Source organism: Salvia splendens, chromosome 13, assembly GCF_004379255.2.
Source record: "Salvia splendens isolate huo1 chromosome 13, SspV2, whole genome shotgun sequence".
In the NCBI taxonomy this organism is placed as follows: Eukaryota; Viridiplantae; Streptophyta; class Magnoliopsida; order Lamiales; family Lamiaceae; genus Salvia; species Salvia splendens.
Genome location: NC_056044.1, coordinates 25,303,632 through 25,546,515, shown reverse-complemented (window position 1 = coordinate 25,546,515; position 242,884 = coordinate 25,303,632). Strand labels below are relative to the sequence as shown.

Genomic DNA, 242,884 nt, shown 5'->3' with positions numbered 1-242,884 from the left:
GCAAGAGGTGCGGGGCAGCGTGAATGCTATGCAAGGGGGCTTTACGATGTTTCATGAGGATATATCCCTCCTCAGAGATCGAGTTAGGCATAACCATTCCATAGTACTTAGTGATTGAGAGAGACATGATAGGAGTGGCTACAAGTCAAGGTACCATGATGATGGAGTTGATAGAGGGAGTAGAAGGGAACAAGTTCCAAAGTTCCATGGAGAGTCTCACTCTAGGAGGATGAGGGATCTTGGTCATCATAAGGTGCATGAGTGGTTAATGGGGGAGGAAATCTCAAGTAAAGCAAGGAAGAGCTCAAACCCTCGACATTATGGTAGTGACACAAGCCGATGAAGCGTCCCACCAAAGAAGGTGGACTTATCTTATCCTAGCTATCACACCAAGGTTTCGTCGTGGTTGTCATCCAACTTCCCTCCTTCAAAGAGCTTGATTCAAGGTAAGTGTGACGATGTTAACCACATTGTTAAAAAGCGTGTCAAGCATAGGGTGGATTTTGTTGCTAGTGATGATGAAGAGCAATGTGAGGATGAAAAAGAGTCCACGACCATACATGAAGAAGACGCACACCCAACTTTTAATGATGGTGTGTCTAGCATAGTGGAAGACAAAGATGAGTGTGAGCCATTAAAAGCCCTTCAAGTCTTGAGCATGAACGAAGCCAAATGAAATTGCTAAAGTAAATGACTACTTGGGGAATGAGCAAGAGAGAAAAGAAAATATAGAGTGTGAGAAAAGGCTAAAAAGTGAGATGCAAAAGCCAAGAGAGAGTGGTTGGGGTGAGTGTGAATCAAAAAAACCAAGAGAGAAAAACTACAAGCATGTGAGGAAAAAAAGTAGCTTGTTAGATTCTAAGATCAACCTTGGGAGGGCTCTAAATCACCATATTCTTTTTGCCATTGGTGAGGAGAATGACCCTTGTTTCACTAACTCTTATGACTTGTCTTTTCTCTTTGATGACTTTATGAGACAAGAATTGGGAGGATTAGAATGTGAACCCCGAGTCGTGGATGTACCGAGTAACTTCTTACCGGTAATAAGCTCATGGAAGCAATGTCAAGATGAATCACTCATAGCCCAATGTTCAAGTACACTATCCTTGCTTCCTTGTGGTGTTTCTTTGAAGTGCTTAGATAGGATTGATGTGTTGGACAATAATTTGCTTTGGAAAATTGATTTGAACCATGTTGAGCGTATCTTGTATTTAAAGCATGATTTTGTAAATTAAAGAGTGACACATGTGAATAAGATTGATTTTGCAAAGCCGACTTGTGATGATAGCTTTGTCATTGGTGATTTGTGGCATCAAGAGCTTGAATCTTCGAATGCCAAGTCTATCTTTGCATCATATGTTGACCCTTTCTTGATAAATCCATACATTGATAGGCGTGTCATTTCTCTTATGGATTTTAGCTTGAATGTTGGAATGACCTCCTTACATGCTAAGATGACTAAACTTTCTTTTGTTGGAAATTTTGAGTTTCTTAAGTATGTCAATGGAACTAGTAGACCTAAGATGAGTACATATATTGTTGATTTTATTCCTTGGTCTACTACATGCTTTTATTGGAAATTGTTAAAACCCTTCAATGGGATTGGGATATTCTATGGCCATATCGTGAAGAATTTTTCCACCCATGTGTCTCTTTTGGAAAGTATTGTGATTAATGGCACGAGAATGCATTGTTCCAATATTTATGGATTTGTTCTAAAATTGTTAGAGCAATTACGTGAGACTTATTTTGATGAGACTCTTATGCTATGTGTGGTTGCTTTTTACAAGTTTCATATGTATGGCTTTGTGCTTATTGTGCCTAGGAGTAAATGGATACATTACTCCTATATTTTGGACCATTTTTTGAAATTGTTGGGGCAATGGTGTGAAATCTACGTTGATGAATATATTTCATTGATTGGTATCTTTTCGTGCAAGCTTCATTTGAGTTATAATGAATCTATTCTATATGTTGAACATGAGTGTGTCAATTTGAGCAAGAATGATGTGTCAATGGTTGATGATGATCTTTTATTGCAAAATCTTAAGAATGAGATCTCTTTTGTGCTTGATATTCTCATTGCTAAATTCGATTTTGAATATGGTGGTGGAAGTTGGTTTGTTGATTGTGATTGTGATAACCATCTCCTTGTTAGTGAAATGTCTTTTGGGTTCTGAAGTGAAATCAACCTCTTGTAAGGTACTATGATATTTTATTTGGACTCGCTCGATTTTATAGGCGTACTTGATCGGGATTTGAGGACAAATCCTTCAAAAGAAGGAGGGGATGATGTGAATCCGGGTGTCCTAAAGAAAAATCGAAGAACCGGATTTGAGGACAAATCCTTTCACAAAGAAGGAGAGGATGATGTGAATCCGGGTATTCACAATCATAGAATACAACGATGTCGAGGGCCATGGGTTGATTGGGTTCCGAGAAGAGGGTGGAGACATGACAAGGAGCCAAGCCGAATCCAGAGGTCTGATTCAAACTGGAATTTCACTATGAAGATAAAATCCAAATGCACTCCTCAAACCACCATTGTCTTCATCGTCGAAAGAGCTTTACACGAGTATCTTGCATGCCTCAATCGGAGCGCGGATGAGGAAATTATGATCATTTTAAGAAAGTCACGCAATGTAGAAAGAAACACGTGGGCAGGTGTTTTGCCAACCCAAAAACACCCGGTAGGGCGTTTTTACCAAGAAATCAGTTTTTGTCCAGAAACTTCACGTGGTCCTTGATCAGTTTCAGTGCCGACTCGCGCTCCTCCAAGATATCAGCCACGATCTGATTGTGTGATGGTCGAGAATATGTCGCAAAAATATTTGGAGGTTCGCGTCCATATAAAGCCTGAAAAGGAGACATACTGATACTTGCATTAATGTTGCAATTCATAGCTAATTCCGCCCATGGCAAAAGATGGAACTAGCGTTGTGGTCGGTCATGGGGGCGTAGATATTGCTCGAGCCCATGATTCGTCACTTCCGATCGCCCATCTGTTTGTGGGTGGTAGGCTGTAGTAAATTGCAATTTTGTACCACTCAAAGAAAGAAGTTCATCCCAAAAGTCGCTCATAAAAATAGAGTCACGATCAGAGAGTAACCTGGAAGGAAAACCATGCAACTTTACCACCGTATCCACGAACAAGCTGGCGACGCGGGCTGCATCGAACCCGGGTTTCAGTGCACCAAAATGGGCATATTTCGAAAGACAATCAACAACGACCATGATAGCAGTATAACCCATAGACAGGGGAAGGCCGACAATGAAGTCCATAGAGGCGGCTTCCCAAACCATACCAGGGATCAAGAGTGGCTGAATTAATCCTTTTGGCTTATCTCTGACGTATTTGGTCGCTTGACATGTAAACAAGTTGCCACAAACTGATGCACCTTCGCGCGCAGTCCAGGCCAAATGAATGCATTAGCGACGCGAGCCAAAGTTCGTAGCACACCGGGGTGGCCTGCGGATAACGAAGAGTGACACTCCTCCAATATAGCTTTTCGGACAGTCGAGTTTGGGCTTACATAAATCCGTCGTTTGAAGCATAATAGGCCATCCGAAGCTGAGATATGAGGCACAGCTGACCCCTCGGCAGCTGCCTGCTGCAGCTGCACCAGATCCGACAAGCGCTGAGTCTCAAGCCGTAATTCGTCCATAATTGCTAGAACCGGTCGAACATAGAGGGCCAACAGAGTAGCCGTGTCTGGAGCTCGATCTTCGTCACAACGAGATAGTGCGTCAGTGACTATTTGACGCACCCGATTTGTATTCTATGACAAACGTGAAGCCCATCAACTTCCTAACATAAAATTGTTGGTCCGGAGTTTGGACCAGTTGAGACAATAGCTCCTTAAGAATGCGCTAATCATCGCGAATTATGAACTCCCGGCCCAAGAGATACTGCATCCACTTTTGTACAGCCTCGACGATGGCGTAGAGCTCCTTATGGTATGTTGAAGCCAGCCACCGACGGGGTCCCAATTTCTTCCTAAAGTAAGCAATATGATGGCCTTGCTGGAGTAAAACTGCTCCCACGCCGAAATCGGAGGCGCCAGTCTCCACGATAAATTGCTTCTCAAAATCTGGGAGATAGAGCACAGAGGCAGAACTCATTGCGAGTTTTAGTTCCTCAAAGCCTTTGTCGGCCGCGACACTCCATTTAAAGCAATCCTTCTTCAACAATTCAGTCAACGACGCTGCAATTACCAAATAGTTCTGCACAAAACATCGATAATAACCGATCAAGCCAAGAAATCCACGGAGTTGCTTGACAGTCGACGGAATGGGCCAAGCTACCATAGCCTCTATTTTAGCTGGGTCGGCTTTGAGTTTGCCTACAAAGATGATATAGCCCAAGTAGTCAATTGTCGAAACACCAAAAGCAAACTTAGATTTTTTCAAATAAAAGGAGTTCTCCTGCAGCGTGGCAAGAACTGTGCAGAGGTGTCGGGTGTGGTCATCGCCGCCACTGTTGTACACTAAAATGTCGTTGAAAAATACGATGACAAACTGAAGCAGGTATGGCTGAAAAATACTGTTCATGGCAGCCTGAAAGGTAGACGAAGCATTGGTGAGACCGAATGGCATGATGAGAAATTCGAAGTGACCATCATGTGTGCGAAAGACGGTCTTATGTATGTCTGCTACATGTATACAGATCTGATGATAGCCCGAATAGAGATCCAACTTTGAAAATACGCAAGCTGCATGCAATTCATCAAATAATTCATCAATAGTTGGAATGGGGAAGTGGTCCGGTGTGGTCTCCGCATTCAAAGCTCCACAATTAACACAGAAACGAAATGTGTCATCTTTCTTTCTGACTAGTAAGACCGGAGAGGAAAAGGGGCTAGTGATCTGCTGAATAACCCCCTGTGATAGCATGTCCTTGACCTGGCATTCGATTTCCGCCTTCGGAAAGTACGGATACCAATAAGGTCGGACGTTGACTGGCTTGACCAATGTCGGAATGTGGATACGATGGTCCCACTTGCGGGACGGAGGCAGCCCTGTCGGTGTCTCAAAAATCGGGGCGTACTCCTCTAGTGCCGCCTGGATCAGCGGGTCTGCCGGGGGTGGGAAAGCCGGTTGTGCGTCGGTGGGACTGTTGAATGGGATGATCTCAAAGACCTCTGAGTGACGGTCTTGGCCAATAAGGGAGAATAGACCATGATATGATATTTGTCGAGGAGTTTGTCTGCACCTTTGAGGATTATTGGCTTGTTGTTCCAGTCAAATTTCATAGTCAACTGACGATAATTCTTGGTGACATCACCAAGATCCTGCAGCCACTGAACACCAAAGATAACATCCAGGCCTTCCACTTGTAACAAGAATAGATCTATTTCAAACACGTGCTCTTGCAAGGAAATTGGATTCTTGAGGCAAGCATATTTACAACGAAGAGAAGCACCGTTACCCACAAAAACATGAAACGGAGATATATGGTGAAGTGAAAGAGTTAGCTGTTCAGCGACGGCGGGTTTGATGAAGTTATGGGTACTTCCGCCGTCAATAAGTACAGATACCTGCTTCCCATAAATCTCACCAGTGACCCGTATGGACCTCGGCCTCAATTTTGGTCCAATGATATGGATACTGGAAACATCCCCAGTAATAGCCATGTTCTCGGCCTCATCGTCATCAGAATGCTCATGGTCCTCGTTGTGAGGCAAATCCTCATCATCACTCCCGCCCATGAGGGCATAAAACCTCTTGTTGCAGATGTGCTCTCGGTTGTATTTTCCGGGGCAATACCAACAAAGGCCTCTTTGTGTGTGGTCAGCTCTCTCTGCTGCAGAAATCCGGACAATTGGGTAGTTCCGAGGGGGTTGCCCTTCACGGTTTCCATGGTTGTTCTGCTGGGCTAGTTTAGGATTGTCAAGAAACTTTGTTGTTGTCACAGGCTGGCGTTGCGGTGGGCGTTGGTCACGTGGCTGCCCGTTCGGAAGTGTGGCTGACGTTGTTATGGCGGCTGTGGCTGCTAGACCCGTGGAGATCTGCTGTGCAAGATCAATCGCATCACTCAGCATTGCTGGGCGCCTTGTCAACAGTTCGTGTCTGAGCGGTGCCGCCAAGCCTGCATTGAACAAGGACGTCAAGGTTGTATCTCCAGCGTTCGAAACCTTTCTGAGGATTGGTTCAAATTCTGTAAGTGGTCCTCCAAGGAACCAGTTTGGCGGAGAGTTGCCAAACGACCCACATAATCTTCATACAAGTCCGGGTCAAAACGACGTTTTATATCCATCAAGAAAGCATCCCAACCTTGCTTCTCATTGTTGTCTTCCCAATATCCAAACCACTCCACCGCAGAATCGTCTAATAAAAATTCCATTAGATATAAACGATCTGATAAAGGAGTAAAATTGTGGTTATAATATTTCTGGATCCTTTTAATCCATAAATTGACCCCATCTCCGCTGAATCTTGGCGGGTCCATCTTCAGTTTCATCCAGGACTCGGCGTTGAATCCCGATGGCTTCTCGGTAATCGAGCGAGGTAGATTCCAGCCCCTTGTGTAGGTAGTGGCGGTGACTTCAGATACAGAGCCGTCGGGTGGTTTTTTGCTCAAGTTCTCGACAGCCAAGAGTAGGCGGCCTAAATGTGCTTCGTTGCTCTTATTTGTTGCTGTTTGTTGACGTTCTTCGTGGGCAAAGTGATTCGACTGTATCTTCTTCTCATCACCGGCGAGACTGATCTTGATGTCGAACATCATCTGACCCAACTCCTGGATGGAGTAATCTGTGTTGACGGGTTCATCCCTTGGTTGCTGCGTGGTGGACGACATTGAGGTGATGGCGTGGTTGGAATGTTGAACAGCTACGGGGGAAAAGTAGATCAATGAACGCACCGATTGATAGGAATTAGGATCCTATCGATGCAAGCAGATCACAAAAATTGATAGAAAAGCTCGACGGAAAAAAGATAATCAATCCTAGTTGAAGTGCTAGGGCTTTTTGGAGACTAGGTTTGAGAAAAAATATATTTTATTACTTTAATTCTCAAGACTCGATCTAAGGGAATTCTATAATATATAGAATTCCCCCTGCTTGATTCGGACTTACGACCCGGGAAAGAATCAAGAAGAAAATAAAGTGTTCAACAAATAAGGAAAAACATTATTAAAATAATAACTAAAATATGGCAAGATCTTCAAGACTTGTAGCGTGCGGGACGCGACACATTCTTCTTGGGTCTTTCTTTGGGCTGAATGACTTGTTTGGACCTTGCACGTTGCTGCTTCATCGGCTGTTTAGCTGGAGTAACAGCTTTTGTGGTCTCAGGTTGAGCTGGTTGGGCTTCCGAGGTCTTGGTCTTATCAAATAACTAGTTTCACGTGGTTAAGGGAAGGATTACAATACAAAGGTTCATCCGCACTCGAGAGAAGGTATCCTTTGTGAGGGCTTGGGTCGTAGGAGTTAAATGAGTCAGAGTCTAACCTACTAGAATGAGACTTTGATAGTTAGAATCTAATTTACTGGGTAAGTGCACTCGAGAGATGACTTATCCTAAGGTTGCGATTTTTCTATCAACATTCAACCCTAGAGACGCAAAATATGTAATATGTGTAATTAATTGAATTAAGATAGAGACATGTACGTTGGATCTATAAGCTCTTCTTTTTTTCTCTATATTTTACCAAACCCAAATGGTCTTTTGTTTTGTTTACTTATACCGCTTTAATTAATTATTTTAGAATTAGAAAAATCCCCTTCTTTCGTTTAGATAGTGAACAATTATAATTCAAGGTACTCAAGTGCTATTTAGTCCATATGGATACGATACTCTAGCTTTCTTAATACTATAATAGCTCCGTACACTTGGGGAATGTTGTTTGCACACATTTAGGTGAATCAGTACCCACAAATAACTAATTGGACAACCCAACGAATATCATTCAACATTTGATGGAATAGGTTTTAAGAAAAGGGTAGTGATAAATGTACATAAATTGTACATATATAATCAAAGTTTTTAATATTTCACATTGAAAATCGATTTATAAATATCATTCAACATTTGATGGAATAGGTTTCACATTAAAATCGATTTATAAATTGTTAATATTTCACATTGCAAATAATTTAGGAAAAAAAATATAATTTCAACTTAAATATTTGCATATTAATTTTTTTTTACTAAAGAAGTATTGTATAATTAATTTGAATCAAATTTAAAATTATATTAAAATTTGACATAAAGTTTTCATATCATTTCTTTAGTATCGCTACAAAATAACATAACAAGTACCAATTGTGTTTTTAGTTGAATAAAGTGTATTATCAAGTGTTCTACGTGTGGAAAATGTGTTTTATTTGTAGTAAATAACATGTGTTTTTAAGATTCAAATATAAATAAAAGGTTTAGAGCATCCGCAATGGGGCGAACGATAGGCCACCCGATGCCTCGGGAGCGCCATCGTCCGCCCACTGTGGGTGCGCGGACGTTGCCCGATGCATCATCCGTGCCCTATAGATCGTCCGCTGACCATACGCGGACGATAGGGCATCTCCGCGCCATCGTCCGCCCACTGTGGGCGACCCGGATGGTGGGGCGGACGATGCAAAGCGTTTTTGTTTTTTTATTTTTTTATTTTTTAATTTCAAAAAATTTATTTATATAAATACCCCCTACCCCACCTTCATTTGTAACCTTTCCATTCACTTTTCCACACTCAAATTACACTATAAAATGGATTTCGGTGAATACCCAAGTCCGAATAGTCCGATGTTTGGGGGTGGTGCACGTTGGCCAGGTACAGACCATGACGAATATCGGCCGTTCGACTCCAACACGCAATACGATCCCGAATTCAGTACGGATTCGTACGGTCTGTCTGACAAGGGGAAGGCGAAGGTGACATCTTCCTCGCAAGCCGCGGCCGCCCCCCATCGCCGATCCCGACCCCGACCCCGGCGGCACTTTCCTACGCGGAGTTGGCAGCGGCCGCCAACCGGAGGACGTTGTTGGACACGCACAACGCCCTCATGCAATGTCAGGACCCCAGCCAAAGCCGAATACCTCCAGGGGATGATCGATGAGCTGCGCCGCAAGTTGGGACTTTTGTAGAGTAGTCAACTTTTTTTTTCATTTCTAACTTGTGTAAATCTTTTTTTAATCAATGTAGGATTTGCCATTTTTAATTAATCGTGGTACTTTTTAATTATTTTGCGTTGACATATTTGAAAATATTTAAATTAATTAACAAAACAATAGTGAAACCTATAGAGCGGCTTATAGAGTGCCCCACTGCAGGTGGAAGGATAGGAGGATAAAATGCTGATGTGGCGGTGCATAGGGCGGGCTTTAGGGCATCCTACGCCCCTACTACTAATGCTCTAAAGGATAGACGTATATGAATTGCCCACCTAAAATTAATAACTAGGTGAGTAACAAATAGATCTATTAATAATTGTAGATTCACAAATATGAATTGTTCCAACTTTCTTTTACATATTGATCTACAAATCATATTTTTTTATATTTACATATACCTTTTTTTTAAACATGGTATATATTGTAAGTATTCTTTTTGGATTGATAATGTTTTATGTTGTTTATTTTCAGTATTTTTTCTCATTGAATGTATTGTGGAAGGGAAAAGGATTCTATTTCTATTGGAATTAAATGATTAATTAAGTTGAGTGTATTTGAAGGATTCTATATAGTTCTAGTATTTATAATTGAGATGAGTCCAATAATAGGAATAATTGTGAGCAAGGGGTATATTGGGGTTTATAAGAAGTGAGTTGTGTGTGGACTAATTATTAGAGAAGAAATAGGGTCTTGTTTCTAATTCTTGTTGTATTGTATCAATATAGTAAAATAGATGAATAATATTAAAGATGAAACCTACACGAATTCTGATTAATTGGATAGATAGTGTCTGATACTTCATCTTGGGACGATGTTACATAGAATTAGGATTGACTTATGAATTTAATTTTTTTGTGTGCAATAAAATTAATTATAGATAGTGTCTAGTCATTCAAAACTCAAAATAAATTAATACTCAAGCAACCGAATACTATGATAGTAGTTGATTTACTAGAAAATATACAGAAATAAAGAAGAATCTAAAAGCAAAATGGATTTAAAATAAATTGGAGTTATGATGGGTATGAAATGATGAATAAGAGCATCCGCAATTGGGCGGATGATAGGCCGCCCGATGCCTCGGGCTCGCCATCGTCCGCCTACTGTGGGTACTCGGACGATGCACGATGCATCGTCAGCGCCCTATAGATCGTCCACCCCATCGTCCGCCCATTGTGGGCGGCGCGGACAATGCAACGCGTTTTCATTTTTTTCCCCGATTTTTTATCTATTTAAACCTCGTTTGTCATTCTATTTTTCACACGAACATTTCTCTCACATTCCATACGAATATTTCGATAATCTCCCGCAAACAAAAATGAACCACGACGACGACTGGAGTACCTCGGAGGGTGTTAGTCGGATCTTGACGCGAGCCTTATTCGATGCCGTCAATGACACAATGACGGATTGAAGAAGTTTGTGCCTGTAACCGCCGTCGTTGAGAATGCGTATTTTTTTAAATTCGTATTGTAATGTATTAATTTTAAATGAAATGAAGGTTTTTTCCAATTTTTATAGTTATTTAAATATTCAAATAAAGAAAATGCTTAGAGCGGCTTATAGGGCGCCCCACTGCAGGTGGAAGGGTAAGAGGATAAAATGCTGATGTGGCGGTGTATAGGGCGGGCTTTAGGGCGTCGCCATTCCCATTGCTAAGACCATCCACAACGCGTCTCGCGCCGGGCTCGCGTCTCGTCTCGGAGAGACGAGACCCCCGCGAGACGCATTGCAGCGGCCGTCTCGTCTCCAGCTCGCGACCGGCTCGTCGCGTAGCTCGTCTCGGAGAGACACGAGACGAGCTGTCTCGCCACGCGCCCGAGACACGTGGCACGTCCCCATGCGTGTGTGACGCCCACTCGCTGGCCCGCGAGTGGGCGTCGTCACTGATGACGCAATAATTCATTTTTTTTAAAAAAAAATCGATTTTTAATAAAAAAATTTTTTTTTTTTTTTCAAACGGTAATATTACCGTTAAATATTTATTTTCATTTTTTAAATTTTTAATTTTTTTACTCTATAAATAATTCTATTCCATACTCATTTCAAACACAAACACACATCTATTCCTCTCAAATCCTCTCTATCACTCCAATTTCCATCTTCAATCAACTCAAACAAATGGATCCTTTTGAGCAAATGCGTCAATTAATGGAACAATCACTCGAAGAAGATCGACGACGAGAGGCGGAGGAAGCCGCACCACCCCCACGACGCTCCCGGAAGTACATCAATCGGAACCGGGAGGAAGCCGCCGCACGGTTAGTACGCGACTACTTCTGCGATAACCCGATTTGGGGAGATACCTATTTCCGTCGCCGTTTCCGCATGCGGAAACCGCTATTTCTCCACATAGCGAATACTTTGGCGGCCAGGGAGGAGTTCTTCCGAGAAGGGTTCGACGCGGTCGGTCGTCCCAGCCACACGACGCTGCAGAAATGTACTGCAGCCATCCGGCAGCTTGCGACTGGACAAACGGCCGACATATTCGACGAATACCTGCACATCGGAGACAGTACTGGGCGCTTGTGCTTGCTCAACTTCTGCAGAGGCGTCCGGGCAGCCTTCAGTGACGAATTTCTCCGGAGGCCAACCACGGGGTACTATCTCGCCGACGGCATCTACCCGAAGTGGCCGACCTTCGTGAAGACGTGCGGCAGGCCAGCGAACCCAAAGCAGGCTCTTTTTGCGCAGAAGCAGGAGGCTGCGCGCAAGGATGTGGAGAGGGCGTTCGGGGTTCTCCAAGCGCGCTTCAACATCATCAAAGCCCCGGCTCGTTCGTGGTTCATGGAGAGCATGGTCGACATCATGTATACGTGCATAATCTTGCACAACATGATTGTCCGAGACGAAGGACCCGATGCCGGAAATTGGTTCGACCCCGAATCCCCCGGAAGCTCAACTGCAAGTAGTCCGCCGCGAAGTGGAGCGCATCCATCTATACAAGAACGGTTGGCTATTCGGGCAAGGACACGCGACTCTAGCGCCCACACCCAACTCCAAGAGGATCTAATTGAGCACATTTGGGAAAACTTTGGCGGAGAATATTAAATTATGTCATTTTTATTTTTTTAGAATTTTAATTATGTCTTCGCTTTTTTAATGTTAAGTTGTAATATTGTTTTAATTTTAATAAAGTGTGTTTGTTTAAATTGAATTGGGTTTTAAAAAAAATTATAAATTAAATTGAATGAATAGTAATTAAGAGACGGTATAGAGACGGTTAAGAGACGGAGCGTTGCAGCCTCCGTCTCTTAGTTAAGAGATGGAGGAAAAAAGGACAGTGGGGCCCTCAAATAGTGCTCAAATAGTAGTTAAGAGACGGTTTAAGAGACGGTATAGAGACAGCGTTGTGGATGGCCTAATGCTCTTATAAAATAAAGAAACGATATGTTTTTAGTTAAAAGGAGGGGGTAGTAATTTTGCAATTTCAACGTCATGACACGATGCAATAATTTCAACATCTTCAATTTGTCGTAAAAATGAGTGCAGATGTAAACTGTGGAAACGACGGTTCTGGCTGTGTCAATTTAAGTGACAAAAAACGTTAGTGTTAATTTTCTATAAAGTAAATAGTTGTTGTAATATTTCAATAATTCAAAAAGAGTAAAATCCCAGTAAAATTAGTTTTCAAATTTTCAGCATAGAACTGAATAAGCCTATTTGATGGACTTAGAGCATCCACAGTGGTTATAGCCCAGCAATAGCCCAGCCATAGCCTAGCCACAAACTCCTCCTACCACATCATCAATACTAAAAATCCTCCTGCCACATCAGAAATAGCCCAGCCATAGCCTAGCCATATCATAAATAGCCCAGCCACATCAATAGCCACATCACTAATAAGACAATATACGGAATTTAATTTACGAGACATATACGGGAAACATTAATAATAATATTTTAATTTTTAAAAAAAAGTACAAAAATTTTTAAAAAGTACATTAATAAAAAAAAATTACATTCAAAATCGCAAAAAAGTACATTACTTAAAAAAAATCACTCGCCGGCTCCCTCGCCTCCGTCGTCGCCGTCGCCACCGCCACCGCCGCCGGGCGAAAATTAAAAAATAAAAAATCCGCTGGGCGATCCGGGCGCTGCAATGGAGCCGAGCGGATCGCCCAACGCATAGCCCAGCAGATTTTGACCGCCTAGCGCTAGGCGAAATTGATTTCCGGAAAACCGCTCGGCGGTTTTCGGCTCCTCCAATGGTTCGCCTAGCGACCGCCTAGCGCCAGCGCTCGGCTAGGCGGTGCGCTAGGCGCCATTGTGGATGCTCTTATGTAGAGGTCAGGCATGTGGGCTTGGCCCATTTATTTAGAGAAAACGACGCCGTCCTTTCTTGATCTGCCCTTTCCTTTTTCGTCGTCTTTAACATAAATTGTAGTTTTACGAAATCCCAATTCTCAATCACCATTCAACCCCGAAAAAACCCTATCATTGTCTCTTTCTCTCTCCACCCCCTTCCCCCCTCTGTCGGAAATTTCATATCTCGGATATGCATGTGCCCTTGATGTTTCGATGTGTAGAGTCCCGCTTGTACTGTTAGAAATTCTTTGTTAGATTTCAATTTGTTGTCAGCGGTAGTTTTTGTAATGCTTTTCAATTGATTTTCTTTTATTTGTAGTTTTCCGAATTGTGATTTGAATGTATTAGCTGTTTTTTTTGCGGTAGCTTTGTTGAGTATTGTGTGATTCTAGTATTGGAAATGACAAAGAGTGATGTAGAGTTAGGGATTTTTTAATCATTTTGATGGAAATGGAGAGTACACGAAGATCGTTCGACAGATCTCTTTCGAAAGAACCGGGACTGAAGAAACCTAGGCTTACAGAGGACTCTGCTGCAGCGGATCGAATCACCAATGGCCGTGCCGGATTTGTCCAACGTCCTGCTATTTCGAACCCTGCTGTTGGCGGAGGGCCAAGGACTCAGAGGGAACGAGACTCAGAGAGTAGCGATTCTATGCGGGGGGCCTTTCATCACCAGACAGAGGCGCAGTTGCATCAGGAACTGGTGACTCAGTACAAGACCGCATTGGCTGAGCTGACTTTCAATTCGAAGCCCATAATAACCAACCTGACAATTATTGCCGGAGAGAGTTTGCCTGCGGCCAAGGCCATTGCAGCTACTATCTGCAACAATATTATTGAGGTGACTCTGAATTTTTAAGCTTATCTGGTTGTATTTAGTGATATCTGATTCTACTCAAATTGTAAATACGTGTAATTGTAATTTAGTTGTTGTCAATCGAAAATGGCATGGCGTGTAATGAAATGAGTATCTGGTTTTAATTTGCTGAAGTTTTGTATTTGCAACGAATTTTACCCATTTTACATATTTAATTGGGTTCCTTCATAGATATTTGTGGAGATATGACTATGATTGTTTGCTTGGACTCCAATGATTGAAATTATGATTATATAGTTGCAATTGATTGGGATCCTATTGCTAAAATGTTAATCTTATCCAATGACCATGCAAAATGCGAGTCAACCAAAACCTAATGTGTTATAATTCTCTAATATTTCACCTTAGCTGCATTTTACTATTATTTTCTAATTTATAATTTTTTGGTAAGGAGATCTTTTGCTTTTAATAGTTCTTATTGTATTGTTGTTTCTTAAGTTGTTATTGTATTGTTGCTTCTTAAGTTCTTATTGTATTGTTGTATCTTAAGGCAGCTGTTGTATTAATTACTCTAAACTGGTTGGTGTAGATTTTACACTACATGCTGAAGTTCTCCTCACTGTATGGGCTAATGATCAGCATTGCCCTTCATTTTAATTGCATAAGAATATGTCATACCAGGTCTTGTACTGGGGCTTTTTTGCATTTAAATGTATGTGCTACCTGTTGGTACACGTGGGATGGATGATCTATTAGAACAGAATTCTTTGCTGCCTCCATTTGGTTTCAGTTCTTTTATCAAATAGTATTACTTAGAGATATGGGTTTGAATTACAATCCTTTTTCTGAAGACATGTTGTTGGGATGACTGCTTGAAGCCAATGGAACTATTATGTTATTTATTATTCATTTATGTTAAAGTGAGTTTGGTGCACTATTGTTATTGATCACATTCTTCATCTGTCTTTGAACATTCTTGTTCTTGATTTTGAGGAAGCTGGCTCTAAATAGTGCTGAACAGTGGCATTCATCAGCAATGACTCGCGAATCATGTCCAATCATCATCATTTTTCTAAAGAAGTGTCCAACTCTTTACTGTTCGGCACTCCCCAAATTACTCTGTTATACTTATTTCAATTTACTCTCGTTGTTAGTTGCAGCCTACTAACTTTTTTTCAGATGTTCAACTTGATTTCCTACCAATTAAATTTTACCCTGTTTAGGGTAGAGAACACTATGAAGCTAAAACATACTATGTCCAGCACTATAATATCTGGAGATGTCCACATGACTGAATATGAAATATTAAATGGGCACTATACAAGTTTAGTTTCACTCCAATCTGATGAATTTGTAGCAGAGTATGGTCTATTATCTGTCTTTAGGTCAATGAAGAGCTTTCAGCGATTATAATCTGGTTCTTATTTCATGCTATCTCACCTTTTGCTTTCTTTGTGCAACATGCTTTGCCCCTAATGTTTATTTCAGTAATTCCATTATCTTCCAACTTATACTTGGGACATGATGCCTGATCTCCGGAAATCATGTGCAGGTTCCTAGCGATCAAAAACTGCCTTCTCTGTATTTATTAGACAGCATTGTGAAAAACATTGGGAGAGATTACATAAAATTCTTCGCTTCCAGATTACCGGAGGTCAGATCTTGTAATGTCTGTTCTTGACTATCATGACTTGGATTAATTGTTCATAGAGTAGACATACCCTTCAGTCAACACTTGTTTTTGACTTATTCCATTTAAGTTTGAAATTAAGGAAACAGATGTGGGTAGACACCCCTTCTCAGTGCCCCTTAATTTGTCCTTGCCCTATTGTGGTCTGTAGAGGGATGCTTGGTTGTTGTTTCATTTCCACCATTTTTACAGCTTTTCACCCCATTATGGGTTGTTTTTCAGGTCTTTTGTAAGTCATATAGACAGGTTGATCCTTCAATACACCAAGGTATGCGGCACCTCTTTGGCACCTGGAAGGGAGTCTTCCCCCCACAGTCGCTTCAGCTGATTGAGAGGGAACTTGGATTCACCTCTGCAGCTAATGTATCAGCAGCCTCTAGAACTGAATCACAAGCTCAACGTCCTGCACATAGCATTCATGTAAATCCTAAGTATTTGGAGGCAAGGCAGCGACTGCAAACCAGCAGGGTAAGGGACCTAGTTCTTTGCAGCCACTTTCATTAATGAGTGTACATTTTTATGGCTGTTTTGAACATTTTAGTTATAGTTTAATTTGGTCTCTTTGATTCAAGCTTTTGCTCTGCTTGTTTCCATGACTTCTTTAATATACATAAAATATTTCTTAAATCCAAAAGGACCATATGTTAGAACTATATGAAAACATTTTTACTGCTCTGTTTGATTTTAAGCCACTGGTAAAAAACAACACTAATTCGCTATATGGTTTATAACTATAAATTCAAAGTGATTGTTATATGTATTATGCATACCATCTTTTTGCTGAATTGCACATATTTTTTTTTTATTTTGCAACAGTTCTTGGTTTAGTGGTTTCATGCCAATCGTAGATGGATGCTTGTCATTCCACTTCTAAATATTTAATACTCCATCCGTCCTCAAAAAATAGACAAATTTATAAATGACACGGGTTTTAAATGGCCCATTGGTGCTGGGTGTGCCATGTGTATCGTTCCGCCATGATACATGCCATTGTTTGCTACCATTCGTGATGATTTTTCTTCTTTACTTTGTCTAACATAGGTTTCTAATCAATCACGCAGTCTATCCAGCAACATCAAAGAGATCAAGTAAATAATCCAGTTCGTCAGAAAAGTTCTGGTGTAGAATTTGCAGATGATTATGGTTCTGGTGTCTTGGGGCGTTCAGGCTTGGGAAGTGGAAGGATGGCAGAACACCTTAAAGATCCTGGATATGACAGGCCCTGGGATGAATCAGATGATTTGATTGGGATGGGACATCAAAAGAATGGTTTTGGTCTGAAACATGGATTAGAAAGCTATGTTGCCCACGAATCCGTAAATTTCGATTTGGATCTACAGCCTAAGAAAAATATATCCAGTAGGAACACAAATGGGATGAGGGAGAACTGGAAAGACTCTGAGGAGGAGGAGTATACCTGGAGTGAGATGAACTCTAGACCTACTGTAGCTGATGCTCCAACTAAAAATCAATGGGCACCAGCCAATTATGATAGAGTGGTATGTATAATGTTGACTCAGTTGATTGTTGCAAACATTATATGATATTTTGCTAAAAAGAAGCCCCTTGAGTGCTAATAAGCTGTGTTGGCCCGGTAGCCTTGTCCATTGTCTACAAGTTGCAGATGAATCTATCATTTGCATGTAAATGTAGGCCAAAGTGCTCGATTCATCCATGTACGCTGTACCTCGTAGAATGCTTCACTACCTTACTACTAAACGATCATTAGGACAATTTATGGAAAAATATGAAAAGCCTTGCCATTGTTTCTTGGTCACTCAACAAACTCTGGTCATTTGGACTCCATCATTGAACTAGTACAAATCTGACTGTCTTGAGGCCAGCACCTTTGGTCTTATTTTTGTGAGTAGAATACTAGAATACCCTATTTCTTCTTAAATTGATTTTGATGGATAAATTTTTATAATTTCCACAGTTATGCCCTACCTAATTACAGCATAAATTTTAACACAGAAAATTGCATGTGAATTTATGAATACCTATACCTAAGGAGTCTTGTATAATTTTAATTAGGATTTTTTCGTCAGTGAAGTGAACTTCTTTGGCAGCTGCCACGGATCTAGATTATTCTAACACTGTCCCATGATGACTACTTTCCATACGTTTTATTACTTTGTTTTCTGCTTTGTGTTTGCACTCCGTAGTTTCAGTTGGTTTGTTCCATTTTTTTTTCATGTTTGTCATGATTGTGATGAACTTTCTGTAATAAGATGTGCTAGAACAGTAATATTACTATTAGATAACCATATTCTCTTTGCAGTAAGTGTGATATCGTTTATGTTGCCCCTTGTGCAGGATTTTGAAAGCCATCTCCCAGGACATCAAAATATACATGATATTGGGCCAAGGGATGATGATGAATTCTCAATTGATTCCATCTCCATGGATCGCAGCCAAGTGGCTTCGGGGGCTCAAGTGCCATTGTGGTCACAAAAGCTGCATCCACCAGAAGGGAGTATGCATTTAGGGAGTGGTAAAACCTTATCAGTTCAGTCTGAGGGATATGCAACTGGGTTGAATAGCACCAAAAGTACAATGGGCAAGACCCATTCTCAGTCACAGCTCGGTCAAACTCATATTGGAATGCCAAGCTTTAAGTTCCAAATGAATGAAACAACTTTGTCGAAAGCATCAATGGGTCAAGAGCGGCAGACCCTTGCCCCTTCATCCTCCGCACGATCATTAGTGCATCAACGTCCTCCGTCACCTTCTGTTGCTTCTCATGGCCAGAATCAATTTCTAAACAATTCTTCTGAGCGCAACCCCACAGCTACAGGTCCTCCTAAAGATCCTAGAAGGCGTCCAGGGCAAAAGAACACGAACTATCCTGACCAAGTTTCAGAGGATCCTCCTATGCCAACTCGGGGAGTTTATCAGGCCAGCACACAGAAGCCACAACCTACAAATCTACGGTCTACATCCACTATGGCACCTCCCACTAAACAAAGGAAACATGCTCCTGCTGCTCTACCAAGAAGTGTTGAAGTCTCTCAATTTGAGACTTCTGCTCCTGAACACCGCTTGCTACCATCACAAATGTCAGGCTCTGGAAGCCGCTCGACGATGGGGAATTCGTCTTCCAACCAGTCAAATCCTTTTACTGTTGATTCCCCTGGAAAATCCATTACTAGTTCACTAACAGGTAGCTTAAATAGCCCTATTAGTTCTCAAGAAACCAAGCCTGGTTCATCTGTGAAGATGCCAAGTGCAGTTAATTCCACCTCAAATCCTTTTTCCAGTCTCTTAAACTCATTGGTTGCAAAAGGCCTGATATCTTCTTCGAAGTCTGATCCAGTGTTGTCTACATCACCTAAACCTGATCAACCTATGGACAAAGTTCCGGAGACTGCAAAACCTAGTTCAGCTCCAGTTACTTCTGTTCCAGTCACATTGTCAAAACCTATTGTGTCTGTGAGTGACAAGCCATCTTCATCTGAGGCTACACTTAATGCTTCTGACACATTGGCCCCCTCAACAGAAAAGATAAAACATCTTATTGGTTTTGACTTCAAGCCAGATGTAGTCCGTAAGTTCCATCCAGATGTGATTAGTGATCTTCTCTGTAATCTTCCACATCTTTGTACCATATGTGGTCTTAAACTTAAATTTCAAGAACAGCTTGACAAACACATTAAATGGCATGCATCAAAGGTTCCTGAGGATGACCCCTTGAGCAAGATGTCAAGGAGTTGGTACACAGATGTAGTTGATTGGGTTTCAGGAGTTGGTAATACTCATCTTGAAAGTAGTCCTTTGGATATAGGAGGTTCAGGTGATATACTAGAAAGTAATGAGCCATTGGTCCCAGCAGATGAGAGTCAATGTGCATGTATATTGTGTGGTGAGCTGTTTGAAGATTTCTACGATCAAGAAAACGGTGAATGGATGTTTAAAGGAGCTCTTTACTTAACCATCCCATCCCCGAACGAGGGACTTGGAGCTACAAGTGATACTTTGGTTCTTAGTCCGATAGTCCATTCTGACTGTATATCAGAAGACACTATGAATGACTTGGGGCTACCTTATGATGTCAAATGGTGAGTGATTAATACCTCTGGCACTGGAATCTGTAGTAGAATGGAAGATCAAGTTTCATGAGAATTTTTTTGCATTGCAAGATCCATCATCCCATCATGCTCATATTTGATAGTAATATAAACTCGCATCCAAGTACAACATTGCCTGAAGCTTAGGCTAATGGGTTATTGGTTACAACTAAACTTATGTTGTTGATAGTTACCTAAACTTGGTTCCGAGTGCAATATTCACTGCTGCTGTGCCAAATAAATAGATACCGAAGTCTGCCAATTTGAGAGTAGTTCATATATGAACATCTTTCATCTTGGCATGTATTGCAGTGTCCTATAAGCTTAGGTTTATGGCTCCAACTAAATTTATATTGTTTGTTAGAATAACAAACTTAAGTTTTTTAGATTGGTTTTCTTTTTTCTTGAAGTTGGGGCTGTGAAGAATGATGAGAGGGGATATTTTCTGTGGTCTCTTGAAGTACTATTACTACTATTACAAGTGAGTTTATAATGGAAGCATTGTTATGTTTATTTATATGTTATGATGTAAATCAAGTGGGTTTGATTGTACATATTGAACTTATAAGCTACAGCTCTGATGACATGCCTTGTAAATCATGGGGATTTTTAGAAATGGGATATTTATAAGTACTGCTCATCAAGTTTGTAGTAGAAGTTGTCATTACACTGATAATTACCTTTTTTCCAGTTCTTTGCCAATATCCTTCATCCAACGATATACTAATTTGTATTGATGTAATTAATCTTGGCTGAATTGCAGGAAAAGGAATAACATCTCAAGGAGGGAGTAAGATTTAAAGATGCTCGCTCACAATCAAAGCCAATAGCGCCTAGCACGGAATGAACAGAAATTTTGCATTTACATTGAGCTTGTAGTTTATGATCATAGCTAATGGCTATGCACCGTGTAAGCTGTTCCCTCTTGTTCAAATTTTGAACCTTCTTGAGCTTCACTTTTTCCTCCCTAAGCAGGAGGAATTATAGAGAGATGATTTGCTATGGTCCTTACTTCTCAATTTAAAGTTTGTTAGCTCATGAATAGCATCATTCATGATTCTTGCTCCCTGACAAATGATTCCAGTCTGTGATTTAGATACAAAAAAATTAGGTTTAGTGATTAGAGTGGACGGATAGATTATCAGTAAGTGGTAAATTGTACTGCACTTTGCCCTGAGATGTTTTGATTTCTTGCTTAGGGCTTGGATATGCCATTGAAGGTATCGTGCCAGCATTGGTGTCCGTATTATGTTCCAGATCTCTTATATGATGATACCAAATGCTAATGTTAATCTTTCGGCAGGATGTCATGCCTATTTCGGACATGCACTTCTGTATATGGTTATTTGTACCTTGCAACAGGTAAAATGGATTCTCATTTTGTAGACTTATACTTGTTTTTCATTTCTCATGAAGGTTGTATTATTTAGAAAACTGGCCTCTTTGCTAAACGTAACTTGAGGACCCTGCTTCTGTATACGCTCTTTCGACTACTGTTGGTGTTGGTTTCTGTTTGATGTCTTAAATAAGAAGTCAGATTTTCCTACATCTTTGTTAATGTGAATTGTATGCCAAATAATTTTATACTCTTGAGTTCTTGTGTGGTAGTACGTATTAAGTACTAGTATGTTTGTTATCATAGAGTAATTGGTGATTGTATATTGAACAGTGCCATTCAATCGAGCTGGTGATATTATTCTTAATTTTTTTGTAGAGTCCATGTTAAATTTTTCCTAAAGTTAAGCCATTATAATGATTCACGATCTCATTAGTCGAGCTTCTTATATTGAATTGCTCAAGTGCCCACAACCTTTATTGTTAAAATTTATTTGAATAAGTACTCAGTTTCAAAGAAATAATCCGTTATACGCGTATATGCCATCATAATACAAATGTCCATTCTTTTTTATAGGACTAGTATTTTATTTCTTTTAAATCCTTTAAACGATAATAATCACTCGTTTAGTGTATATTAATTTTAAAGTCAGTGTAATTTTTAATTAAATGTATAAATCATTAAATTTATTAATATATTCACGTAATTTTGCGTAGGACCAACCTATGATACTAAAACACATTCAAGTAAACTGGAAGTACTAATTAAAATATTAGGAAAACAATTAGAGATAAATATTCCACCTCTCGAAATTCGAAACGTGCCGGTGCATCATAATAAGAAATTGCGACTTTGGCCACCAAAAAATATGGTGTCCACTTTGGCCAAATTATGACTTATTAAAAAGATAAATTTAGATTATTTTCTTAAGTATCATGATTAAGTTGTGTTCGAGTGACAATTCACTTCCATGAAAACAACGATAAGACATCATTAATTTGTACGGAGTATAAAATTAACTAACTAAATATAAGCCCACGATTTGGGTCGCCATATTAATAAAAAAAAGGGTATTCCACAGTCCGCACAATTAAATTTGAAGAGTTGCAGTCTCCGCGAAGTTTATTCATTTTCAAATTGTAAATGCTTTTTTTTACAAATTCAATATACACGATATTTTACATCAATGTGTACAATCAATTAAAAAAAATCTTAAACTTACTCTTGGATTTTTAAAACATTGCAATTACAATATTGAAGAATGGATCTTATGTATTCATAAGATTAATAAATGGATGGTGTTAATCTTATATCAATATTAAAGCTAATTGTGGTTCAATGCAACATTGATTCCAGCAAGTTGCTTCAGCAAGAGACTTCGCCTATATTTAGGATATTCATTCCATGCATTTTACACATTTTTGCATAACTTAAAGCATACGTAAAGCTCTCTGAATCCACTCTGAATCCACTACATTCTCGTCTCTTACAATTAGCCGAAGCTCGTGTTGTATGTGGTGCTGCATGCTATTAGAAATGGGCCACTCACCCCTTAAAAGGCCTCATAAGGGGGAGGGTTATCCACACTTATATAGATTAGATGGGATCTTCACCAAGTCGATGTGGGACAGAATTTTAGAGAATTTAACACGCCCCCTCACGTGTGGGCCGGAAAGGACATCGGTCTTCCATCACGTGGGTAGGCAATGCAAGAGAAATCATCATCGATGTGGGCCGGAAAGGACATCGGTCTTCCACTCGTGAGGTAGATAAGAGATAAAGAGATAACCATCATCGACTTGGGCCCGCTCTGATACCATAATAGAAATCCGTGGGTTCCATCCTAAAACCAATTGGTGATAGGAGGAGGGGCCCATGAGACTTATATACTAGTTTAAGTTTTATCTTGACACCGATGTGGGACAGTTATATGTTATATTTTTAGTTTCAATTGCCAACATTCTTAACGATGGTAATCGAGAGATTTGGAAGGGCTATGCATATTGCAAGGATTTGAAGAAGTGTTTGAAGAAGATGGCTGCGTTTTTTTATTTCAGTATATGTAATGTAACAGTTCTTCTCCTTTTTATAGTTAGGAGTACAATGTATTTTAGGAAGAAGATAAATCTATTCTAGGACAATGAATGCCATATCAATTATGTATCTCTTCCCTCTAATGTCTCCTTGGATTTTGGTAATGTAATCTTTGATGATTCCTCTGATTTCTCCTTTGAGTTTTGGTCCGTTTGACACTTCCCCTCAAGTTGAGCAATGGTATCCCCGATGCTTAACTTGCCCAATATCTCTTTGAAGATCTTTGGGTGAACCGCCTTGGTCAATATGTCCGCAAGTTGTTTTTCAGAAGGGACAAACGGAAATTCAATGATGCCTCCTTCCAGTTTTTCTTTGATGAAGTGTCGGTCTACTTCCACATGTTTTGTTCTGTCGTGTTACACCGGGTTTTCTGAGATGCTAATGGCAGCCTTGTTATCACAAAACAACTGACTCTTCCGAGTAGGTGGGAAACCAATCTCGGTGAGCAATCTTCTCAGCCACAAGATTTCCATGAGTCCACTTTTCATTCCTCGGAACTCGGCTTCAGCGCTAGACAGAGCTACAACCTTTTGTTTCTTGCTCCTCCAAGTGACCAAGTTTCCCCCGATGAATGTAAAGTAACCTTCTGTAGATTTCCTATCCACTGGATTGCTTGCCCAGTCAGCATCTGTGTAGCCATCAATCTCTAGATCTTCTCTCTTAGCTAGAAATATTCCATAGCCTATCGTACCTTTCAAGTACCGTACGATCCTCAAAGCTGCCTCCATGTGATTAGCTTGAGGTTGGTGCATGAACTGACTCACAATGCCCACTGCATATGCAATGTCTGGTCTAGTGTGCGAGAGATAGATGAGCTTTCCAACAAGTCGTTGATATCTTTCCCTGTCTGCTAGTTCCGCTCCTTTCTCTATCTTCAGACCATGGTTTGGGACCATTGGGGTGTCTGCAGGCTTACTTTCAAGTAGACTTGTTTCCGCCAATAGATCTAAGACATAATTTTTTTGCCTTAGGAATATTCCGTGTCGAGATCTCAACACTTCTATTCCCAAGAAGTATTTCAGCGCTCCTAGATCCTTCATCTCAAATTCCTTGAACAGGTTTTCCTTCAACCTCTGGATTTCTTCCACATCATCTCCAGTGATAATCATGTCATCAACATAGATAATCAGACATGTTACCTTGTCGTCTCTCCTTTTTGTGAATAGCGTATGATCGGAATGACTTTGTTGGAACCCATGCTTGGTCATAGCTTGGCAGAATCTTCCGAACCAGATTCGTGGAGACTGCTTTAAACCGTACAGAGTTTTTCGTAGCCGGCATACCTCTCCTCCTCCAAACTCTTCGGAGAACCCTGGTGGGACCTCCATGTATACTTCCTTGTTCTGTTCCAGCTCTCCGTGGAGAAAGGCGTTGGTCACATCAAACTGGTGTAGTGTCCAATCTTTACATGCTGCTACTGATAATAGTGTTCGCACGGTTTCCATTTTCGCCACCGGGGAGAATGTCTCTTCGTAATCTACTCCATATACTTGGGTGTACCCTTTTGCGACGAGTCTCGCCTTGTATCTCTCGATTGAACCATCTGCTCTCCTCTTTATGGTGAATATCCACCGACATCCAACCGGCTTCTTTCCTGCTGGTAGTACACATTTCTCCCATGTGTCATTTTTCATTAAGGCATCTATCTCCTTCTTCATTGCTTCTCTCCAATGTTTATGTCTGTTGGCCTCTTCAAAGGACTGTGGAATGTCTTATTCCTCATACAAGGCGACTTCGAATGCCTTGGCCATTTCTGAAAGGTGGCTGTGAGCGATATTAGATACCGCATATTTTGCTTTTCTTCCTTTCCATTCCGGTGAGTACCTTCGTGGAGGGACTCCTCTTGTTCTTCTTGGAGGTAGCTCGTATGAGCCACTTGTCTCCCCGCTAACTCCGCATTCCTCATTAGTGCCCCTATCAAGGTTAGTGCGTTCCGAGGGTGTATTTTCACAATCTGAACTGCTTACCTCAGGAATCAAGGACGGGGCAGATGGTTGGTCATTGCCACTTTGGTCTTCGTTCTGTACTACAGGATTTGACGGCCCGGCGGTGTTGCTCACTTCCTCAGGTGGACCAACGTCTGTGACAGGGCTTGGCTGTGACTCTCCCTCTGTCTGTGACTCTCCCCCTAAATGGTGGTTTCCTATATCGGGTAGCCAATCTAGGTGGTCATCTTTTGGATTATTGTCCGATGTCTCCCCCTGACTACTAGATTGGTCGTAGAAATACTCTCCTTCCACAAAATCACAATTCATGGTGGTGTGGATTCTACGGGTTTTTGGGTCATAGCAGCGGTAGCCTTTTTGGTTCTTTCCGTAGCCGAGGAAGACACACTTAAGGGCGCATGGATCAAATTTGGTACGTTCATGTTTGGGTATGTGGACGAAAACTGAGCATCCGAAAACTCTAGGTTCGAGAGATAGGGATGATGGGATTTCGAAGTGTTGAGAAAATATGTCTAGGGGGGTCTTGAAGCCAAGGATACCGGTGGGTAGGCGATTTATGAGGTATACGGCAGTGGCTATAGCTTCTGGCCAAAAAGACTTTGGTATTTTTGATTCAATTAAGAGGGCTCGGGTAATCTCGAGGATGTAACGGTTTTTCCTTTCTGCTACCCCATTCTGTTCTGGATTGTATGCACACGAGGTTTGGTGTATTAGGCCTTTTATCCTAAAAAACTCTTGCATTTTGTTGTTGATAAATTCCCCCCCATTGTCTGATCTAAGAGTCTGGATGGTATGTTTGTATTGGGTTTGAATAAGGTTATAGAAATCTACGAACTTATCAAACACATCATGCTTATTTTTCAGAAAATAGATCCAGGTCATGCGAGAATAGTCATCAATAAAGAGCACAAAATAACGAAAACCTTGTCCCCCAGTGATAGGAGCAGGACCCCAAACATCTGAATGTACTAATGCAAAAGGAGTTTTGACTCTCGTATTGTTTAACTTAAAAGAGTGTCTATGGTTTTTAGCCAACACACAAGTATCACAATGAAAAGAGTTCAAAGATCTAGCTAATTTCGGAAAAAGAAGGCAAAAATATCCTAGAGATGGGTGCCCTAACCGACGATGCCAAAGCCAAGCCTGTCTGTCTGTTAGTCCTGGAGTCAGCATCATTGCAGCACTCTGTTGGGCTATCTCATCCACATAGTACAGTCCGCTTCGCTCAGTGCCACGCCCAACTATCGTCCCCGTCTTGATATCCTGCAACATACAAAATCGAGGTTGCATTAGTAATTTACAGTTCAGTTCCTTAGTCACGTGACTAATGGATAACAACTTATGAGACAAGGACGGAACAAAGAGGCAATTAGAGAGGCAAAGAGTGGGGGAAATGTGTATAGTGCCCGCCCCCATAACACGTCAGAACTGAGAGTACTACCGGAGCATAATTTATCTTGCAGAAAGAGATCTTTCTCAACTTGATCGGTAGTATTTACGGTTTTTGTTTGAAATTTTTATACTTTCCAGTTTTGCAATTTGTTTCCGTGTATTCCTTCTTTTCTCTATTTTTAATTGTATTACGTCCGACAAGTATTTTGTATCCGGATATTATCAAAAGCTCTATTCTTACTCTCTTGACCATCTCCACCAATTATATCAACAAAAATAATTAAGGTCCCTCAAACATAAGAAAATCATATGGTTGCATGGATATCCAGTTGCATTGGCAAATATTTACTCTTTATTAGGCAATCTTCTGGTGAATACTCCTATGGCATATCTCGTGATTTAACCCACAAACTTTTATAGATAGGCAATGGGTCGTTAACACCTAAAATTAGTCGTTTCCAAACCCATTCGACTAGCTAACATCCGTTGCCATTTATAAAAAACGAAAATAAAATTATAAAGTGGGTGTAGAATTACAATACATTATAGTTGATCACAATAGTTATATTTAAATCTTGCTATTAAATGAGTACATAAGGCTAAATATATTTTATTTTATTCTAGTTTTCAGATTAATAAATTCATTGATTTTCTCAATGGCTCTATATATATATAGTTAGGTGAGTTATTGGTGTGGTCCATCTTTCTTAGGAAAGAAAGTCAAAGTAACCAAAAAGAATAAGGAAGCTAGATTAACATGTACCTGCTATAGGGGTAAATATTATTTATACACCTATATAACTTCTCCCATTCGTGAATTTGAGTATATATAGCGGATTTGAGGTGATTATACCTATTAGAATGAATTCATTTTATTTTCAGAGAAGTAATCAATCTAGTTTTTCAGAGAAGTAATCAATCCCAGAGTACTAGATGTGATATAATTTATTTTGCAGAAAAAAAACTGCTTATAGTTAGTTTAAATTGTTTTAGTATTTTTCGTTGTAATTTCTCTCATTTATTTTGTTTTATTCAGAGGGGGAGAACTTCATCCCGGCTTATGCCAAGTCTTCCTCCATCCGCAACCCCGTCCTACGATACCTCCATCGGGCGATGACTCAATTGATGTTTGCTCGGACCGACGGTTTAAGTGTCTCCCAAACCGAGTTGGACGTGATGTGGAGTCTCCTCAATAAGAAGGGGATCAACTTTGGAATCCTCTTCACCATCTATGTCGACCGCATCTCGAAGAAGAACGGGAGCACCATATGTTGCGGGGGCTTGATCACGGCGAATGCCGAACACCTCGGCATCCCGACCACGGACTTCACTCAGGACATGGGTGAGATGTTTATCACCTATGAAGTACTTTTTGCGGTAGGATTTTTGAACACCGACTCAAATGGCCAAGCTTTCTTTCTCCAAGTGGAGCGAGATCACTTTCCCGTTCCAATCCCATATTTGACCAAGGTCGATACGTGGGACAATAAGGCCAATTGGAAGCTCAACACCGCCTCCCACCGGAGAGCCATTGAGGCTAACCCCATTCAAGGGGAGTTTAAGAAGAGGAACATGCCGTTGCGCACCCCTATCTTCGACCCGGAGGAAGACTCCGCCTTCGATGCCATCGATCAATACCACGAGGGCGGAGAGCATTCACATGATCAAGGAAGTGGGGCACCGCCGCAACAAGAAGAAGAAGAGGAAGAGGAAGTTGAGGGCCACCGCCGTCGCAATAGAAGGAACCGCCGACGAGGGAGACCGGATCCTCAAGAAGAATTTCAAGCCGGCACTTCTGCCCAACTAGGTGTTGGGGTTTGATGCCCCTTGCACAACGGAAGACTTGTACAAAACAAATAAATCAGATAAAGATCTATTTGACCGATTATGCGATTAATCAATTCACATGTTAAACAGATAATTGCATGCTAGAAAGCAAATAATTCATGCTCAAGAAAAGTAAAGCCTAAAACATGAATTCTACGATTTAGAGTTACCGATTTGATTCTCCAAAGAATCGTCGATTGCTCACGCCTTCTCCACGTGATGGTCTTCAATACTAGACCACGGATCTTCTGACTGGTTCCGGAACTGTATCTCGATATCAGGGTGAGCTGATCTTATCAAAATACTAGGACTCGAATAAAGAAGACAGAACTTTCTCACGGATAAGAGCTGAAAAACTCACAGAGGAGAAAATCATGAAAATTTCGTCTCCTACTAAAGAAAGGAGAGGGACGAAAATTATCAATGAAAATAAGTGTGTTTTCTGTTTAATTTATTCTGCTATTTATATTATGTTCATATTGGGCCCAATCAGGGATCTATGGAAGGTTTTGGATATGGCCTCACCCAATTAGCTTTTTACTAATTAAATTGAGCCCACAATTTAGTATAAGCTTATATTGAAATATTACGTGCAACCACTACAGAAGTAATATTGCACTGCCCATCCAAATCCGAAATTACAAGTAATCGGGTTTCCGTTTTGTTTATTGTTTATTTTCTCGAGCTTAAGATATAAATGTCCATTAATTAATTGAAGTCTGCTATGGACTTAATTAATTAACATCTTATCAATTCCAAGAGTGGACTTAGTAAGAAACACTTATTTATTATTCATGGAATGATTAAATTCCAACTGGCCATTTTCCGAATAATAAAACCTTGAGTACATTATCAAACGAGACTCACCTCGCGCACAATTCAACATAATAGCAATCCTAGCACCGCTAGATATTAATCTCCACTACCCAATATATCATGATTATTGGGTTGCGAAAAACCCGAATCATTTGATAAGTCAAAGTAGTGCATAATCAATACCGTATGCTCAATGCTAACGTATGTAGATTAAGAAATATTTATTTATCAAGACCTAGTCTTTCAGTAGATAGCATAAAGACATGTCTTGCTGTTAGATCCATTCAGTGCTATACCACACCAACGTCATCTTATTTCAGAAAGGCTTAGAAATAATCGGACTGACATTGCAACCTTTCACGATAGGTAGTCTAAGCCTATCTGGGTTGTGAAATTCTTCTTTTTCTTTTGCAAAGCATTGCATAGAAACGACTGTGTTACCTTAAAGTGGACGACGCCCACAACTAGTCTACTAAGCAAAAGATTTAGACTTTATTTGCTTCTTATACATTTAAATGTTTAAACAACATCTTATAAATGCACTAGAAAACACAATGTAATAATATACTGATTATATTCGTGCAAACTGCTCAAATAATACTGAATCGGGTTAAAAGTGGATTGTAGAGTTTTTTATATAAAAGCAAGATTCTATTCGTGCTAACTTGCTTGAAACATGCTTTTCAGTATACCAAACTTAACAATCTCCCACTTATACTCAAAAAATGCTTTCGAGTATACCCACTGCCAAAAACTCTCATACTTATACACAAAGCAGGTCTTGGAGCTAGATATATCGAACCACCATTCATTTCACACCATGTTTGAAACATGTTGCCACAAAGGCATTTCTGCTTGGTTGTTCTCTGATCATATCTTTTCCACCATAATGTCTTGATGCGTACTTGATCTTTAATTAATTTCATCTCTCTATGTGACTGCTTAGCTTTATTAGCTCGTGTCTCCCTTGAGTTAGCCTTCACTAGAGTAATCATAACCAAATGTAATACTCATAGGCATACTCAAACTTACGATTAAAGCTATTAGGAAGATACTCCTAAACATATGCTCAGAGGATGACTTACTCGATCACTGATTAGTCATAAAACTAATCCAGTGTAACCCCAAGGACATTACATGAATGACTGGTAAACTTGAATATAGTGATTAGTCTTTCTTAAGCACTATGGTATATTCTTTACCTCAATCAAATTCCTTTGCCATGGTTAATATGATATATACTTGCTATGCAAAAGCACAACTAATATCAAACTTAGTACACATCATAGCATACATGAGACATCTATCTCCAAAACTAGTCTCATAATTCTTGTTCTAACTAAGCGTCAAACGGCACTTGACTAGAGACAAGACAATTCCATCTTGAAAGGTAAAAACCTTTGCATGGAAATTCTAATGCTAAAATGTTCCAAGCAATGTATAGATATAAGATTGCTAAGAGAATCTCAACATTCTTTCTAGCAATCTTAAAGACTTAGATGCTTAGAATGTAATCAGTTTCTCTTAAATCCTTTATCTTAATCTGGGTAGACAACCAGTTTCCTACGCCAGATGTCAATCTTAGTTGTTTGCAACTTTTGTAGATTTTATCATCGTAGAGTACCAATAATACCATATTTAATGCACTTTCAACTTCCTTGTGCTTACAACATTGTTAAGGGCACAAGTCAAATTCAAAAGATTTGACAATTTTGATAAAACACATATACTCTGATTTAGATGCACGCCTAAGACCACAAAGGTCTTCATAAGCTTCTAATCATGTGTTTCTTGCCCTCTATTACATACCCATTAGGATGTTCCATGTAGATGATTTCCTCAAGACTTCTATTAATAGAAAGTTGTCTTGACAATCATAATACATACATTCTAATTTATGTAAGTTCTGATAGACAGTAGGATCGAATCAATCCTGGCACAACGACAGACGAGAAGATGATGTTTCTCTTTGGGCATAACCCATTGTCATTGTCTAGCCATTTGAGGTCCACATTTACACTTGCAAATATACTAGCTCCCACTGACTGACACAGCATGTAGGTAGTATTGCAAGTCTTGTAAAACACGTTGTCTATCTTAGATTGTAGTTTGGAATCTATCACATTTTTAAGGATGAATATCCAAATGAACCAATGCTACATTGTAGTTAAAGGGATTATGTTCAAGTTAATCTAAGACTGATTCTTGCGACACTTTTAGACCCATGAACTTGTTATGTTCCAAAGAACGCTCCCACTACGACATGGTTCTTACAATCTTAGGTACTGAAGTGGATTTTATTAGTGCAAAAGTTTCTAATGGTATGACTCCTTTGTAATGTGGAAAATCCGATCTCTCTCTCTTTACCTTGAGAGTTATCAAGTTGTTAGGCTTGTAGTTCATCTCTTGATCTTCATGCAAGAATTCTATCTTTGAAGATTACAGAACTTATAACCTTACATCATTTGGGACAACCTTAAAACATACCTCAGCACTCAACTCCAATTTCTTGGACACCTTTCCAACACGTGTTGGAACAACATTACACCTTGAGATGTGCAAGACTAGAGTCGCTCTAGTCCACAACTCGTGTTTTGTAGAAGGTACTGATGTTGCTAGTTTCTTTAAGGTGTAACTCGTTGTATCTAATGTTTATCCCATTAATGATAAGATTTTAATGAGTACAAATCTTCACTTAATCAAACTTGTCTTAGAAAGACTTCGATTCCTTCTTATATAACTATCTCATTCTTTAGATGAATGTTTGGATTCTTCAATGGAGATTAGACTCCCACTACTGATCATAACCCTTTGCTCGTCTCCTTATGGTGTAAACCATTGTGACTTGCTAGTCTTTCTATGTTGCACTTCTGTAAGCGTTCTGAATCAAATGATTCTAACTTACGGTGCATCAACTAGACATTCTCAACTCTCAAGCTATTTAACAAAACGTTAAAATCTTGATTGTTTAGATCAGTTTGAACAATTTCTAAGTATTTTCTTGGCCTTTAGATTAAGAGCCATAAATATTTTATCATTCATTGTTTAAGAAGTTGATGTATTGTTTAATACTCAATCTTGTTGCATTTATATTGTTTCAATACTATGACGTCTTAAACATCAACCATAAAACAATAACTTAGCAAAAATAGCTCCCACTGCAACAAAAGCCTAACTGGATCAAGATCTCTTACTTAGAAGTTGCATTGTCATGTAAGTCATTGTCCTTCTTTAAAAGAGGTCAATCCAACTTACACAACATCTTCACTCGCTCTTAAACAAACATTGATGACAATTCAGGCTTCCCGTATTCCATATCTAGTCTTTTGTTCAAATAAACTAGGACTTAGGGAAAAAATGCAGCCTTTATGAATTCGTCATCTATCATGTTACTTTCCTCTAACAATAATATAAAGACTAATATTATGAAGGTTTTCTACTTTTCAGTTAGACCATCTTGTAGTCATTTCTTATTACTTTAGGTGATGACTTGAGTCAGAAAACTATTTGAGTGATCAAAAGATTCCTCAAAACATTCTATCCCTCTAGGATATTCCAATCGAATCATCTTGACTGATTCTATTGATATCCATCTTTCATCGTCACCAACCAAGACTTGTCTCACTACTTAAAAGAAAATAGCTTAACCTTATTCCTCAAAGAGCTTGTCAAGTACATGCATAATACATTTTCGAACATTCTTCGTGGAATTATGTCGAAGAAATGGAGGACATGAATCATTGAGTATAAACTCCAAGTTTTTAGCTATGAGAATCTTATCCATTTTCGTTTCCGGTCTACTTAATTTTGGCATTCGAGTTGACTTTCTTTAAGGATCATAGACAAATATTGAATGACATCATGAAGATTTGACAAATAAACTTATTATCACATACTATGCTCAATACATAATTGCAAATAACCACAAAACAATTATATATCTTGTAACTGTAAAATTAAAATTTTGTACCCTCAAGCAGAGGTCAATACACATTAAAATTTTAACATTTTTACTGGTCACAACACGTACGAATAGTCCAGAGACCACAGCATGGCGTGGCCGCCAAATGTTGCCTAAGCACGACCATCAGATTTAGCATTACAGAATTTTATTTCTATAACACACTCTCATAACAATGCTCATGTGCTGATAATAAAATCAAGCTATCTCATAAATTCTGTTTGAACTTCTGAAACTTATAATTTCTTAGGATTATTGTCCCCACAGCATGGGTGATGATAATATTAGAAACTACTTTCTAGTTCATACTATTTATATTTGAGAAGTCTGCCCTAATGAACTTGCTATTTCTTAAGATTATTGTCCCCACAGCATGTGTGGCGATAATATTAGAAACTGGCTTCATAAAATTTGCAAACCAATCGATGGAGACCATATACAACGCACTTGTTGTAATTATCGCTTAGATATTTGATATGATTTTTGCATAATTATCACATAAGCAGATAAGACAGATAATCCACTTAAAAAAATAAACAGATAAATCCATTTAATGCATGATATTTAATCACACTGGATAATTAACGACAATTATTTAATCTAGTCAAGGGAGAATCAATTAAATAATTAAGTTTTATCTTGGATAATGATTATCCAAATTTATTTAGGACTTATCTAGATAGAATTAACTATCCAAATTCACTTAGGATTATTCTAGATTTTATTTTGATAAAATCAAATCCTACAATTCAAGATAACGTTGATCTAGGATTATTATTATTTAAATCGTACTAGGATATTACTAGATAGAAACAATTCCATCATAATCCATAACATAAAAATAAAATCCAATAAACCAAGATTTATACAAATTTTAATTCTATTTAGAATAGACATCTAGAATATATCAAACATTACTTAGGATTTCTTCGATAAATTAATTTATCTAAATCCAATTAAATAAGGATTTTCTTATATATCATCTTTATCCTAATCTACCTAGGATATAAATCCAAAAGATAAGGATTACATGGATTAATGTTTATTCTAATCTATCTAGGATTTGTCTTAATAGAATTAAATCTATTCAAATCCATAGGATAAAAATAAATTAATATTAAAATTAATCCTAATCCATCTAGGATTTATTCTTGGAGTAAATGCATATAAATCCAAAGAATTAGATAATATTATATTATTATTCTTCAAATCCATCTAGAACTCATATATAAATAAATTCATATAAATTTATAGGATAAGAATAAAATATTATATTATTACTATTCAAATCCATCTAGAACTCATATATGAATAAATTCATATAAATTCATCGGATAAGAATAAAATAATATTATCATTACCTAAATCCAACTAGGATTTGTCTAGTAATAAATCCATATAAATCCATAGGATATAGATAAAAAATTAGATTTTCATTTTCCAAACATAACTAGGATTCATCTAGGAATTAAATCCATATATAAGGAAAAAAATCTAATTAATCCATGATTTAATTCATAATTAAGTCTCATATAATATATAAAATCCATGAAGGATATATTAAAATCTAATTTACAAATTAATCTTGAATACTTTTCAAAATTAATTCCAAGAGTTAGGAAACCCTAATTATTTTGTAAGGCGGGGTCACGGAACGAGGCAAAGCGACGTCGCGCGAAGGATGAAAAACCAATTTCATCCACTGTTGGGGCTGCTCATGGAGGGACGCCGCTGCTGTCCGACGTCGATGCTGCTGCTGCGTCGTCACTGACGCTGCTGCTACATCGTCGTCGCTGCTCCCGCGTCGCCTCCGACACCCCGCTCGGTAGTGCAGCGTCGTTGTCGTCGCTGCTCCTGCACCGATCATGCCAATCATCCCTCTGTCGGACTCCCCCCATCGCTGTTGCTGCGTCGTCGTTGATGGCGCTGCATCTCCGCCGCTGATCTGCCCACGTCGGCCATGGGAGACTAGCTCCCACTCAATTTTGCGATTTGCGACGTATTGATTCAAAATGAATCACGTACAACGAATTCGGATTTGTATATCAATACTTGTAATGATTACAAACATGTAAGGTATAAATTGATTTTGGAGAATTAATTCTCTCAAATTGGGCAGAACAAAAGTTCACGCAGCAATTAATTTCTTCGTACATACGATGTGTGGATTTATTAGAAAATGAAGATAACTAAGAAAAACATGCATTCAAGCAATTCACATAACATGAAATTAATCCACATAATCAGAGCAAAAAATTGGCTCTGATACCAATGACTGGGGTTTGATGCCCCTTGCACAGCGGAAGACTTGTACAAAACAAATAAATCAGATAAGGATCTATTTGACCAATTATGCGATTAATTAATTGACATGTTAAGCAGATAATTGCATGCTAGAACGCAAATAATTCATGCTCAAGGAAAGTAAATCCTAAAACATGAATTTTACGGTTTAGAGTTACCAATTTGATTCTCTAAAGAATCGTCGATTGTTCACGCATTCTCCACGTGATGATCTTCAATACTAGACCATAGAGATCTTCTGACTGTTCTCGAACTATATCTCGATATCAGGGTGGGCTGATCTTATCAAAATACTAGGATTCGAATAAAGAAGACAGAACTTTCTCACGGATAAGAGCTGAAAAACTCACGGGGGAGAAAATCATGAAAATTTCGTCTCCTACTAAAGAGAGAAGAGGGATGAAAATTATCAATGAAAATAAGTGTGTTTTCTGTCTCATTTATTCTCCTATTTATATTAAGTTCATATTGGGCCCAATCAAAGATCTGTGGAAGGTTTTGGATATGGCCTTACCCAATTAGCTTTTTACTAATTAAATTGAACCCACAATTTAATATAAGCATATATTGGAATATTACGTGCAGCCACTACAGAAGTAATATTGCACTGCCCATTCAAATATGAAATTACAAGTAATCCGGGTTTCCGTTTTGTTTATTGTTTATTTCTCACACTTAAGATATAAATGTCCATGAATTAATTGAAGTCTGCTATGGACTTAATTAATTAACATCTTATCTATTCCAAGAGTAAATTTAGCAAGAAACACTTATTTATTATTCATGGAATGATTAAATTCCAACTGGCCAGTTTTCAAATAATAAAACCTTGTTCGAGTTCCTCTTGAGGACAATATCAAACGAGACCCACCTTGCGCATGATTCAACATAATAGCAATCCTAGCACCGCTAGATATTAATCACCACTACCTAATATATGATGATTATTGGGTTGCGAAAAACCCGCACCATTTGATAAGTCAAAGTAGTGCATAATCAATACCGTGTGCTCAATACTAACGTATGTAAATTAAGAAATATTTATTTATCAAGACCTAGTCTTTCAGTAGATAGCATAAAGACACGTCTTGCTGTTAGATCCATTCAGTGCTATACCAAACCAACGTCATCATATTTCATAAAGGCTTAGAAATAATCGGACTAACATTGCAACCTTTCACGATAGGTAGTCTAAGCCTATCTGAGTTGTGAAATTCTTCTTTTTCTTTTGCAAAGCATTGCATCGAACCGACTGTGTTGCCTTAAAGTGGACGATGCCCACAACCAGCCTACTAAGCAAAAGACTTGGAATTTGTTTGCTTCTTATACATTTAAATGTTTAAACAACATCTTATAAATGCACAAGCAAATACAATGTAATAATATATTGATTCTATTCGTGCAAACTGCTCGAACAATACTGAATCGGGTTAAAAGTGGATTGTAGATTTTTTCGTATACAAGCAAGATTCTATTCACGCGAACTTGCTCGAAACATGATTTTCAGTATACCAAACCTAACACTAGGAGAGATGTTCTCCTACATGCAAAACATGTCCAACATTTGGGACAACCGTTGGGTGGAACAACAACAAGTCAACGCCTTCAATCAACAAGGTTGGGAGGCGCAAGACAATTGGAGGGCGGCGGAGCAAGATATTTGGGAGGCTCAAAGGCTCGCGGATGTGCAACAACGTCAACAAATCGCCGAGCTCCAAAGGATGGCCTCCGAGGCTCGAGAGGAGCGCCAAACCATGAGGGGCGATATCACGTATCTCATTAGCGCCTTTGAAGACCTCAACGCTCGTTTCCCTCCTCTCCAAGAATGATGAAGTCAAGCTCATGACTTTAAATGAGCAATTGTATCATTTGTTTTTGTTTTAAGATAATTTTATTTTTGTGTTTTGACGATTTTTGGTTATGTTTTATAGTACTTTTTGGTTTAATTTTCGTTTTGGTATTAATGAAAATTTCACAGGTTTCTGGACAACTTCCAGCGACCGCTGCAAAGTCCGCAGCGGCTCGCTGGTCACTCTCTTTACTCACGTCCCTACCGACTCTACAAACTTATTGTACACTTTGTTGTAAATAAATTTGGGGGGATGAAGTGGTGGACCGTGAGTTTAGGTTTTTGTTTTTAGAGTTTTAGTTTGAGTTTTTGTTTAAAAAAAAAACCCGAAGGTGAATCCTTGTCTTGAACATAGCATGAAGAACTTAGAAACACGCATGCTTAGGGACACATTAGACCGAGTTGCCGGTGATATTTAATTCCATCTATGTTTAAGTATGGCTTGACGTCTTGATTTGATGGTTTGGTGAAAATGTGCATAATTAGTGAACTGCTTGTTCGCCTTGAATCATGCTTATACCTTGTGAGATTTGAGCCTTAAATTCTTTCTTGTGTGATATTCTGCATTCATGTATATGTTTCTAGAACTTGCTTCTAGTCTGTCTAAGTTTACATAGTGTTTAAGTTGATTTAGGAGGATGTTAGGCCATCTTTTCTTAGCTACTTTTATACCTAAATTTTCGACCCTCTCAAATGATCAAAATTTTTCTCTTTGGAGCCAATTTTAAGCCTTTAAGCCTATTTTTTGGAAGCCAAATAAATGGGGACAATTCTTTGGGTTAGTTTAGTTTTTGATATCTTTTGTAAATGAATTGGAGAGATAAGGATGAAAGTATAAAAGTAGTGTGCTTAATGTAGAAAAGTGCAAGTTGTGAAATAGAAAAATTCAAAATATGTGCTTGATCTAGAAAGGATGTTTATGAGAAGAATAGAAAAAGAAAAGAAAATGAAAAAGAAAGAAATGTTGTGAAAAGAAAAGAAAGTCAAAGGATTGGAAAGTGAGTTGAAGGAGAAAAGTAAGTGTTAATAATGTTTTGGGTCTTAGAAAACTGGAGTCAATTTAACTCTACTTGGGATATTTTTATTTTAAGTCACTCTTTAGCCAAATATTCCTCACTTACCAAAGAGCCTACATTACAACAAAAATAAAGACCTTTCGGACTTTTGATGCTTAATCACATCAGTAGAGGGGAGATTAGACTTTGAGCAAGCCTATGGTAAACTTTGCATGATGCATGATTTGAGTGCTTATACACATTACGTTTATACACTTTAAGAGTAAGAGAAAGAATCACTTCCCATCTTTGGAAGTTTGCCACATGTGAGTGCATGAATTGAAGGTGTTCCACGAGTTAGTAATGAAAGTGCACTAATAAGCCTTGCTTGATGATTGTGTTAATTCATGCTTAATCTATTCTTCCATCTTTTGATACAATTACGACGTCTAGTCCTTGTGCATTCCGTGCGTCTATTTTGTGTCTTTATTGTTTTGTTCGAGGACAAACAAAAATATAAGTTTTGGGGAGTTGATACGCTCGGATTTTGCACTGTTTTAAGGCCATTATTTGGTCTGTTTTAAAGGTCAAAATCATAATTCATGTCCATATTTTACATATTATCTATATTTTGGTATTTTGATTTGTTTTGTGAGATTTGTGCATATTTGAGCCTAAAAAAATAGGAAAAAGTCGAAGTTGGAAATCTGGAGCATTCGAGATGCCCGCGGTCCGCTGCAAAAATGCACAGCGACTGCTGTTGCCCAACGACCGCTAAGCCAGTAGCGGCCCGCTCCGGAGAAATTTGTGCTGAAAAGAAGAAGACGCCCAACGACCGCTCGAAGAGTTTGCGAAGTTACTGGAATATTCACAGCGACCGCTGGCCAAGGTACAGCGGCCCGCGTCGAAAACGCGACTCACGAATTTGACCTACTTTCTCTCCAAGATTTACCAAACTTAGCCACTTTTTGCCTTATTTGATGGAGCTCGATTTTCCCTCTATAAATACCCCCTAAAACCTCTTCATTATATCTTCTTTTCGCCATATAATTCTAGAGCATAAAATTGAGAGAGTTCTTCATTGTGCAAGAGGTTGAAGAAGGAATCAAGAGAAGATCAAGGCTACAAGAATTTAACCTTAGGGTTTTATTACTTTAGTTCTTATGTTCACTTTGTTTTCCCTTCATTCTATATTTTTAGCTTATTCAATTATGTGTAACTAAATTTATAGAATTCTAGGGATGTGTTAGTAACGACTTTGGTCATGAAATTCCATTTTCTATTTAATATCCATTTTGTTTTTACTTCGTTTCTTCCCTAAAGTTAGATCCACTTAGTAGACACTACAATTAGCTTCCCTTAAAACGCAATTGTTAATTGAGAGTGATGACTTTTCAAGGGTCTTAGGAGCTTTTAGGAGTTACGAATCTAGGATTGACAACCCTAGTGTTAATAATCTACGCTTGTACCGCATGGGAAAAACTTATGTGACTCGTTCTATCGAAGTATAAACTGTGCTAGGGTATTGCAGTTGGAATTTGTATAACCATAACTGTGAACGCACATCCCTGGAATTCTCTTATCTCTCATACTTTTACCTCTTTAATTATTTGCAATTAGTTGTTTTATTGCTTTCAAACTGCTTTTAGTTTTCAAAATCTCCAAAATTCTCGGTTTTCCAAATAGTGAACGAAGCTTAGTAGAAGGTAGCCGATCTAGGACTTTATTCCCTGTGTTCGATATCCGGTACTGACCTTTAGCTACACTATATATACTCTGTATATTTGCAGGTTTATTTAGTGCTAATAAAAAGTGCATCAGCTCCTACCACCAAATGCATTTGCCTCTGCCATATTTATCAGCCCCGGCTTAAGTTCAAAACGGTTGGCGGCTTTCCCCTCATTGTTGACTGGTGGATTTGCAACCCGTCTGTATGCAAACTGATTCTGTACCGGCACTGGCCTCACGTTCTGCTCATTCAATTGCCTCTGCATGGCGGCCAGCTGCTCACGGAGTTGACGAATGACATGATCCTCATTCTTGTTTCCATTGTTGTTCCCCTCATGATTATTCTCATTGTTGTTCTCCCCTTCGTCCTCCATTAGGATTGGAGAATTAGGCTCGTACTGTATAGGTGATGGAGGTGGAGAAGGAGTAACGAAGTTCTATGAACGGGGGAGGGTGGACGCCTATGAACCGGTGAAGATACACGGATCCTTTGGTTCAACCTCCTCTGTGCGTTCCTCTTCCTGTTGGATGCTTCGATCTCGGGATCGATGGGTTCTAAAGGTGGACATTTAGAACGTATGTGCATACAACCTGAGCAAAGAAACACAAAGATTAGAGAACTCAAAAATAAAAATAAAAATAATGCAAATAAAATCTAGACTAGTAATCTCAATTATTATCACGATATTAAGCTCTAACGACACAAAATTTTCCCCGGCAACGGCGACAAAAACTTAACTCGACTTATTTCAACACATGTAATACCCACAAGTGTACGAGACTAGTGTAGCAATTAGCAAGCAAGAGTATCGTATCCCACAGAGACAAATTTGTATCAACTTAACTACCACGAACAAACGTCAACTACTATCTAGACAATCGGAAAAAAATGGTTTGTTATAATACTACTAAAAGCATATAAAAGAAAATAAACAAGTGAAAACAAGTAAACACGAAGTGAGAAGATAATATGGAGAAAGTTGTAGAACTCAAAGATCCGATGCACAATTCCAAGCTCTTATCCAATCAAATTGCCTTACCTTTTCGTGTCTCTAGAGTTACTAAGTCGACCACAATTATAGATCAAACCCCCTCCCGAGGTGAGAAACCTGTAGATTAGGTGTTAGGATTGAAGTCCCCTTCTAATCCTAAACCCCTAACTCCCAAAAGTTCGATTAGGTCAAAGACCTCACTCAAAACCTCAACTATCCCGAGTTCTATTGTATTAAGGTGTGAATTATTCTTCTTTCCAGATTAATTATTTCATCTCCCGATTAATCTACTTAATCCTACACAATCAAATGGTGATCAAGCAATTGAAAGGAATAAACCCAAGAATAATCAAATAACTACAAGAGTAAGGCAAGAACAAAATTAATTGGATAAAAACTATGAAATTAGTGCATCATCACCAAGAACTCTACAAGAAGGGTTTAGCTACTCATGTTTATGAAGAAAACCAAGTTTAACACAAAGTATTCCATCGAAAGCAAGAGAAATAGATACTAAGAACTCCTGTGGAACGAATCTATGAAGTGAAGCTTCAATCTTCCGATCTAGAGTCTTCAATCTTCTATTCCCTCTCTCTAGATGTTCTTGGGGTTTGTGGTAGGTGTAGGAGGCGGCTGGTGTGAAAGATGATTGACCTAAGCATACTTTTTCCTCTTTATTTCCTTCCAAAAATCGTGTTTTGAGAGTTACAAAACACCTCGCTAATGGACCCGGCCATGTGGCACTGATCCGCCAAAAGATACCTGACCGGGTACAAGCCTCTGGAAATTCCACGCTTTGCTTCTCCACCCGCCCGGGTGGACCTATGGTCACACATATACCTGGGCAGGTATAACTCCCTGACTGCGCCATGCCTTAGCTTTTCTACCAGGTCGGGTGCTGCATTGTCGACGGAGCTCTACCCTGTCGGGTACTGCACCAGAAACGCCATTTTTGCCTATTTTTTCTGTTTTTCTCTATACAACTCAACTAACACATCAAACTCCAAAATAATAATTAATTTGCTGGAAACACGACAATACATGCAATAAACTCGACATTTAGCACATCAACAGACCAATTAACCCGATGAAAATATGAGTTTGTCAACACACTACACACATTGCACACGCACTACACACATTTCACATACTACACACAGTACGCACATTTCATACTACACACACTACACAAACTTCAGACGCTACCTTCCCCTAGATCATGGATGATTTTATAAAATGTGTGCAATGTGTGTATATTGTGTGCAGTGTGTGAATTTTGTGTATGGTGTGTGTGTGCAGTGTGCGTATTTTTTTTGTAGTGTGTATGTAATATGTGTAGTGTGCGCATTTTGTGTGTATGTGTGTATAGTATGTGTATTTTGTGTAAAGGATATGTGAGTGTATATTTTGTGTATAGTATGTGTGCACAAATTCTTCAAATTCGGCTTCATATCAATTACTACTTCTTTTTACCAAACATAGGATTTAGAATTAAACTAGAATTTGGAATTCGATTCCTTTTAATTCAATTTCATAGAATTTCAATTTTCTATACCAACGGAGTCAAACATGTTTGACCCAAATTTGAAAGAAATCAAACTGGGAAAATGAGCCGTGTCTCGCTGTCTAATGGTTTAAATGATAAACCAGATAGAAAACAATTTATGTTCCACTGATTTTCTTATTATCTTACAACCAAAAATAAAATAAGTCAAAATTAAGTACTACTGTATATAATTATGATGTATATATAGAGATCCTATGTTTGAGGTAACGAGCGAAAAGTCGATCCAACCAAGTCCACATTATTTTTGTTTTATCGGTTTCTTTCCAGTGATTGGCCGCTACTTTTTCCCTTTTATTTCTTCATGTTCCAACCACTTGTAAATGTTTTAACTCGTTTATATACCACATATAGTACAAGTACTAAAAATGTTATTTTTCGATTCTGATCCAAATATGATTGAATATTCATAAAATTATAAATAAAAAAATGGATATAACAACGAATTTGAATATTTAAGGGGAGTATATAAATTTGGCTGCAAATACGCATATGCATCCACTATAATAAATTATTTAAAAGCGACATGAAATCTATAAATACATTTTAAAAATCAATTACTACATCTTTAGACTTTACATGTCCTAAAAATAAATTGCAATCTCAAATGTCACTAATTAATTTCTATAATATGCCTTTTTTAATCATTAACTATTATTATTATAGTTATCATTATTATTATTACTACTATTATTATTATTTAATCTATTTAAAAATTTAATAAATTTGGAAAATGGAGACCCAACAAAACTTTGCATGAAGAGCGAGTTTGTTGGAGGAGGAAGCGTGAATAGCGGTTGAATGAAAAATATTGATCATCCACTCTTTCTCAATATGTGTATATAGATATATGAACATCAAACTTCATCTCTCCTCTCTCACTAAATTCTCAATCTCTACGTATTTCTTTTATATTGAATTTCTCATACACTCTCCGTAATCATGTCTTGCTACAGGGGAAAATACGCTGGTATATACATCTTATTTCTCTGTAATTCTTTTATTGCGATTTTGTTTTGTTTGCATTACTTTTTTTTAACTCGTCTCTGTTCGATCTACAATTTCTTGATCAAATTGTATGGCTAGAGCTAGATCGATTTCCGTCCGTTGATTTAATTGATTTGATTCATTCATTAATAATATGAAAAATCATTTTTATGTCAAATTTATATATGTTTGACGTTCAGATGAACTGATCAAGAATGCTGCATATATTGGTACGCCGGGGAAGGGCATCCTCGCCGCCGACGAGTCCACCGGCACAATTGGGAAGCGCTTTGAAAGCATTAAAGTTGAGAACAACGAGGAAAACCGTAGGGCTCTTCGCGAGCTCCTCTTCACCGCCCCCGGCGTTCTCCCCTTTCTGAGTGGAGTCATCCTCTTTGAAGAGACTTTGTATCAGAAAACTGCCGCCGGTACATTCTTTACTTCGAATTCAAAAAATTAGTTAATTATTAAATTGTCGTTGGTATATTTTTTGGAAAAAAATATTTATTGAGGTAACTTTGGAAATAAGTTCTCTAAATGAGAACCTTTGATTGTTATACTTTGTGAATGGATGCATTGGAAAAAAGAAACACGTCAATGTTATTGGCACGTTCAAGTTTTATTTTATTTTGAATAAACATGCCAATAGTATCGATATTTTTTCTTTTTATTCGTGCTAATAACTTTGACATGTTTCTTTTTAAACACGTCAATGTATCATTTCACAAAATATAACTCTCATTCAGATAACTTTTTGTCCAAAGTTACCCAAAAAAGGTTTGAGAACCTTTTATTTCAAAACTCACACCAAAATTGAAATTTTCCTATTATTTTCTTTGATGATCCATCTCCATTTAATAATTAAATAGGCAAGCCCTTTGTGGATGTGATGAAGGAGGGGGGTGTCCTCCCTGGCATCAAGGTCGACAAGGGCACAGTGGAGCTTGCTGGCACAGATGGGGAGACCACCACCCAGGGCCTTGATGACATGGCGAAGCGGTGCCAGCAGTACTACACTGCTGGTGCCCGCTTCGCCAAGTGGCGGGCCGTCCTAAAGATTGGGCCCAACCTGCCATCCCAGCTGGCGATCAACGAGAACGCAAACGGACTGGCCCGCTACGCCATCATATGCCAGGAGAACGGGCTGGTCCCGATCGTGGAGCCCGAGATCCTGGTGGACGGGGGCCACGACATCGACCGGTGCGCAGACGTGACGGAGCGCGTGCTGGCCGCGTGCTACAAGGCACTGAACGACCACCACGTGCTCCTGGAGGGGACCCTCCTGAAGCCGAACATGGTCACCCCGGGCTCCGACGCAAAGAAGGTGGCGGCAGAGGTGATCGCCGAGTACACCGTCCGGGCGCTGCAGAGGACGATGCCGCCGGCGGTTCCGGCGGTGGTGTTCCTGTCCGGCGGGCAGAGCGAGGAGGAGGCGACGGTGAATCTGAACGCGATGAACAAGCTGAAGACGAAGAAGCCGTGGAGCCTGACGTTCTCGTACGGGCGGGCGCTGCAGCAGAGCACGCTCAAGGCGTGGGCTGGGAAGACGGAGAATGTGAAGAAGGCTCAGGAGAACTTCCATGGCCGCTGCAAGGCCAACTCCGAGGCCACGCTTGGGACTTACAAGGGCGGCGCCGCCGGCAGCGAGGGAGCGTCGGAAAGTCTCCATGTTAAGGATTACAAGTACTAGAGAATTGAGATGCAGATTATGTCTCTACCTCCTTCTTTTTCTTGCTTAATTTCTTTTCTTTTTTTTGTGTGTTCTTTAATATTTTTTTCTTGCTTAATTTCTTTTTTTTTTGTGTGTGTTCTTTAATATTTTTACTTGATTTTCAATGTTTAGTTCGAATAAATTTTGGCAAATGTCATTAATTTTTTCCATTTACCTTTTGACATGTCTATATGTAGTCATTTTTATAATGATTTGAAAATTAGTAATAGTTGTACTTATATTTGAATTCGTGTCCAAACTATTTGCTTTTTTTTTTATAATAGTGAGCCGCTTTAAATAAAGCAATAATTAAAAAAACAATTGCATGTGACAACCGAAACTAAGCTGAATTTCAACAAAAGAAATTATGAATGAGTAGTTCGATTTTTAAACTGCTACTCCTATTTTCTTTGGACTGTGACATTATTTTGAAAAAAAAAACTAAATAATTATGTTATTGAAGTGTAATATTGATCCCTAATGAAAATTGTATTATAAAAAGGCTGATATATATAAGTGAATTTCAATAATAAACGAAAATACAAATGACCTTCTAATCTCAAATGGTTTCTGCTATTTATTTTTATTTTTTAGAGCTGTAGTTACAGCAATGACACACCGCTGACGAATGACGATAGTGTTATTACTAGTAACTATAGCAATTAGAGAATCTATTTTTTAAAAAAAGAGAAAAATGATAAAACCTTCCAAATTGGGATTATGTGAATTGGTGTGTTATTGGAAAGGTGTCGAAAGAGATATTAGTAAACAGTCAAATCAAAGGAACTGATTACGCAACATCAGTGTTTAATTCATGGGTAACCATTCCATTACTTGTTGTGCAGCAGCATAAATTGCTACTCCAAATTAAGCATATCCATTGAAAGAAGAAAAGATTATTCACCGAACGACTAACTGACAACTTCACCATTTTGCCTTTCGTGTGCTCCTCATCTAGTAAGTTACTTAACTCACAAACTCAGTTTGTCTTTTGTGAATCTAAGTTATTTTCAATTTTCACATCTCCAATTTTTTGGATTTGATAGGACAAATCTTTTTAAAAGAGGTGCAACATTAGAACTTGCTAGGGAAGGTACTTATCCTAAACCCTTTCACTTATCCTAGTATTACTTTCGCTCAATTATGCTTAACTTCGAAATTCTAAGGAATCGAACTTGTGTGGAGAGGCAACGAAGTATTTAAGTCCACCTTCTTTGCTGCTAGACATCCCTATATATCTATGGATGGCTCAAACTTCTGATTTACTACTAGTCAAGTGGAAGCCACCAACAAGCCTAATAAGTTCTCGAAATAGCTTTTCTCTTTTGTAAAACACCAAAAATTGGACTAACACGCATCTCTATATGAATATAGCTAATTTTCATCATTATTTATTAGTTTGATTGAATGTTAATCTTCAAAATTGGACTAACACGCCTCTCTCTATGAATATAGCTAATTTTCATCATTATTTATTAGTTTGATTGAACGTTAATCTTATCGGTAGTAATCCGATTAACCCGCTGGGCTAGCCCGAAACCCGAGCTTTTAGGGTTAGGGTTGAACTTTTATAACCCGAAAGAAATCACAATCCGATTAGCCCGCACCCGATTGACACACAACCCGAGTAGGGCCGATCCGAAACCCGATGGACAGGCCCGATTGACATCCCTAGATATAAATGTTGTTCCGACTAGTAGATCAAAGGTTCAAGCCATCTAAAGATATAAATGAACTCAAAGTCATTTGTATTTATTTTAATAGTAATATTTTTTAATAAAACATTAGTAGTCTTGAAATGCTATTATAAATAGTAATAGCATATTACATTTTATAAGTTAGGATGTACAAAAATGATATTGAGACTTAAGTAATTTGGATGAACTACCAATCAATCTATTATCAAGCTTCGTCTACTTATATTATGTGTAATAAAATCTGAACTCCAATAACTCACATAATGAATCATTCTTGATATACTTGAAATTGGAAGCATATAAAACAACGCAGACATTTGTAAAATCTGAACTCCAATTACTCACATAATTCATGACAAATACGTTATTTGAGTATTACCATAGGGTAATTACAACTTAATTACAAGTCATAAAAGTACCTGCAACAAAGCTAATCGTACAAAGAAACAACCAGCAGCAGCAGCAGCCATCCATCTCACTTCCAGCAACAAGAATCGAGCCTTACACACATTCACACACACACACACACACATCACAAATTCATCCTTGCTTTGAGATGGATCATAATCTTTGATACGAATCTCCATTGAAGTACCTAAAGAGTCCATCATTCGCAGCAGGATCAACCGCAGCTCCACCTCCGTGATTGGAAATCGAATCACGATTGTGATCACAAGCATTACCCTCCTTCTTCTTCTTGCTGCATTTGATGAGATAATCATTAATCAAATGATCCCACTTCTCCCTACACATCAAACTGCCGGCCATCTCATCCCACGCCAACTCCTCCGATATCCCATTTTCTTCTATCCCACTCCCCGGTGGCTGAATCTCCCTTGCTGCCAGCTTGTTGAAGGCCTCCATGAGGGTGGCGTCGCGCGCCTCGATCCACGCCTTCTCCTTAGCCCACATCTTGTGCTCTCCGTCTATCCTGGCAGCGTCTTGCCGGCGCCACTGCTCCTCTCTAACGAGCCGCTCCTGCTCCTTCCCCTCGATGGCTCTCGTCATCTTCTGCATCCACGCCTCCTGCTTCTCCATCATGCCCCTCATCTGCGCCTTAATCGACGCCTCGATCTCCTCCTTCAGCCTCCTCCTCATCTTCCCTCTCCTCTTCTTCATCCTCGCATCCTCCACGTTCGAATCGGTGCAGTGTGATGAGGTGGCGTCGCAGTCGCACCAGTCCGGGAGGCTGCTGTCGGAAATCTTGGATAAGGGATAGGGTTCTTGATCGTTGCTGCTTGGAAAATTGTTGTAAAAATGAGAAGCTGATGAGGAGTTGTTGGTGCCGTAGAGGGCTTCCAGCTGTCGGAAGAATCTGTAGTGTTTGCCGTCTTGTCTGCCGGCTTTGCCTTCTTTCGTCTTCTTGTAATACTTGTATAGATTCTCGAATTTTTCTCTGCATTTCTTGCTACTCCTATGATATCCATGTTCTTGCGACATAATCCTGCAACCAAACAACAATCATCTTTCTTCAAGGGAACCCTAGCTACCTTTCCTTTTCTTTTCTTTTCTTTTCTTTCCCCTATTTGATTGTATCATATGTTATGATAATGATGTTTCCAATTCCACTTGGAATTGGACTGCTTTCCACATGCTTTATATCACTAATTTCAAGACATCAAGATCTTTCTTTAATTTCGTGGGAAAAAATGAAGATTGTTTGCAAGAAATGGTGTTAATTTGTTGAAGCAGAAGGGGTGATGAATAGTTATGCCCAAGACCAGACAATCTTGTGGTTGTGAGTTAATTATATATTTTAATTACGTTATGAAAATCTGAAGTGAATCAAGATGAACTTTACCTGGAATTGAATCAAACAGTTGACCGGAAAGCTTAAAGAAAGAAGAAATTAAATTCGAGTATTAGCTAACAAACCCTGCAAATGAAATTTCTGAGCAAGAAACATGTTTTGAGGGTTTTGATTTTGAAGAAAATAGTAGTAATTCCAGTTCAATCCAAGTAAAATTGAGAAATCAAATTAAGCATATGATAAATTAAATTGTTTTTCAGAAGATACCTAGAGACCTCATCCCACAAGGGGGTTTTCTGATTGGCTTCCTTGAACTTAGGATCAAGCCTTGATCTGATCTCAAGAAGCGTCAGCGTTTCTTGCCTCGGCCACCGCCCTGCGCCGCCGTCTCCGCCGCCGCTGGCTGTACCACCATCGAAGCTGATAAGAGCTGCGCCATCAGCTGAAGGTGCGATGCCAGTGGAATCAGACTGCCGGAAGATGAGCATATCGTAGGGATAGGAGGAGCGATGGCAGGAGGGAAAATCCGGTGGCTGAGATATGGCCGGAAAGTGTGGCCGGCCATCGATGTACCGGCGCAGATCTCCCATCCCGTATTGATCTTCCATTTTCAGACAAATCGAGAGAGAGAGAGAGAGAGAGAGGAATGGAGGTGGTTAGCGGCAGACCCGGATCGTGTTGTTAAAATGGTTTTCAATTCAAGTTGATGAGAGACAATGGTCCCATCACATACTCTCTCTCTCGCTGTACTATTTAGGGTTTGTATACAGTATGGGAGACGTATAAGATACTCCAACAAATAGGGGTTTGGTAATGTAGAGAGAGCATTAAATTAATAAGTTGAGTGGCAGTGGCACAAATAAAGGGAAAGGTAACAAGGTGAAAATTGTGCACACACACCATCTCAACACTTCACCTCTTTTTCTATCTCTATCTCCAAAGTGTCTACACTAGGCCACTGTTTGTCTCACACATACTGACACACACCCAGAGGGTAGTAACCAAGGGTCTGTACTTGAAAGATAAACTCAATTCAATCACACACACACACACACCAGAGAGTGTTTGTGTTTGTGTGTGTATGTGTTAGAATATAGATATATATGTTGTCTCTTCCAAAATGAGGTGATTTTTGTCTGTAATCTGAGTGGCATCATCACTTTTGAATGCCTCATTAGTTTTAAATTTGCCTCACCTGCTTATTCTTTTTGTTCTGACTTCCACTTTTAATTAACCTCAGTTTACTATTGCTTTTCTCTATTGGTAAATTTTGATTATATTCAAACGAGGCGCTCGAGGGTGAGACTGAGAACTCAGAACATCCATCTTCAACTCATATTAATTTATTTCTTTTTTCGAGCTTGCCAAACTATATAGTATGATGTTAAAAAGAAGTTTAGATAAAAATTACACAAAAAAGGAACAAGAATTAAAGAAGAAGATGAAGAACTACCTCAAATTTAATTGGACGATGTTTGTCTGTAAACCTTGTTCATCATTACATTCATTACAAAATATCACCAATTTGTTTACGTGAATATAAGAAGAGAAAAGATATGTGCTGCTTTTTTAAGTCTAAAATCTCTGTCCAACTAGTACAACACAATTATATTACGAAGAGTAGTTTTAAGAAAATAATACTATAAATATGGATTAAATCTAACTATTGAACATTTAGTGACTACATTATGATATATCAGATATTTTATTAAGAGGAGAAAACAGCTAAAAGTGTATATTTTTTGGCATTCTAATATTTTACCAATAGGGATGTATTCATTTCCTTTTTGTATCTTTTGTTTTATTGTTCTTTTTAATCTCAGCCCTACGATTTTGTCATCCGACGGTTAGATTAATGCCACGTGTCATTTAATAACGCAGATTTTTAGTTGAACCATTATAGTGTTATAATGCAGATCATCACAATCCAAGGGCTGTGATTAAAAAAGAAGCTTGGACTGAAAAGCTGCGAAGGGTTTAGGGTATATATAGGGATGTATTCATTTCTTTTTTGTATCTTTTGTTCTTTGTTCTTTTTAATCTCAGCCCCACGATTTTGTCATCTGACGGTTAGATTGGTGCCACATGTCATTTAATATTGCAGATTTTCAGTTGAATAATGCACACCGACTAATAATGCACCATTATAGTGTAATAATGCAGATTTTCAGTGGAATAATGCACACCGACTAATAATGCACCATTATAGTGTACTAATGCAGATCATCTGGACCGTTGATGAATGAGATCTAACGGCCCATATTAAGAAGAATAAATGATCTAAGGGATGAATAGGAGAATAACACTCCCATACCCTATATATATAGGGATGTATTCATTTCCTTTTTGTATCTTTTGTTATTTGTTCTTTTTAATCTCAGCCCCACGATTTTGTCATCCGACGGTTAGATTGGTGCCACGTGTCATTTAATAATGCAGATTTTCAGTTGAATAATGCACACCGACTAATAATGCACCATTATAGTGTAATAATGCAATATATATATACCATACTATATATATATAATGAACTTCATGTTATCATATAATGATGTTGTTCGGCGTTTAAGGTTTAAAAGTGGTTCGGTATTGATCACAATCCTCTCTCTCTCTCTCTCTATATATATATATATATATATATATATATATATATATATATATATATATATATATAGGGAAGCGTTATTCTCCTTTTCACATCTTAGATCCTTTTTCCTTCTTAATATTACGCGTTAGATCTAAGGCATCAACGGATCAGATTGATTCTATAAAACTGGTTCCGTGTTGCATTATAGAAGGTGGTTGTATGCATTACAGGGTTATTATTGACATTTGACGGAAAAGTAACTGCCACATTTTGGTATCTGCGAATAATGCACTACATGGTCACGAGTAATGCATATAATTGACTATATAATGCACAATATGTGAACTGCAATGCATACGAATAAGATGTACCATGTTATGATGTTTGGACACACGTTTCTTGTTTCCCCTAGGGGTTTAATAAGCTTAGGGGCTAGGGTATAGTACGTAGACACGTATGTAATCTTCACATGGTAACGAGTAATGGATATAATTGACTATATAATGCACAATTTGTGAACTGCAATGCATACGAACAAGATGTGCTGTGTTATGATGTTTGACACACGTTTCTTGTTTCCCCTAAGGGTTTAATAAGCTTAGGGGCTAGGGTATAGTACGTACGCATTAATAACAAATTATAAAACGATACGAATAATTCACCAAATTGTCACGAGTAATGGATGTTATTAACTATATAATGCACAATATGTGAACTGCAATGCATACGAATAAGATGTACCGTGTTATGATGTTTGACACACGTTTCTTGTTTCCCCTAAGGGTTTAATAAGCTTAGGGGCTAGGGTATAGTACGTAAACATTACTAACAAATTGTTGTTATTGGAATATACGTATGTGCGTTATTTGGTTTAGGTAGTGCATTATGTAGCTGTTTATTGTCATTATCTCAGTATATTATGCATTATTAGAGGTATTGTGTATATGGGTTAATCAACGGATTGAAGATTACAAACGTGCATTTAGTAATGTCTACGTACTATACCCTAGTCCCTAAGCTTATTAAACCCTTAGGGGAAACAAGAAACGTGTGTCAAACATCATAACATGGTAAATCTTATTCGTATGCATTGCAGTTCACATATTGTGCATTATATAGTTAATAACATCCATTACTCGTGACAATTTGGTGAATTATTCGTATCGTTTTATAATTTGTTATTAATGCGTACGTACTATACCCTAGCCCCTAAGCTTATTAAACCCTTAGGGGAAACAAGAAACGTGTGTCAAACATCATAACACAGCACATCTTGTTCGTATGCATTGCAGTTCACAAATTGTGCATTATATAGTCAAATATATCCATTACTCGTTACTATGTGAAGATTACATACATGTCTACGTACTATACCCTAGCCCCTAAGCTTATTAAACCCTTAGGGGAAACAAGAAACGTGTGTCAAACATCATAACACAACACATCTTGTTCGTATGCATTGCAGTTCACATATTGTGCATTATATAGGCAATTATATGCATTACTCGTGACCATGTGGTGCATTATTCGTAGCGGTTTCCAGCCATTATTAGATTACTATTGTACCCTCATAATGCACAAAATAGGACAAATAATGCAACACGGGATTAATTACCCAATGTTGATCTTGACCGTCCATTTCTCTAATCTAATGGCTGATATTAAGAAGGAAAAAGGAGGAAATATAGAAAAAGGAAATGAATACATCCCTATATATATATATATATATATATATATATATATATATATATATATATATATATATAAAAGAATATTTTGAAAAATCAATTTTATTTTAGAACTGTATTATAGGAGTAGAAAATATAGATACATTGTGTGAATAAATTTTTAATTACATTTAATTTTCCAATTTTCACATGAACTTGAAATATTGTGATTACAACATCGATTTTAAAATATTTATTTATAGTAGTAATTACTTACATTCTATTTTTCCCCCAACGAAATCTAGCCAACATGTACTGTAATTAAAATGATTAGACTGATGAGACTTCTAAAAAGTTGAAGTTGAATATTTTTGAAATTTACAAATTCAGGTTTAACACTGTAACAGTGTGTTATTAGTAATAGCTAACCCTAGTTAGATAAAATTTTGCATTGAAATTAAACACTATTAAGAGAAGTATTAGATTAAGAGTTACTTGAATAGTATCCCACGTTCTGCTCATAGCGGGGGGCAGTAAGATTACCTTTTGATTGGATAATCAAAATTGATTCTTTGTTTTCTTAGCTGGACCTGGACGTCAATTATAAGTAATTAAGACCACTTATTTATATACTACTACTATTAATATCATACTATTCAAGAACATGTAATTCAAAAAGATATAATTAAAGTATCTAAAGGTCGTAAAATTTTGGCTTTTAAGTTGGCAAATTGTCATATCGTGGTAAGCTCTGTACCTAGCTGGTTCTAAATACAATTACCAAATTGATTATGAGCTTCTGCTGAATGATTAATCTGAATCTTCATGGTGAAATGATGTTTTATTTTATTTTCTATTTATATCAATACACCATAAGTATAATATTCACTCGTTATATATAGTACTCAGATTAAGTAATTTTTCTAATCAGACAATCTAATAGTACGATATAGCAGTCTCAAGTGTTCTCGTGAGGAAACAGAATTGAGCTTTGAATTCATATTAATCTAGACAAAATTAATAAGCAAGTTAAATAGTGTGGACAAGACAAACTTTTACAGCTCCTTTTTGTCTTCGTCACATACCGTTTTTAAAAAAACAATAAGATAAACTAATTAATGAGCAATAAATAATAGTACTAGTAGTAGTATGAAATTCCCTTCAATATATTTTCAAGTTGAAGTTACTCTCCACTTCATGGAACTGTACTATATATTGACCTTTTATTTTATTGCGGAAATATGTATACATTCTTTAACATTAAAATGGTATTATTAGAAATTTAACAACTTAATTAGTTACTTCAAAATATTATTTCACATGTTATTATTGGAAAATTGCATCTTAATACCAGTACTATTGATATTTTTTTACTAAAACATGACCTGTTCTGCAGATGTATACATAATTTTAATTAAATACGGAAAAGTTCAATTTTAGACATTTTTATTAGTTTTGCTATAGTTATGATATTTCTTATGTATATAGTTATCTACTGGAGTATAGTTTTGGACTTTGAGATGTGTTTTTTAAAAGATTAATAATACTACTATTATATAGTTTGGGACATGTTTGTTAAAAAGGTCAATAGTATTTAATTAAATACGTATTGTTCATAAAGTTTTTGTAAAATGGTCAATGGTACGGGTACTTAACTGTCATTTTTCCTATTTTCTAGCTAATTTTTGTATTTTGCATGTAATAAATATAAACCATATTGTATGTCCTTAAGGTATATATATTGTTCAGGTAGTCAATACATGTAAGAAAATGAAAACATGTGCGACATTGTGCTTAAGACCTATATACTATAAACTATCACATTCACTATAACTTTTAAGTATTAAAATCAATTCATTATTTATTTATTTTTATTGGGAAATGTACATAAATTTTAAAAGTCCGCCCATGGTAGATATGGTGTTGTATCTCATCAGTTATGGATCATATTTTTTGTTCGTACATAAAATTTGATTTTGACAATTTTATTTTGTCATTTACCATTCTTCTTTTTATTCAATATTACAAATCAACTCATTTGAATGGTAACACTATATTTTAAATTTTTTTAACTGTATTTGTTATTAATTTCAATTTATTCAACATGCATGTCCAAATTCTTTTGTAATTTTTTCAGCCTGATGGGTACCAAAAAAAAATGTAGAGACAGCGCTAAGAACACTCAGTCCCAAAATAAATAAAAAAATCTAGTCCATTTGATCAAATTATAAAGCCCGACAGCTTAAAATAAGCATGCAGATATTAAAATTGCACAACTAGCCTAAAAAAAGTAAGCCGTCGATAGTCATAGCACCCCAAACATCGGAGTAGTCGTACTCCACTTCCTCCCCGGGATTGAGGTTGTAGCATTGAAACACCTCGCATAAAGTCTCCATACAGAAGGAATGGTTGCGGTTGCCGAGGCAAAAATATATTGACTCGGGGATGCGGGAACGGCGGTTTTTGTGCACCTTGAGGTTGCTAAGAAACTCGAGGGTGAGTCTCCTATAGGACGGCCACCTCCCTAGGAACATGTGGTTCAAGCCATTTCCTTCCCCGACGTCGCACAACGCCCAAAAATCTTCAATGATCCCCAAGGTGGCGAGGGGAAGCTCGTGAGGGTACCTAGACGGCATCGTGTCTCTTGCCGAGACCTTCTTCCACATTGCCTTGTGGTCATCCAACGGAAGACTAATTCTATAGCTCTTCGCGTTCTCAGGCTTCCGTCGTGTTGTCATCTTCCTACAAAAGCAAATCAAGCTCTTAAGAGAGCACCAAACAAGTAGACAAACAACAAGGGTTTCCCCCAAACTTGCACTCAACCAAACATATATCAAGAATCAACAAAGTTGTGCAAGTTTGTACCTAACATGTGCTCTAAAGTGTATCATGTGAACATGTAAATCAATACCAACACAAAAGAACCATAACAATCCATCCCCATGCAGAGACGTATCAACATAGACATAACAAAACAACAATCTCTATAATCTACACAAGCATTGCAATTCATGGAAGTAATAATAGCCTCACAATGCTATGAACATGATTACAATTTATAAACAAAGAAGAACAAAAGAGAATTCACTAACAAAACCAACAATTCACCACCCTACTAAAAAATCTAGCCATGAAAAATGAATATAAACATCATCACACTCATCCCCCATAATAAAGCATGTTTTTCATCCGAACAATTCAACAATAAAGAGCAAATTACATGAAAGAATTTAAATAAAACTCAGAAATTAAAGTTAGGATTCATACCTTGTGTTGGAGTGAATTGAACGATGAAAACTTGAAAATTGAGATGCAAATGATGAATGAGTGTGTGGGTGTGGAATTGATGAAGAATTTGAGTTGGGGTCGTGTGCAAGGGAGAATGGAGGGAAAAGATGATGAAAGAATGAGAACACGCCATATAAATAAGCAGTTTCGCGTCACTGCCTCTCGCGCAGCGACCGCTGCATGTCTTCTGAAAAACGGCGGGCTCTCCCGGGCCGCTGCGGCCCGCCCTAGGGCCTGCACACGTGTAATTGAGTAACGACCGCTGTGGATTCTGCAGCGGCCGCTACGGGTTTATTTTTTTTATTTTATATTTTTATTTTTATTTTTTTTTTTATATGTGCAAAATACACGGAAATTGTAGAAAGAGAAAAATAATGAAAATAAAGAAAAAGAAAGAAAAGAACAAATTGGGTTGCCTCCCAACAAGCGCCTTTGTTTTAAGTCGTTGGCTCGACTTTAAGTGACCCAACTAGGTGGGCGAATCGACGACCTTTGTACTGAAAACCGCGAATTGGACCAATTTAGTGCCCAACTTTTTTTCACCATTTGTATTTTCCTTTTGCGATCTTGATCACATAGATTTCGGGGTCGACTTTTGGTTGAGCTTTCTTCTTTTTCCTCCTTTTTGATTTTTCTTGCGACGGAACCATAGGAGGATTAGGCTTACCCTTTTTGGGAGATTGAGGCAAAGCATTAACAACAAAAATAGAAGAGTTAGAAAAATCTTCCCCTTTTTGTGGTCCCTTAGCCTTTGTTGTGTCAGTCATCATAACTATCCTGCATTCGTACTCCATCTTTGCTCTTTGCGCTCTTCATACTTGAGTATCGCGCTCTCTATCTTGTAGGTGGACTTGCTAACATTGTCGCTAAGCGTGATCTCACCCCTACCTACATCAATAAGAGCTTTGCTTGTGGCTAGAAAATCTCTGCCTAGGATTAGAGGTACATTCTTATCTACTTTCATATCGAGCACAACGAAATAGGCAGGGAAAATAAAATCATCTACCTTTACCAACACATCCTCAATCATGCCCACCGCATTAATTGCAGAGTTATCGGCCAACCTTATGATCACATCCGAAGTTTTGAGTGGTCCGATTTTGAGATTTTCATAGTATTTCAATGGAATGATGTTTATGTTCGCTCCAAGATCACAGAGAGCCTTATCCACTTTTCCTTGCCCAATTAAGCATCTAATGATGAATTGACCGGGATCCATTTGCTTCACAGCATTCTCCCTTTGTATGATCTCACTGTATTGATGAGGCAACTTAAGGTCGGCTTTTGTAGGCTTCTTTTTCTTTAACACGACCTCCCTTAGTAGCTTTGCATACCTAGGTATTTCCTGCAACGATTCGACAAGAGGAATGTTAGTATGGACTTCACAAAGTATGTTCAAAAAGTGCTTGAACTGCTCTTCAAGCTTAAACTTCCTCTTCGGCTGGAAAGGGAGTATGATTCCATTTTGCCGCACGAGTCCATCCGACGCAGGTGCTTCTACCTGATCGGTAGCGGCCCACTGCGGAGCTTGCACCGGTTCGTTGGGCGTCAGGCAGACCCCCGAATTCGTTCCGGGGTTGCTGACTTCGCCCGTTTTCTGCTTTGCAACCCACTTTTTTGTTGATGTCGGCCACTCATGCTGTTGCCTTTGCCTTGTCCTCCTCTATCTTTTGTTGGACTTGGTCCATTTGATTCTTGATGTTGGTGACGGCGGTGGCATTGGTGTTGATTCCGGCCACGAGGTTGTTCAACCTTGATTCAACGACCCTAATCTGTTATAGTTTGTATACTAGAAATCACCTTTCGAGTGATTGAATTCTGTGAAACTCTATATTTTATTTTCCAATGGTTGCAACATATTATTTTTGTCATAATGTTGTTATGTTTTACATTAATGAACGTTTATTGCATATTAAAATGTATAAGCAACATAACAAAGTCTAAGTCTTTGTTTTAGTAGACAGGTTGTGGGCGTCGTCCACTTTAAAGTAACACGGTCAGTTCCGAACAAAGAAAAATAAGAATTTCACAACCTAGATAGGCCTAGACTACCTATCGTGAAATGTTGCAATGTCAGTCCGCATATTTCTAAGCCTTACTGAAATAAGATGACATTGGTGTGGTATAGCACTAAAATGAATCTAACAGCGAGACAAGTCTTTATGCTATCTACTGAAGGACGAGGTCTTGATAATTAATTTCTTAATTAATGTACGTTAGCATTGAGCATACGGTATTGATTCTGCACTACTTTGACTTACTAAATGGTGCGGGTTTTTCGCAACCCAAGGATCCTAGTATATTGGATAGTGGTCATTAATATCTAGCGGTGCTAGGATTGCTATTATATTTAATCATGCGCGATGTGAGTCTCGTTTGATAACGTCCACAAGAGGAGCCCGAAACAAGGTTTTATTATTCGGAACCTAGCTAGTTGGAGTTTGATTACTCTATGCATAATAAATAAGCGTTTCTTGCTAAGTCCACTCTTGGAGTTAATAATTTGTTAATTAATTAAATTCATAGCAGACATTAATTAATCAATGGACGTTTCTATCTTAAGCACGGGAAATGAACGACAAACAAATGGAAACCCGGAATACTTGTAATTTCGGATTTGGATGGGCAGTGCAATATTACTTCTGTAGTGGCTGCTCGTCATATTCCAATATAAGCTTATATTAAATTGTGAGTTCAATTTAATTAGTAAAAAGCTAATTGGGGAAGGCCATATCCAAATTCTTCCATAGATCCATGACTGGGCCCAATATGTGACTTAATATAAATAGGAGAATAAAGGATACAGAAAATACACATATTATTTTCACTCAAAAATTTCGTCCCCCTCTCCTTACCAAAGAGGGACGATTTTTCAGTTTTCATCTGCTTTATTTAAATCCTAGTACTCTGATGAGATCAGCCCACACTGATATCAACGTACAGTCCGAGAACCAGTCAGAAGATCCGTGGTTTGGTACTCAAAATCTTCACGTAGAGAAGGCGCTAGCCAACTTCGATTCTTTGGAGAATCAACGAGGTAAATTAGTTAATTTTGTAGTAAGCATGTTTTAGGTTTCAATTACACTAAAACATGATTAAATTCAAGTTATGAGCATGCTACATGTGAGAATTACGCGAATAGATTTTATCTAAATAATCTACTAAATAGATCAAAATATTATGTGATCATTTTGATGCACGCTTCCGCTGCCAACCCCTTCACAATCTTGGTGTCATTGGTCTTTCTATCTTGCACTAGCACCTCCATGATCTTCATGATCCCTTAGTCATACTTCTCTTCCTTCTTCACGGGCTCAACTACCCCACATTTGCTCACATTAAATCCTGCAGGGGGTTGCAAGAAGTTATTGTTAGAATAAGAAAGGTTGGGATGAGGACGGTTCCATTATAATTATTAAAGTTACCGCCCCTGGCCAAGGCCATAATTGTTGTTGTTATAAGGCAATTGGGATCGCCTCCTTGTTGCACATAATTGTTGTTGTTATAAGGTCTAATGATCTTTTTCTTTTATTATTTGTGAAGAAACATGCTAACGTCGAGAATTATGATCAAAATCTCGCGTTAGTTGCATTTAAAAGAAAATGCAGAGTCAGGTATGGTGATTATATCAGCAAAATGAGAAAGAAAAACAAGAAACCAACCTACTTTCTGTAAAAATCAAGGATTAAATATGCCCGGTCAATGGTTTTGACCAAAGAATAAATGTGACGAGACATTTAATTTTGTGAAATTAAATGATATAGCGTCGATCTACATTTTACGTAGATAAATGTAGTATATTCACTTTCTCAAATCCGATTTCCGGTGAGTGAGAAATAGTGGATTAAAGTTGGGCATAATTAGCTTTTAATTAAAGCTTGGAGCATGTGCTTAGGGAATAATTAACTAGTATTAATTATCCCACATTGGAAGATTAATACATCTTTAATGTGTTTAAATTAAGTGACTTTATGTTACTTAATAATTATAGTGGATCAAGATGGGTGAAAAAGCCCACACGCGCGCACACGCGCGCGCCGCCGCCGCCCGAGCCCGAGCCCGATCTCGATCTCGATCTCGATCTTGATCTTGATCTTGGGCTTGGGCTTGGGCTTGGACTTGGGCTTGGATCTTGGCAATTGGTCTTTGGGTGGTCTTTGGGCTTGGGGCTTGGCCCAAACTATTCTTTTTGGACCACCGCCGAGTCAGCAATCCAAGTGGCTTGACACGTCGTCAAGCGAGGCACAGTCACGGCTGCCACGTGAGAAATCCACACGCTCCACATGTGATAGGCACACGCCTGCCACACGCTCGTAACCGACGGCGGTTACGAATCTGCCGTGATGAGCCTTCATGGCTCGGTTGACCCTGCATGGTGGCTTGGCTTATAAATAGGCTAGCCATACCACTGCATTAGGACACACAATTCCAAGCATTCTCTGCATCATAAGCTCTCTCCCTCTCTGCATTGTCTTTCTGTCGAAGCTCTGCCCTCTCCTCCATCCAGTTCGCCGGAGCTCTACTGATTGCGGTGCTGCATCAATAGAGACGTAGCCGTTTTACCTTTGGGGACGACACGCCAAACCGAAGAGCACTACCGGGGCGTATCTCGTCTTGCGGGAAGAGGTCTCCTCGACTCGGCTAAACTTAGTTCACGGTTCTTTGTTTCGAATTCTTACGTTGTAATTTCATTTAGTTCAGTTTCTCCTTTTTCTTTCTTTTGGGTTATATTACGCCCGGTTTTGTTATCTTGTAATCAGTAGAACCAACAATCGCAAGACGAGATAACTTGCTTTTGAAGGGTTTTTGACCTCTAAACTGAACTTAAAATTTCGAAACTTAATACACCTTTGCTGGAGATGTCGACGGAATCAAACACCACCGCTGCCGCCACCACCGCCGCCATTCCTTCAACCATGGCGACCACTAGACCTGTTAACACGTCGTCGATTCCGACGATGATGCCCACTCCCGGGCGCTATCCTTCTTCCTCAACAACCCCTTGGGAGTTCGTTAACCCCCTTGGGCTCACTGGTGGATCCACTTCGAGTGGGTCGGTTGGTTCCACTTTGAGTGGTTCCTTCGGGTCCTTTAATGGATCGAGTGCTGGGGCCTTCGGGTCTCACACGGGTGTTGGGGCCTTCGGGTCTCACACGAATGCTGGGGCCTTCGGGTCTCATGCGGGTGCTAGTCCCTTCGGGGCTGGTACGACCATGGCGGGCTCTATGCCTAACGTGAATGGTGGGGGCTCTATGCCCAACCACGTTGTTGGCTCCTTCGGGGGCAACGGAATTGGTTCCTTCCAAGGACCAACTGCGGCACCTTTGGTACCAAGAATGATGCCACCTGCTGAGAAGCCACCAAAGTTTGGAGTATCTGACTTCAAGCGGTGGTATCAAAAGATGTTGTTCTACTTGACAACATTGGGCGTCGCCAACTTCCTCACGGAGAACGAGCCGCCCGCGCCAAGCGACCAAGAGACTAGGCTCGAAGTCATGGCGGACTATGAAGCTTGGAGAAAAGGGGATTATCTATGTAAAAATTTTATTTTAAGTGCATTAGATGATAGCCTCTATAATGTATACTCCAATGTAACCACATCTAAACAAATGTGGGAAAACCTAGAAAAGAAGTATAGCATAGATAATGCTGCAGGGACGGAACAAGTTGTAGCATCCAAGTTTATGGACTACAAAATGGTCGACTCTCGACCTATCATGGAGCAAGTCCAAGAGCTCCAAATGATCATCCACTCATTAGTGGCTGAAGGGATGACCTTGCCCGATAAGTTCCTAAGGTGCACGATCATTGACAAGCTCCCTCCAAGTTGGAAGGACTTCAAGAGTTATCTCAAGCACAAGCGAAAGCAGATGACCCTTGAAGACTTGATCGTGAAGTTGCGCATTGAGGCCGACGTGCACAAAAGTGATCAAAAGGCTAAGGGCTTCACCCCAAATGAAGCCAAAGCCAACCTGTTGGAGCGGGGCGGTCCCTCCAACAAACGCCCTCGCCCAAACCGTCCAAACGACAAAGGGAAGGGAAAGCAGCCTTCAAAGAAGTTTGAAGGCGACTGCTACAAATGTGGCAAACCGGGCCACTTTGCCAAAGACTGCCGCAGCAAGAAGAAGAAGCCGGCAGCCCACGTCGTTGAGAAGGAGTTCAAGGACTGGGATGAGAACGACCTCATTGCAGTGGTCACTGAAGAGGTCAACCTTGTTAACAACAACAATGGTGGCTGGTATATTGATACCGGCGCTACTGCACATGTTTGCGCAGATAGGAGTATGTTCTCCACCTACAACAACGTTGAAGGGAGAAAGATAAACATGGGGAATCAAGCCTCGTCTGAAATCCTCGGAGTTGGTGATGTAATCCTCAAGATGACGTCTGGCGTCTCAATCACCTTGAAGGATGCGCTGCACGTTCCGGACATCCGGAAGAACCTAGTTTCAGGATCAATACTAGTGAATAAGGGTTTTAAACTTGTATTTGAATCCGATAGGTTTGCATTGTATAAGTTTGGGAAGTCCCTCGGAAAAGGTTATGTAACCGACGGACTTTTCAAGCTTAGTGTAGCAACACTGCGTGTTCCAAAGCCATTGGCTAATAAGAATAAAGCATATACTTCCTCTTATTTGATTGAGTCTTCAAATTTGTGACATTGTAGATTGGGACATGTGAATTCAACAGCTATTAAAAGATTAGTTAATTTAGATTTACTAAAGACTAATGAATTGGATACCCAAGATAAATGTGAAATTTGTCTTGAAGCAAAAATGACTAAGTTGCCGTTTCACTCGGTTGAACGAAGCACAAAACCCCTTGAATTAATTCACACGGATGTATGTGATTTAAAGATGGTGCAAACAAAAGGTGGTAAAAAGTACTTTATCACTTTCATAGATGATTGCACAAGGTATTGCTACATTTATCTTTTAAGAAGTAAAGATGAAGCAATAGAAGCGTTCAAAAATTATAAGAACGAGGTTGAGAATCAACTTGGTTGTAAAATCAAAATGATTCGAAGCGATAGATGAGGCGAATATGTAGCCCCGTTTGAGGAGTTATGCAACGCAAGTGGCATAATTCATCAAACAACTGCTCCATATTCACCACAATCTAATGGTGTTGCAGAACGTAAAAATCGAACTCTAAAAGAGATGATGAATGCACTGCTTCTAACTTCAGGATTACCACATAACATGTGGGGGGAAGCTGTTTTGACAGCCAACTATATCTTGAATAAGATCTCTCTCAAAGGAAAAGATGTCACTCCTTATGAGTTGTGGAAGGGAAGGAAGCCATCCTACAAATACCTCAAAGTGTGGGGGTGTTTGGCAAAGGTGATGGTTCCTCCGCCCAAAGAAGTTACAATCGGACCTAAGACGGTTGATTGCATCTTCATTGGATATGCACTTAACAGTAGTGCATATCGATTTGTTGTTCACAAGTCTGAAATATCGACTATCACAGTAGGAACAACAATTGAGTCGAGGAATGCTGTATTTCTCGAAAATACATTTCCTTGCAAAGACAAGGAAAAAGTCTCAACCAATTCTGAGACAAGAATTGAAGAAGCCACTAGTTCTAAACAAGTGGAAGAAGAAGCCACTAGTTCTAAATCAGCAGATGCGGAACCTGAATCGCGCAAGAGTGCAAGGCCCGATCCAAAAGATACAGTACTAAGACGTGGTAATAGAGTCATAACACCAAAAACTTTTGGTCCTGACTACATTGCTTTCATGTTGGATGAAGAACCAACATCGATAAAAGTAGCCTTTGCTGGCCCAGACGGGCTGCATTGGAGAGAAGCTGTTCAAAGCAAAATTGATTCAATTTTGCTAAACCACACATGGGTGTTAGTTGATTTGCCCGAAGGTGCTAAACCTTTAGGATGCAAATGGGTTCTTAAAAGAAAGTTTAAGGCCGATGGAACAGTTGATAAGTATAAAGCCCGATTAGTAGTAAAGGGTTTTAAACAAAAGGAAGGACATGACTTCTTCGATACCTATTCACCTGTAACAAGGATTACATCTATACGAGTGCTTCTCGCTATTGCTGCATTGCACAATCTTGAGATTCATCAAATGGATGTAAAGACCGCGTTTCTAAATGGTGAACTAGAAGATGAAATCTATATGGAACAACCCGAAGGGTTTGTAGTACCTTGACAAGAGAAAAAGGCATGCAAGCTCGTAAAGTCCCTATATGGATTGAAACAAGCGCCATTGCAATGGCACTTGAAGTTTGATAATGTGATGTTATCAAATGGGTTTAAAATCAACGAGTGCGACAAATGTGTCTACATCAAGAGCACTAATAACGGTCATGTTATAGTGTGTCTCTACGTTGATGATATGTTAATCTTGGGTAGCAACACTCAAGTAATTAACGATACAAAGGCCATGTTAAAGAGAAACTTTGACATGAAAGACATGGGTCTAGCCGATGTAATTCTTTGAATGAAGATTCTAAGAACGAATGATGGAATCATCTTAACACAATCACATTATGTTGAGAAGATATTGAATAAATTCAAAGCCTATGATGGCGCGCCGGTTAAGACTCCAATTGAACTCGACGTTCACTTGAGCAAGAACAAAGGCGAGCCCGTTGCTCAAGAAGAGTATGCACGGGTCATCGGGTGCATTATGTACTTGACTAATTGCACTCGACCTGACATCGCTTGTGCCGTGAACAAGTTGAGTCGTTACACGAGCAATCCAAGCAAAGAGCATTGGAGAGCTCTTGTAAGGGTTTTGAGATATTTAAAACATACTCAAAATTATGGGCTACGCTTCTCGAGATACCCCCCGGTACTTGAAGGGTACTGTGATGCCAATTGGATATCCGATAATAGAGACTCACTTTCAACAAGTGGATATGTCTTTACTATTGGGGGTGGTGATGTATCGTGGAAATCCACAAAACAGACATGTATAGCCCGATCAACAATGGAATCGGAGTTCATTGCCTTGGATAAGGCTGGTGAGGAAGCCGAGTGGCTTAAGAACTTCCTTGAAGATATTCCATTTCTGTCTAAACCAGTGCCACCAGTGCTAATCCACTGCGATAGCCAAGCGGCTATTGGAAGGGCAAATAATGGTTTCTATAACGGTAAGTCTCGACACATACGTCGACGACATAACACCGTGAGACATTTGATCACAACTGGCGTGATTACAATTGACTATGTGAAGTCAATAGATAATCTAGCGGATCCGCTAACCAAAGGGTTAAACCGTGATCAAATGAATAAGTTGCTAGAGGGAATGGGTTTGAAATCCACAAACTAAAGAATTGTCATAGTGGTAACCCAACCATGATGACTGGAGATCCCAAGAACTTGGTTCAAAGGGACAACTAAGCTATGAGAGTTCATGGAAAACACTCAAACCATATCTATTCCCTAAGAGCAATAGAGTGTTGGAGAACTTGCCTAGTGGTAAAGGCTAAGTCTATGACTTTTAATGGTTCTTAAAGATCTCAAAGAGATGGAGTTCTCAAAGAGACCAAGTATGGCAAGGTACTTGACTAAGAATCACCTATGTAAGTGCGAAGTGTGGTCGCTTCATAAAACGTACTTATGAATCCAAAGTGGTGTCCAAGACCGCAATGGACACAAAACGTGAGAACGGATGAGGTTGAGGTGTTTAAGCGTTAACACCATTGTCTCGGTGCACGCCGTGGGGGATTAGTTCAAAGCATCGCGCTACTAAGCCGCCTGTGTATCCGATGGTGTCGACTATGGAGGGTTCAAAGTCAACAACTACCTATCCTTATGCTTATATACCTCTCGAGGGTTGAGCTTATGTCTGCATGCATATGCATTTGGCTATTTCCACTCATGTGGGGATTGTAAAAATCATGGATTAAATATGCCCGGTCAATGGTTTTGACCAAAGAATAAATGTGACGAGACATTTAATTTTGTGAAATTAAATGATATAGCGTCGATCTATATTTTACGTAGATAAATGTAGTATATTCACTTTCTCAAATCCGATTTCCGGTGAGTGAGAAATAGTGGATTAAAGTTGGGCATAATTAGATTTTAATTAAAGCTTGGAGCATGTGCTTAAGGAATAATTAACTAGTATTAATTATCCCACATTGGAAGATTAATACATCTTTAATGTGTTTAAATTAAGTGACTTTATGTTACTTAATAATTATAGTGGATCAAGATGGGTGAAAAAGCCCACACGCGCGCACACGCGCGCGCCGCCGCCGCCCGAGCCCGTGCTCGTGGGCGTGGGCCGTGGGCCTCGGGCCCGAGCCCGAGCCCGAGCCCGATCTTGATCTTGATCTCGATCTTGATCTTGATCTTGATCTTGGGCTTGGGCTTGGGCTTGGACTTGGGCTTAGATCTTGGCAATTGGTCTTTGGGTGGTCTTTGGGCTTGGGGCTTGGCCCAAACTATTCTTTTTGGACCACCGCCGAGTCAGCAATCCAAGTGGCTTGACACGTCGTCAAGCGAGGCACAGTCACGGCTGCCACGTGAGAAATCCACACGCTCCACATGCGATAGGCACACGCCTGCCACACGCTCGTAACCGACGGCGGTTACGAATCTGCCATGATGAGCCTTCATGGCTCGGTTGACCCTGCATGGTGGCTTGGCCTATAAATAGGCTAGTCATACCACTGCATTAGGACACACAATTCCAAGCATTCTCTGCATCATAAGCTATCTCCCTCTCTGCATTGTCTTTCTGTCGAAGCTCTGCCCTCTCCTCCATCCAGTTCGCCGGAGCTCTACTGATTGCGGTGCTGCATCAATAGAGACGTAGCCGTTTTACCTTTGGGGACGACACGCCAAACCGAAGAGCACTACCGGGGCGTATCTCGTCTTGCGGGAAGAGGCCTCCTCGACTCGGCTAAACTTAGTTCACGGTTCTTTGTTTCGAATTCTTACGTTGTAATTTCATTTAGTTCAGTTTCTCCTTTTTCTTTCTTTTGGGTTATATTACGCCCGATTTTGTTATCTTGTAATCAGTAGAACCAACACTTTCATGGGGCTGTGTGGAATGAATATTGTAAAGAGTGAAATACGGCTGATGCTATAAAGGCTTCCAAAAGATGTTCGAACAATCCTAGACAGGGAAAAGAGAAGGCTCTTGGCACACATGCTAATGGCTGTATTGCATTTGATGTGACAGCCAAAAAATGGTAAGAATTGTATTTTCCAGTTTCACTTATTTACATTTTTAATTATTGTTAAATTTTTATTAAAATTTGTTTGCAGGCTAAAGAGAACAAGGGAAAGCTCCCTCCATTTTGGGACCTATTTATCAAGACTCATAGGCTAAAGAATTCACATGAGATGTGTTCACGACATGCCAAAGAAATTGAGGTAATTTCCTTCCACACTACAGTTTCCTAAGCGAGAGTTAATGAGGTAATTCAAATTAGCATGCTTCTATATTCCATTTATTCGACTATCCCTTTGCATATGATTGAGAAGTTGAGATTTTCGTGTGGAAAGAAAAAGTCAAGTCTTTTAAATTTTGAATTGGATGCCTGATGATTCAGTTGATAAATGAGATGCAACTTTAGACCCTCAAAATCTTTACTTCTAGATATTTTTTTAGTTAAGAGTAGTTGGATCTATAGAAATTTTACTTATTTGTAGATAGAAATAATAGGATTCTTCAAGATGCCTGATGATTCAGTTCATTGATGCACTATTTATTAGCATTAAAAATACTTGCAAATATACAAGGTAGATCTAGTATAGCTAAAGGTCAGTACTGGGATATCGAACACAATGAATAATATTACAACTGTCTATTACATACTAAGCGTCATATACTATTTAGAGACACGAGATTTTGAGTTGATTAATTAAACTTGACAGAAAGAAATAAATAACAGAAAATATAAAAATATAAATAACAAATAATTCAAAGCAGACTAATGAATGTAGAATTTTAGGAACCACAATCAAAAGCTAATATCCAAAAGACTTCCTTGAATTACGGTCTCTAGAGTTGCTAAGCTATCACAGATGTAAAACTATATCTTCTCCTAAATCATACAATTTGTAGATTGCTACCTAGAACCGAAGTGTCCTTCCTAAAACTAAAGCAACAACTCCTAAAAGCTCCTAAGATAAATTTTCTTCATTCAAAGGCGCAAATCTCCTGATTATATTGGCAAAGACGTCAACTTCTCTTCTTTCAAATTTAACTACTCATCTCCCGAGTATTGTAGTAAAATCCACATCCATTTATAAGATGGTCAATCAAACAAATGTATAAGCACAAGAAAAATTGAAATAACTACAAGAGTTTACAAGGAAAAACAACTGAATAAATAACTCAAAATCATAGCATGTTTAACAAAAATTCTACAAAAGATGTGTAATACTCACATACAAGTAAAACAACAAAAAGTACTAGAAATGAAGAAAAACAAAACAAAACTCAAGGTTGAACTATGCAGTCTTCAGTCTTCTCTTGTCTGGATCTGCAGAGCTCCGCTCCAATGAAAGATGGAAGAATTTAAGTGTGGAGTATGGAATGGAAGAATGTATAGAAGGAGAGAATTTGAGGTTCTGATATGAATATTATGAATTAGGTCATGGGGTATATATAGGCTAGAAAAAGGTTTATAATTGGTAAAAAATATCCTCGGAAAGATGGTAAATTCGAATTCTTCAATTAATAGGAGAGATTTGGCAACAATTTCTTTCATTCCTTAATTTCCGCCTAATTTCCGCTAGCTTTTGACTACATTGCGTAGCGTTCATAAAATGACCATAACTTTCTCCACAGAACTCCGATTTAGATGTTCAAGGTACCCACGGGAAGATATTTTGAAGATGAAGAGAATGGAATACATTAAGCACTGATTGGGCTTCAAACTCGTTGGCAGATGGGCTCAAACAGAGGCTGCTGCACCTTAGCCATTTTTGCACCTTTTTTCTATCTTTTTCTATCTTTTATCAAGAAACACGTCAAAATACCAAAATGTATAATATACGCAATTTAAGAACATAATTTGCATGATTGGCAATTAAAACGAGGTAAATCTAGACCTTAAAAACATGCAAAACCCCGTGTTTATCATTGATAAATCAGATGCTTGACTTGCTTGAGTTTTACTCCCTCCGTCCCAGTTTAGGAGTGCAATTTAGTTAGGACATGAGTTTTAAGAAATTGTTGGAGTGTGTAATAATTTAAATGAGGTAGTGGTTGTTGTTGTGTGCAATAATTGAAGTGAGGTAGTAGAAAGTGAGACCCTTTTGACTTTTTGTATGTTTAGGATTTTGTTTTGTTTTATTTTTATGAAAGTAATGACATTTGAGTGTAAATTTCATCAACAATGAGGTTAAATTTTATGTTTAAATATGGTAAATTCTAAATGGAACTCTTAAACTGAGACAGATGAAAATGGCAAAACATGACTCTAAAACTGGTACGGAGGGAGTACTTCTTTCCTGGTTCAATTTAGGTGTATTGATGTGTTATACTCTAAATTCATGAGATCTCATGAGATTTGTTTTGTCATTTGTATTGAATGCCATGGAATTGTAGATTACTGATTTATTAAGCTATGGTTGTTTCAGTGAACCTCTTTAGCTTATTATCTTTTGTTAATTGCTTGTTATTGTACGTTTGTTTGTTTGTTTGTTTGTTTGTTTGAAGGAGAGAGCTTTAGAATATTAAGATTTGAGTTTCATGTATATTGACCGGATAAAAATCGGTTGTTTGCCAATATAACACATTAAATGCCGCTTGTTAAGATTTAGTATCTTGCATCATAGGTTCAACTTTCATTTTTTAAGAACTAATTGTGTTGATATTGTAAAAATTGTTGTGGGTACAACCATATATCACATGAGAACATATAGTTCATTAGATGTTAAGTTGTGTATCTGAAGTATTTCTAATTAAAAGTTGTTTGTTGGAATGATTTGCATGAATGTGAGTTTGGTGTATGTAGTTCATGTTTTGGGATAGCATTATGCTTATATCTATGGTAAACAACATAAAACTACTGACTGCTACCACACATAGAAGCAATAACTTCTGCAACTTTTCAATCTACTAGCTAGACACTCTCACGATCCCAAAGAAGAAAAGTGAGTAGCATGCTTCTACCATCCACAACATGAACCACAAGCCTAAACATGAAACTGAAACATCATCCAATATGAGATTATTTAGGTTTTCAAAGATATAAAAATAGAATAGAATAGGATCAGTGGCGGATCCAGGAATCAAAAATCGTGGGGTCGAACCGATCAAGATTATAAATATATTTTAATAAATATCTCTAAATAAAAATACGTAAAAATATAAATACCACAATCTTATGCTATGCGAGATAGTTGGCTTCTTCGAGTATCCATTTTCTGAAAACGACTCAAAATCCTTTCATTGGGAATAGTTGCAAACACCTCCTTCTCGCTATATACCGTCAAACTGTCGTTCAACCAGTCATCTCCCATCCTATTTCTCAGCTCTGACTTCACAAATTTCATTGCAGAAAACACTCTTTCAACGGATGTTGTAGCTACTGGTAAAAGTAAGACCAATTTTATCAATCGATAAACCAATTGAAAAATCTTATCTTTCATCGTTTCAACCATCTTCTTTGAAAGAGTTCCCAAATCTTCAACATCTGAAAAACGTGTATCTCTTCTTACATCACTCACGAAACTTTGAAGTTGTTTAGTTAACAAGTTAAGCTCCATGGATGAAAAGTCTTCCGGATAAAGGGTGGCAAGATGAACAAGTTTATCGACATTGAAATTGGAGAAATGATTTCTTGGATCAAGACATGCCATACACTCGAGTAGGTCTGTGCTGGACTCAGAAAAACGATTCCTCATTTCTTGGCTAATTAAATCAACAACCTGATTGTGAAAAAAAATTATGTTAGAAGTTAATATCAAAGTTTAAATAAACAAGAATATTAGTTATCAAAAATACCTGATAAAAAATTTCAACACGATAATAATGATAGTTTGTAATACTTTGTCCATCATTCTTCATACGAATTCTTCTTGGAACAATTTTATCCATGTTAGGAACATCAATTTCATTTGCCCGGCAAAATGCTTCCACTTCTTGCAAGAAATCATCCCATCCAGATTCTCGAAATGCTTGCAAGTCCTCTTTCACAGTCACTATCAAATTTATTGCATTCAAAATATTTTGATCTCTGTATTGCAACGCACAAGATAGTGGATCAATCATACCCAACAAATGTTTCATCAACATCATGAGAAACACAAAATCAAAGCTTTCCATCTTTTGAAGCAACCCTTTAGATTTGCCACTTGTTTCTTGATCAACCCCATCTTCGAATACAGTTTCAAGTACTATGACTATCGAGGGCCACATAGATGCAAGACGAGTTAAAGTAAGATAATGAGATCCCCATCGAGTGTCACCCGGTCTAAGCAAAGAAGTTTCTTGATTTAGACCTTTACCTGAAGTGATTTCCCATTTCTCAATCCTTTCAACCATTCTTTCATATTCAATTTGTCGGAGTTTATCTGCCCTTTTGCAAGAAGATCCACATACTGTAACAATCGGGCTAACATATCCGAAAAAATCAGAAACATGTCGATTTGCCTTACATACCGCCACACATACCAATTGAAGCTGATGGGCAAAACAATGGACATACCATGCCGATGGATTTTCTTTTAAAATAAGTGCTTTAAGTCCATTAAATTCACCCCTCATATTTGAAGCCCCATCATATCCCTGACCCCTCAATCTTGACAAAGATAATTCCATCTTAGAAAATACAAAATCAATTGCCATTTTCAAGCATCTTGATGAAGTCTCTTTAACATGAACTAAGGCTAAAAATCTTTCTATTATCTCTCCATTTTTATTCACGTATCTAATAACAATAGCCATTTGCTCCTTCACCGAGCAATCTCGAGACTCATCAGCCATTATGGAAAATAATCCATCACCAAGTTCCTTCATTATTTCAAGTGTAGTTTCAAATGCACACGCATTAACGATATCTTTTTGAACTGATGGAGCAATCATTTGATTATTTCCGGGAGCATTCTTCAATACAACTTGACCAACTTCATCATTCCTTAAACTATACCAATATAATAACTCCAGAAAGTTGCCCCTATTTAAAGAAGTTGATGTCTCATCATGTCCTCTAAAAGCCAAACCTTGATTCAAAAGGAATCGAATAACATCAAGAGTTGCAGTCAAACGAATCCTATATTCCTTCTCTTGTTTTGAACCAACTCTACTAACGATATAAGGCACACTCTGCTTTTGATTTACAAAATTTTCATATTCAATTCTAGCTTTTTGTGTGCACTACCCGTTGATCCAACATGAGCTCTAAATCTTTCATTAGCCTTCTTCCAATTAGAGAAACCACCACTAACAAATGCTTCATCTCCTGGAGCTAAATAACCACGCTTGAAAAGAAAACACCAAAAACAATACGCAGCATCTATTGTCGTACTATATTCAAGCCAAATATAATCTTTATACCAAACATCCCTAAAACCTCTCTTATCTTTCCCATATGTTTTTTTTGGAAAGTCATGGCCTTTTGGTTGGCAAGGACCTTTGGCAACATATTCTCTACGAATTCGATCACGAATATTCACATCAAAACTATCTATAGGGTCTCGTAATCCGGGGTCGGCTTTGATTTTCTCTTTATCAATTTCAATCTCGTCCGGATTATTTTCAACTACCACATTATTTTCCAATTGTTGTGGTTCTTGCTCAACATTAGCACTTGAAGAACCGATAGAAACTCGAGGTCTTTTCTTTAGAAATTTATCCATTAACCTAAAAACAATGTAACACAAATTTAAAATTTATATTTAATCAATTATCATATACTATGAAACTTTCTAATCTAATCTCGGACAAGGTAAACAAAATCAATGAATATTCAAAAGAAATTAAGCAAAGTTGCAAAAATAATTGCTATATCTACTTAAATTAGAGAATATAATAATTATTGATCAATTTTATAGCACTGTAATGTGAATTGTAAAAACAGAAAAAAAAACAAAAACAAATAATAATACCAACTTAAACTTGAATGATGATTTTAAATACCTCAATAAGTGATAAGATACAAGAAACTCTCATAAAATAATTGTTGATGCCAATTTTGGGTAGAGAATGAAAGGGTTTTCTTTTCCTGTTATAAATTCGCCCAAGTCTGTGCAAGTTAACAGCTTTTGCATTCTCTATATTTAAATAGGTTAAAATTATTGGAAGTTGGGCTTATTTAATTATGGTATCAATTAATAAAAGGTAAGCCCATTTGTAAAGCCCAAGTACTAAAATATTGGAAATTGTGTCTTCTTCTTCAGCCAGAGGCGGCGACGTTTGCTGCCATTGCTGCCTGGGCCAGAACTTCAGCGGCGTGGGGTCGGCGGCTGAGGGAGGGCATTATCCGGCGATTCTCCGGGGACAGCGGTGGGGTCGGCCGACCCCCCCGACCCCACCTAGATCCGCCGATGAATAGGATAGATTATACTATTACAAACCAAATAATTGGAAACACAAATAGACAGACTATGCAGACATATTATCTTTTGTTAATTGCTTGCTATTGTACGTTTGTTTGTTTGTTTGTTTGAAGGAAAGAGTTTTGGCAAGGGCTGAAGAGTTGTGTGCTTAAGGGGAAGATCCAGATTACGATGCAATCTTTCTCAAGCTTTTTCGGAGGGTTAAGTAAAGGAAACAGGATCTAGGTTCCTGGAGCTGGGCAAGCGACAAGCTTGTATTTTCCATTTGCTACCAACTCAGCTGCGGGCTCTGCATCTTCTGGCTCGTCTGGCCTTAGCACTGAGTAGGTTGATGAGCTTCTCGAGCGACGAGTACAACCATTTCATTAAGAGATCGGAGAATTGGGGAGCTAGTAAAGGTCCTCAGTCAGCAAGTTCAAGAGTCTAGAAGAAGTGACTAGTAGTATTTAAATTAAATTTGTGATCTGATTGAATTGAAATGTAAAACAATATTTTTATATCTATGTAAAATTTGAATTTTCGTCATTCAATTGAGTTATTTCATACTATGATTTGGAAAAATAAATCCTAATATTAATTTTTTTTTAAAATTACAAAAATTTAATAGAAAAATATTTTCGAATAGATACTGAACAACGAGCACAGTGGTACTTGCAAAATGAAATTAGAAAATGGAATTATTTGCGAGCACAATATAATGCTCACCGAAGTTGAATTTGGCGACAACATTGAGGAAGTATTGCGAGCAAAAAATGCTTGCAAAGTACTAATTTGACCACAGATTTTGCAAGCCATTTTGCGAGCACTAGTCAATGTGCTTGCAAAATTTTCAGCATGTGCTTGCTAAAGTTCTCGCAACTTTTGCGACAAGCCAAATGGGTAGCACCCTTTCTACTCGCAAAGTGCTTGCAAAATGACGTTTTGTGAGCATATATACTTAGTTGCAAGTACTTTGGTGTTTGCAAAACAACGTTTTTTTAGTGAAGGTTTAAGTAAAAAAAGAGAATTCTAGAATATTGATTATAGTATAATCTTAATTATATCAAGAGTCAAAGAAATCAATGACAAAATTCATATTATATAAGGAAAATGAAACATTTTTCTTTTGAGTATTGGTACTAAAATGAAATTTTTTTAGGATATGAATTGGTACAGAAATTGATGGGAAGGAGGATTGGGCTCTGGATGGCTTTAGGTCTTGTATTGAATTTTCCATGAATTTGGAAAAAAACTGAATTTGTGAAAATTCACTATAATACATAAGTTCATATATAATTTTTGCAACTAAAATTAAAGTTTGTGGACAAATACCAATATTCAAGTAAAATTTACTACTAATTCTGTGATCAGTCAATTGCACTTTTAAAATTTTAATGGAATTACTTACGTTAGTATGCATTATAAATCAATATATCTCGCCACACCAATTACAAAAGTAATAATATAAGCAAGAGAATAATATAAGAAACCAAATAAAAGAATCAATCAATTAACGCATACCTATTTCTTTTATATTATTTCCCATTCATTTTCCCTCTTTTATTTGTTTGTAAATTTCTACTTTGGCTTGCCTTCCTCGACAACGCCTGAACCGGTAACATTCATAGTCTTCACTTTGAATCTCTCATTCTTCAACTCCTCCCCCTCCAAATCCAAACCTCTCTCTTTCATCATAATGTTTTCCAACTTATGTGAAGCAGGTTTCCCGCGGAAATGGTGCGACGCTTCTCTAAACATTTGTTCAAATGGGACATTTTCTTCGACCTTGGAAACAAATTCCTTGATCATTTCATGCCCTTCCACGTCCATTTCCTTCAAGAAATCTTCCCAATCATCAATGGCCGACCATTTCTCTTCTGATTCGTATCAGTTTTCTTGCTGTCTGTCAAGAAATTGGTTGCAGTAACGGTTTTCATCTGCGATTGATGGTTGCTGATCGAACGGTTGTGGGCTCATGCAGCTAACTCTCTCCATGTCTGCTGTTTTCAACAAATTTGTTTTTTTTATGGAGAATTTTCTGTGTGTTTGTGTGTAAGTTTTGATGTCTTCAGATATATATATATATATATGATTGTATTCAATGTCGAACTAATTTTAAAGACCGAACCCGAGACCAAATCCCAACCATCCAAATTTATAATATAGTGGATCTAATAAATCAGTCAAATCTTTAATTTTTTAATCTTAAAAATCGGTTTAGGGGTTGTATTGGAAGACGGATATTTTCAGTAGTTAATTCTTTCCTAAAATCATGCACAATTATATATGGAATATATTGTCATAGTCTGTCCATTATCCCACGTTAATTATTGTAGATAGATAGTATCACTATTTTATTTTCTTATACACTCAACCAATATTAATGGAGGATTCAATCACCACCACACCAACAAGGTAGATCAACGAGATTCATAGATTGTCTACCACACCCATCGCTCAAGCTTAGAATTTCATCTCTATTGATTCACGCCTGCAATTACAGCTCCATCATCAATTTACGTTTACAATCACATCTCCATTGTCAAGTCACGCTGGTAATTTCACGCAATTCATGCGTCTTCAATTGATCATTGGGTTATATTCCAACACTAGACAACCAAGAGGATGAAGAGAATGAATCCGAAATTAAATTTATTCAGTTTAAAAAGAAATCAGAGCATTATATAATACATATAAAATGAAAACGTGATGATTATGGGGAGTGGTTGTTGTGTTATATAACTACATCTTATAATCATATTTCTTCATCTTTTAATGTAATAATTTCACTCGAGAAGTGGACACATTTTAGTTATAATGAAACAAATTTCAACAATTCAAAATATATAATTTCATCTTATGACATTATTTCTTCATCTTATTAAGAATTCAATTCATCTTATATTGTAATCAATTCCCCTTATACATTTAAAATGAATCAGATCTGAACCATTGAAAAAATCCAAACGCATATCTTGAAGAGCACCAAGAAATCATAAATTGAGAACTAGTTCCACAATACTAGTAATTTGGTTCACCATGATACACAAACAATTGAAACCAATGGAAGTTTAGTAGAACCAAATAGATAATCAGTGTGAACCGAATAAGATTTCAAAATACATATGTAAAATCTTATTCGATTGGTTTAATATACAATGAAAATGGATAGTGCATGCTTGAATTAATCTTCTTGTTTTAACTTTCGCCAACTTCGCATCCATTTTCCCCTTCATATGTAGTTGTGTGTCTGGCCTTGACATTCCTCTTCGCAACAGGCTTCTTGGCATCACACTTCTGGTCTAATACAATTGAAAATACACATATTAATCAAATATCCAAAATTTATCCCAAATAATAATTTAATATCTTCATATTCTTAATTTAAACCTTCAAAAAAAGTAACTTCAGAACGTAACAATAATTCCATCTTATACTTTTATTACTTCATCTGAGTATTTAATAACTTCATATTTTAATTTAAACCTTCCAAAAAAATAATCCAAATTTGAAGCAAACAAAATTTGAATCAAATCACTTCATATAACAATGTAAAAACTCCATCTTACACTTAAACTAGTTCATCTTCACTGTAATCACTTATCTCTTGAATAGTGTTCATTAACTCCAAAAATCATAACCAAAATAGTAAAATAAAATGCAGACAACAATTGAACCATCCTAGACAGTAATCTAAAGACATCGATTGATTTATCTTACCAGCCGTTTCCTCAATCACAGGCGGCAATCTCGGGTCTGGCTTACTGGATTGCGCACCCCCAACCTTTCTTTACACAAGCAGTAGTTGTTTTACACGTGTTCAATAATTTCATTACAAAACATATATCTACAATCCACCAGAGACTAAATTCCAACTACATAATCATCTTTACAACAGAAATAAACAAAGAAATAAACAAAAAAGAACAAAAAAGACTCACCACAAATACACTAAAAAATGAATCAATTTCAAAATTATAGTATGAAATCACTTCATCCTATCATCAAATTTCTTCATCTTTTAATGTAATAACTTCACCTAGGAAGTGGCAACATTTCAATTAAAATGAATCAAAAATTTCAACAATCCAAAATAAATAACTTCATCATATGATATAATTTCTTCATCTTAAGAGGAAATCACTTCATCTTATATTGAAATCAATTCACCTTATACAGTTAAAATGAATCAGATTTGAACCATCGAAAAAATCAAAACTGATATCTTGAATATCACTAAGAAATCTCAAAGTGAGAACCATACGGTAATAAAATGAAGAAAAAAATAGAACTATAACTCTCTCAATTACAAACACAGGGACACAAAATTAAAATGACAAATCGGGTAACTCACCCGAAATGTCTGGTTCATTTGGCGCATCTCGGTTTTTCTTTCTGAGCATGTCCAACTTTAGAGGTTCCAATTAAATGGCGATGAACTAATTTGACAAAAAAACATGAATTAACATCTATTAAATCTGAACTGAACTTTGTGCGATCAGAACTTACCGGCATCTGATACCATTTTCGAACGCAACTGCCGCTCATTTAAAAACCATAGTTTAACAAACTAGTATTTAGGGTTTTCGAAGAATGAAAAAAATGTACAACACAACAAATACCTTTGATTTTGGTCTGCCTCGTGTCAACCATGGTAAGAATCGTATGATAGTTAGGGCTCAAATTTCTCGGAAGTACTGTTTGGTGGAAGAATCTGTGAAAATCGTCTGCCTTGTTTGAAGGAGGAAATAGTGGGAGAAGAAAGTGGAGAGGTGAAAAGTTGAAGTGAGAAGAGGAATGGGTGAGATGGATTTAGCGTAAATTCTTATTCCTTTTTTTTTCGCAAGCGCCAGTTACCATTTAGAGAGCATTGACCTAAACTAGGAATTTAATATTTTATCCTTGAGCTGAAGTAATTTATTTACAGGATGAATGACGGAAATAAGATGTACCATATCTAATCTCATCCATCAAAAATTAGATCTAATGGCTAATTTTTGTTCTCTAGTTCTACACTAAGGAGGTATTGTGCATATAAGAGGACCCTATATATATATATATATATATATATATATATATATATATATATATATATATATATATATATATATATATATATATATAGGGTTTTGATCTATGAAAACTAGATTTAAATACAGAAACGCAATATAATATCATGCTTAGGGCATTTTTAGGTCATGGTTAGTGTATTTTTAGATCATATTAACCAAGTATGACCTAAAATGATCTTAACATGACATTAAACTCAAATCTTATAATATGACCTAAAACTGCTTAATTATGACCTTCCGTGTTTTTGGTTAATTATTGACCATTAGATCATCTAATCCTAGGGCTGAGATTTGGGCTGCATTTCTAGATTTAAACACATACTTATTTTGATCATCTACCTATATATATATATATATATATATATATATATATATAGAGGGATGTATTCATTTCCTTTTCCTATATTTCCTCCTTTTTCCTTCTTAATATCAGCCATTAGATTAGAGAAATGGACGGTCAAGATCAACATTGGGTAATTAATCCCGTGTTGCATTATTTGTCCTATTTTGTGCATTATGAGGGTACAATAGTAATCTAATAATGGCTGGAAACCGCTACGAATAATGCACCACATGGTCACGAGTAATGCATATAATTGCCTATATAATGCACAATATGTGAACTACAATGCATACGAACAAGATGTGTTGTGTTATGATGTTTGACACACGTTTCTTGTTTCTCCTAAGGGTTTAATAAGCTTAGGGGCTAGGGTATAGTACGTAGACATGTATGTAATCTTCACATGGTAACGAGTAATGGATATATTTGACTATATAATGCACAATTTGTGAACTGCAATGCATACGAACAAGATGTGCTGTGTTATGATGTTAACACACGTTTCTTGTTTCCCCTAAGGGTTTAATAAGCTTTGGGGCTAGGGTATAGTACGTACGCATTAATAACAAATTATAAAACGATACGAATAATTCACCAAATTGTCACGAGTAATGGATGTTATTAACTATATAATGCACAATATGTAAACTGCAATGCATATGAATAAGATGTTTCATGTTATGATGTTTGACACACGTTTCTTGTTTCCCCTAAGGGTTTAATAAGCTTAGGGGCTAGGGTATAGTACGTAGACATTACTAAATGCACGTATGTAATCTTCAATCCGTTGATTAACCCATATACACAATACCTCTAATAATGCATAATATACTGAGATAATGACAATTAACAGCTACATAATGCACTACCTAAACCAAATAATGCACATACGTATATTCCAATAACAACAATTTGTTAGTAATGTCTACGTACTATACCCTAGCCCCTAAGCTTATTAAACCCTTAGGGGAAACAAGAAACGTGTGTCAAACATCATAACATGGTACATCTTATTCGTATGCATTGCAGTTCACATATTGTGCATTATATAGTTAATAACATCCATTACTCGTGACAATTTGGTGAATTATTCGTATCATTTTATAATTTGTTATTAATGCGTACGTACTATACCCTAGCCCCTAAGCTTATTAAACCCTTAGGGGAAACAAGAAACGTGTGTCAAACATCATAACACAGCACATCTTGTTCATATGCATTACAGTTCACAAATTGTGCATTATATAGTCAATTATATCCATTACTCGTTACCATGTGAAGATTACATACGTGTCTACGTACTATACCCTAGCCCCTAAGCTTATTAAACCCTTAGGGGAAACAAGAAACGTGTGTCCAAACATCATAACATGGTACATCTTATTCGTATGCATTGCAGTTCACATATTGTGCATTATATAGTCAATTATATGCATTACTCGTGACCATGTGGTGCATTATTCGCAGATACCAAAATGTGGCAGTTACTTTTCCGTCAAATGTCAATAATAACCCTGTAATGCATACAACCACCTTCTATAATGCAACACGGAACCAGTTTTATAGAATCAATCTGATCCGTTGATGCCTTAGATCTAACGTGTAATATTAAGAAGAAAAAAGGATCTAAGATGTGAAAAGGAGAATAACGCTCCCCTATATATATATATATATATATATATTGGTTGACTAATCAAAGTTGGTGACTCATTTGCTAATTCAAATAAAGGTTAGTCTAATTGATCCTAATTGACTCTACCTGACTTTTGAAAAGTCAAACTGCTTATATATCCTTGATCCAAGTTTTAATAAGTTAGAAGACATTTGCCTTTCTAATGGAATGTCTTGACACCACAATATGCGACTGTAGATTGAATCCATATAGGTGACGTTGGGTTTATTGGAGAAAATTATATTAGTAAGAATAATCATGCATGAGAAACAATGTAATCTTCGTGATAGGATGACAAACCAAGATACATTTTTATGGACCAAAATTTTGGAAACAAATGCAATCAAATGGAGTAAGAGATACTATTAGACGTGATCTTGAGTCAGTTACAAGTAAATATGACAATCGAATGGCCCCATGTCTAAAATACACATACAGACTTAACAACGAATTATTGTGTGTCCAATGTTGATTATCTCATAGTTCAATGATACTTTTTATGAGAATAGTAGTAATTATATTGTAAATTGTCTGAATTAAATCTTAATGAGAAAATTTCAATTTGATTTCTGCGCACTAGAAATCTAAGATTACATATCTGGTTAGTTGAATTGAAATGAGAGTATTATTTCAAGTTAGGCAGGTGTGACTGCAGCAGACACGGAAATTAATTATACTAATGCATTTGTCATTATCAAAGCAGTCAAAATTCATGCCCGATTAATTGTTGATATTTCTAATCAATTTGTTTAATCCTTTTCCACTTTCTATGTGGCACAAATTGTTGTAAATCTTACGTAGTATGATTCATATGAATGTTGGATCCGCTCGATTAACACTCGGATCATTGGAGCAAGAATTCAACTTGATTATTCTAATAAATTTGGATAAAGTATACATATACAGCCTTAGCCTTGTATAATTAAATCATAAATACATGTTGTTTGTCCAATAAAAGAAACATGGAAGGGTAGTTAAGTAGTTAGGCGGGCGAACATAGGATACGACGGTGAAATAGGTGTGGGCGACGGTGAGAATGAGCAAGACGAAAGCTCGCCCACTGCACGTTCCAGTGATTATCATAGTAATGATTGACCTGGTTGAACAGATCCGAGAGATACCAGTCGAACGAGACGTCCTTGCCAAGGTTGTTCACAAATCGCGCCAATTCAGCAACAGAATCACCCATATTCTTGCTCAGATGGACATTGAGCTCCAAAGGAGTCCTTGCTGGCTTACAATCAAACGAGTTGAATTTCTTAAGCATTTTCTCAACATAATGAGATTGCGTTAAGGCAATTCCCTCATTAGTCCTCAAGATTTTGATTCCAAGAATCACATCAGCTAGACCCATATCTTTCATATCGAAATTTCTTTTCAACATGTTTTTTGTCTCGTTAATAATGGCACTATTGCTGCCCATTATCAACATATCATCAACATACAGACACACAATAACAAAACCGTTATCTGTGTTTTTAATGTAAACACACTTATCGCACTCATTGATAGTGAATCCATTTGCCAACATCACGTTGTCAAATTTCAAATGCCATTGTAAAGGTGCTTGCTTCAACCCATATAATGACTTTACCAGTTTGCATACTTTACGCTCTTGCCCAGGCACAACAAACCCTTCGGGTTGTTCCATATATATTTCTTCTTCCAGATCACCATTCAGAAACGCAGTTTTCACATCCATTTGGTGAATCTCAAGATTGTGCAAAGCAGCAATCGCAAGAAGCACCCGAATGGAAGTGATTCTCGTAACAGGTGAATAGGTATCAAAAAAGTCATGCCCTTCTTTCTGCTTAAAGCCTTGGACAACTAGGCGAGCTTTGTACTTATCTATAGTACCATCGGGCTTATATTTCCTTTTCAGAATCCACTTGCACCCTAAAGGCTTACAGCCTTCAGGCAAGTCTACTAACACCCAAGTGTTATTTCTCATGATGGAATCAATTTCACTGTTGATAGCTTCTTGCCACCACGCCGCGTCTGGGCCAGACAGAGCTTCCGCCAATGACTTTGGTTCGTCATCCAACATAAAAGTTATGAAGTCAGGACCAAATGTTTTAGCAACTTTAACTCTTTTACCACGTCTTGGTTCAACATCCTCAGGACTTGACCTCGTCCTTTTTGGAGGATTAGAACTAGTGGATTCATCCATCATTCTTTCACTAGAACGATCCTCTTGCCTCTTGCAAGGGTATACATTCTCAAAGAATATAGCATTCCTTGACTCAATCGTTGTTCCTTCAGCCACGCCAGGCACAGCTGACCTATGGACTAGGAAACGATAGGCACTACTATTAAGTGCATGGCCAATAAAGATGCAATCGACTGTTTTAGGCCCTATTGCAACATGTTTCGGAGGTGGCACTTCTACCTTCGCTAAACACCCCCAACACTTTGAGGTATGAATATGAAGGTTTCTTCCCTTTCCACAACTCATAAGGAGCTACATCCCTATTTTTTAGTGGAATTTTATTCAGGATATGATTCGCTGTTAACACAGCCTCCCCCCACATGTTCTGGGATAAACCAGAATTAATCAACAGAGCATTCGTCATCTCTTAAAGTGTTCGATTTTTTTGTTCAGCAACTCCATTTGACTGGGGAGAATATGGAGCCGTTGTTTGGTGAATTATACCACTTGCATGGCATAATTCTGCAAACGGGGCTACATACTCACCACCTCTATCACTTCGAACACACTTAATTCGACAATTAAGTTGATTTTCGGCTTCATTTTTGAAGTCTTTAAACGCTTCAATTGCCTCATCTTTACTTCTTAATAAGTAAAGGTAACAATACCTTGTGCAATCATCTATAAATGTGATGAAGTACTTTTTACCACCTCTAGTTTGCACAAATTTTAAATCACATACGTCTGTATGGATTAACTCTAGAGGTTTTGTGCTCCGTTCTACCGAGCGAAAAGGTAGCTTGGTCATTTTTGCTTCAACACAGACTTCACATTTTTCTTGTGAGTTAAACTTATCTACTTTTAGTAAATTAAGATTTACTAATCTTTTTATGGCATTTAGATTTACATGTCCCAATCTTTTATGCCATAAATCAGAGCACTCAAGCAAATAGGAGGATGTATCATCTTCCTTATTTCTTAATCTTTTTCCACGGTGAATGACCGTAACATTCAGCTCAAAAAGCCCATTCACTAGGTGACCTTCACCTATGAACTTTTCATACTTGGTCAATATAACCTTTTCACACTCAAATTCTAGTGAAAATCCATGATTTACTAGAAGTGAGCCTGACACCAAATTATTTCGGATGTCTGGGACATGCAGCACATCCTTGAGGGTAAGAACCTTTCCGGATCCTAATTTTAGGAACACATTACCCACACCAACCACCTCGGAAGAGGCTTGGTTTCCCATACGTACTTTTCTACCTCCAACAGATTTGTAAGTAGAAAAAACGCTTCTCTCGGAGCACACATAACATGTGGCACCCGTATCAACAAACCATTCATTTGGATTATTACCATGGTCCACGTCGGAGACCACTGCGATCACCTCGTGATCTTTGTTGTTTATAACAACACGTTCAAGTAATTTGTACAGTATTGTTTCCAACAATAAGTACACAATTATATTGAACCAAATGTGCATTGGTATATTCAACAACCCATGCATCTCAATTACTACTACCAAATCTAAATTGGTCTTGCTTGTCAAATGACAAACGATAAACATCATTCTCAAGAGAATAGATCTCAAGGAATTAACCACTCCATAGCGCATCGACATTGCGACCGTTCGTTGCTTTATTCCAGCTTTGAATTTCATGTTTCCTCCGGCATCGGTCGACATGAATTCAACAAGAGTACAATATTTCGTCTTGCGATTGTTGGAAATATAGTGGCCTTTACACTGGCAACCCTTGCTATTACAAAGAACACAAAGCTGGAAGGTAAATGTAACAAATAAATTACAACGAAAGTAAAGAGATGCAAACTATAGTATTCTTCAAGTCGAGTCGAGGTATCCCTCTCTCCGCAAGACGAAATACGCCCCGGCTAGTGCTCACGGATTGGCGTAATGTCCCCAAAGATGAAACGACTTTCCTCCTATCGAGTTGAAGCACCTCAAACTCGTAGGCTCCGGCGAACTTGAATTGGAGGCTAGAACCGAGCTAGACAATGCTCCTAGAATGCCCACTAGAATGCTTAAGTGATGTAGAGAGAAGATTTGTTTTTGTTGTTACTTCTTCTCCTCAAAACAAGCCTATTTATAGGCTAGGAAACACAAGTGAAAGGTCTTGTAATTAGGGCACCTCATAAAGGTTACACCACTTGAAAAGCCAAAAGCCTAGCCTTTTGAAATGATCACATGTGTTTTCCTACACGTTAGTCGTCATGTGCTTTGAGCAACATCGGTAGCACTGCTCGTAAGCCACGCATTTTAATAGGAACGAGTACATGAAGTCATCCACCGCGATCTTCGGCATCTCCATCGTGCCGCGCCCGAACCGGACCACCAGGAAACTCTCCTCCGCCGCCTTCAGCCGAATCCCCGCGCGCCGCAGCTTCGAGATGCAGTGGATCACGTGCGAGCTCGTGAACTTCCTCTCCCACGGCTCCTCGTAATCGGCTGGGATGAAGCTTGATCGGAGCAGATCGAGTATGTGTTTTCCGGCGAGGTTACCGAATTTCTCGACGGATTCTTCCGATCTCTGTAGGATATTATTGAAACACCGAAGCGCTTGAGTTTGGAGAGATGGACTGGGTTCCTCCCCGGCCGGTTCGGTTAGATCGAATAAACACTGTAGCACGAAAAAGGGGATCTGATTCTCGAGGCGAATCAAATCCCTAAGAAGAAAGGAGTAAATCCACGACAGCGATAGCAATGGATCATCGGCTTCAAACGCGACTATTCCGCCGAATTTCCGGAACAATTCAATCACGAAGCAGCCGTCGACTGCCAAAATCTCGATGAATTCATCGACGGAGAAGTGGATATCGGCGGAGTAGCACTCTCTGGATCTAGCTTTGAGCGGCTGCACGGCTCGAAGTAAATTCTCGAGATTAATGCGGCGGCGCTTGAGCAGAGCGCCGAGGAAGCGGGCATTGCTATACAAGAGAAATAGCTTTGTTGGGCTGAAAAAATAGGAATACATGTATATGGGCTGAAATATTTCAGAGGCCCCTGAAAATTGGGGGGCCCTGTGCGGTCGCACAGGCCGCACGGGCCAAGGGACGGGCCTGATGAGGAGGCGGGAATCGCCGTGGTGGTAGGGGCCGACGGAGACGATGTAGGGGAAGTAGCAGCGGCCGTTGATGTCGATGAAGCTCTGCGGCACCTTGAAGATGGAGCAGAAGCTTTTCCCGGCGGAGCCGCTCAGGATGCGCGGCATGTTGGCGATTCTTTGCTGCATCGAAGCTAATCGGTCCTTGTTGACTTGCCAGATTCCGACTGTGTGCGAGTCGTCGGCGTTCGATTCGTTGGCCATGGCGGCGAGATTGGTCAATATGGATTTTGAAATGTTTCAGCTGAGTATTAATTTCAAGGAAACGTAAAGCAATAGAAATCCATGGGTTCCATCTTAAAACCAATCGATGATAAGCGGAAAGGCCCATGAGACTTATATAGTGGATTAAGCTCTTTGTGTACAAAGATGTGAGATATTATTATATTCATTTTTATGCTTCAATTGGCAACACCCTCCCTCAAAACTTATATAGTGGATTAAGCTCTTTATGTACAAAGATGTGAGATATTATTATATTCATTTTTATGTTTCAATTGCCAACACTTTCCCTCAAACCCTTCAAGGTGAATCAAAATTTATATAGTGGATTAAGCTCAAGGTGAAACAAAGATGTAGGATATTATTATATTCATTTTTATGTTTCAATTGCCAACACTCTTCCTCAAACCCTTCAAGGTGAATCTTGGAGGGGAAGGGGTTGGACTTTTTTTCAAGGTGAATCTTGGAGGGAAACCCTTCAAGGTGAATCTTGGAGGTGAACCCTTCAAGGTGAATCTTGGAGGGGAAGGGGTTGGACTTTTTTTTCAAGGTGAATCTTGGAGGGGAAGGGGTTGGACTTTTTTTCAAGGTGAATCTTGGAGGGAAACCCTTCAAGGTGAATCTTGGAGGGGAAGGGGTTGGACTTTTTTTCAAGGTGAATCTTGGAGGGGAAGGGGTTGGACTTTTTTATGATCGATTGGACAATCGGCCCAATCTTTTTTCGATCGGTTGGACCACTGGCCCAAATTTTCAGCTCAGTTATACTGCTGGGTTAGTCATTTTTATTCGGTTTCAGCCCTCTTTTTTTCGATCGGTTGGACCAGTGGCCCAAATTTTCAGCGCAGTTATACTGTTGGGTTAGTCATTTTTATTCGGTTTTAGCCCAGATATACTGTTGGGTCAGTTAAATATGACCCATAGTCGGCAACCCGCTCTGATACCATGATTGAAATCCATAGGTTCCATCTTAAAACCAATTGGTGATAAGAGGAGAGGCCCGTGAGACTTATATAGTGGATTAAACTCTTTGTGTACACCGATGTGGGATATTATTATATTCATTTTTATGTTTAAATTGCCAACATAAAGTGGATTAGTTGAGAGATCATGATGGAGTGGTAGAGGAAAAGGCGTGGGAAAAAATATTCAGTTTATTTTATTATTATTATTAACAGCCCCATAGTACATTTTCTTGTCATTTTTTCTTACGTATTAATTTTAGAATGGACAGAGGATGGATTGAGTAAATAAATTTTGAGGGCATAAAAGGTACTTTGCAAAATAAAATAATACTATGATAAAATCTAAAATTGAGTCGTGAGATTATTTTAGTTATAGGGTAAACTATGACTAATTATCTTATGCTTATTCATCTAAGATTGTGTCGTGAGTTGAATCTCATGAACCAAACACATAACAAATTTAATCTTGGATACAATCTTGCAAACTGAAACCACCTAAATGAACAGATGTTGAAAGGTAAGGAGGGGCTGAACGAAATTTAAAAAATCAAAAATTACAGAGGTGAAAATGTTGCAACAATGGCTGCCGTGTGGTTGAGGAAGGAGAAGACAGGTTTAAAACAAATATTAATAATATTATATTACTCTTATTACTAAAATGTGTAAATGTTGACGGCTGGTCCCTTAAATGCTCTCATTTCGATATATTTTGATTTTGTTTAAAATAAAGTAATGCTTTAAAAATGTACCGTGTAAACTGTATTTAGTAATTATGGATTGGCCACAAAATTTAAAATGAATATCAACCAATAGAAATCTAATTATAGGAAGTCACGGCAAAAATCATCATTTACAAAAATTAATTTTAATATTCTTTCCATGTAATCTATGTAAATTCAATAATTTAAAAGTATTGGACTAGTTTTATATAAAATGTTTATGTATGTGTTATGTGTATAGGTGTTGTGTTTGTAATTTTTCATAATATGATATAGTATTATTATATATATGGGGTAGTGATTATTTGAGAACTAAATTAAAATTAGAACTTGTTAACTTATCAGATTCTTGATAATAATTCGTTGATTCATGAATATCAGTTGAATTTTATAATATTGAAAAATAACAATTAATATATACAATAATCAGCGAACTGATAAGTTCTTAAATTCCATTTTAGTTTAGTTATCAATTGATCACAATTATATATACACTTTCTTGTCTCATAAAAATAGAGATTTTAGAAATATCAGTTTTTAAGAAAAAGGAAAAAAAAAATTAACATTAGTAGATAATGGGATCCACATCATTAACAGTAGTGTGGTAAAAAATCTCTAAAAATATAATTGAACTGCATTTTACGGACGAATCAGAAAAAAAAGGAAAAAAAGAAGAGAAAGACTATTTTACGATGACAAAGTCACTAGTAATATAGTAGAGCCCCTACCAATAAAATTTCATGCGTCCGCTACTGACGCCACCTGCGGTATATATATGATCAAGGTAGAGGCAATTTCGTGCTTACACAATATTCATCCGTATAATTCAACTTTTTTACTAATACTCCATTATATAAATACTTAATTCTCTCTAATTTTTACTTTCAGTAATCCCAAACCAACCTATTTAAATTAATATATAAAATTTATGGTAATTGATTTAAATATGTTTAAAATGTAATATTCTAAATACATTATATAATTATTTCAGATTTTAAATTTATAGTATGAAATTACTAGACATTCATATAATTGAAAGGAAATTTTAGTTTGCGTGAATATGATATTGGAAGGAAGACATACAGAAAAATTCCAATAAAACAAAATGAATAAAAAAGTATAGACAGCCACTTAGGTGTTGCCATATGTCCATGTCTCTAAGGTGGCTGACAACCAGTTATTTTACTTTTGGTTTTCTGGGTTTGAGCACGTCTACACTGAATCCGTTTTTGACGGAATTTGACTAATTCTATTTAAACGAGTTTATGGATTAAGGTTAAAAGTCTTCCAGCGGGTGGCGGGGTTTGAACCCGTAACCTCAAGGTCACCACAGCTCCGTACTGCCAACTGCGTTACGACCCATTGATGTATTTTTCGGTTACTATTACTCTATCCGTCTTTGAAAAGTATGAACATTTGATTCGACACAGATTTTAATACATAATTGGTAAAGTATGAGAGATAAAGAGAAAAAATAATTAAAGTATTGTTAGTGGATAATGAATCTCACCTTTTTAGAGAGAAGACTTTATAAAATTAGAATGTTCGTACTTTTCAAGATGAACTAAAAAGAAAATTGTTCATACTTTTCAGGAACGGGCGAGAGAGTAATAGTATAAATTACTTAGTAATGAAAGTTATAATGGGGCGTAGTCTTACACACTATTATTTCCCCCATCTTTTACCATTGAATACAATGATGTTACTCATTTTTAAAATTTTGTTTTTTAATAATATTCCCCTCCATATATCATCATCATTGTCAAAATTCTCTAAATGGGCCTGGAAATCGGTCTTATGAATGGGCCATTTTTTTCGTACTATTTTTAAATGATCGCATTGCAGAGGAACACTAAACTCCCTATAGACTTTTAAAATATAACATCCTACTATTCCTTACCATTAAATATAGAGATGTGTGGTTAGGATTTCATTAACTGAGGTTGCATTTTAGATCATCTAAGTTGCATAAAAGGGTAATTAAGTCAGTTTAGGTATTAAAACAAATCAACCGATTTAGAAACGCAAGATTTCAGCGGTCATTCCATGATCTCTCTTCTCACATTAACTCATTCCCTCTCTCTCTCTCCAAATTCAGTCTACTTAATTTGTGAACCCTAGAAAATTGCAGCTAAAATCTACATCTCATTCCACCAAAAATTAATTTTTTTCGAACTGAGCGAGAAACTAATCCATCAAGAAGCGACGAAACGGCTGGTACAGTCGACGTTAGGCCTGCTGCAGTCGACGTTTTTGCTCAGGGAATTCGTGAAATGGGTAAACAACCAGCAATTTGTTGCATGCATGATCATTCATGCGTAAAATGCATGCAACACAAGATAGCGAGCTATAAAGGAAGTCGTTGGAAGTTGGGAGTTAAGTAGGAGTTAGTTGCTGTGTAACTAACTCAAGCCAGCTGGCAATCATCACGTGAGATATGACGTGTTGCAGCCAATGAGAGTCGAGCACGTGGATGTTAGTTAGTTAAGTGAGCGAAGATGAAGAGTATAAGTAGAGGAGTTGCTTATTTCTTTCGGTTATGTCGAGTATAGTGTTGAATTGTAAATCGGAGCTTAGATCGTGGATCTAGTTCCTCCTTTTCGTTTGATTGTTTCTATCGTGTAAACTTCTTGTTGATTCAATAATACGATCCTCGATTGTTCATTCAAGAGTTGCTTTGCGTATTATCGCTGAGTTCGGCAATGCCGAACTAAGAGAGGGAGACCGAGAAGAAGTCACTGAGTTCGGCAGTGACGAGCTAAGATAGGGAGACCGCGAAGAAGTCACTGAGTTCGGCAGTGGCGAGCTAATATAGGGAAGCTACGAGCTCGGATCGTAACAAGTGGTATCCAGAGCAGTCGATCTTCGGAAACTGGAACGGTGACGCGAGGCGCTGAAATGGAGAAGAAAATGGCGGAATTGATGGATCAGAAGTTAAGTGAGCGTGATCAAGTCATTCATGAGCAGGAAATCCAAATTTTGGAATTGAGGCAAGCAATCGCTACGATTAATTTGCAGAATCAGAAAAACAACGCAGCAATGGATAATGGTGAAGGAAGTAGCGAAGGAAAATCAGATTGGGGAAGATCTACTCGATATGAGTTTCCTAAATTTGATGGTGAAGGATTTGAAGGTTGGATGATGAGAGCTGAATATTTTTTTCAAGTAGCAAGGGTACCAGAGGCGGAGAAAGTAAAGGTAGCAGCAATTCATATGGAAGGAAAAGCTCTCCAATGGCATAGAGGATTTTTGACTCTACATGGAAATGAGGCGTATGTTGATTGGAGATATTACATCTCGTGCGTAGCAGCTCGCTTTGGAGCTCATGCTTTTGAGGATCCGCTTGCAGATCTGAGGAATCTCAAACAAAAAGGTACGCTACAATCATACATGGATACTTTTGATGAGTTGTATCCGAGAGCTAGTATAAGAGAGGATCAAGCACTTAGTTTTTTCTTATCTGGACTTATTGATGAACTACAAATGCCAGTGAGAATGTTTAAACCTAAGAGCTTGGCTGAGGCTTACTCATTAGCTAAATTGCAAGAACTAACTGTGAAGGCTTTAGGAATTAAGCCTAAGGTGATGCAGAGTAATGTGTATTCTAATAGCAGTTATTACTCGAGTAGTAAGCCTCTGGCAGTCACCACTAATAGTAAACCTGTGGTGAATACTAACAATTGGAGTGGAGGTAATAAGGAGCCTAATCGTTTGGGTGGTGTTAGAGCTAGCACTAATCTATCACCCAAAGAAATGGATGAAAAAAGAGCTAGGAAGGAGTGTTTCTGGTGCACTGAAAAATTCACTCCTAATCATCAATGTTCTAAGAGGAAATTTTATGTTATACAACTGATTGAGCTGGGAGACACAGCAGAAAGTGAGGAACAAGCAGATTTGGCAGATGAAACAAGGGATGGTGAAGAACCGGATCTCCAGCTGTCTTTACATGCTGTTTGGGGTAAGAATGGACCTCAACTGATGAGGATTAGGGGAATCTGTCAGAAAAAGGCTTTAAAGATCTTAATTGATACTGGGAGTACTCATAACTTCTTGAGTTCCAGAGTAGCTAAAAAGATTAAGTGTGAACTCACTGCAGTGAGCTCTAAGGCTGTAGAGGTTGCTAATGGACAACTACTGCAATGCAATCAGAAATGTAGTAACCTTGAGTGGGAAATGCAGGGAGCAACATTTCAAGCTGAGGTCTATCTTATTCATTTAGAAACTTATGATTTGATATTGGGTGGTGCTTGGTTGTCTACCTTGGGTGAGATTACATGGGATTTCAACAAGCTGACTATGCAATTCAAATTATCTGGTGCGGTTGTGAAGTTGCAAGGAGAGCTATGGTCACCAAAATCTGATCAATTACATTGTTTACATATCTGCAACCTGCAAGAAAAAGATGAAAATGAAAGAAAGATCAGCCAGCTGATGCCTTCAATAGAAGAGGAAATTTCCTTCTGTTATGAGATCAGTACAGAGGAAATATGGCCAGAACTTAAACTGATATTGGATGAGAATGAAGCCATATTTGCAGAGCCAAGTTCATTACCACCACCGAGGGAGCAAGATCACAAAATCATTTTGAAAGAGGGGTCTAATGCTGTCAACATAAGGCCCTATAAATATGCTTCCAAACAGAAAGATATCATTGAAACTATGATTGATGAAATGCTGAAATCTGGAGTTATAAGGCATAGTGAGAGTTCCTTTGCTAGCCCTATTGTTTTAGTCAAGAAGAAGGACTCATCATGGCGCATGTGTGTGGATTATAGAGCTTTAAATGCTATCACGGTTAAGGATAAATATCCTATACCGGTTATTGAGGAGCTTTTGGATGAGTTGGGTGGGGCTACTTGGTTTTCTAAAATTGATCTACGGTCTGGCTATTGGCAAGTTCGAATGAGGCTGGAGGACATCCATAAAACAGCCTTCAAAACTCACTCCGGTCACTATGAATTTTTAGTGATGCCATTTGGATTAACAAATGCTCCGGCCACCTTTCAAAACTTGATGAATTCTGTCTTCAGAGAGCATTTGAGGAAATTTATTTTGGTTTTCTTTGATGACATCTTGATCTATAGCAAAAGTAAGGAAGACCATGAGTTTCACTTGAAGGCTGTGATGAACTTAATGAAGCAGCACAGCCTTCTAGCTAAGAAGTCTAAATGTAGTTTTGGGTGTAGAAGGGTGGAATACTTGGGACATGTCATTTCTGCTGATGGTGTTGCTACTGATGAAGCCAAGATAGCAGCGGTTAAGAATTGGCCAAGACCAAAAACGATTAAACATGTTAGAAGCTTCTTGGGTTTAACTGGATATTATAGGCGATTTGTATACAATTATGGAGTCATTGCTAAACCATTGATAGAGGTGACAAAAGGTGCTGCATTTAGTTGGCCTGAGGAAGCACAAGAGGCTTTTGATAAATTAAAAAGTGCTATGATATCTGCACCAGTTTTAGCTTTACCCGATTTCTCCAAGGAGTTTGTAGTTGAAACAGACGCATCTGGAGTGGGTATTGGTGCTGTACTAATGCAGGAGAAACATCCTATAGCTTTTATCAGCAAAGCCTTAACTCCTAAACATCAAGCCCTGTCTGTGTATGAAAAAGAACTCTTGGCTATCTTGATGGCAGTAAAAAAATGGTATTACTACCTGCAATGTAGGAGGTTTATAATCCTAACTGATCATCAGAGCCTCAAATATTTGGTTGAGCAGAAGTTGACAACTCCAACTCAACAAGCTTGGATGACAAAACTTATGCAATTCGATTATGAGATAAGGTACAAGAAAGGATGTGATAATGCAGTGGCTGATGCCTTATCTAGGGTGCCAGAATCTATGATATTTGCTCTAACTTCTCTTATAATTCCCTTGGAATTAATTGAGCAGATTAAGGAATCTTGGAAAGCAGATCAACAAATTCAATTAATTTTGAATGCAAAACAGACTGATACTACTTCTCACCCTAAATTTAGCTGGAAAAATGGTGAGTTAAGGAGAAATGGCAGACTTGTAGTTGGAAATGATGTATTCTTGAAGGCCAAAATTCTAACTATATTCCATGAGTCTGCAACAGCTGGCCATTCGGGTGTGTTGGGAACTTACAAGAGGATCTCTGCCTTGTGTTATTGGCCTAAAATGATGAAGGATGTTAAAGAATTTGTGAGGATGTGTGTGACTTGCCAAAGATATAAACCAAGCACTACTTCCCCGGCTGGATTACTTCAACCCCTGCCTATGCCTGCTGCAATTTTTACTGATATCACTATGGATTTCATAGAGGCTTTACCTACTTCGCATGGAAAAGACACTATATTTGTGGTGGTAGACCGGTTGAGTAAGTATGCTCATTTTATGGCTTTGTCCCATCCTTTTACAGCCAAGAAAGTAGCAGAAATATTCATGGATTTTGTTTTCAAATTACATGGCATGCCTGCTAAAATTGTGAGTGATCGAGGTGCTGTGTTTGTGGGAGCTTTCTGGAAGGAGTTTATGACTTTATTGGGTGTGGAATTGCTATATTCTACAGCCTATCACCCTGAGACCGATGGACAATCTGAGGTTGTTAATAGATGTTTACAATGTTATTTGAGATGCTCTATGGGAGAGAAACCACACTCTTGGGTTCAATGGCTGGGATTAGCCGAATATTGGTACAACACTACTTATCACTCGAGTATTCGGATGACTCCCTTTGAAGCATTATATGGATTTCCACCTCCTTTACATATCCCATACCTACCTGGGGATTCAGATATTGAAGCTATAGACATTGCTTTGAGAGATAGAGAGGAGATGATTGTCATATTAAAGAAAAATATTGAGAAAGCTGCAGCAAGAATGAAGAAACAAGCTGATCTTCATCGTTTTGACAGAGAGTTTCAGATTGGTGATTGGGTTTGGCTGAAGCTTCAAGACTATAGGCAGAAATCTATTCGGGGCAAACACCACAAGTTCGAAGCTAAGTTTTTTGGACCATATCAGATCATGGATAGAATGGGGAAGGTAGCTTATAAGCTGAATTTACCCTCATCAGCTGCTATACATGATGTCTTTCATGTTTCATTACTGAAGCCCGCTGCACCTCCTCTCGGGCCTATTTCAGATCTACCATCTACATCTCATATCAATGATGCTATACCACAAGCGATTCTGGATAGAAAAATGGTGAAGCGACACAATCAAGCGGCTACAAAATGGCTGATCCATTGGAAAGATAGATCCCCTGCCGATGTTTCTTGGGAATTCGCGGACGTGATCACCGAGCGTTTCCCTTGGTTCCTTGAGGACAAGGAACCTTAAGTCGGGGGTATTGTTGCATGCATGATCATTCATGCGTAAAATGCATGCAACACAAGATAGCGAGCTATAAAGGAAGTCGTTGGAAGTTGGGAGTTAAGTAGGAGTTAGTTGCTGTGTAACTAACTCAAGCCAGCTGGCAATCATCACGTGAGATATGACGTGTTGCAGCCAATGAGAGTCGAGCACGTGGATGTTAGTTAGTTAAGTGAGCGAAGATGAAGAGTATAAGTAGAGGAGTTGCTTATTTCTTTCGGTTATGTCGAGTATAGTGTTGAATTGTAAATCGGAGCTTAGATCGTGGATCTAGTTCCTCCTTTTCGTTTGATTGTTTCTATCGTGTAAACTTCTTGTTGATTCAATAATACGATCCTCGATTGTTCATTCAAGAGTTGCTTTGCGTATTATCGCTGAGTTCGGCAATGCCGAACTAAGAGAGGGAGACCGAGAAGAAGTCACTGAGTTCGGCAGTGACGAGCTAAGATAGGGAGACCGCGAAGAAGTCACTGAGTTCGGCAGTGGCGAGCTAATATAGGGAAGCTACGAGCTCGGATCGTAACACAATTTCGTACACCCCGATGGCTGAGGCCGGAGAAGCTTCGAAAGATTGCTTATTTTGGGTGAAAATTTGCTTAACATGTTGGAAAGATTGCTTAATTTGGGCGAGAATTTGCTTAAGTTGTTGGAAAGGTGGCTTATTTTGGGTGAGAATTTGTTTAACATGTTGGAAAGATTGCTTAATTTGGGCGTTAGTTTGCTTAGTTTATACAAAAGTTTGCTTATTTCGGGCAAGAATTTGCTTAAGTTGTTGGAAATATTGCTTAATTTGAGCGAAAATTTGCTTAACTTGTTTAAAAATTTGCATTAAAAGTTTGCTTATTTTGTTTCGAAGATTGCTTATACCGTGCTAAATTTTGCTCTATTTGTTTGAGGATTTGCTTATTTTGTACGATAGTTTGCTTATTAATGGCCACAAGGCGAGCAATTTTGAACACCCCAGCGCCTGATGTCAAAGATACTCATGTCGTGAAAAAACATGTACGACTGTTCGAGTTTATACAAAAAGAAGCATAAAAAATCATATCGAATTCGTATTACTGGAGATTATATAAAAATACACCTACTGTTATGTCTGTATGAGTGGAATCTTCTAAAATACCCATTGTATATGAGTTATTGGTTGAGAAGATACTTAAAGATTGGAAAAATCTGTATTTCGTAAGTGAGAAGAGATTGAATCAATATTCTCCAGCTGAAAAAAGTAATGAAACCTTTGCAATAAAATAGGAAGATTATAACTTTCCATTTATCACACATAAAAAGCGGCTTTTGGGATTTAATATATAACATAACCAACTGTGACTTCCAATAATACCCTTTTCAAAATATAAAATAATTTTTAATTTACATTTTTGCTGATTACGTGGCATAATATCATGCGCACATCTCCAATATTGGATGGCCAGATTTGGTAGGATGTTTTAAACTCAAAATGTGTTATTTTTGAAGCGCATTCCTCGCATTGCATAACTAAATACGCATTTTTAGAAATTGGAATGGTGAAGTGAAAACTAGTTACACCCAATTTAATGATTCAACCAAGCTCTGGTTTGGTTAGTTTCGTGATGAAGCCTAAATTTTATTATTGGACGGCCCAACTTACTCTTCATAATTATGAGATATTTTTTATTTTGCCGTCGCCAAAACTGATACCACCTAGGTAGAGACTACGAGAAAGATGGATGACATCTGCAATATGACTTTAAAATTGAATTTACTACTAATATAATATTTATAAGATACATTTTGGGGATCTCTTAGAATTTTATGGAACTAAACTAACAATAAAACTAAATTAAAGGAACTTTGTGAAGCTAAAAGAGACAATAAATATAAAAAAAACTTAACATTGTGAAACTAGAAAAAATCTAGTGTATAAGATTTAGGGCCTTTATGGGTTTAGAACACTGGACTTAATTAATGGTAAAATGGCAGAGTCGTCACCTACATTGCACTAGATATCCGTAATAAACTTGTAGATATATGTATTTATATTATACTCCATCCATCCCCAAAAAATATGCACTTTGGGTTCGATACGAATTTTAATGCAAAAGTGGTAAAGTAAGAGGGAGATAGAGAAAAAAAAAATTAAAATATTGTTAATGGAGAATGGGCCCAACTCATTAGAGAGAAAAGAGTTTCCAAAATTAGAAAGTGCATATTCTTGTGGGACGGACTAAAAAGAAAAGAATGCATATTCTTGTGTGGCGGAGGTGGTAGTAAGCACTGAAATTGGTGGGTCCCCCCTGGCCCTCATATAGCTTCGCCATTGGTTGGTTTGTAGAAGTACAAACGTAGTGAATTAGAGAATGGAGTCTTTCTTTTCAATATAAGGCTTCTTGTATTTCATTGATCTTAAAGTACACGTTACATGTAAAAAAAGTATATATAAAGTAATTAGATTCGCCTAAACCCTTGTAAAGAAAAACTCCTTTCTCCTATTCGCTATGTATCTAATACTTCTACCAACCAACAAAATAATTAGATTCTATATAAAGTATATATGAGATTAGGTGATAAATAAAAAAACAGAATTTTGTAAATAACATTGGGATTTAGTTGACATTGTATAAAAGTATTTATTTCAAATTTTGTTTATCATTTTCAGCTAACGATAGAGGGTATTGATCGTTTGAATGTAAACAAAAGGTTAATCTTGTTATTAAATTATGATACTCATATTAATTTAAATTATGATTCCTTTAAAATTTAGTAGTATTTCAATATTGTTCCACATTTGATGCTTGATAATCAATATCTAAAAACAGCTTACGCAATATTAGGAGAAAATTACTTCGGCCGTTTAGGGCATCTGCATAAATGGGCCCTAAAAACAACTTAAGCCCAAATTGGATAGAGAATAAATTTGACTTCCTTATTACCGAGCTTAGCTATTAGTAAAACTTAACACTAAGTCACACTTTCCGAATCAGTATTTAATATTTTATATAAATTCCATTATTTATCTCGCAATAAATAAATACAAGGTCAATGTCACTTATATACACCAAATGAAGCGACCTACATAAGTAAGTTGTAAATTTATGATATGATGAAATAGAGAATGCAAGCAACATTATAAAATATAGTTAGCTACCTTGGTGTTCCAACTGCATTAAGCAAGGTAATTATGGAAGGTATATAAATTGCTCTCGGCTTGAGGAACTAGTGCTGTTGCCGGTAGTACAACACAATAAAGCACGATCTTCCTCACGAAGAAGAAGCTATATATCACATACACCTTCTTCCACAAACACACTTTCTGCACATGCATCAACCAACGAACACAAGAGATTAATCATATACTATCATTGTCACACTTGTTTAACACGTAGTATAATTAGGATTATTTCTCAAAATCTCCACAACCATTTTCCTAAAGAGATTGGTACGCTTTATAGGTGCTAGGCAGCTCATTTTTCACCAAAAATTAAAACATTTACATTCTTCACTTATATCAAAATCTCAATTTCATATTAGGAGAATGTATATGCAAATACCTTTATTGAGCCAAGGTACAAAAATTTCCATCCTTTGAGGGGCAAAATCCATGTCCTCCACCGTTGTCCGTTCCTGCCATCCTCCGGCCTCATCCATGGCTGCAATCCTCCACACACCAGCAGTTCCTGCCACACATACTCATTACAGTTACTACGATAGTACTAATAAATTATACTAGAAGGGATTTGTTATAAAGATATGCATGATCACCATTGAAGCCGAAAAATGCATATGTAGATGATCCAGCTTCTTGCTCCACGGTGAAGTGATAGTCCAGCGACATTTCTTGCATTCTCGTCATCAAGCATTCACGGAAATACATAAATAAATAACCAAGAAATTAAAATGCAACAGAAGATAGTAAGTTTGTGAAGATTACATTTGTTAAATAGAAAATGTAGAGGGATTATTATAAGTACCAAAATTCCAGCGAGCCTGAACGAGGGCAAGCTGAGGATTATGAATGAGAAAGGGCACACTTCTCCAAAGAAAATCGGAGTCTGCCTGAAAATCTGCATCAAATATTGCTACAAAGTCGCATTTCTTCACGTAAGCGTGCTTCATTCCCTCTCTTAGTGCACCCGCTTTATACCCCTTTCTGTTTTCTCTAATTTCATACTTTATATTTATCCCTTTACTTGCCCACCTCTCGCATTCCATTTGCACCATTTTCTATATAACAACACACTAATATAATGAGGCCAAATACAAGGTAATTAATCAAGAGTAATACACCATATAAAAATAATTACCTCAATGATGGGATCAGTTGAGTCATCAAGAACTTGAACTATAATCCGATTGGACGTCCAAGATAGGCCGCATGCAGCTCCGATCGAGAGCTGATACACCTGTTCATAATAACATCAAAATCATGCACCATAATAAATTACTAATGTTGAATGAGGATGAGAAGAGACCTCTTTTTCATTGTACATTGTACACTCGAGTCCATATTGATTTAGTGACTGAGAAGGAAGAAGTGGACATGAAAATAGAAATGTGGAGAAGGGTATATATAACTATAAGTAGGGGTTTTCTTCTCTAGGTTGCGAAATGTGGAAGGATATACTACTACTACGTGTTTATTTTATCTTATGAATGGCGCAAAAAAAATGTGGGTTTTGTCAGAAAACAATAGCTTCGCCTTTTTCCACCAGAAATAAGATCAGTTTGCAAATTATCCAGCTCGAATTTTTTTTCTCATCTGTGAAAATGTTAGGCTATGTTGGAATCGGAAATTAAAGAGAAGAAAACAACTTTGCATGTTTAGAAATTTTATACTACTATTACTATTTGGATTTATCATCGCTCTCCAACTTAATTGGTTTGTGTGCTTATGCTTCGTTGTTATTAATTTTATCCTATGCTACATTTTTATGTTTGAATTTTGAATTCTAATTATAAAATTTCATAAAAGACTTGGCGTTCACATTAACAATAATTAAAAGATCACCATTCTCACCCTTCCTTGCTGACACTTGTAACTTCAAGTATGTCATGTACAATAATGATCGAGCCTACTGTTTGGAATTTTCTAAATTATGTTTTACGAATTATAAAAATATTGTGAATTAATGTTTATATGTAGGGGTATGTAAAAATGAGTACACATGTGGCAGTTTATATGAGTGAAGCTTCCGTATTAAGAAATTGAGTCCACATGTGCCACTAATGTATTATAATAACTTCAAGCTACAATATAATTAAACTGCACCATTATTCCCCTAATGTTATTTCGAGACACCTCACAATAAAAGTGGCATCACAAACTATAGTATTGCAACTTACCTTTAAATACTTCATTCATTTTATATGGAATTAAATCAAAATTGATCCGATAATATCGATTTTTTTTAGTCCTTGCGAAGAAAAATCGTGGAACCGGCCTTCGCCTTTGCGTCTAGGCCTGTCAAAATGGATATCGGGTATTGGATACCCGATACCCGATCGGGTAATACCCGAAAATCCGAAAAAATATAATTTTAATAATGATTTATTTAATTTGTCAATTTATTATTTACTTATTGACTTTGACTCAATTAATCAATTTGAATTTAGGGAATTAGGGATCTACACATTACACATTTTACACTCCCTCCCGCTCTCAGCTCCCTGTCTGACTCTCACTCTGTCTCCTTCTCGGCTGCGGGCTGCCTCTCACCCACGACCCACCGACGAGCACCACCGCCTGCACCGACGAGCTTGTCGTCTTCTCCTCGGCTCCTCCCTCTCGCTCACGCGGACGCAGTCCGCCAAGCCCTCTCCGGCTCTCCTTCTCGGCCCGAGCCGCCCAAGCAATGGCCGCTCCGCCACCGCCACCGCCGCCGCCATCTGAAGATTGAAGATGGTATACATACATTATCCTTATTTGTTTACATTATGCTTATTTGTTGAATTATACACTTTCTAAAATAGTCATAGTTAATTAACTAATTAAGCAATTCCTATAGTTGTTTTGAACTTGAATTATACACATTATAATGCTTATAGAATTTGAAATGTGTAAGTATTTAACAGATTGGAACTTGGGAAAATATGAAAAAAACAAAGAATTTTTTTTTAAAATCGGGATCGGGTACCCGATTTTTCGGGACTGGATACCCGGATCGGGTATCGGGTAGCAAATTTTTGAGTTTTTCGGGATCGGGTACCTGAAAATTTCGGGTCGGGTACCCGATTTGACAGCGCAAATTGCGTCCCACTTCATCGTACGAAAAAGATCTCGCAATTCCAATTTCCAACAGCCATCACATTAACAAAAGCAAAACCGAAAAAGAAAAAACAAACCGTAGGCCCCAAAAATTTCATTAAATCAAGTAGTAGAATTTTCTTGGTGGACTTGCGCAAGAGGCAGATCAAACTAGAAACAAGGTACACGTATAACTCCAAAATTATGTTATTATTAGTACTACTATTATAATTATTAATTAATTATTATATACTCCATTTAACAAATTTCCTCCTAAACTAATACAAAATCTAGTTTTTATATAGTCAGCTATTCTATTTGAAAATTTATAATATTATTATTTGGGTTTTAGCATCTTAAGTTAAGCCCAATACTCTACCATCCATATAAAAATTTGTAAAAAAATGATAATATTTGAAATAAGAGAAAGAAATTATAGTAACTATTCGAATTGTTTGTCACACCCGAAAATCTTTGATATGCAACTAGTTACTAGTTCTTGTTTGTCATCGCCAAATAAACAGCCAACTTCTTGTAGGTTGCCATGCACAGTACCCATAAAATGCAATATAATTATATAGTTATTATAGACTTTGAAAGTAAACGAAATATGCTTTTACGTACAATCACGGAGTGTAGGATAATTTGTGAAGGACAAAAATTATAGGAGCAATACACTTTAATTATTTGGAAACAACTTTAGACTGATAAAGCAAAGTCTCCTTAACAAATTAATTGCTTGTCGCGATCTTGCAAAACAGTTGATAGAGAAATAGATGGATTAATTAATTTAACCATCCAACAAACGAAAGGCATAATTAAAAAGATAAATCAATATTCTCTTAGGTATATCATAATATGTTCGATTCTAAATTTAAGTTGAAAGAGTGAGTTTGATCTTACTGTAGTTTTAAGGATATGAATGGATCTCTAGTCTTTGCAGCTTTGGGTATAATTAATCACAAACAGTAAAAAAAAATAAAACAGTACTAGTAACTAAGTAGTAGTACTAGTACAAAGTAAATAAACCAAACAAAAGTAAAAAGTGCTTTAACTGAATCGAATAAATTTCTGACATGATTTACAATTTTAATAGGAGAATTAAACGAATCTTCCCTTTAATTATTTATTCTGAGGAGTGACTGATCAAATCCCATGACTTTCTCAATTCTAAAAAAAAGCACCAAAAATCTCAAGATCACCCAAAAAACCCCTAAAAACCCTAACATGTTTCAAAACTCATAACCAATTGGTGTCACATATCAAGATTAATAACAATACTAACCAACTCATATAAGTGTATAAATGCGGAAGTTAATCTAAACATATGATTTGACACAATATTTCACACGATAATTTTGCTCCCCCCAATATATTTATGTCTTTTATTGATTTCAGTTTTCAACATACTTATAATTTTGTTACGTAATTTTGCAATGATCTTCTCCGAAAACAAGAACCGTTATCATAGTCAGAAACGCGTGTTTTTAGGCACAAGAAGAGTGCAAAGAGTCTGGATTTTACTGCCTCAACAAAGGGGAGAAGCCACTATTTCTGAAAGAATTGAAAGATGTGTGGGGAAGTAGAATCTGCCAAGGGAAATACTCTGCTTCAAACACTATACTCTGTTGATTGATGATGAACCTCACGTATCCCTTCTCAATCCGGTAACTAACAACTCCTTTTTTTAATCGAGATTTCAAATTATATCTAAAAAATAGCAAGACCGAGCTTTGATCGAAACGTATTTGCAGCCCAACACGGCCATATTCCCGCAGCCGTACAAGAAGCACGACAGGGATGATGCATATTTTCTATGTATATATCCACTTTAGATTCCAAATATGAGACTAATAAGCTGAGATAATCAAGTAAACATAATTTGAAAGAGAAACAGAGTCATGAACAAAAAAGTAAAAGAGAGAAAAACATCTGGTGATTTCTAGCAATGACTAAGAATATATGAGGCTAGAGCTAACCGGATCCGAAACACCAACTGAAACAGTGACTGCATTCGATCAGTGCTCCTCGACAGATACGGAAATGTTAATGTCAGGGTACGAGGCTTTGTGATCAGAGCCATTCCAATCAGCGGTGTTGTCAGTAGATGCGGAATTTGGGTGCTCTTTGTTGCTTAAGCTGTTGTTGGCCTCTCCCGGGTAATGTGGTGCCGGGTTGGGAAAGATGTTCGTCTGTGGTGGAGCCTGTGATATTGGTGTCGCTGCAGTCACTGTGGTGGCCAGAGGGAACTGGACTGAAGGAGCAACTCTTGGCTCGCGCTGCTGCTTTTGTTTCTGCATCTTGAAACTGTTTGGCACGAAGCTCCCAACAACAATCTGATGTGTATGCATTTTGATGTCGTTTAACGAACTAAGAAGAAACTTATATGGATGTATTGAGATCAAGGGGGAAAGTGAGGACCTGGATTGGACTAGCTGCCATGAGCAGACCTGCAACGCCACCACCTATTACGCGACCATTAGGGCTAGCTAGTGAAACGGTTAATCCACCAGATCGGCTTTTCATTCCACCATTATCAGAAACCATGTATGATCCCCTTAGAGTTAAAATCTCGAAACGCCCCTGCATCAGCTCAAAGTTTCAAGGTTATACTTCACACGCCATGTTTTCAACAAAAATGAAAGAATTGGATGGCTATTGAATGTATCGTACAAAACATGCCCATTCGAGGCCAATGGAACCTTAATCAGATACCAAATCCACCACAAAAAACATGCATCAGCAACTTCTGTGAGTTTATCTAGCATGATTCACAAAAAGCACAGGCATAACTCTATAATAGAGTTTCTCTAACATCAAGAAGACCTAAATCCTGTTTAGATAAGAACATGAAGATCCCACCAGTTAAATGGCAAAAACAAGCAAGCCTTTTCTTTTATTAATTACGAATCAATTCATGTTCGAAAAACTTCTTGATTCTTAGTATAGTTTACCCTTTTCTTCAACCAATAAACAAACATAATTTCTTACTATAGTAGAGCACAAACACCAAACAACAAGTAGTTTTGTGGTGGACAAGGAGTGTTATACCTCGTATGTGAGTAGCCCGCCCGACATACCAGGCTGGCGAAGCGTAACATTAGAGACAGATCCATTAGCAGAAAGAACACAGACCCCTCTGTCACCCTTCTGAGCAAAGGTGAGTATCTTCCCAGCAACATCCTGCAAAATATACCTAATTCTTAGTTAAAACTTTTGTAACAAAGATTCTGTCTGAGAATCAACATCGATTGTCATTACCTCTCCTGTATGTGCAGTCACAACATGCGGCGTAAAATCCCCTCCTGCCGTGTTTGCAAACAATTCACCTGAAAAAATGTAACACAATATATTTCAGAACCCTAGTTCTGAAATTGCATTATCCCTAATTTTGGGGGAAGACTGTGAAATCCTCAAGCATTGACTTCTGAGTTATGATTTAGAGAAAGTTAATCTGAAATCACAGTAGCAATTAGTTTTCCCCTTATCAAACCACAAAAAAGGAAAATAAAGTCAACATTGAATAAAAAATGAAATCTTTGAGAAAATCGTCAAGTAGAAAAAATTGCAACAGTGCATAAATGAAACAAACTCACCTAAAGATGCATAAATTTGCCAGTTTCCGGTAGCGGAGTGTATACCGCGGCCTCTTTTGGAGGCGGAGGAGTTGTCAAACGACCTTGGCGTTGATATAGTAAAGCCGGCGGCGGCCTGCATCGCCGTCGGGGATTTAATATACGCCGGATTCAAGTTGCCATCGGCGTCAAACTTTCTAGGCCTCCCTCTCTTCTTCTTCCCCGTCGCTAAATCACTATTTCCGCCACCAACACCTCCTCCGCCCATCTCCACCACCGCCGCGCTCTTCTCCATACCTACCACCACCTCAGAAACCATTCCACCAACTCCGCCGTGAGCGGCATAATCGCCACCACTCAGCGGTGGCGAATCAAAGCCCGGATTTCCGCTTAGCGAGCCAGAGTCCGTGCTCTCTCTGTCTACCTCCATAAATCTTCCTTTTCAACTAGCTCTGTGGAGTAGTAGAAATTTAGCGAGAGGAGGAAAAGATTTGATTTTTTTGAAAGATTAGTAGGTGGAAACAAATGGCGCCACAAAGTTTCAACCAAGAATTTATTTCTTGTTGATTTCAATTTCTACAGCTTTATTTAAGCTCTTAAATAGAGAAAATTATATACTAGTAAATCAATTTTGTCTGCAAGTTTGGTGTGCAAACGGGAGAGGGTATTATTCTTTTTTTTACATAATTATGAATTCTTAAATAATTGGTGAGATTTGTTTGCTATTGTGGAGATTACGATACAGTAAAGTATATTTAGTAATAATTCGGAATTATTTATATTCTTTTAATTTTGTTTTGCTAAGTTACGGTTGGTATTATTTCGCATTAGAATAAGGATAAGGAATTAAATTAATTCGGTGATCCATTTTTTGGGAACATATTCTTGGGATTATTTGTCGAATTAATTTCGAAATCAAAATCCCTGGTGATATGCTGGCATATCACTTTAATCATTTTTGTTTAATTATAAGGGATTCATTATTTTTTGGTAAGGGATTATATATGCAAATTCATTAATGTTTTATGGGTTATATAATTTTCGGATCTTTTGTTTTATTTAATTTTGTCCGCGAAATATTGAAGTAGGAGGACCTAAATAACTCAGTAGGAGGACCTAAATAAATGTTTGCTCGAAAATATTATCTCAAGCATTCCGGAATTTAACTTCGGATAAATTTGACTTTAAGATCACAGGTGGATAATAATGTTCTAGTTTGAAATCCCAAATCACGTCAATTTGTAACATTTGAGTATTGTCTGAGGTTCGATACTTCGATTCATAATGTTTTAACTGACAATTTATTTTGCAAATTTATAAACGTTCAATAAATTTATAATTTCCAAATCTACTACTACTAATTGTATTATAGTTTGACAAGTGTATTTGACCGTCCAAATAAAATTAATAGTAAGATTTGAGTTCGTTGGGTAACGGATAGTTTGAAGCGAGTAAACAAAAAACGGATAGTTTGAAGAGAGTAAATAAAAATAACGGATAGTTTGAAGCGATTAAACAAAAGAACGGATAGTTTGAAGTGAGTAAACAAGAAAATTTAAAATTTAAAACTTTTAACTTTTAAAAAAAATCATATAAAATGCAACTCACTCGTATAACATGTAAGTTGGTTACACGACAATATGTAATTTGATAAGGAACGGGGGCACATGGCAGGTATTGCACCACAACATGTTCCACACTAGACCCGTTCCCAACACGTGACATATGTGTCTGCTCGTATTAAATAAATTTATAGATTTACACCTATCATAGTATAAGGAGATGAACCATCGTAAAATGTTACTGAAAGCGAGTCGGATTTTCGTGTGTTGCATTCACGCAATTTGAAAATAGCACAGACTGGTCAAGAGACGTTGACCAACTGATCAAGACAACCCTAGACAATCTACTAGTCGTCGGGTGTGCAGAACAGAACGAAAAACCGCCTTCAAGACCTTAACCCACAATACTATGAACTAGTAAAGGGAAGTAAGGGTCGAATCCCACAGGGATGAAGGTGTTTTGACTGTATTTGAGGCATTTGGGAATTGGTTGCTGCCACGCTTCACAGTGGTTAAGTTTACTCAATCTAAACTGAACTACTTAAATTTAGTTTCTGCTAAACTGATCAACTTAAACTAGACTAGACTCAGATGGATCAACTAAACTTGACATCCTAAACAGTACACTGCATAAAGTAAATCGGGACCACTGACTTAGAGCGACGCACTAAATAAAGCTAAAAAGTATGAAAAAGTTGACAGAGACTGCTACTCTAACTAACTATGATCTTCTTCTTCTTCAAACTAACCAAATAAACTAGTTAAGCACCTACGACAGATCTGAACAGAGCATCTAACGTAAAACAGAACACGAAATAAATCTGAGCTAGATCCATGCAAATTGAAAGAAAATAAAAGCAGGTCAAGAGTATCTATTCTAATTTCATGCAACTGATGTGCGTAAAACTTAGATTGGCGTAAATCTAACTAAAAACTACCAAATCTGAAAAATCAACAACGATCATAACATTATGACACTAGATCTAAGAAAATGACGACAATCAAACGCAACCAAACATGATCAAAACAGAATCCAACTCTAGTAACTCCAGATCCAAACCAACATTCACCACAAACTCCATTTCAACAGAAACTCCAATAATCCAACTCAAACAACAATCAAACTTCGGATGCGAAATGAAATCGTAAACAAACTTGAAAGATACGATCAAATTCAGAGGAAATTTAGAAGTAGCAGTGGATTCAACAAAACATCTCAAAATAAATAGAAGAAAACAAAGTAAACAAATGTAAAAACCCCTGGGGACTTAAACAAAACATGAACGAACGAGTCTCCTCTAAAACTAAGCTCTATTCTTCCTGGACGAGAAAAAAGCGGTAGAACTCTACCTCCTAGCTTCATGCTTCTAACCTCCTAGCTTCATGCTTCTAACTACGAGATGAGTGATGATTGATGAGTAGGCGAGTGTTCGACAATGATTTCTTCCTCTATTTATAGGCCGGATTGGTGCACCAATCCCTAGGGTAAGATCTTCATGATTTGTCATTAATGCCCTTGTATAGGAAAGCATTCTTCTTTCTCTCTCCTATGACTCATCCTTCGATGCTTCCTGATTTCGACTTCTCTTGATCAACTCGTACAGCTGTCAGGTCCAGTCGCTCAGTCTACCTTTGCCTGATCAGTTTGCTTTAGTTCTGGGCAATTTTTCCGCTTCCATCTCCACTTGATCAAGTCGCTCCAACACTTAGCCGCTTCGTTGCTTCTCATCTTCTGCACACTTAAATATCCACTTTTTTTTCTAACATTAACAACCCGATTAGTATAATAACACCCATTAAACCATGCTTGAAACGAGCCCTATCAGTTACGTTATCCTTTTACATTGAATAAAGCATTAGAAAACAGAAATCGATTAAGGCCCATATTATTGACTAAGTACATTCACTAGGTAAATTAAATAGTGCTCCCTCTGTTCCGCAATATGAGTCATATTTAGTTATGAGACGAATTTTAAGAAATGTAAAGAAAAGTGAATTAAATAAGTTAGTAGAATAAGGGTCTCACTTATATCTATTAGTTGTATAATAAAATGTGAGTGGAATAAGTTGGTGGAATGTGGGGCCTTACTTACCATTTATGATAAAAGTGAAATATAACTCTTATTGTGGGATGGATAAAAATGACAAAATAAAACTTTTATTATGGGATGGAGGGAGTATTCAGAATCGACTAACATTTACTTGTACCTAAAGAAGTGAGTAAATTAAATATGAATAGTTTGAAGCGGGTAAATGAAATAGCAGATTATTTAAAGATCATGGTCTATTTAAGTAGTTTACTCTTAAAGAAAATGAACTTGATTTTTGTATTAGAAATATTTACATATTTTATGGTACAAATATCTTGATAATATTATCTACATTTAGATAATACTTTCTCCGTCCCTAAAAAATAGGTTAGTTTTACGATTTCGGCACGTCTTCCCAAACTAGACCAAGTTTAAATATGAAAAGCTCTTAATCAATTAAACACCACTAATAATGTGGACCTCATAATCCACTACACTATTTCAACTACCTTTTCCATTTTGGACACGGCTTGTTAGGTAGTGGTGTTTTGTGGTTAAATGAAGATAGGATAAAGTAGGGTTTGCACAGGTAGACGTCGACGATTCAGTCGTCGAAGCCAAAGATCAGCGGAGTAAGGTGGATCTTTCTAGGGTAATTGTGAGACGGTGCGGGTTTTGGGAGGTGGAGATGAACGAAGAAAAATATATTTATAATTAATATGCTATATAAAATAAACTTAAAAATGCCTAACTATATTGGTAATTTTAATTCATGTAAACTCTAATTAATTTAATAACTGCAAATTACGATTAAATTAATTGCATAGTAATTGGACTAATATTTTTGGCAGATTTGTGTGTAGAACTTTTGAGCCATTAATATTAATTTATTTGGGCTGTTGTGTAATTGTATGTTTTTTGGACAGATATTTTAAACGGTAATCAATTTGGGAGAATAATGTTTTGGGCCAATTTCAATTTTATTAGTTATTGGACTTATCATTTATTTTGTCTGGGCCATTTCATACTATTACAAGTGGGCTATTGTAATATTTTTATAAATTTGAGCCAAATTTTCAGTTTTTATCAACCCATTTATACATGAAAAATTATAATTTTTTGTTAGTGTATATTTGTTTAATATAATAGCAGTGCAAATTTCTTAAATTCTCCCTATTTCTTGAGAAAATTATGAATATTTAGTTATGTTTAATTTACTTCTATTTTACTTATAATATACTCCCTCCGTCCCCAAAGAATATGCACTTTAGGTTCGACATGGGTTTTAATACAAAAATGATTGAAGCATGCTTGTCGTTAGTGTGAGTGTGTGTATAATAAACTTCTAGATCGAGCTGCCAAGTCCAATGAATCCACTAAACACTAGGTCTAAGAACTCAAGGCGACGCGGAAGACTCTGTCGATGGACACACAAACTCTCGCGTTTCAAAGATCCCTCAACCCGTTATACTATAGACTAGTATAGAGAAGCAAGGGGTCGATCCCACGAAGATGGACACGTAAGAAGGCATCTAGAGATTTTTGGTTAGAAAACGGCTGCTGCCACGCAAACTTGGGTTGAGATATAACTACTTCTAGACCTAAGCACGAAATTAAACACTAGACCTAGTAAACTGTAAACAGCATGCAGACATCGAACATCCTTAGATCTATGTAATTTTGAACTTACTTCCTAGACAAAGCAAACAATTACCAACTATAGCTAAACAGAACGCAAATAGAAGTGGGGACCAACTTCCAGAAATATCAAGTACGGAAGAAAGGCTGCAACTAACAAACTATGAACCTAACTAACAATGACATGCTTAACTTCAGCTGAATCAAACACGAAGATGAAGAAAACAGAGCACATACATGGATTCTAACAAAATGTAAAAATTCAGACGACGGAAACTTGCAAACAACCGAAAATAAAACAGATCTACGTTTACTAGGCGAAATGAAATGAAAACACGAAAGCTAGGCATAAAATCTCAATCACTCTTCAGATCCAACATCGGAAACTCAATCCACTCCGGATCCAAGCAAACCGAACCCAACAGCAACCAAAATCAACTCCATAGTTCCCGATTCACCTAGATCTACTTCGATCAACACCAGATTCCAACGATTCCACCCAAACTCAGCAACCAACACGAAACTCAAACATCCAACTCAGTAGTCACAACAAACTCAAAATATTGAACATCCATAACCAAAACTCAACAACAGCTCAAATACGGAAAATAGAAATTGCATAAACTACGGAAGTTTAACCGAAAACAGAGCCGAGCTTCGAATAGCGAAGCTCGGTGAAATCTTCAGCAGTTACTAAAATAAAAACGGAAATTGTTTCTTCGCCCTCTGCAAGGACGGTATTACACCACAAATGTCGAGAATTTAAAAGCAACAGTGACGGCAAATGCAACCCCCTTCAAAACTCCGAAAATCCCCTAAGTATGCAGAAGTGTGTGAGCTAAGAACCAGAGGCCTAAGTGCCAAAAGTCCCCGAGCATTGCATGCTCTCCTCCTTATATAGATGCGGTAGGATCTTCTAGAAACCTTCGCAGAAATCTCCATTCTGCCCTTCAGTTTCACGATCCCTCCATCTAGTCATTTTCCTCCGAATTGATCACTTATTCGCCGTATTTTCATGGTCCTTGTAATTCATCTTCTTTGTTCCTTGACCTGGCGAATTCTTCTGCACACATGGCTTAAAACATGTGTTAGACCCTATAATTGTATTGTTAGTCTTATCAATGATAAAGTGAGAGAGAGGTAGAGAGAAAAAGTAATTAAAGTATTGTTAGTGGGGAATGAGTCCCACCCATTCAGAGAGAAAATAGATTCTAAAATTGGAAAGTGCATATTCTTGTTGGACGGACTAAAAAGGAAAGAGTTCATATTATTGTAGGACGGAGGGAGTACTATCATTTTATTTGTGTAGCTGATGTGGGTGGACCCACATTTGTTGAGAGTCTCATAATTATAAGTGATGTCGAGCAACATAGCTCGTGTAATTTGAATTAGAGTAATTTGGATTCGCGAGTTTGAATCAAGATGGAGGCATTTTAACACTTTCGTTTGTGTTTTCTATTTTAATTCCCAACTTAATTAGTTTTATATTTTTAGATGTTTAATAGTAAAAAGTTAATGATAATTGGTTCATCAAAGAATTTTACCTCTAACGCATGAATTTGATTTGCAATCATTACTCATGTATGATTTGGAAGTCAAAATTTATGATTTAAATATTTATTCATTAGAGTATATTTTCTTTAATAATTTCCTAGTATATACTTTGCCGTCATAACTCACTGCATCGCCCTTTTTTTATTTTTTATTTTTATCTTATTCTAATTAACAAAACTTATGATTTACTATTTTTGTAACACTTTGTCCGATCAGCGACCGTTCGAATAGGAAATACTTCACTTAGAATGAGAATGGAGACGTACATTTCTTTTAAAGTGTACATAATGATATTAGTTTTTTTTCTGTTGAATTATATAGAATTGGTATTCATTAAGTGAAAATCAAATGTCTCGTGCATAGTACGAGTGTTAATAATAGTTCTAATAAAATATCTAGATTTCTATAAAAAAAAAAATCTAGATTTATACTTCTCCGTCCCATTACATGTGACACATTTCTATTGGGCACATGTTTTTAGGTAATGGTATTTTGTGGTTAAATGAACAGAGAATAATAAAAAGTATGAGAGATAATAAAGTAAGAGAGATATAGTCTTTTTTTGCCATAAAAAGAAATGTGTCACTTGTAATGAGACGACTCAAAAAAAGAATACGCTCACTTATAGTAGGACGGAGGGATAAATTAATAGATTAGAGAATAAGAAAAGAATGCATATAAATAGGGTTTCTAAATGATATAACGACATGTCCGAAGTGGTGGGATACATGTATGAATTTTCTCTTGTTTGTGAGTGTTGAACGTTGGAAATGTTTGCTTGAGCCTTTGATATAGTCTTTGTGCATAAACTGGTGCATGAATGAAAGTATCGACAACTGGAGTAGGCCAATCTAGCAGATGCGGCATGGATGGTGATAGTTTAGATCCGCAGATGGGTGGCATTCTTTTTTTTTTTTTTTTTTTTTTTTTTAAATTAACTTCATATATTTATATCATATATATGAAGAAGGAAATTACAAATCAACTCCTATAACAAGGAGGAAAGACAAATTACGCCACCCAGGGTTCGAACTCGAGACCTCCAGGATGGACGCGGTATCCAGCACCCTTTACCGCTAGGCCAAGGGGCTTGGATAAATATAATTTGTTGAGGTTGTATAGTCCCAACTATATTTAATACCATTAGGCAAAAATTTTAGTATAAAACTGGAAAATAGACCTTCGAAAATGTCTATACAAACTATAGTGATTGATACGCAGTTACAAGTCTTGGAATGAGAAACCTCTATGTGAAATGGTAGTTCCCAGCCCTACGAGAATGGGTCTCGAAAATTTCAATAAGTTGAGATTTTATTGTTGTGTGGATTATTATCTCTAGTAAATTGTTTGAATGATGAAAATGATTCGATGGACAAGTAATATTACTCTATTGTAGTAAGACGGTAGAAGTGTTAGTGGTTTTTAGGGTATGATTTAAGTTCACAAAACAAGTTTTAATTCCCTACAAACACTCCTTCTGCGAGTATACAGACGTGTAATGCAGTACAAAGAATATCGAATCCATAGGGAAGAGGATAATTGCTAAAACTGATAAATCTAACTAAAAAGCGGTAAATTAGTGGTTTTAAAGGTTTGGACAAACGAATCAAGCAAATAGATTGAGAAAGTAAACTTGATATTAACACAATAAAGGGGAAGACCTCCTACTTTGGTTCAGGTTGCTTTTTCACATGACTTCTATTTCCTAATTATTTTTCCAAAGCTTTTAGGAATCGTGTTGATTTTACACTCGCTCGACCTGATATCTGATCGATGAATTGTACACCTAGGATAGACTGATCACGTCTCCTAGGCTCTACTCACTAACATATCACCCTTACAAGACGTGTGGTAGGCTTTAGATTAACTTCTAACATGATTCAACACAAAGGATCCACCCCCGATTTATCCCCTATTCAACTCTAGTCCGAAGGTTCCTTATCTTTGTTTGCTCCTTATTCTAAGTTAAAGAGACATTAGAGTTAAGGCAATTCCCAAATTAAGTTTACATACTCAACTCAACGAGGATAAAAATAATCACCAAAGATAAGAACTAAAAAATAAAGGAAATCATAAATATTCAATTAAAGAAGTTCATGTTCAACAACCCTACTATAAATTAGGAGTAATTCCACGCTCTAGCCACCCATGGTGGTCACAATAACAAGGAAACAAGCTAAAGAGACCATGGGGGATAAGGCTTGAGGGGATGAAATTTCAATCTTGCTCTCCTTCTTCAAGTATGGCTTCCAAGCTCCAATTCTTTCTCAAAATTCATTCTAGCCGCCAAAAGTCACTTTGAAAGTCTTGCCCTAGCTAGCTATTTAAATAGTCATGACTTAAAAACAGGCTCAGGCACATTTGCTCGGCCAGGCATTTTTTTGCTCAGAAAACACCCGGTCGGGTATTTTACTGACTCATGACATGCCCCCAAATCGCTCGCCCGCGAGTTTTTTCACTGCAATGCGCAGTCTTCGTAAAACAGCCATATCTTCTTCTATAGGACTTCGATTGAGGTGAGCGAGGTATTCACGCGAAGCTCTTTCAAAGATGAATGCAATGGTGGCCTTTTAGAAGCATTTGAAATTAATCTTGGTGGGCTGAGTATTGTTTAGATTCGGACCTTTTTTCCTTTCTCCGCTCTCTCCTAGAGCTCGGTCTTTTATCCTACAATATACCGAGATGAGTTTATTTTTCACCTAAATAAGTATGTTAAAATAATGCAATAAAAGACTACAATTTGATTCACATCAGGAAGCAATGAAGATTGTCAAGTCGGATGTGAAAATCGATCGCAATACCGGGATAGAGAATGAAGAAATATAGTTTGAAGCGAGTAAATAAAAAAAATGGATAGTTTGAAGCAGGTAAATAAAATACTGGATAATTTAAAGCATGTAAAGCAAGTTGATTGACCACAAATTGGCATAGAATCCATAGGATTCTACTTTCTTCCATTTGATAGTGTTTTTGTTCTTTTTTTTTCTTTTATTTTTATTTTTATTTGTCATTTTGATGTAGAACTCGATCCCTCTTTGGTTGTCTATATATTGATCGAGATTGAGTCGCAGCAGTACTTAGTTCTTGGTACTATAGTCCACATGGACATGATGCTCTTGCTATTACTAAACTAGCCTCGTACACACTTGCGGGTTAATGCTTGTTAAAATAAAGACGAGTCAATGAAAAATGTTAAAGATCAAGAATCAATCAAGATGTTACCATTGTTAAGGATTCAATGTCCCACATTGGTTACTAGAGCAGTTGTTGTGGGGTTTATAGACTAAATGAGTTCTTTTCCTAATAGGCTAGTTATTGGGTTGGATGAGTTCTCCTATTGGGTGTGTAACATTGGTGCTTTCATTGAGAGCATAAATGACTCGGAGTGTTGGTCGGGGAAAGAATTTGCCTTGACCAACGAGTACACGATCCTAAACAAGCCATGATCAACGAAGACGTTGGCCTTTAAGAGGGGTCATTGTGAAAGCAATTGGTATGCAGTTTATGGATTAAATGAACCCTTTCTCCTAACCTATTGGTTTTATAGGATAAATTCGCTTATTTGATCAATAACACAAAAACAATTAATTAGGAATAAAATGATTGTATTCTTGATTATCAATAATATATATATAGTTTTACAAGGAGGCTATAAGACAATTGTATGTAATGAAGAAACGTACTAATAGTAAATACTAGTACTACAAAACCATCAATTACGGGAGCGGATCTCCTACTCTAACAATCCTACTCCATTGATGTTCCACACTCACAACAAAATAAAATAATCTCACCATCACTTACATATTAATAACATTATTTTATTTTGTTGTGAGTGTTGGAGTATGAATAGAGTAGGAGTGTTGGAATAGGAGATCCGCTTTGGTTGATTACACTATTCAATGTTCGCTTCCAATATTCCCGAGTCCTTCGACCCATGTTTAACAAAATGCACTTACAAATTTCTAGGTAACTCTCTTTTTTATTTAATATGTGAACAATTCCAAACATATACTAATATACACGGAAGTCGATACAAGATTTTATTTCCCCACCAATCCTAACAAGCAACAACCAATTTTATATCAACCTCGATCGGTCTAAATCAACATTCAAATTAACACACGTCTCTTTTAGAAATGAGCATGCTGATTTTTATTTGGAATATGGAATTGGTATAGCCCTCAACGGCACAGCTTTCCTCACCGTAATTCCCATCCTCTCGCTCATATCCATCTCCGCCGCCTTAACTCCGCCGCCCAACACCCAATCAAAGGAGTGCAGCACCGACCCCAAGGCCAGCGGCAGCACCCGCGTGGCGAGTGGCAACGCCGGGCACATCCGCCGGCCTGAGCCGAAGGGTATGAACTCGTAGTGGTGGCCCTTGTAGTCCGGCGCCGTGTGGGGATCCATGAACCTCTCCGGCTTGAACTCATGCGGATCCTTCCACTTTTTGGGGTCTCTCCCGATGGCCCAAGCGTTGACCAGGATTTGGGTTTCTTTGGGAATGTGAAACCCTAGCAATTTGCATGACTCCATGGCTTTGTGGGGGACTAGGAAGGGGAGTGGTGGATGCAATCTTAGGGTTTCTTTGATTACAGCTTTTAGGTATGGGAGCTCTTCTAGCTTTTCTTCTTCTACCTTTTCTCCGGCCCCGATTACAGTTCGGAGCTCTGTCTGGACTTTCTGGAGGGCGTCCGGGTTGTGGAGGAGCTCTGCCATCGCCCACTCTAGTGTGCTAGTGGTGGTGTCGGTCCCCGCAGTGAACATCTCCTGCAAACACATATTCGAATATATGTAAGCATGGAGAGAAACAATATCTACAATTATAATTAGTTGGACACACTATGTAGTGATATGTCCGAACCACTTAAATGTTATTCCAAAAGTCTTTTCACCTCATATTTATAATTTATTATTGGGCAAATTGCCAAACAATCACGAATATAGTCAAATTCGGGTTTGTCCAAAACTTTTCCAGTCTGGAACGATATTCCCAATGAAACCTGTGACCGATGATGACAACCAGATTTCATAGTTATCCCACCATCATTTCTAGTTAAATCACACTATGTTCGTTTTATTCACGTAGATAAATTTGGTTGTCACGTCATTCAGGGGCGGACGCATAATTTTTTTTTCAGTAGGGGCTACATTAGATGTAAATTTCACTTCATATGTCCTTTAAAGTGGAGTAACTTGTTTTGGTCATTTTTTAAAATGAGATTATTTCTAAATAAGGAAACTCATTCTCCATAATAATACTCCTATCATTTTTTACTGTCTTTCTTACTTAATTAATTACACATTATTAAAACTCATACCATTTTAAAATTAATTTATTTTCCAAGGACAAAATATAATATTAATCAAATGCAAAAAAATCACAAAGACGACAACTAAAAAAACATGAATATTTTATAAATAAAAATAACAACTAAAATGTTACTACCATTTAACCATAGAAGCGGAATGGCACATAAACCAAATTTTAAATTTTCAACTCTAGCAATTTAAACTAAATTAAATAGGTAAACTGAATCGTTTTAGTTAATATTCCGTATCAGAAAATCCTAACAAAAATACAAAATCCTAACAAAAATTTAACAATGTAGAACGCATATTTTTGCATATTTTCAATTTTATAATATAATGAATTGTAAAAAATAGTAACTAAATTTTTATACCATTGAAATAAAAATAAAAAGAAAGCTGAAGAAAATTGAACTTGTGTATTACTAATATTTTATTACTAGTGCAAATAAGGCTCATTTTATAGGGACACGTCTTTTTAGGAAAATAACTACTCACATTATGATTGAGTATAAAATAATACTATTATATTAGTCGTATTTAATGATTTAGTCTTCTACCCTTCTTCTTCCCGGTTCAGCGCGTCCGCCATTGTTTTAGTTAATTCCTGCAACTTTTTTAATTTTCAGGTTAAAGTTCAGCCCCACTAATCATTCAAGTTTCAGTAATTTAGTCTTCTACAGCACTCATATGCTAAGGGCTTAAGACAATTTTCGAAAATTTAAAAAAATATTTAAGTATAAAAAATCCAAAAAAAATTGTTTTGGTAAGGGCTTAAGCCCTACCCTCTCCTTTACGGTGTCCGCCCCTGACGTCATTAATGGTTCCATAGATGGACGATGTATGAGTTAATTGCAAAATTCTGAAAATTAATAATTTATCATTCCAATTTAAAAAAAAATATCGGAAGAACTTACAAAGACGATGACGTTGATGATGGTTGAAGAGAAGACGGCAGGCCCTTCAACGCCGTCACCTCTGTATTCCAAAAGCACATCCAAGTAATCTTTCTTATTCTTCTCCTCCTCAAATTCCTCTCTCTCACTCATCCTCTCTCTCAAGAACTCTCCAGCCACATCGAACGCCCGTTTCACATGAAACTGCGTCCGCCTCCTTATCCTCTGCGGGTCCGCCCACCTCAGCACCGGAAAGTAATCCGCCATATTCGGCTTCGCAGCGAACTCCGTCGTCTTCCCAGTGTGGTAGAAGAATTTCGCCCCTCTCTCCGACCTCGAATCCAACACATCCTTCGAGAACATCAGGTTTCCGATCAGGTTGAACGCCATCAAGAAGAAGAACCTCCCGACGTCGGCCTCTGCCCCGGCGGCGGCGGAATCCCTGACGCACTGCACCATCTGCTGGATGCACCTCCCCCTGATGCCGCGCATTGCGTCGAGGGGGCCGGCGGCGAAGAACTCCGCCGTGCAGAGGCGGCGGAGAGTCCGCCAGTGGGGGCCGTACTGGGCCGTGACGAGGGAGCCCTCGTTGGCGATGTCGCCCTTCATGGACTCGTAGATCTTGCGGCCAGCCAGCACGGCGTCGTGCTGCTTGAACATGGCGCGCGCTGCTTCATCGGAGGAGATCACCACCGTCGTCATGGACCCTAGCCGGAGGGTCATGACGGCGCCGTGCTTGCCGGCCAATTCCGCGAAGGATCGGTGGGGGGCGGACGCGCTCCCCGCCAGCTGGAACATGTTTCCCACCACAGGCCACGGGCGTGGCCCGGGTGGGAGGCGCCCTAGCTCTTCCAGCCGGCGGTGGCGCCGCTCGGTCGATACTGCCCATGCTGCCCACAGGAGAAGGGCTACAACAATTCCAGCTATCTCGTAATCCATTTTCACTCTATATCAAATTTGCAATTATTTGTTCAATAATTTAATTTTGTAACTGCTTCGTAATTTACATCCGAATAATCAAAACTACATAATACTACTACTAAGTATTTAAGTTAATCAATCTATTCAACAGTGCAATAAAAAAGTATTTTGATCAAGAAGTTCATCAATAATGTAATGTTTAAGATCTGAGTAAGTTACTCCACATACATCCAAGCAATAAAATTTGATACTTTTATTGTGTAAAAGTATGCAGGTAATAATCAAGTCCCACAATCATTAATAAAAAAAGAAAGAAGAATTAGGAGATTTCAAGAGATAATTTTAACAGAGATAGTAACTATATGTGTGCTTCACAAACTCATAGTCAAGTACTTATACACCTAATTCCATGTCTCATATATATGTATAGGTGATGAATAGCACTAATTACACATGCATACCACTGTTTTATACTATGATCTATTGTAATGAAATGTAAGTGTGTCATAAAGATACCTGTTAAATTCGAATAGTATTTGAAGTTTTTTCTTCCTTTCACAAAGCTTGATGAGCGCACAGAAGTAGTAGTTGAATAATTCTATAATTAGTTCTGATTCTCTGTATATAGATTCATTATAATTGATTACCTCCACATTTTCTCTCTGAACATAGTGTGTGATAAGGAATAATTTGGTGTGGCATATATAAATCTGAGTACACTTCTCAAAATACTTAATCTAGAATCTAATTTTCATCAGGCCCCCAATTATTGTTCTATCTTATTGGTTTCCTCCCTGATTAATAATGTCCACGTCAACAATATATTTTGAGAATATGTGATATATTAAAATACTAGTAATATATTCGTGCTGCAGGATGCAAAAATCCAGTGAGGAATCTCTATCGGATCATTTTAAACTTGGTTTTATGTACTAATTGTTTAAACAATTCGTTATGTACTAATTGTTTAAACAATTCGTATAAAAATTTCATATGTTACGATTGCATAGAGCCCACAAGATATCACTAACTATCGGCCACTTTGTTCTTTTCGAACAGTATAACATCGGTTAATAATAAATTTAGTGTATGCTCCCTTTATCTCTAAAAATTTGTCACATATTTTTATTTTCTTTTATCTTAAAAAATATATCACATTTCACTTTTTATTAGTATTTTTTATAGTCGACCCCATATTTCACTAACTCATTTTCACTCATATTTTATAAAACTAAGCATTTATTAAAAGTAAAACCAGCATTCCGCTAATTTTTTTAGTCCACTTTCTATTATAAAGAATGTAAGATGAAATTATAAAGAATTAATTTTCCGGCTCTTTTTTTTTGTATCCGCACAAGAATCCAACAAGTTATTGATCCAATTTTCAGACACCGGATCGGGGACTAAAATTGAAGCTTTTATTAAATGTGAGATTTTTAAATAAATTAACGAAACTTCATCATTTCTGAAAATAGTTATAATACGCTAGAAATTAGCTAGTTATGCTATCCCCAGTTGATATCAGTAATTAATCGAATATGAAAAAAACGTAACTAAATTCAAGTTGATTTTGTGTACCAGCTGGTTTAAAATATAAAAACGGAACTTCAAAATCCTTTATTTTATAATCTGTTACTACTATCGAATTTTTAAATATGAACAAAATGTACAAGTTAAATAAAATAACACGTGAATCATGGAAGCTGAGACGAACTTATAACAGAATCAAACTCCACACTACTTCAACATATTAGTATTATGCTACTTCAAATCTCAATATCCGCCACAACCCTTAGTCATATTATTTTTGTCCGTCCATAAAAATTAGCTTTTTTCGTTATTTGGTAGTACTCCGTATGTTATTTCTCTCTAAGGCGGATCTCACGCCGTCCACTCTTTTTCCGGTGATAGAGTGAATATAAGATAAAAAAATACTATCATATAAGATTTAATTGCCCATTAATTATGTATTCACAAAAATATGAATAAATAATCTAATCATGTCATAATACATGAAGGTGACACAAAAACGCAACTAATAAAAGTGTCTCATGCCTGCATTATTGGATAAACATGTAAACATTTCTATATCGTATACAAGGTACTCCATAATATAGATGATAAGATGACCAAATTTTATTATGCGTACCTGTATTTTTGTGTTTTTTACAAATCATGGAAACTATATTTTAAGTTTAGCAATTTATTAAGTGATGCAGATGAGTCAATTTTTTGTAGTTTGCATTAAAAATAAAAGGTTGCAAAATCAAAATGAAAGAATGAAACTAGACCTCCTCAGCTTATACTTTCCAGATTGGATGTTGAAATTAGGTTTTTGTTTTTTCTTTATCTGGTAGTATGTTGGTAGAGCCGGCTGTCCTGTCGTTTTTGGTTTATTTGTGCTTATTTATGTAGCTTAGGTGATGCCATGGTGATGTTTTTTTAGTGCATATCCCAAAGTTTTGCTTGCTAATAGTTAGCTTGAGCTTTTGCTTTATGAAAAATGCAACTATGCTTCAGGTTAAAATGACACTATCTTCTAAAGAAACCAAAATGATTAAAGAAATGTAGATTTCCTTTCATGTTGTCCTTTTTATTTTAATGTTATCGTGATCTCATTTGTGGAATTATCGGATGCAATTAACGATGATATATATGTGTGATATTTGATGGTCCAACATTTGGAATTTCGCTTTCTTGGATGTGATCTATTTCGGTGATAATTGAAAGACAATTTCAAACCAGACAAGAGGAAAAAAATAATCCTTAATACGATTTTAATAAAAAAAAATTTAAGTAGAAATATTGCATTAATTTAGATTTGGGGGAAATTGCATTTCGGATACCTTGTTTGGCTTTATTAATTTAATTTTGTACCCCTACATGTATTTCGTCTAACGAAATGTTACCACAACAATTCATATTGCCCACTTTCATTTTTATTTTTCAATTTTTATTATTTCTAATAAAAAAACAAACTTAAACAATACACTGATAATATATTTATTTTGGTCAGTCTTGGACTTAGATCTTGAAAATACTATTTATTTTGATCTGTCTTAGACTCGGATCTTGAAGGCCTCATCTTCCTTGGGACGGAGGGGTAACTATTTTCTTACTTTACCAATTATGCATTGAAACTCGTGCCTTTAAAAAATTAATATTACTCCCTCAGTCCCATAAAAATAAGGATAGTTTTCTTTTCCGGCCGTCCATAAAAATATATCATTTTCATTTATAGAAAGTTCTTCCAAACTCATTACACGTATACATCAATTTATTTACAACTGATATCACTAGAATCCACCATTAAATACTAATAATAATATGGGTTTCACTATCCACTAACACTGTTTTAACTACTTTTCTTTATCAATTATACATTATTTCTCGTATTGTCGCAAATATCTTTTTTTTTTTGAGATGGATGGAGTACTTGTGATTATCATTAAATTTTTCTAACTAAATTTTTTTTAACTCCTGCCATAAAAAGGGAATTAGTAAAGATGGGGTATTATGATAGCACATCAATTTATGAAAATCAGAGGTGTCTATTTTGGATGATTGGATAGGCTGATAAAATAGTCCTTACCAATTTACTAGTAGTAGTACTACTTTTTTACTTTAATGAAACGATTAATTTTGAAGTTTTTGACGATCTTATTCTTAGAATGACCAATTCTATATTATACTTATTCAATTACTCAAAGTAAAACAGGCCCTGTATATATTATAGTAAAAATATCAACGGTCTAGATTTGGTTAACATATAGTAGGAGTATATCTTTAAAAAGTCGGTTTTATAATAAAACTAATTTTCAATCGAGAACACAGAATTTTCAATACTATATATTAAAAATTTTAACACAAAAATATAACTTTATCAATATAATATATAAACTTAAATATCAACACAAAAACATAAAATTGATAAATCATGTTAGCATTTTAAGGTGACGTTCGGTTGTTATGACTAATATCATGAGACTATCCATCTAAGATTAAGTTGTGGGATTATTTTAGTTGGAGGGGGGAGGCTATGGCTAATTATCATGAGACTATCCATCTAGGATTAAGTTGTAGGGTTCAATCTTATGAACCAAACATGATACATATTTAATCATGGGATTTAATCTTGGTAACCGAACACCCCTAAGTACATAAATCATGTTTGATCTATTATTGATTATGCATCTAACATTTTAATTTAAGTACATATATGCACACTATCTAATTGGCCGAGACGCTTGACTCAATGAATTATAAATTGAGATGGATAGACCACAATCTTTGGTGGTAGTATACGATTATTGTGATAATTAAAGAAATCGCACAAATCAGGGTTATATTTGAATTAGCATTCAGTGATTAATTAAGATGAGAAGACAGATGACAAAAAAAAGAAGGAATTGAATAAGTGCATATATATATATATATATATATATCATTTTGGGAGTTGTCCTTTTTGTTTAAAAGTATATCGATATCATAATCAGCCCTTTTGGGTGTATTTCATGGGAGCAATTACATCATTTATGATCATACAATATACAAAAATATTCCGTTGATGTTTAATTATATAGTTATCTGTGTGATATTTGATGGGCCACAAAAGTAAGTCCAACTTTGGAGCATGGGCACCAATTAGTAATAATAAGCTTGTAAAGAATGAGTATATAATTATTGATGGATAGAGAATTTTAGTCTCTTTTTGGAACGTCAATCCCGCCTTGAATTCTCACCAAAAGGCCATCATTTATTTACTTTGCTACTCATCAAAAGCTGTAATCCAATTCCTCACTTTTTCTCCCAACAAATTGTACGTTTCATTATTGCATAACTGAACAACTTTTACAACAATTCTTTCCAGTTTCCTCGAATTCAAATTACTTAATAAATCATTCGACTGCACCGGCAGTTTGATTTATTCATGCATTGAATCAAGCTCTGAGTGTATTGTTTTAGCTTTACGCCGAACTCACTATTTTAATTTAATTTACACTAATACATATCTCACCTTACTGGAGAGGGTTTTTTTAAGCATAAGATTTAAGAAAAAATTTTAGTAGATATAATAAAAATAAATTAAATAATAAAACATGTATAAGAAAATATGGAATAAAGTACGGAAAAAAATGTGACTCAACCAACTTGAGATTGAGGGAAAATTCGCCATGTTGCATAATAAAGTACTCACCTTAATATGTTACTACTAGTTTTAATAAAAATTATATATTGTGTTTTGTGGGTGAAAAAACAGTTTCACTTTGTTAAAATAATCTAATATTTTCAATTTTAGATGACATAAGTTTTGTGCATAATTAATAAAGTGGGAGATCGTATGAAAAATAAAGTAAGGGATAACATAGGAGGAAAAAAGATAAAAGCGATGTCAATTTTATATTAATAGATAAGAGATTAATCTTGATCCAAATGAGGAAATCAGGCTATCTTTTACTAATGAAGATATTACTTATAAATAATGGTAGGTCATTTTAGTTTTTTTATAAATAAGTGTGTAAAATGAGAATAAAGTAAAAAAGAAGATCCTCAATTTTGAGAGATACCAAAATGACAATGCATGTACAGGTTATTTGGACGAAAGAGTATAAACTTATGGGTCTTTTAGTGACCATGTTTACTTATAACTAAAGGCAATATCTAATTTTTATCTCTTGTTCGGTTATTTTTTTTCTCAAAAGCTATAATTTATTTTGGTTTGTATCTACAATGTCAAGATCACGCTATATTTGTATTTCATGATATTTATCTCATTTCCACCTATATGACTAATTTAATCCTAGATAAACTTCAGTTTAGCTATTTCATTTTATATCTCACTATTATCTTGCCCAACGAACCGAACGTCATCTTACCGAATAAGAATGTCCATTGAGCCAATTCACTCAGATTTCATACATCAGTTATTAATTTCGGACTAATTCGACCAATATTATTTCGAGTGAGAAGTTTTCGATCAAAACCGTTTTTGTTTTCTGATTTGTCGATTGAAATTTAATAGTATGATTTGTAGGAAAAAGATGATGTGGATTAGTAGGGTGGTGTGGGGGATAAATGCATGTGAATTTGGAAAGTGAAATTTATCAGATATGGGAAAACAAGTTTGCTTCTTTATCACTTCAGATAACAGCTTTTTATTGCAGTGGGCGACAGAGAAGACAACCAAAGTTTGTACATTTAAACACTTGTGAAAAACAATTCCAGTTCTATGTTTCATTGTGATGTAATTTGATTTTACTTTTTGAATAAACATAGTCCGTACATGTCGCAAATGGGCCCAATTCTACAATCATATGCTACTTATAAGTTATTTTTGAAATACTATTCGGTATAGTCTACACTGTATTCCTAATTTTATCTTGTCGAGTCAAATTTGTTTTTTAGAAAAAATGAAATCTCGTTGTTCTAAAAAAGAAGAAAAATGTGCCCCCTTTTATATGAAGTTTCATCAATTAGAAAAAGAAAAGCAGAAAAGGTATCTTCTGAATCTATCTTCCCTTTCTCATTGTAATAATAACATTGCTTCCTCTGAATTCCGATATGGAAAACATCAATCATTCAGGTTCACCCAACTATAAACTTTCCCCTTCTTTCCTCATACTCTCACTTAAATTGAAATTCAATAATTTTGATTCCATGCTGCCTTTTATGGTAATCCCGAAATTCAATTAATTAGATAGAATTAAATAGATATATATATATATATTAATCAATTGTTCATAGTTCAAATATTCACAACTTGATATTACAATCCTTGACAAATCTCATGTTCTCTATATATGCTATGTGCATAAAGCATCTAGAACAGTAATTAGAAAATAAAAGATCTCATTGACTTCTAAAAAAGATTTCTCTCTATCTCAACCAAATTTCCACCCTCTTTTGTTTGTTTCCCCTCTTTTTATGGAAAAATTAATTTAATTTGTTACTCCTCACTACTCAAAACCAAATACTAAAACATACATATCCCAACCTTTGATACACTCTCTTCCCGCTCACACTCTCACAAATGGACCTCCTCTTCTCCTTCCTCCTCCTCTCCACGTCCCTCCTTCACTCCTCCGCCGCCAATGACACGGCGGCTCTGGCCTCCTTCCGCTCCCAAACCGACCTCCACGGCGCCCTCCTCTCAAACTGGACCCCCACAACCACCCCTTGCACTGCCAATTGGCTCGGCATAACATGCACCAACGGCCGCGTCGCCGCCTTGTCCCTCCCCTTCCTCAACCTCCGCGGCCCCATCGCCGCCCTCTCCTCCCTCGACCAGCTCCGCTTCCTCGACCTCCGCGGCAACCGCCTCAACGACTCCCTCTCCCCCCTCGCCCAATGCCTCAACCTCAAGCTCCTCTACCTCTCCGGCAACGACTTCTCCGCCGAGATACCGCCTCAATTCTCATCCCTCCACCGCCTCCTCCGCCTCGACCTCTCCAACAACAACCTCCGCGGCCACATTCCCTCTCAACTCTCCAACCTATCCCGCCTCCTCACCCTCAATCTCCAAGAAAACAAACTCTCCGGCCAAATCCCAAACTTCCTCGATTCCCTTCCACACCTCACACACCTAAACCTCTCAAACAACGAGCTCTCCGGAATGCTTCCGGAGACTCTGCTTTCGAGATACGGCAACACCAGCTTCTCCGGCAATCAAGCCCTCTGCGGGAAGACCCCTCTTCCCGACTGTTCAACCATCGCCGATAAGCCATCATCCCTTCCCAAAACAACCGTGCCGTCGAATCCGACCTCTCTCCCTCCGCCGTCGAAGAAGCATCACCACCGGCTGAGCAGAGGCGAGATCATAGCTTTGGTGGCGGCAAATTTACTCCTGCTATTGGTGATCGCGTCGTTTGGGATGCTGTGCTGCTGCTGCAAGGCCTCCACCCACGCCAGCTCGACCGCGGCGGGCAGCGACGGAAGGAAGCGCAGCAGCAGCTGCTCGAGAGCGAACGGGGATAGCGACGGCACCGACAAGAGCAAGCTCGTGTTTTTTGACAGGAAGAAGCAGTTTGAGCTGGATGAGCTTCTCCGAGCATCTGCAGAGATGCTCGGAAAAGGGAGCTTAGGTACGGTGTACCGAGCTGCTCTAGACGACGGCAGCGCCGTCGCCGTGAAACGGCTCAAGGATTCGAATCCTTGCACTAGAAAAGAATTTGAGCAATACATGGATGTGATTGGAAAGCTTCGGCATCCAAATGTAGTGAGATTAAGAGCTTATTACTATGCAAGAGAAGAGAAGTTGCTTGTTTATGATTATCTGCCTAATGCCAGCCTTCATTCACTTCTTCATGGTATGTAATAAAAATTATGAAATCAAACTTGTCTGTTTCCGGCAATGTTAGCTCTGTTTCTAACCGTTTTCTGATCGGAGTAGGGATGCGAGGGCCGGGAAGGATCCCACTGGACTGGACGACGAGGATCAGCTTGATCCTCGGTGCAGCACGAGGGCTATCGAAAATCCATGAGGAATATGCAGGTTCAAGGATCCCTCATGGCAATGTGAGATCATCCAATGTTTTGTTGGACAAAAATGGCAATGCTTGCATTGCTGATTTCGGGCTGTCGTTGCTGCTGAACCCGGTCCATTCCATAGCTAGATTGGGAGGGTACAGAGCGCCGGAGCAGGGTGAGATCAAGCTCCTCTCGCAGAAGGCTGATGTGTATAGCTTCGGAGTTTTGCTGCTTGAAGTGCTCACCGGGAAAGCCCCTTATCCTGCTGGGACGAAGGCCGGGGAGGAGGAGGAGGAGTTGGCAGTGCTGGATTTGCCGAACTGGGTGAGATCTGTGGTGAGGGATGAGTGGACGGCTGAGGTGTTCGATCAAGAACTGTTAAGGTACAAGAATATTGAGGAGGAGCTGGTATCCATGCTGCATGTGGCGATGGCGTGTGTGGTGGCACAGCCAGAGAAGAGGCCGGCAATGAGGGAGGTGGTGAGGATGATAGAGGCGATAAGGGTGGAGCAGTCGCCGTTGGGGGAGGATTATGACGAGTCACGTAACTCACTCTCGCCATCACTCGCCACCACTGAAGATGGATTCATCTGAAATCGCCGTTGCTACTGAGCTTGCAGCGTCTCATTGCAGATTTGTTTGTTCAATTTTATTATTATTGGGGATTTTGTGTTGATCTTTAAGCACTCCGAATTCAGCTGTCGTGATTCGGTTTTATCATTTCCATGATTGTTGTGAAAAGGGTTCTGATCTAGTTAATAATCCATGTTCTGCTGCAAAAATAATGCTACTATTTCTCAGTATTTTACAATTGAGTTGAAGAGGTTGGATATATACCACTACCAGTACCACCAATCAACAATTAGTGTCTGAGATACTAATGCTGCTAACAAGGTCATAATTTATTTTCTTTCTTGCTAGTCTAAGACATTAAATCACATGTTAAAAAAATTGTCATTTGTTTTACGATCAAACGAACATCCGACAAATCAAATTCAAGCCAAATAAGAAAAAATAATTCAAGGTATAACCTAAAGGGGGCTCAATCAAAGCCATATAAATACAGACGACATTCTACACTATTGGACAAACAACTACATCTTTTAGGCTAAGTAGAGTAGCATTGATAACCCTTACCAACTAAACATACAACAAGAAGTTAAATTATTAATGTGCCTATACTGAATTGAAGTCACATTCAACATAGCACGTAATGTTAAGTAACTGGACCTGTTTGATCTATTAGAGTACCAACCCTTTCCCCACATAATGCCCTCGAAATATTTCCCGGCTCGTGAAGATTGAAGATGCCAACTGCAAAGAAGAATAGATAAAAATCGATGTGAGAGACAGATAATCAACCTATCAGCAAAAAAAAATGGAGAATATGCAAGTTTTAGGACCTGGGATCCCATTTTCCTCGCAGAATGTCACAGCCATCATGTCCATTGGAAAAGCCCCCCTCGAAGCCAATTCCCTGAAGGAAATATGCTCTGCCGCTATGCTATTATTTCTAGCATCGCAAACATATACACCTTCCATGTTTGTACCTTTCAGGACTGCATCAGCGTGAACTGCAAAGAATTAAGGCACATTGTGATTTAAGGAATACATAAGAAACCATTAGCTAAAGGATGCCGTTAAGCGAGGACACACTCTCTGATGCTCGAAGGGCTGCAGCTGTATCTGTGGAGAAGAGAGGATTCCCTGTGCCAGAGCCAATACCACCAAAAATTACAACTCTTCCTTTTTCAAGATGCCGAATTGCCCGTTGCCTACTGTAAGGTTCAGCAACCTCTGGCATAGAAAATGCACTCTGCACGCGCGTCTGCACGCCCAGTTTCTCCAAAGCAGACTGCAGTAGTACGGAATTCATCACAGTTGCCATCATTCTGATTGTAGATGCCATTGTCGGATCAGTGAAAGAACTCAAATAAGAACCATATACAGCTTCTAGCACACATACACACAAGTACAGATCACAGTATATGTTCATTATTGTAAGATCAAAAACACATTTAACATCTTTTTTTGTTAGGAGCTTCTAAGGTCAAAAACATCTTTTAACTTGGTTTAATATAAGCTCACCCAAACACATTTGACTCCTTAAAATGGAGTCTAATAATCTATCAATACAATGTGGTTAAAATAATTTCAAGGAGCTTATATAGATCTTATCTTTAAAAATATATTGTCAGAACGCCTGGATAATTGAACTTGTAAGATGTCAGCTATTAAAGTACAAGATATGAATCCAAAAGAAATCTCTGTTGGGTAGTGGTTGTTTGCATTTCCTAAAACATAGAATGACAGTCACTTACTTCTAACCTCTTCTTCTAATACCTGCAAATCTGACAAGGAAAGACCTAAATCACTTTAACAATATCCGATTTGCTTCACTCTGAAAGAAGAAAGATAGTACTAATATTTATGGGTTTCTGTTTGGTGGGTGAGTGGAGATAGAGAGAAACTTTTGGAGCAAATTGCAGAGCTAAGTTCTGACATCTTATTTTTGGAGCAAATTGCAGACACTTTGGACAAGCTTATAAGTTGTTTAACATAGAAGTCATTTTAAACAACTTATGGGCTCAGACAAACACGTTGTGGATCGATTAGTAGTTTAAACAACTTATTTTTCTAAAAATAGCACTGTATACCAGGTTCATATATTTCCACTATTTTACATAGAACCTTTATTAAATGTAAGATTGTGAAAGACTGATGACAGCTTCATGCAGGGAAAAATGGAACTGAAATTAATGTTTTGATAGGCATGTAAAAATTGAGAGCCAAAGTTTGAGTAAGAAACAAAGTAAAGCATGCAAAACTGAATGCATAACATGCCACTAACTGAGTCTTCAAGATCCGAGGAATATAGCAAGATCGAAAAATTAACTCATCAAAATTAAAAGGCAAGCTTACCCAATCTGATATGCAGTACACCTATCCAAGCCAGTTTGCTCAACCCATGCGTCTCCACAAAAGAAGTTGCGACCACCAACTACTATAGCTACCTAAGGTTAAATTTTTAGAAGAAGGACAAAGAAGTTGAAAGTAAAAGAAAAAAGAGAAAGAAATGAAGCTTACATGAAAGGAAATTTAAAGACAACCTTGCAAATAGAAGGCTTTAAACTAGTACCTGAACACCAACATGGCATGCTATTGAAACTTCTGTTGCAATCAGCATGGCCACCTATAGTATGTCAAAAAGATAAAGCAATTCAACTCCAAATTCAGGAACAGAGACAGCAGGAAATCAAAGACTTTCAACAACAAAGAGGGGACAAGGTTATTGAGCAAGTTATACATGTATAATGAAGTACATATACAATCAAGTTACTGGCTATTCTTTTATAAGCATCAACACGTAGCAATTCACTCCGAAGGAGAAAAGGATATAGATTTGAGGAGATATAGCATTTGCAATTACAGCCAGCCGGAAAGGTACTCTTTCACTATATCAATTAGGTACACATCCAAAGATAGCACAATTTCATGGCATATGATGGAACTAAAGATGCATGGACTCTCCGGAGGCAAATACAGTCAAGAAAAATTAAGTTAGAAATAAACCTTCGGCTCAATATTGTTAGGAGCACTTCCAGCTAGAGCAGCTCCACTAATTTTCAACACGACTCTCCTCCATCTGAGGTTATTTGATGGTTTCAACTTCATGCTGTTAATCTGACTACCAGAACAATTGACTATTGTTCCTAGTCTGCCCAAAAACAGTTCAACATTAGGAGAAAATAAATAACCAACGAAAACCACCACGCACCACGGAAAGAAAGTAGCTCAGAAAAAATCCAAGTGCTTTAAGCAATCAACAAAGCAGTCGCAGCCTAAGTTCTACAATCAGTGAGTAAAGCTTATGGAACAACATAACAGCTCTCTCAGTGAGTAAAGCTAACTGAAGAGTAATAGTATATACTTCGACAACTGATATCACACTTGACACAAAGCTATAACGAGCAATAGATCCGTGTCTTTTCCAAATGAAGCATAGTTTTTACATATTATACTCTTCAAATAATCAAACTTTAATCAATATAGCTTCAAAAGATATCCAGTTCTCTTTTCTACGTTACATCGCTAAATAAAAGCAGTGAATCCTTGATAGATTAAATAAAATTGCTCATTCGAATGTGTACCTCTTGGTCTGCCTAGTCGAGTACGACACCCCTCCGGCGCCAGACGACTTCTCCTCCTCGACGGCAGCTTTGGCAGCGATAGAATTGCCGACGATTTGCTCCATCTGTTTAAACCACGGCCAGTGGCTGGTCAACACGCCGCCGTTGCTCAGCCGGTGCCTCTCAAGCTTATACCGCTTCTTCAAGTTATCGACCTTGTTCTTACACTGCTCCACGCTCTTGGACTGATTCTCGCACCTCTCGCTGACCATCGCTGCCACCTCCTCCCAATCCCGGCCCCTCAGATTGCCCCGGTTCAGCTGCACGAATTTCTCGCTGTACGCCTCAAGCAGACACGAGATCGCCGTGTCGCTCCACTCCTCCCTGTCCTTGCGGTAGTCTCCGGCACTGGCGGAGGAGGGCAATCTGGTCCTTTTGGACGTGCCGCTGTGGATGTCATCCCGATCGGTGAGGCGCTTGGTAGATAGCGAGTTCGGATCGGAATCGAAAGGGTCGGAATCGTGTTCGTACGGGTTGATCTGGTATGGGGAGGCGGAGGCGGTGGCGGTGGAGGGCGGGGCAGAGTTAGGGTTTAGGGGGTCGTCGAGGAGGGAAAAGTCGTCGTCACAAGCAGCCATGGACGGCGTCAGCTGACGGAAACGGAGACGGACGTGAAAACGTGGCGCCGTTAAAGGATAATGGAATTTGGGAAATTTTGCAGGTGTTAGGGGTAGGGGCGGTGCCCAAGTGGCGTTACATTCGCGACGAGTCCGTTAGGTGGGCATGTGAGTTGGCCCATTTTTATATTTTAAATATTAATTGAGTTATTTTTATTTTTAATAAAATATAATTTTGTTTTTTATTTTATTTTCTTTTCTATCACTCTTATTTTATTTTCTATTACTTTATTCACTATTTAATTAAAATATTATTTTTAAATTTTGTGGCGAAAATAAATATGTCTATTAACAGAAACGAAGAGAGGTATAGTAGAATCCTAATTTGTCACGAAGAGAGGTATAGTAGAATCCTAATTTGTCTTTAGAGCATCTCCAATAGCGGCGAGCGCACCGGCTAGCCGATTCTTGGCGCTCGCCGGTCCGCTCACTGAACCATTGCAGCCAGCGAGCGTCAAATCGGCGAGAAAAACGGCGAGCGCACGCCGATTCCCGAGCGCTCGGCGATGCGCTCGCCGATCTCCTGGCCGCCATTGCAGGCGCCAGATCGGCGAGCGGGATTTTTTTAAAAAAATTTCGAAACACTATATATACGCGATCTGCACGTCATTTTCATTTGCACCACTTGTTTTAACGAGTTTTCTCTCTATCTTAATTTATGTACAAGATCAACAACGCGAAATGGAGCACAACAACGAGCCTACTCCAGGGACGAGCGGGTCTCAAACTCCGACGGTACCCACGGGAGGTGGATGGGGTCCAATGCCCGGGTACTACTACCCTTGGCAGTAGATGATGCCCGGGGTGGCATCCGGGGGTGGTATGCCGTGATGGCAGGGGATGCCGGGGGGTCCGGGCGGGCAGGGGGGACCGGGGATGCAACCCCCTATGCCGATGATGCCGGGGTGGACACCCGGGATGCAGATGACGCCAAGATACCCGGGGATGCAGGGGACGCCGGGGTACCCGGGGATGAAAGGGACGCCAGGGGGGACAACGTCTATTGCCCCAGTTTTGATTTGGTTATTGCTTCTTCGCACACATAGACCCCAGCGGAGACGCGGTTCACTGGGATTGAGACTTTTCCCCTAGAGGAGTTGGGGATAGATCTCGGGGATGCAGACACTATCGTTCAAACGGGGGGAGTAGGACGGGGTCGGGGCGCGCCCAAGAAGAAAAAGGGGAAGAGGGTGGTCGGTGAGTCGTCGCAGCCAGCTGGTGACGACAGCTCGGCACGGAGGAAGTGGACGGACGCGGAGAACGTCGCGCTGTCCAAGGTGTGGGTGAGTGTTTGTGATGATCCCCTCGCCTCGAACAATCAGAGGATCGTCAACTTGTGGGCTAAGATATCAGCAGCCTACAAGGCATTTTGGCCGGAGGGGAGGCCACGCAGCGGGGAGGAGTGCCGGAAGGGGTAGGACCGAATCCGGTAAGGGGTCTCCCGATTTTCGGGCTTGTACACCAACGCCCTTCGAATGCAGTCCGGTGGCCAAACTGACAAGGACTGCAGGAGGATGGCGGAGAAAGAGTTCCCCGTGCCCGGGCTTTACAAGGAGTTCACCTACTGGAACTGCTACCTGGTGCTAATGGACTCCGAGAAGTTTCGGGCAGGAGTCGATTCTGGCTGACCGAAGAAGCAGCGCCTGAACTATATCGGTGATTACGCCGGCGGCAGCAGCGGCGATCCCACGACCTCCCCGAAGATGCTCAGGATACCCCGTCCCCTCCCGCGTTTACTAGCCACACTCGCCCGGTTGGTTAAAGGCGGGCGCAACGGGCTCGCTAGAGGTCCGAGGAGGTCCAGTCGCCATCCCCCCACTGTTGGCAGCCCGACAGCCGACCTCGTCTTCTTCGCGCGTCAACAAACGCGAGCTCAGATGTACAAGGTCATATCTGACTGGAAGAATGCCACTGACCCCGGGGAGAAGAGTTTTTTTCACGCACTGCTCGTGAGTATGCGAGCCGATTTGACTGCCGCCGCAGCACAAGTGGGGGGCTCAGACGCGGGCTCAGATGCCGCATATTTGAGGGTCCCGGATAGCGGCGACGACGGCGAGGCGTGAGGCGGAGACTGGGGGGCTCGTGCGTGGAGTAGTAGTTTTTTTAAAATTAATGTAATTTTTTTTTTGTTAATGTAATTTTTTTAATTAATGTACTTTTTAAAATTTTAATATTATTATTGAATTTTCCCGTATATGTCTCGTATTTTGTGTGATTGTTAATTATTTGTTTTTAATAATTTTGTTTATTGTGGCTAGGCTATGACTGAATTATTGCTTGTCCAGTTGCTTGTCCTGATGATGTGGCAGGAGGAGTTTTAGTCTCTGTTTTATCCACTCAATTAAATTAATTGAAGTGAATTAACACTACTCCCTGTCAAATAAGTAACTGACTTAATTGAAGTGAATTAATACTACTCCGTGTAAAATTTTCTTCTTTAATTGATTCAAAGTATTTATTAGATCTAAAGTTATTTTAATACTACGTGGCGTTTTCCACTCTACTTCATATATTCATCTAATAAATATTCAACATGAATGGCCACCATAAATAGAAATATTGACAAGGTTCCGATTTAATTATTTATGCACAAGAACTCATGCCTCTAGCGCCGGTAACATGTGTCATTAGGAATGTCCATGTAACCCGGAACCTGCAGGCTGACCCGAATAACCCGATAAAAATACATAGTTAGGGTTGTAATTTCGCAGCCCGAATTTAAAATCGGGTCATTCGGGCTGACTCGTTCGGGTTGTCGGGATAGGCGGGCTGACCCGTTCGGGTTACGGGTCGGCCCGTCCGGTTGAGGGCTTATACACAGCGAGCATTTTTTGTAACGGTCATAACTTTCTCTACAAAGCTCCGATTGAGGCGTGCAATATATCCACGCGAAGCTCTTTCGAAGACGAAGAGAATGATATGCATTAGAGGTTTATCAGACTTCAAAATCGCGAGAAACATTGACTCAAACAAGGCTGCTGCACATCCACGTATTTTGTGTACATTTTCTAATCCATTTTCTATCATTTCTCAATAAACATGTAAACATACTAAAATATATAAATATAATCAAAATCATCCAAGACAACCCTCCAAAACCATGCAAAATCCAAATATGTCAACTGACTATATAAGATCACGAAAAAAATCACTATGTGGTTCATGGATTCATAAATACTCGTATATAAAGCTTTCTTTTAGTATATTTCCAATATAATAGTTCATGACGCCGCTTCGTCATTGAATTATGCTTACTTTGATGATTCTTAAAACAAAGATAAATTATTATTTGACTTATTTACAGCTGGAATAAATTAAATTTGACCAATCATAGTTCAAGAAAAGTTAGAGTTACTCCAATTAGCTAGCATCTTGATAATTCCCTCTTTAACAATTTAAAATATTTTTGTTACATCTACGATGCACCTCTCACGTTATGAAAATTTTATTCAATTTTCTACGAATTGATTTATGTTTGAGTTTTGAAACATAGTGTTGTTTTATGTTTTAAATACATAAACATAAACATACTATTGATAGATCTTTTGTAAATAATTATGTAATGAATAAGTTATTTAAATTTAAATAACTTAATCTTTTTTAAAAATATTAAACAAAATTAAAAATACGTATTTCATTGTTGAATGATTAATTAAAAATATGTATATAATTAAAGAAAATTTAAAATACGTATTATTTTTTTGAAAATTTTAAAAGAATTAAAAATACGCATTGGCCTGAATAACCCGGTGAGTTAGCCCGAAACCCGAAGAGTCAGGGTTATGGTCGAACTTTCATAAACCGAAAAAATCATAACATGAATAGCCAGTACCCGAATGGCCCGACAACCCAAACGGATTGGCCCGAACCCGAATGGGTTGGCCCGATTGACATCCCTATGTGCCATATTTGGAAGATGCCTAAGAGCATGCACAATGGCTTTCGCCTAGCCATAGCTCAGTCATAGCCCAACCACAAACTCTTCCTGCCATATCATCAGAACAAGCAAATAGCCCAGCAATAGCCTAGCCACATCACTCCTAATTATATAAAACAAATAATTGACAATCACACAAAATACAAAATTAAATTTACGACACAGATACGGGAAAATTCAATAATATTATTTAAATTTAAAAAGTACATTAAAAAAATACATTAATTTTAAAAAAAAGTACATTAAAAAAGTACATTAATTTTTAAAAAAATTACATTATTTAAAAAAAAACCCGACCTCCGCCTCACTCCTCGTCTCTGTCGCCGCCGGTACCCCCCCGGTCTTCAAATCGTCACGCATGCTCACGAGCAATGCGTGAAGAAAGCTCTTTTCCTCGGGGTCCTCTGCCGCCTTCCAATCAGCTAAGATCTTGACCATCTGAGCACGCGTTTGTTGACGCGCGAAGAATTTGAGATCCTCTGTCGACTGGCCAAGGGGGGATGCCGACTGGACCTCCTGGGACCCCCCGGCGCCCCCCCTCGCCTCCCGTTGCGCCCGCCTTTGACCAACTGGGCGAGTTTGGCGAGCGAACGATGGAGGGGACGGGAGCTCCTGAGCACCCTCGGGGAGGTCGTGGGAACCACCGCTGCTGCCGCTGTAATCACCGGTATAGTTCTTCTTCGGCCAGCCAGCGTCGACACCTGCCCGGAACTTCTTAGAGTCGTTCAGCACCTCATAGCAGTTCCAGTAGGTGAATTCCTTATACAACCCGGGCTGGGGGAAGACTTTCTCCGCTATCCTCCTGCAACCATCCTCCGTTTGGCCACTGCTCTGCATGCAGAGGGCGTTGGCGTACAAGCCCGAAAATCGGGAGACCCCAGCCCTAATTCGGTCCTACGCCTTCCGGCACTCCTCCCCGTTGCGCGGCCTCCCCTCCGAGCAAAATGCCTTGTAGGCTGCTGCTATTTTGGCCCACATGTTGATGATCCTCTGATTGTTCGAAGTGAGGGGATCATCGCAAACACTCACCCACGCCTTGGACAGCACGACGTTCTCCGCATCCGTCCACCTCCTCCGTACCGAGCAGTCGTCCTCAACCGGCTGCGACGACTCGCCGACCCTCTTGCCCTTCCTCTTGCCCTTCTTCTTTGGGGGCCCCGACCCCGCCTTACTCCCCCCGTTTGAACGGGAGTTTCCTCCGCACCGAGAAGATCAAACCCAACTCCTCTAAGGAGAAAGTCTCATATTGCTTGAACTGCGCCTCCACTGGGGTCGATGTGTGCGAAGAAGCAGTCGAAAAATCAAAACTGGGGCGATAGACGTTTTCCCCCCCCCGGCATCCCCTGCGTCGCCGGTACCCCTCCCGGCATCATCTGCATCCCGGGTGCCCACCCCGGCATCGCCGGTAACCCCCCCGGCTGCCATCCCGGGCATCATCTGCTGCCACGGGTACATGTTGTAGTACCCGGGCATGGGACCCCATCCACCTCCCACGGGTACCGGGGGAGTTTGAGACCCGCTCGTCATTGGAGTACCTTCGTTGTTGTTCTCCATTTCACGTTGTTGATCTTGTACAGAAATTAAGATAGATAGAGTACTCATTAAAATAAGTGGTGCGAATGCGCTCGCCGATCGCTCGTCGGTCCGGAGCCTGCAATGGCGGCGAGCGGACCGGCGAGCGCATCGCCCAGCACTCGCGAATCGGCGTGCGCTTGCCGATTTTTTCGCCGAAATGACGCTCGTTGGTTACAATGGTTCGGCGAGCGAACCGGCGAGCGCCGGAGATCGGCTAGCCGATCCGCTCGCCGCCATTATGGATGCTCTAAAAACAAGTCCATAATTAATATCTTTATTTTAAATTGTGTACATAAAAATAAATGTCACATTGAGCTCGACTTTTGCTAAATCCCACGCTTTTTAAAGTGGTAGTACCTTGTGGAACGTACGTTGTACCCAAGAGGTGGAAAGCGTAAACCGGGGAGGGATGTTTTCGTTGGCAAAAAGAAATCTTAGAGAGAGAAACTGAGAAACAAACCACTGTGTTGCACTATTTAGCCACCAAATCAATTCTATAATTTTCTGCTTCAATTACTGTTACTCGCAAGAAATCGAAGACAATCAAGATGCATTCAAATCATTTGCTGCTTGAGGAGCCAATCCGAATGGCCACCATCCTTGAGCCATCCAAACCGGTATCACTTCTCGCTGTTTTGATTTTTGAGCGGATCCATACTAGCCGATTGCGGTTTGGATTTCTGTGACTCATCTGGTGGTGTCTATGCAGAATTTCTTCCCTGCTATGACGAAGATCGTCGGGACGCTCGGCCCGCGCTCTCGATCCGTCGAAGTTATTTCCGATTGCCTTAAGACTGGAATGTCCGGTAATTGATTCAAGTTTTTTTGGAGATAAATATCTTTTTGTATTTGTCCTATGCCGGATTTTGATCTTATTTAGTTTGTTATTTTTTTTGTTTTTTTGTTAATTTTCCGAACGTGGCAGTTGCGAGATTTGATTTTTCATGGGGCGACGCGGACTCCCACCAGGAGACTTTGGAGAATCTGAAGACTGCAATTAAGAGCACTACGAAACTCTGTGCTGTAAGTCTATTGAACTATTGGATTTTATATTTATTTGATTTCGAATTATTTTTTCATATTTACAGCTGGAGAGAGTCAAATAAAGCATGCAATTTTATGTTTTATGTGTTACTTTTTGAAGAGGAAACAATCAGTAGATTTTGTATCAATGTTGATGATGTTGGGTTTGAACATGTTTTCAGGTTATGCTAGACACCGTAGGTGCTGAAATGCAAGTTGTTAATAAGCGCGAGACATCTATAACACTTAAAGCCGAAGACAAGGTTACTTTGACTCCTGATCAAGGTCAAGAAGCAACATCTGCAGTTTTGCCGATCAACTTTGCAGGATTGGCTAAGGTTCTCTAACTATTTTCCTAGTGCAATTTGTTTGCTGGTTTACCCATCCAGTGTTGTCAATTTGTGATTCGAAGGAGCAAATTTATTTGCTTTACTGTTGTGATTTTTTTTATGTTTAAAGCAACATTATTTACAGCTGCTATTGTTGCCTGAGCTGCTAATATGATTCTAGCTATCACTATCACTGTCTGTGTTGCTTCTAAGAGTCCTACTCCATTCTTTCAACATCATTAATTTGCTCTAGGCCTCTTTCTTTTTGTACATCCTAATCAAGGTCCATGTTTGCAGGCTGTGAAGAAGGGTGACACCATTTTTGTCGGTCAGTACCTATTCACAGGAAGTGAGACGACTTCTGTATGGCTGGAGGTAGGAGGTGTACATATGTAGTGTTTTTCATTTTTTAAGTTCTCCTAGTTGTGTTGTCCCATTTTCTATTATTGATTTGCTTCTCCTTTTCTTTTTTTTCCTACATTACCTATGTGTACTTGGTTGTTGAGTTTGTTCATCTTCCTCCGGATTTTTTCTCCCTGGTTCCATTTAAAATAAATTCTTATGATAGAATCGAACATGAGCCTGTATACACTAAGTACACTTTCTTTTGCATTTTATGTCTTATACTTGATATATAATTAGTTATTTCAGTGAGATTTATTACTTGTCATTTGTGATTTGGCTGGCAGGTTGATGAAGTAAAGGGTAATGATGTGGTTTGTGTTACCAAGAACTCTGCGACCTTGGCAGGATCACTATTTACATTGCATGCTTCACAAATTCGAATTGATCTGCCTACTCTATCTGAAAAGGACAAGGAGGTGAGTTCTGCAAACCTTGCAATAACTGTTCGACTTGTATGTTCCTTTCTCATGATATCAGGATTCGGGGGGATATTTCTGAATGACTCATTGATAAAATTAGCAGTACATAGTTCACACTTCCGTACTTTATCAAGGGTTTTAAATATGATTTTAACCATAATACGTGTAAGTCGAGAAGGAAACTGAAAAGTCACCACCTTCAAACCTAAACCTTCATGCAGTTTCCTTGTACCTTCCTGTATTACTTGTGGTGAAATTCAAACCTATGAAAGTAGTGCCCAATTTGGCATCTGAAGCATGTCTATTTATTTGAGTTGCTGATGATTAACTAGAAGTTATATTTGGTTTTTCCTTTATATGTCTGTCTTATCCAATCTGTCCAATTTTGATTTTAATATTGAAGACATACACTTCTGTTTCAGGTTATCAGCACTTGGGGTGTTAAGAATAAAATAGATTTTCTTTCGCTATCATACACACGGCACGCAGAGGATGTCCGTGAGGTAAAGTGGCTGAATAAAAACTGCTTTGATTTCTTTTTAATGTGAATTCCATGTATATAGTTTCCTCGAAGCTGATAAATTTTCTTTGTAGGCTCGTGATTTTCTGTCAAAGCATGGTGATCTGAGTCAGACTCAAATATTTGCTAAAATTGAAAATGTAGAGGTATGCTGAGGCTGCAATGCAAACTCTAATGGCGGGTTGTGTTTTTCACAAGAGATGCGCGAATGGCTCACAAACTTAACTTACTGGTATCTGCAGGGTTTAACCCATTTTGACGAGATCCTACAGGAGGCTGATGGCATCATCCTCTCTCGTGGGAATCTTGGCATAGACCTCCCACCGGAGAAGGTCAGCTGTTCGTTTTATTTGTTTATGCAAAATCTTGCTTCGTATTACCCATCTGTTTGTTTTTATTTTTTAAATTGTGATTGCCACTGGGGCATGCTGACTTTGAGGCTTGAGTTGCATTGCACATGTCTATATGTACATGAAGAAGTACCATGTTTATGTAGTTTTTTTGTGAATGTGTTTATCTAGTCAGTACCTCAAATTTCAAGGCTATGCTCTATAGCTGTAATTTTTTTTCATTTGGAATTTTCAAGTGTACCGGTTGGTTATTATATATCAGGACAGCCTCACTTTGACCTTTGAAAAAGTGATATGCACATTTTTGGCCTCTTTCTGGGTGGGGTGCTATAATTCTTGCATATTAGGAGTACTTGCATGTAATATAATTTCTTTGCTCTACTCTATAATTTTTAGAGTAATTTCTTTCCTCTGTATCTGTAGGTGTTCTTGTTTCAGAAGTCTGCTGTTTACAAATGTAATATGGCTGGAAAGCCTGCAGTTGTGACTCGTGTTGTCGATAGCATGACGGACAATTTGAGGCCCACTCGTGCGGAGGCAACTGATGTTGCAAATGCTGTTTTGGATGGTAAGCGACTGACTGAAATATTTGTTGGAAAAACATAAATGCTTGGCCGTGTTTTCTTAAAGCAGTTTTTGTGAATTGTCATTCCTTCTCTATTAATTGTCCAAGGCCTTTCTTTGTACTTGGTTACTATATTTGAATTATCATCAGTCTTCTTTGATTGTTGGTCAAATTATATCAGCTGGCTGAACCATGGTGATAATGTGTGTTTCAGGATGTGATGCTATTCTTCTTGGTGCTGAGACCCTGCGTGGATTGTATCCTGTGGAAACTATTTCTACCGTTGGGAAAATCTGTGCTGAGGTATATTGTCTTTCACCTCTGCATTTGTTTGGCTTCATATTAGCTGTTGTTGATATCTTTATATGGTGTTCTGTTTCCTATACAATACAATTTGAGGTTTCTTGATTTTAACAGCTTCAGTTTTTTGTCTAATGCAATATGTTTACTCGCAATATATAACTAATCCACGGCCCTATTACTTTTTTAAAATAAAATGCTTTGAAGGTGTATTTCACGTTTCACCCAATTAGATTCCCAACTTATTCATGTTTATTCTTTGTGCAAGTACAGTTAAACTCTCTAAGCTTCTATGTTTTATTTCTACTATGCAAAACACTAAAGTTTGTTTCTTTAATTGCCATTTATATCAAAATATATAATAGCCTAATTTCGTTCCCATCAATAGCAGAAACTTTGGACTAACATACTACTATCATATATCTTCTGGGAGTTCACCCCTTATATATGAAGAATTCTTGGCTAGTCTCAACTCTCAATGTCCTTATTGACAAACACTTGAGCAAATCTAACTGCAGTTTCCCATTTTCTTCATAGGCAGAGAAGGTCTTCAATCAAGATCAATACTTCAAGAGGACTGTAAAGTTTGTTGGTGAACCAATGACTCACTTGGAATCTATTGCTTCCTCTGCGGTATGTTGTGAAACAACTGAAGAATAACAAGGCGAAATTTAAATAGCAAAAAAAAAATCTGAGGCAGTTTTTGCTTAGATCATCATATTAAGTCACTCTATCTGCACTTTTTCTTAGGTCCGTGCGGCCCTTAAAGTAAAGGCGTCTGTCATAATATGCTTTACGTCATCTGGGAGAGCTGCAAGGTATTCTTTTCTTTGTCAGATATATATAAACTGATGTTAAGAATCTAAGATGCACTCCATTTTAGCATCATCTCAACATCTTCCTTTCTATGCAGATTGATTGCAAAGTACAGGCCAACAATGCCTGTGTTATCTGTTGTCATTCCTCGGCTGAAGACAAATCAACTGAAGTGGAGTTTTAGCGGTGCATTTGAGGTAAACTTTAGCTCAATATCAAGATAATATTTTTATTATAAAATCTGAATTTGACTTTACCAATCGTTACAGTGTGGTTATAGCATCACCTCTTTGTGGCATATGTCAGCATTCAGTCCCCACCCTCCCCTTAAGATTTAAATGGCTCCAATTCCAGAACAATTTTATTTGATGGCTCTATTTTCGTATTAACAAGGAAGGTCGTTATGGCTATATAATGACATCCAGATATCTGTCATAAAATATTGAGGGTAGACAGTTTCACACAATATCTTTTGTGCAATATTGTTTATATAGTTATCTGATTGAGGCAGTATGAAAAGCTATGCCTATATTGCGTAGGAGATTAGTTGGCACAGATCTAACTGCTTTTCTCCTGCTATTTTTGTGATCGTCCTTCTTCAAGTTATGTTATTGTATTTGTTTCCTAGTGAGGTGCTTATAATCTTTCTGCATATGTTCAGGCTAGGCAATCACTTGTAGTGCGGGGCCTTTTCCCCTTGCTCGCTGATCCTCGGCATCCTGTAAGTACCTTGTGTTTTCCTTCGATCATATTTGCATTATGGAGGCAAAAGCAAAACTACTAGGCCATATCACATTTGAATGAGAGTTCTTTTTAATGTCAAAATCTTGCACAAAGCCACATCAATTTGATATTGTCTTAGGTGCTTTTGCTTGAATTCATATCATATAGTTTTGCTATATAATGACTTTGTAAACACTACAGTATATTCATGGAGCTCTATGCCTACCCATTCAGATCATGTTTGTATAAGAGTTTGATTATTTGAATTTTGATACATGCTCTTGTTTCATACTCCATGGATCTGTTCATCCTCGACTGAGGACTGATTCTGTTCATCTTACAGGCTGAGTCCACAAATGCAACAAATGAGTCTGTTCTGAAGGTTGCACTTGATCATGGAAAAGCTTCTGGAGTTATCAAGTCCCACGATCGAGTAGTTGTGTGTCAGAAAGTCGGAGATGCTTCCGTGGTGAAGATCATCGAACTTGAAGAATAAAATACATGATGGAGATAAACATTATACCAAAGCACAACATCAAACTGTATTTTCAGTTCTTTGTTTTTGGTGGGGCAAGTTTGAGGGACATGAACCTAGTAGGCATCACCATGAATTTGGATGTTGGTTTTGGATGGCTATAGATCATTGGCACCCCTTTTTTTCGAAAGAATGGTGGGTGGGTGTACTATTTACCACGATGTAATTCTTAATAAAAACTAGTAGTACTCCATTATTGGTGGTTGCAAACCATGAGGGATGGTGTTTGTGAGAAAATAACTGCCCTTATATGTCTTTGTCACGAAGACATTAACTCATTCGATTAATAATATCAAAATAATGTACTAGTAAATTATTCACTGGTGTGTCCGTGGAAAACTTTGAAGTGACCATTAATTGCAGATTTGTGGTACGGAAAGTACCATTAATTGCATATTTGTAGTATGGAAAGTGCAGAGTTTGTTACATGAGTTTGACTCAGTGGTGCTCCGTCACGTGCACAGGAAAGCAAATTTCGCTGCCGACTTTCTTAAAGGTGTCCATGTTTTAGAGTCCTCTCCCTTAGTATTTGATTGATGTATGATAGATTAGGTGTTTTTTACGTTTGTTAGTTTGTAATCGGGCTCTACCTGCTTTTTTTACCAAAAAAGAAAAATGATTCAGCCCCATTATTGTGGCGTTTGGTTTAGTTGTTTGCTTCGATTGTTTTCAATGGGGCTATGGTACTATTGGGATTTGCTTGGAGCATCCACAGTGGTATGGACTATAGTGCTGACTAGTCTTCGGACTATAGTCTGCCACATCAGCATTTCTTAGTCCAGACTAGCCTTCTGCAGTGGTTCAGCTTAGTGGCCGGATTATATTTTTTAAAAATCCTTTTTCATTTGATTTTTAATTTTATGTTTTTTTTTTGTTTTCACATATACTCCCTCCGTTTCTGAAAAATACGAACATTTGATTTAGGATGAGTTTTAATGTACAATTGTTAAAGTAAGAGAAATATAGAAAGAAAAGTTTTGAAGTATTGTCCCACCTTATTAGGGAGAAATGAATTTTCAAAAATAGAAAGTTCATACTTTTCAGGGACGGACTAAAAAGGAAAGAGTTCATACTTTTCAGGGATGGATGGAGTAATAAATAGCAAAATAAAATATGTAAAAATAAGTTAAAAGAGGTACAATTTCAACGGCTTCTACATTCCCAAACTTCTTCAACCATGTTGGACATGTGTGAGTGCATGATGGGCTCGTTGGTTGCGCCTGTTCTCCTCTTTCCGGCTTCGTCATCGGAAGCAACTCTAAGACCAGGCGGATGGGCCTCGGGTCATGCTGTTGCTGTGCATGAATACTGGCGAGAATATGGTCTGCTAAAGTAAACATTATCCGCTCTATAGTCGGATTCGGGCCATCGCCGGGATTTATTTTGAAAGACTGAGTGAGTGAGATTTGAGATGAAGAAAGAGATGTTGTGTGAAAAGGAAAAAATAATAAAAAGGAAAAATGCGTCGCTCGCCCATAGGCCTGCACGAGAGTTGGGTGAAGCGTCGTCCGCGCTTGAAAGTTCGTCCGTGGCGATCGTTGGCTTGTAGTGGCTGGACGAGCGCGGACGAGGGATCGTCCGAATGATTTTTGCACCATTGTGGATGCTCTTAAGCTTTGTTCCATTCGATCAAAAACTTAAACCATAGTTCGAAGAGGTTTCTATTTCTTTTTACAGACTTAATGCTCAGTTGTATAGCTTTGAATACTTTGACGCGTGCAAAGGAGCAGATAAATTTTATTGATGAGGTGTTTGGCCTTTGGTTTAATATTACATCAATTGGGCCACTGTGAGTTTTGGTTGCAATCTTTAAATACTACTCCTATAAAACAATGAACAAAATAAGATGCAACTAATTTTTTTGAGTGATTTCAGAAAAAGGGATTAAATGGGCTGATCTTTCCAAATTTGAGATTAAATTTGTTGACCTTTCGAAATATAGGATCAAGACATGCGAATTTTTCAGAACAAGAGTTAGCGAATTTAATCCCAAATTTTGAAAGATAAGCATATTTAATCTTTTTTTTTCCGAAATCTCTCATTTTATATTACTAGCAAGTTGAAGGCTCCAATGGTAATTTGATCTCACTGACGAATTGATACACTATATCTACGGACAACTAACCAAGGAACCAGGCCCTTAGAGCATCAACAATGGAAAATGTCCCGTCGGACGTCGGACCGGGGTGCCGGACATCCGTGCGGGACGTTCGCCATTAGGCGAGGGAGGGCGGACGCAGACGTCGGCTGCGGACACCACACATCCGCGGATTTCCGGGACGTCCGTCGTGACGTCCGCCATTGCGGTGCCACGACGGACGTCCCGATAGATGTCCTGATTTTTTATTTTTTTTGTGGATGTCCGCCGGGATGTCCTTGGGGATGTCCGACATTGTGCAGTGGGATGTCCTTATGACATGACAGTGCAGTGGGAGGTCTTTATCACGTGGCAGGAGGTGTTTTTGGGAAGTACGTCGGGATATCCTCCGTGACATCCGCACCACTGTGGATGCTCTTATGCTTAGTAGCCTAGAAGGCTAGAACTGATAATTCTAGTTAAAACCTGATTGTTAATAAGTATAAAATAAATTAAGTTCACCGGTGTAGCAACAAGCTTCCGTGGCCTAATGGATAAGGCGTCTGACTTCTAATCAGGCGATTGTGGGTTCAAGTCTCTCCGGGCAGGCTCGCAATCACATGTTCAATTTAGAGTTATGGTTGGTGAATCGTACAACAGATTGGAATGAAATGGAATAGTTATTCTTTTGTTCATTTTCATTACAATGCTTGATGATGTTTCTTCGGTTAAAAATCATCTTTCTCCAAAAAGGAATAACCATTTTATCCATAAGTCATTGATTTACCATTCACAATGATATAACGTAGTTATAATTATATTTCCTTCCTCCGCCTTTCGTTTTTCTTTTTTTTTAATGTCCACTAATAAATGTCTAATTTAAAATGGTTATTTACATATGGACGGATCGAGTAATATTTACATCCCACTAACTCATTTCTTAAATGTCGAGTCAGTCAAAAATGAAACATGTATTCATGGACGGATGGAGAATAAAATATTTACATATGATAATGAGTGATATGAAGACATATTTTGAATACTTTATTAATATTAGTAATATATTAGTACAAATTAAGTTTAAAAAGTATTTAATACTGCCATTTTTGTTAAAGGACAAAAAAATATTAAATAAATTTAAATTTGTATTCAATGTTTTTCATATAATAAATATTAATTGATTTATATAAAAAAACAATTTTTTATGTTCACATAACTATAACATAATAAAAATTACAACTTGTTAAAATATTAGAAGAAAACCTCGAAATTGTTTCTTTAATTTCTCAACCAAAAGAGTTTGATATATGTTTTATAGGTAAAAATATTCTGAGGATGTCTCGGAGAATATTGTGGTCCTTATGCTTTATACCTTCTAATATTCTCATAATTAAAATTACTCATGTTGATAGTCTTATTAATGTCGTCGTAGGGTAGGTGTGCTTTCATTTTCATATTGACAATAAAATCTCACGATACATTATTAAGATTATTGAATACTATAAGAGACGATTTTACAATTTGTAATTTCTCATCATTCTGTCCGAAAAGGGAGATGAGTAATTATTTTGTTTACATCTAATTGATTTGGTTATAATTTTTTTGTTAAAAAGTAAAAGTGGTGTTCTTATATGCAATCAACTTTTTTTCTTTTATGTATACATCTTAGTAATAGTAATAATAGATTTAAATATTAATTCTCTAACCAATCGCACTCCTACAACCAAGGCCAAGGGTACCAAAAATTCTTACTCTGTACCGACTACCGACATTAACTGTTTAATTACCCTGGTTAGTTCATAAACATTCTACCACTATTTCATCTTTATTTAATGTGTGGTGTTCACCTTGGCGCCTATAACGTGTCAACAAAATATGCGCGCACACAAGTCAAGCGGTAGAGCAATAGAGTAGTTAATGTATGACATAAAAGGTTCGAGTTCAAATCCACCATGATGCAATTTTTAAATTTCTATTCATTTATATATAAAAATATATGTACGCACATAAGCTTTAAAAATGTAAAAGAAAGTTATTGAATTTTTTTAATAAAATATGAATTATATTATTATATTTAATGTGAATAAAATGAGTAAGTAGAATGTGAAATATACTTAAGAAAATTAATCAGAATAAATAAAACATGTATTCACGAATAAAAAGATATTATAAGACAAATAATCGTGGATGGATTGAAATATAATTTTGTCTTGGTCACCAGCCAATCAAGGTAATGGATAATAAAAACAATTATTTCTAGCTAGTGGAATTTCTATTGCCAAACTATATTAATTATACGGCTGTTAGATTTGTCGGTTTTGCATTGGCCATTAATTTTAGGTAATGGATAATAAAAACAATTATTTATAGCCAATGGAATTTCTATTCCCAAACTACATTAATTATACGGCTGTTAGATTTCATTAATTTTATGTTTTGTTTCATTACCATATTGTCATTTAACCCAATGATTGCTCTATATTAGATACGTTTTCGTATGCTATTGCAAAATGAAGTGTGATCTGTTTGAATAAAAAGTCTCTACTATCTATAAAATGGAAGTGCATCAAATGAGTCAATATATAAAATTAGTTTTGATAAATACTGCATTATGAAATGTTATGAGTCTGTCATGATGAATTCACAAAAATAGAGTTGAGTCACTTATTAGATTCAAATTTAGATTCAAATTCCGATTCAATAATTTAATAAGCAAATGACTGAATCATCACATATTTCCATAACTATTTAAAAAAAAGGCTTGTCTTTTGAAACTAACAATAAGAGCATCCGCAACTGTGAGTGGATATCCATTCGTCCGCCCGTGTCAGCGGCGCGGCACCGCCTGCTTGCCGCTGGCGCGACGCTGCTCGATTCATCGAGCACGTCCATGCCAGCGAGCAGCTGACGTGGCGCGTTCTGATTGGCCAACGGCATTTCCGTTGAAAATTCATTTTTTTTAAAATCGATAATAATACCAAAAATAAAAAAAAAATTATTTTCAGATTCCCAAAAATATGGCCGTTTTTTTACGTTTTTTTTCTGGAATTTTTTTGATTTTTTATATATTTTTATTCCCAAAATCATCTATAAATACACACGTTTATCATCCATTTTTCACATCAAATCGTCTCCCATTCATCTCGCATTCATATTTTTTCATACAACTTATCTACATCTTCCTCTCTCACTCAAACCCTCTCAAATGGATTTCACCAATCTCATTGCGGAAGCGGAGCGCGAAGAATAAGAATACTATGAACAATATCGAGCTGCCTATGAAGCCTATGTAACCGCGAATACCCCCGCCCCTCCTCCTCGACCAACTAGATCAACTCGCCGCTACATCCATCGTGACCAGGAGGGAGTTAACCAAAGGCTCGTTGCCGACTATTTTTCTGATCAGCCGCGGTTTCCAGAAGATTACTTTCGTTGCCGTTTTCGCATGTCAAAACGCTTGTTTATGCGTATTGTCAACACATTATCCGCCAGTGTTGAATACTTTCAAACAAGTACAGACGCAACCGGTCGGCAAAGTCTCTCGGCGTTGCAGAAGTGTACGTGTGCCATCCGAAAACTTGCTACTGGGCAAACGGCTGACCTCTTCGACGAGTATTTGCATGTCGGTGAGTCAATTGGAATCCTTTGCCTAAAAGTTTTTGCGACGGCTTTCGTTCAGCTTTCGGTGAGGAATTCTTTTGGGCACCCACCACCGATGATTGACAACGGTTGCTTCGTCTTCACGAAACAGACCATGGTTTTCCCGGTATGCTTGGCAGCATTGACTACATGCATTGGAGGTGGAAGAATTGCCCGACTGCTTAGAGGGACAACACTTAAGCGGCCACAAAGGCGATGGCCCAACACTTATCCTTGAAGCGGTCTCCGACTATCGCATATGGATTTGGCATGCATATTTTGGTATTGCCGGATCCAACAACGACTTGAACGTGCTCTATTCTTCACCACTCTTCAATGATGTTTTGAATTGTGTAGCACCGACGATCGACTTCACCGTCAACGGAAATGCATACCACATGAGTTACTATCTCGTCGATGGTATCTACCTAAGGTGGTTAACTTTCGTGAAGACGCTCAGCAACCCGCAAGACCCGAGACGGGTTCTTTTTGCGCAGCGTCAAGAGTCCGCTCGGAAAGACGTCGAACGAGCTTTTGGGGCCCTTCAAGCCCGATTCAACATTGTGAAGGCTCCGTCTCGGCTGTGGTACGTGAAAAATATCGCCGACATCATGTACACGTGTATTATCTTGCACAACATGATTATAGCTGACGAAGGACCATGACGACTAGCTTTTACGACGAGGATGAAGCCGGAAGCTCAACCGCGAGGTCTCCCCCATGCCGAGGTGTGCATACGACGGTGGGCGAGAGGATCGAAACAAGGAACACAATGCGCGATAGCCGAGCCCACATTGAGCTACAAGAAGACCTAATCAAACACATTTGAGCGAAATTTGGCCACGAGTAGTGGGTTTTTTTAATTTTATGAATTTAATTATGTAATTTTTAATTTTTAGGATTTTAATTATGTACTTTTTAATTTTTAGGATTTTAATTATGTAATTTTTAATTTTTAAGATTTTAATTATGTATTTTTTAATTTTTAGGATTTTAATTATGTAATTTTTTTATTTTTTTATAATTTGTAATATTATTCCGGATATTTTTAATGCATTTTAATTATGTGGAAATGTTTTTATTTAAATTGAAAAATAGAATGGTGGGACCCTTGAGCTTGTCCTTCGAGAAGAACACGGATGTGCGTGTTGTGCTCTTGTCTAAGAGCAGGGAATAAAAGTGGGTCCGGGCCCACATCCGTGCTCGTTGGCAAGAGCACGGATGGGGATGCTCTAAGAATTAAGATATTATATGTACATTATACACTCTTATAACATAAAAAGCATGTTTTAGAAAATAAAAAATCCCACTCGTGATCTAATTTGGTGAAGTGTCAAATTGATATAGTGGTATTTACTATATCTAATAAAACCATGGGAATCAATCAATCGTTTTGACCAATTTTTTGTTGATTCGACATTTTCTAAGTCAATAAAACGTGTTAGAAAAAGGCCAATAAACAAAACCATGATGTTCGAGACTTCTTTTCGAAGAAGACCCACTATAAATTTGGTGTTACTATAATTGACTATTATCAGTTCTTTTTGTTCTTCCTAGTACAAAATTTTGTATTGCTGGTACATGAAATTCCTACTCAAGTAATGATTCAAATTTTATATTAAGAAGCTAAGTTTACCATAAAAAATTCAATACTCAATATCAAATAGATATAAATTTCACATCTCGATCTTATTACAAAATTTATGTGTATATAACAATTTAAACCACGATCTTATTGCAAAGAAGGCACAATTAATTTTCAAACCATTTTAAAAATATTTCAATATTTCAATTCAATTCAATTCGTGACAAGTTCAACTTTATTAATTTTACCCAAAGTTTTGAAGCATAGATTTGAACAATCTTCAACTTTAACTAAATGATCGAATTTAAACCTAATACAACTTTGATTGGTCGAGAATAAATAGAATTCCAACCTTCCCTACCTTGGCTAATTATAAGTCAATTTATTTGATAAACTAAAACTAAATTGTAAATTGACTAACTTTAGAGATATCAAACTAATGAAAAGAACTAGTGAAAACGAAATGCGCCATTTTTAGTTTTCTGGATATTTATTGATTCGATTCTATTTCCAATTCAAAATTAAAAACACCGAAAAAGTAATGGCGGAGCTGTAGTGTTGCAGTCGCCGATACAAAAAATTCCCTCTTCCCCCTCCACCACCATCGCCGGAATTTTCTTCCGGAATCACCGGCATACGGCAATCGCAGGCGCTAATGGGGGCATCATTGTCGAATTTGGGGGAAACCGGGTCGGGCAGCGGCGGACCGGGTCTAGGGGATATACCGGAGAGCTGCGTTGCGTGCGTCTTTCTCTACCTCTCTCCACCGGAGATATGCAATTTGGCTCGCCTCAATCGCGCCTTCCGCGGTGCCGCCTCATCCGACGCCGTATGGGAGGCGAAGCTCCCCTCCAATTACCACCTCCTCCTCCAGCTTCTCTCGCAACCCGCTCTTTGTGGAAACCTCTCCAGAAAGGATATTTTTGCCTTCCTCGCACGCCCTAACCTCTTCGACGACGCCAACAAGGCATGCCCTCGATGTATTTGCGCTTTTAGGACTCTAATTTCTATTACTGTCAGTTTGATTATTTTCAACCACTTCAAATAAATATTTCTGCGGCAGTTTATCGATTGGGATCGTCTCCGTTGCAGTGATTTTGATTTTTGGCTTTTTTGTGCTTATTATTTGTTTGTTGTGTTATTAAATGTTGCGATAGTTAGGATATGGAGGATTCGTTCTGTGCGAATGATTAATGAATATAGTTTTCGATCAGTTGAGTTATTTTCTTTTGAAATGTTTATTAACTGACTTTTCTTCTCGGAATGAAGTTTACGATTTTCAGCTTATCAATCCCCAATTTCTTTCTGTTAGGATATGTGCTGCTGCTAGTTATTGTTTATCAAAGGGATGTTTTTGAATGCTGTTTCGTTATCATGTTATACTACATTTTACTCAAAATTTAATATTTTGCTGAATCGTCAGGCCATTGTTTTCTTGAAATCATTACGCTCCTAATCTAGGGTTGCTCTTTTTGATTGATGGAATCAGAGGTTTCATTATTTGAATCTCTTTAGCATGTTTAGTTAATTGAATTTTGTTCTTTTTCATTTCTTTGAATATACTTCACATTTCACCTTGGGAATTTGCAGTTGGTATGGGTGGACAGATATGCTGGGAGAGTTTGCATGTCAATATCAGCAAAGGGAATGTCTATCACTGGCATCGACGACAGGAGATATTGGAATTGGGTTCCTACCGAAGAATCCAGGTTAGTTTGCAACGATCTATACCTAATACTCTCAAAGTCACATATTGACATTTTGTTTCTGGACGAAGCAAAGTGGTTTGAGACAATTTCAGATATGGTTGTATTCTATGGAAATCTTAACTTAAATTTTAATCGCACATATCCCTGACTGTTAGGGGCATGGGCTGTTCAATTTGGTTAAGATTTTATATCGAACTAGAAAAAAGCTCTTGATTATAATGCATCCCGGAAAAGGTACCCAGAAAGGCCAGAACCCCCAAGAAGACACTGGATGAGCTATTAAACTTTCCAGTTGATGAGCTATGAATTCAGTTTCTTCCCTGATATAACGTTTTCTACTGCTTTTCTTTTTCTCAAGTATTTTGCTTTACAGATAATATTTCTGATGTTTACCAGTTGGTGGCTGAGGGTTCCGATGCTTTATAATTTCACTTGACATTGATTTTGAATGTGTAAGAGTACTTCACTTATCATTGGCAGTTAGTTAGTTAGTTAAACCTATAGAAGACACAGAATAGTGCAGAATTGTGTGTTTAGAAATAATCTAAGATAAAAAATAATGTGTGCTGTAGTAGTTTCTTATTTGAAAATGAATTTTCTATTTAGTGTAAGGAAAACTTAAACAGATGCTCTTCAGCTGTTAAAGGAAAAAAGTGAAACCTTGTGCCGTATGCAATAATTTCCATTCTGGAAGATGAAAATTGCTGGCATATATTGCATTTTAACTAAAGGTACAGATAGCTATGCCCAGCTTTTTCTGTGTGGAAAGGGATCAGGTTAGCAAGTGCTCCATGAATTTTGGCCCTTAAGGTCCTTATTGTACAGAGGTTAATGTTGGGGTTCAGTGTTCTGTATTGATCAACCCATTAGGTTCCTATGATGTGATAGGGATATGAGGTATCACGGTCTGTATAAATAATAGAGTTTGTTTTTTATATGATTTCTGGATATGTTCTACTCAGGTACATGATATTTTTATCTTTGGGTGCTCAAATCAGTTAAAGCAAAAGTTGTTTCCTCCTTTACTGGCTTTTGCGTCATAAAAGCTAGATTATGTGCATCTTTATTTGTCTGTCATGCTCTAGGATTGTGGTCATGGTTTACCTTCAACATGTAAATTCATTTTTGCTTTTTACTTCTACTTAGTTGGTGAACATTTATGGCAAAATAATATCCATTCACCATCATTATCATTTTGGTTGCATTTGAGAGACTACATTATTGAAAGTTGCTCCAGACCCAGTTCCACATTGCTTCAATGTTTAGCTCCATGAAGTAGAATTCAAGTGATCTGCACACCAATTGAATTTCAAAACAATTACAAACCTTGAAGTTAAAGTATTCTTGTTGGAAGTTATCAGCAGTTCAATTTCACTGGTTCTACACTTAAAACTTATGTGTGTACTCTAAAACTTAAGACTTTTCCTTGTGATACAAACCTTTTATTTGCAAATACGGCAGATGGTGTGACATGAGACTCTCCCTCTAGCAAATAGATCATTGGTGTTGGTACTGCTACTGGTTCAAACATTTTACACATGTTTATACTAATATATTTGTTGTTTGCAGATTTAACGTTGTAGCATATTTACAGCAAATATGGTGGTTTGAAGTTGATGGATCTGTTACGTTTCCTTTCCCACCAGATGTATACACACTGTCATTTAGGATACACCTTGGGAGATTTTCTAGGAGACTGGGGCGCCGTATCTCTCACTTTGATCACACTCATGGCTGGGATATCAAGCCCGTAAGGTTCGTGTTATCTACTTCAGGCAGCCAACACGCATCAAGTGAGTGCTTCTTAGACGACATACCAGAGGGTGATGCTAATGGGAGTTACAAACGGGGTTGTTGGATTGAGTACAAGGTGGGTCAGTTCCTAGTCAAGGAGTCGGATCCACCCACCGAAGTACGGTTCTCAATGAAACAAATCGACTGTACGCATTCGAAAGGCGGCCTCTGCATCGATTCAGTGTCAATCATGCCCAGTGAGCTGAAAGAACGAAGAAGCGAACGGACATTGCAATGAAGAGTGTGGTGTCTGTGTATGTTGTTTTTGTTTTATGTAGGGCTTTGTCATACACTAATACACTTCGTGAAAAGCATTTGTAATTTGGTTCTAGATAGATATGATCCTCTCTGCCCATGTAATCTTTATTTTGAGGGCCTTTGTAATTCATTCAATTTTGTCTCTAATGTTTTAAGCAGTTTTTTTTCTGCGCCTTTGTATCAAAAGTGAGAGAGAATGCAATTTTTTTATGAACTTGTATGTCATCAGTGTATCCTTTCCAGTTGATTTTTTTCCCAACCTCTTAGACATTTACGTAAGATAGATAACTCATCTATGTTGATGTTTTATAATTAAAAAATAGAGAGAACTATGCAAATGGTCCTTCAACTATGCGTTTTGCACGCAAATAGTTCCTGAATTTTAAAAATATCATGGGTAGTCCATGGATTAAGGTATGATCACATTTGTGGTATTTTTTCATTATTCATCACAATTTTGCACCAAAAATGTCCACCAAGACATGAAAGACATTTTTGGACTTTCATATTTAGATACTGGATATGATATTTTATCTATCTCTCTAATATTGAATATGATATTTTTTATGCTTTGAGTGTCTGACGTGATATTTTTCACCTTACTTTTTCAATCACTTTATGTCTAATCCTCTTTCTCTCCCTTTCTCTTCAACTATTGTGGAGTAAAAAAGTAAAATAAAAAATAAAAAACTATGTAGGGCTTTGTCATACACTAACACACATATATATATGGACCATATGGTCCACTTGCTATAGATATATATATAGACGGAATTGATGAGCGATGTGTATTAATTGATACTTATCTCGTATTGTAAACAAGCAATAAATGTGACCATATACATCGTAATACCGAATCTTAGTTTTGTTTTAATTGTTGTAGGTTGGGAGTTAGTTGAAAGCTTAAATATTTTTGTAGGTCGAGAGGCTACCGGTGTCCCTACCCAATTATTCTTTTATTTTGAGTTATTTCTTTTAGACCATCTCCAATCATACACCAAAAATGAGTTTCGGTGTACAAATCTTTTCCAACCATACATCAAACCCAAACCCATTTTTAGTGTTTATTGTGAAACAATACCATATTTGGTGTTACTGCAAAAGGTTTTGTGAGATAAAATCCCAAAAATTAAATTTGGTGTAATACTATTTTTCTTTCATTTATGATTCGACAAATAGATGACGCCTATATCGGCAACCAACAAATATAGTAAAAATACGCATTAAATGTATGAATCAGAGTTGCAAATCGATAATGTAGAACATTTACTAGTATTAATTTAGTGGTTCACGTTAAATTTATATTGGTGATCGATCCCATTTATTGATTTATCTGTATTTGGTACTCAAGGACTTTCCTTTGGATCAATATTTTCTCTTTTGTTCACGTAGATAATAATTCATTTTCCCAATGATTGAATAAATTTCTTCATATTCAAAACGATACATTAAGCCCGAATCTAAATAATTCAATAGAGTCTGAAATCAGTACATACTACCCCGAGTACCCGCTAATATTCAATATATTATCAAAAATAATAATACTACTAACTCATGATAGATTTTGTAAACAAGTACTTTTCTATTTTAATTGTAAATTTCCCTTTTTATTGTAGCCAGAACAGGTCATATGAGAATCTTAAGTTGACAAATAATTTGTCACTTTAACATATCTTTTGATGAGTTAGAATATTAATTTGCACACGATGTAAATAAGTTAGTAAGCAAATTGTATAATTTCTAATTATATACTTGAAATTTAATTTTAATCTGTCATTAGAATCTGGAGTATAACTTATCAAGCGTTCGAAGAAAATTATTTATCTTCGAATATCACGATATGCGACTCAAATTAAGAAAACGATCGATGATGAATATTTTCTTTTCTAATGATAATGAAACCTAGCCATTCTCTTAATTCGTAGATTAAGTTTATGGACATTGTATTTCGAGTATAGGAGAATTTCATGTATGTACAAGATTATGAATTATCAATATTAAATAATCAATTACTATAGTTTTAGAGTGTAGTTAGCTAGGTAGCCAGCTATATACGTGTACATCCATGGGGCATAGTTGGTTTATGTACGATGAGATGAAATGACATATATCTGCTATATAAACCAGCTAGAAAATTAATAAATCCTTCAATTAATTTGGTGATTCAAATAAATAAATTTAAATCAAATAGTAATAATTTGGTTATGAATGAGTAGGTATAGGAAAGGGCGCCTCTATTCGGCCCACAACTTTAATGGGACTGTGATAGTTCGATCATCTCGTTCATTTAGCTCCAAAAAATTTATTTATCTTTTGAAGTATTTGTCAGAAAATAAAAAAATTTCCCCCTTTTGGGGATAAACTCAACCAAAATCAAAAGAGGGAGACAAAAATGAAAGTGTGTCAACATAAATGAGTTGATAGTTTTTTTTTATAAAAAAATGAGTTGATAAAGAAAAATGCTTTATCTTCCATAATAAATGTCGCACTTGAGTAATGATATGAGATTTTAGGAGATGTTTTAGACGTGGTGAGAGAAAATATTATATCTATACTAATCTAAAGTGCAAGTTTGATGAAAAGTCCTTAATGCCATTTTTGGAGGAAAAATGGAAAGATGATGTGTCTTCTACTCAAAAATAATTTTTAAGGCAAAAACAATTGGACAAATAATAGCCCAATAAAATGCTAACTTCTTGAAGAAGTGTTAAAATACATTTAAATAGTGCACTACCATTAAAATTTTTTATAATTAAGTTATTAAATTTATATATTAATTAGCCTTATATTTGAGTTAAATTGAAATTGTGCTAGAGAGTTTAGTTTGTCTTCCATTTATTTAGGTTAAAATTGAGATTTAATCATTTATTGCAATACTTTTTCTCCTAATTAATTCACAAGCTAAACGACAACACATATATGTAATGCTTACAATTTCCATCCTATATTTACTCAATTAAAGTTTTTAGTTCTTATATTTTAATTCGCCTCTAATTAAACAATACTACTAAGTTTATAGATTAAACTAAGGAATAGATGACATTATATATATTTAAAATTAAATCTAACTTAGTATAACTTCTTAATATAAAGAGTAGTGTAAATTCTCACATTATTCAAAACAAACAAGATGCATAAAATATTATCGTTATTTTAAGTGATAGTAGTAATTTACTTTTTATACGTATATGTGGCAGGAAGTAAGAAATTTATTCTTTCCAATATAAAAAATTCATTTAGTCTTTGGAAATGTATATCAAGTTAAGCTATGGTTTGAAATTAAAAGAAAGAAATAAACAGTCAACTAAAATGTGATTATTGGATAATACAAATTTTCTAACTTGACTTCTCAAAGAAGTTTTAAATCTATATGATTTAAATTATTCATATATTTAATGTGGATATGCTTAATATTCCATATATTTTTTTCAAATTAATTTTTTATAAATTAAGCTATTAAATTTATATATTAATTTACATTTTATTTGGATTAATGACTTGCATAGCACTTTCAATAAACATCTTTACTCACACATATTTTCTTTAATTGTATATCTTATTCTAATTAATTCATACTCTTTGATCATTAGTCACACATCTTATTTTTGTCATTATTTTTATTGTTTTTACTTCACTTAGATTATAAATTAAAATTGCATAAATGTTTCATTCACCGGGGAATAGTAAATTCTTCATTTTGAGTGAGACATGATAAGTACATTTCTATTTTTTTAAATCTCCATATTGCTTTCAATTCTTATTTTCTATATATTTATTATATTTTATATTCATTATTTGAAACTCTTATGTCCCGTGCATAGCTCGGGTGTTAATACTAGTTTATATTAATATAAGAGAAATTTTTTTCTTAAAAAAAGAAAAAGTAATATATTTTGTGGGACAAACTAAAAGGGAATTGTGACACCTATTATGAGACGGATGTAGTATAAAAATATCCTCTACGGCCTTGGGGGTATTTCAGTCCAAAAAAATGATAATGTGCAAAAGAACAAAAAACAAGCAAAACATCAAAGTCCACGAACCCCAAAATGATATTTTTAAAGTTCAAGGATCTCATACATGCAAACGACAAAGTCCAAAGACATTTTTTATAGTTCACTCCGAATTAAAATATTCAAAGAGTGAATAATTAGATTTAGAGGGAACATCATTTTTGGTCCACGAACTTTGCCAAAGTATCATTTTAGGTCCGTGAACTTTGAAAATATTATTTTAGGTCCGTGAACTTTGAGTTAGTATCATTTGAGGTACTTTTTACTATTTCTAAGTTTTTTTGAACGAAAATACCCTCAATACCTTAAAGTGTATATATTTTTAATAAATTTATCATATACTCATATTTTTTTATAAATATCTTTACAATATATTTTTGATAAATTTTCTAAATATAATTTGACCTTAAATATTATCACTTAATTTTGTGACATGCAAGTAAAATTGCTTCTTCAATTTTTTATATTAATTTTTTTTTAAATTGAATAAAGAACTTTCTTTAATAATAAAAAATTGAATAAAGATCTTTTCTTGCATGTCACAAAATTAAATGATAATATTGAAGGTCAAATTATATTTAGAAAATTTGTCAAAAATATATTGTAAAGATATTTATAAAAAGATCTTTATTCAATTTTTTATTATTAAAGAAAGTTCTTTATTCAATTTTTAAAAAATATTAATATAAAAAATTGAAGAAGCAATTTTACTTGCATGTCACAAAATTAAGTGATAATATTTAAGGTCAAATTATATTTAGAAAATTTGTCAAAAATATATTGTAAAGATATTTATAAAAAAATATGAGTATATGATAAATTTATTAAAAATATATACACTTTAAGGTATTGAGGGTATTTTCGTCCAAAAAAACTTGGAAATAGTAAAAAGTACCTCAAATGATACTAACTCAAAGTTCACGGACCTAAAATGATATTTTCAAAGTTCACGGACCTAAAATGATACTTTGGCAAAGTTCGTGGAAAAAAATGATGTTCCCTCTTAGATTTAATTACATAAGATAAAACATAATTAAATAATCGTTACACTCACTGGGTCTTGTTATAAGTGGTGTTGTTTATATGTGGTCTACCACTTTATATGATTTGGAGTTTGAAAATGTAAAAGGAGAAGGTTAAACTTTTCTTTTGAATTTAGTTTAATACCTAGAATTTAATGGCAATGAACCGAATCAAATTGGTATGTGTAATTAACTATGCCTTTTTTTTTATTTGTAGCATTAACTAATAGTTTGGCAGTAATTAATTTTACACGGATGAAAGATTTTGGCTTTGAAGTGAGTTCAATAATGGAGTGTGTTTTAAATGCTATTTACGGCTCGAGTTGGTATTTTTTTTACGAGGGAAACAATACATGGTCCATCATTCAGTGAATCCAAATATCATGTTAAAATGCCCTTTAATTTCTTTTTTTTCAAAAAGGGCATAATAATATAATAAGATTAAATTCGAGATCCATCTCATATAAATATAGGTGCGCGTTCCAAAAGAGAATAATGCATGTAAAAACTCTTTTTAAACTTCTAACAAGTAAATTGGAATACTATTTATATACTTAAGCTGTTAAGCATCTAAAAAAACCGATGAAATGATTTTCAAACTATATAAATATCATTACTTTTATCTTCAATACCAGTAGGGATTCTTCAACTGAATTAAGAAAATGTGTTCCAGCGTCGTCTTTACAGAAAACACAACCTTCTGATTAGTCTATCTTTGGTATTGAGTCTTTTATGCAGAATAAACTACATGTATGAAATGATTGGTCGTGACATAATGAGCTTCTTTCCGAAAGAGGCATCTTTGCTTTGTCAACACATTTATTAACCTGCAAAATAAAGTTAGAAACAAAAAATAAAAAGATTTCCTCTCTGTTGCATTGTCCATCTCCATCTATTGTTCTCTCATACTCACATTTCATTTGTATAAGATGTTATTCTTAATTCTGAGAAGACAACATGAAATATATCTGAAAGAGATTATTGAGACTTTGTCATACCAAAATCATGATTCACAACTATTATATATATGGATCCCTTTAATTTCTTGGCAACCCCTTGAATTTCTTGATTAAAGCTTTTGAAATTTGTAATCTAGCTTGCTGATTTTTTTATTATTTCAAGTCCATTACTATAACATCTCTAAGAGTGAAATGTGTAGATATACCCCATATATATCTATTTTGTTAGGAGCTGTATATTGTTTTGTCCCATATACTACTACTTTATAAAACATGCCTTAACATAGTACTCCGTATTAATGAATGTATTCCTTCCAAACTTGTAATTTAATTAGAGAGAGATGATGGCATGGTAATAACTAATACTCCCTCCATCCCTCTGTAGTGAAAACTCTTAACTATATTATTTTTTTACTTTACTTTCTCTTCACTTTAACTATTTATTATAATTTTTTCAAAACGAGTGCTCAAAATGAAACGCCTCTACTACAGAGGGACGGAGGGAGTAGTATACGAATACGGCCGAGCCATTACTTATATTTCTATTTCAATCCCTCTCACCAAACCGATCGACGCCACCTTCTTAACTCTCTCTGTCTCCTTCACACACAGCACACGCATTGCTGGATTACACACTGTTGGCGGTGCTTTCCTTGTAGCATACTATAAATTTGTGCTCCCACAAACCAAGACATAAAACACCTCCTTAATTTGTGAGTTGAATCTATAGAAAAGAAGATACATCATAGCATGGATTGGAATGGTAATATTCGAATGCCTTTTGTTCCTCGACCTCCAGACACCTCCAACTTCAACTTTCTCTACAACTGCAGCTTCGACCACTTCCCAGGTATACATATATTTTCATTTATCATGACATAGTAGCTATTGTTTCTAAATAAAATCCAACTCTCATGTTCCACTTGAGTCTTGTTATCATATGTTTTGGTAAAATCCACACTTGATCAGTGCATTCCATGATTAAAAAACCCTAAATAAGGATTAATTGGTAATTCAGATTATAAACTGATGAGATGAGCCTTGATTGTAGTGTTATTTACTCCTAAAAGAAAAATCATGAGCCTAAATGTATACTAACTGACCAAATTAAAAATCCTCCAATATATTTATTTTATAGTGGGAGTAGAAATGAAGCAACATGCGATAATGGAGAAGAACATGAATCACTTGATGGTGGATCCGAAGAAGAAGCGGTTGAGCAACGAGCAGCTGGAGTTGCTGGAAAACAGTTTCCAAGAGGAGATAAAGCTGGATCCGGACCGGAAGATGAAGCTCGCCAAGGAGCTAGGGCTGCAGCCGCGCCAGATCGCGGTCTGGTTCCAGAACCGGAGGGCTCGATGGAAGGGCAAGCAGCTCGAGCGCTTGTACGACGCGCTTAAACAGGAGTACGATGCTGTTTCTAGGGATAAGCACAAGCTGCAACAGGAGGTACTTAATTACTAAGATACTCTTGTTCATTCTTAGCTATTATTGCATTAATTCATTCAACCGCTTCTGCATGTTTGTTCTATTATTGCTTTTTTCAACTTCTGTATTTACTGTGTGTGGATAATGAGCATAAGTCATTATCTGATTTTTCATTTTTTCGTATTTAAGGACTTGTAGAACTTACTCTCTGCATGTCTGATTTATTTATTTCTTTTGATGTAAAAAAATAAATAATTTCACATGCTTTTAGAACCTAGTATTGTTTGTATGTACAGTAGCTGCTGTCTAGATGTATATATACATATGTAGAAACATTCTGCTCCAAAGAAATTATTAGCCATGCTTCTTTATATAGACAATAATGTTTCTATATGATTATTAATGTTTTTTTAGTATATTAGTACAATATATCTTATGACAATCATAACAGCACAAAAACTAATGGTCTAAGTTGATTTCTAGTTATTTTATGTGATGTATCATTATATTCCTTGTATAAATTCCTATCAACTACTAATAGATTTCTAACAAAAGTTACTAATAGATTAATGACATTCAATAAATTAGGTTATGGCACTAAGGGCAATTCTCAAGGAACAAGTGGCAAAAAAACAAGTATCAACAGACGTTTCTGGAGAAGAAACGGTGGAAAGCACGTCGATTCCAAGCTTCGAGAAGCAACATCCGGTGGTGGAGGCGGAGGGGACTAGCCTCCACCAGATGGCAGAGTGCAACTACATGGAGGAGTACAATAATACAATGATGATACCTCCCTACTGGGCTACCTCTATGCCTTCTTGTCCTTGAATAAACTCAATTACTGCTGCACCTTAATGACTTGTTGTTTGTACATCTTAATTCTTCCTTTTCAAACTTAACATGTTATGCTAATGCTAAGAGTTTGTAGCTAGGTCGACCTAAGTGCTTTTTAGGGTGAGGTTTAGCTCCACTAGCAGAGTTAACTAGTTTGTTTATCTGTTTAGGTGGTAGCTGAGGCTCTTTAGATTTATTCTCGTGTGGTATTTGAGTATTTCATATTTGGTATTACTTCTCGTATTTATTTTCATTACTGTGTATCGGTGAAATGAAATACAAGCAGTAATATTGAATAATTTAGGGGGATTTTAACGACAAGTATTAATTTGTTAGCTTCAACTATACATCATGGAGTCTACTATAAAATTCATCTTGTTAGTGTTTTGCTTTTTTTCTGATCTGGCTAATGGCTTGAGTTAACTTTCTTACTTATAATTTAGGGTTAGAAGATATATATGTGCTCGAGAATCATCTTCAAGATCATGACTTTTCTTCTATATATGCAATTATGACTCTTTTCTACAAAACTGGAGTATTTTTCATGAAACACATAATTGTGAAAACTGCATAGAAATAATTTACTGTCGAAATAATTAAACACTGTCATCACACATGGTGCTTTTAATTGTTGTGAACAAATTAATCTATTTCATATCATGGGAACTTAATGTTGTTAGTTTCAAACAGTATATAACTTCATTTTAATTTTTTGGTCCGCTTTTATTATTTGCAACTAGTAATCTGATACGAGTCTCTTTTACTATATTATTTTATTTAGATCCTCTTCTATTATTATTATTTTGTTTAGATATTATAGGGATTTAGGCATATCTTTCCATATTTTTTTTTCATATTGTATCCACATATATTATAAATTTGTATGGAGTCTCCCATATTAATCCATTAATAAAATCATTATCAGTTGCCACTTGTGGAGTATCAAGAATGCAGAATTATGCCGACGAGATTCATTCTTGCGCCCAGCTCTATCTCCGGAGATCACCGCCGACCCAAGACTTGGGCGCCGGATTAATCAACGGATCTAAACTCTCAACGCTGCCAACGGAGACTCCTCCGCGCCAGCCCTATCGGTTGTCCACCGACCCTTAAACGAGGGCGCCGGAATTGTGGTGTTACAGTTGTGAATTTGGACGGAATTCTCACGTTAGGAGCAGAAGGCTCTTAACATAATCAATGTGGGTATATCATAATACATGAAACATGACAGAGGAGTATTAAATCAAATAATAACTCTTTCGTTAAAATAAGAAATCGAGCCGTCAGTGGATATAAAACTACCAGTTACCAGTCCATTATATATTGAATCTCACTTTTTCCGAAAGGGAAGAATTTTAAAGATCAAATGCAATTAGGAGTAAATAGCAATATTCCTAACTTCAATTGTTGATCAGACGTAGTGTGTGGATGAGCAGGCCTTTCATTTTTTAGTTTTTCATTTGATCCTTCTTAACACAAGCACCCTCATTGATGCGAAAAGGTTAACAAATTCTCCCAATTCAAGGGAGGCGAGTGAGCAAAACTCCCAATTTATTCCACAGCCTTGCGACGAATTACAGGCATAGAGGTTTGGTCAATACTGTCCGAATAAAAGAAAATAAAATTAATTTTTGCAGTGAAAATAGCTTAGTAAGAAAAATCTGGATAGTTTATACTAGAATTATGTACGTGAATATTTAGATAGTTTGCAGTAAAATTATATAGATATCGAATTATATAGAAAAAATTCTAAAATATAAAAAGAATGTCTATAGACTATATATATAGATATCGAATTATATAGAAAAAATTCTAAAATATAAAAAGAATGTCTATAGACTATATATATTGCACCGGAAGGATCACCTTATTCATTATATTCAATATAATTCTAAAATATAAAAAGAATGTCTATAGACTATATATATTGCACCGGAAGGATCACCTTATTCATTATATTCAATATAATTCTAAAATATAAAAAGAATGTCTATAGACTATATATATTGCACCGGAAGGATCACCTTATTCATTATATAATAGGTTTATGGTATAGACTATATGTATTCATTATATAATACATTTCTTAATACATTCTAAAATATAAAAAGAATGTCTATAGACTATATATATTGCACCGGAAGGATCACCTTATTCATTATATAATACATTTCTTAATAATAATACATTTCTTAATAATAATACATTTCTTAATACACCATTCAAAGGTTGACTAGTGGATCTCATTCTATGAAAAGAAAAGTTATTTCTAAAATCTCCCCAACCCAAGTAAAGAATTAAAACTTTATACCAAATATAAAAACCTTTTAGTTAAATCAATTTCAGATAATTATGCTCAGATTTAATAGAATAAAATAAATAATGTCAATTTTACTATCTTGGAAAGTTATAACACTAAATCTAGTTAGGTCGTCTGAAATCATTAATCATATTAATAAGAAAACGATTATTGGAGTTAGCATATATAAAAAAATCCAATTACACAAATTTCTGTAATAATGTATGTTAGAATTTAAAAGAATATGGATTTAATAAGATATAAATAAAGAAAAAAAACATGCTTTTAGTTCATGAATTTTAGAAAAAAAATGTTTGTGGTATACAATAAAAAAAAATTATACTTTTAAATTGATATAGCAGCAATTTGAGGAGATAAATTTTAAAAGGAAAGAAGATTAGTGAATTAAATATGTTCAAAATAATTTTTCTTTCTATAAAATGAGATCAACTTGTCAACTTTTGAATGGTGTATTAAGAAATGTATTATATAATGAATGAGGTGATCCCTTCCGATATTCCACAAGTTAGTAAGTTGAAAAGTAAAGTGATAATAAATCCAAGTCACAAAATCTCCTATTTTATACGCTCCACCACTACAAAAAAGTCTGCCTTTTCCAAGCACCGGATGTGCTCGGAAACGTCAAAAAGTGCTCGGAATTAACCATATATATACCGAGCACATATCGAGTACAAGATGTGCTCTGCAAATGGCTCGTCGGAAACAAATCCGAGGAAGTTCCGAGCGCGACCATGAAAAGTGTCCTAGCACCGTGTGTGTTAGGAAAAAGACACATCTGAAAGTTTTCCAAGCAGCGTGAGTGTGCTACGAAATTTGCTAGCACTAATTAGTACTCGGAATTCTCTTCACTGGAAATGTACGAGTACTTATTTGTGCTCGGATATTTGCGAAAATTCTATATACAGGATTTTTACTATTATTATTATTATTTACGAAATTGATAAAATAAACTATAATGTAATGAAACAATAATAGCAAAATCCAAATATTGCATAAAACAAAATAACATCGTTTTACACTTCAAAGAAAGATAGCAGATTAGGCAGTTCAAAATACTAAATTGGTTCACTTCAAAGGAAGTTAGTTAAGGAGTTGAAAATACTAGATTGTTTCACTTCAAATGGAGTTCATAACACTAGCCTCTTGTCAATTGGTTGAACTGTTTCTACAGTTGGTGTTTTCTGGTTCGACTCCTCACGCACTTTCGCAAGTTCATCCTGCATCGCAAGCTGCATTCTCTCTTGCACCTCATTTGTAACCTCAACTCTGACTTGTTCACGTATCTCCTGGACTCGTCGCTTGACCTCGTCGGGGATAACACCGGCTGAGCCCGCAGCTGCAGAGGTGGACGAGCAAGTAAACTAGAGAATTTTCAATAGTATGAATTTTTAGTGGGAAATTGTGCGTGGGAAACTGTATATTAGCGCCAGAGTTGAGTATTTTTTAGAGTCCTTATTATTCCAAGTATTGTGCTTGGAAATTGTGTGTTTTATTAAAAATTTGTGAACAAAATTCGTCATTTAACATTTAAAAGGTGATCTAATATGAATAATTTTTAAAAAGAGACATAATTATATCAATATGGTTATTAAATTGTTATTTCTTTACATTTCTGATTTTGTTCTTTTAATGGTCCCCATAAATGTTTCTCCTTCCATAATCTTATTATCTAATTGATCTCAAACATTAGTTTTATTACTACATATTCCAGGGAAAATATTCAGCAAAAACAAATGTTCATAATTTATAGTTATATACTGTCTATTGTTAGAATAATTAAATTTAGATAAATATTATTATTACTATATATTGCTAGGAGGTTTTGCATTTTGCTAGGAAAGTGCTCGGAATGGAGCTGAAATTAGCTAGCACCGCCAGTGCTCTGAAAAAAAAGTGCTTGGAAACAGAAGATTTTTTCTGTAGTGCACATCATTGCCATCTAAACTATTTCCTCCAAACTACATTAATTATCCCACATATCCCCTATCTCGCCGTCCTAGGGTTAAAGCCACAATTTATTTTTACTTAGATGTCACATTTTTTTTAGACAAAGTTGTTTCTGACATCATTACATAAATGTATTTTCTTGTTCCACTTAACACATAAACAATATCTCTTAAAATCTACTATTATCTCTCAAGTGTGACATCTATCTCGAGACGGAGGGAGTATATTAATAAAAACATCATCAACTTGATCAAACGAGAGCACATACCGTAGTCTGATTTGTATAGCTGACACCTTGTCTGGACGATATTTATATACACTAAAGATGTTTTGCTTGAGAGTATGGATGGAGATTTGAGCAATAATACTTAAATTGCCATATACTGATTGACTTCATTCACTTAAAAACTAAGTTAGTATCTGGTTATAATTGCATATTGAAGAGCTCTAATTAGACATTGAAATAGCGTTCCATCAATAGTGGATTCATTCTCGGCCTTGAGATAGGTTACTCGTCGTAGTTCTTTTTAATTATAAATGATAATAGATCCCACATCCCACTAACTTATTCCACTCATATTTCATTTAAAACTAATACTTACTATATACATATGTGACCCATATACGACTAACATTTTTCCACCCACTTTTCTTAACATTTTTTTATATTCCGTGCCGAAAATAAATGAGATTTCTATCCGCGGACGGAGGAAGTACTCTAGATACTTCAATTCTGGTGCTTCACTTTTTCAAAATTTATTAGAGAGAATTTTAGATGAAGCTAGTAAATAATTTTCTGGATTCTAGAAATAAAAATTACCATATGCATTAGCATACTACATTATTCACATAGAATATTTATGCTTAGTAAGAAATAAGAAGTAGTGATCTGCCTTGATTTGAGTAACGCCAAGAGAAAAGAGAGAGTTGGAAACTAAGAAGAAGCATGTTAAATTTGAGACCATACAAGACTATATTAAGCTTGCATACCATCCGTAGAGTACCCTCCCTGTTCAATACTTGATGACTTCTTTCATAAGATCACCATTGAGGAGGAGTAGATTGTTCCTATCAAGATGTCAATAGATCAACCATGGGTGACAACAACGCTCAACATCAAACGAATAGACCAACTCAGTTTTGGTCCTCAGAGAGGAGACTTGATTATTGCCATATGTTCGTATTGCTCTCTCTTTTCAAATTTATCGTGTTACACTTAGAGCAAAGATTTGTAGCTAGGTACACTTCAGAATCTTAGATGCAGCTTCTTATTGTGAGGTTCGGCTCCCCTTTAATTCATACTCTCTCTTTCCATAATAGTAGAGACATTTTACGATTACTTTAATCTCCCTCTGTTCCATATTCTCTCTTTCCATAATAATAGAGGCATTTTGCTATTACTTTAATCTCTTTTACTATATTATCTATTCATTTCTCTACTTTTTCCATTTCCAACTTTATTATATTATCTATTCATTTCTCTACTTTTTCCATTTCCAACTTTATTCTTCATTTACTTAACTCACTTAACATAATTAAATTTATTACTCCCTCCGTCCCGCACTACTCGCACTTATTTCCTTTTTGGGCGTGTCCCAAGTTACTTGCACTCTTTCCATTTTTAGTAAAAAATTTCACCTACAGCCGTCATTTTTGACTTTCCTATACACTCATTCCTTAATCTCCGAGCCGAAAAGAAAATGAGCGAGTAGCCCGGGACGAAGGGAGTATATTATCTATTCATTTCTCTACTTTTTCGATTTCCAACTTTATTCTTCATTTACTTAACTCACTTAACATAATTTAATTTAATTAAATTTGTCAAAGAAAAATACCTCCACTATAAAACGGAACGGAGCACTATAAAACGGAACGGAGGGAGGATATGACTTACAGATTAAACCCATTTTTATGTGACGTGCTATCAGCTACGGCTTGCAGCCAGTTTATCCGAATTATCAACAGTGAATTTTTGTATTTGATCTCACCCTGAATTTACAAATTACAATTATGTTTATTAACTTTTTGCAAATTTAGTTAAACTATTACTCCTATTTTCTTATAAACAAAAAGAACTCGTGGCACAGAAGATCAGGATCAGTAATTTATGTTGTCATCATTGTAAAACATCCAAAATACATGCGTTACGCACATAGCAAGACAGATTTTAAAAACAAGAAAATTAAAAACGTAGATAACTGAGAATCAGCCAAAAAAAAAACAAAATACGGCAGCCCAGGCTTGATGGAATTACATTTTCCCGGGGCGATCAACGTGCACACGGGCTGAGGTGCCCTCGTCATCCAATGGCCCGACGTCGTTGAATGTCTGGCCGGCTATCTGGTCAGCCTCCCTCAGGCGGGAGGCCGTGGAGCCAGCTGTAGTGGTCTCCACATCCACCCGCACTGCCACCGGCGTCCCCTTCTCATCTAAACCAAGCCGCCGCACATCGCCTCCCACCGTCTCTTTATCTGCTGGATGCGGTGTTAGCTTATCCTTGATGGCATCCTTCATGCTTCCTAAAGCTCCAAGAACTCCTCCACCTCCACCGCCCCTGTTCACGTCGCCACGCTCGCTTTCAATTTTCATATCCTCCATTTTCCTCGTTGCTTCTTCCTTAGTCTCCTCATATTTCCCCTATATATATTACACAAGAATTAATACTATAATCACTATATTAATTATAATTAAGAATCAAGATGTTTTATACTGCTTACCTTGGCTGCCTCCTTAGCCTCCCCAGCCTTCTGCTTCGCAGCCTCGCCGGTTTCTACCGCCGCCTGCGTAGTCTCGTCTTTCTTCCCCCTCAGGTGACCAACCGCCCTTCTTGCGGCGCCAGCCGCCGAGTCCTTCAATTCGGTGATCTTCCCCACCGTAGTATCCTTCCCTTCGTTAGCCTTCTGAGCGCCATAATCCGCCTTCTCCACTGTCGCATCCTTTGCGTTCTTAGCCGTCTCTACCGTCGTATCTTTTGCGTTCTTAGCCGTCTCCATCGTCGCATCCTTCGCTTGGCCTGCCTTCTCGGCAGCGTAGTCTCTGTACTCTGCCGCCTTGTCCACCGTCGCATCCTTGGCGTTCTTAGCCGTTTCCACAGTCGCATTCTTCGCCTGATTTGCCTTATCGACCGTCGCATCCTTGGCGTTCTTAGCCGTTTCCACAGTCGCATTCTTCGCCTGATTTGCCTTATCGACCGTCGCATCCTTTGCGTTCTTAGTCGTCTCCACCGTTGCATTCTTCGCCTGACTGGCCTTGTCAGCCGCATAGTCCCTGTACTCCGCCGCCTTGTTCACCGTCGCATCGTTAGCGTTCTTGGCCTGGCTCGCTTTCTCAGCGGTGTAATCCCTGTACTCCGCCTCCTTGTCCACCGTCGCATCCTTCTCGTTCTTAGCCGTTTCTGCCGTTGCATTCTTGGCCTGTGTGGCCTTGACGACCGTCGCGTCCTTGACGTTCTTAGCCTTGTCCGCCGTCGCATCCTTGGCGTTTTTAGACTTATCCGCCGCTGAGTCCTTGTACTCCACCGCCGTATCTTTGGCGCCTTTGGCCTTCTCCGACGCATAGCCTTTATACTCGCCAAGCTTCCCCGCCGCCGCATCCTTGGCATCTGCGGCGTTGCGGGCAGCAGTGTCGGCCGTCTCCTCCGCAGTGTCCCGCGCTTCGTAGGACTTCCCCATGACAGCATCTTTAGCGTGGCCGACGGTCCTGATAATGCTGCCGATTACGCCAGGAGACTTCTCTTCTTGCCGGACTTCCGTTTTTCGGAAGTAATCCGGCTGATCCACCACCACGGTTTCACTCTCCAGCTCCCTTCTCTCCTTGTTAACCTGGCTGAGTTCGTCGGCAGCGGTTCTGGCAGCCACCTCAGCTGTCTCTTCGCGCGCTGCTTGTTTCGACTCCATTATCTCGGTTCTGAGTGTAAAATTTGAGGAATGAATGAGATTTGGTTGTGATTTGTTGTTTGATGTGGAATTTTTGTGAGAGGGCGGGAGATAATATTAATACATGGTGTGGTGTGATTGGGTTGCTTCGTGCGATGACACGTGTGCCAGCAGTGTGACACGTAGCCTTGAAGATTTATCCATTGGTTTGCCATCTGTTATTATGTTGTTTGGTATTCAAGAAGATAAGCGATATTGGAAGTTTGAAGGTGGGTCATATGTCGACGGTACTTATCATGCTGGAATACAGACGACGACACGGTCACACGGATAAGAATAATAGGGATGGAAGCATAACTTAATTTTCTCTTTTTTCTATTCCCTCCCGTTCCGATACTCCGATCTCTATTAAATGTCTAGTACATTTTTACTATTTTTAATAAATACTTATATGTCATTTTTTACTAACTCATTCTATTCATAATTATTATTCCTTTGGCACTGAAAGTTTGACCCATTTTTCATTTACGTCTGTTCCACAAAATTTGTTCTATACAGATTTAAAGAAATGTAAAGAAAAGTTAATGAAAGAAAAATAGTCGAATGTAAGCCTTACTTTAATAAATTATTTTTATAGTAATAAAATGCGAGAAGAAAAATGTTATTAGAAAGTAACCTATTACCAATTATAGAATATTCTAATCGGGACTTCTAAGGTGGAACAATAAAAAATATTAAATTGGGACTCCTAGAATGGAAGGGAGTGCGATTTTTAAACAAATGGAGTAAAATTTTAAGTTATCATATCTAGTAGGAGTATTAATCAGAGTACCAAATAAGCTCATCAAATGGTGCAATATTTTCGTGAAACAACTACAAAAATCTCAGATCAGGTTAAGATATGAAAAAGTAAAAAATACCAGTACTAATATCAATCTAGAAAACGATTAACATTTACAAAGCCAATTAATTAATCTCAGTGAATATCTCCTCGAAGGCGGGCATTGAGCCTCCTGAGCCATATGGAATGCAGGATCATACCAAACACATCGTACCTCCGCGGCGGCGTGTTGACCTCTGTTAGCCTATGCACTCTCAAGCAAGCTGAAACTAAAGTGAAGCTTGCTCTCAATGCTAATGTTGATGCTAACTGTGAAAATGAAGATCCTTCAGTCAAGGACGTGGCATCTACTCACAGCATGAAGAACTGGAAAGATGTGCTCTTGGGACCACCTAAAACGTTGGCAGGAAGAGAGGGTGGCCAACTCGCTCTTATGGTCCAAGGCAGTTAAATGTGTTGTGTTGTCACTCTACTATATGTGCAGCACGTAATTCCAACTGCAATGAATGAATATACTATTTCTGGAAATATGCAGTCTCTCTTTATCTTCTATATCAATTCCTCTGCTATTCTTTCAACCTCGAAGTGGCACCGCATCTTGATCCCCTGCCTCTGCAGCTTCACGTACTCCCTTAGCGAGATCCCAGCCAGGATCCTCTTCAAGTTGGGTATGTCCCTCACCAGTCCAGCACGTCTCCGAACGGCACCACGTACTTGTCCTTGATCAGCACTTCACGCACCCCAGATACAGCCCCTCCACCATCTACGGGCTTGCCACCTCGTACCTGCTCGGGCATATGCAGTACCGGCTCCTCCGCATCATCCTGTAGTACGACACGTCGTGTGGGAGGTACCGGTGCACCTGTACGCCCGGGTCGGAGGCATTCTCCCAGTGCTCGAGGAGGATCGGCCCGTGGACCCCACCCGCCTAGAACACCAGGATGTCTTAAAGATGGTAATCAAGAGATATGAGATTGGTAGTAGAAAACATTGTAAGTATCGTAGGATTTCTGTTGTATATCTTATATTTCACTGTGTACAATGCACTCCCTTTTATAGTTGTAAATACAAGATAAATATGGAAAAGATCAATTTATTCTAATTGTATCAATTCCCTATTGATTTGATTCTTCTTCCTAGAATAGAGTGGTTTATGCTTCTTTCCTTTCTTGGTGTGTAGGATATTCCCTTTTCCTTTCTTGACACTCCCCCTCAAGTTGAGTAACGGCATCTCCGATACTTAACTTGGTCAGAACTTCCTTGAAGACCTTAGCATGCACTGCTTTAGTCAGAATATCCGCTAGTTGTTCTTCAGACCGAACGAATGGAAGTTCGATGATGCCACTATCTATATTTTCTTTGATGAAGTGACGGTCAACTTCCACATGCTTGGTCCTATCATGCTGGACTGGATTTTCCGAGATACTAATAGCTGCTTTGTTGTCACAGAAAAGTCTAATTTTCTCTTTTGGAGGGAAACCAATTTCCGTGAGTAATCTTCGCAGCCACAAGATCTCGGTGATTCCACTCTTCACTCCACGGAACTCTGCTTCTGCACTAGATAATGCCACCACTTTCTGCTTCTTACTCCTCCAAGTGACCAAGTTTCCACCAACGAAGGTGAAATATCCAGCTGTAGATCTTCTATCGTTCGGGTTGCTGGCCCAATCAGCGTCAGTGTACCCCTCTATTTCAAGGTTCTCCTTCCTTTCGAGTAGTACGCCATATCCTGTTGTCCCCTTTAGGTACCGCACAATTCTAAGGGCCGCTTCCATGTGCTCTTCCTGAGGTTTGTGCATGAACTGGCTCACAACTCCTACTGCATATGCAATGTCCGGCCTCGTATGGGCGAGGTAGATCAATTTCCCTACAAGGCATTGATATCTTTCTCGATCTGTCATTGCAGCCCCCTCAAGGATCTTCAGTCCGTGATTCATCATAATCGGAGTCTCAGCTGGTCTACACTCGAGTAGTCCGGTTTCTGCCAGTAAGTCTAAGACATACTTTTTCTGTCTTAGGAAGATGCCCCTTTTTGATCTCAGGATTTCAATCCCCAGAAAATACTTCATTGCACCAAGGTCTTTCATCTCAAATTCCTGGAACAAGTTCTTTTTCAATTCTTCGATCTCTTCGATGTCATCACCTGTGATAATCATGTCGTCAACGTAAATGATTAGACACGTTATCTTCCCATCCCTTTTCTTTAGAAACAGAGTGTGATCTGCATTGCTCTGTTTGTAGCCATATTTTGTCATGGCCTGGCAGAATCGCCCGAACCATACTCTAGGTGATTGCTTTAGCCCGTAGAGTGTCTTCCTTAGTCTGCATACTTCCCCTTTCCCGAAATCTCCCGAAAATCCTGGGGGAGCCTCCATATACACCTCCTCATTCTTCTTCAATTCGCCATGTAGAAAGGCGTTAGTCACGTCGAACTGATGTAATGGCCAGTCTTTGCAAGCTGCCACAGACAATAAGGTGCGTACTGTACTCATTTTTGCCACCGGGGAGAATGTTTCATCGTAGTCTATCCCATAGGTCTGGGTGTACCCTTTTGCTACCAATCTCGCTTTGTATCTCTCGATTGATCCATCTGCTCGTCGCTTGATAGTGAACACCCACTTGCATCCAACTGGTTTCTTTCCCTTTGGCAAGATACATTGTTCCCAAGTTCCGTTCTTGATTAGGGCATCCATTTCCTTCTTCATAGCTTCCCTCCAGTGTTTATGCCTCATTGCTTCTTCCCACGACTGAGGAATGTGTACTTCCTCATATAGAGCTGCTTCGAAGGCTCTGGCCATCTCCGTGTATTGTCCCTGAACAGTGTTTGCTATTGAGTATCTGGACTTTGGACCTTGCCAGTCTGGAGAGTACCGTTTTGGTGGCACACCCCTTGTGCTCCTGGTCGGTAAATATCCACTTGTACTTGGATCCGGTTGGGCCACACTGTCCTCCTCAGGATTCGAAGGCGGAGATGATGGTGGGGTAGAAGCATCGAACCCCTCAGACTGTATATGAGTGGGTAGAGACGTCTCGGCGGTTACATTAACTTCCTCTGATGGACCGACATCCAGTGTAGACATGGGCAATGGACCGGCGGGTGTAGGATCGGGTGGCGGTGGAGTAGGAGTTGGGATGGGCAAGGATGAGGGTGTATGAAGCCAACTTAGCGAGTCTGTAGTTTTATTCTCCCCCTGACTGCTAAGTTGGTGGAAAAAGTACTCAGATTCGACAAAGTCACAATTCAAGGTTGTGTGTAGATGATGTGTTTTGGGGTCATAGCATCGGTATCCCTTCTGATTTTTTCCGTATCCTAAAAACACACACTTGACAGCATTCGGTGAGAATTTAGATCGGTTCTGTTTTGGGATGTGGACAAATACTGTGCATCCAAAAACTTTGGGTTCGAGAGTGAGAGAGGATGGAATATCTATATAGGCTGAGAGAAAATCCAAAGGAGGTTTAAAATTTAGGATATGGGTAGGGAGTCGGTTAAGAAGGTAAACTGATGTGGCTATGGCTTCAGGCCAGAAGGAGTGTGGGACACGGGATTCGATGATTAGGGCTCGGGTCATTTCTAAGAGGATCCTATTTTTCCTTTCTGCCACCCCATTTTGTTCAGGCGTGTATGGACAGGTGGTTTGGTGAACAAGGCCTTTTTCAGTGAAAAATTGTTTCATTTTGGTGTTTACATACTCCCCCCCATTATCAGTCCTAAGTATTTGGATATTCTGTTTGTGTTGGGTTTGTATGAGACTATAGAATTGGGTAAATTTATCAAAAACTTCAGACTTAGAGTTCAAAAAATATACCCACGTCATTCTAGAGCAATCATCAACAAACAACAAGAAATATCTAAAGCCATTATTACTAGTAACAGGTGCAGGGCCCCAAACATCAGAGTGTATTAAAGAAAAAACAGACTTCGCACGAGTATTATTGAGTTTATATGAATGTCGGTGGCTTTTGGCCAAAAAACATGTCTCACAATTCAAAGGGTGTGAAGTGGCTAAATTTGGATAAAGTAACCGTAAATATCCTATGGATGGATGTCCTAACCGGCGGTGCCAAAGCCAGGTCTGTCTGTCAGTCAGTCCTTGAGTCAGCATCGCAGTACCCTGTTGAGCCATCTCATCCACGTAGTAGAGTCCTCGGTGTTCAGTGCCACGCCCAACTATCTCCCCCGTCCTCGTATCCTGTAAAATGCAACAGCCAGGTTGCATTAGTAAGTTACAGTGAAGTTCTCTTGTCGCCTGACTGACGGACACCAATTTATGAGACAAGGAGGGGACATATAAACAATTTGAAAGGCTCAATTTAGGTGAAATGGTAATAGTGCCCGCCCCTTGAACCTGTGCTAAATCCCCACTAGCAGTTCTAATATATTTTTTCCTAGTGCCCGAAATGTCCTTAAAATCAGATGCATCCCAAGACATTGTGTCTGTCGCCCCACAGTCAAAAATCCAATGATAATCTTTGTCCTGGGTTTCGGTGGAAGTAGACGAGAGTGCTAAGGCTTGAAAAGAATTTTTACATGCTATATTGGGCTCAAAATCGAAATTATAATTCGGATTTTGGGACTTTAGGGACTTATTATGCACAGTTTTGACTTTATAGGGTGAACAATGTGATAAATAGGATGGATGGGGCTGTTTTTGTGAGACTTGAGCAGTAGGAGGACTAAAAAGAGATAGACTTAAGTTTTGGGGTGGAAAATGATATAACTTCGAAACTGAGGGGTTAAATGAGTTCAACCCCTCATTACCTCCATTCGTTACCCTAGCCGCCATGGCCGATCCCCTCTCTTCCTCGGCACTTCGATTTCCAGCCGGTGGTGGACCGATGCTGCCCGCCGGGGCACCGCCGGCGTTGGAAGCTCGGTTTTCTCCACCTGCCCAGACTCCAGGCGCCGCCATCTGTCCTCCCTGGAACCACGGTTGACTGCCGCCACCGTCTGCCCAAGCTCCAGCCGCTATCGGTGCTCCTCCCTGCGTCGCCGTTTGAACACCGTGATTCCACGGTTGGTCACTGACGGCGACGGCTGCCCTTCCTCCGGCGTTTCGATTTCGGGCAGCTCTTGCCTTTTTCATGTCATCCCACCATTCTGGGAACCCGATTCGCAAAAAACATCCGTCTCGGGTGTGTTTCTTCCCCCCACAGTGAGAGCATGTGAGTTTGCTCTTGTCTTCGTCTCCCTTTCGGCTGTTCCACGTTCTGTTTGGGGCTGAGTTTGACTGTGGTGGAGGTCGGGTTCGGTCGGTGGCCGCTAGTCCAGAGCCGATGCCATTATTCGGTGGTTCTGTGGTTCCGAGGACGCCTTCATTAATTGAATGCCTTCGTACCATCCCGTAAGCTTTCCGGACAGTTGGTAGTGGATCTTTGTCCATGATTTCTCTTTTGATGCTTGCGTATTTTTCATCCAGTGCACTTAGGAATTGGTAGAGGCGATGTCGTTGCTCCCTTTTGTTGTAGTTCTCGACGTCCGTCGGGCTGGGGTCTCTGGAATCAATGGATATCCATAGATTCTGCATCTTGTTCCATAGGCCCTCCAATGTCATGTTCCCCTGTTTGACTGTCATGGCTTGTCTGTGCAGGTCATAGATTTGAAACGGATCAGCCCCGCTCCCGTAGGTGACTGCCAGGCCTTCCCAGAGGTCTCGGGCAGTAGCGTACTGAGATACTTCATTCACGAGCTCTGCCTCGAGATTGTTGATGACCCAATTGAATACGCAATGGTCCCGTTGCTGCCATCTTGCGTAGCCGGGGTCATTGGTTGGGGGAGGTTTTGAAACTCCAGAGATGTGAGAGGTCAAACCTTTCCCCCCAATCGCTCGTTCCATAAGATTAACCCATAGGGGGTAATTATCCCCGTTGAGTTTGGTTTTGATGGAGATTTCTCCAAAGGATTCTGGTTGGTTTGGATTTGGTGGTGTGGCTGCGGTCGATGATGAATCCGCTTTGTCGGGTATTCTGAGACTTTGTTTGAGGAATTCTGCAAATTGTGCAGCAAATTCCGTTGGAAAATTCATTGGGTTTGGGTGGTTTTTTGGTGTTTCTGTATCTGAGTTTTCGGAGTCTGACATGGTTGGTTTTGGATTTGCAGGGTTGAGGGTTGAAGGTTAATCAACAAGGCTGGGAAAAGGGACGATGAGGAACGTCGTATTTCTGAGTCCCCATCTCAAATGCCTGCTCTGATACCATCTTAAAGATGGTAATCAAGAGATATGAGATTGGTAGTAGAAAACATTGTAAGTATCGTAGGATTTCTGTTGTATATCTTATATTTCACTGTGTACAATGCACTCCCTTTTATAGTTGTAAATACAAGATAAATATGGAAAAGATCAATTTATTCTAATTGTATCAATTCCCTATTGATTTGATTCTTCTTCCTAGAATAGAGTGGTTTATGCTTCTTTCCTTTCTTGGTGTGTAGGATATTCCCTTTTCCTTTCTTGACAGGATGGGCCTCCGCGACGGGGGCGGTCCACCAAGGAGGCCTCTCGTGGTGCCCGTGGGAAGGTGGATCTCTGGGATCAAGACGTCGCGGGAGGGGTTGAATTTCTCCGAGGTGTTGGCGTTGCATAAGGCCCGGATCGCGTTCTTGTGCAGATTTGGAATCGCAAATGAGATCTCTGGCCCTGCAAGCGTTGGTAAATGAAACAAAAATAACTATAACAATATCTCGAGAGAACTAAAACCTTTATTCAAGTACTCCCTCCCGTCCTCATTAATTGTTCTATTTTGTCTTTTCGATTGTCTCATTTAACTTTTACTATATTTCGGTAGTTGAACTCATATTCCACTAACTCATTTCATTATATTATAAAAGTAAGAAAGTCAAACAATTTCTTAGAATCTGTGCACTAGTATAAATTGAGACAATTAATGGACGGGAGGGAGTAGTAATTAAGATGTGACGAGAAATGTACGGTTACCCAATCATGACAGGCGAGCATGAAATGATCGGCTTCGATTCCAATAAGGATACTTGTTAGCAATGACATCGATATAATCCGAAGCTGTGCTCTTCATGAGGGACCAGTCATGAGATTCCGGAACATAGATAACTTGAGTGATCATTGTGATACTAATGGGGAAGAAGAACAAGTGAGCTTCCTCCAGATCGAGTGTCCGAAATAAGCTCACTTCCATGCTAGCCATGAAGATTCCTTCTATGGCGTACGTGTTCTTGCACGGCCCGAAATGGAACACGGGAGCTCCCCTTCTTCGTATACGTACACCTTCAATCTCTTTTCCACCTCCCTATAGCTTTTGCAATTTTACATGATAAATTACAAGTAATTAATCCTTCATTAATAATCACTATGTTTATGTAATTTTATTGAGAACGTACCTATGGAAGGTCTTGGGATCCCAATACATTGGCCCGGTTGGTATGTAATCCGGGTCAACTAGACCGGTTTGGTTAATGGCTAATTCTGCCCGGGCTTGCGCCAGATCAGCTTCTACTTTTGCCAAATTGCTATGTTTTCGCTCTGATCCTTCGATTCTTGCGGTGTTGTTTTTAATCTATATAAGGAGCAATTATTTTCAACAGATCCATAAAGTTCAAATTTACTACTCCTACTATAATTGGTTTTTACCAGTCAATTAGTATAATTATTGGCAGTATCAATTGCCACTTTTTATAAGAAGAATAGGTTAAGCAACTAATTAAATAGAGAATGGACACTGAATCTCCTCTCAAATTCTAATTGACAAGAAAATGATGGTATAAATCTTCTATCTTTTTTGTATGACAGCTCTATGATATCTTAAATTTAAAGACATAATAAGTTGTCTTTATATATTGCATCCTTCCACATTATTTCAGTTTAGAGATAATTACGTACTAACATATACTCTCCGTTATAAATTTATCAGAGATTCAGACACATTTCTCTATTTTATCTAAAAAATGAATAAAGATAGCTAAATCCAGAATTCTCAGTGTTTCCATAAATATTGTATACTTTAAATAAAATTAAGATTGCAGAGTGGAGATAATCTTTAATACTGATTCAGAATGAGTGAGAGACTCACAATGATTTCATGGTAAAAAATAAAGATTAATGAAGAAGGAAGACTTACTTCATCGTTACAAAACAAATGCTCGGACACCGAAGAATTGTTGGAATCGGAATGCAAGTGTTCCTGTAAGAAATTAGAGTTGAAAGAATGAAAAATGGACTCTTTTGGCCTCATGAAAAGCACCATCACTGCAGCCATGAAAGTTGCTGCCGCAAACCACAAGTTCTTCAAACCCGCCATCTCTCTCTCTCTCTCTTGATTTTTGGAGAAGAAGAAAGAGTGGGTGATTACACTGATACTGAGAGATATTATGGAGTGTGGGAAGAGAAAAGAATTTTGGCGTTTAATTATTTATATTGGCTGATCATATGCAATGTTTTCATGCAAATATGGAAACTTTGTGATGACGTCTAACGCTTTTTTACCTTGTTTGCATCGATTCCTTGCCTTCCCAATTTTCACCGGCTACAAATTTATTTTTATTTGCTAAATATTTCTGTATTTTAGATATTCTAGTCAACGAGGATTGGCGTGTGTATAAATCTTAAGTTTATGTGAGTTAAAACTTTTAACTTGATTTTGTTTATTAATAATAAAAACTCATAAAATGACAAACGAATTTATTCATTGAATTGGGAAGATTTAAGTATAATTTTCCCCTTAGATTCCTCCTTTTCATGAAAGTGATTTATCTTTATAAGTTCCTTCATTTGACAATTAAAAAAGACATTAATAAGCAAGGATACATAGTACAAATAGACACTTTTGGGGCAACACAAATTTTAATGCATATTTGATAAACTATATCTTGTTCGTAATAGTGTGACGGCCATAAATTCTAATGATTGCATCATAGTACGTCTGTATATTTTTTGTATTGGTAAATAAATATAATTATTTAAAGATCGTGCCAGTCTTGAACACATAAATCCTGTAAATCCAAAATAAGTTCCACAGCTTAGAAGATCTATTGTGAAACGTTGTTGTGTCAGTCTATTAATAGATGTGAGTTAATTTTTACTAATTATAATTCAACAACTTTTCCTCTCTATATGCTCTTACATTCCTAATTTTACATTAGAATTTGTATCATCCACAACTGAAATTATTTTTGCGGACAGATGCAGTATTAAAAGAAAGTCTAGAATATTCATAAACTGAATTCGGATATATAACTCAGATATCAATTTTGATAGTACTACGAAATATGGCTTCAAGCACGACGCTGCTGCATAGGCAAACCAAGAATTCATACCTTTCTGAGTTTACTGACGAAGGGCTCCCAGCTAGAGCCGCATGAGCTCTAACGGATATATCACGGTGCACTGCATACTCATACCCGAGACAGTTTGCACGATGACCGTCTCCGTGACTGCCTCTGTCGTCGTGTTGATGCCGTCAGGCTTAGCCGAAGCAGTCCATTTCCTCGACTAATCCTATTCGTGTTGGTTCGGTTTACTTTTCCGACTTCAGTTAGGTTGTTTTTCAGACAAAAATTGCAGAGCAATAAACAGATGAAGCAACTTCTTAAGGGAGCAACAGTTGAAACATATCTAATGGAAGCTCTCACCATCAAACCACTTCAATGCTGACATCAACTTGACCAGAAAAGCTTTCAACCTCTCGTCGACAATGGCATTTCCCATGATATCTAATTGCACCAAATTCAAGTCCTTGAAGAGTAGATAAGCATCCCAGAAATGCTTCATATCGGCAGCTTCATCGGTGAATCTCTTCAAACGCCATTCGGACCCCATTGTACTATTGAGAGGAGACGAGTACATGTATCTTCTTGTGTCGATGGAGTGGTCGCCAATCTCGTTATATGATACATCCAAAACTTGTAATGACTTGAGCATTTTCAAGGGTTCCAGGGCTGTAAAACTGCTGAGCCTGTTGTTGCTAAGCTTCAAGCAGGATAGCAGTTGCAGAGCGCCCAACCCTGTAGCAGAATTCGGGCAAATTTGAAGTAGGAAGTCAAGTCAGCTCCTCTAATCCATATATAAAATTCCAGCCAGCAATTTAAGGTGCATGAGAACACAACATTTAGAGCATCCACAACCGTGCTCTTGCCAGCGGCACGGTTGTGGGCCCGGGCAGTACTATTCATGCCTGCTCTCTGGCAAGAGCACAACACCCACAACTGTGCTCTTCCGCAAGGACGAGCACAATTAATATAAAATTCAATTAAACAAAAACATTTCCATAATATTAAAATCCATTTAAAAACCACAATAAATATTACAAATTACAAATAAAATTAAAAAATACATAAATAAAATCCTAAAAATTAAAAATTACATAATTAAACTCCTTAAAATTAAAAATTACATAATTAAAATCCTAAAAATTAAAAATTACATAATTAAACTCCTAATAAGACTACGCATCCGGCGGGATCAACCCCAATTGTTTTTGGAGACCTTTTATCATGGTCTCGTGTGTTTCAAGTTGCGTGGGGGTCATAGATGACCTATCGGCCATATTGAGTTGGCTTAAGAGCATCCACAGCGAGTTGTTCGGGGGTGGAGGTGGCACATAGGGAGCGGGAGCGGCTTCGGGAGTCGAGCCGCGACGACGGTTGGCCGCCGCCTTCTTCCTTCCTTGGGGGCGGCGTTGGGAACCGCTCGGTCCGGCGTCGGGGCTACCCAAGTTAGCTCCGGCGAGTTGGCTAGCCACTTCTTCCGAGCCGGAGTCGGATAGGGCTACCGACCTTAATCGTTTGGAGGAGCCGCTAGAGGAGGATGTTATGCCTCCCTTATACTTCGGGTGCGTCCGCGTCTCCTGCCAAACGTTAAGATATTTGAACGACTTACCGTTCATGGATTGGTAGGTGCTCAGTGCGGCGGTGATGATGTCGACCTCGCTTCGGCCGATCCCGGCATTCCGAGACTCCTGGATGAAATAGCCGTTGAACTTGCCAATTTCTTCGTTGGCTCGGCCGATGCAGTTGCGCACCATACTCTCGTTGCGCTCGATCGTTCCCGGCGGCCGGTTTGCATTGTACCGGCTAGAGACGCGCCACCAAAAGTGATCGCCGGATTGGTTCGTTCCAACCACTACATCTTCGGAGATTTCCAAGTACGCCTTGAACAATCTTTCCATCTCCGCCGGTGAGTACGGTGTGCGGACACCGGCGCGAGATGGAGGAGTCGGCATTTGGGAAGGGGCGCGAGGCCTAGGCTCCGGTGTCCACCCGTAGCGCCCATCGGAGGCACCTTGATCGTCGATTGGGTATGGCCGGTAGCCACCCGGAACGCCCGAATCTTGGGTGAGAGGAGGGGTCGAATATTCCGTTTCCGGACTAGGAAACGGTTGTGAACCGAACCATGAGCTCAAAGGGTTATCGTCTTGGCCGGACATAGTGATGTTGTAGGGTATGAGAGAATGAAGATGAAAATGGATATGAGAGAATGGAGATGAGAATGGATATTGGAGAATGATGATGAGAGTTGTGTAGTTTGATGTGAATTTTTGGGGTGAAATTGGGGGTATTTATAGATGAAAGTGTGTATTTTTGGGGTAAAAAAAATGAAAAAAAATTAAAAAGGTGTAAAAAACGGTTATAAACGGATATATTTTTTTGGGGAAGTGAATTTTTTTTTTGTTTTTTTATCGGTTTTTTAATAAAAAACCGATTTTTTTAAAAAAATAAAATAAAAAATGTTTAAACACAACGGCTATGCCGTTGACGAATGGGAACGCGCCACGTGTGCGTCCGCTGGCACGGACGTGCTCGATACATCGAGCAGCGCCGTGCCAGCGGCGCGGACGGCGGTGGCGACGGACGCCACCGCTGCGCATGCTCTTACATTTGATTACAGAATTACATTCTCCAAAAAAAAAGGAAATTTGTAGCTATTCACATTGATGATGTCAAGGATATCATATAGTAGGTGTATATCAACCACCTTCAATTGATCTGAGTTTGTTGTGGCAGAGATCCAACATTTGAACCCACAGCAACTGCTCCATACATGAAACTCGTGACAATGAGAGGCCCTTTAGCCGTACATATGTATAAGAACTAATACTTGGCAACGACAATTCTTGATAATTACCACAGAGCTTCAATAAAGACTCTGTATTTGAAGTCAGCTGCACAAAATAGTAAAGATAAGTGACAGAATTAGGATTAATGCAGAAAAACTAAGAAAAGTATTGACGAAAATAAAAAAATTGTCAGCTTGAAAGCACTGCCCTTCCCACTACCACACATGAAATATAAAAAAAGAAATTCGTGATCAAGATGTCATATCAAGGAAGGTTCACAAGGAAGGCAACTGCAAGCAGAGAACATAAAAAAGATTACAAGCACTGAACTGAAAACAGTATGATCAATTCCCACTCTACGAGGTCTAATTTACATAGTGAGGCAAGCAAGTTTGCATCTTCAGGATGGGTTTGAAATTCTCCTCATTCCATGATATATTCTGTGTAGTTTGCACCTCAGAATGCTCTTGATTGTTTGAACACACACTTGTAGTGAATGATATAAAACAAGGCCGACTACATGGCATACCACTTGAAGAAATAATGCCAGGAAATTGTGCAATGGCAACCTTTACATGGCAAGATTCTAAGGAATCATGAGGATACTTATTGTAAGTTAACCAAGCCTGGGAAAACCCAAGTTTATTTCCTGAAAGTGGATGCCAAATAAGACCATCACCACCATCACAATCAAATTCTACAGTGAGTGTAGATGAGCTAACACCTTCAACTGCTTCACTGAAATATATAATTAGGGGAAATGCTCTTTCATTAGACTGATGATATATCTAGGAGAAAGAAGGTTGGCAGTCTGGGTTATCAATTGACAAAGATAGATTAGAACCATGAGGAGGAGATGAAGAAATAAATAGAGGCTTCCGCTTCAATGTTTGACCCAAAAGCCACAAATGGTAAAACCAGCCACTTTGATCATTAGGGTCTGTGAAGAGAGCATTGCGCACAAACTCAAACTCCTCACTCAAGACATTCTCAGTTTTGTCATATCGTTTGCTCTTTTCTCAAGTAGCTTAGACAAAAGCATGCTGTAAGTGTTGGGGGGAAAGTGAATTATTAATATCAAAACACAATTGACTACTACAAAGAGGAAATTAAAAGCCATTGATTGTTATGTCTCATGTACAATCTATGAAGAGGTTATTAAAATTATACTATGCACTTAACATCTGTTACATGACCTGATACAGAAACCAATCTTCGTAGCTCTATAACATTCGAACATTAGTACTACTCTTTATGATTTCATGAGTTTCTCACAATGTAAATTTTATAAAACACTGCGACCAAACTCCACAGTTCAAATAAGTTGATTACACCAATGTAATGCAGACTAGAAAACATTCAGTAGGTAAATTGTGCTATAACTTATCAAACTGTAGGTGCTCTCTCTCATGCATCTGTTGTGGACACTACTTATCAAGTCCAAAAGAAAATGCAGGTTTGCAAACTAAGATAACATGGCGTGGTATCAAGGGTATATGAGCAAAATATTATACTACTCTACATATTTTCGACTTTAGAAAACCAACTATTTCCATCAGAATAAAGTAGTATTCAATTTTATAATGATGATAGATGGTCATTTGAAGTTCCCAGGGCATAGAAGCTAAAGCATGCATGATGAACGATCATTTTAAGTGAATAGAAATTTCAAGAAACAAACTAGCATACCTTCTATTATGCCTGGCAGAATAATTACTAAAATTATCATATATCATATCAGTGGTGTATTGAAGTTCATCTTCATCTGGAATCTTCTTTAGCTCTGTTATAAACCTGGAAAAAGGCAGCACCAAAGAACCACATTAGCAGGTTCGAATCACTACATCACCCAAATGAACATCAAATTTCCAGGACCTCACCTCCTGTAATTCCATGCATGGAAATTCAGGGAGTCCAGTTTTTGGAACTTTCCCAGAAGCCGCAATTCCCTGTCCGAGGATGAATGGCCCTTACTTAGGACCCATTTGCGATGATGCCACGCCCCATAAGCCTTAAAGTTTCTCTTCAATGCATTCTCTACCTAAATGACAATTCATACTCTAACAAATTCATCAATCATTTCGCCAATTCCTACTACAAAGAGATGCAAAATTTCAAATTTGAACACTTGGGATCTATATCTCAATTGAATCAGAGATCCATCAGTTATTTAACAAATCCCTACTACAAAAAAGTTGCAAAAATATCAGTGTTGAACACCTCCAAATATCCTATATAACTTCTAACTCACTCAATCAAGAGCAATCAATGTACTCCCTCCGTCCCGCACTACTCGCACGTATTTCCTTTTTGGGCGTCCCAAGTTACTTGCACTCTTTCCATTTTTAGTAAAAATTTTCACCTATAGCCGTCATTTTTTACTTTCCTATACACTCATTCCTTAATCTCCGTGCCGAAAAGGAAATGAGCGAGTAGCTCGGGACGGAGGGAGTATAATAAGTAAGCACAAACTTACAAGTATCAATTCTTCATCAAGAACTGATTGGGGCGATTCGGAATCAACTTCATTCTCCTAGTGTCGATCGAGAAGGTGTTGTATTGAATTGGATAATCGAGAGGGAAGAAGCGATAGACATGGTAGGGATTAATTTTCTGTGATGCATTGATCGAATGGACGAATGGAGCAACTCTCTTAATATAGAGAGTTGCCCTAATTTACATATGGAAGGAGATCCCCTAATTATGATCGTATCAATCATACGTATCAAATACATATTAATCCCATGATTTGTTCCATAATTACAATTATTCTATTTCCATATTCTAACACTCCCCCTCAAGCTAAGTAACGGCATCTCCGATACTTAGCTTGTCTAGTACTTCTTCAAACATCCTTGAGTTGACTGCTTTAGTTAGAATGTCTGCCAGTTGGTCTTCTGAGCGAACGAAGGGTAGCTCGATGATTCCTTTTTCTATCTTCTCCTTGATGAAGTGGCAGTCGATCTCCACATGCTTTGTTCGATCATGTTGGACTGGGTTTTCGGCTATGCTGATTGCTGCTCTGTTGTCACATAACAGTTTGCTTTTCTGAGTGGGTGGAAAGCCAATCTCGGTCAACAGTCACCGTATCCATAGGATTTCAGTGATCTCGCTCTTGACCCCTCGGAATTCTACTTCAGCGCTAGAAAGTGTCACTACTTTCTGCTTTTTGCTCCTCCAAGTGACGAGGTTATCGCCTATGAATGTGAAGTATCTGACAGTTGACTTTCGGTCGATCGGATTACTCGCCCAGTCAGCATCAGTGTATCTTGAGACTTCTAAGTTCCCTTCATTCTTCAGTAAAACTCCATACCTTACTGTGCCCTTCAGGTATCTTACCACCCTCATTGATGCATTCATGTGCTCCTCTTATGGGTTGTGCATAAACTGGCTTATCACCCCAACAGCATAGGCTATATCCGGCCTGGTATGAGCTAGGTAGATTAGCTTCCCGACTAAGCGTTGATAACGCTCTCTGTCTGTGGCTCGTGCTCCTTCTTCTATCTTGAGGCCATGATTCTGTACCTTATGCGTCTCGGCAGGTTTGCAGTCAAGTAAGCCCGTTTCTGTCAGAAAATCGAGCACATATTTCTTCTGTCGTAAGAATATGCCCCTTTTAGACCTTAGTACTTCAATTCCGAGGAAGTATTTCAGTGCTCCCAGATCCTTCATCTCAAATTCTTTGAACAAGTTTGTTCTTAGCTCCTCGATTTCTTCTGTATCATTTCCTGTAATAATCATGTCATCCACATATATAAGGAGACACGTCATTTTGTTACCTACCCTCTTAAGGAATAGAGTGTGGTCTGAGTTACTCTGCTGGTAGCCATACTTCTCCATTGCTTGACAGAACCTTCCAAACCATACCCTTGGGGACTGCTTTAGGCCGTATAGGGTCTTCTTCAGGCGACAGACTTGCCCTAGTGCAAACTCGTCTGAGTATCCAGGAGGAACCTCCATGTATACTTCTTCTTCCTTCTTCAATTCTCCGTGGAGAAAAGCATTGGTGACATCAAATTGGTGAAGTGGCCAATTCTGATTTGCTGCAACCGTTAGTAGGACTCTAACAGTACTCATTTTCGCCACAGGTGAGAAAGTCTCAGCATAGTCTACCCCATAGGTCTGGGTGTATCCCTTTGCAACCAGTCTAGCTTTGTACCTCTCGATGGATCCATCAGCTCGCCTTTTGATCGTAAAGATCCACCTACATCCAACGGGTCTCTTCCCCTCTGGCAATGCACACTTCTCCCAAGTGTTGTTCTTTAGCAGTGCATCCATTTCTCGTTTCATGGCATCCCTCCAATGTTTATGCTTTATTGCTTCTTCCACAGAGTGCGGAATATCCTCCTCATACAACGCTGCTTCAAAAACCTTTGCCATTTCAGTCATATGAGTTTTCTCAGAATTCACAATGGAGTATTGTGTCTTTCGTCCCTTCCAATTCGGAGAGTATTTCTTTGGTGGTACTCCCCTGGTGCTTCTTGGCGGTAGAACCCACAGTTGCCCACCTGTGTTTGCTTTCTGGTTCTTTGTTGTGATCATTGTTAGTCTCAAGCTGAAGAGTTTCACTAGGGTCAGAATCTTCTCTTACCTCAGGAATATCGGCCGGGGATTGTATTGCAACGATGTCACTGATCTAGATGGACTCAACTGGAGTGTCAGAGACATGCTCGGCGGTAATGCTAACTTCATCTGTTGGGTCCTCTTCTCGATCAGGACTTGGCTTATGACCAGGATTCGGACTCAGGCTCGAGTTTACAATAGGATTAGGAAGCAAACTTAGTGGGTCAATTTCTGGTTCTTTCTCCCCCTGACCGCTAAGTTGGTGGTAAAAGTATTCATTTTCTACGAAGTCACAGTTCATCGTGACAAACATTCGTTTGGATTTCGGGTCATAGCAACGGTACCCCTTTTGATGCATTCCACGCTGGCTACCCCGTTTGGATTTCGGGTCATAGCAACGGTCATAGCAAAGTTGGTGGGACCTTGGAATCAATTAGGAGAGCTCTAGTCATTTCGAGTAGTTTCCTATTTTTCTTTCGGCCACCCCGTTTTGTTCAGGTGTGTGAGGACATGTGGTTTGGTGTATAAGACCCTTTTTGGCAAAGAACTGTTGCATCTGGCTATTGACATATTCCCCCCCGTTATCGGACCTAAGTATTTGGATGTTTTTCTTGTATTGAGTTTGGACAAAGGTGTAAAACAGGACAAATTTTTCAAAGACTTCAGATTTGGACTTTAAAAAATAGACCCATGTCATACGTGAGCAATCATCAATAAAGAGCAAAAAATACTTAAAACCTCCACCACCCATAACTGGCGCAGACCCCCAAACATCAGAATGAATAAGGGAAAAAACATGGTCCACACGGGTATTATTAATTCTAAACGAATGTCTGTGGCTCTTCGCCAGAAAACAAGTATCACAGTTCAAATGAGAAATTTTATCAAATCTAGGAAATAAGGTTTTAAGATACCCTAAAGATGGGTGTCCTAGTCGCGGTGCCATAGCCAAGCCTGTCGGTCTGTGGATCCGTGAGTCAGCAACACACTACTCTGTTGAGCTATCTCGTCCACATAGTAGAGTCCTTCTCGCTCAGTGCCACACCCAACAATCGTCCACGTCCAGATATCCTGTAACCTACAAAAGGAGGGTTGCATCAGTAAAGTACAGTTAAGCTCCTTTGTAACATGGCTGACTGATAGCAGCTTGTGAGACAAGGACGGAACATATAGACAATTTGAGATACTCATAGTGGGCAAAATTTTAATTGTTCCTGCTCCTTGGACTGGAAGTAATTCCCCATTAGCTGTCTGAACATAGCTTTTCTTAGATTCAGTGATTCCAGTAAAATCAGAGATGTCAAAGGACATAGTGTCAGTTGCTCCACAATCAAAAATCCAATCCCTATCTTTATGCGGTTTTTCAGAAGTAAGGCATACAGTGGAGAGTGTTTCAAGTACAGAAAAACTATTTTTACACTGAATTTGTGGGTTAATTTTTGAAAATGAACTATGTATGGGCCTTTTTCCTACAATATGTGAGTAATGGGGCTCATTGTCTAATTTCGGACTATCCAGGGACCTAGCAGAAAGGATATTGGGTGTCTGGCATAATTTATTAGAAGCATAGCGTGTATTATATGATAATGGCAAAGTTAGGGGTGTATTAAATGAGGAACCTGATTTTGAGGGACTTAATTGCAAAGTGCCCTCTCCTTTACCTCGGCAAACCCTAGACATTGCCATTTCCCCTGTCTCCTTTACCACGTGTATTATATTACACAACATGATTATAGCCGACGAAGGGCCGAGGGCGGCTAGCTTCTACGACGAGGACGAAGCCGGAAGCTCAACAGCGAGGTCTCCCCCACGCCGAGACGAGCATACGACGGTTGGCCAGAGGATCGAGACAAGACACACAATGCGCGATACTCGAATCCACAATCAACTACAAGAAGACCTAATCAACCACATGTGGGCGAAATTCGGCAACGAGTAGTGGTTTTTTAATTTTTAGGATTTTAATTAAGTAATTTTTAATTTTTAGGATTTTAATTATGTAATTTTTCATTTTTAGGATTTTAATTATGTAATGTTTAATTTTATTTGTCATTTGTAATATTTATTGTGGTTTATAAATGAATTTTAATATTATGGAAATGTTATTGTTTAATTGAATTTTAAATTAATTGTGCTCGTCCTTGCGGAAGAGCACAGTTGTGGGTGTTGTGCTCTTGCCAGAGAGCAGGCATGAATAGTACCGCCCGGGCCCACAACCGTGCCGCTGGCAAGAGCACGGTTGTGGATACTCTAATATTTCTAAAATGGACCATTTTAAAAAAACTATGTAAGTAATTAAAGTTAGCTACAAACTTAAATTAATTTGTGATTACAAAAATCTTTAATACGAGAAATAATAGATTCAAAGAAAATCCAGAATTTTCGTAATTTGAATTTGGACGTATAAGTCAATTTCAATTTTGATAGTAACTCAAATTAATATTTTGTTAGACTTATAGGAGTATATAAACTTGAGTTAATTTAGTTAAACAAAAGCCCCATTGGAAAGTAAGCCATATCCAAATTTCCTCGAATGCTAACTTAGCTAAAGTATACACAATTGTATAAGGAAAAAGGACACTGACATCTGCAAACACTCTCATGCAACATTATATAAAGTCGACAATATTCCAAGGCACCATAATATGTACAACGGTATAACCATGAAGAGGGGTGAGGAGCTGCCATAGAACAGTACCATATGGAGTAGTAATGAAACTAAATTATTTCAATATCAAAGTTGCAATCCCAATCCACTGTGAGCCATTGTACCCGCAGCAGAATAAACCTCTTCCAAGGAACTTAAACCAAAATGGTTCTCATTTTACATATAACTTCTCTTACACGGAATATGGCTTCAAGCACGACGCTGCTGCATAGGCAAACCAAGAATTCATACCTTTCCGAATTTGATCCAAAACTGACGATGGGCTCCCAGCTAAAGCCGCATGAGCTCCAACGGATATATCACGGTGCTGGTGCAGTGTAATCTATGTTTATTGCATTAAAATCTGGAATGCTTCATTAGCAGTTTCCACTGCATACTCATACCCAAGACTGTTTGCACGATGGCGGAACTCCTCCATTTCTGTTTGAGCAACTTGGATGCCAACTAACACGTTTGCACCAGTTTCTCCCTGGAGGTGCAGCAAAATGGTAAAATTGGCTGAATAAATATACATGATACTAGCATATATGTATAGATGATCTAGGGTATACAACCTGCCCACGGTAATGGAACAAACTTATATTCCAACGCGGACTCAAAGCATCCAAAAATTTCATCAAAGCACCAGGCCTCTCAGGGAAAATGAAACGGCATAGCACCTCATCTTTAACAGTTGATCTTCCACCCATCTGAAAATTATATAAGAAATTATTATCATGCACAAACTGAAACTCAGATTCATGTCAAACATTGACGTGACAAGTTTTCAACCAAGAGATACTAACTCCTCGGACAGTCAAGAAGATTGCTCTAGCTTCAGGATCTAATTACTATTTTTATGGTAAGAGTAGGACCAGAATAGATTCTACAAGCCATTTATTTTCATCATTTATAAGAATTTATATTAGAAAGAGGCAAATAAAATAAATAAAACAAAATATCTTCCTAAAGAAAAATAGTCTGTAGCTATCCTACTATTAGGCACTGAAAGTTTTATAAACACATACTGATTTTCACATTCCATTCTACTTGGATTTATAGACTTATCAAATACAAAGAATTCTCAATAAATATCAGATTAGGCTTTGAAATTCTTGTATGCAGAGAATCTATTACTGAGCAGCAATATGAGATGCCATAACATAGTAGTATTAGTTGGGACATCAAGTGTCTCAGCTTACTGGAGGTTCAGAATGTTTTATATGGATTACAGTTGCGAATATATCAACAATCACTTCTCTACCAAGTGCCCAATCTTAACTACAAATTGCATGGTTATGACACAAACAAGAGTCATTCTCATCATCTTCATATCTAGTTTACTTGTACATGGTACGCATTTGGATCAAGAATGTGGGTCACAGTTCAATTCTTCTTCAGTGTGGGTCACAGTTCAATTAGAGTATTAGACCTCAGCGTGGGTGTTAGCAATTTTCCAATATGGAAAGAAAATGAATAAAATTTCATTACAGAGGCATTCTCCCATGTTATTCGTATTTTACAGATGAACTTTGAAAGGTAATTTAAGTAAAAATGAATAAAGGTGATACAATCACATGTCTAGAGACCACCTGAATTATACATTAATAGATTATATGCCCTATCTGATATACATCACTAATTTCCAGAAAGTTTCCGCACTAGATGCCCATGACATTTTACCGAAAGTTCTGCACATCCTAGACACTTAGGATGTTAGCTACAGATATGATAGAGTTTTGAGGCAATATTAGAAGAAATCGTCAACTTTCTCCAAACAGAAAACAATTATTTCTTTAAGCACATATCATTAACCAAATATGGCATTATAATGATAACTGTATCTTTTTTGTTGTATAAAAAAAGTTCCCAACTGTAATAGTCAGATATCATGTGTCCTCCTAGCTGATGTTTTTTGTTAAGTGAGCAGACTGCATCTATGCTAATGCTTGTGAATATGTCGACTTCTCATTAAGTTAAATAAAATAAGCATATCCATTTGAGTTAAATACAGTGCAAATTTGTGCAGACAGGGCCAGACTAATGATAGTTGAATATAGAAAGGAATTATCAAGGTCCGAAGATAACATGTGCAATCAGGCAAATCTCGAAGCACTATTGTAGCTTTATAAAAAATTTTAAATAAAAATTCAATCTAATAACATCCGTCACTGTTTTTTTCAAATATGCCATCTTGCTGCAACTCATAATTCATGAATGTAACTGAAGCTTGAGTCTAGCTCATTGTAAATAACTTATCAACTTATCAAGGTCCAGCATTAATAATTGAAAGTTAAACAAGAAGCACATACCAAGTGTCTCAAATGATCCTTGACCAAGTCATTCTCTGTAAGATTTATGGTTTGTAGTTTAGCATATTCCATTCTCTGGATCATTGCTTGAAGTTCCGATTCAGTATGAAGGCCAACTCTGTTAAAAAGAACATAATAGGAAATTAAGCATCTTATAAATTCATGATTGTAAAAATGCAAAATATTGCCGCAAACAAACACCAACTTATTGCTTGTCAAAATGAAATGCATATAAAATATGAATCTTGCCTGTATAGTACTAAAGCTTGTCCTTTATCTGAATTATATCTGTATTTGAATTCAGTAATATTCATAGGTCCGACCTGCAAAGATCAGTACATAGTATTTGGATTTGAACTGCATCCTAGACATAATGAGAATGAGAAAAGTTGGGTAAACTAAAAACTCACTAGCTCACAGAATTCTTTAAAGCTTCCAGGCTCCTCTGTCATGTAAGTTGAAAGTACAGCTTCCCGTCGTCTACCTACATCTGCAAGTTCAGTTACCAATCTTAATCTATCAAAGTTCATATTAGCTCCACTGGTGATTGCTACTACATTTGCATCCTTCAGTCCATAGTACTTGCAGTAAGCTTCAGCTCCAGCTAAGGCAAGAGCACCTGCTGGTTCTAAAATGCTCCTTTTCTCCTCAAACATATCCTGTAGGAAAGTTCACTTGTAAAAATAAGTAGTATGTTCACACTTCACAGAATTGAGCCACAGCATTTTGAAGTAGAAACAAATAAGTATAAACAACCAAAATAACCAACCTAGTTGAGTTGGAAGCATAGTATGTATGACCAGTAATTAAATACAAATATTTTGAGTTTAAAAAGTCATGAATCCCATTAAAAAGATAATAAATTTAAGCCAGTTCAGTTGGTATAGGAGATGTGAAGTTATTTATCTAAGAAATCTTGCAGGGTAATAATATGAAAAATATTAGTATGATGAAGCCATGCTTTAATGCTGCTTTCATGCAAATACACTTCTAGAAGCTCATCTTAGAGAAGCATCAAGTAGTGGCTTAAATGGGAGCAGATAGACATCCAAATATAAATATGACATTACAGTCATAACTAATAACCTGATATATAAATTGAATACAAAGTTGAGATTCATCCATGACCTAATTTGAGAAGCACATTCAACACAGTTAAGAGTTGGGATGAAAGAGCAGACATCTATCTCTCCCAACTTATGGTCCATCTAAAGATAAATTTATGCTCCACCAACAAGTGTAACGACATGAAAGTAGAGAAAAGGAGACCATGTTAACACTCGTGAACATAAGTAGTACGCATCTTGTTCTCTGACTGAGAAATAAAAAGGTACTCCAAGCAGGCAACAATGAGAAAAGGAAAGTAAAATAAGTCTAAAACCATTGAAAAGGACCAGACCATGACTGGCACAAAAACATATACTAACATATAACATATCCAGGGACTTGACATTCCAAATCTCATAAAGATAGTTTTTATAGTTTCTTGATAAACTTTGGCTCAAGGGACCACAAAAGACAAGATGCCAAGCTATATTTCTAGACCAAGATACTTAAAGCATTATGCCGAATTTTCTGGAAAAATAAATGCAGTCGACAATAGCATGCTTTGAGAAGCTATGGATGATGGGAATAATATTGAAGAAATCAACTACACGGCTAACCTTAATTGAGGCACAAATTGCGTCACGACCAACAAGAACTACACCATCAATCAGTTCCCTGCATAATCGGAAAGTCTCTTCACCAACTACTTTTACTGCTACTCCATCAGCAAAGCCTCCCACTTGGTCCAGCATTACACGTCGGTCATGGTGAAGTGATAATGCCATCGCATTTGCATCAAACGGTTCCACTCCAATAATCTTCACTTCTGGGCGGACCCTTTTCACATAGGCAGCAATGCCAGCTATGAGCCCTCCACCACCAACAGGCACAAAAATAGCTTCTATTGGGCCCGTCATCTGCTTCACAATCTCCATTCCAACTGTTCCCTGCCCTATGATTACATCAGAGTGATCAAAAGGAGGTATAAATGAGAGGCCCTCCTCTACTGCTCTTTTTTTAGCATGAGACTGAGCTTCATCATAAGAGTCGCCTAGGAGCACCACAGCGGCTCCAAGTCTTTCAACTGATCTCCACTACCAGTATCAATAAAAAAGGCTTCAAAAATGGTGATAGTGCCTATTTTGGATATTAAACAAAAACACGACATACATAAACAATGAATAACCTTAATCTCTGGTGTAGTTACAGGCATCACAATTACAGCATTGCATCCCAATCTCTGTGCAGATAATGCTACCCCTTGAGCATGATTTCCTGCTGAGGAACAAATCACCCCTCTTTCAAGCTGCTCTTTTGGAAGTTTAGCCATCATATTATAAGCACCTCGAAGCTTGAATGAGAAAACCTGCACGGGAGATGATATGCAGAGAACTTGTCTTCATCAGTGCATTGCATTTAGAAAGGTTCTAGCATTTCAAAGTCAGTTGCAATCAAACGAAAACCACGAAGCTTTAAAATTATGATATTAATATCTTCCAAAGACTTGATAACCCTTTCAGTTTCAGGTCAAACCTCAGGAACGGTAACAGAAATCGTTCAAGGTCCGAACCATACTGAAATAGTAGCAAAATTCGATTAATTCGAGATATAATCAAACACGATCATACAAAATACATACGGGCTGTAGATCCTCTCTCTTAAGCCAGATATTCGCTCCCCACCTCTCAGACAGCTTGGGCGCCAGCTGCAACGGCGACTCATACGCAACGTCATACACCTTGGACGCCAGAATGTTGGTGAGATATTCCATAGCAGTGAGCGTGCCTTCCCTATCAGCACCATTACCCATATTCTCATTCTGCAGCAAAAAACCGCTCTCGTACTGGAGAGAAGCCGGAGAAACTCTCAACAGCGGCTCAGAAACCGGAGAGGGAGGAGCCCTTGGGGAAGATGGAAGAATCTCCGATCCCTGTTTTGACAGGGTGGCGCATATTGACAGATATCGGGGGGAGCAGGGGAGGCGGCCGGAGGATGTTCTGACGTGGTAGTTTGGGGAGAATTTCGAATAGTTGATGGGAGAGTGCGCAGTGGCGGAGCGTAGAGCTTCCATTTTAAGAGATGGTGTTGCGCCGACGCACTGAGGAGAATGCGAATTGCCGTCTTCTTTAATTTTGATTTATAATTAATTGAATTGTGGCCAATGGGAGGAGATAATTTAATGCGCAGTCAATCTCGATTATTGAGTTCTGCTTGCCTAGGCTAGCTATGCTTTTAATTCATTTTTATAAGCACATTGTTAATTTTGTTACTCAATACGCGTAGAGGGGCAAACCGCAAAATACAACGCTACATACTACCCATACAGTACTAGTACTAGTACTCCCTCCATTTTATTTTAGATTATTCAATCAATGTGGTAACAAATCAAATTGATTATGTTTACCCTACGAGAAATTGTATCTTAATTTTCGAATAGTTTATATTGTCGCAGGCACTTGTCAACCATGAATAATACAACTCAAAATTACCTAAAAAATCGAATCTTTGTTTAACACTAATAAATGGAGTACATCTCATGTTTGATTATAAATGGAAGTAAAGCATATCCTGCAGATGCAGTCAAGGCATATAATAGAGTATGGTCACTACTAATTAAACTAAACGTCAAGAAGTTGGAAAATATATGAAAACGGAGTATTCATCCTTCAGTTGACAGCAACTCCGGCAGAAATGTAATTTGAACCCAGGGCGTCTGAATTGGGATCTTTGGCCTTATTAGATAATTTGAGCACCTGAACAGCCTCTTCAACCTTAGCGGCTAGTGACTCCGGTGTATCCAACAGAACTAGTAGTTCACTGTTGTCCATTTCCAGAAGCATGCCTGTTATCTTTGCTGCTAGATCAGGCTGCATTTGCGACAACATCATGTAAAAATTGTCACTATGGTAAATGTTAAAATTAATGAGGAAAACTAGGAAGATTTTAACTCATTGACCTGATGATGAGTAACCAGAGGATAAAGACGCTCCCCAAGAATATGTTTCTGTTGCTCTGGAGGAGCTGCAGCGAGCACGCTACTTAACATTTCAGACCCCTTACCATCAACTCCAGCTGATATCAAAATAGGCTGAACATATATTCATGATTAGGGTGTTGAGAAGGACTTGCATGCATGTGTTGAACAGCAGATGACTTGGATATGGTGCTAAATGAATGAAAGCAGCTAAGATTTGCATGGAAAGTACCAAAATGGGCATAATACTGAAACGTACCTGCTGATTGTTTGAATCTTTAGATGAAGCCAGAGAGTGAATTGGCCGTTGCAAATGTGATGGATATGTAAGACCAGCACCCTGTGGTAGAATATTCCTGTTCTTCATTGCTCTTTGTCTTTGTCTAAAATTGTTGGGAGCCTTTAAGAAATAGAGAGAAGAGTTTATGTAAGAAATTATGCTAACCAGTATATGGACGAAGCTCGTATAGAAAAAACTAAGAAATCAGTGCTTAAATTGAAACCTAATACTGACAAAGGTCATAGGATGAAGAACTGGTCTGGAAGGATTTGGAATGCCATTAGCCCTCCATCCTGGCCTGATTCCTTGCTGCTGATACATCAAACTAGGCTGTGCAGGTATCTGTGGAACAACTCCAGGGGCTGGATAATATAGATGAGAGTATCCTCCCTGAATAACAGGTGACGGTGGTCCTGATAATCCCGCCATATGTTGAGCATATATAACTTGCAACTGCACTTGTCTTTCCTCTTTTCTTTGAGCAATTGCTACATATAATGGCTTCCTTCGCAAAATCAACCCTGTAATACATGCACAACTAAGAACTCAGCATCACGATATTAGTGTGCTAAGTGGAATTATAATGCAGCAAGTGCTCTGAAACATATTTTGCTTCACATAGCAAAATTACCTCCCCACACACTTTGATGCATCGAAAATAAAGTTAATAATATGCATTCATGCACATCCATTACAGTGTATAAAACTGAACCCATAATGAGCCTCATGAACCCAATACTTTTCATGCATTATTTTAGAATGCTTCTAACAAAATTTTGAGTATCCCCATCAGAAATTTAAGCAAAGAACAAGAGATAACAAGTGCAAGTATGATTGTGCCTCATGAACCCAATACGTCTAAAAAAATTCAAATGTTGTTTGATACATATTAGAAGTAAAAATCCCACCATGGAAAGTATACACAGCTTTATTTGCCTCCTCGGGTGTTGAGAAGCAAACAAATCCATACCCTCTGCTTAATCCTTTCTCATCTCTCATTATCTTTGCAGGGGTAATCGTGCCACACTGACTAAAATGCAGTCGTAGCTCATCATCAGAGATATCATCATCAATATTCTTTACATACACATTCGAAGCCTGCAATCAGTAGATTTAAGGAAAATCATACTCATGTAAAAACATACTATTACAAAAAGACTGTACATATAAATTAACTCCTGTAGGACGTGGTATTTCAGGATCTGTTCCTTCCTTTTCTCCTCAAACTGGCGGCGTAACATTTCCTCGCGTTCAGATTTTTTTTGTGCCCGGGCAACATATAAAACCTTTGACCCTGTTGAATGAATGGATTATACTAAAAAAATTTTAATACAGTTATGTGGCATAATCTTATTATAAAATTTTATAAGACTTCATAACCATCGTACCAAGTTGTGATCCATTCAAAGCTTCTACTGCAGATTTGGCGTTTTCTGCTTTGTCAAAATTAACAAACCCAAAGCCTCTTGATGCACCATTCTCATCTCTTGAGATGATTAAGCTCGCAAATTTTCCAAATTGAGAGAATTTTTCCTCAAGAACTTCCTCAGATATTTCTGTATCTAGATTCTTCACATACAGGTTTGTGTACTTCACCTCTTGACAAGGAAGAGTTCGCTCACTTTTTTTGACAAATTTAGACACGAACCTATGGAAAAAACCTTTGTTAGTGAAAAAATGTAAAATATGGAGAAGATAAATTATCTCTCGCATCAAATCAAAGCAAAAATGCACGATGAGAAACAAGAAGCGAGCAGAAACAAGGAGAATATGCCATACCATCTGTTTTCCTCCATCAGCTAAGTCATTGAGCTTCTCGATGGCTGCTTTTGCAGAGGCTTCAGACGCAAACTGGACAAAGCAATATCCTCTGCTCTTCCCATCATCAGAAGTTACTACTTTACAAGATAATACATCACCAAAAGTCTGAAACATTTCTTGAAGCTTAACGCTATCTATTGAGTCGCTCAAATTCTACAATGAAAACACAGAGGTAAACTGTTCTGTTCAGATAAGTGGATCATGAACCAGTTAAGGATATTCCAAAAAATAGTTATAAATAAAATAGAATTTCAGAGTTACCTTGACAAAAACATTTCCAACTCCACTTCTTCGTCCATCAGGGTCGCGACGTGACCACATAACTCTTATCACTTTTCCATTCAATGTGGAATGGTTTTTCAACTCAATGGCACGAATGGCTACAGAAAAGCAAGGGGTAAAAAGAGTATATCATTAGGAGCAAGTAAGTATGACAAATTACTAATTGTAGAATCATGTGAATTAAGTCGATGGCACCACAATTTTTGTGGTCAAGAACCACCAACTTATAAGTTTCAAAATATACAAGTATTCAGGAATAAGCAGACCAAGAATCAGACTACCACATAAAGTGAGCCTTAAATACTCGCCACAAAAGAGGAGTTCGATTTTAACATACATGCAGATAGAGACTAAATGAGACTAAAGTCTCAATGAGTTCTGCCTTCAATAATAAGAGAATGACGCACATTCCATTCCCAAAAGATCCAGGCTGAGGAAGAGTTCAAACCCACACGGACTTCAAAATATTGAGTAAAACTTAAATAATTATATTGTGACAGGAATCCTTGCAGCCAGGTGACTTTGGCTGATTTAAATGAACACAATTAGCTATCCCCAAATAATTGGATGATATGCATGCAATTCAGGAAAATAAGTGGTGCAGCATTGTGCCTCCATGTGAAGCCATATACGATTATCATAATCACATGGGATCAGGGATCCATTAGGCAACAAAATTATCAAATACATCATTTAATCTATGTTTGTACATGCATCAATTCGATCTAAGCTCTCTAATCATGAAAATGTACCAATAATACTAGAGTCAAACGGAAACACAAACAACAATTATTCAACACAAACAGCTCCAATCATGAACCAACGCAGTCACAACTCATCCCGATCCACTCCTCCACACCACGCACCCCTTCAATTTACACAGTACAGCCACACACGCATACGAAGGGAAAATAAATGAATGAATAAATAAAGAATTACCGTCTTGAGGCGAAACAAAGTTGACGTAGCCATAACAGAGGGGAGCGGCCGGTGGAGGAATTAAGGCAGACACGGACGGAGTTCAGGGAATTGAACACTTTGAAAGCCTGGAACAAAACAGCATCGTTGACGTCGGGATGCAAGTCTCCGACGTAGAGAGACGCCGGCGTGGCCGGAACCGCCGATTGCAACGCCATTGACATTTCGATGGCCAAGAGCAAGGAACGATCTGTGGATCAAAATTTGGAGGCGGAATATGAGAGAATTCTGTGGTATTAGGTTGGGAGTTACGATGGATTGCAGATTTGGAAATCACATAACGCAGAAGATTTAATTTTCCAGAAATGAAAACGGAAATAGGGTGGTAATTAAGGAGGGGTGAGGATGAAAAAAAAGAATAGGAGGTGTAGGTGTGGGTGTGTGTTGCATGGACGCGGGAGTTTTGTGCCGTTTCGCCGCACCGGCTTCTTGTTTCACTTTCCCCGTTGTTTCTATTGAGTGTATATTTTTACAGAATAAAATGGTTGGTTCAATTTTAGATTTGTAATAGTAGAATGAATGTCATTCAATTTTGATTCAATTAGATTGTTATCAGATTGACTTATTAAATAAAAAGGAAGTCGGAATTCACATATACTCCACAACACAACTTTCAATAATTATATCGCTTTTATTTTAATTATTTCAACTTGTAATTTTATTTTATTAATTTCAGTTTGTATCGATTGCATTGTGCATGATATTTTAACAGATACCCAACTATAAAATACTTTATACGCATAAACCTTCATGTTTATTTTTAGAATTAAAACTGATTTATTAAAAGTTTCAAAATTTGGGGTAAAGTTGAAAATCTTGGGATCGAATTGATTCAGTGACTAAATATTGATGACTAATTCAATCGAATTGATTCAGTGACTAAATATTGATGACTAATTCAATAAATTTGTAAAATTATTAAATGATATTCACTCGTATATGTCATTAAATGTCTTGTCCTATTAGGCCATCCACAATGGGGCGGACAATGGCACGCCCGATGGTGCGCATCGTCCGCGCCCGCCATCGTCTGCCCATTGCGGGTGCGTGACATAGGCCGCGGACGATCGTCGCGCCCTATACTAAGGGCGCGGAGTATAGCGCGGACGATGTCCATCGTCCGCGCCATCGTCCGCCCCATTGCGGCCTACGCGGACGATAGGCCATCGGCCGCGCCATCGTCCGCCCCACTGTGGGCTACGCGGACGATGACACGCGTTTTTTATTTTCTATTTAAATCTCGTTTCTCATTCATTTGTACATACGAACATATCGACTATCTCTTTACATATTCTCTCTCAACATCCAACCAAAATGAATCTCGACGACGACACCAATAGTTCTAGTTCGAAGTCAAAAGCATTAGACGCAGCCGTTGAAGAGGCCATGGCGGCATGCTATGCGGCAATGCAGCGCGAGGAGGAGGCGGCGGCAGCGGCGGCTGAGCAAGTCCATAGGCCTATTCGACATAGGACGTATGTCCGACGCGACCACCCGGAAGCTCACAAACGTCTGGTTGAAGACTATTTTGCCGATCAACCACGATGGGGCCCGACTGTTTTCCGCGTCGGTTTAGAATGTCGCGGTACCTTTTTCTCAGCATTGTTCGGACATTGTCTTCACGTGATGAATACTTCACGTTTCGGGAGGACGGCATCGGCAAAACCGGCCTTACACCATTGCAAAAGTGCATGACTGCTATTCGTCAGTTGGCATACGGCACCACGGCGGACCTTTTTGACGAGTACCTCCACTGCGGGGATTCTATAGGCCGCGAGTGTCTGAAGCGCTTTTGTCGGGGATAGTAGAGGCCTATGGCGACACATATTTGCGCAAGCCGACTGCCATTGATTGCCAGTCTGATGCAGATGCACGAGACGGCGCACGGGTTTCCTGGGATGCTCGGGAGCATCGACTGTATGCACTGGCAGTGGAAGAATTGTCCGACGGCGTGGAGAGGCCAATTCACAAGTGGATACAAGGGCAGCCACCCGACGATGATCCTCGAAGCCGTCGCTGACCATCGACTCTGGATCTGGCATGCTTACTTCGGCGTAGCCGGGTCGAACAACGACATTAACGTCCTCAACTCGTCCACCCTCTTCACCGAGCAATGTAACTGCAACGGGCCGGCCATCGAGTTCACTGCCAACAGACGCCAATACCATATGGGGTACTACTTGGCCGATGGTATCTGCCCACGGTGGCCAGTTTTCCTTAAGACGATCAGCTGCCCAATTGGTGAGAAGAGTGTTTTATTTGCGCAAAAGCAGGAGTCGGCGCGGAAGGATGTCGAGCGGGCATTTGGTGTGCTCCAATCACGGTGGGCAATTGTGAAAGGGCCGGCTCGTTCCTGGTACAAGGAAGTCATCGCCGATGTCATATATGCGTGCATAATCATGCACAACATGATAGTCGAGAATGAAGGCGGAAGCATCTCCGATTGGAATAAAGATGACCGTGCATCTAGCTCGTCCGGCACATCGACCGAGACACCCGATAGAGGGTTACCGTTAGGCTTCAATGAGGTTCTATCTAAACAGGCCTCAATGCGCAACCAACAGGATCATGCGCAGCTCATGAGTGACATGATTGAAGAAGTGTGGGCTCGTAACCGTCGTCGCTGAGTTTGCGTTTTTTTAATTCACATTGTAATGTATTAATTTTTATTAAATGAAATGAAGTTTTTGAAATTCGTATTTTAATTTATTAAGTTTTTTTAAATTCGTATGGATTTTGTAAATATTAAAAAAATGATGATGCGGCGCGCCATAGGGCGCGCCTTAGGGCGCCCCACTGCAGGTGGAGAGGTGGGAGGATAAAACTGATGACGTGGCGCGCCATAGAGCGCCCCACTGCTGATGCCCTTATTGTCCAAGAATGTACATAATTCATATTATTTCACTTTTATTATTCTTGGCAAATTGATTTAACATTCCACATACGTATTTTGCTGATTTCACAAATATTGATACTCTATCGGCTAAAAATAGAAAGTTTAGAGATGACATAAGTTTAATTGTGAAATTAGTAAAGTGTGAACTAGCGTCAGTAGATAGTGGGACCCGCCTTATTACTAGTATAACACATGGGGATGGATCTTGACATATTACAAAACATAATTTATTGTACATGAATATGTTTTGACAAATTTCAAAGTAGATTTTAAAATTCAAACATTATATTTTCTATATTTAACTTTAAAAAACTTAAATTTATTTATCTATGATTGCATTATATTAATAAAGATCTAATATATATATATATATTAAAAGATTTATTTTATTTTATAATCCATCATCCATGCTTGTCAAGTTATCAAACGCACATAAATAATAGGTAAACCTTACTTTTCACTAACTCATTCCACTAACATGCACTCTATTAATAAACTTAATACTCTTACATAAAAATGGGTCTCACATTCCATTATCTTTTCACACCCACATTTTTTAAACATTTCTTAAAATTCGTGCCGAACTTAAATTAGACTCCTAATGCCAGACGGAAGGAAGGAGTAGTTTTGATTTTATAGGTTCTACCAAATGGGCCCTAAGGGCATCAGCAGTGGGGCGCTGCCACGTCATCAGTTTTATCCTCCTTCCCCCCCACCTGCAGTGGGGCGCCCTATGGCGCACCACATCATCATTTTATTATTTTGTTTAATTAATTTAAATTTTTTTAAATAACAAGTAACGAGTAAATAAAAAACGTCTAAATAACAAATGGCGACGCATTAATAAAAAAAAAGTTACACCATTCAACTTACAAAAAAAAAACAACTAAGTCGGTGCAATTCCCAACTTCCGACGCAGCTCATCGATTAATGCCGGAGATATTCGGCTTTGTCGGGGTCGGTACACTTCTTGAGGGCCTTATGCGTCTGCAATAACGTCCTCGCCATCGACGCTGTTGCCAACGACTCAAACGCGGTGGCCGTCTGGGTCGGGAGCGTTTCCGGGAACGGAGATGGGTTTGCAGCGGTCGAGGATGAGGTCGCGGCCGCCTTCCCCTTGGCCTTCGCAGCCTTGACGCCGGGCGGACGCCGGAGGACACCGGTGTGCCGGAACTCCTTCATCCACGTACGTCCGGTTGAGGTCAACCGGGTGATTGCCGCTGCCGCTACTCGTGTAATCACCAACTTCAGTGGTCTTCGTCCTCTTCGGCGCACCAGTGTGCAGAATTCCACCTTGGAACTTCTGCTTGTCCCTCAAAAGCGCCCAGATGGCCTCGTGCTTGAAGTCGCCGTACATCGACCGGTACGACAACAGCACTTTAGCGCGCACGTCGCTCAAGCTCTCGCCGCTCCCCTGTGCCCGCGTGAACTTCTTGAACTCCGCCGCGTACAAGTTCACTTACTTCTTCACTTGATCCCAGTGCTTGCGGAGTTGCTCACGTTTGCGCTTGTACGCGGTCGGCGGCTTGGCCTCATTGTAGAGGCCGGCGATGCGCTCCCAGTACGCGCCCTGCCTCTAGTTGTTCGCGAAAATCGGGTCTTCCGATATATCTACCCAACACCGGGCCAAAATGAGGGTTTCGTCGCGGTGTAGTTCGTACGGCCGGGGGCGTACTCATCGCAATTTTCGGGAGGCGGCAACTTCTGCGCCCGCTGCCGGTTCCGCTTCTTTTTGGCTGGGGCGGAAGCGGTAGCAGCGAGTTCGGGATCGGCCGCTGCGGCGTCACGGCGGGAGGGAGCTCTTGGTCGGTTTGGAGACGGCTCCATGTCAGACAACTTGACGATTCCGTACTGAAATCGGGATCGTACTGGGTGTCGGCGTCGAACGAACGATATTCACCGGGTTCTGTACCTGACCAACGCTCCTCTCCGCTAAACATAGGACTATTGGGACATGAATCCATTTCGTAGTAATTATGTAAATGTAATAAGTTTCGAAAATGAAATTGTGAAATGAAATTACAAATGAACTCTATTTATAAAAAAACGAAACCGCGTGTCATCGTCCGCGTAGCCCACAGTGGGCCGGATGATGGCGCGGACGATGGGCATCGTCCACGCTATACTCCGCGCCTTCAGTATAGGGCGCGACGATCGTCCGCGGCCTTTGTCACGCACCCGCAATGGGGCGGACGATGGCGGGCACGGACGATGCGCGCCATCGGGCGTGCCATCGTCCGCCCCATTGCGGATGACCTAAGTCGATAGTGAATAATAGTTGACGAGCCGACTCAACTCAACCCTCCACATGTAGAAATATAGAATAACACTTGATATGGGCTAGCTATTTTAAAATATACAAGTTTGAAAATCAAAGCTCTCATTTCCTTGTTGCATGCAAAGTTTTCCATTTTATGGGCCCCAATCCCATTAGAAAAGAAGTTACAGCAAATGACGTTTTAAGCCAACTCCTGCCTGCCACCCTATACAGACGCCAAGAAACCAATTTTTTATAGCCTCTCTCTCTCACCCAATCCAACGGCTAATAAATATCTTGACCCACCCGTTCTTATCGTCGCCGTTGATTGATGGTCGCCAACATCAATCTCTTAAATTAATTGAAGTTGTTGCAGAAAAAAACGATTCCGTCGCCTTGGCGGCTCCCATACTCCGGCCCGACATCATGTGAGAGAGTTTAATCAGGGTACGCAGTAGTCCGTTAAAAGGGAGGCCTTAACCCATTGGCTGCCAGAAGCCCATCTCCCAAGGCCTCACACTTGTGAGGTGAGAGATGGAAGCAACTACACGACAGTTGTGAAGCTCATGTCCCAAGGCCTCACACTTGTGCCTGAGAGATGGAAGCAACTACACGACAGTTGTGGGATTCGAACCCAGGCTCATTGCAGCAAGATCTGTCCCTCCGTTGCCAACTGCGCTACGCCCCTGCGGGCTTGAAGTTGTACTTACATATTTAGACGACTTCGCAATATATGCTCGAGATTAATTTATTTTTCCTAGTAATACTTAGTTCATATCACCCACAACTAAATTGGGATAAACTCTCACCTGCCTTAGCGTCTTGAATAAATAGCCGTTCAAATCAAATAGTGGATGAGGATCACCTAAAAATTCATACCACTACAAGTCGTGGAGGCTAGCTAGTGGTGCATGCAATCGTATTATTGAAATTCCAAAAAGTATTTTGTGTGTACATTTTAATAGTATTTGATTGTTAGTATTTATGACACCATTTTATGTCAAGAGTGGAGTAAAAATATTTAGCATAACATTAATAATATATATACTCCTATCACTTGGGATTCTAATTATGATTAAAATTCTAATTAATATTATAAAAATAATGTAATCAATTAAAGAAAATAAAATGTTATACCCATGTGTTATAGATACATGATTTGGAGTGAGGTGTAATACTTGTGGAATTCAAAGAAACCCCTCTCTCTCTCTATCTCTCCTCTCTTTCTCATGAGACAAATGCAGGTGCCTCCATGGCTGGAGAGACTGCTAAGAACAGCATTCTTCAACATTTGCCGCACCCACGGCGAGGGCAGCCGGAGCGAATGCAATATGTATTGCTTAGATTGCAATGCCGGCGCCTTCTGCTTCTACTGCCGATCATCTAAGCACACAGATCATAATGTAATTCAGGTATTAATTTCTCAATTAAATTCTTCAAATTTTGATAGGACATACATGTGTAATGAATTCGATTCATATCGTAGATAAGGAGATCGTCGTATCACGATGTGGTACGATTGTCGGAGATTGAGAAGGTTGTAGACATAAGTGGGGTGCAGACATATGTAATAAACAGCGCAAGGGTTTTGTTTCTTAACCAAAGGCCTTTGCCAAGAGGCGTCAAAGCTGTCTCTCATCTCTGTCAAATTTGTAGGAGGAGTCTTTTGGATAGCTTCCGTTTCTGTTCTCTCGCTTGCAAGGTCTGCTCCCTCTCTCTCTCTCACACACACACATCTTGATCACATTCTTGACGTTTTCATCAAAACACACACATGGGTGTGATCATGACCCATTTACATTAACAATTTAAACTGAATTTGTTAGATTAAATGGTGGCATTCTTGATGCATTGATGAAAACAAACCCTCAAAATGTGCTTATCATAACCGACTAAATATGTAATTTCATCATTTTGGTTGTATCTTTTTGTTTTGTCTAATGTAATAAATCAAAACATTAATGAGTTTGGAAAATAGCTTGTAGGAATAAAGAGGAATGGGGATGCAAGCCTTTGGTTAGGTGCAAATAATGAGGTAGTTTTGGAGAAGGATGGGGAGATTTCAATGGAAGAGAAAGAATTGTGTGAAGGATCACACCAAGAAATGTACATAACCACGCCTCCGCCTCATCTTCGTCGTCGTCATCATCATCATCATTCAAGAAGAAGAAAAGGCATCCCACATAGAGCACCATTTGGCTCTTGATAAATTAATTATTTCATTTTTATTTCTCCTTCATCTTCATTTCAATTTCTACTCCTAGACTAGCTACTTTCTAAAGCCCATAACTCCGACATTATTTGTCCCCACGAAAAACAAATTAATTATAGCATTTTCATTTGATTTTTTTTAATGTAAGCAGTATTCATCTTGTATTTCATTATATATATGTGGATCAATGAATAGTCTACGAGCGTATATATATAATTTTGAGAAATATGATTGATATTATTAAATTGCTAAAGTATACGAGGTAGAATATTGATTTGGTTCATGGATGTTGAGAGTTGGGAGGATAATAGAATTTTCCTAATTCATTACACACATAAAAAAGTTAACAAAAAAAAAGAAGTTTTCTTGCTGGAAAGAGCAATAATTAGTGCTTAATTATTGAGGTATATAAATATGATTAAGAATATAAAGCAAAGTCATTGTGGAGCGTTGTTATATTTTCATGGTCCACCAACCCACATGGGCCGTTTACATAAAGAAGAATATACTTTAAAGATAACAAATAATTGTTTCATTTGTTTGCTACTTTGCGTTTCTTTAAGTAGTTTAATAATAATATCACCACGAATATTTGTTGGAATGAATCTTTTTTTTTTCGAAGGGGTTGGAAAGGATCTTTATATACCATGATGGAGTATTTTATATATCTTTCATTTTATAAATATATAAGAGTACTCTAATTTGATGAAGTATTATAACATAACTTTTCAAATATTAATTAAAATTAAGTAATTATATAGGAAATGGAAAACATGATGAATTTAATATTGAACTCTTTTCATAGTAATAAATTTTTTTTGTAGTGATGACTCATGAGATGTAATGAAAAATGTATGAGTGTGGATAGCCCTCTCCTTATAAGGCCTTTTAAGGGGTGAGTGACACATTTCTAATACTATACGAGTGAGGATTTCCACAAGATTTCGATATTTTCTTACTAGGGAAAATCTTTGAAAGCAATATGTGATTTGGAAGTTGTTCTGATTACTAACGTAAAACTTATACGCCCACAAAAAGTTATATTTGGAAGTAACCAAAATTCCTTAAATCTTTATCCTTTTTATTTTAAACAATAATATCGCAAAGTTTCCATGACATTATCAAATGAAATTTCATTATAACCTTCCTTTACAAAAAAAAAAGGAAAAGGAGGAGGAATATCTAGAATCTTACACGATATTAAGCATTTTATACTAATAAAAAAATCATGTTTAACAAGCATATGTTATTTTAAACAAATCTTGAAATAAACAATGATTATACATATTTTGGAATAGTATGTCTTTGAGGTTGGACTGATAGAGATTGCACAAGTCCAACCTAATAATGTTGCCAAAAGAATAGCAACTAGGTTGTATCTATGACACGGCGTCATCACTTTTGTGGCGATTGTTCTCTCCACAACAGGCTAATCAACTCTTAGCGAGATTTGGTATTTTCACGAATTTAAAACTTGATCGCAATAATAATGAACTTATGCATTGTAGTCAACTTCCCATGATTTAGAATTTCAACAAAACTTGAGAGAAATTGTTAAACTCAAGTATAGTACAAACGGTTTTGTTTATATTACAAACGACGTCACTTCTTATATTGATCGGTTTGTCTATCTACATAATTGGACATGACACATATCATCAACCAAATTTGAATTCGTGTGAGATACCATTACCCTCATAACTTAAAATATGTCAACTAATCAGTACAGTAATTGAAGGGAGGGGAAAAAGTTAGAGTCTAGTAGTTGAGGTCAAAATTAGCATCAACGAAATTGGCTGGCGTTGTTTTATGAACTCCACCTATAATGAAAATGAAATGTGTGTTCTTTATTTATATGCATATTTCTAAATACAGTTGAATTTATAAAAAGTGATGAATTTTTTCTAGACATAAAATTTAAGAAAATGATTATTGAGTTAAGAAGAAAGAAAAACTCTTTTACTTTATTCTATACATCCATTTAATTCACAAAACAACACTGCATTAAATCTTGTGTCAGATAAGAAATGTTCCACTTAGAGTGAAATGAACGAAGTATTAAAATAGATGAGTAAGACATAATTAAATAAGAAAAAATAAATTAATTACTTTTTTTTTCCTATTTTAGGAAACGGACCAAAAAGAAAAGAATTTTAATTTTTAGGAACGGAGGAAGTAGTATTTTATTCGAAATAAGACATTAGATACCGTCGGTCAGATAAGTTCGTACGTATAGGTTTAGTTATTTCATTGTTTGCGCTGGGTCTCTAAACTTTCTTGCATAAAAACTTAAAGTGAACATTAGTCGAACTGTCGAAGTAAGCAAATACTAATCACAGTATAAATCACTAGATATTTTAACATTTTGATTTTTTGAAGGTAAATTATGAACTAAATTTCTAAAAAAAAGTATCGAAACTCGACTGTATTTCGACGCGAAATTACTTTATATCGTGATTAATAATCACGTACTATATATATTATTTTTATGGTCATAGAAGTAGTTTATCTTATAGCAGTATGATTTAACTTAATCAAATGATATATATTGATGATAGTATAACTTATATTAATAATTTAATAACAATAACTTTTAAAATTAAATGTTACTCCCTCTATCCCTTCAACCACATTTGTTATTTTGGAATTTTTATTAAAAATAGATCAATTTTATTTAATAATTTTTTTTCCTCTATAATGAGATGAGTCTCATTCTTTACTATCAATATTTTAATTATTTTTTATTTCTATTTCTTTTAGTTTACTAATTATGCATTAAAACATATGTCGTTTCAAATATTGTATTGTGTATTAAGATGGAGGGAGTAAATAAAATCAACCCGTTGGCTGTTGTGAATCATTTTATATCATGCAGAAAAAGAAAATATCATATGGATTCAATGCATCACGTTGTATCCAAACGGGCCCATGACATTTTTGTGAAGTAGCTCATGGATCCATTTTAGGCCCACGTAGAAAATGTATTTGCCTAGTTGGCACTGAAAAAGAAAAGAAAATATAGGAAATGAAATTGATACAAATAACTTTAATATACAGTGCATGCGCAATTAATCGTCAATAATCATACATCCTTAAAAAGCTAACTAATTTATTATCAAATTAAGCTTTAAAATAAAGTACACAATCTCTCTGTTCACCCACAAATTCTCGCCTCTCATATAAAATCCTTAACATGGATTCATGGATTGCCGATAATTTTGAAAAAATGAAGTATTTTCGTAATTTCACATTTATTTATAAATTTAAAAAAACAATACTATTCAAAATAGAATTATTGAAAAATAAACTTATTTCTAACTCTTCTCTCCTCACTCACACAACAAAATCGCGTCTTTTTTTATTGAAACATGCCAACAAGTGTTGTCGTTTGATGTTGGATTTGCGCCAATAAAAAATTTCGTTGAACCTCCCAACGTGAAATGTCTACTCCATCACTGTGTGGAGAAATGGATAATTTTGAGATGTAGTATATGTGCATTAATAGAGATATTCTATAGGCATATCCCTCAAGATGCTACAAATGCCAACCTATATTTCACTTCTTTTTTGTTCCCTTTTTGTTTGCCTTTAACCAAAAGTGACCACAAATTCCTACTTAAGTCACCTAATTCTTCATTGCCCTCATGACTGCCAACATATGCATTCTTTATATAACATCCAAACCAACCTTCTTCATCACTCCCTCTCAATCTCACCACCATAATTCAAGAGAGCCAACGGCTGCGCCTAGCTACATGGCAGGGCCGATCGAGAAAAAGGCACGGCCTGCAGAAGCGGTTGCACCACCACCTGCATGGATGGATGGTGGTCGTTGGGCTTGATCAAAAATATGGTGTGATTCTTGCTTGATAGGGCAACTTCTATCCTTTGGCATCCTACCTGTTTCTAGCCTTACCCTGTGATGGTAGGTTTTATGTTTTTGGTTTGAAGTTTAATAAATGTATTGTTTCATCTTTGCTTTACTCAAATAAGGATTCTTTCTCCAGATTAGAGTTTGTAATTTGATTACATATATCTCTCATGTGGTTATGTTTGATTTGTTTTCTTCTTGGAAGTTGTTGGTTTAATTTATAATCTATTAATTTTCCTCGTATTATTGGATTTGATTGGTAAATTTAGGATCAAATATGTGCGTGTTCAAAAACATGAAGCATGCTGTTAAAAGAATAGAGATAAAAATACATGATTATGTAATAAATTAATGTTCTTTTGTCGATGTCGTTGCGGTGCTCGTTAGCGTTGATCGGATAGAAAGGTTGATGGGTAATATCAAGTGAGTAATTGAAATAAATACAATTTATATTTATAAATTAAAACATTTAAAACTAAAATTAGGAGATCAAAGTATGGGCTATAAGTTATGAATAAGTGTAAATATTTACCCAATCTCTGATGCAGTTGCCAGCAAAAATTTAGTGATCCATTATCTGGCAAATGAACATAAATTTTAAAGTTAGTGTCACGATAGATCTAAACACAATATCTTTAGCCTAGAATATTATCAACTTATTACTAGATCAATTCACGCACAAATGTTGACATATATTTATTACTAATATAAGGAGCAAAGCATCGAATAAATGAAATGACAAAATTATTCATGTTGATGTATCAAGTCTTTATTTTCCATCACTACTTTGGGCCTGTGGTTAAGGGCAAACGTACTTTTGTTCTGATAGTGGGCTGAGTTCGCCTTTGACAAAATAGGCCTAATTTAGAATATTTTATACTTTATTAAAGACCAGTTATAACAACTAAAATAAAATGTTCTAAAAAATCTGATTCTTAGATAAATTGCAAATATAAATGTGAACCAGATTTGTATTGTTTTTTCTTGGTTTTATAAATTCGTTATGGTTTAAGATTGTAATATGGACTCAGCCCATACCATCGTTGACATGACAAGCATGCAACTGCAAGCCATGATCGAGCCCGACAGCCACTCCACCACCACAGCTCGAGCCAAATACATGCTGTTACGGCACATACATCAGCCAGACCGGGAGAAGTAGTGAACGCACAGGAAGAGGAGGAAGACTTCGACACGGTGGATCATAGAAGTCAGCCGCCGGCTACAGCTGTCAGAGGGCGATCGCAACGTCAGACTTGACGTCCCGATCGTTATGGTGATTTCGTTGCCTGCTAGGAGAGAGTGCATTATTTGTTATTTTCCTTTGATATTTTATTTCTGTATTTCTTTGATAACAGTTATTAATTATTAAGATAGGTGTCGAGCAGAAGATACACTCCTTTCTGGGTTTTCATAGTTGATTCTTTCCCGGATCGTAGGTCGAATCAACCCTAGAGTCTATAGATATAAATACTTGTGTATTTTATTTTCCTACTCAAGAAATAAAATATCATTCACGCAGCTTTTCTTTTACTGTTTCATCAACAATAAAACCTAATTTCGGTGCCGAAGTGATCGACGGGCAGCGGCTCATGCGACGTTCTTAACAAGTGGTACTTCCATCTTCGAACTCATCTCGTGAAGTCTCAATCTGGTTCAGGCCACACAGAGGCGTTGGTCGCTACGTCCGCGCTCACGATTCGGGGGCTTGAGCCCTTGCCGGTGTCGACCAGAGCTTTGGATCCTGCGGCAATGGCTATGGAGCATGTTCTCGCGTCGTTGGCTCGAGTTGAGGCCCGTTTGGAGGAGAATGACCGTCGCTTTAATTCGGTGTTTTCTTTATCTCATCCTGATCCCGACCCCCCGAACGGTATGCCCCGTGGGTAGAGAGGAGATTCATCCGGCTCTAAGGCAATCTTTACAACGACAATTTCGGTGACGTTCGTTCCGCCATCTGGGAGAGAGTTTGTGATCCGAAGTGATCAGAAGAGCCTGACGGACTTGTTGCAGCAGATAATTCAGACGCTAAAATTGATGGGTTATAAGTTTCGTATTGAGTATAAGACGGGGACGTCTAATAGAGTTGCAAATGCTTTATCTAGGCATGATATGGTGGTGACCGACAGTCGAGGCAACAACCGCTGCGACCATGTTGATAGCAATGAGTCATCCAGAGCCCGACATCTAGGTGGTGCTGGCCGTGTTGCAATGGGAGACGCAGAGTACATCTAATCTGCTGGAAATTCAGGCGGCAATGGCTCATGGGACGGCGTGATAAGGATCCATATAGATTATAATCCATTAACCCAAGATTTATACCCTTTATGATGTTTGATCTAACAATTGAACACAAAAACAATAAAAGGATAGGGTGGATCTAGCCTTGAAAAACTAGACTCAAAATGAATTGATGGGAGATATGAGATGAAGAAAGGTGAATTTTATATTAGCTAAATCCATTGATGAAGAAAACAACTCTAAGCAATCTTCAACATACTAGATTCAACAAATGGCTCCACTACTCAAAGGAATTCACAAACCCTTGATGCATACCTATACTTGATCATACTTGATTGAATCAATTGATGATCAAGCAACCTAAAATTAGGAATTGGATAAAAACCCTCAAAGGGGAAACAAATCTCTCAAGCATCTATTTTCATCAACAACTAACTTGGAAAATGAGGAAAAATACTAATTATAGCTTGGGTGACCCGCCGAGGCAGAACCGGTCCGAAAAAGGACACCCGGCCGAGTGATTTATCCTCCTTGAAATTCACCTGGCAGGGCTGAACTTTTCTGCAATGCGCGGCTTTCGTAGAACGGCCATAACTCCGTCCACCAGACTCCGATTGAGGCGTGTAAGATACTCAAGCGAAGCTCTTTTGAGGACAAAGACATTGGTTCCCTTTTCAGAGCGTTTGGACATCATCTCAATAGGCCAAGCACTGATTGGAACTGGCTGATGCTGTAAACTTTGACGCATGGCTGTCATGATCGTATCACGGTGGACCCGAACCTCTTGATGTCCGATGGGTTGTCTACTTTAAAAGCAGAATTTATGTTAGCAGGGATTCCGAGGTGAAGGCAGCCCTACTACACGAGCACCACGCCTCTCCGGCAGCCAGACATCCGGGAATTGATTGGACATTCAGGAGGCTAGCAGCGTCCTTGTTCAGGAAGGATATGCGCAAGGATGTCAAGAAATTTGTGGAGTCTTATTTTGAATGGTAGACGACGAAGTACTCAAAGCAGAGACCAGCCGGGTTGCTGCAGCCATTGCCTGTGCCATCGTGGATCTGGGAGGACATTTCGATGGATTTTATTACAGGTTTGCCACCATTGAGGGGTTACACGGGGGTGATGGTTGATACGATCATGGAAGCTGTGCATCGAGGATTTTACATACGGCTGGATTCAACCAGTGTTCAGCCTATCAAGATGAAGTCCAAATCTTATGGAAATTCCATCAATGTCTTCATTTTTGAAAGAGCTTCACGTGGGTACCTTGCACGCCTCAATCGGAGTCCGGTGGAGAGAGTTATGGCTGATTTACTAAAGCCGAGGAGATGAGAGGGCGAGTCCAGAGAAAATGTGCGGCCGGGCGAAATGTGGCATGGAAAATGCCCGGGCGGGCATTTTGCACGTTTTTGGCGAGTTGAGGTAGAAAGTTCGCCTGGGCAGGCGTTTTGGGCCTCACAATTCACCCGACCTGGCGAATCGCATCGACTTAGATTTTGTGGGCCATTTCCTTGAATTTTTTGCCTAGACTATAAATAGCACTCTTTATCATTTTATTCTTTAGATTGAGATTGAATTAAAGTTATCTCCCTAGTGAGTTTCCTCTTTGAGGATTGTATCCAAATTCCTTCATTGAAGGTTGCTTGTGTCATTTCTAGATTGATTCAAGTAGAGGTATGCATCAATGGGAGTGTATCCATTGAGTAGTGGAGCCAAGGGGTTATTAGAGTTGATGAAAGTTGCCTAGGGTTATTTCTATTGTTTTGGTCAAGGTCCTATGGTTGTAACTCTAATTCCTCATCATATACATATTCTCTCATTTCTTATCTTCCATGAATCTCTATTTTGGATCTAGTTTTTGTTGCTAGATCCACCCTATCTTTGTTATTCTTGGGCTTTGTTATTAGATCATCACTTATGGCATAATCTTTGGTTAATTTCATGGATCTCAACAATCAAGTTCCTCATCAATGGTGGTGGTCGACAGCCTCTCGAAGTATGCTCATTTCACTCTCCTGTCTACCGGCTAAAATGCTTTGCGCATTGCGAATCTGTTCATCGACATGGTGGTGAAGCACCATGGTTTTCCAAGGACACTTGTGTCAGACATAGATCCGGTTTTCTTGAATGATGTATGTGGTGAAATATTGCGGCTAAGTGGAACTAAGATCCATTTCTCAATGGCTTATCACCCTCAATCGGATGGACAAACGGAGGTTCGTAATAGGGGACTTGAACAGTATTTAAGGGCGTTCACCGCTGACCGGCTGACCAAATGGGAGAACATCCTTCCTTGGGCGGGCGCTCAACTGTTTCCACGATGAGGGCTTGGGCATGTCGCCAAACACAGCCCTATACGGCCTCCAGCCGCCGCCTCTGATTGCAGCGTCGCCGTCAACCACTACTCTCTCGGATGTGTCTTCCCTGATTAGGCAGCGAGGAGAGGTTATTGTGATGTTGAGAAAAAATTTGGAACGTGCGCAACAAAGGATGTCGGATTCAGCGAATAAATACCGCCGCGATGTGGAATTCAGTATGGGTGATAAGGTGTTACTTAAGCTGCAGCAATACAGACAACACTCGGTCGCCAAACCCCTATCGACGAAGCTGTCCAGGCATTTTTATGGCCCGTTTGAAGTCTTGGAACAGATCGATCAGGTTGAGTACCGACTATAGTTGCCCGAGGGAAGTAGGGTGTATAACGTGTTTAACAGTCTTTTGAAGCCATTTGTGGAAGGGTCAGATCTGCTAAAGGCAACTTGACCGGCTGTGTTTGAACGTGGTCAAGCTGCGGCAAGACCGATGAAGGTGCTGGATAGGCGGACAATTTGAAATGATGGTACAACAGTGGACGAGGTGTTGTTGGAGTGGTCGGACGATGCTGGGGAAAACCCGAGTTGGGAACCTTTGTCTATGGTGTGGAGCCGTTTCCTGAGCTGCTCCTTGACGACAAGGAGGCTTCTAAGGAGAGGGGGGAATTGTTACGGCACATACATCAGCCAGACCAGGAGAGGTAGTGAATGCACATGAAGAGGAGGAAGACTTCGACAAGGTGGATAGCAGAAGTCAGCCGCCGGCTACAGCTGCCAGAGGGCGATGCAACGTCAGACTCAGACTCGATGTCCCGATCGTTATGGTGACTTCTGTTAGAAAATAATGGGATAAAATTCCCAAGCCGTGTACAGGCGGTACTCTAACTATTATAATAGAAGGAAAATACCAACAACAAGTGGAATGGAAATTACAACGGAAATAAAATAAAACAAACCAACAATAAGTCGAGTCGAGGGAAGCCCTCTTTCCGCAAGACAAATTACGCCCCGGCTAGTGCTCACGGAATGACGTATTGCCCCCAAAGATAAAACGACTTCCTCCTAGCGTGTAGAAGCACCTCAAACCCGCTAGGCACCGGCGAACTTGATGGAGTTCCGAGAATCGAGCTAGACCATGCTCCTAAAATTCACAATGTGATGTAGATAACTAGAGAGAGAAGTGAGAATGCATGTTGTGGTATATCTTTTTCATTCCTCTACAACTCCATCCTTTTATTTGCACAAAAGGTGGACATGGAAGGTCATGGCATTAAGACACCATAAACCATAACATTAAGGAATTGGTGGTTACAAAATATGAAAAGCCAAAAAGCTCATAAACCATAACATTAAGGAATTAGTGGTTACAAAATATGAAAAACCAAAAGGCTCTCATAAATCCACACGTTTCCAACAATCTCCCACATTGGTTAGAGCACTGCAAGCTCAAACCAACACAAGGCGTGTATGCATGCATGCAGACTCTTAGCTCAATCCTCGAGAAACAATATTACATTTGGAATAGTAGCTTGGGGCTTTGAACTTTCCATAGTCAACACTATCGGGCATACCGGTGGCCTGGTGGACGTGATGCCTTGAACCATTCCTTCTTGGTGTATACCGAGACATTAATATTGACACAATATTATTTACAAACTCATCAGTTCTCACGTTTGTGTCTTTTACTAGCCATGGAACACCAGTTTGGATTCATAAGTGATTCACATGTTGAAGCGGCCCACACTTCTTCACTTACATATGTGATTCTTTTGCAGGTATCCTGCAATACCCACCTCCTCGAGGTTTCTAAGAATCATTAAAAGTCAAAACTTAGCCTCTTACCACATGCATGTTACAACACTCAATGCTTTCTAAAGAATGGGTGAAGATTAAAAATCTTCCGAGTGTTACAACTAGAATCATATAGCTTCGTTTTCCCATTGAACCAAGCCCATGGGATCTCCAATCGTATGGTTGGGTTACCACTACAATCATCTTTTAAGATGTGGTTTTTAGTCCCATTCCTTTTAGCGATTTATTCATTTGATCATGATTTAACCCTTAGGTTAGCTGATCCGCTAGATTATCCAATGACTTCACGTAGTCAATTGTAATCACCCCTGTTGTGATCAAATGTTTCACGGTAGTATGTTATCGACGGATGTGTCGAGACTTACCATTGTATAAGCCACAGTTTTCCCTCCCAATAGCGGCTTGGCTATCACAGTGAATTAACACTAGAGGCACGGGCTTTGACCAACATGGAATATCTTTAAGGAAGTTTTTAAGTCATTCGGCTTCTTCCCCAGCTTTATCTAAAGCTATGAATTCAGATTCCATGGTGGATCGGGCTATACATGTCTGTTTCGTGGATTTCCACGAGACAGTACCATCCCCAATAGTAAACACATATTCACTTGTTGAAAGTGAGTCTTTGTTATCGGATATCCAGTTTGCATCGCAGTACCCTTCAAGTACCGGGGGTATCTCGAAAATTGTAGCCCATGATTTTGAGTATACTTGAGATACCTCAAAACTATTGTACTCAAAACTCTTACAAGAGTTTTCCAATGCTCTTTGCTTGGATTGCTCGTATAACGGCTCAACTTGTTCACTGCGCAAGCAATATCAGGTCGAGTGCAATTAGTAAGATACATAATGCATCCAATGACCCGTGCATAATCTTCTTGTGCAACGGGCTCGCCCTTGTTCTTGCTTAAGTGAACATTGAGCTCTATAGGCGTCTTAGCCGGGATGCCATCATAGGCGTTGAATCTCTTTAATACCTTCTCAACATAATGAGATTGTGTTAAGGTGATTCCCTCGGATGTTCTTAGAATTTTCATTCCAAGAATTACATCGACCAGACACATATCCTTCATGTCGAAGTTTCTATTTAACATGGCTTTCGTGTCGTTAATCACTTGGGTGTTACTACCCATGATTAACATATCATCAACATAGAGACACACTATAACGTATCAATTACCAGTGTTCTTAATGTAGACACATTTGTCACATTCGTTGATTTTAAATTCATTTGATAATATCACGTTATCAAATTTCAAGTGCCACTGCAGCGACGCTTGTTTCAATCCATAGAGGGATTTAACCAGTATGCATACCTTTTTCTCTTGTCCAGGTACTACAAAACCTTCTGGTTGTTCCATATAGATTTCATCTTCAAGGTCACCGTTTAGAAACGCAGTCTTAACATCCATTTGAGGAATCTCAAGATTGTGTACAACATCAATCGCGAGAAACACTCGAATTGATGTAATCCTCGTTACAGGTGAGTAGGTATCGAAGAAATCGTACCCTTCCTTTCGTTTAAAGCCTTTGACTACCAGTCGAGCTTTATACTTGTCCACTGTTCCATCAGCCTTAAACTTTCTTTTAAGGACCCATTTGCATCCTAAAGGTTTAGCACCTTTAGGTAGATCAACCAACACCCACGTGTGGTTTAGCAAAATTGAATCAATTTCGCTTTGAACAGCTTCTTTCCAATGCAACCCGTCTGGGCCAGCAAAGGCTACTTTTATCGATGTTGGTTCTTCATCCAACATAAATGCAATATAGTCAGGACCAAATGTCTTTGGTGTACTGCCCCTACTACCACGTCTTAGTATTGTATATTTTGGATCAGGCCTTGTTCGCTTGCACGATTCTGACTCTTAATCCGCTGATTTAGAACTAGTGGCTTCATCCTCAATTCTCGTCTCAGAATTGGGTGCAATATTTTCCTTATCTTTGCGAGGAAATATATTTTCAAGAAATACAACATTTCTTGACTCGATTATTATTCCCACGGTCATAGTCAGTATTTCAGACTTGTAGACAATAAATCGATATGCACTACTATTAGTGTATACCCAATAAAGATGCAATCAACCATTTTAGAACTGATTGTAATCTCTTTGGGTGGAGGAACCATCACCTTTACCAAACACCCCCACACTTTGAGGTATTTGTAGGAACTCTAACTATTATAATAGAAGGAAAATACCAACAACAAGTGGAATGGAAATTACAACGGAAATAAAATAAAACAAACCAACAATAAGTCGAGTCGAGGGAAGCCCTCTTTCCGCAAGACAAATTACGCCCCGGCTAGTGCTCACGGAATGACGTATTGCCCCGAAAGATAAAATGACTTCCTCCTAGCGTGTAGAACACCTCAAACCCGTTAGGCACCAGCGAACTTGATGGAGTTCCGAGAATCGAGCTAGACAATGCTCCTAAAATACACACTGTGATGTAGATAACTAGAGAGAGAAGTGAGAATGCATGTTGTGGTATATCTTTTTCATTCCTCTACAACTCCATCCTTTTATAGGCATAAAAGGTGGACATGGAAGGTCATGGCATTAAGACACCATAAACCATAACATTAAGGAATTGGTGGTTACAAAATATGAAAATCCAAAAAGCTCATAAACCATAACATTAAGGAATTGGTGGTTACAAAATATGAAAAGCCAAAAGGCTCTCATAAATCCACACGTTTCCAACAATCCCCCACATTGGTTAGAGCAATGCAAGCTTAAACCAACACAAGACGTGTATGCATGCACGCAGACTCTTTGCTCAATCCTCGAGAAACAATATTGCATTTGGAATAGTAGCTTGGGGCTTTGAACTTTCCATAGTCAACAATATCGGGCATACCAGTGGCCTGGTGGACATGATGCCTTGAACCATTCCTCCTTGGTGTATACCGAGACAATAATATTGACACAATATTATTTACAAACTCATCAGTTCTCGCGTTTGTGTCCTTTACTGGCCATGGAACATTAAGGAATTGGTGGTTACAAAATATGAAAAGCCAAAAGGCTCCCATAAATCCACACGTTTCCAACAACTTCGTTGCCCGCTAGGAGAGAGAGTGCATTATTTGTTATTTTCCTTTGATATTTTATTTCCGTATTTCTTTGATAAACAATTATTAATTATTCAGATAGGTGTCGAGCAGAAGATACGCTCTTCTTCAGATTTTCTTAGTTGATTCTTTCCCTGATCGTAGGTCAAATAACCCTAGGGTCTGCAGATATAAATATGTGTGTATTTTATTTCCCTACTCAAGAAATAAAATATCATTCACGCAGCTTTTCTTTTACCGTTTCATCAACAACAAAACCTAATTTCGGTGCCGAAGTGATCGACGGGCAGCAGCTTCCCCGAAGTAGATATGGATTTTTCAAGATATTCTTGCCTTAGTAGTAACTAGTAAGATATCATTTTGAGTCATAAATTAGGTTTTTTTATCTTTATATTCTCGAGTTTTCTTTATCTGCTTTTTCCCCGAATCATATTATGAGTCGAACTGTCGAACAGCATAGACGCCATAGAGTTATTAGAGATGTTATAAATAGATATCTCTGCTTAGTTAATTTATTTTTATTTCTTCAGCTTATTTCTATTTTACTATCTTTTTAGTCTTTAGGAGCTTTTCATCCAAACTGTTTTCAATGGATTCGACCATATTTATTAGTATTATTTTTTATATAGTTTTTTGGAGTTTATGAATGTGCTTAAGGTATTTATAGCTTATTGTGAATATGTGTTAGATATTTACATCCTAAATATCACAACTATGTGTGATAAAATTTTGATATTAGAAAATACAATGCATTGGATGAGGAGGATGAATCTATAGTGATTTTGATCATTCATAAATATGACCAAACAATGTTGAGGATGTTCTAGAAACTTTAAAATTTTAAGGAGCTTTTGTCGCATGCCACATTTGTAACTTTGCTCAAATATTGTAGAGTTTTTTTCAATATTTTTAAGGCTATATCATTTTTAAAATACGGCTGGCCGAATCATAAAGTGTAATCAAACCTAAAATTAATTGAGACTTCTGATATAATATTAAAATATACTAATATGTGAGTAAAAAAACCTAAGATTATATATGAATTTTTTAAAAAACTAAGACTATATATGAATTTGGGCGTTTCTTTTACAGAATATCTCATTCTAGAATACTACCACATTTATTATACATGCATATACAACATATTTGGATCACTTCTTTGGAAGATTATATATCTCGTGATTAAATACTTCTTTCATCCCATTACAAGTGGGGTGTATGGCAAAAAGCAGCATTGTATCTCTCCCTTACTTTCTCATCTCTCTTTTCATTTCTACTTTTTTTCACTCCGAAAACTTGTGTCTAAAAAAAATGTCTCACATGTATTATGTTTGATTCATGAGATATAATTGATTTAATCTTAAATGGATAATCATCCTTTGATAATAAATCATAGTCATTCATTCTTTTCCAATTAATATAATTTCTTAACTTAATTCTAGGTGAATAATTATTAATAATAAGTCATAATAACCGAATTTCATAATATATTATCTAAATGTGTAGTTGGTCTAGTAAATAACTCTGATGATCCACGCACATCCCACCATTGAAAATTACTATAATTTCCTATTTAAAACCTGCCTTGTATCTCCAGAAAGTGCAGAGAAAAAGCCATATGGATTGTTTGGTAGTACTACTATGCACATACCTTTATGAATATGATATCGTGTGGAGCTACTTGTCTTGGTTTTTAATGGCTATATTTTTTTTATTGGTAGCCCAATTCTAGTTGAACAGACTTGAGAATTCATTATGAATCTAGAACCTCTCGCATCAATTACGACCTTACTATAGGGTACCTTGTAAAAATGTCTGAATTAAAAAATGTTTGTATTGGGAAATAATTGAAAAAGTGGGTGAACGTAAATCGAGAATAGTTGATAAATCATAAAATGCATGGTTATTAAAGTGACAGGCACATTGCTTCCATAGCGTCATTTTGCGGACACAATCAACTTGCAAAATATTGTGGAATCTGTTTTTAAGCACTTGCAAATTGTAATTTTTCAAATTTCATTCATTATCTAATATCTCTCTCTTTAATATCTATAAGGTAATCACTTGATCTATCCAACGATGCACTTAACTACCACAAAAAATACTATTGTTTTATAAGATCCTACAGCCGCAAAATTTAATAATCAGTTTCATATAATGATACAACTACGCACTTTCTTCCACACAAAAAAATCATGTTGTTTAAGTTTAGGCCATCCACAACGCTGTTCCTATACCGTTCCTAAACCGTTACTTAAACTACTATTTGAGGGCCCCACTGTACTATTTTACTCCATTCCTTAACTAAGGAACGGAACCTGCAACCCTCCGTTCCTTAACCGTTCCTTAAATTACTATTCATTCAATTTCATTTTTTATTTTTATTTCCAACTCAATTCAATTAAAAAAACACACTTTAATAAAAAACACACACACTTTATTAAAAAACACACAACATTAAAACAAAGTTACAACTTAAACTTAAAAAAATTAAAAAGCACACAATTAAAATCCTAAAAAAAAAAGTACACAATTTTAATAATGTCATCCGCCAAAGTTTGTCCAAATGTGCTCAATTAGATCTTGTTGGAGTTGGGTGTGGGCGCTAGAGTCGTGTGTCCTTGCACGAACAGATAACCGTTCTTGTATAGATGGATGCGCTCCACTTTGAGGCGGACTACTTGCGGTTGAGCTTCCGGGGGATTCGGGGTCGAACCAATTTCCCGCCTCGGGTCCTTCGTCTTGGACAATCATGTTGTGCAAGATTATGCACGTATACATGATGTCGACCATGTTCTCCATGAACCACGTACGAGCAGTGGCTTTGATGATGTCGAAGCGCGATTGGAGAACCCCGAACGCCCTCTCCACATCCTTGCGAGCAGCCTCCTGCTTCTGTGCAAAAAGAGCATGATTTGGGTTCGTAGACCCACTGCACGTCTTCACGAAGGTAGGCCACTTCGGGTAGATGCCATCGGCGAGATAGTACCCCATTTTATAAAGCCGGTTGTTGGCGACGAAGTTGATCGCCGGCGCTTTACCATCCAAAACTTCGGTCAAGAGGTCGGACTGTTGGAGCACGTTTACGTCGTTGTTCGACCCGGGGACCCTGAAGTACGCGTGCCAGATCCAAAGGCGGTAGTCGGCAACGGCCTCGAGTATAACGGTTGGGTGGGTGCCTTTGTGGCCGCTCGTGTAGGACCCCTTCCACGCCACCGGACAATTCTTCCATTGCCAGTGCATGCAATCGACGCTGCCGAGCATCCCGGGGAATCCGTGCACTGTTTCGCCCAGTGCTGTCTCCGATGTGGAGGTATTCGTCGAACATGTCGGCCGTTTGTCCAGTCGCAAGCTGGCAGATTGCTGCAGTACATTTCTGCAGCGTCGTGTGGCTGGGACGGCCGACCGCGTCGAACCCTTCCTGGAAGAACTCTTCCCGGGCTGCCAAAGTATTCGCGATGTGGAGAAATAACGGTTTCCCCATGCGGAAACGGCGACGGAAGTACGTATCTCCCCAAACCGGGTTATCGCAGAAGTAGTCGCGTACTAACCTTGCGGCGGCTTCCTCCCGGTTACGATGGATGTACGTACGGGAGCGACGTTGGGGAGGCGCAGCTTCTTCCGCCTCCCGTCGTCGATCTTCTTCAAGTGATTGTGCCAATATTTGACGCATTTGTTCAAAAGGATCCATTAGTTTGATTAAATTTGGGAGAAGAAAAACAGAGTTGATTTGAGATGAAAATTGGGGTGGAAATAGAGAGGATTTGAGAGGAATAGATGTGTGTTTGTGAGTGAAATGAGTATGAAATAGGAGTATTTATAGAGTAAATAAGTTAAAAAAATTAAAAAAACGGATAAAAAAAACGGTCATAATACCGTTGCAAATTTTTTTTTAATTTTTTTTATTAAATTCGAATTAAAAAAAAATTAATTATTGCGTCAAAAAACGAAACCCACTCGCGGGGCAGCGAGTGGGCTTCACGCGACGAATGGGAGGCCGCCACGTCGCCTCGGCAACGAATGAGCGGAACGGGTCGTGCCGCGTGCCGCGGCAACGACCCACTGCACGGCATAGGCACGGATCGGCGACGGTTCGGAGGCTGCAACGCTGGTCCTTGGCGGGACCGTTCCGGCGGCACGGCATCGGCACCGCAACGCTCCAGCGTTGCGGATGCCCTTATAGCCGCAAAACTTAATACCTCTCTCTTCGTTTGGCATTAAATTTGCAATTAAGTTATTTATATTCTCATTTTGGAATGTTAACTAGTAGTAGTACTAAATATATCTATTACATGTAGTATATTTTATATTTTTTGATAAATGAATAATCATTTTCGATTGATCCATTTCACTAATATATTACTCTATTCGAATTCAAAAAATAAAAATATTTGAAACGACACGAATTTTAATACATAATTGGTAATGTAAATGAGAAGAATTAATAAAGTAAGAGAGGGAAAAGGAAAAATAAGTAATGTAAGAAAAAAGAAAGAGAAAAAATAGTAAAACGAGAGTTAGTGAATTATGGGGTCTATGTTCTAAAATAAAAAATTGTAAAATTTTTATTCATAAGGAATAACCCAAAATGAAAATAATTTATATTTATAAACAAAACGAGGGAGTATCTAAATATGTAGTTGGGCGAGTAAATAACTGTAATGATCCACACACGTCCCATCATTGTAAATTATAAATTTCCTATTTAACACCTGTATTGTATCTCTGCACGGATTGTGGTACTCCTATGCACATACCTTCTAGAACACACCGCACGATTGAGCCTTTTATTGGTCAATGAAAATGATTTCGTGTGGAGCTACTTGTCTTGGTTTTTAATGGCTACTGGGATTATATTTATACTCCCTTCGTCCCAATCATTTGGTTTCTGACGTCAAATTTCATATAGTGTTGTTTTGTAAGTTAATGAAAAGAGAGTAAAGTAAAATAGAAGAAAAATCAGAGGAAATGTTATTTTCATATTAAGAAACATTTCATATTTATTAAAAGAATCTAAAAATAAAAATATTTCATTTCTAATGAGATATAGAAAGTATTTTTTGATTGGTAGCCCAATTCTAGTGAACATACTGAGGATTTATTACAAAATGAATCTAGAACCTCTCACATCAATTACGAATTTACGATCTTATTATAGGGTAACTTGTAAAAATGTCTGAATTAAAAAAGTTTGCTGTGGAAAATAATTGAAAAAGTGGGTGAACGTAATCGAGAATAGTTTATAAAATTGGTATTAAAGTGACAGGCACATTGGACACAATCGACTTACATAATATTACTTCCACAAAAAATCATTATATATGATCCTACAGCCACAAAACTTAATTAATCAGTTTCATATAATGATACAACTACGCACTTACTTCCAAAAAAAATCATGTTGTTTAAGCTTACAGCCGCTAAACTTAATACCTCTGCCTTCGTGTGGCATTAAATTTGCCATTAATTTTTATATTCTCATTTTTGGAGTGTTAACTAGTATCCATTTTACATATTTTTTAAATATTTTTTTTGATAAATGAATAATCATTTTCGAATTTCATTTCACTAATATATTATCATTAAAAAAGTACTTTTAACTGTTCCACTTTTAGGTGATGTTTTTCTTTTAGGTGAGAATTGAGAAACAAAAATATTCAACGAGGCAAGTATAGAAAATTTTTTTAAAAAGAAAGTGAAGAAAGAATGAAATAGTAAAGAAAAATAAAATAGTTAGAGAGATTAAAATATATATTTTGTTAAAAGATAGAAATAGTGATAACAAAGAAATGAATTAGATTCAACTCTTATAATTTATTGACATTATTTCATGATATAACCAAACAACCAACCAACATGTTACGAGTAATAGAAACAATGTGGCTAATTCCTAGTACATTTGATTAGTCAGTGTCTAATACATTGACTGCCATTTCTGCATGTGCTCTGACCACATCTTCAATAAACAACGTGACATTCAAGAAAGACGAACCCCCATCTTCATACGCATCCGTCGCCGCTCTCGCAAGCCCCTCAGCCCTCTCTCTCACCCCTCTCTCCCCCATCAATTTCACCACAGCAGATCTCACCCGCTCCCGCCTCACCAAACCCTGCTTGTCCGCGCAGCTCTCCACTCCAATCCTCACCCCAATCCCCAACACATCCACCACCAACTTCTCATTGTAAAACTGCTCTGCAAACATTGGCCACGCGATCATAGGCACGCCCACCGCCACTCCCTCCAGAGTCGAGTTCCATCCACAGTGCGTCAGAAACCCTCCCACGGACGGGTGCGACAGGATCATCACCTGCGGCGCCCATCCCCGCACCACCACCCCCTTCCCCCTCACCCTCTCCTCGAACCCCTCCGCCGCCAGCCACTCCTCCACCTTTCCACTACTCCTCTCCTGCTTCCTAATAATCCAAATGAAAGGAGAGCCAGACTCTTCCAGCCCTAGACCTATCTCGATTATCTGCTCAATTGATAAAGTGCACAAGCTCCCGAAACAAGCGTACACGACAGAATCCCTTTCCATGGAATCCAGCCATGTTAGACAGTAATGCTCGTCGATTGAGGCCTCGTTCCCTCGTGATAATCGCTCGGAAGCCTCCCGATTTGAGAGAGAAACCGGACCGACGCTCCACAAGCTTCCTCTCTCCTCCCTGCATGCGTTAAGATACCACGGCTCGAGCTTCTGGAATGTGTTCACCAGCGTGCCCCGGGGCGGAGCCGGATCCGGGTCAGTAAACGAGTCCGAATCCTTGGTCGGGATACGTGGCAGCTGATTTCTGGAAAATTGAACCCTGTGTGGAATTTTTGGCACTGGGAAAATGTCGGAGTCGGAAGCAACAGAGTCCACGAGCTGAGAGATTTTTTTGGAGCAGTGGAGAGTGAAGCAGGAGACGGTTTCGAAGACGTAGCGGGGGATGCGGAAGGAGTCGGCGAGGTCCTGCGTCCAGGAAATGGCGTTGGTGGAAATGATGCAATTAGGGGCGGGGTGGAGGCGGCGGATGAGGTCGTGGAGGGGGGATTTTAGCAATCTGCAGGCGTGGAAGAATTGGCGGGCGAGGTCGAGGGAGTTGAGGGCGTCGAGATTCTCGCAGCCGTCGGGGAGGCCGGCTTCGCGGCAGGGGAAGTGGAGAGGGATGAGGTGGGTTAGGGGGGAGGAGGCGAGGGTGGAATTGTAGCGCTTGGCGTTGAGGGGGGTGGTGACGATAGAGACGAGGGCGCCGCGGCGGGCTAGGGATTTGGCGAAGTCTGTCAGGGGGATTATGTGGCTCTGTGACATGAGTGGGATCATAAGGAAATGGAGCTGCTGCGCCATGGCTGGTGAGAGAAACAGAGAGAGAGAGGGGTGTGGTTTTGTGTAGCAATGATGGTCGTGTCGTGTGCAGTAGTATATAGTGGTAAGGATCACCTGCCAGGCTGCCACATTATACTATATAACATCTGATACACCAACCAAAAATTATACTCCCTCCGTCCGTCATTAGGAGTCCCATTTATGAACGTCACGAGTTTTAAGAAATGTTAAAAAAAGTGAGTGAAAAAAAATTAGTGGAATAGAGGTCTCACTTGTATATACTGTTAGTTTTAAATTAAATATGAGTTGAATGAGTTAGTGGAAGATGAGACCCTATGTTTGTGTGCGCAAAAGTGAACCGAGACCTCTATTCGCAGACGGACTAAAATAGAAAAACGGGACTCCTATTCGCAGAAGAGGGGATAGTATTGTATTGACTCTTTAGTAGAGTCATATTCGGTTGGTGCAACTGAATACTCTGTTAAATTTAACCCTATGTTTGGTTAGTAAAAATGGATGACTATTTAATTCATGATTAAATCTTAGGTGGTTAGTCCCCCCATTCTGTATCGTACCCTCACCCCTGCGATAAAAATAATCTGAGGGTACCAGTTGGGCGATGCCGGCACGTACCGGTTGTTGGCGTTGACGAATTCATTCATCTGTCGTTCGTCGTTATTAAACCCCTCCATAGCAGCCACAAATATTGAAATAAGAGGATTGAAATGGAGAATGTGTTGGAAGAATGTTGAAGAAATGGAGTATAAATAGGCAAAAAATTCAAAAAAAAATAAAAAATTACATTGGCCTGGTCCGGCCCGCTTTGTTAGAGTTTGTATACTTGAAATCACCTTTCGAGTGATTGAATACTGTAAAAACTTTTATTTTATTTTTCAAGGAATAAAACATACTCCCTCCGTCCAGCAATAGCAGTCCCATTCACAAGTGGCGCGGGTTTTAAGAAAGAGTTTGAGTGTGTAATAAATAGAGTGTGATAGTGGAATTTGAGTCCCACTTAAAATGTTTAATTTATAAATTTAGCTTTTATACCAAAATTTTCTGACTTTCATATTCTTATTTTTTGAATTCTTGTTTTTAGTTTCAAATTGTATATCACCAAATCACACTAATTGCAGTCACAATACTAAGATCTAAACAACCTAAACAGAACCAGATTTCTAACTAAACACACACTGAAATTTTCACTTTAATTTCAAATCCGTTTTGAATTGATTTCAAAAAACAATTAATGAATCGACACCGAATTTGAATCAAAGAGCAAACACTGCAGAGGACACAAGAATTGATTTTTCAAGAACAAATTTTGCAAAATTAACAACTCTAAAAATCACACTTGACACAACAATTAATTTCACAAATCAGACACACAACATGACACTAACGCAGATTAATGAATCAAAACTGCATCTCTGATTCTTTCCAACTCCCCATCTCTATCTAGTGTTTCCTCGATGAGCTTCATAATGGACAAGCCCTCTGTAACACCAGCCAAAGGCACAGGTGGCCAAAGGGTAGGAAGAAGATCAAGGGGATTAGGGCAATGTTTTGGACTGTATTTCATTTCAGAGAGAGGAAAAAAGGCAGGCGATTAGGGTTTTGATAGGAGGTGGTGGAGACGGCGGGCGATGGAGGCAGTGGAGGCGGCAGGCGCGGTGGGCGATTACGTTTCCCGAGAGAGAGGGAGAATGAGAGAGTGAGAGATAGAGAGAGAAAGTGAATCACACAAATGAGGGTAGAGATGAGGGGATTGGGGTTGGAAATTAGGGAATTAATTTGGGGCATTTTTTATATTTATGTGAATAAGTAGGGGTTGTTTTTATTGCCAAATATGGTAAGGGAACCGGGACTCCTATTAGCGGACGTCCCGAAATGGAAAAACGGGACTCTTATTGCCGGACGGAGGGAGTATTATTTTTGTCATAATGTTGTTATGTTTTACATTTAATGGATGTTTATTGCATATTTAAATGTATAAGCAACTTAACAAAGTCTAAGTCTTTGTTTTAGTAGACCGGTTGTGGGCGACGTCCACTTTAAGGTAACACGGTCAGTTCTGAACCAAGAAAAAGAAAAATTTCACAACCCAGATAGGCCTAGACTACCTATGGTGAAAGGTTGCAATTTATATCTTAAGCGCGGGAAATGAGCAACAACACGGACACCCGAATTACTTGTAATTTCAAATTTGGATGGGCAGTGCAATATTATTTCTTTAGTGGCTGCTAATAATATTCCAATATAAGCTTGTATTAAATTGTGGATTCAATTTAATTAATAAAAGCTAATTGGGGGAGGTCATATCCAAAACCTTCCATAGATCCCTGTCTGGGCCCAATATGAACTTAATATAAATAGGAGAATAAATGAGACATAAAATACACATTATTTTTCTTCAAAATTTTCGTCCCCCTCTCCTACACAGTAGAGGATGATTTTTTCCCTTCAGCTCTCCTCCATGAGATCGAATTTTTTTGTCCTATTTATTCAAGTCCTAGTATCCCAATCAGATCAGTCCACACTGATATCAGAATACAGTTTGGGAACCAGTCAGAAGATTCGTGGTCTAGTACTCAAGATCTTCACGTGGAGAAGTAGCGAGTTAACGTTGATTCTTTAGAGAATCATCAAGGTATTATTCCTACTCCGTAGAAAAGCCAGTTTTAGGTTTCAATTATACTTAAAGCATTTTTAAATTCAAGTTATGAACATGATACATGTGATAATTGCGTGAATAGATTTTGTCTTAATAATCCGCTAAATAGATCGAAAGCCGTAGCTGACTACCGGTTGTGGATTTGACATTCGTATTTTGGAGTAGCCGGGTCGAACAACGATATCAACGTCCTCCAATCGTCTCCCTTTTTCAACGAACAGTGCCTGGGCGTTGGTCCGGCCATCAGTTTCGATATGGGCTACTATTTGGCGGATGGATACCATAGGTGGCCCGTCTTTGTGAAGACGATCAGATGCCCAACAGATCCAAGGAAGATCTACTTTGTGCGCGTTGCTGATGTCATGTACGCGTGTATTATCATGCATAACATGATTGTCGAAAATGAAGGTTCGGAACTGACCGATTGGGCCAATGAAGATGCTGATGCTGCCAGTCCAAGCCACGACATGGCCACCATCAATGTACGAATGGGGATACCTCATGGGGTCGCCGATCTTCGACAACAAGAAGCCCATATTCGACTCCAGAAAGATATAATTGAAGAGTTATGGGCGCGGAGGAGTACACGTTTAACTATGTATTTTTTGATGAACTATGTATTATTTTTTTAATTTAAATATGTGTATTTTTTTTAAATAAAATGGTTGCATTCTCCTTCCGTATTCGTGTCGAAATTTTAATTCCGTACATATTTGTGAATTTGTGAATTTTTATTGTTGTGCTTGTCTTCCGGGATGTCCTTGGGGATGTTCGATATTGTGCACTGGGATGTCCTTATGACGTGGCAGTGCAGTGGGATGTCCTTATGACGTGGCAGGAGGTGTTTTTAGGATATCCGTAGGCTTGTCCGCCAGGACATCCGTCCTTATTGTGGATGCTCTTACTTTGCCTTCCTCAAAGTTGCATTAAATTCAATTGGTCGTGAATTAAGTTGGAAATCGTCTGTCTTCTGTGGTGCTGCCGTGCTGGGCCGCGGTGAGGGAGAGGGTTGGTACTATAAAATTAATTTAAGAATGGAGGGGTAGGAAGGGTATATAAGTAAATATGTATTAAGTAATACTCCCTTCGTATTCAAAAAATAGAAATATTTGAAACAACACGGGTTTAATGCACAATTGTTAAAGTAAGAGAGATGAAAAGAAAAATGAGTAAAATAAGAGAGAGGAAGAGAAAAAGTAGTGAAAGTAGAGTTAGTGGATTGTGGGGTCTATATCCTAAAATAGAAAGATTCTAAAGTGTTTATTTTTAAGGAACGACCCAAAATAGAAATAGTTGCTATTTAAAAAAAACAGGGGGAGTATTGTAAATTAAATACCCTCTCTGTCCCATTAGAAATGAAACGTTTTCCTTTTTGGGTTGTCCCATTAAAAATGAAACATTTCTAAAAATAGAAACAACACTCTCTCTACTTTTTCCTCTCTCTTCATTAACTCACAAAATAACACTACATAAAATCATATGCCAAAAACCAAATGTTTCATATTTAATGGGATGGATAGAGTATATTTTAAATTATTTAATAGTAATTGTCAAGACAATTGAACACTTTTTCTTAGTCTAATATTCAATCTTGATCTTTTCCGTACTCAATCACAATATTCAATCTTGATCTTTTCCATACTCAATCACAATACTATTTTATCTATCTAACCAAAGTATAGTTCTCTTGTCTTATAAAAATATATATTTTTAATTGAGCATAAGTTTTAATATACAATTAATAAAGTAAGAGAGTTAGAAAGAAAAAAAGTAATTATTCCCTCCGTTTTCCAAAATGTGTTTCTTTTTGTCTCGACACAGATTTTAAGAAATGTAAAGAAAAGTGAGTTCAAAAAGTTAGTGGTCTGTGAATCCTACTTTTATTTATTAATATTATCTTGTGAGGAGAAATTAGTTAGTGGAATGTGTGATTCATTACCAAAAATAGTAAAAGTGAAGTGAGATAATTAATAATGGACAAACCAAAATAAAAAACTGGAACACATAATGAGAGATGAAGGAAGTATTGTACTTGTTGGTGAAAACTGAATCACCTCAATAGAAAAAAAATAGTTTCTAAAATTAAAAAAATTAGATATTCTTATAGAAGAGACTTAAACAAATATGTACATACTCTTGTATAAACACATAGAGTACTATTTTATTCTTTATTTTAGCCTCTCTTTTATTTAACTCTTGTATAAACACATAGAGTACTATTTTATTCTTTTATATTTTATCCTCTCTTTTATTTATCATTTTTTTTACTTCAGTTATTAAATATCAACTTTTATTTCTCATATCTTTAAAAAATATCTTGAGAGCGATATTGAATGGACACCTGAATGCCAAAATCTTCTACAAGAGAAGGTTTATGAATAGAGTGATGTCTTCTACAGTTTTGCATACCATTACTTTGATTTTTTAACTACATGACGATATCCCAATTATGAGTTCATCGATCCAAATGATCGTTTTAAATACAAAAATGCCGAGTAAATGTAAAAAATAACTATATATCTCAATTTGCCCAATGGACACTAGTTACTAATTACTCCCTCCCTAAAAGTTTGTCCCATTTTTCTATTTCCATCCGTCCCACAAATTTTATCCAATTTCACTTTTTACTATTTTTTGTAGTGGACCTTATATTCCATTAACTCATTCCTACTCACATTTTATTATTAAACTAAAATATAAAAGTAGGACTCACATTCCACTAACTTTTTCAACTCAGTTTTCATTACATTTTAAAAATTTGTGCTGGATCAAAGTGAAACAATATTTGGGGGACGGAAGGAGTATGGACTATAGAATTTAAACTATTTTCCAACACATATAAATGGAACAGGCACTGGACACCTTCAATTGAGGTCAATAGTGTTGATATTATTACAAATCTCAAACATATTCCCTTTTTTGAGTAACGGGTAACCGATATTCGATGGATGTTGGAGAAGAAATTGTTTTATACTCATTACCTGTTTTGACGCCCATAGATAGGGTGGGGAATTATACCGAAATATCAGAATATCGGACTTACTACCAAAAATATCGATTTTTCAGTATACCATAGTTTTTCGTACGGTATCATACCATACCGAAAGATTCGGTACGGTAACGGTATTAGATTTCATATACCGCGGTATACCGATATATACCGGCATACCGAATCATCGATATATACCAACGCTTTTGTATTCCGATTGATTATTATATATAAAAACATATGTGGGATGTATTCATTTTCAACTTGCAAATATTGTTCAAAATAAAATATTTGTAGTCCATTGGATCTTGTGATCTAACGGTTAGATTAATGTCATGTGTCATCTAATAATGTAACTTAGCTAAAATGTACCATTTTAGTAAAATAATGTACTCCCTCCGTCCGCGAATAGGAGTCTCGTTTTTCCATTTTATTCCATCCGCGAATAGGAGTCCCGGTAGACCTGCCCACGGTTCATGAACCGGCGGTTTCGGTTAAGAACCGCCAGTTCTGGTTTTGGGAAATATGGAACCGGAACCGAACCGTGAGGCTGTTTCACGGTTTCAGTTTCGGTTCCGAACCGCCGGTTTTCGGACGGTTCGTAGCGGTTTAGGTTTGGTTTCGCGGTTTTTTCCTTAATTTTTTTTGCCATGTAGTTTGTAATTATAAAATAAATCGGAACAAGAAAATGGATAGTTTAAATTTAATTAAGACGAGTAAGGTGAAAATGATATCAAATTTACAATTTACATATACAAATTACAAGGTGATAAAATTCATAAATAAATTACAATGTGATATAATTTTCAAACAAATTACAAAGTGATATAAGTTACACTAGCACTAGCTCTTGAATTCTCAAAATGTAAGTACAATTGCACAAATGAGAAATATGAGGCACAAAGAGAGAATTGAGATATTGAAGAGATAAATTCTTGTTAACATAAGAATGGGGTGAGTGTAAGTGAGGATAGAGGGGATTTATAGAAAAAAATATAGGGGGAAATGAGATCCAATTTGAATTGAAAATCAATATTTAAATAAATAAATAAATAAAAATAAAAGAAATGGTGTTTTGTGCAATCAATTTTGAATAGTGCAACCATCACCCACCGCCAACCAATCAATTTTGAAGACTCAACGAATCAATTTTGAAGACTACCGATTCATTAATCAATGTTAATTAGAGTATTATGCTTTATTTAAAGTAATCAATTCTTCTAAGTTTTATTAAACAATGTTGATAAATATTTATTAATAATTATCCATACTCCACAAACTCCATACGTAAAAAACTGTGTTAATTAATAAAATTAGAAATAGTATTATAAAGTTATTACCATAATGAAGTATAGTTTTAATATAAGGATTAACTATGTTTAAATTTATCTTTGCATTGGCGGTTCGGAACTGTGAACCGCGGTTAACCTGCGGTTCGGTTGCGGTTTCAGTTAGAAAATTTTGGAATCTGAACCGAACCGCGGTTCTAAAATTCGCGGTTTCGGTTCGAAACCGTAACAGGCGGTTATGGTTTCGGTTTTAACTGCCGGTTTGGTAAACCTTGGGCAGCTCTAAGTCCCGGTATATTTTTTGATGTGATAGACCAGATCAGAGCCATGTCGATCGAGTTGGGGGCGAAGGATGTGAGGCGGTGGAGTCTGACTAGCCATGGCGAGTTCTCTGTGACCTCAGCCTGGGAGAGCATCTTGACTAGACTGCCGAAGAGGGAGATTTTTGGTCTTATTTGGAACCAGGGGTTGACTCCTACCATGTCGGTGTTCATTTGGAGGTTACTATTTGTTAGGCTGCCGGTGGATGAGAAGTTGTAGAGGAGGGGAATTGAGTTAGCATCTAGGTATCAGTGTTGTAGGTCTCCTTCGGTCGAGTCTCTCAGCTATGTCTTTTTTTCGAGTCAGTCGGCGATTTCTGCATGGGAGTATTTCGATGCCTGGTTTCCTTCCTCGCACACACCGATTCACATGAGCACCGATATTGCACTTAGACTAGGTCACTGGCGGAGGTCCTCTTTCCAGAGGGCTCCCGCCATGCATATTAGTTTTCTTGTTCCTTGTTTGATTGCTTGGTTTCTTTGGATGGAGAGGAACGGCTGCAAGCATGGCGGTCGTCCTTTTCTTCATTCACATGTTATTTGGCAGGTCACTCATCATCTGCATGTTCTAGTTCTAGCCAGCAGGATCACCTCGATTCATTGGAGGGGATGCTCGCCGTCGGTTGATTTCATGCCTCTCTCCCCCAGACAGCGTGTTCCGCGGTCGCTCATGGTCCTATGGCATCCCCCTGATGCACCTTGGGTGAAGCTGAACACAGACGGTGCCTTCTCTACATCGACACTGGCGGCGGGGGAGGGAGGATTGGTTCGTGGTTCTGATGGAGGCCTTCTGCGGGCTTTTTGTGCTCCGATAGCTGCATCATCGAGCTTTGAAGCGGAGCTTTTGGCTCTTATTCGGGATTTGGAGATGGCTATGGAGCTTTCTACTCACATTTGGATAGAGCTGGACTCAGCGGCTCTGGTTAGGTTGTTGTCATCTAGACACTTTGGCTCCGCAGATTTTAGACACCATATGGCTTTGATCCGTAGCATGACAGCTCAGCGGCATGTTCGATTCTCACACATCTACAGAGAAGGAAACCGGGCTGCTGATTTTCTGGCAGGTAGGGGGTCCAGACCCCTGTCCTTACATATTTTGATCCAATCTCTGCGCCTCGGTACCTGAAGGCGTTAGTTCGGATGGACCAACTGGGATATCCTAACTTCCGTTTCCGACGTAGAGATGTGGGTTGATCTAGCTCTTCTGGTGGTTGGCTTTGGTCTTTTTTCGTTTCCCCCTTTAGTGTATTTAGTCATCTTTTTTCCACTTGATAGAATGGAGGATCCCGGCTTGTGGGACCTCTACTCTGCTTCTTCATGTTCTTGTTTAGATCTTAGTCACTTTTGGGCTAAGATCATGTTTTTGGAACTCTACATTTTGATTTTATTTACGGGTTGGGGGTCTGCCTAACCCCCCACCCACAAAGGGCGTTTTTTATTAAAAAAAAAGTCTCGGTTCACTTTTATAATAAATGATAATAGGGTTTCACCTTCCACTAACTCATTTCACTCACATTTCATTTAAAACTAATATATACAAGTGGGACCCCTATTCCACTAACTTTTCTCCAGTCAGTTTTCTTAACATTTCTTAAAACCCGTGCCGTCAATAAATGGGACTCCTAATGGCAGACGGAGGGAGTAGCATTTTAGTCTAATAATGTAGCTTGACTAATAATATAACATCTTAGTCTAATAATATAGCTTATCACAACCATCAAATCCAAGGATCCAAGGGTTGTGATTTGTTTGATACTTAACACTAAAGAGGTGTGGTGTGAGCACCCTAATACATTCCTATGTGTATATATATAAATTTATGTTATATTTATACTAAAATTTAAAAATAGAATTCTCTATTATACAAAAATAAAAAAAATAAAAAAGAATCAATAAACGGTGAACTCTACTTTCTGAAATATATGTTGTTCGTGATTTTATAATTTGTTTTTTATTTGGTTGTCGAAGTTTTATTAACTTGAATGTTAGAATGATTGTATGAATAAGATTTGATTGTGATGAAGTTCAATTGTTTTGGACTTTTTGAAGTAGTAGAACACTAGAATTGTTTTTCTGATTATTTTGGGTATAATAGATTTTTTTTCGGTATAACGGTATGTCATACCGTAGTTCGGTATACCGCAAAAGCACATTATACCAAAATGCGGTACGGTATACTGAAAACACGAGTATGATAATGGTATCAAAAACTATCTTACTGAATTTCCTGTATACCGAAAAATTCGCTACGGTATCGGTATGGTGTTTTGTCATGCCGTAACTTTTGGTACGGTATACGATATGACACTGACGGTACGGTATACCATACCGGACCACCCCTACAGCCATAGAGACGACGCATGTACACTAATTTTATAAATTTTCTGCTTTTTCACTTAGATGCATATTTAAAAAAACTCTATCACTACTAGAAATTTTTTAACTCAAAGATACAATTATTTAAAATGTTAAGTTTTCATACTAAAACAGACTTATGTTACATGGCCATAAAAAAATACAATAAGTACAATGCAAAATTTTAAAAATTTTGTAAATTTAGGGAAAAAAAAGAAAAACAACCTTAAATTGAGGATAAAGGTTGTTTTTCTTTTTTGCCCATAAAAAACAACCTTAAATTTAGTGTTCTATTGCGCGACTTTATAACCCATCAAAAAAGAATAAAGAATATATATAACTTTCCTTTATCCACTAATTATAATTAATATTTCATCTAGTTATTAATACTTCAATCTACTATTTTAACCTTGTGTGAATGATCATGCATCACTCACTGTTAATTAAAATATAGCAAATCATGTGTGAATGATCATGAATATTTAGCATCACCAATTGTTAATTAAAATATAGCAAATCATCCATTCTAGTTATAAGTTTGGGAATTGTGACCATTGTAAATTTCAAGATCCGGACTTCAATTGTTTCTAAAATCAAAACAATATTAACAAAATAAAAGTACCCTATATAAATGTCTAGTAGCTATAAATATTTATATCAGAGGAGTATCCGCGTATAGGTTCAAATTTTTAATGGCCTGCCCGATTCTACAACTTGTTGCAAAATTTATGTAGGGAGGGTTTCTCGCTAACAAATAATGTGCCCGTTCGGTTTACCGTATAAAATAATAGTGGATATTTCCTTCGTCGGCCATTAAATATCTCATATTTGACCGGCACGAATTTTAAGAAATTGTTTGACGTAAAGTGGTGTAGAAAAGTTGGTGGAATGCTGGGTCTACTTTTATATATTAGTTTTATAATAAGATGTAAGTGAAATGAGTTAGTGGAACGTAGGGTTCACTTATTAAATATGGTAAAAATGAAATAAGACATTTATTGGCGGACGGACGAAAAAAGAAAAATGGAACATTTAATGGCGGACAAAGGGACAATATAGAACAAGAGAGGATGGGCTATATCTAGGATTATTTTAATACTTAGATTTAGATTACTGTTTGGTTGATTAGATTAATTTAAGACAATTGAATAAGGAAGTATTTAATAACTAATAATCATACGTATAATAATAATTTAAGTTTCATTGGTTTAATATATTAAAATTTAATTTAATAGTTAAGCTTTACTAATTTAATAAAATTTTAAACAAAATTTGAATGAATAAATAATTAAATTCATATTGACTAAATAAAATAAAATAAAATCAAATCAAATTAAAATCAAATACAATTCAGTTTTTAATGCGTAAAGCAGATTTTAGTTAAATAACAAATTAACTAATTAATTAAATTAATTAATTTATGTGTAAAGCAGGTTTTAGTTAACTAACAAATTGACTAATTAATTAAATTAATTAATTTATGCTTAAAGCGTGTTTTAGTTAACTAACAAATTGACTAATTAATTAAATTAATTAATTCTTAATCAAAATTCATTAGTATTTCTTGGCAACCATCTCCAGCCGCCGCCTACCTCCGCCGCCTTTGCCCATCCGCCACCACAGACGTGGCCCTCCTTGATTTAGCTCCCCTCGTTCTCTTCTCTTGCTTTGGCGCCGTCCATCTCCATCCCTTGCCACCCATAAACGCCGCAACAACCTCCGACCTCCAACACACACATACAAACAGTAAAATACAATCTCCAATGCACACTCAACCTACAAAAATTGCATAGAATAAATCACGCCAAAGATGGAGAGGAGAGGAGGGATCGCCTATGGGTGTTTGTTGAAGGCTCTTAATTCCTCTTTCTCCGACGTATCGGTAAATCAAGGGCGAGATTTGAAGAGAAAAGTCAGAGAAAAAGTGGGTAAGGCCAGATTAATAGTCTAACATAAATAGTGACATTGCATTATTTAAGCGTGCTTCTTTGCGCCTCTTACGAGTTGCGGGCTGTGATTTTTCTCTATCATGTCAACCGAACACTAGTTTGTATAGTCTTTGATACTTAATATTGTTTAATAGTGGATACTGAACATGCACGAAATAGACTAATTAATTCCAATGTAACAGTCCCTTTTTTGAACCCTAAAATTTTTTCAAACCCTAACCGTTGTATTTAATGCTTTTAATGTCGTGAAGTCCGTGGATTAAATGACAAGTGTTAAGGGGTTGGCAGCGGAAGCGTGCGTTTCTATCAGATCACATAATACTGATCTATTTAGCAGATTATTTAGATAAATTCTATTCACGTAATTATCACATGTATCATGATCATAACTTGAATTTTAAACATGCTTTAGCATAAACGATTCCTAAAACATGCTTACTCGGAGTTAGCCAATTTACCTTTGTTGATTCACTTAAGAATCGAAGATGGCTTGCGTCTTCACCACGTGAAGATCTTGAGAACTCGACCTCGGATCTTCTAACTGGTGTCCCGGACTGTAGACTGATATTTGTGTGGGCAAATCTCACCAGTGTACTAGGACTTAAATAACGAAGACAGAAACCTGCTCACGGAAAGAGAGCAATTTTCGATCCTCTCTCAATTATGAGGGGGACGAAAATTATGATGTGGAAAAAGTGTATTTTCTATCTCCTTTATTCTCCTATTTATATTAAGTCACATATTGGGCCTAGGGCTGGAAAAATATACCGAAATACCGCACTTACCGTACCGAAAAATTACCGAAAATACCGAATTTTTGGTATACCGTACTTTTCGGTACGGTATCATACCGTACCGACAATTTTAGGTGTGGTAAAGGTATGCATTTTGTATATACCGCGGTATACCGCATTATACCGCAAATTTCCGGTATATACCGTAAATTTACGGTATATACCGCAAATAACACGGTATACAGCAAATACGGTATATACCGGAAATCACGGTATACCGCGGTATATCGAAATCACGGTACGGTATACCGACAAAAGCAGTACGGTAACGATATCTAAATTTAACGATATCTGAACCCTAAACCCTTTTCGGTATACCGCAATTGCGGTATACCGACAAAAGCAATACGGTAAAGGTATGGTTTTTGGTCATACCGCACGGTACGGTACGATATGCGGTATGGTCATTTCGGCGCGGTATACCGTACCGTTCCAACCCTAATTGGGCTCAGTCAGGGATCTAAGGAAGAATTTAGACATGGCATCACCCAATTAGCTTTTTACTAATTAAATTGAACCATAATTTAATAAAAGGTTATATTGGAATATTACAAGCAGCCACTACAGAAGTAATATTGCACTGCCTTTCCAAATCTGAAATTACATGTATTCTGGGTTTCCTTTTGTGTGTGTAATTCATTTCCCGTGCTTAAGATAGAAACATCCATTAATTAATCAATGTCTGCTATGGACTTAATTAATTAACATATTTTAATCTCCAAGAGTGGACTTAGCAAGAAACTCTTATTTATTATTCATAGAGTAATCAAACTCCAACTAGCTAGGTCCCGAATAATAAAACCTTGTTTCGAGCTCCTCTTGTGGATGTTATCAAACGAGACTCTCCTCGCGCACGATTCAACATAATAGCAATCCTAGCACCGCCAGATAATGATCACCACTACCCAATATACTTGGATCGTTGGGTGACGAAAAACTCGCACATTTGGTAAGTCAAAGTAGTAGATACTCAATATCGTATGCTCAATGCTAACGTACATTGATTAAGAAATTAATTATCAAGACCTCGTCTTTCAGTAGATAGCATAAAGACTCGTCTTGCTGTTAGATCCTTGCAGTGCTATACCACACCAACGTCATCTTATTTCAATAAGGCTTAGAAATAATCGGACTGACATTGCAACCTTTTACGATAGGTAGTCTAGGCCTATCTGGGTTGTGAAATTATTATTTTTCTTTGTTTAGGACTGACCGCATACCTTAAATTGAGCGCAGCCCACAACCGGTCTACTAAACAAAGACTTAGACTTTG

At 38.1% G+C, this 242,884-nt stretch overlaps 15 protein-coding genes and 5 pseudogenes across 20 annotated transcripts; 8 read left to right on the top strand and 12 right to left on the bottom strand.

The window, feature by feature from the left end:
- Positions 1-13,475: 13,475 nt before the first annotated feature.
- LOC121762592 lies at positions 13,476-21,535 on the top strand. Of its 5 annotated transcripts, XR_006042256.1 has the most exons (8): positions 13,476-14,256; positions 15,785-15,886; positions 16,145-16,390; positions 16,984-17,421; positions 18,239-19,980; positions 20,753-20,899; positions 21,189-21,209; positions 21,293-21,535. XR_006042256.1 is itself a non-coding variant. In XM_042158524.1 (6 exons), the coding sequence occupies exons 1-6, from the start codon at positions 13,858-13,860 to the stop codon at positions 20,781-20,783; spliced, it is 2,958 nt and encodes a 985-aa protein (XP_042014458.1). In that variant the 5' UTR covers positions 13,476-13,857; the 3' UTR covers positions 20,784-21,535. The 5 variants fall into 5 exon arrangements, 2 of the variants coding, with proteins under 2 accessions (XP_042014458.1, XP_042014459.1); XR_006042254.1 differs by having other exon boundaries at positions 21,189-21,535; XR_006042255.1 differs by having other exon boundaries at positions 20,753-21,209.
- A 22,140-nt stretch (positions 21,536-43,675) lies between these two features.
- LOC121762625 (fructose-bisphosphate aldolase 3, cytoplasmic-like) lies at positions 43,676-45,728 on the top strand. Its single transcript, XM_042158579.1, has 3 exons — positions 43,676-43,763; positions 43,981-44,208; positions 44,650-45,728. Exons 1-3 carry the CDS (start codon positions 43,736-43,738, stop codon positions 45,468-45,470), a joined length of 1,077 nt encoding a protein of 358 aa, XP_042014513.1. The 5' UTR covers positions 43,676-43,735; the 3' UTR covers positions 45,471-45,728.
- Positions 45,729-47,504: 1,776 nt separating this feature from the next.
- On the bottom strand, positions 47,505-49,680 carry LOC121762617 (trihelix transcription factor PTL-like). Its single transcript, XM_042158569.1, has 2 exons — positions 49,206-49,680; positions 47,505-48,632 (listed from the first exon to the last, which is right to left on the bottom strand). Exons 1-2 carry the CDS (start codon positions 49,544-49,546, stop codon positions 47,750-47,752), a joined length of 1,224 nt encoding a protein of 407 aa, XP_042014503.1. The 5' UTR covers positions 49,547-49,680; the 3' UTR covers positions 47,505-47,749.
- A 32,287-nt stretch (positions 49,681-81,967) lies between these two features.
- Positions 81,968-86,518, bottom strand: LOC121760773 (annotated as a pseudogene).
- Positions 86,519-98,700: 12,182 nt separating this feature from the next.
- LOC121760771 lies at positions 98,701-100,024 on the bottom strand (annotated as a pseudogene).
- Positions 100,025-103,637: 3,613 nt separating this feature from the next.
- On the bottom strand, positions 103,638-106,023 carry LOC121762623 (AT-hook motif nuclear-localized protein 7-like). The gene is made up of 5 exons (XM_042158578.1): positions 105,375-106,023; positions 105,040-105,107; positions 104,830-104,961; positions 104,200-104,361; positions 103,638-104,114 (listed from the first exon to the last, which is right to left on the bottom strand). Exons 1-5 carry the CDS (start codon positions 105,781-105,783, stop codon positions 103,797-103,799), a joined length of 1,089 nt encoding a protein of 362 aa, XP_042014512.1. The 5' UTR covers positions 105,784-106,023; the 3' UTR covers positions 103,638-103,796.
- Positions 106,024-116,103: 10,080 nt separating this feature from the next.
- Positions 116,104-119,976, bottom strand: LOC121762605 (iridoid oxidase-like). Its single transcript, XM_042158548.1, has 3 exons — positions 119,784-119,976; positions 118,368-119,292; positions 116,104-116,910 (listed from the first exon to the last, which is right to left on the bottom strand). The coding sequence occupies exons 2-3, from the start codon at positions 119,283-119,285 to the stop codon at positions 116,293-116,295; spliced, it is 1,536 nt and encodes a 511-aa protein (XP_042014482.1). The 5' UTR covers positions 119,286-119,292; positions 119,784-119,976; the 3' UTR covers positions 116,104-116,292.
- A 6,270-nt stretch (positions 119,977-126,246) lies between these two features.
- LOC121762600 (leucine-rich repeat receptor-like protein kinase PXC1) lies at positions 126,247-128,515 on the top strand. The gene is made up of 2 exons (XM_042158541.1): positions 126,247-127,573; positions 127,657-128,515. Exons 1-2 carry the CDS (start codon positions 126,298-126,300, stop codon positions 128,325-128,327), a joined length of 1,947 nt encoding a protein of 648 aa, XP_042014475.1. The 5' UTR covers positions 126,247-126,297; the 3' UTR covers positions 128,328-128,515.
- Positions 128,516-128,675: 160 nt separating this feature from the next.
- Positions 128,676-132,644, bottom strand: LOC121762611 (uridylate kinase-like). The gene is made up of 7 exons (XM_042158561.1): positions 131,885-132,644; positions 131,307-131,451; positions 130,873-130,926; positions 130,656-130,747; positions 129,390-129,625; positions 129,137-129,307; positions 128,676-129,047 (listed from the first exon to the last, which is right to left on the bottom strand). The coding sequence occupies exons 1-7, from the start codon at positions 132,499-132,501 to the stop codon at positions 128,950-128,952; spliced, it is 1,413 nt and encodes a 470-aa protein (XP_042014495.1). The 5' UTR covers positions 132,502-132,644; the 3' UTR covers positions 128,676-128,949.
- Positions 132,645-138,426: 5,782 nt separating this feature from the next.
- On the top strand, positions 138,427-144,353 carry LOC121762603 (pyruvate kinase 1, cytosolic-like). Its single transcript, XM_042158545.1, has 16 exons — positions 138,427-138,669; positions 138,762-138,858; positions 138,978-139,075; positions 139,258-139,413; positions 139,702-139,779; positions 140,094-140,225; positions 140,651-140,731; positions 140,823-140,894; positions 140,991-141,080; positions 141,522-141,666; positions 141,878-141,966; positions 142,501-142,596; positions 142,714-142,781; positions 142,877-142,976; positions 143,441-143,500; positions 143,846-144,353. The coding sequence occupies exons 1-16, from the start codon at positions 138,601-138,603 to the stop codon at positions 143,996-143,998; spliced, it is 1,584 nt and encodes a 527-aa protein (XP_042014479.1). The 5' UTR covers positions 138,427-138,600; the 3' UTR covers positions 143,999-144,353.
- A 7,473-nt stretch (positions 144,354-151,826) lies between these two features.
- Positions 151,827-155,314, top strand: LOC121762629 (F-box protein PP2-A15-like). The gene is made up of 3 exons (XM_042158585.1): positions 151,827-152,305; positions 152,929-153,047; positions 154,617-155,314. The coding sequence occupies exons 1-3, from the start codon at positions 151,994-151,996 to the stop codon at positions 155,077-155,079; spliced, it is 894 nt and encodes a 297-aa protein (XP_042014519.1). The 5' UTR covers positions 151,827-151,993; the 3' UTR covers positions 155,080-155,314.
- A 6,361-nt stretch (positions 155,315-161,675) lies between these two features.
- Positions 161,676-163,577, top strand: LOC121762637 (putative homeobox-leucine zipper protein ATHB-51). Its single transcript, XM_042158594.1, has 3 exons — positions 161,676-161,943; positions 162,232-162,542; positions 163,110-163,577. The coding sequence occupies exons 1-3, from the start codon at positions 161,844-161,846 to the stop codon at positions 163,347-163,349; spliced, it is 651 nt and encodes a 216-aa protein (XP_042014528.1). The 5' UTR covers positions 161,676-161,843; the 3' UTR covers positions 163,350-163,577.
- A 6,138-nt stretch (positions 163,578-169,715) lies between these two features.
- On the bottom strand, positions 169,716-171,557 carry LOC121762604 (embryonic protein DC-8-like). The gene is made up of 2 exons (XM_042158546.1): positions 170,340-171,557; positions 169,716-170,259 (listed from the first exon to the last, which is right to left on the bottom strand). The coding sequence occupies exons 1-2, from the start codon at positions 171,516-171,518 to the stop codon at positions 169,873-169,875; spliced, it is 1,566 nt and encodes a 521-aa protein (XP_042014480.1). The 5' UTR covers positions 171,519-171,557; the 3' UTR covers positions 169,716-169,872.
- A 916-nt stretch (positions 171,558-172,473) lies between these two features.
- On the bottom strand, positions 172,474-180,600 carry LOC121762616 (annotated as a pseudogene).
- Positions 180,601-181,922: 1,322 nt separating this feature from the next.
- Positions 181,923-187,710, bottom strand: LOC121760770 (annotated as a pseudogene).
- Positions 187,711-191,511: 3,801 nt separating this feature from the next.
- On the bottom strand, positions 191,512-197,128 carry LOC121762601 (threonine dehydratase 1 biosynthetic, chloroplastic-like). The gene is made up of 8 exons (XM_042158542.1): positions 196,571-197,128; positions 196,118-196,297; positions 195,549-196,025; positions 194,295-194,543; positions 194,134-194,207; positions 193,885-194,002; positions 192,148-192,282; positions 191,512-192,062 (listed from the first exon to the last, which is right to left on the bottom strand). The coding sequence occupies exons 1-8, from the start codon at positions 197,000-197,002 to the stop codon at positions 191,922-191,924; spliced, it is 1,806 nt and encodes a 601-aa protein (XP_042014476.1). The 5' UTR covers positions 197,003-197,128; the 3' UTR covers positions 191,512-191,921.
- Positions 197,129-197,401: 273 nt separating this feature from the next.
- On the bottom strand, positions 197,402-201,781 carry LOC121762648 (annotated as a pseudogene).
- A 5,824-nt stretch (positions 201,782-207,605) lies between these two features.
- On the top strand, positions 207,606-208,842 carry LOC121762638 (protein RGF1 INDUCIBLE TRANSCRIPTION FACTOR 1-like). 2 transcript variants are annotated; one of them, XM_042158595.1, is made up of 3 exons: positions 207,606-207,831; positions 207,906-208,121; positions 208,398-208,842. In XM_042158595.1, exons 1-3 carry the CDS (start codon positions 207,649-207,651, stop codon positions 208,623-208,625), a joined length of 627 nt encoding a protein of 208 aa, XP_042014529.1. In that variant the 5' UTR covers positions 207,606-207,648; the 3' UTR covers positions 208,626-208,842. The 2 variants fall into 2 exon arrangements, with proteins under 2 accessions (XP_042014529.1, XP_042014530.1); XM_042158596.1 differs by having other exon boundaries at positions 208,405-208,532.
- An 18,874-nt stretch (positions 208,843-227,716) lies between these two features.
- On the bottom strand, positions 227,717-229,314 carry LOC121762610 (UDP-glycosyltransferase 73C6-like). The gene has a single exon (XM_042158560.1). The coding sequence runs from the start codon at positions 229,260-229,262 to the stop codon at positions 227,841-227,843; it is 1,422 nt and encodes a 473-aa protein (XP_042014494.1). The 5' UTR covers positions 229,263-229,314; the 3' UTR covers positions 227,717-227,840.
- Positions 229,315-237,183: 7,869 nt separating this feature from the next.
- LOC121760769 lies at positions 237,184-237,639 on the top strand. The gene has a single exon (XM_042156394.1). It carries the CDS (start codon positions 237,184-237,186, stop codon positions 237,637-237,639), a length of 456 nt encoding a protein of 151 aa, XP_042012328.1.
- The last annotated feature ends 5,245 nt before the right edge of the window (positions 237,640-242,884 follow it).

Coding starts and splice junctions, on each gene's coding strand:
- LOC121762601 (XM_042158542.1), bottom strand. CDS start 197,002: ATGGAAGCTCTACGCTCCGCCACTGCGCACTCTCCCATCAACTATTCG. Junction 196,298..196,570: donor AGAGAGAGGATCTACAGCCC/GTATGTATTTTG, acceptor TCTCCCGTGCAG/GTTTTCTCATTCAAGCTTCG. Junction 196,026..196,117: donor TAACTACACCAGAGATTAAG/GTTATTCATTGT, acceptor TGATACTGGTAG/TGGAGATCAGTTGAAAGACT.
- LOC121762638 (XM_042158595.1), top strand. CDS start 207,649: ATGAGACAAATGCAGGTGCCTCCATGGCTGGAGAGACTGCTAAGAACA. Junction 207,832..207,905: donor CAGATCATAATGTAATTCAG/GTATTAATTTCT, acceptor TTCATATCGTAG/ATAAGGAGATCGTCGTATCA. Junction 208,122..208,397: donor TCTGTTCTCTCGCTTGCAAG/GTCTGCTCCCTC, acceptor TTTGGAAAATAG/CTTGTAGGAATAAAGAGGAA.
- LOC121762604 (XM_042158546.1), bottom strand. CDS start 171,518: ATGGAGTCGAAACAAGCAGCGCGCGAAGAGACAGCTGAGGTGGCTGCC. Junction 170,260..170,339: donor AGGCTAAGGAGGCAGCCAAG/GTAAGCAGTATA, acceptor TAATATATATAG/GGGAAATATGAGGAGACTAA.
- LOC121762600 (XM_042158541.1), top strand. CDS start 126,298: ATGGACCTCCTCTTCTCCTTCCTCCTCCTCTCCACGTCCCTCCTTCAC. Junction 127,574..127,656: donor CCTTCATTCACTTCTTCATG/GTATGTAATAAA, acceptor TGATCGGAGTAG/GGATGCGAGGGCCGGGAAGG.
- LOC121762610 (XM_042158560.1), bottom strand. CDS start 229,262: ATGGCGCAGCAGCTCCATTTCCTTATGATCCCACTCATGTCACAGAGC.
- LOC121762611 (XM_042158561.1), bottom strand. CDS start 132,501: ATGGCTGCTTGTGACGACGACTTTTCCCTCCTCGACGACCCCCTAAAC. Junction 129,308..129,389: donor AGCCCTTCGAGCATCAGAGA/GTGTGTCCTCGC, acceptor AATTCTTTGCAG/TTCACGCTGATGCAGTCCTG. Junction 129,048..129,136: donor CGAGGAAAATGGGATCCCAG/GTCCTAAAACTT, acceptor TCTTCTTTGCAG/TTGGCATCTTCAATCTTCAC.
- LOC121760769 (XM_042156394.1), top strand. CDS start 237,184: ATGGTCCTATGGCATCCCCCTGATGCACCTTGGGTGAAGCTGAACACA.
- LOC121762623 (XM_042158578.1), bottom strand. CDS start 105,783: ATGGAGGTAGACAGAGAGAGCACGGACTCTGGCTCGCTAAGCGGAAAT. Junction 105,108..105,374: donor GCAAATTTATGCATCTTTAG/GTGAGTTTGTTT, acceptor ACATTTTTTCAG/GTGAATTGTTTGCAAACACG. Junction 104,115..104,199: donor TGGCAGCTAGTCCAATCCAG/GTCCTCACTTTC, acceptor CATACACATCAG/ATTGTTGTTGGGAGCTTCGT.
- LOC121762617 (XM_042158569.1), bottom strand. CDS start 49,546: ATGGAAGATCAATACGGGATGGGAGATCTGCGCCGGTACATCGATGGC. Junction 48,633..49,205: donor TTGTGGGATGAGGTCTCTAG/GTATCTTCTGAA, acceptor GTTTGGTTGCAG/GATTATGTCGCAAGAACATG.
- LOC121762603 (XM_042158545.1), top strand. CDS start 138,601: ATGCATTCAAATCATTTGCTGCTTGAGGAGCCAATCCGAATGGCCACC. Junction 139,076..139,257: donor GCACTACGAAACTCTGTGCT/GTAAGTCTATTG, acceptor ACATGTTTTCAG/GTTATGCTAGACACCGTAGG. Junction 140,895..140,990: donor CTAAAATTGAAAATGTAGAG/GTATGCTGAGGC, acceptor TGGTATCTGCAG/GGTTTAACCCATTTTGACGA.
- LOC121762629 (XM_042158585.1), top strand. CDS start 151,994: ATGGGGGCATCATTGTCGAATTTGGGGGAAACCGGGTCGGGCAGCGGC. Junction 152,306..152,928: donor TCTTCGACGACGCCAACAAG/GCATGCCCTCGA, acceptor GGGAATTTGCAG/TTGGTATGGGTGGACAGATA. Junction 153,048..154,616: donor GTTCCTACCGAAGAATCCAG/GTTAGTTTGCAA, acceptor TGTTGTTTGCAG/ATTTAACGTTGTAGCATATT.
- LOC121762637 (XM_042158594.1), top strand. CDS start 161,844: ATGGATTGGAATGGTAATATTCGAATGCCTTTTGTTCCTCGACCTCCA. Junction 161,944..162,231: donor CAGCTTCGACCACTTCCCAG/GTATACATATAT, acceptor TTTATTTTATAG/TGGGAGTAGAAATGAAGCAA. Junction 162,543..163,109: donor AGCACAAGCTGCAACAGGAG/GTACTTAATTAC, acceptor TCAATAAATTAG/GTTATGGCACTAAGGGCAAT.
- LOC121762592 (XM_042158524.1), top strand. CDS start 13,858: ATGGAAATGGAGAGTACACGAAGATCGTTCGACAGATCTCTTTCGAAA. Junction 14,257..15,784: donor TCTGCAACAATATTATTGAG/GTGACTCTGAAT, acceptor AATCATGTGCAG/GTTCCTAGCGATCAAAAACT. Junction 15,887..16,144: donor TCGCTTCCAGATTACCGGAG/GTCAGATCTTGT, acceptor GTTGTTTTTCAG/GTCTTTTGTAAGTCATATAG.
- LOC121762605 (XM_042158548.1), bottom strand. CDS start 119,285: ATGGATTACGAGATAGCTGGAATTGTTGTAGCCCTTCTCCTGTGGGCA. Junction 116,911..118,367: donor TCATCAACGTCATCGTCTTT/GTAAGTTCTTCC, acceptor ATGTGTTTGCAG/GAGATGTTCACTGCGGGGAC.
- LOC121762625 (XM_042158579.1), top strand. CDS start 43,736: ATGTCTTGCTACAGGGGAAAATACGCTG. Junction 43,764..43,980: donor CTACAGGGGAAAATACGCTG/GTATATACATCT, acceptor TTTGACGTTCAG/ATGAACTGATCAAGAATGCT. Junction 44,209..44,649: donor GTATCAGAAAACTGCCGCCG/GTACATTCTTTA, acceptor ATAATTAAATAG/GCAAGCCCTTTGTGGATGTG.